At 37.4% G+C, this 238824-nt stretch overlaps 19 protein-coding genes, 1 long non-coding RNA gene and 2 pseudogenes across 39 annotated transcripts in view; 8 read left to right on the top strand and 14 right to left on the bottom strand.

Annotated features, from left to right (window-relative positions):
- Positions 1 to 8177: 8177 nt before the first annotated feature.
- LOC113093960 (DALR anticodon-binding domain-containing protein 3-like) lies at positions 8178 to 17436 on the bottom strand (annotated as a pseudogene).
- A 1129-nt stretch (positions 17437 to 18565) lies between these two features.
- On the bottom strand, positions 18566 to 20055 carry LOC113093976 (uncharacterized). Its single transcript, XR_003287950.1, has 2 exons — positions 19870 to 20055; positions 18566 to 19297 (listed from the first exon to the last, which is right to left on the bottom strand). It is a non-coding gene; the product is annotated as an uncharacterized LOC113093976 (long non-coding RNA).
- Positions 20056 to 20722: 667 nt separating this feature from the next.
- LOC113093961 (inosine-5'-monophosphate dehydrogenase 2) lies at positions 20723 to 30488 on the bottom strand. 2 transcript variants are annotated; one of them, XM_026259577.1, is made up of 15 exons: positions 30114 to 30488; positions 28354 to 28402; positions 28129 to 28230; positions 27592 to 27666; positions 27138 to 27344; positions 26971 to 27058; positions 26135 to 26334; positions 25943 to 26033; positions 25771 to 25866; positions 24318 to 24389; positions 22704 to 22847; positions 22473 to 22617; positions 22009 to 22152; positions 21612 to 21695; positions 20723 to 21258 (listed from the first exon to the last, which is right to left on the bottom strand). In XM_026259577.1, exons 1-15 carry the CDS (start codon positions 30209 to 30211, stop codon positions 21237 to 21239), a joined length of 1617 nt encoding a protein of 538 aa, XP_026115362.1. In that variant the 5' UTR covers positions 30212 to 30488; the 3' UTR covers positions 20723 to 21236. The 2 variants fall into 2 exon arrangements, with proteins under 2 accessions (XP_026115362.1, XP_026115363.1); XM_026259578.1 differs by lacking the exon at positions 24318 to 24389 and having other exon boundaries at positions 30114 to 30487.
- Positions 30489 to 31865: 1377 nt separating this feature from the next.
- On the bottom strand, positions 31866 to 40544 carry LOC113093963 (E3 ubiquitin-protein ligase ARIH2-like). Its single transcript, XM_026259581.1, has 15 exons — positions 40406 to 40544; positions 38325 to 38755; positions 38107 to 38174; positions 37165 to 37237; positions 36566 to 36707; positions 36319 to 36440; positions 34867 to 34976; positions 34649 to 34766; positions 34482 to 34532; positions 34029 to 34050; positions 33768 to 33919; positions 33148 to 33291; positions 32881 to 32949; positions 32674 to 32781; positions 31866 to 32574 (listed from the first exon to the last, which is right to left on the bottom strand). The coding sequence occupies exons 2-15, from the start codon at positions 38547 to 38549 to the stop codon at positions 32503 to 32505; spliced, it is 1476 nt and encodes a 491-aa protein (XP_026115366.1). The 5' UTR covers positions 38550 to 38755; positions 40406 to 40544; the 3' UTR covers positions 31866 to 32502.
- A 110-nt stretch (positions 40545 to 40654) lies between these two features.
- On the bottom strand, positions 40655 to 46395 carry LOC113093973 (DNA repair protein complementing XP-C cells-like). 5 transcript variants are annotated; one of them, XM_026259599.1, is made up of 7 exons: positions 45831 to 46395; positions 43687 to 43952; positions 43503 to 43602; positions 43245 to 43337; positions 42532 to 42672; positions 41688 to 41769; positions 40655 to 41553 (listed from the first exon to the last, which is right to left on the bottom strand). In XM_026259599.1, exons 3-7 carry the CDS (start codon positions 43598 to 43600, stop codon positions 41476 to 41478), a joined length of 492 nt encoding a protein of 163 aa, XP_026115384.1. In that variant the 5' UTR covers positions 43601 to 43602; positions 43687 to 43952; positions 45831 to 46395; the 3' UTR covers positions 40655 to 41475. The 5 variants fall into 5 exon arrangements, with proteins under 5 accessions (XP_026115384.1, XP_026115385.1, XP_026115383.1 ...); XM_026259600.1 differs by having other exon boundaries at positions 40655 to 41617; positions 43736 to 43952; XM_026259598.1 differs by having other exon boundaries at positions 43736 to 43952.
- A 14340-nt stretch (positions 46396 to 60735) lies between these two features.
- Positions 60736 to 63953, top strand: LOC113093962 (hyaluronidase-1-like). Its single transcript, XM_026259579.1, has 4 exons — positions 60736 to 61417; positions 61510 to 61905; positions 62293 to 62382; positions 62616 to 63953. The coding sequence occupies exons 1-4, from the start codon at positions 60905 to 60907 to the stop codon at positions 63117 to 63119; spliced, it is 1503 nt and encodes a 500-aa protein (XP_026115364.1). The 5' UTR covers positions 60736 to 60904; the 3' UTR covers positions 63120 to 63953.
- A 352-nt stretch (positions 63954 to 64305) lies between these two features.
- Positions 64306 to 69208, bottom strand: LOC113093965 (BLOC-1-related complex subunit 6-like). 5 transcript variants are annotated; one of them, XM_026259585.1, is made up of 6 exons: positions 69106 to 69208; positions 67132 to 67616; positions 66320 to 66800; positions 66072 to 66235; positions 65788 to 65871; positions 64306 to 65689 (listed from the first exon to the last, which is right to left on the bottom strand). In XM_026259585.1, exons 2-6 carry the CDS (start codon positions 67603 to 67605, stop codon positions 65564 to 65566), a joined length of 1329 nt encoding a protein of 442 aa, XP_026115370.1. In that variant the 5' UTR covers positions 67606 to 67616; positions 69106 to 69208; the 3' UTR covers positions 64306 to 65563. The 5 variants fall into 5 exon arrangements, with proteins under 5 accessions (XP_026115370.1, XP_026115372.1, XP_026115369.1 ...); XM_026259587.1 differs by having other exon boundaries at positions 67132 to 67613; positions 69106 to 69164; XM_026259584.1 differs by lacking the exon at positions 69106 to 69208 and adding an exon at positions 68928 to 69070 and having other exon boundaries at positions 67132 to 67613.
- Positions 69209 to 71902: 2694 nt separating this feature from the next.
- LOC113093959 (semaphorin-3ab) lies at positions 71903 to 91092 on the bottom strand. 2 transcript variants are annotated; one of them, XM_026259576.1, is made up of 17 exons: positions 90539 to 91092; positions 85647 to 85801; positions 81524 to 81586; positions 81306 to 81425; positions 80839 to 80932; positions 80622 to 80741; positions 80304 to 80449; positions 79886 to 80000; positions 76535 to 76604; positions 74804 to 74948; positions 74462 to 74681; positions 74256 to 74344; positions 74125 to 74166; positions 73620 to 73774; positions 73423 to 73484; positions 72690 to 72832; positions 71903 to 72608 (listed from the first exon to the last, which is right to left on the bottom strand). In XM_026259576.1, the coding sequence occupies exons 1-17, from the start codon at positions 90636 to 90638 to the stop codon at positions 72204 to 72206; spliced, it is 2244 nt and encodes a 747-aa protein (XP_026115361.1). In that variant the 5' UTR covers positions 90639 to 91092; the 3' UTR covers positions 71903 to 72203. The 2 variants fall into 2 exon arrangements, with proteins under 2 accessions (XP_026115361.1, XP_026115360.1); XM_026259575.1 differs by having other exon boundaries at positions 73620 to 73777; positions 90539 to 91091.
- A 3905-nt stretch (positions 91093 to 94997) lies between these two features.
- On the bottom strand, positions 94998 to 99163 carry LOC113093934 (rho-related GTP-binding protein RhoA-B-like). 2 transcript variants are annotated; one of them, XM_026259535.1, is made up of 5 exons: positions 99023 to 99163; positions 96804 to 96961; positions 96301 to 96421; positions 96021 to 96151; positions 94998 to 95843 (listed from the first exon to the last, which is right to left on the bottom strand). In XM_026259535.1, exons 2-5 carry the CDS (start codon positions 96957 to 96959, stop codon positions 95670 to 95672), a joined length of 582 nt encoding a protein of 193 aa, XP_026115320.1. In that variant the 5' UTR covers positions 96960 to 96961; positions 99023 to 99163; the 3' UTR covers positions 94998 to 95669. The 2 variants fall into 2 exon arrangements, with proteins under 2 accessions (XP_026115320.1, XP_026115321.1); XM_026259536.1 differs by having other exon boundaries at positions 98911 to 99031.
- A 1668-nt stretch (positions 99164 to 100831) lies between these two features.
- LOC113093933 (transmembrane protein 115-like) lies at positions 100832 to 104327 on the bottom strand. Its single transcript, XM_026259534.1, has 2 exons — positions 102463 to 104327; positions 100832 to 102195 (listed from the first exon to the last, which is right to left on the bottom strand). The coding sequence occupies exons 1-2, from the start codon at positions 103317 to 103319 to the stop codon at positions 101967 to 101969; spliced, it is 1086 nt and encodes a 361-aa protein (XP_026115319.1). The 5' UTR covers positions 103320 to 104327; the 3' UTR covers positions 100832 to 101966.
- On the top strand, positions 104023 to 115321 carry LOC113093928 (opsin-5-like; annotated as a pseudogene).
- Positions 115322 to 121226: 5905 nt separating this feature from the next.
- Positions 121227 to 136396, top strand: LOC113093985 (EF-hand domain-containing protein D2-like). Its single transcript, XM_026259619.1, has 4 exons — positions 121227 to 121811; positions 132866 to 133013; positions 133162 to 133296; positions 133500 to 136396. Exons 1-4 carry the CDS (start codon positions 121528 to 121530, stop codon positions 133629 to 133631), a joined length of 699 nt encoding a protein of 232 aa, XP_026115404.1. The 5' UTR covers positions 121227 to 121527; the 3' UTR covers positions 133632 to 136396.
- Positions 136397 to 137002: 606 nt separating this feature from the next.
- Positions 137003 to 139158, top strand: LOC113093938 (transcription initiation factor TFIID subunit 10-like). The gene is made up of 5 exons (XM_026259545.1): positions 137003 to 137325; positions 137496 to 137653; positions 137753 to 137817; positions 138562 to 138676; positions 138830 to 139158. Exons 1-5 carry the CDS (start codon positions 137205 to 137207, stop codon positions 138917 to 138919), a joined length of 549 nt encoding a protein of 182 aa, XP_026115330.1. The 5' UTR covers positions 137003 to 137204; the 3' UTR covers positions 138920 to 139158.
- A 1705-nt stretch (positions 139159 to 140863) lies between these two features.
- Positions 140864 to 159724, bottom strand: LOC113093954 (dihydropyridine-sensitive L-type skeletal muscle calcium channel subunit alpha-1-like). The gene is made up of 45 exons (XM_026259569.1): positions 159273 to 159724; positions 158005 to 158110; positions 156598 to 156737; positions 156255 to 156388; positions 155836 to 155988; positions 155473 to 155678; positions 154756 to 154859; positions 154312 to 154451; positions 154080 to 154161; positions 153840 to 154000; positions 153046 to 153271; positions 152219 to 152426; positions 152026 to 152146; positions 151683 to 151797; positions 150998 to 151094; positions 150704 to 150773; positions 150298 to 150430; positions 150067 to 150196; positions 149922 to 149981; positions 149732 to 149838; positions 148856 to 148943; positions 148556 to 148663; positions 148416 to 148468; positions 148183 to 148329; positions 147884 to 148085; positions 147485 to 147643; positions 146778 to 146888; positions 146606 to 146689; positions 146055 to 146102; positions 145824 to 145850; positions 145581 to 145706; positions 145177 to 145242; positions 144970 to 145061; positions 144660 to 144819; positions 144417 to 144544; positions 144200 to 144296; positions 143841 to 143943; positions 143666 to 143767; positions 143444 to 143571; positions 143231 to 143353; positions 142919 to 143139; positions 142753 to 142838; positions 141845 to 141930; positions 141664 to 141750; positions 140864 to 141571 (listed from the first exon to the last, which is right to left on the bottom strand). The coding sequence occupies exons 1-45, from the start codon at positions 159476 to 159478 to the stop codon at positions 141350 to 141352; spliced, it is 5553 nt and encodes a 1850-aa protein (XP_026115354.1). The 5' UTR covers positions 159479 to 159724; the 3' UTR covers positions 140864 to 141349.
- A 398-nt stretch (positions 159725 to 160122) lies between these two features.
- Positions 160123 to 163562, bottom strand: LOC113093951 (putative protein 2). 2 transcript variants are annotated; one of them, XM_026259563.1, is made up of 6 exons: positions 163422 to 163562; positions 162936 to 163039; positions 162724 to 162815; positions 162490 to 162598; positions 161594 to 161725; positions 160123 to 161164 (listed from the first exon to the last, which is right to left on the bottom strand). In XM_026259563.1, exons 2-6 carry the CDS (start codon positions 163032 to 163034, stop codon positions 161024 to 161026), a joined length of 573 nt encoding a protein of 190 aa, XP_026115348.1. In that variant the 5' UTR covers positions 163035 to 163039; positions 163422 to 163562; the 3' UTR covers positions 160123 to 161023. The 2 variants fall into 2 exon arrangements, with proteins under 2 accessions (XP_026115348.1, XP_026115349.1); XM_026259564.1 differs by lacking the exons at positions 162936 to 163039; positions 163422 to 163562 and having other exon boundaries at positions 162688 to 162815.
- A 294-nt stretch (positions 163563 to 163856) lies between these two features.
- Positions 163857 to 171644, top strand: LOC113093937 (histone-lysine N-methyltransferase SUV39H1-like). The gene is made up of 6 exons (XM_026259544.1): positions 163857 to 163966; positions 165422 to 165603; positions 167164 to 167817; positions 168044 to 168190; positions 168311 to 168440; positions 170752 to 171644. Exons 1-6 carry the CDS (start codon positions 163948 to 163950, stop codon positions 170883 to 170885), a joined length of 1266 nt encoding a protein of 421 aa, XP_026115329.1. The 5' UTR covers positions 163857 to 163947; the 3' UTR covers positions 170886 to 171644.
- A 1214-nt stretch (positions 171645 to 172858) lies between these two features.
- Positions 172859 to 180753, bottom strand: LOC113093936 (protein phosphatase 1 regulatory subunit 3A-like). 4 transcript variants are annotated; one of them, XM_026259543.1, is made up of 5 exons: positions 179562 to 180753; positions 177142 to 177185; positions 176935 to 177020; positions 175683 to 175709; positions 174345 to 174556 (listed from the first exon to the last, which is right to left on the bottom strand). In XM_026259543.1, the coding sequence occupies exons 1-4, from the start codon at positions 180398 to 180400 to the stop codon at positions 175683 to 175685; spliced, it is 996 nt and encodes a 331-aa protein (XP_026115328.1). In that variant the 5' UTR covers positions 180401 to 180753; the 3' UTR covers positions 174345 to 174556. The 4 variants fall into 4 exon arrangements, with proteins under 4 accessions (XP_026115326.1, XP_026115325.1, XP_026115328.1 ...); XM_026259542.1 differs by having other exon boundaries at positions 176935 to 177023; positions 179562 to 180747; XM_026259541.1 differs by lacking the exon at positions 175683 to 175709 and having other exon boundaries at positions 172859 to 174556; positions 179562 to 180752.
- A 2437-nt stretch (positions 180754 to 183190) lies between these two features.
- Positions 183191 to 191253, top strand: LOC113093984 (forkhead box protein P3-like). Of its 2 annotated transcripts, XM_026259618.1 has the most exons (12): positions 183191 to 183766; positions 187280 to 187440; positions 187638 to 187712; positions 187790 to 187871; positions 187948 to 188104; positions 188336 to 188423; positions 188630 to 188698; positions 189516 to 189681; positions 189864 to 189940; positions 190021 to 190122; positions 190402 to 190523; positions 190727 to 191253. In XM_026259618.1, exons 2-12 carry the CDS (start codon positions 187282 to 187284, stop codon positions 190800 to 190802), a joined length of 1173 nt encoding a protein of 390 aa, XP_026115403.1. In that variant the 5' UTR covers positions 183191 to 183766; positions 187280 to 187281; the 3' UTR covers positions 190803 to 191253. The 2 variants fall into 2 exon arrangements, with proteins under 2 accessions (XP_026115403.1, XP_026115402.1); XM_026259617.1 differs by lacking the exon at positions 183191 to 183766 and having other exon boundaries at positions 186767 to 187440.
- A 129-nt stretch (positions 191254 to 191382) lies between these two features.
- On the top strand, positions 191383 to 195687 carry LOC113093983 (putative testis-specific Y-encoded-like protein 3). 2 transcript variants are annotated; one of them, XM_026259614.1, is made up of 7 exons: positions 191383 to 192681; positions 192910 to 192987; positions 193084 to 193195; positions 193337 to 193491; positions 193599 to 193675; positions 193761 to 193888; positions 194017 to 195687. In XM_026259614.1, the coding sequence occupies exons 1-7, from the start codon at positions 191836 to 191838 to the stop codon at positions 194181 to 194183; spliced, it is 1563 nt and encodes a 520-aa protein (XP_026115399.1). In that variant the 5' UTR covers positions 191383 to 191835; the 3' UTR covers positions 194184 to 195687. The 2 variants fall into 2 exon arrangements, with proteins under 2 accessions (XP_026115399.1, XP_026115401.1); XM_026259616.1 differs by having other exon boundaries at positions 191836 to 192681; positions 193764 to 193888; positions 194017 to 194183.
- Positions 195688 to 200335: 4648 nt separating this feature from the next.
- Positions 200336 to 218115, top strand: LOC113093979 (semaphorin-3F-like). 2 transcript variants are annotated; one of them, XM_026259608.1, is made up of 19 exons: positions 200336 to 200444; positions 201061 to 201619; positions 204773 to 204901; positions 209734 to 209894; positions 210032 to 210094; positions 212178 to 212297; positions 212400 to 212493; positions 213324 to 213443; positions 213585 to 213730; positions 213815 to 213929; positions 214259 to 214328; positions 214469 to 214613; positions 214821 to 215043; positions 215490 to 215578; positions 215735 to 215776; positions 215874 to 216031; positions 216301 to 216368; positions 216476 to 216600; positions 217008 to 218115. In XM_026259608.1, the coding sequence occupies exons 3-19, from the start codon at positions 204784 to 204786 to the stop codon at positions 217401 to 217403; spliced, it is 2253 nt and encodes a 750-aa protein (XP_026115393.1). In that variant the 5' UTR covers positions 200336 to 200444; positions 201061 to 201619; positions 204773 to 204783; the 3' UTR covers positions 217404 to 218115. The 2 variants fall into 2 exon arrangements, with proteins under 2 accessions (XP_026115393.1, XP_026115392.1); XM_026259607.1 differs by having other exon boundaries at positions 200337 to 200444; positions 216473 to 216600.
- Positions 218116 to 218267: 152 nt separating this feature from the next.
- Positions 218268 to 225928, bottom strand: LOC113093980 (wiskott-Aldrich syndrome protein-like). 2 transcript variants are annotated; one of them, XM_026259609.1, is made up of 11 exons: positions 225662 to 225928; positions 223958 to 224098; positions 223604 to 223690; positions 222240 to 222336; positions 222067 to 222099; positions 221933 to 221968; positions 221336 to 221504; positions 221049 to 221227; positions 220036 to 220973; positions 219436 to 219544; positions 218268 to 219224 (listed from the first exon to the last, which is right to left on the bottom strand). In XM_026259609.1, the coding sequence occupies exons 1-11, from the start codon at positions 225764 to 225766 to the stop codon at positions 219172 to 219174; spliced, it is 1947 nt and encodes a 648-aa protein (XP_026115394.1). In that variant the 5' UTR covers positions 225767 to 225928; the 3' UTR covers positions 218268 to 219171. The 2 variants fall into 2 exon arrangements, with proteins under 2 accessions (XP_026115394.1, XP_026115395.1); XM_026259610.1 differs by having other exon boundaries at positions 225669 to 225797.
- Positions 225929 to 231649: 5721 nt separating this feature from the next.
- The window catches only part of LOC113093913 (sodium-coupled neutral amino acid transporter 3-like), an 11611-nt gene continuing 4436 nt past the window's right edge, over positions 231650 to 238824 (bottom strand). Inside the window, exons 5-17 of the mRNA XM_026259496.1 lie at positions 236117 to 236190; positions 235917 to 236009; positions 235687 to 235768; positions 235236 to 235318; positions 234964 to 235022; positions 234738 to 234866; positions 234563 to 234642; positions 234370 to 234470; positions 234113 to 234228; positions 233855 to 233999; positions 233659 to 233762; positions 233417 to 233578; positions 231650 to 233254 (exon numbers count right to left, since the gene is read on the bottom strand). Of these exons, the coding sequence (XP_026115281.1) occupies positions 233477 to 233578; positions 233659 to 233762; positions 233855 to 233999; positions 234113 to 234228; positions 234370 to 234470; positions 234563 to 234642; positions 234738 to 234866; positions 234964 to 235022; positions 235236 to 235318; positions 235687 to 235768; positions 235917 to 236009; positions 236117 to 236190 (1168 nt within the window). The 3' untranslated portion in view covers positions 231650 to 233254; positions 233417 to 233476. The remainder of the gene's footprint in view (positions 233255 to 233416; positions 233579 to 233658; positions 233763 to 233854; positions 234000 to 234112; positions 234229 to 234369; positions 234471 to 234562; positions 234643 to 234737; positions 234867 to 234963; positions 235023 to 235235; positions 235319 to 235686; positions 235769 to 235916; positions 236010 to 236116; positions 236191 to 238824) is intronic.

The raw sequence follows: 238824 nt of genomic DNA, 5'->3' as shown, positions 1-238824 counted from the left end.
TTTTTATCTTAGCAATAGCCTATGTAGGTCTACACTGATTTCCTCAATAACACCTGTAACAAAAGGTATTATGAAGTATCAAATTCTATCATCAGTGACTTTTACATGAGCAATCATTTATTATAATAAAGGCATCCGTATAACAAAAATGTAACTAACATGCAATAAACATTAACAAAACAACATAAAATGTAACATGAATAAAACCATAGTCATATTTTTATTTCCTTTTTAGTAGGCCTGTTTTACATAAATGTGGCATTTAATGTGCAGTTAAATCTATTATAATTTCCCCGGCATATGCAAGGTAACTTTTAAGACTTTTTATTTATTTATTTTATTACGCCTTTTATTTAAAAATATATAATCAACAAATATATTAAGTTCAGTTGGGGGGTTTGGGGGTGTAGCTGTAACAAGTCGGTGTCCACCTGTGATTCATTTATTATTATTCAGTTTATTCAATTAATATCACATTTCTTTCCCATGCCAGCTATAGGCCTACATCTTACTCGGTATAGTCACAGTCTCATTTTCAATGCATTTTTTACATGAAGACATTTTTAAACGGATTTTTCTCCTGTTTTAAATCACACTGCATGTGGGAGAATTTCAGAGGAGCGTGTCACAGCCCCGAATGGCGGATGTGAAATCCACGCTTAGTCAGAAATAGACTTGCGCGTTACCAAAAAAAAAAAAACCAAAAAATCAAAACAAAAACAATCTGTGTCTCGCATAGTCTGCCTGCCACTGACACGATTGGAACGAATCCACCGATGCTGAAAAATTAATACGGCTCAATTATACCGTGCGCGCTCTCTCTCTCTCTCTCAAGAGAAGCTGCCCTCGCGCCCTACTGTTCACGTGCTGTAGTCTGAGCTGAGCAGAGCTGACTGTGGTAAAGGACTTGTGCTTTCTGTGTGCAGTTACCAGTGATGTCTAAGCAGTAAAAGATGATTTGCGAATTTTCCTCATTTACTGTGGAGGATGAGATTCATGTCTAGTCTTTAAGGCTGCGGGTGTGCCTGTGTGTCTAGATGCTTGATGGTATTATATCACACAGTCATGGCAGCCCTAAATCACATTAAGTGAGGAGGAGGGGAATTCCCATAACTGAGAGCTTCCTCTGTGAAACCTGACTGATAGACTGACGGGTAACTCTGATCAGCCCTCCTGCGATTTACCGGCTTGCCAAACAGCCTCATGGGAAGAGCAATCATATTTAGTGTTACACATCATTCCCCAAATAAAGTGGAATCCACAATTCAAATTCTTGCAAGTCATGAAAGCTCATATGGCTTATATTTCTCCTCATTTCTCAAAACGTACACTGGCGGATGATGATAAGACTTTTTATTCACTATTTTTATTAGGAATTATATGTTAGAGGATTCATGTAGCTCAAACAGCAGAGCATGTCTCTAGCAACACCAAGGTCATGTGTCTCATTACCAGGAAATGTTTGCATGGTAAGTCACTTTTAACGATCTGCCAAATGCATAAATGCATCAAATGTGAATGCAACAAGTCAAAATACTTACCGTGATTAAACAATTTACAAACAATGATCTCTATACCAGTAATACTGGATCAAATGTGAACACAATGAAGTCAAGTTACTTAAAGTGAATGCAACAATGTGTAGATCCCCAAAACATGACCTAATATGTTTAATATGTTTGTCAAAAAATCCCTGAACCATTTTAAAATGAGCATACAACACCTGATCTGTTCAGACCCACAGACTCATGTCCTGGGCTCAGTTGGTGTGCTGCTGAATGCTGAGATCCATCGCTTCAGGCTCACATGTGCTGGTACTTGAGGATTTTGAAGATGGAATTCAAAGCGAGTGAAAAAAAAAAAAACAGTCACATGTTTTTCTGTGGTCCAAAACCATGACAACCATGTACAGTTTTGAAGGACTTCAAGTGAAATCTTGTTTTATTCACTCCTGCATCAACATTGACATACTAAATATAGCGTTGGACAAAATTATATATATTATAAGATGCCTGTCTTCACAAGACTAAAAAGACACTCTATTCCATACAGTCATTATGGGAGCAGGTTTTGAGATGACAAGAGAGAAGTGAGTGTGAGAGCTCTAATGGGCTGATTTGTAATCCCCAAAAATCCAGGCTGCGGATTAACGGGGCGCACACTTCACAGAGCACACCTGGGGGCCCCTTACACACATTCAGGTAAGCTGTCAGCTAGCCACAGCTATTCTAAGAGTTACCATGGGAACGGCAAAAGTAGGGGGTACTTTCCATCAGGAAAAGGGGTTTGTGTTTGTGCCTCGCCACCACTGTTCATCTGTAATTGCTCGCATCCGGCGGACCCCTCCCTCCCCCCATATGCACAACCCTGCTGTCCTCTCAGCTCACCCCGCTAACCCCTCCCCTGTGGCCTCAGCAGCAGGTGGCCTCGGCCCAGTGAGCATCTGTCACGGCTGGGCCTGAACGGGCAGGAGGCAATAATACATATTCACAAGCGAGAGGGACTAGCAGACAATCGAGCACATACTGTGAAGGCCATTTTTTATTTGCCATCACCTAATACACCTAAGCATGGAACGCAGGAAGTTACGTTTTAATAATGCACACTCACTTTGTATACCAACAAAGACAAATCTCAAGCATTCTCTTTCTCTGACACCTACACACACTTCAATCTGTCTCTCAAAATACTACCGCCTCCTCAAGACACAAACAGAGCCCTTGAGATTCGACTGAAGTCATATGGTGTCAAATGGGTGGAGTGCGCTGAGCGTTACGAGACCCCTCCAAATCTGTGCCGGGTGAGCACAAATTAATTACAATGATGTGCACGTGAGCTGAACCTGAATATTCAAATGTGGCTTCCACACCCGGAATCCATAAAAGCAAAGCAATCTTAGCAAGCCCAGCCGCATCGTGCAAAAACTCGTCGCACTGTTGCACGGGAGCATAGTGATGTCATTAGCAATTTTAGAGGATTATGGGATTATGAACACTGTATTTTTGTTATCTGCCGCATGGTTATTGGATTTCGACATGGAGCTCTTGTAATTTAACTTCTGAATGACTCTTAGAGCAGACCACACTCTCTCTTGCTCATTCGTTAACATGGAATAGGCCTATGCAAAAAGTTGGAATTAGTCCATCCGTGCCCACACGCACCCTTCAAAATGTGTTATCATCGCATTACTGATGCATCACTCCCATTTCATAAACAAACACAGCAGTCTGCTCTTCGCAGTCTATTCCGACAGAATGGTGAATCATAGCAGAGAAATATAAATGCAATGGGCTGAAAAATGAGCACACAAACACAGCTGGATGATTAAGACTAGTTGATGAACTGAATTATTGTAAAATTATAAAGTAATACATACACATTTAACAGTACTGCAAACCTAAAACATAAGATTAAAAAAAAAAAAAAAACATTTAGGCACTTTTAAATGCACAGCCTACAGCCTAGGAATAGACAATACATTTAAATATTAATGATAACTGTGGAAATAAAATATAGAATTATGATTGTGAAAATTTACTATTTAAAGATGAACAGTGTTGAGTTATGTACAGATGTGCATATATACTCCAAGCCTAAGGCAAAACAGCATGGAAAAAGCAAATATTTCTTGATATAAACACACAGAGGATAAGAGCGTAGTTCATAAAGCTTGTTTTAAAAGACCTAGTATACAGATGATGGTAAACGATGTGAGAGATTTGTGCCGCTGAATGCTGGAGTGAGAGGAGACTGTGTGTGTGTGTGTGCATGTGTGTGTGCGAGAGAGAGAGTGAGCTAATGCTGCTGAAAGGGGGAAGGCTGTTTATAGGCCAGCTGTGAGTTGTCTCTTAGTCAGCCAGTGACCCAAATCAGCAAATAAAAAAAATAGAGAGAATAAAAAAAGAGGGAATGAGGACGGAAAAGAGAAAAGGGCAGGGGAATGAACAAGTTAATAGTGTGAAAAAAGAGGGAAAATCAAGAGAGAGAGATAGGCAGAGAGGGGTGACATTTAAGAAAAAGCAGCTATAAATATTTTCTTGTTCTTTTATCACCTTCCCAATACATTCAAAGACAAAGTACAGACACAGCAGATTCTACATGTAGATATATACACTATATACATATATGAAACTGCACTTCCCATGCTAAACTATCATAGAGAACTAAAATGAAAAATTACAGATGATTAAATTACGATAAACATGATATATTAATAAAAAAAGAGAAGCACGTATGAGCATTTTGCCTAAATTAAATAAAATGTCAAACGCACATTCATATTTATACATAAATATATAATTCAATTAAGATATTAATATCAACAACACATAAAACCATCAATAAGAGCATGCATATATTAAAACATCTGAAAACTGATAAAAAGTGCCAGCTCTTAAAAAGGTAAATTAATGAAAAAGAACTGCCTATGTGCCTTTAATAGGACCCTAAAGATTATGTCCTATTATATTAATGAGAACAAATCTTACTGGATCCAATTATATCTAAAGAGGAGGAACATATTCATTTGTTCCAGCACAGGATATAAATGCCTTTATAGAGCAGCCATGTTTTAAACACGCTTCAGTCACAGGCAGCTTAGCTCATCCGAGTCTTCCTCGATATGAATCAGAGCTAATCCTGTTTGAGTGTGAATTTAATGTTTGGACTGAATTCAGAGATCGACTGGAAGCCACTTTAATTGTGCTTAGAGTGAAAGTGAACTGGGATTAAATTGGATTAGCATCAGATGAGAGAGGTATCTAGCCGTCTTACTCAGGATTTAGATCTTCTTAAACTCCAATCCAGCTAGTTTCTCACCCAGCTGCTGGATCTGAACCTGACAGACCCATGCCTAGTTAATACACACACACAAGCACACACACACACACAAATCCCCAGGTCTAAAAAAACAAACAAATTGCCATCAACAAGCATATCATGGTGGTCCGAAGCACACCTGTTGCTTAATATTTTTCACACAACGGCAATTTCTTTTACATTTTTATGGGGTCTTGTGGGGACAACGTTCACATTTTAAGACTCGTTATCTACAGAAGACCAGGGAGATTGCCCTCTCTGGAGGAAGGTCTGTTAACATGAATCAGGAAATGGTTAGTAGGTAATTCAAACCACTTTTTATCTGCAGAGGTACAGAAAAAGCTAGAGAGAAACAGAAATAAAAGAGGAAGCTGATGCACTAGGTTCTTATCTGTTAACGCACACATACACAAGCCTGGATGGGTGTGAAATACACTACTGACTGTGCTATCATCCGTACTCCTGTTTCCTCAGCAGAACTTGCTCTCAATCTAAAACTAATTTTAAGCAACTCTGTTCGTAATACTATGCCAAAGTAACACATTCAAAGTATGACACAGATTCATAAAGCAGACAATATTTCCATAAACAGCCTACTACTATTTCAAACGCCACCCTCCACATTTTTTCTTTTTTTTTTTTTTTCTTTTTTTTGATGGTTAAACATAGATCACGTGAGGTTGTTCTGACACAGTTTTAAATGACAGATTTATGCAGTCTCAGATCTCAACCCATCAAAAATGATTTCATCTCTAGTCTAAATTTGTCAAACTATCAAAAGTATCAACTGAGAGATCTACATCAAATACGGTGCCGCAATCTCTAAGCTTCAGTTTGGAACCCAAAGGCTTTGAGAACGATGTTTTTCCCCCAGCATGTTGTTGGGAAACACGCACACAGAGAGAGAGAGATGACTTCACTTGGAACCACTAGAAGCTTGACAGACTCCAGTTTTGTTTTAATTTGATTCTGAGGTGAGACAGACTGTTCTGGCAACACTGCAGTCTCGGCTGATATTTGATGGGATTAAACAAGGGATATAAAAAAAAATGAAGTGAGAAAAATTGGTGATCTAATTTATCACCTTTAGTCTGTATTGTGTGCTAAGGCAATAATATGAAGTGTATACTAAGAACAAAAAAAATATGCAATAATTGCCAATATTATTATATATTAAAAGTTTGTTTGTTGAGCACCAAATCATCATACTAAAATGATTTCTGAAGGATCATGTGACACTAAAGCCTGGAGTAATGGCTGCTGAAAATTCTGCTTTACCATTACAGGAATAAATTATATTTTAGGAGAACAGTTATTTTAAATTTGAATAATTTTAATGATCAAATAAACTCAGCCTTTGACGTTTTCCACGGAGGTAAAAGTCATTCTTAGATGGGAGTCTTTGATTTGACTCATTCCTATCAGTGAGGTTCAGAGTACTTAGAATTCAACATAAACCATGTTTTAAACACACTTCAGTCAACAGCTCAAGGGCACAAGTTCGACTCGACCATGATATGTATCACAACTAATCCTGTTCGAGTGTGAACAGAATGTCTGAACTGAATTCAGATTTCCTGGAAGCCTGTTAGTTGTGCTCAGACTGATAACGAACAGGGATTAAAGTGGATTAGCAGCTCCTAATACAATTATCAGCCAGCTGGCAAGATGCCCCCTTTTATTTACTGGACAAAGCCAATTTATACTTATGAATGGTGCTTGGTGAGTGTTAATTTTGTACCCTGAATATGCTTGATATCAGACCTTTCGAGATTTTGCTGTTATTGCTTTGCTGTTAGAGGGACACTTGCAGGTAGTAACAATCTTTCAACATGTGTCATTGCCCAACACATCACAAACCACACGCACCTCATACCGTTATTTCCTGTCTAGGGTTCCACACCAGTCAACAACAACAACATACATCAATATCACTCTCCTCTATCATCTCCACCCACCTTTTCTCCCTCTCTCTCCTCCTATCCCTGGCAACTACAAAAAAATCATTCAATTCCCATGGGCACCCCTGACCTCATTCATTCATCTCACTGTCACACACACACACCTATTTAAAAGACAGCAGTATTGCTTGTAGCGATTACACAGAGTACTTCTTCATCCTTTGAACTCCTTTCACGCACTAGTCTTCTTTTCTCTCTCTCTGTACCTCCTTTCATCTCTCCTCCCTCTTTTGTCTTCAAGGTAGAGATGCCCGGCAGTGATGACTGACAGCCTAAACCAGAGAAAGAGCTTTAGCAGAAAGATGGAGTCATGATTGCTCTCCAGTGGCTGAATGATGCTATTACACTTTCTCAAGCTTCTCATGTCCATATCTGTATGTGCATTAGTATGTGTAGACATCTGTGGTTACTACTGGACAGATTGGCTGGCAGTATTCTAGAGTTTATCCAACAACAGTCACACTCACATTGCTGCTGAAAACTGCAACCTTTTTCATTTTCATGTTGAGCTGCATATTAACATACACTTTATTAAAAAAAGAGGATCTGCTGTCAGCCCACTCATAACTATTATGAGATGTTTAGTCATGTCTGTCTGGGTCATAATTCTGAGTTTGGATGCAGTCTCAGAAATCAACCAAATATTAACTGAAATGACAAAAATCCCAAGACAATTATGGAGTAATAAATGCAGCTGTATTTTTTTATACACTACCATTCAAAAGGTTGGGGAAAGTACATTTTTGTTGTTGTTTTTAGGATAAGTCTTATTTAATCAAGAATACAGTAAAAAGATTAATGTTGTGATATATTTTTACAATTATTATTATTATTATTTTGACATTTAACAATGTAATTTAATCTGGTGATTACAAAGCTGAATGAAGAGTCATATGAATCCTCATTCTATTATGCTGGTTTAGCGTTAGTCAATACAAATAAAATATTATTATTATCAATGTTGAAAACAGCTGTGTTGCCTATTGTTTTGTGGAAAGTGTGATTCAGTTTTTTTCAGGATTTTGTCAAGTTAAAAAAAAATAAGTGCCTTAAAATCATATCCATGGGGCAAATCTGTTCATTTTTTTTTTATGACTGAAGAGAAGTGTCAAAATTTCTATGCATTAATAACAGTTAATGCAATTTGCTAATACTTTATAATACTTAATAATCTAGGTTAATGTTTATATCCAATACAAATCTATCATACACAAAATCATTTCATAAATTAAAATTAGTTGATGTACCATGAACAATTCTGAATAAAGTAAAAAAAAAAAAAAGAATAATAATAATAATAATTAAGTTCATTGTTGGTTACCTAATGCATTAACTAATGGTAATAACTCTTACCATAAAGTCTCATGTCAAACATTTGAACACTTAAAAAACAACCAATTCAGGGGTTGAAGCAGACACTCTTTTAATTATGAAGTCTCTGCAGGGTTGCTGTTTTTTTAAATACATTGAGTGAAATCACCACTAACAAAAACTTTGAATTGTGAGAATTTTACACAGTCACAGTAAATGTGTTGAGTACTCTCAGGGCTTTGAATACTGTGTGGCATATGGGACAGATCTGTGAAAAGTGAGAGTACCAACACATCTCAACTGTATGGCACATGAGGAATCTCAGTAGTACGCCTGTACACTTTGGGAAACTTGGGGGAAACTTGATAATTAAGACTCTGTATTTGGGACAGATAAAGGAAGTAGCATCCCAGATCATGAAGTCTGACATAATTCCTAATAAGAAACAGTGGTGACAGATAGTTTACTGCATATGCATCTATCAGACTGTAAGAACAAATGTGCTACGCTGACAATATGTGTTCAGAGTTAAACAAATAGATCTGGGCACTTACACCAATTAAACATTATTACACCGAATCCATATTCATGTAGAAGGTCAGAATTGATGGACATGGTGCAGGAGAATTTAAATTCACTGTGAAAGAAAGCAACTTCTTTCGACATTGGTGGGGCGAATTCTCAGACTAATTATAATTTATTGAATGAATGGGTTGAATAGTGACATATTCAGTGGGGTCCATCCTGCCTTGTGTAGTGCATTTCAGTCTTTTTTAAGGTCTTGATGGCCAGGCAACTGTGGCTATGAGGAAGGTCTCTAAAGTGTACTAGCTGAGAAAAATGGAAGAGTGCTGGCTGTTAAGGAAGAGAGTTTGTGGCTGTTGGTGTAGGCTTTCTGCTATAGCTGGGGAATTGGGGGAAGATTAAGGGAGTCCAGGGCGCTGTGGTAAAGTTCTCTTAATGCTCTAAGCAACAATAAACGACAAAACATCTGATTGAAAAGATGAGGCAGGGGCTCCTAAAGGAAGAGAGAGAGCGAGAGAAAGAAAGAGAAGGATCAGAAATGAATGGCCCTGAACTTGTTTAATCACATGAATCACTGTTAATGCTGATACACACACACACATAGACTAACCAGTGTCTAACAGAATGTGAAACGTCCTTATTTAAACAGATACAGTTTCATAAACTGATTCATGAACAACCACACAGAGGCATAATGTCTTACCCCAAGGACGTGAACTCTGTTGTAGTAGGAGCTAAAATCTTTACTGAGAGACACCAAGAATCTGCACACCTGACAAGACAAACAAAACACATACATTTCAGTAACGGATTGCTGTACTAACGAAGCCAAGACAGCAGAAAGTACAAGAGATTTGACTGGCTGAGATGACTAGGAATTGCCTTGAAATCAAAACCACATTACAAAGTCCAACTGAAAAAACAAAACATTATTTTTTTTTTAAGTACCTGTTTAGTCCTAAGATTAACTCTGGCTGTACACCCTTCGCGCTCCAGGATATGTCCTGATTGGTCCAGCAGCTCAGAGTATGGAATGAGGTAATTGAAGAGAAGAAGCCACTCCCCCTAAACACAAAATATAACAACTTAAAAACAAACCTTCTATGCCACTTAACACAAAACAGAGCTTGTCTGAATACATTTGGCATACGTTTTTATTCCTGGCAACTGAAGAATAATTTTGAATACTTGAATAAGGACACAACAAATAAGACTTTTAGCAATAACAGGATCATTAAGTCACGTTAGTTACTTTACCTCCTCTTTTAAGGCAGAAAAGTCCAGCTCTGTGCCATCAGGGATTTCAGGATAAAGACCTTCATATTTTAAAATAGACATGTATAAGATTTCACAAATGGACACAATATTTCCCCTGTTACATTACTACTTAACATGCCGTTAATCAAAAGGCCCAATGGAGAAAGATGGGAATACCACACCTCTGTTGCACAGACTATATTGGCTATTGTTGTTAAATTCTGTATTTTTTTCTGTGCATTTTTGCATTGTCACATAATGTCTTTCACTGCTTTTCTGTTACCTAAGTTTAGAATAGTAACTAACAAAAAAAGCATTTGCCTAATAAAGTTACATTTTAAACATATATACAACGACAAATAGTTCAAATCTGGTTGTAGTCATACTGCTTTAAAAAACAACTTCTCCATGACTACTGTCTTGATAATACTGCTTGGAATATGATTCATAAGTCAAGAACACTACAGTGTGTATGTGTGTTACCTTGCTCCACCCCTTTCTCATAGCTGCTGAAAAGTGTGTGAAGACGAGCACAGTTATACATGACAAATACTCCACCCCTTGGGCCCTTTGTGGACACACCACTGTCCCGCTGAACATCTAAGGTCACCTGAAATAGAGTTGGCAATCATCTCTGATGCAGGAAAAGATATATTCCACCCACAAACACACATGCAAATACACACACCGGACTTGTGTGCACTGTGGACAGCAGTTCAAACCTCACGGTAGCTGAGGTCATGATTCTAATGATGTCATCCCACGTCTGACCTTAAAAGAGTTTAAGGGAAAATTAAACAATGGCACACAGAGTGTTTGCAACTGGAATGAACATGTATCACAATATGGCTGTAAAATTCACTTTTCAAGAATGCACAGATAAACACACCTTCAACTTGGTCTCCACACTTCATTTCTGAGGCCTCTTTCATCTGAGCTTTTCTTAACCTACAGAAATATACAGCCAAACATGCACCAATGTAGTCATCAGACTTATAAACTTAAATATTGTAAGAATGATTTGTAGAATTGATAAAGCATTAAAAAGAGCTGTGATAACGTTGATAGAGAGTTGCTTTTCTAAAGTTTTGCCTTACTGAAAATACTGAGCTGCATTCATCTGAATGCCAGGAGTTTTAACAGGACCACAAATCACCAATCTCTAATAGAGAGGAAGAAAGCAATCATTCATTTTCCAGCAGAGATTGTCTAAAATGTAGTAATGTCCAAATGTGCAGCCTCTAAGCTGAACATTGTATATTCATCCATTTGGGAGTATTACAATGGCTTGATATTGCCGTAAAGACTTTACAACTTATTATGGGTTTCCTTCAATGTCTTGAAGATTTTATTCCATCAGTATGCTACTTTACACCTAAAACAGTTATACACACTTTTACACATACGGTTTTACAAACTTGCTCTTCCAGGAAGTGGAGAGTAAATATTGATCAGATTCAATTAAATGCTCTCTAAATGAGCATGACCTTTGCCCATAGGATGTACCAAAGCTATGGTTCATAGCATGGTTTATACTAATTACTGATATAAATAAAACCTATTGGCTACTTTAGGAAAAAAAAATACAAATAAATAAAATAATAAGTCCTTTGGTAGGTTCAACCAAAAGTTCCTGTTACAGGAAATAGTAAATACAAAACAGAGAGCAATTGTTTAATATGTAAAGCATGCTGAAATGGCTGATGGGCACATATGTGAAACCTGCACTGCTGTTGCACCCGCTGCTCTCCACAACATGGCTGTTTGCTGCTGACGAAACTCGTCCTGACAGGAAGTGACATGCCAGGGCTGTTGCCGTAGAGACCTGAAACAGAGAAATCTATTACAAGCGTCCTACTAAACATGGTCACTCACTGTAATGTGAAGCAGACAGATATTATCCAGACAGAGGGTACTTTTGACTCACAGGGAGATCTGTGCTTGCACTGTCCAGCTGGGCCAGATGACACAAAGCTTCTCTGTGCACTTAAAAGAGAGAAATTACTGACTTATGCATAAAACAGAAGAAAACTAAGGCTATCCAATAGTTTATCACTGAAACACTGTAGGAGTAAAAGTCCAAATTCTGGTTGACATGGCTCAGTACGGTCCAGTTCATCTCATCATTTAATCTTTTCTCATCTGAAAACATAACTAAAAATTATGAAATGTAAAAAAAATAATAATAATAATCTAAATCATCTATCATCTAAAAGCTCACAAGAGAAGCTTTTGTGCAGTAACTATCATTTCCTGCACCACTTCTATAAGGAGTTCTATTGGATAAGTGCTGACATGTCGCATCTTAGGCATTGTTGACAAATTTAATGATGCATTTGTATTAAAATCATTACTACTGATGAGATTATAATTATTTTCATGTTAAGGTCAATAACTGATCAATTGGCTGGAATTCTACACAACTTTGTCAATTAAATTAAAAAGAAAACACTACAAACTAAAATCAATCATAACCACATAAAACTTTCAGTTTTGAAAAATGCATACATTTACATGAAAATATATTTAACAGTGTCATTAAACACATTTTAAGTGAATATTAGATCATGGCAAAAGTCTAAAGGCAAATAATGGATGAAATAATAAAGTACAATTAAAATTCCAATGTTGACTAATGGTGATGAATTAAAAAATAAAAAATTAAAATCTCTACATCAAACATTCTACTCATGCAACCCTAATAATGACATTTAGTTACCAAACAGACCAAACCATGAGAAATGTAACCCGTTAAATCCCTAATAAACACACTACAGCTCACCTGTACAAGTGCCAAGACTGGGATCATATCCCTGAACGTTCTTGTCCTGTAGCACTTGTTTAAGGTTTATCCTAACTTCCTCTTTTATCCCCCTTTTCTCTCCCTCTATTTCCTCTCCTCTGCTTCTCCTTTTCCCCTTCTCTATCTCTCGGTCTCTGTAAGTTGAGTTCTCTAAAACCTTTTTCATCTTCTCCTCCCTGTCCTCATTGGTGCAGCTGACAGGGACTGTCGGCCAATCAATGCCTAGTGTTTTCAGAAAGTTGACAATGTCACTGTCCTGTGGCAAGGCTGGACAAAAGGACACGGTGTACCTAAATGAAATAAAGAAATAGTTGATTAATCTCTCCTTCTGGAGACTAAATTTATGCCAATATCACAAAAGTCAAATCACACACCCTTGTCTTCTGAGATGTGCCCCGAGGTAGTCAGCAATGAGAACGGTCCGTAGCTGCCCCAGAGCTAGTGTATCTGGAGATGCTATGGATTGTTTGGTGTGGAGCGCAGGACAGTTGATGAGGATACAGCCCTGTCTCTGAGCAGCAGGTCTCAGATATGGCATTATTCCACATAAAACACCTTTAAATGCTGCACAGCGATCCACACACACACGCAGGCCTTCTGCTGTCACGTCAGTGGCTCCTATCGGCAATACACCACTGCCATGGAGAGAGCGAACACCACTGAGGACATCAGTGGGAACCTAAAAACACAAATCAAATATATAGTGCTGTTGCCCAAGGACACTTTCTCATTAAATCAAAACTTTTGTTGAAAATGATATAAAGTGATTTGAAACAATGCACAAAACCAACAAGAATGAGACAAGATAATATTTTCAAACTAAATCAAAATTGACTATTCATGTTTTTGTAATATTAGAATATTGCCTTTAGATTTATTTATATTTGCACATTACTTTTTTTCAAATAATATCAATAATAATCATCAAAAACATTGTCCCCGCCCCCTCACAATGACGTAATCACAATGACGACAGTAATCCCTCCCTTTCAGTAACCTGTCACTCACATGAGATCACGACAATTAGCAAATGACAATGATCCAGCGATCCAATCAATTCATTTGCGTTTTATGGCATGCCAACTTTGAGAACTTGAGGTGAGGTCACATTCGCCGTTGTTTGGTGAAATTCTGAACGTGACTATGACATTGCGGTTGCTTCAATTGCCTAACTTACAAGTCAAATGGTTTTTAATATTGGTGTAACGATATTAAAACTCCATATACATCGGGAAGAAGGAGGCGGGAACCGGTGTTACGGTTTAACTGGTTACCGTGTTATCTGGTGACCAACTTCCTGTTTAGGTCTCCGCTGCAGATGTGCTGGAACGACGGCAGCAGATTCGCCGATTCTGAAAGCACAAACTGACGTGATATTAAGTGTCTAATAAACGCAGACTTGCTCATTGCATGATTTTGATATTCTTGCAGAGATAACAAGTTATATGTATGATCGCCCGTAGCGGCTGAAGTAAGTAGGATAAAAATAAAAAAATGAATAAAGTAAATCTGTGTTGGCACGGGTTTCGAACACGCGTTAAAAGACGACGCGCCGCGAGACGACACTCACGAACCACCGCGCCACCGATCTTTACATTATCGGCTCCAGATCTCTGGATTCAACACAGGACTCTCGGCGTCACATCGTGAAACGGGCTGAATCAAGGAACTGTGACCGTGTTAACTTGTGACCTCTGTTTGCAAGCCAAAATCCAATTTTACTGTTGTTATAAGTTAACAATTCCAACCAAAGCGCTTCTAATGCTGCTAAATGATTTGATACGATCTGAAAATTACTCATCGTCAAAAATTACGAAACCCATTAATGTAAACATGCATAACAACAGCCCAACGTTTAAGTAGCTTAGTTCCATTGGTTCATTGGCAAAACACATTCTTACAGTGGCAGGCAGCCCACATACATTTCTTGGCTATGAACTGCAAAACTAGATGTACAGAATGCATCATTTCACTTTGAGGAACAATATTTAATAATAATAGGTTGCTTTACTTTGCTGTAAAGTGTAATTTACTTTGTTTAAATAACTTTGCAACATATTTTTCTGCTTGAATGGTTGTGATTGTATGCATCTGAATTGAAATCAACTAGACACAAAGCACAATTGACTACATAAAATTGTCATTACAGACTTACATGCAAAGACCATCAAAGTTTTTATTGAACCCAAATGGCCATTTCTGTTACAACCATTAAAGCTCGTGAAAATGTTCTGTTTTTATTCAGGTTTTTCAGCAGCATTTAGATAATATAATAGATAATATTTCACATAATCTTTATTAAACAAAATAGATGATAAACAAGTTAACACAGGCACATTGTCTTTAAAGTGCAACATGCATTCTTCACAGATTAATATCACATGTGACCTATGGTTTCACTGGAACTGTGTTGGTCAGCCTCCTATTGAGGAAGATTTGATTTGTCCTGCTTGTGTTTAAGTGTGTGTGTGGTAAAGCAGTGAAAAGTCCTCTAGAAGTGTTATATGAATTTGTTTTTTACCTTTGTTTATATAGTGCTTTATACAATACTGATTGTGTCAAAGCAGCTTTACAGTGTCAACAGGAAAATGGAGAACAACAGTAATTTTCCAGCTAAAGTTAGTTCACTGATTTAGTGATGGCATCGTCAAACCAATGAGCTTAGTGATTATGAACCAGTGAAATGAACCACTTCTGTGTACACTGTCTTTTGTAGCATGATTGATTTGAGCATTAACATTTCTCTGATTCATTTTGTTTTCTTTATATTTTTGACAAATGTCTAGTACACCAAGATAAATTCCTTGTACCTGTAAATCCATTGTATCTTACAATAAAAGGGATTGTGATGGTGAAAAATAACTTGTGGAGCATTGATTGAAAGATTTTGGAAATTTGTCATTTACATATTTTGACATTGTGGCTGAGAGGTTGCATGGGAGCAATGTCCCAACAGATATGGATCCATTTCGAAATACTGATTTTTACTAGTGTTTTTGACACTCTTTAAAAGTTGTGGCTATTTAGTAACACTTTAAATGTTGTCTTGGATAGATGACAGGTGATATATATCTTTTCTTATGTTGTAAAATAAGAAGTGTATGTGGGCCACCTGCCACTGTAAGAATGTGTTTTGCCAATGAACCAATGTAACTAAGCTACTTAAACGTTGGGCTGTTGTTATGCATGTTTACATTAATGGGTTTCGTAATTTTTGACGATGAGTAATTTTCAGATCGTATCAAATCATTTAGCAGCATTAGAAGCGCTTTGGCTGGAATTGTTAACTTATAACAACAGTAAAATTGGATTTTGGCTTGCAAACAGAGGTCACAAGTTAACACGGTCACAGTTCCTTGATTCAGCCCGTTTCACGATGTGACGCCGAGAGTCCTGTGTTGAATCCAGAGATCTGGAGCCGATAATGTGAAGATCGGTGGCGCGGTGGTTCGTGAGTGTCGTCTCGCGGCGCGTCGTCTTTTAGCGCGTGTTCGAAACCCGTGCCAACACAGATTTACTTTATTTTATTTTTTTGTTTATCCTACTTACTCCAGCCGCTACGGGCGATCATACCTATAACTTGTTATCTCTGTAAGAATATCAAAATCATGCAAGGAGCAAGTCTGCGTTTATTAGACACTTAATATCACGTCAGTTTGTGCTTTCAGAATCGGCGAATCTGCTGCCGTCGTTCCAGCACATCTGCAGCGGAGACCTAAACAGGAAGTTGGTCACCAGATAACACGGTAACCAGTTAAACCGTAACACCGGCGCACAATCAATAACACTTTAATATTCAAAAATAAACAAAACAGCGCGTCAGCCCCTCACGGCGACTGACGCGCACAAATAAAAGCCAAACGTGTCACTGACTTAGCGATGCATAACTACACGTCCAAGCAAATGCTTAAAATATCCACCCATCCACGCGTATAAAATCCCCATCTGTAAGTACCGCAGGACAGGAAGAGCTCATTACAGAAAATACAAAACCCACATGTAAGTAACGTTACATATTTAAGACTGACCTTTCCATCGTCGTACAACGTCGTCAGAGCCGTGTTGGGTGACAAGAAGTCACGATTTCTCAGGTTTTTGGCGCTGCTCTCCTTGAACCAGAGCTTCTCTCGCTCGCGGCTGAACTCGGCTTCATGTTCAACGTCTCTCCGCAACGCGCCGCTCAACGCTTTGACGGTGGACGCGATGCTGAAAGGAACGGCTTCCACCATGATTAAGGTCAATATGTTGACATTGTTATAAGTGCCTGGACTCGAGGAATGTTACTAAGAAGTGAGTGATGTAACAGCACTACGGTGCTGTGCTCCGATTGATCACCAATCATAACATATGTATGGGGACCGGAACGTTAAAAATATCACTGGTTAGAGGGGGGCATATTATCTTGTATCACCTTTTACCGGTTGCGACCATAGATATACAAGGCACCATTTTGCCATTTTGAGTGTGGCAAAATCAGTCAATTACAGAACAGAAAGTAAAAGTGCTCTTTTGATAAAATACGTTTTGTGCATAAACAGTTTTATTTTAAATTATCTAGACCATTATTTTGATATGCTATGGATTACTTTTCTTATCACTGATATTTTTCGTTAGTTCACTCAAAAATGCAAGTTATGTATTTTTTTCTTCTTCTTAATTTTCTGGTTCTAAACCTACGTGACTGTATTTATTGTGTTATATTCTGATAGCTTTGTATAAGGTAAAGCGTATTCATCATCGTTAAAGTATTCACCACACATTTTACGCAAAAGCTATACGTCACTATTTTCATTAATTTAATGTAAAACCGCAGGATGCACATTCTGCTTTTAATTTCTGGCTTTCTGAAAAGAAAAGAAAACTAGGTTGAGTAATAGTTAGGATAGTTATAATAAATTCAATTATTAATAATAATTTAATAGAAAATTATTGGTCATCCAATCTTTTTAATTTTTAGCACTCTGTTAGCTTAGATAATTTAGAAGTTTCATCTGTTCTCATTGAGATGTCTAGTTGAGTATCATCAGCATAACAGTGGAAACTAATCCCGTATTTTCTAATAATATTACCAAGGGGTAACGTGTATATTGAAAATAACAGAGGACCTAGGACCGATCCTTGTGGCACTCATATTTTACTGGTGATAAATGAGATGACTACCTATTTAAATATACAAAATGATAGCTTTCAGACAGGATACTTTAGTTTTGGGGTGACTAAAGGTGAAAAATTCCTTTATCTCCATAAAATTTAGTTATTTTTAATGGATATATATATAAAATATATATAAAAGAAATAAATACAAGCCACCCTTTTATTCTATTTAATGTTTAGACAGACTGTCTCAGGAATATTGTTTCCAGCATAAACAAGTTTAAAAAGCATCAACATGCAACAACTTCTGATATACTAAAGTATTTCTGTATGGAACAGTAATAAGACACCACCTGTAAATGGTTTTATATATTTTTCTTCAGAAAAGCATATAAAAATAAGATCTGGACATAATGAGGCATATTTGAATGCTGGTTGTTCAGCTGCTTATTCGAGTACTTCTGCTTTGTTTGGTGCAGGTAACAATTGACTGTAAGAGCTGAACTTGGCCCAGATTGCAAGTCACATGTTATGGTTGACAGTAAGATCTAGATCTCTTCCCAAAACTACACAACTAAAACAGCAACACTGACTCAAAGATTTCACTTTATATCCTCTAGGCAGAGTAAAATCTACAAACCGAATCATCCAAAACCTGCTTCAGATCACTCAACTATTGAAAACACAAACCTCTATCATTCCTCTCCATGTAGATCTAAAAAAATATTTAGGAGTTTTGATGAAAAAGACACAAAAAGTAAAAAATAAAAATAAAATAAAAAGTCGACAAGTGATGCATGGCAAATGTTCTTAATTTATTGGAGAATTCCAGAGACAACACTCAAATGTCTGATGAAGCATTTTAGTAAGAGATTATGAGATTTACTGATTACTGAACACTGAGGATTCTGAAGATCTTGTCAGGAAGTGATGCTTATCTGGGCTGACACGAAGTTCCCGGTGGCTAAACATATTTCTGGCAATCCGGGAGAAAACGTGTCATTCCAGAGCAACATCAGACCTCATATGCTGTACACACATACACACATACACATTTCTGACCCAACCATAACCTTGTATATATATTCAAATACATTTCAAGTTATACTGATGTAAAATTCACATATAATATCATATCTGAATGAGGCCAACTCCTGAATTCCTCCAGCACACACAATTTTCATCTTCAAGCTCCTGCAAGAGAGGAAGGGCACGGAATCCATAGCCAGCTGTCAATCAAGCAAACAGCTGCATTATGGGTTCCGTTAACTTCCAAACTGCTGTGGCCATTTTCATTTACACTCTGTGAACAAACACATCTGCCAATACTTCATCATTTAACTTTTTTTTTTTCGTATGGAAATTTCAAGCTGCTTACATTTATCAAGTGTACCTTTATTAAATAAGGAAAAAGAAATAACATTCAAACAGCTTTTACCACAAACAAGTTTGGTGCCTCTGCGAAAGAATCAAACTTGTTTATTTATCTCGTTTCATCTGAAGACTTGTGTCTTGAAAAACCTGTTCCCTATCAGAGAAGAGTGGGCAGAGAGAGAGGGGGGGAGGGAGGGAAGGAGAAAGGGGGTTATACATAGTAAATGAAGACAAAATGACAAGTGAGATTAAACAGGATATAAATTTGACTAAAGAAAGTCACATGAAGTAAAATGAAGGAGGAACTAGCCTGAAATATGAAGCTTCATTTTAGAAAAAAAAAAAAAACAGCCTTGATGGCACATTATAAATACTTTAGTGAAGACTAGTTGATCTTTCACTGCATGTCCTTCTTTGTGCGTGTGTGTAGATTTTTATATATTTGCCAAACTCAGTGAAATGAATGAGGAAAAGATGAGCAGACAAATAAACGAGAGACGGTTTGTATCAATGTACATTTGCATAATTATTTTTTCATTTCAGAGCGATCTACTTGCAAAAGAGAAGACAAGTTAACAAATGAAAGAATCAAGTGGAACTATAGGTGAAGATAAATGAAAGAAAACTACTTATCACTGTGATAAACGACAAGAGAGGAGACACACTGTACATGACAACTAAATACAGACAGGTATGAAAGAGATGAGAAGATTAACTCTCTGTTACCTGCTCCCGTCATTCCTCCTCTTTTCGTGCTCTCTCCCTCTCTCTGCTCCCTGGCTTGTGCGAGTTTGTCAGAGCGTTCGCGTATTTATGCCTACTGACTTCCTCCTCAGAAATCTGAGGAACATTTTCACTTTCACTTCTTCACTAGACTGCCCACAACCTCCCCCCTCCAAACATCTCAGTGTCTTTCCCTTCTCTTTTCTCTTCTGATAATTCAGATCTCTTTCTTTTAATTTATATTTCTTTGTTGCATCAAAAAGTGCTTCTACTATTATGGTTGATGCACTCATTTGATTGTAGGTGTAATATATATAATATTATTTATTATTATCAACAATATATATACACATTTCTATTGTAGTTAAAAATGAACATTTATATATATTTATATATATATATTTTAATCATGAAAGTTTTTTTTTTTATATATTGCAATATTGCTGCACAGTAATATAGATCTGTCAGTCCTTTCATTTTTGCAGTGTATGAAAACGTTAGGAGATTTGGGCCCAGCTGGGCTGAGCTCACTAACAGGCCAATATCATATTTCATTAATGAGGAGCCACCTGGAGCTTTCGGCCCAACCTGTCCAGGTGCGGATCCATTAGTGAGCATGTGTGAACGCTTGTTTGGAAAGTCCTGTAGTTTTGGAGGTGAAGGCTGGTTCCCTTGAGACATGCTTGCAAAATGAGGAATAACGTACCAATGTCAATGTTCAGCAGACGTCTACCCACACACCCACAGATTCAGGATTTGAAAACTAATTTAATGATGAAAAACACATGCAAGTGAAAAATTTTGTAATTTACATAACAGGCACATTTTTATGAAGGTACTCACATGCACCCAACTTGAATGGTCAGTTCTCTTTTTATAACAAACTTGACAGAAATCCCATTAAAATACAACACTTCCTGTTTCACACAGATCTACTGCACTCAATCATCCTGTTTGCTTCTCTTGACAAAGAATGTTGACTGTTTATTGCTTATAATGATGCATATGCAGGTATGTTTGTATTTTATTAATCAAGACAAAACAAATACCTTTTGGCAAAAAAATGTATATTTTCCAACAAAAGTTGTCAAGTGATTACAATCAAAAACATCTCTTTTTGACATGTAAGGCATCTGATACAAACAGCAGACAGCATGCGTTCCCCACAAACGCACACATTCACGCAAACTGGCATATGCTTGCAGACATTCACACACCGTTTCTCTCCTCGCTAAGAGGAAAGGCGGCTGGGAAGACAAGAAAGAGGAAGCTGAGGTTCTCAGTGTGTTTGGGTGCCTGTATGTGGAAGTCCATTAATGGGGATTTATGTGCATTTGGCTATGCATGTGCTGGTATCTGTAGTGTCTTCTTTAAAACAGGCGTTTCTCATAGCTGAAAGAACAAAAAAGGTCAGTTAATTTTTTTTTTAAATTGTACATTATTCAAAAAAAAAAAAAAAGTGGTTTCAGAACGATTTTACATTTTCTTTTTGAAAGTACTCTTACAAACACAATGCTATTTATTTCTTTGATCAAAGATTGAATTTAAAATTGTAAATGTAAAAAATTTAAAACATATTTCTACATTAATTTATTTAAAATGTAATTTATTCCTGTGACGGCAAAGCTGAATTTCCATTAGCCATTACTCCGGTCTTCAATTGTTTTGTTTTTTCTTACTGGCCGTTATCTTACTGATCGTTATTGTACAATATCTTCAGACTAAGTGTACAAATGTTCAGCTACCTGTGTAGACTGTGTACTCCACCCTCCATCTGAGCTGACATTGTCCTCTTTTCAAACCTCAGTTCACCAGAATACATCATTGCCCTGAGATAGATGGAGAAAGAAAGGGGGAAAACAGAAAATGACAACTTGTCTCGAACCACAAACATATAAATATTTGGGTTTGTGTCAGTTTTAGCAGTGCATTGTTGTGCTAAAGGTGCAGTGTTTCATTTCAGTGCCACTAAAGGAATCAAACAGAATTGCAAAGATAAGAAATTGTTGTTTTGGAAATTAACACTTTTTTTTTATTATATATATTTTTCTTTTTTATTGTTTGCTGGCACAGAAATGCTACACTGCCCCTCTGAATGCATTTAATTGCTGTTATGCGAGTAATAAGTGCGACTGCGTGTACCTCAGCTGTGTGAGGCTCTTTGCACCGATGTCTTGGCAGGAATGCTGTATGCCAACAAGAAGATATGGAACAAACTTATGGATGGAGCCTTTATCCTGGACAGCCCCTGAAACTCCCTGAGCTACTTTAATCTTATCACTCTCACTGAAAAAAGAGAGAGATAGAGATGACAGAGGGGTTGAGAGAAGGAACATGGTTAAAATTTATATTCTGAAGAACTTTCTCAGTCAAAAAGCTATTTTTGATATTAGCTTATATTAATGTTTCAAATTCTCATTGAACTAGTATTCCATAAATATATCCATATTTCATCAAGCATTACTCTACAGTATATGCAGTTGTGACAAAAAAAAAAAAAAAAAAAAAAAAAGAACCTGTAATTTGTGGCTAAATCGTAGCTGAAACTAAGAAAAATAAGTGCACAGTATTGTATTTGGAAAAGGATTTATTTATGTGCATAACACCTGAAGTATCTGGTCTGTGAGCCCAAGTTCTTGTCCATGGCATCCAGTGAGCCCATCCCTCTGTACTTCTTCAGACGGATCCCATCCGAAAAGAAATATTCACCAGGTGCTTCAGAGGTAGCAGCGAGCAATGACCCCATCATTACTGAGAGACAGAGGAACCAAAATTAAGCATCAATCATTGACTAGTATAGTTAGTATATATCTCATGAATCTATATATCTAACTCACCTGTAGATGCTCCCAATGCAAGTGCTTTAGCAATGTGACCAACTGTCTGAATTCCCCCATCAGCAATGACCGGCACACCAAACCGCCGAGCGTATTCTGATACCTTATAGACAGCTGTTGCCTGCGGTCTCCCACATGCTAGCACTGTGAGAGCAATGAGAAATACAGACCCTTACTTACAAATTACTATCAACTTAAACCTGCATATTGGACAAATATAGTATAGATGAGGACAATCATATGCATTGCTGAAAAAATACTTTCCACTAACTGTTGTTCACACACAGACAAATAGACATATGAACACATGAATGACTATCAGTGTATTCTTGACTCATGCAGTCATGTGACTTCAGTCAGTGATGATCAACCAGTCAGTAAACGTTGCAGAGACAGAATTACATGTCAATTCAAAATGAGGCCAAACCAAAATGAATTACAGAAATCTGAATCATGGCTCTTCTTTGAACTTCACTAAGTTCAAAGACAAAAAGTTAGCATTACATGATATATGTGGGTTTAAATGTGAAATTTTCTATAAATGGTGAGGTAACGTGAGAGGAGAAAAATAGGGGTCAGTCAGAAAATCCTCAGCATGTCTAGACAAACAATAACAACTGAGAAAGGACAAACCAAAAGGAAATCATTTTTGAATAATTCATAAATTCAAAAATCTTTTCCTCCACTGTCTGTTTGTGACCTTTCGCAAGAACATGACAATAAAAAGGAAAATCTAGCAGTGTTGAGCATGTTACACACACACCTGTCAAACCCACTTATTTCCACATTTTGGGATACAAAAGTCTGAGACTACTACTGCAAATTATAATATTTTAAGCAATTTAACTAAGCATTATATTACCGTAATTAGCATAACAAGTGAAAATTTGCATGCAAGATGCATGGAAATCCATGCTTTCATCCTCTCATCATCACCACCTGGAACTAATGCCCTGCAGCCATGGGAGTTTTTGCCATTTTTATTGTTTTAAGACAAAGAATGAGAGTAGACAAGAAATGAAGGAGGGAAGCAGCAATGGAAAATGACAACTGTCAACTTTTTACCCACAACCCCCTTCTGTATTCTTTAAAGTCACACCATCTACACTCTGCATACTGTAAAATGAAAAAAGAAAAGGTGCGACTCAAATGAACACAAACTATACTGAAGTGTAAAACAAAAACCCTCTGCAGTGAGACTGATGATTGTGAAACCCTCAGTTATTTGTGCTTTGGTTAGCAAATGCACTTTATATGCTCCAGTAGCTCTAAAACATATACATAAGTACAAACACACACACTTAACTTGTTTTTTTTTCATGATGCAATGACAATGATGCAGGTTTAAGTGTGACTTTCATATCCAAATACCTTTTCTAGCCACTGCACAAACTAGTTTGCGTCTGTTAGTGAGGGATTCTGGGTAACAGACTAGGATCAGAGGAAGTGCCAAACGCCATTACTGACAGGTTAGTCAGACAATGACAAGCATCCAAAACCCCAAAAACCAGCAACTACTTTTAATGATGCAGAGCCATTAACCAGTCAATGCAGCAGGCAGAGTGAGATAGTGAGCCAATGGGATCTGAATGGGGATCAGTGGGAGGGACTTACTGGAGTATCCCGTAACAGTAGTTGGGGTTTTGGGGCTGTGGAGCTTTAAACCAGGAGGGATACTGAGAGGCGCTAGAGAGACACAATTGTAGAAAGGGAAATAGAGACTGAGAAAGAGCACACGGTAGCTCTGTTCTAAAACCTAGTGAGTTGCCTTGCTGCCTACTTCTAAGGAAGTGTAACTAATCGTTATGGAATCTCGTAAGGCATGGATTTGGAATGCAGTACAAAGGCTGCAACTGTGTGCAACACGGTTTGATGTTACCATGTTGCCAAACAAACAGCATGATACTCCAAGCGTAAAAAAAGGTTACACTCATAAATGCTGGGTAAAACAATACATTACTTATCTATTTATTATTATATTATAATGAATACTTATCTATTATCTACTTATTTTATTCAGTAAAACTTATATTTATAATACATTTTTTGCTTATCTTGTCAGCTGTCTTTGACAATGCATTATTGAACTGTAATATTCATGAAAAACTTTTCAGTTTTTCATATTTTTAAAGTGTAATTTATTTCTGTGATGTCAAAGCTGTGTGTCACATGATCCTTCAAAAATTATTTTAATATGCTGGCTCTTATCATCAATTATGAAAACAGTTGAGCAGAGTATTTTTGTGGAAACCATGATGCAGTTTTTTCAGGATTATTTGATTAATAGAAAGTTAAAAGGAACAGTATTAATTTTAAATATAAATATTTTATAAAAAAAAAAAAAAAAACAACAACATCTTTACTGTCACTTTCAATCAATTTAATGTGTCCTTGCTAAATGAAAGTATTAATTTCTTTCTTTAAAAAAAAAAAACAAAAAAAAATTTCTGAATGTAGAGTGTAGAGTATCTCTGAAAGCAGTATAATTGTATAGCCTAGCTTCTGGAACAGTCTTTGCTAGATTTTGGAACAGAGCTGATAAAAAATAAAACAAAAAGGGAACTAATGCAAGTAACAAAGACAACAGGTCAGAAGAAAGAAAATATGCGATTGAGAAAAGAAAGCACAAAAAAGCAAGAACTGAGAAAAAAGGTAAAAAGATATAAAAACTGTGATGGAGGCAAGGAAGAACCTCCAGTGCTACACTACCATCATTCAGAACGACATTTGTCACAGAGAGCTATACAAATGGACAGACAGACACTTATATAGACGCATACATATTATTCTTCAAAACTACAGAATATAGAAAAATACCACACAAACAAAAATATGAAAACTTTTCTCCACACATTCTAAAACCCCAGAAAAATGATGGAAGAGTGGAAATCAATCAATCTGCACAATTACCTTGCAGACCAAAATTGCAGGGTTATTTGGGAAATGACACATAAGTTTGACTGCTCTACCCATGTTAAAAGTGGACCAAAGGAGGCACTGGACAGCTGAAATACAGCCAGTGATTGGCTGAGGTGCAGGTATTCAGGCATGGGATTGGTTGACTGACCTTCTTGTGTGATGCAGATGGAGCCGCTGCCCATTCCCACTCTCAGAGCATCCGCTCCGGCATCAATCAAATTCTTCGTCTGAGCCGCAGTCACCACTACAGCAGAAAGACAACCCATGTTAACTGTGTGTTTGGAGATACTACGTTCAAAAGCTTTGGGTTTTAAACTAACCATTTCCACCAATGACTTGTAGGCTGGGATATTTCTCTTTTATGTACTTAATCATATTAATCTGAAAGATGGAATTTCCTTGGGAAGAGTCCTAAAGTGAGCAAAGAGACAATGTGTAACCAAATAGGACAAAAATAAGCAATCTTCTAGAACAAATTCACTGAAAGACATTAAGCCCAAAACAGGCCTCACCAGGACAACCACATCTACGCCAGCCTGCACCAGCAGGTCCAGTCTGTATTTGTCATCATTGTGTGTTCCAATGGCAGCGCCGCAAAGCAGCTGTTTACGAGAATCCTTTGAGGCCAACGGGAAATCTCTGTTCTTCTTTAAATCCGTCCGGGCGATGATTGCCACCAAACTGCCCTCCTCATTTACTATAGGAAGCTTCCCTATGGCAAACAAATATTGAGAATGTGACATGAAAAAATAATCTTGCAGCATTCTGCCTTGATTCTTCTGCAGCAGTTGAGTAACTGAACATATTCAGTTATTTAGTGATGGTTGTATCATGCTGATTCAATATGATAACTCATGAAATTGAGAGTCTTTCTGAGAGATTGAACTTTTTTTACTTATATATTTTGTCATTTTATACCATGTCAGCACCTATATTCTTGGCTAAAATCATTCACATAGACAAATAAGTGAATAGACCTCTAAGAAGAGGTATGGAATGGATATACAAAATCATTTACAAGCAGAAAGATAAAATATATTTAATATCTAAATGATAGAAGTGCACTTCTAGAATTCTAGAACTATTATTCACTCTTTACTAAAAGCATAGTTATACTGTATGCAATCAGCAAAAACGAGTTGCAAGATTATTATCTTGCAATTATTTTGTGGCATGCCATTGCGGAGAAGTGGTGCATGAAACACTGCTATATAGGTTAATGAATAATTATCATTCACATAAATGGTTTTATTTGGTTCAAGGATTAATCCAAAACTTTCCTCAGCCATGAAAGTGTGAAGACAGAAAAGGGCAAAGGGCTCTCATAAATTCTTCAAGTCTACCCCACCTTTCTTGCTTCTCTGGAGGATTTCATTGGCCTCTTTCAGTGTCACTCCTGCTGGAGCAACCACCAGGTCCTCCCTCTTAGTCATTACCTGAGAGAGAGAAAGTTAAGGTGAGCGGAGTTCAGTAACAACTGCTTAGACCTCGTCCTCTGCGTTGAGCCCCACCCACCTCACTGAGGGGCAGGTCATGCTCAGACTCTTTGAGGAAGTCGATATCTCGTGATGAAATGATGCCGACCAGACGTCCGCCCATCTGTCCGTTGTCCGTGATCGGAATCCCGCAGAATCCATGCCGAGCTTTTGCCTGAAATACGTCTCTAACCCGCTCGTTAGGACTCATCACCACCGGATCCGTAATGAAACCCTGTTCGTACCTCTAAACGGAGGTCAATCAAAAGTGGAGGGAAAGGGAGGGAGAAGAATGATTTTCTATTAGGCATTTGTATTTGGGAGTCACCTCAATGCATATCACTTAATACAGAATGAGGTGTGGATTCTCATTCACAAGGACGATGTTGCAACAACAGGGTAGGGGACAGAAGAAAAACATTATGACTGAGAAAAGAAAGCTGGTACATTCATAAAAAGACAAGAGTAAAAGAAAGAGAGCTGAAGAGACTCACCTTGACCTTACGGACTTCATTAGCCTGGAACTCTGGAGTGCAGTTATGATGAATGAAGCCAATCCCACCAGTCAGCTGTGAAAACACATCATCATATCAGACTTTAGAACAAAATGCTACACACATAGATAATCAATCTTTGTAAATTTAAGTTTAAAGACTCAACATCCAAGTGGGATGTGGTTTTGGGGAGACGGGACAGGATTTTGTTTAGGAAAATAAGCTCCACTTACCTGGAAGAGGAAGGATATTTTAGATGTACATGTCAGCTTTTTAAAGATTTTTTTTATTGTCAACTTCTAGAAGTATATTTGCAAATATGGTCTAAAAGCTAATGGACATAGATTTAAAAGACTACTATGCAGATTAATGTGGACTTTTATTCAATTGATATCAAAATATGATGCAGCAATCACAGCATATTTGCAAATAATATTTTATTTTGTAATATGCATTCACTTAGATAATTCTGCTTACTCAAATGCCTATAATAGTAAGAGCACTTTCTGTTGTGTAATCTTGTGTCAGTTGTCTTACCGCCATAGCAATGGCCATGCCAGACTCTGTGACTGTATCCATGGGTGACGAGACCAGTGGAGTTTTTATTGTGATTTGTTTGGTCAGCGCGGATGTCAGGTCCTGCATAGAGAGCCAATCAAATTAAACCAGTGATTATACACAAGCAACATTATACATCCAGCAGTAGAGTGTACAAAACTGACTACTGTTGACTACTGTTCAAAAGCAGTGTGTTTCACTTACCACTTGGTCAGCTGTGAAGTCAATGTAGCCTGGCAGGATCAGGAAATCACTAAAAGACAATGGTGAAAAGGGAGTGAAAATTAGGAGATTCATTTATTTATAGCTGCTTCAGTGATATTTGAACATATCACTATTAATTGACAGATGTAACTGGAAAAGGTTGTCCTGAGGAATAATACTTGTATCTGTGACAGCATCGCATTGAACTCCCTCTCCCTGCACTATTGGTAGTAGTTTGGGGGTGTTTTCAGGAGTGGTGATATTACTGCATATATATTTTTTATTTATAACATATCTATGCCTATGATATAGGACTTAACCTATCATACAAACAAGAGACCTGTGTAATAAATGGCTATAAAGTACAGTTGTTTGCAAAATTAAATGAATCAGCTTTTAAAAGGAATTTGTTGATTCAACTCACTCATTAAAACAGTCACTTGATGCCTACTAATGGTGGTTGTAATTTCTTATTTTAAAAAGTAGCTCATTTCATTTTTGCAATCATTTAATATTTTTACATTAAAATGTTATATTTAAACTTAACATTTATGCACAATCTATAAATTGCTGATCGTGATTTAATTTGATTATTAATAGCCAGCATGTCTTTTTTATTCTATTGAATTTATTGATTAAAAAAGAACCTTAAATAATAGGACACGGATATGACAATAACTTAGAATACTAATAAGCCAACATCTCCATGTTTTCTTTTTTTTTGCTCAAAGTTATTGCAAGGTTTTAATCTCCCAAATGAGAGAACACAGCCTGTTTATTATATTATAATGAATATTTAATATTACATTTATACTTTGACTATAGCGTAGAAATGTTGCTTATTAATTGTACTATTTATGAACCTCAAAGCATATGTTTGTGTATTTTATGTTACTCCATAATGATGTTCTATTTAAGGGCATTTTTATGTAGTGTAGGTATAGGGCCCAAACATAACCTCAAGCCCAGGGGCCCCCACCACCTAAGTCCTGCCCATAATTTAGGTCACATACCATGTTGTTTACGAGTGTATTAAAGAATCAAATCGAGGACATCAATGCTGCTTTGTATGCCAATTCATTGTTTACTTTGAATATAATGAGGTTTCATTATATCCAAAGTAAACAATCGATTAGCCCACACGCCTGGTGTTAGATGGTAAACCGAAAGGCGCTTCTGGAAAAAAACTTGCACCTGCCACGGATAGGCTTTCACTCGGAGACATTATATGCTTTACATGGCACCAGAGAATTTGTAAAGAGAAAACAACCACAACATACTATTTATAGCGCATTTGGAAGGCCTGGTTTGAGAGATGAGAGACTGCTTGGGGTGTCAGTGGTTTAAAAATAGACTGTGGTAACTCTACTCCTCTGTACTTAGCACAATGGAAAGGCAGCAGATGATTGATCCCCTACAGTTCATCAGTTAATCCAAGATGTCCCTCCGAGCGGTCTTAACCTTGTGAAGCCACATTGCAACACACTGACATGTGCCCTCCATAGGGATCCGTCTATGCAGTACTGACCCACGTGAAACCTTTGAACATATAGCCATGCCATGCTGGATGCTAACCAGGCAAATGTGGACCAACAACGACACCTACATGTTGTTCAGCCGATGTTATACGTTTTAAATGAAGCTGCATACGGTGTAAGCACATCTGCAGTGCTGACTGGAAAGCTTGTTTGATGTTTAACAAATAGCAGGCATATGGAAAATGAAACAGAGGGGTATGAGACACAACTTAAGGTATTTACTTATAGGTAAGGCCATCTCCGCAGTTGAAGAGTTGCTGTCCGGTTAGACCGTCGTCAGGCACGTAGCCCGTCTGTCCACTGATTAAATAGTCCGCCATGGCGACAGAAAAGCGTAAAAGTCCAAATTCTCACAGAAGCCACACACACACACAGTCCGGTGAGGGGTGTTCTCCTCGGAGCTTTCAATCTAACTGTCCTTACGGCACCTAATGACACTAAATGTCTCCAAAAAAAACTCAGGTTTCTATTAAGAAACAGGCTTTAATCAAAGAAAGACCTAGCGTGCTCTTGTTTTTGGGACCGAAGCTGGCCTGTAGTGCCCACAAGCGTCACACGTGCCTGTCTGTCTGCAGGATGGCCTCGTCTTCCGCAGATATAAATAAGCTGTCTTACTACGTCACTTCCGGGGGGGGGGGGTCGTTTACTCGCTAAAACGATTTTATTTAACATTCCCTAATATTGGAGACCGAGGTTCATCTCTTCGCCCTGGGTTGCAGTGTAAGCGTGGGGTGTTTGTATCGTCGTTCTCGATGTCTCGCGCGCACATGTGTTCAGCACGAGGGGAACTTATTCGATTTAAATTTATCTCGTGCACACTGCGGCTGACTTTATTTGGCTCGCATGAACTGTCCTGAATATGCAGGCCCGGGAGCGCGCGAAAACACCTAATGCCCTTCTAGCGTGCGGCAAGGACCATTGGAAGAGTGTTGTTTTTACTGTGAAATAATTTTCCTAATATTAGGGCCGCAAAAAAAAAACTGTAATACAATTAATTTTACACATTTAAGCCTTGTAATTTTTTAATATTAATATTTTTGTATTATATATTTTTCTTTCTCCGAAGTGTGAACTTTGCACCTGAGCTGTGTATACGTTGGACTTTAAAGGTAACTAAATCCTTTATGAAACATCAGGAAAAGTGGTTCATACAACATTGCATATTGTTTATTATTTTTTTTATAAAGACCAAATGTTGTATTTCATAGCTGTGGTAATTGTAATTATCCCGATGTAAGAACAGTATAAGTAATCAATTTACGATATCTCTAATTTTGTGTAAGCCTAAATTGGCAAATATGAACTGTACTAATTTATGGCAGCTCTAACCTTCTGGTGTCAGGGGTGACTCAGGATGAATGCAATTTCCAATGCACATTTACATTTATATAAAAAATTTTGGGATCAGTGATTTTTCTTTTTTTCTTTTAATTCTACTTTTATTTAGCCAGGGTGCATTCAACTAATTAAAAACAAAAGACATTTAATATTCTAAGATGTTTAAATGTTCCTTCTATTTTTCATCTTCAAAAAGAATTCAGTTTCCATACATTTATCAGCACAAATATTTTCACTTGTGATAAGATTTTATAATAAAGTTATATGATTACTAAAAAAAATAATTACCTTATTAAAAATAATTTTACAAAATCTTGAGCACTAAATCAGCATATTATAATGATTTCTGAAGGATCATGTGACAAGGAAGGCTGGAGTAATGGCTACCGAAAATTCAGCTTTACAATCCCAGGAATTAATTACATTTAAGATGTATTAAAAAAAAGAAAAATCGGTTATTTTAAATATTTTACAATATTACAGTTCTACTGTATTGTTAATCAAATGAATGCAGCCTTGGTGAACATTAGAGATTCATTTCAAAACCAAACAAATATTACTGACTGCAAAAGTTTGATTGGTCATGTAATGCAAATACATCTTTAATGTGTGTGCACAAGAAAACACAAGAGTCACTTTCTGGTTTAAAAACTTTCTCTCAGTAACTCTATTTCTGTATTAATGTACAACCGTTGAAAATTACAGCATCACTTGTTTTCATCTTTTTTTTTTCCAGTTTTCTTTTTTGCTTTTTTTTTTAAATGATCTAACTATCAACAGCCATTTCCAAGAAAGAAAGAAAAAAAAAACATGAGAAGAAAGCAAGAGTGAGAAGGAAAAATGGCAGAAGTTATGAGAAAAGCAATGATGGAGAAAGAAAGAGTTTGACTGTTTCAGTGGAGTGTTTTGAGTGCATTTGTGTAAGTATGTGTGTGTGTGCGCGTCTGATGTCAGCTAGCATGGGGGTGTGAGAATGCAATGTTTGTGTATGCGAATGCTAGGATACAATCGTCCTATTCTCAAACCCTGCAGCTGAGTAAAGATAATGAAGCAAAAAAAGGGGCACTGATGAAGGAAAGAATGAACAAAAGAGGAAAAAATGCTATGAAAAGAGATGCTCTAAATAAGAAAAAAACACAAAGGAAATGGACAAAACGTGTGATTATGAGATGCAGAGTAAAGTTGACAAAAAGTGGAGGGGTATCTTTGGAGAGAAGAGGCCAAGAATAGTTGAGAGAAGAGTGAACTCGACGTGGATTTGATGGACGGATGTTTAGGTGTCGTGGAAATCCTTCAGCAGCGTCCGTCTCTTCTGCTCAGCAATGTGCATCTGATTCTCCAGATCCTGCAGAGAGAATGCGAGAGGAATAACACAAATTATTATTATTATTTTAGTCCAGTGTTCCTGTTCACAGCTTCCTCTAGTCTTTCTTCCAGCTCTCACCCCTCTATCATTAGCGCTCGGTTCTCCTCTCTCATAACTGTCTGCTCTCTCCACTTTCCATGACAAGTTCTCGATCTCCGCCTCCAGCTGCGCTTGCTGATACTCAAACTAGCGGGAATAAAAATGAGATTTCCCATTATCAAAAACTGATCTCAAAGAGATATTGACCTTCAATGAGAGACTGACACATTTAATGCAAGTGCTTACCAATTTTTTGCGGGGTCCAGACTCCATGTAGTAGGCATATGGATAAGTGTACTGCAGTGTGTAACGACACTATGGAGAGAGCAAACAGACAGCGTAAGTGTGTGGAAACATGGATCCTCATTGCATTCTGCAGAATAGGGCTCCTAGATTAATCGGAATAACTGGAATTGCATTATGGCTTAGGACAATTATCACAAAATTTAATAAAACCAATATATACACTGATTGTTTCAAAGTGAAGCGTGGCACAGTTCGTTTGACTTGTACCTTGGCCAGTAGCGTGGCAGCATTCTGCAGGTACTGCCAGTCAATCCAGGTGCCCAGGTTGTTCATGACTCGCTCCTGAATCTTCTCCTGGATCCGCTGGTATGTCTGTGCCTCCAGCTGCATACTCTTATTGTGGTTCTCCCACTGGACACACAGATAAAGTACAGATTGATGCTTACATATTTAAGCAATTGTCAATGGAGTTCAAATGAAACCGGCAACTCATTAATACAATGAGATAATAGCTCAGTTTCAAATCTAGTGAGCTGTATTGTTGCCATATAGACAGCATCCTAACATAAAAAGAACACCATATAGGCAACAACTGGACAACCAGCATACAAATTCCATGGTTTTCCAAATTCCAAATTGCTAAGCTAACAGCATGATACTCTTAGCATAACAAATTCGATAGCATACATAAATACTGAGAAACAAGTCCATTTAAATTTATTGATACCTCTCTGTAATGAGTTAACTGTAATGTTACTGCCTACTTTTTGGAACAACCTACTTGTCAGAATCACTGCTAAGCTCACTAAGTTTTGGAACAAAGCTGACATTTATAAGTCTTTTTCAAAAGAGATTTATTTATTATTAATTAATCATTTTTGTCTCACCCTCTCAAAGTAGAACAGGTATTTTTTGAGGGCCTCTCTGGCCTGGGCCTGCTGGCTCTGATTGACGATGTCTGGGTTCTCTTTGTAGCGACTGCACTCGTAGTACTCACTGCCATGAGTCTTCCAATCTCCCAGACACATCCAACAGAAATCTACACACAGCCATAACAATTTCATTCCAATCAAGACCACTTCAGAACACACTGGGATTTTGATCTAATTTCTAGAAACTAAAAATCGATGGGGGAAAAAAAAACATACCATGTTTACACTTTGAGCATTGCTGCAAAGAGAGAAAGAGAAAATACATGTTCAGTAAAACTTTTTTTAAACATACACTACTTTCTATTCCTCAAAGAATCCTGAAAAAATATATACTGAAAATTCAGCTTTGCCATCACAGGAATAAATTACAACCTAAAAATATATTAAAATCATTTTAAACTTTAATAATATACTGTTAATAAAATAGTTTTTACTGTAATTCTATTCAGATAAATTCAGCTTTGGTGAGCATACAAGACTTAAAAAATCTTATTGGCCCCAAAGTTTTGAATGGCAGTGTAAATCTTTAAAAAGTTGAAGTCCAAAAAAGAAAAAGTGAAGATTTGTTTTGATCTTATTTTGATGAGAACAATCTGAAGTTAACAAATAAAATATTCAAGAGCACTAAAAAGTGTACAGATAATAAAAAAGATTGTGTATACTACTCACCATGTGGTTGCACCCTCCATTCTTCTCAATGCAGATATTGCACTTAGGGCACTGTGGGCACAAAATCAAACCATAAGGATATTACTAATACCTTCACTATCAAATTAACACTTAACCATATATACTTAATGTGACAATGTTAAAAGTATCTGTGTGTTCTTCCTTACGTCTTTAGTGTGTGCACTGATGTAGTTGGCTGTCTCAGAGTCATCTGCACATTTGGTCAGCCATTTGCGGATGGTAGCACAGTCTGTGGGTGCATGATACATGTGTCTGCACTTAAAACTGAAGACAGACGGACACAGTCAATCCAAACACACACATGCAATTGCATGTATTACACCATGAATTGAGTAGTGTGTGCAAGTGTAATTGTGTGTAATACCAGAAGACTTCTTCGCAGCGGCTGCATTGGACTCTACGAGCTCGAGGTTTCTGCACCTGTATAACTATCGGACAGTCGGCACCAGGACACAACTGCAGCCGAAAATGACTCTGCAGACGAACAGAAACATGAGCAGGTTAAGAGCAATCAGTGAGAGGTGTCTGTTCTACAATGTGACAAAACTGGAGATGTACTGATATCAGAATTCAGCCAGATCCCAATTTTCATGTTATGGCCAGAAAACAATAATTAAACCAATATTAAAATAAATAAAATAAAATATTTAATAAATACAATAAATGTATAATACAATATAATAAATAAATGTAAAAATAATAAAATGTTAGATTAAATGTTTTAATTTAGGCTGCATAATACTATAATTAAATTACTACACAAATACTGGGGTTGGCAAACATTTTTATGTTTTTGGAAAGAAGATTTTTATGCTCCTCAAGGCTGCATTTATTTAATAAAAAAAGTAATATTGTGAATTATTATTAGCATTTAAAATATCCATTTTCCATTTTAATATATTTAAAAATTAAATTTTAAGATGAATTTTCAACATCATTACTCCAGTCTTCAGTTTCACGATCCATCAGAAATAATTCTATTATGCTGACTTGTGCTCAGTAATGAACAGTGATTTGTTATCAATAATGAACAGTTTTAAAGGGGTTATATGATGCGATTTCAATTTTTCCTTTGTCTTTGGAGTGTTACAAACTCTTGGTGCATAAAGATCTGTAAAGTTGCAAAGACTAAAGTCTCAAGCCCAAAGAGATATTCTTTATCAAAGTTAAGACTCTGCCATGCCACCCTAAAACCCGCGCCCTAAAAGTCCACGCACAAAGAGAGAGAGAGAGAGAGAGAGAGAGAGACAGTCACACTGTGGAGTCAGCTGTATTAACCATCTGTGGCTTGTGTACTGCAAACACAGACAAGCTTCATCATTGTGTCCGTCACGCGACTTTTCTCCTTTCGGGCTTGAACTGATGGTAAAACTAAGGACATAATTAGCGGTTTTAACATTTTTTTTGGATTATGGAATATGGTGTTACATTTCCAACACGTGCTTGCTGTGATCGGCCAATCACAATGCACTGGGTCAGTTGGCCAATCAGAGCAGACTGCGCTTGTCCGAAGGAGGGAATTTGTAGAAAACGACACGTTTGAGAGAGGCGGGGCATAGAGGACCTACAATAATGTACAGTATTTGAAAAATAATGTGTTTTGTGAACATTAAAGCATGTCAACATATGTTCTTAATGATCTTTAACAACATGAAAAAACATCATATGACCCCTTTAAAGATTTCAGGTTTTTGTTCAGATTTTTTGACAAAAGTTCAGAACATCATTCATTTAAAACAGAATGTTTTATGTAACAACTGTCAGATTGTTAATTTATTTTAATTCTTGCTCATTGTGCACTCCTGGACAGACACACCTCCACATAGTCCCTGAAGAGGTAGCGTCTGTATTTGTCTTTCAGTTCCTCGCTGGGCAGCAGAGGAAGAACAAAATCATCTGGCATGCGAAGAGAGCATTCCTGCGCCATGCAGGAGATCTCTACAGACAAACACAACCCACAGAGGAGATCAGATAACCAGCTTGCTCTAATCAGCAATACATACTCTAATGTTCACAGTCTTTATGTGCTCAGTGTGTGTGTGTGTGTGTGTGTGTACACTCACCTACTCCCACACCATCTTTGACAAGTACAGTGCAGTGCTGCTCCCAGCATGCCTTGCAGAAGGAGTGCTGACAGGGTAGAGAGAGGAGAGCATCTCTCCGGACCAGCTGCAGACACACCCCACACTGCTGCGACGTCCCGACCTGAAACACACACACACACATACACGTCAAGGGAAGGAAGTGCTATGATTGTTAACAGTATAATTAACGGTTGTCCCAGGCAACCTTTTTTTTTGCACAGCTGAGCTTGTTTCTTGTCTTTCAAATCACTAATCACACATAATAAAATCATTAAACATGAATCGATATTTCTTGTTCATCAATTATGTGGCAAATAGCCATGTAAGATGCAGAACAAAGTACAGTGAACTGGTCATTATCATAAAATAAACCCCTTTATTGCATGTATACCATACCAATTTGTCAAAGAACAGATTTCAGGATTGGTATATTTTTTATGGACTTAACATTGCATTTTAAAACTGAGAACTCCTTGGAATTCAAGTTAAAGGGTTTTATTCAATAAAAAATAAATAAAAAGTAAAGTAAAAATAAGATTTTTCATCAAATAACTATGTAAAAGACTAGTAGAACTCACAGAGAGAGATCTGCAGATGCTTGTGGGCTGAGCATGGGCTTCACATAGCAACTGAGAGGAATTGGACTTATACCTTCAAATACAAGAGAAGATTAACAGATTGAGAAAGAAGTAACAGAAATATGTCTGAAACTTTTTTTAACATCAGGATTTCAGGTTATACATTATCTGAATGTAATGAATATTTTAGGTGCTGTATTTTTTCTATTCTTATAGACTTTTTGCAGTTCACCTAAGAATTTCTGCGGTGACGAGTAACAAACATTAATGTTCAAACGTTTGAAGTCACTAAAATATTTATTTCGAAAGAAGTCACTTATGCTCATCATTGTTGCAGTAATTTGATCAAAATACAGTAAAAACAGTAATATTGTGAAATATACAATAACTGTTAAAATAACTGTTTTCTCTTATAATATATTTTAAGATATGATTTATTCCTGTGATGGCAAAGTTGAATTTTCAGGAGCCATTACTTAAGTCTTCAGAAATCATTCTAATATGCTGATCTGGTGTTCAAAAAACATTTTGTTTATTATCATCAATAATTAAAACTATTCATATTTTTGAATACTTTTTTCAGTATTCTTTCATGAACAGAAAGTAGAAAAGAACAGAATTCATTTTAAACAAATCTTATGTAACATCATAAAAGTCTTTACTGTCACCTTTGACCAAATTAATGCGTTCTTGCTAACTAAATATATTTCTTAGAAAAAAATAAAAAATGACTTCAAACTTTTAAATAATAGTCTCTCAGATATCACGAGTGATTATGCAAGAATTACAAAAACATTTGTTTAAATAATTTTAGATAGCATATAACACCACTATAACTATTTCACATTTCATATTAACTACCCATATACGTGTACATATTGTGTGTGTGTGTGTGTGTGTGTGTGTGTGTGTGTGTGTGTGTGCTTTGCTGTACTTAATTACCTTTCGAGTACTTGTGACACTTGCCAGTGAAAATGTACAAGGACCAGTTTGGCTACAGCTGGTGACACCTGAAGGGAGAAAAACATTTCTGTACTGACAGACTAAACTCCATGAACAGTCTGAACAATTTATAGTTTGGAAATATACATAAATACACAGCTAGATATTGTCAGCCAAGAATAAATCTGCTAAACATTGTCACTCATTCGGTCTCTCACCTTTAGGGCACTGGCTACACTGCTAACTTCCTCAGTTAGTACCCTCTGGCTCTCCCTGTACGTCAAGCAATTGAACTGGTACTCTTCTGGGTCAAACTCTTCTTCTACCCCTGCGTCATCATCAAGTCCAATATAATAGTCAGGGATGTCGCCCTCTACGGCATCTTCGTCATCTTCAAATTCCTCGTTACTGTCTGAGGCTTGGCTACTCATATCCACAGACATAACCCTCTGGGCCCAACCTTTCCCTGACCGACAGCTGCCCGCCACCAATCAGCAGCTACTGAGCTGCTCCTCTCCGCCCCCAACTGGACCGAGAAACCCAGGGGGCCCTGTGGCTTTTAGCAGCACCGAAAAAAACAGAAAAAATCACACTCCCCGTCACTCATGAGGAACCGGAGCAAGGGATGAGCTCAGACAGAGAAAAAATACTGAAAGAGAGAAGAAAAGATTATTTAGTATTTGTCATTTATACACAGTCAGACTGTATTTTTCATGATCTTAAAAGTTGTTAAACCTAAAAGTTACAAACCTCCAATTCCTATTTTCTGTTTCTAAATGGATTTAAATTACACCATTATGAAGGGATTTATTTTGTGATAATGACAATCTGACTCTAACTCTCCCCATTTATGACACAGCTGCTTAATAAATATATGAATGGACATGTAATATTGATTTGAGTTTAAATTATTAAATTTTTTTTTTTTAGGAGAAGATAGAGACCAACACAAGTCTTGGTGTTACTGGAGTTTATTATGCAATAATAACCATTTGACTGCACATTATCTGTGTGATAATAATAATAGATAATAAAATAATAACAATCGGTAGAATAATAATCCTATTATACATGGACATGAAATATCAATATCGTTATTAATACTTAAATTACTTTGAAATATTCTACAGTTGAATCCTGTGATGACCAATCAAAATCAAGGATTCCTCCAAGTTGTGTAACAGAGGGTAACAATACCCAACCACTTTTTATGAGGCCTTTGATCCTAATGTATTTTTCCCATAGGGAATTATTAAAGTGTTAATTAAAGAGATATGAGCAATGAATCAAACTAACCAGCTACAAGGCCTTGCTAGTGTACTTGATTTCAATGACACCCACTGAGCTTGACCCACCGGTCATTTTAGTGCTGCTTTTTAGATCAACACACCTTGGAAATTATCTGAAGGTTGTGCGTGTAGATATCGGTCTCAGTATTACCAGTGGCCAAGAATCTCTTTGAGCGTAAGACAATCATACCCTCACACGCAGAGAGGCTTAGCTTTGCGTTTTAACGGATTAAACGGTGAACTGACAGTCCAACCCGACAGCAGTAGTAGGGGAGGCCGCGTGACCGCGCGCCTGATGATCACGGAGATCAGAGCTCTGCGTGTGTGCGCGCGCCTGCTGATGTGATGACAGTCACAAATTCAACTGAATAAACAATCAGTGCACATTAAATTAAACGTGAGCACGGGGTATGCGAGTAACCGTTCTGTCCAGTCCAGTCCGGTCAGGTTGGGTCTGAATCCCACAGTCATGGGACGACCTGAAAGTCCCACGCGTCTGCCCCTAGCATTCCACTCAGGGCTATAAATAGACCCCGACCCTGGGTGGCATGCATGGTATCACGCTCAACTGGGTTACGGATCATGTTTTAAATGCGTAGGGGTCGGGTGGGGGTTTAGCAAGGACTGCAAACTCACGGCGCTGACAGTATGGGTTCTGCTTTGTTTACTCCATATGAACCGGGCCGCAGAAGCTGTTGCTTCTCTCAAATCAGCACACAAATAGAGCAGCGCGATCGATGCACGGAGTCCCTCTCTCCCGCTCTAAAAAAATCTATTGTTTCACTACGCATATCCCGCAGCTTAAAGTGCATATAGTCCAATTAAACTTGTTTAAGTGAATGCACGGGTCGTTTAATGTCGCTTTAAGGGCTTCATTTGCAATCATCCCCCAGCGCGCACTCCAGCTCGGGGATTCGGATGTAAACAAGGCCGTTTTGGTTCGCTCGCCAAAGCCGCTGCTCTGATCGTTTAAAGCCCCCCGTCGTACCCAACATACTGACTTTACTCACTTGCAGGACCGCGGCAGGCCGTCACTCGACGCTGGCTATCGGGACAGAGATCCAATCCGTTCGCTTAGACGAGTCGCAGCAGAGCTAAAGATCGGAAGTACGGGGGGATACGAACGCGGCGTCACTTCCGTGCTCAAGTGTGAGTTCAGTTACTGAGGAGGGGCCACACACTATACTCAAAACTGACATTCATACTTGCAGTCAAACACACACATGCGCGCACGCTAATGCAAATGTAGGTCAACAAAACAAGAAACCAGATTTACAATGTGCAACTAAGATGACGTTACATAAGATTAACAGAGAAAAGCGCCTTTATTACAAATTCATAACTTTAAGACCTGCCTGCTTTTATTTATATTTTTAGATCTTACTGATTCAAAATCCAACTAACATGAACTATACAATTAACTGTATAATTTGTTGGAAACATATTTTCAAATGAAATTTGTTTTCACAAGCAAAAAGTGCTATTCTGTGCACTACCGGATCTCCTGGTGACAAGTGACTCAAAAGAGAGAAAGACTCTATCCAGACCTATTTGGAACTCATAATTCACAGACACAAAAAGATGCAACATACCATTTGTTCATTTGCATGTTTTTTTCAACAGCATATTCTATAAAGATATGTATATGAATGCAAAACAAATATACAGTCTGCAAAAATTACTAAACATAAATGGCTGACATTTTAAAAATTCCCTGCACATGCAGCTATTGCATTTATAAAAGGTTGTGTATAGTGATGAGGAGCTCACAGGTACAGATAATACATGCTTATTTTAAATGCAGAAAAACATTTAAAAGTAAGATAAGGAAAGTGAAACAAAAAAGGGCAGATTTAGTCACACTTTTTTAAAAGGGAAGAGATGTTACAGGGCTTAAAAGGGGCATATGATGCTTTTTTAAACATCATTATTTTGTGTATTTGGAGTAACAGAATATGATGACATGCTTTAATGTTCAAAAAATTTCATTACTGTAGGTCCATAGGCCCCGCCTCTCTCAAATGTAGTTTTGTACAAAGCTCCTCCTTTTGACAAGCGCAGTCTGCTTTGATTGGCTGACTCAGTGCATTATGATTGGCCGGACACCGCAAGCATTCGTTGGAAATGTAACGCCCTTTACATAAATCCCGAGCTTCATCTTTCAAAATAAATGTAAAGACAGTTATTAATATCCTTAGTTTTGTAATCATTTCATTTCAAGCCTGAAAGGGAAACAGAGTGGTGTGAAGAAGAAGTCATGTCATTTATTGTAAAAAGGTCAAATACACATACCTTGTACAGATTATCTGCTAGTCGAACAGTTCTTGCTTCCTTCAGCATGGTATCTCTAGAATGGAGTGTGTGCACACAGTCTCTGAAAATAAATCATAAACACAAATGGCCTGCATTTATATTTGTTCTAACATCTCAGATTTTGTTATTAATTAACGAAATTAACGAAAACAAATATTTCCAATTATATACAAAATTATATATATATATATATATATATATATATATATATAATTTTGTATATAATTGGAAATATTTGTTTTCATTAATTTAAATAAAGCTGAAATATATATATTTTTTAATTTGACATAAAAACAAACTTAAAAACTTGGCCTTGGCAACTTACTGAAATTAATACATTTAAACTGAACTAAAACTAAAAACTAAAACTGAAATAAAATAAAGATAAATAGAAATATTAAAAATGACTTCAAATCACTCAAACTTAACCAAAAAAAAAAAAGAATGTAAATAAAACTCAAAATAAAAAAATGTTTAATTAAAAATAAAATGTAATTCAAAATATTGTAAATAATTATATAATAACTGTAACCTTTAGCAAATATAAAAAGCAATGCATTATAGCATTGTGATGCCTTAATTCACTTTTAGTATTTCAAATGTTTTGGTTTTAGATTTTCATCATTTAGTAAAAATAAAATGGAGTTTCATACCACCCATTTACTGATTTTTGATTTTAACATGAAAATAATTTATTTATGTGCAATAATATATTTAATAATTCAAACTGTATGTTTTTTCTAAAGTAGTATTACGAAGGAATATGAATCTATCTTTCATACTGTACTTTTTAACATTGTGATGCAAACTATATAGAGTTTACCGTGAATAAACTGGCTCTCCTCTGCAGTACCCCAGGACAGCGGCTGTAGGGGGGTAGATGGCCTCATATTTTAGCAGGTGGATGGTTCTTGTATTCTGAGATGGATGTCGGCAATAGCCTGTCCAATAACTTTGCCTGCATCTGTGGATGAGGAGCACAGGCAAGTCTTAATGCACCTCACATGTGATGTAGAAATGATAGAAAGTTTAGGGTAAATGCGATTGTTTTGAATGACATCTGTTATGGTCACCAATGATGCATTTATTTGATTAAAAATACAGTAAAAATAGTTACAATGTGAAATATATTAACAAATTGAAATAACTGTTTTCTATTGTAATATGTTGAAAAATGTAATTTATTCTTGTGACGGCAAAGCTGAATTTTCAGCAGCCATGACTCTAGTCTTCAGTATCACATGATACTTGAGAAATGCTGATTTAGAAACATTTCTTACTATTATCAATGCTGAAAACATGCTGATTAATATTTTTGTGATAACCGTGATATATATTTTTTAGGATTCTTTGAAGAAAAAGTAAAATACTTTTTAAAAATACTTCAAAACAAATACCACCTTGATGAGTGTAAAGACTTCTAAAATCAACCCCCAATCTTCTCTAATCAACCCCCAAACCTTTGAATGGTAGTGTGTATATTCAGTTTATTTAACTGGAAATAAAACTACAACAGAAATGCACACACACACACACCTTGTGGGTATCCACCGTGTTGCAACATCCACCAGCAGATCCTTGTTAAATCGTTTCATCATTGGATGTAGGAAAGTTTCAAACTCTGCTTTCCTTTTCTCCCCGGAAACAGTTGTCATGGTGTTACAATTTCCTTTTTATCTGACCATCACTACTCCTCTTATGAATGCGACTGCAACTATCTTGGCATTTATCGTACTAAAGAAATCATCACTTGGCAATCTGCCCCTTATTAAACTCTCTATCACAAACACTCACTTCCTCTGCTTCTTGTCTGGAGTCTCGATCTCAATCTCCGCTGGTTTTGACACAACTGCTAGTTCCGTCGAGTCCACGGGACCTAGCGGTTCTGCCATTTCTGAGAAAGCACACAGCGTGCATGAGTGATGAAAAACATGACAGCATAGGGGACAGTTACTGACATGTCTGATTACTAACTCACAAAAAACACTATGCACATTCCACTTTCTCCCAGTTCTCCTCATCCTCACTTTCTTCCTCATCTTCTGTGATGTGTTTTGATGGTGATGAGTGCTCTGTGAACATGGGGCTTATCTATTCAATGTGGTCCTTCATGTCCTCTGACTCTTCTGTTTTAACTTCTCTGTCCTGGAAGTACTTGTTCTTTCATCAGAGGAATCTTATATTCCTGACCCACGAGACGCCACCCTGGAGTTTTTGCAGTTGTTTTTGTCCACCATACTGTTTCTGAAACAGACAAACAGGTCATGGACCACAGCATAACAATAATCTTTGTATAGCTTTGTGGAACATGTCCTTCTCTGCAATGTATATATATATATATATATATCTCAGCTAGATGTTAGACAATATTTCTTACTATTAAGTTTAGTACTTGAAATAACTATTTTTTCTTTCTGTTTAACATTTTTTATACTACTTAAACTACATATCTAATACTAAAATAACCATGCTATATATACAATTTATAATTGTATATATACAATTATTTACTTTGGCTTTGGTATAATGAAAAAAAAATATATATATATATATATATATATAGGAGTGGGTCTGTCACAATAGAAGCATCCTTTTATGATCCCAAATATGTACGAAGTGCCCACACTAAATTGATGACACGTACAATGAACTGTGAAGAGGGGCTGTTTTCATTTAGTGAACCAGTTAACAACAAGCTGCACAACAGAACTCAAGCGAGTCTCTCTGCACATCTGCACCAGCAGCTGTCTGCATCAGCCGAGCATTACTTTCAAACTATTAAAGCCCATTCATTTACCTGTTCAACTGCAAAGCTGCGTTTTATCTTAGTGACTGGTTTGGATTCTTAGTTTAAGTTTAGCCAGAAAAAGTTTATTTTATGGCGCATATACTTTGATTTTTTTGTGATTTGGATACCGGTTTGTTTTTTGCAATCTGCTTCGGTTTCTTCGTGTCAGTTTTCTTCCGTTTCTCTTTTCTCTTTGCCATTCTGCTGCTGAGAGATCGCTGATAGTTTCAGGATAAATGAACTCTGGTGTACTCAGAGAAACAGAGAGACTTGCATTACACGTCAACTCATGTAATGTAACCTGAAGACCACTGTTACCCAGCACAGTCACTTCCCACCTTTCGTAACACTGAAAAAGCATGCACTTTGCTGGCAGGAGATCCGAAGTAGACTGGGTAATGAGATCATTTAAACGCTAGGAGGCGTCGTGACACAAGCTTTTTTCTTTTTCTGTTTCTTTTCTTTTTTTTTTACTGTTCGCAAGCATAGACAGTAAAAGAAAGTTCGCAAGGTGGGAATCATTACGTTATTAACGTTTAGGTTGATGACGATTATATACGTAATTCTGACTAATAGTTCAGCTAAAAATATATATATATAATTATAATTATAATTAGCTTAAACTGATAATTGAGTAATAGTAATTAATATTTAGATTTAAATATGTAGGTAGGTCATGCAAAACAGTTAATGTACTACAATGTAAAAAGTGGTTTATTGCACTACCTTTATTTTATGCTATTTTAATTGTAAAAAAATATTTGAATATATCACTTTTAAGAATGAAAATTACAGTTAATATTTTAAATTAAAAAAAAAAATCTTAATGGTCCTTAAAATATGTTTCGTTTTCTTAAAATAAATATTTTCTTTTGATTTCATTTATTATTATTATTATTATTATTATAATCATTATTATTATTATTATTAAACATTCCAGGATAAAGTGTTATTTATTTATTTATTTAAACAAACCCATTTTGTGTTCTATGGATAAATAAATGAACACACACAGACAACTATATAGTTATTATTTTATTATTTGAAGGTTTCCCATTAAGATATGAGCCATGATAAACACATGAGGGGACACAGAAAGGCCTAATCAGTATGGGCTGTTTCAAACATATCATACATATGATCATATTAACTATATTGATACTAGCTTGTCATCTGTAGCACAGACTAGAAGTGATTATATAAAATTGTGTGTTTCTTTATATTTAAAATGGCTGAAGTTTGTATTCTATAGGACATTAACCTCATTCAGTCAAGTTCATTAACATTTGGGCCTGACTTTGTGTGTGTGTGTGTGTGTGCCTATGAGTGTGTACCTGGTGGTGCTGATGCAAATGAACAGCTGTTTTGGCTTCACTTGGCAGCAGATGTCCAGCCAGTGTGTGTGTGCGAGTGTGAGACTTCAGAGAACCGTCTGTGGTCTTGATTGGCAGAGCAGAATCAGATATTCTCCCTGCAGCCAGCCAGACTCGATGGGCATATGTGCCCGGACTGATGCCAGGACAGGTGTATGTGAGTCACATTACTGGCATATAAAAGGGCTGTTGGTACCAAGTCTCGATGACGACACAGTCCCCCAGCCCTGCATGGCTTCCATCCCTATATGAGTCCTGAGCATTATCAGATAGGAATAAAAAGCCATACGGGGCAAAGAGTAACAATCTCTTTCAATCATTTTTTACCCACAACATTGAATAATCTTTTTTTTTTAAACTATTCTAAGAAAAAGCAATGAATCAGTTTTATGGTGTAGTGCGACCTCCTGTGGACAAACGCAATATTACAAGTCCGCCGTGCTCTTGTATCGCACTGCAAGAGTCGTCACCCCTACCGTTGTGACCATTACAGGACAACCTTTCCGATACCACATCGACAAAAATAATGGCATATCCCTAAACTAAAAAAAAAAAAAAAAAAAAAAATAGCGCTAGATTTCTAAAATGTCCACGCAAACGTGTGAGAAAAAAACGCAGTTTTTTGTGAATGAAATGATTAACATTTACAGTAGGCTATTATATTAAAACCGATACATTTTGAGGTTAATGGCATCAGTCTATTCACTGATTAAAACACGGATCTCCGGCACATGCACCTGTTGTCCAGCCATTGCGATGTCTGAGAGCAGAAGGTGGAAACGCTAGCAAGTCTTTTCTTTCCAACCTTTCCAACAGGAGGAACCGACACGCCACTCTGCATAAGAAAAAAACTTATTAAATAGATTTTAAAGATATTTTTATATAATAATAATAATAAAATAAATAAATAAAAACAACAACGCATAGTGTACAAGGAAACCTATAAATTGCGATGAAGGTCGAGCTGTGTTCTTCCGCGGCTGACGAACAGTTCGGTGCGTAAAAACTAGCAGCGCAAATCGTCACTATGTCATACATGCCATTAGAATGACCAACGCATGATGTCTGTGTGACATTCCTGCAACCTTTCTGTTCACTACACACTGGTAGGATACTATGGCAAGCTGTATTAACATTTATTCACGATATCGCGTAGTTACGATTGCGTTTTACTTAATAATTAAGTATATTGCAAATATTAGACTACTACTAAAACAAATGCAGTACTTATATTGCAATAAAAATATTACTAGCAAGATAAAAATGCTACTAGTGATAGCCTAACTGTCTCATAGATACTATATTAGGTTCTAGTCAAACTGGAACACATATGGATAGTTACTAGTGACTAAAAAATAAAAACATAAAGAATAAGTAAAACTAGTAAGACTGGAATTGGTATCATCATCAATTGGAAATACATATTAGACAGAAAGAAAAGTTGATATCTGAACCACAAATTTTCATAGGTTTCAGTTACAAAAAGTGTGTAATTTTTTTTTACCAATGGATGGAATAGTATTAGGTAGTAGACATGTCACTCGGGACAGTGAAGAATACAAAAAGAGTCATTAGCCTATAGCATCTAGTTTAATAGATTATAATCAGTATAGGAATATGTTCCAGTAGAACCTATTGAATGAATAATATTATTGATCAAATGTAATATAAGCTCGTAGTCTACTCACCATGAGATGAATTCCTAGTAATTAAAAAATATGTATTAGGCTACCAATATATTAATAAATACTAATTGCTACAAATTCTAATTTTACAGCATTAATTTTAAAATTGCGTGCCATACTAATACCTGCTTTTCTGTTTAAACAGTTTGACGTAGCTTCATTTTCTCGAGTTTGCCCTGTAAGAGATAAGTGAGTCAGATAGAGATAGACAGAGAAGCCCTTGATCGATAATATCAGTGACCGGATGAGAGGAGCCATGGCGCAGCAGTCTGACAGGAGAGAGATGATGAACGGCGAAAGTGTCTGTCCGGCTGCTCCAGACTCCAGAGGGGAGAAGTCTGCGATATAGCGGCGGCTGAGGTGAAAAGTTAACGGAAAAGCATTCCTCATTCCAAAGCATGGCTTGGAGCACCTCATCCCGACACAAATGCCCGTGTTTCCAGCTCCAGTGCCTCAATTCGGATGATCTTGAATAGGTGTCGGTAGTAGCGACTGTGAGCCAGCAGGTGGATGTCGCCTCGCCCAATCAGAGCGCCGGTTTCACGGAGCACAGCAGCGACAGTCGGAGTTTGAGCAGCGTTGTGCATCTGTGCGCTCCTCCATTCACTCTCGCCCAGACAGAGGCGAAGGGGCCGCCGAGAGGAGGGGTGGGGAGCGGACAGACCCCCTCCCCCGGAGCCGTGGCGACCAATGGCAGGCGAGCAGAGAGAAAAGAAAGGACATCATACCTGAGCACGAGACCAACCTCCGTGCGCGAGGGGATTTCCCCCCCTCAGATGTTACAGAAACGCGCGTGTTAATAAAGGGCTGTGGCCGCTGAATAGGGCCTTTTTAAACCCTCTTTTCAAATACCGCCAGAAAGCAGTTTCTTTCTGCTTCTAATAGTACAGGAGAGATATTGGGAGTGGAAGAGACATAAAATATGCGTGTGTGTGTGTGTGTGTGTGGCTGCTCTTTCTTCATCTTCAGCTGCTTCATTCTAATGAACACCTCACCAGGACATCCTGCACTTGCTCTGTCTCTCTCTCCCTCTTTGCTTTCTCCACTCTATGCATGTGTGGTTCCCATTTGTAGGCCTACTTTGTGAGGCGTCCGTTCCTGTTGGTTGTCCTAACAACACACTGTAGACTCAGACCCTTGAGACAAAAGACAGCTCCAAGTGTACTGAGAGAAGAAGAAGAAGGGGGGAAAACCTTTCCACAGCCATTTGGAGGGTTCACTGCCCCCCTCCTCTTTTCTAGCACATTCCACAACGTTTCCTCGTGCCCTCTCTCCCTTTGCCCTTCCACTGCTGTCTCCCCCGAGCCGAGCCGGGCACACCACTGTGGAGTGGAGAGGGAGGGAGACATGGGGTCGAAGGCATTTTTGGAGGCAGAGGGTTTCTTTTCTTCATGCGATAACTTAGCCATTTGAGGCAAATGTCAAATGATGTCACTCTTCTTCCATCCGCTGTTTTTTTGCATTGTACCCGCAGAAATAAATAAACAAATAATTATGTTGGCACAGAGGAAGGAAGAGGCTGCCTTGAAACCTGATGCTTTTTTGAAATGAGTGGTTTTGTGGACTTTCTTTGTGGGCAAAGAAAAAAAGAAGAAAGAGAATCGAGAAAAGTTTAAAGTAAATTAATGGTAAAATGCATCTTCCTAAAATTAGGTATTTTATTAGGAATCCTAAAGAACTAATTTAATTCAGCTAATTAAATCAATTAGCACCACAAAGATTAACCAAAATTATTAACCTTTCATGTCATTCCAAACCTGTATGACTTTCTTTCTTCTGCAGATCACAAAAAGAGACATTTTGAAAAGTTTTGGCAACCAAACAGTCTTTGTGACCACTGTCTCCTAGACACACACACACACACATAAATAATAATAATAATAATAATTTCCTAGGTCTGGAACAACAATAAGGTGAGTAAATTTAGACAATTTTCATTTTGGAGTGATTCAAAGTAAAACACAAGAAGACAAGAAAACCACACAAAAACTGTAGGCTATTGGTGTCAAAAATAACAATGGCATAAATAAAGTCTGCAAACAGCAAAACATAATCCTATAATACTAACTGCATAATTCATTCATACTGCAATGTATGCTGGGAGCTAGCAAACTCTAAACAAATTAGCAACATTCTCCAATATAAGAAACTATTTGTGCAGAAAACTCTGTTAGGCTAGTTGGATCAACATTTGTTGGTCTAATATATTTTACACAGATTCAAAGTCATTCATTATTATCTGCAGCCTGCAAGTCAGAAAGTCCATGTGGATAAATGTCATTCCTTTTTTATCATAACGCCAATAGAGCTCACAACAAATCTTCATAGACTACTTATGATTATTTTAATTAAGTAAACAGAACCTAAAGAGTTAATGTATAATTTGTGCTAATATTAGATATAACTTTGAATGAACATTTAATTTGATAAGAAGCTATAAGTTCATTTCAGCCTCATAAATATATGAAATTTGAAATTAAGACATGTTGTGACAATATTTAGTCACATGGAGATTTTTTAGTCATTTTAATATATATTTTTAAATTGTTAAAAAAGAAATGATCTCTGTGACATATCTGTGTGAAACATCACACACTGATCCACCCAAGAGACACTCCATAAATACTACAAGATAAAAGAGCCCAGACACAATTGTGCATCTCTTTAAGGAAAATAGTGAGAATGGTTTAAGTGGATTCATGCTTGAATGCCCCTAAAATCATTCTGCCAAAGAATGCAGGTGTTTGAAACATTTTTAAGTATTCAAACAAATCTGAAGAAATGCAAGTGGAAGCAATTGCTGGGAAGAACAAGCCTCTGTAATAGTTGTGTTTACAGAGTGCTGAACAGTAATTTGGTATCTGCGGGTTTACCAGGCAGAATAGTTTGGTTTCTCTTGTGGAAAACACTACCTGAGGTTTGCAGCTGAAAGTTGGGCACACCTGCATGTGCGATTAGACGGAGGGATTGTGTGAACAGCAGCGTCGGCCGTTGGAACAAAAAGAGGTACAGGAAAATCATGAGAGTCATCTGGTCTGCAGCGAGGCTCCCCGTCAGAATTCCACGCTCAGCTCTCTGGACGCCGCACCAGCACAACCACACAATGAACTGCATAATCAACTGGGATTTACCTAACAAAGAACAGCCGCCACACATGGGCACACATACACGCACACACCAGGAACAGACACGTATGGCACCTGAAATACACTCGCTCAAACACAGACACACAAACACACAGGCACAGCTGAAATAAGCATCTACTCACAGTTTTAGAACCACTGAATCAGCAGCTAAACAAGTGCCAGTAGTAAGTGAGAACACAACCACACACGTCTATATAACACACTCACACTTACACACTTTAATTAGTGACTGGTGTGATTTATTTAGGTAATTATAGGTATAGAGATCTGTGTATATTTGTGATATGGGTGGCTGGGTAAATTGAGCACAGTGTATGTGTGTGTGATGTGAATGGCTGGCTGAGTTGTGTGTATATGTGAGCATGAGGTATGAGTCTGATAGGGGGTCCAACAGCTCTTTGATCATGACAGCCTGCAGAAGAGAAGTTCTGACAGAGCTTTGCAACCCCTCCCATCCCCAGCACATACACAGAGACTCGAATCTAGACAATATTTTCAGTACTTTTAATTTGAAATCAGCCATTTAATGTTTTAGTAATCAATCCCAACCTATAGGGTACTATGAAAGTAAGCACCAGGGCACGTTTATTTTGAGCGAGAGGAGTATGACTTAACATCAGCTGCAGATTTCTGTTAGAGGTTTTCTGTCAGGGTTGAGTTCCTGAGACCATCCCCTCATTCAATCAAGGGTGAAATTTCTGTTTCTTATCTTTTTATCTTTTTGTCTCCTCTGTCTACTCGGACCCTGTAAAACCAGTAGATATTGCAATTCCAGTTCAAGGAATTGGTGAGCTCAGTAAGTCTTTGATCCAACTGCAAATATACAAAGCCCCATACATACCATCAAGAGAGAAAAAAACAAAATATTAAGGGGGTGCTCCACCCCAAAATAAAATTTGTGTCATTAATCACTTACCCCCATGTCGTTCCAAACCCTTAAAAACTTTGTTCATCTTAGGAACACAATTTTACATATTTTGGATGAAAACCAGGAGGATTGTGGCTGTCCCATTGACTGCCAGGTAAGTTACACTGTCAAGGTCCAGAAAAGTATGAAATATATCATCAGAATAGTTCATCTGCCATCAGTGGTTCAACAGTAACGTTATGAAGCAACGAGAATACATTTTGTAAACGAAGAAAATAAAAATAACAACTTTATTTAACAATTTGTCTCCTCTGTGTCTCTCTGCATCACCATAGCACCATTCTGGAGAATATCCACTGAACACAAACAGCGTACACTGGATATTCTCTAAAATGATGCTATGGTTATGGGGAGTGACAATGAGGAGATGAATTCACTTGAATTTACGTCACAGTATGAAGAAACAGATCTGTCACTACTTCCATTGCACATCTTGTTTTCAACACAATGCATTGCCACTTTTCCCCCACACTTTGAGCTCTGAAAATGGTAAGGATGTGTTTCTGTGGATAACCCTTCATTCTGGACCTACATTAGTCTTTAACGATCCCCTCCAGGATAACTTCCTTCTGTCTCACTCCTCAATTAATGGAAGCTTCACTGCCAATTCACCAGCTGGATAAAGAGATGTCAAAGCTTTTGACAACAGCAGCAATGTGTAAAAGTGCCATAGAATCCGCCAATAACATTAACAAGGGCATTATGCAACAATAAGTATATCACTAGTTATTATAACAGTGTGGTTAATACTGCTGCAAAAATAACAGTTGAATGGTGAGAGGTAATCAATACCATTCAAGGCCTTAGGCCACTGTCAACTATGTACATCTCTCTCCCACTCTCTCTGTCCAGGTTATGGGGTAGCGGTGTGTGTGGATGTGGGTGTGTTAGTGCGTGTGTTTTTGCGTGAGACAGGCAGCTCTTCCCGCTGAGTGGTTGTCATGGCTACAGCAGGGAGATGGAATGCGGTAAATATCTCAATTTTCCAATCAACCACACTTACACACACACACACACACACATAGTGTTGGTCTTTTGGGAGAAAGGTCAGAACATGCCAGGAGACCGGAAAAGGCAGAGAGGAGTAGGCAGTAAGTGTAGCAGTGGTCTACATTAAACAGTTTTGGATTTTTCTTTTCTATTTGTTCTTTTGAGCACACTGGACCGGCAGAAGTTTGAAAAACTCAAATGAAGCTTGAAATTTTAATAACAACAAAACTGGCTGAGAACATAAACCTCAGCACCTAACCTTCAGTCAGCTCTAAAACTCGCTGGAAGAGCTACTGGAACAAGTCTGCAAGTGCCGAAGGCATTTAAAAAAAAAAAAATCTAATTATGAAGCCAAACTAAAAACAACGCAAAACAGTGCACTGAGAAAAGCAGGGGAAAGCAAACATGCTCGATAACATGAATTCCAACCTTTTTTGTAATTTGATTTGTTGAAATGAGCCATTAAATCTTAAACATCATAGGTGAAGTATTTAAGCTCGGTCTAACCTCGGGCGTCCAGGCACTAGAGAGTTACTGATTGGACCAAATGTGTTGGTTAAGTACTTTCTAACCATTGTTGGTGATGTTAGCAGGCTGTGTACAATTAAGCAGCTGTGTTGCCAGTGTGTGCATGTTATAAGTCGCTAACGACTGCATGGGGGGTTGAAATCTACTACTAGTAGTATCAGCAGAGAGCTTTATGATTAGGTTTATGAAATCCTGGAACATAATTAAAGACACTCAGTCAAACTTTAGAGATTTTGCTAATTCCATTCCAAGCAACGAACAGCAGATGATTCCTATGCTGATCATACATGAGGTGCTTATCCAATTTTCTATGCTATAGACATCCCACATCCAAATTCACCTCTAAAAAAACTGTCATGATGCAAACTTGATACACACTACTAAGATTTAATATATATTTATACTGATATATCATTAAACTGATAAAAGTTAACAATAAAAACATGTACAATGTTACAAAACATTTCAATTTCAAGTTAATTCTGTTCTCTATTCATCAAAATGTATAATAGTTTCCACAAAAATATTAAGCAACACAATTATTTTTTTACATAGACAGCTGCAAATCAGCATATTAGAATGATTTCTAAAGGATCATGTGACATTGAAGAATTGAAGACTGGAGTAATGGCCACTTTTTCCATCAAAATCCAAAAAATATTATTATTTTATATTATTTTATATTATATTATATTATATTATATTATATTATATTATATTATATTATATTATATTATATTATATTATATTATTACAGTTATTTTAAACAATATTATTTTATTGTATTTTTGATTAAATAAACGTATGGTGAGCATAAAAGACTATTTCAAATGCACCAGCTCTGAGAGCTTTTAGTTTTTTTTATGGTTACTTTGCATATTTTGCAATTATTAATTCTTCTAATCAGAAAAGTTGGCAAAAAAGGAACTACCTGTAATCATGCCACCAAAATCTTTAATTAAATGTGACAAGATGAAAGTGCAAGAGATAAACATACGGAAGGAGAGGGAAGGATGAACCAGATTTAAACAGGTTGGGGGAAAAACATGAAAAAAAAGAAAAAAAATGAAAAGGAAGAAAAAGAAAAGCGTGACTGGTCACCTGGAGATCCCTGGCCTGGCCTGAGCCATGGGTAGGTGGTAGCAGTTGTCATGGAGAGGGGCTCTGGTTGCCATGGTAACAGCTGGGCCGGGGGTCAGCAGCTAAGGGAATGTGTTTGCACACAGAAGTGCATGCTGGGAGGAGAATCCTGCTGGGTGTGTGTTTAAGTGAGTGAGTTTGAAAGAGAGAGAGAACGGTCTTAGTGTCCCTTCAGAGCTGAAATACCCCTGTGTTGCCATAACAAAGAGGAGAAATTAGTTTGGGGCTGTGAGGTAATTGTTCAGGCATTTTGCGAAGTTCTTTTGAGGTGCTAGATTAAATAATTTGTTCGATGAAATGGGAGGCATTGGGCTGTTTACGAGGTATAGCAATAAAACAGCTCAAAATCTTCAGCTCAAATCCAAAACCTGTTACATATGACAAATATACACTAACATGACCCCAGTAAACACAAGAACATTATAAGATTGATCTTCCTGAATGAAACCAGAATCTCTGCACACTCCAACTCCACAGACGCAGAGGTAGAGAACATATAGAGACCCTTAAATCGAAAGGCCATTTCTGTACCCACACAAACCTAAACTGGAGTTCACGAGTCTCAGAGTGATGTCAGCAAGCTCGCACACATGGATGAAATCACGGATGAATGTTTCTTGATGTCTGTGGGTAGAATAATACTGGTTCAGGTGAACACATTCAGTACATTTAGTAATAAAAGTGTTTTGTTTTTTTTAGGCACTTGAATGGGACCAATGTTTTGAGGATTTTAAAACAAATTCACTTCCATTTAAGAAATTCATATTTAACTTCAGCAAGGATGTGTTAAGTTGATCAAAAGTGACTTTTTGTACTATTTGTGTGTGTAAGAGACTTCTTTCAAAAAGAAAAGTTATTGAACTGTACTGTATGTAATTTTTGTAAAAGCACATTAAATCTTCTGTTAAGCTATCTACCTTGTTTTGACATTAGAATGGCCATTTTGTAAATTTAATGTGTTTGGCTTCTTCAGATGTCATTAGCTTCCAGTAATTTTTAGCTGTACAAAACTACTCATTATGCTGATTGAAACTGCAAGCTGGTATTTTTTTACCATATTTTTTACCATATTATTTTAATGTATCGTCTTAATTATAGACACTGGTTTGTAGAGTATATGGTACAGTTTTATCGTTTACTGCACTTTGATATGATATTCTTCTCGTTATTTCCCTATATCGACCAGCTAATGAAACGAAAGTCTCACACATTCACAGAAAACAAGCTTACTTCCACATTGAAAAATAAGGTGGATAGCTATTTAAATATATACCACCAGTTTGGGATTTTGGGGGATTTCACATTGTTGACATGGCAATGAAGTTGCAAAATTGCATACAAGTTTACACTTAAAGGGTTAATTTAATTAAATTTTTTACAGTAACATGCCTATTTACATCTTCTGGCTATACTTGAAACAGTGAGAGCTTAAACGGTTGGCCCCATTCACTCCCATTGTAAGTGTCTCAGTGTAACCAAAAGGTTGGATAAGTTAAAATAAATTTTGTGGTCATCAGCATGAAGCCACAACTTATGCTTAATTTATACTGAACCCAGAATATTACTTTAATGTGCATTTCACTTACATGCTGAAATACTTTCCAAACTCCGCCCACACTTATATTCAAAGCCATCAGGTTCACTGAGTCAAGCACACAGAAACGCACACAAGCACAGACAAATGTTGCTCCCAGAGCCGAACTGTCTGCAAGAGATGCAGTGAGATGGAAAACTTTAATCGCATTAAAAGAAAAACCTTCTCCTTTCATTTGGAAATTCCTCAGATTCCCCCTTTCTCTCCCACCCTCATCCTTCTCCCTCTATATTCCCAGTTGTCTCTCTCTTTCCACCCCCCCCCCCCTCCAGCACTTACAGCCACTTCTGTTGCTCCTGACCCCCCCCCCCCCATCTGTTCCACCCGTGGAGGAATTACAATCTGCTCCCGTCTCTCTCCCTGTTTCGCTCCATCTCCCTCACTGTCTCTCTCTCGTTCTCTTTCTCTCTTTCTTTTCGTCCTGCTCCTGTGATTCTGTTCCTCCTCTTTCAGAAAGCAGACAGATCAAAGGCTCTGCCCCTCCTCTCTCCTCCAGGAGGCTTTGTCCCCATCTCTCTGTCACTCGCTCTTTGTGGACCTCTTTCCAGTTTCATGCCACATTCAAACTCTCCTTTTGTCATTTGGGTCCGAAACACATTTACACACACGGACACACAAATACACACCGTCACACACAACAGGGATAAACCACCTGAGGAGTTAGAGGGACTTTCAAAGTCTTAGTGACTTGGGGGATTTTGTACCTTAGGGGTCCTGAGGAAAGTTCACAGTTTAGGCTCTTAATCACACAAAAACAACTTCAGCAAGGTTTCATGATCCAGCTAGAGCTGAAATATGATTTTGTTGTTGTTGTCTTAATCTGAAGTCTTTCAGTAGTACTTGTGATAATTATAAATCACATGCCAAGTAAATGATAGGAACATAACTAAACTCACAGACAAAAATACACAACACACTGGATCATTAACAAGCAATGGTATCCGAGAGCCTGTACAACTCAAATAATATTCACAAGAGGGCAGTGCTGCACAATTTTAAAGGGATAGTTCACACACACACACACAAAAAAAACAACTACAAAAAAAAACGTTTAATCACTCAATTTGTTACAAAACTGTATGATTTTTTTTTTCTGTGGAACAAAAAAGAAGTGGTTCCATGCAATTATAAGAAACATGATGAAACGGTTTCAAAACAATGCTGTCCCTTTGCTTTTGAAGTAAACCACATTATAACATTCAAATATATTTAGCTAGCATTGAAAAAAATATCAAAAAGTATTATTTATTATATCCTACCCCTCACCCTCACAGAAACCTTTCAACTTTTAAAGTAAAACATGATTAATGAGCCTTTCAAACAAAAAAAAAAAGTGGTGAATTGATCACCTAGATTTTCACTGAACTTCATAAACAGAAGCTCTATAATTGCTCACATTACAATTCTAGTAGCTAACCATATTTAATCATATACATTATTAACGTCACACCACTCACACATTTTCCTGGTATGACACACATCCACATGAAAAACATTTCTTGGAAAGCAATCACAGCATCCAAATACTGATTAATACTGAGAAAGGTGTCTTGTTTGCTTTTTTTCATACCTGATACAATGATCAGACATTTTTCTATCTACACTCATAATAGATGCCCACTGCCCACATAAGAAATTAATGTAAAATACAAGTAAAAATTAGGTTTAACTATCTTCATGTTTACAGCCTAGCAAGGAAACAGCAAAAACACAAGCAGTGACTGTTTGAAAAGCAGGACTAAGAATAAATTGGAGTTAGAGGTGTTTGCAGTGGCTCAGTGAGGTGACCGAGGTCAATTCCTAGCCTCCACACCTGTTTCCATCTGCATAGACAGAAAGAGAAGGAAATAACAACTGAGCTATATTATCGACATATTCACATCTTGACTTCATGAGTACAATTTCATTGTCATAACTTGAGGCGAGTCTGTGTGTTCACAATCACTTTTCATAATCATCAGTGTTCAGTCTAACTGTATATCAAGCATGATGACATGAAGGTCAACCTTAACAAAACCAACACTACACACACACACACACACACACACACAGAGAGAGAGAGAGAGAGAGAGAGAGAGAGAGAGAGAGAGATCTGTTAAACCTGCTTCCACAAAACTGGATGTCCATGTACAAACCATCAACACACACACACACACACACATCCTTAACCCCCATCCACTGTCTGGGCCGGACTCATCTGAGCCGTTGCCATGGTGATGGACCTGCAGAGCAGGCATCACCTTAGATACCTCAAACAGATAATCTCAACTAAGCATATGCACAAACAACCTTGACCAGGTAAGACATCCACATGCATATGACACGAACATACAACTCGTAACAAAAAAACTTACTGTACTGAATATAAGCACAAGTGAATCTACAATTCGAAGTCAGTTTCAGATGTTTAAACCGAGAATAGACAAAGCCAACCAGAAGTCATATTTTCACTTCAGATTTGTCACAAATGCTACAGTAAAGCTTATTTTATAATATTGTAAATGTTTTTATTTCTTAAAACACACACACACACACACACATTTAATTAATTCTTCATAAATTCCTTAAATACATTTCAACTTGGACATAACAAAAACAAACAGCCTGGAATGACACCAGTCACAAAAACCAAATCCTTCTTTTATCTTATTTGTAATACAACCAGAGACTATAGAAAAGAACTGGATTATGACAGATTATGTCTGGATGATATAATTGTGAATAATCTTGCCAGTGATCCTTTTCAGGAAATGGGATCAGGCATCAGACAAAGAAATGAGATAGACATGAATGAGAGAGAAACCAACAGAGATCAAGGAAAGGGGGATTTAAAGGGATTTAGTAAAAAAGTAAAAAAGATATGAAAGGTATAGTTTGACATGAGGGTCATACTTAAATGTTCTGTTTCATTACAGGTATGATGTTGAATTAAACAAAAACAGGAAGGAAAGAAAAATTTGATAGTAGATATTGTCTCTTTCTTTTTTAAATTTGTGTCACTGAGACTGTTTGGTGCTTCTGTGTGCTGGGATGGATGTGTGTGTGTGGGTGTGTGGTTTTGAATTAGGTGTGTTTGGTAGAAGGGAGTGGTGGATTAAGGGATTACGGTGAGTCTAATCATGTGATTGTCATGGTCCGTGGTGACCCTACTTACTAACAGATTACCCTGGTGAAGATGAGGTAGACTGATTTCCTCTCTATTTCCTCCTTCTGTCATTTCATCCATCCTTTTGTCAGGAAGGGCTTTCATCTCATCCCTCATGGTTGGGCTGAGGTCTCTGACTTCTGTGGCTTCCTGTACTGAGCCAGGAGACGCGAACGCACGAACCTGCACAGAAACACTCATTTCTTATTATTCCCCATTCAGAAGAGCCCTCGTCATCTTGACCTTTCTTTCTGGATTTTTTTTTACCTGATCCAATGCAGAGGTGAGTAAGACAACCCAGCACTCCGATCCCATCTCCTTAAGCACCTGATGAGGGAAACCTAACTATCAGTTAAACGACTGTGTTTTACTCCAAATGCTATAAATGAGATGGAAATCGGCATTTTGAGAGCTAAGTCGATTCCCAGCCACTTTCTCGAAAGCAGGAACTGGCCTAAAACTATCACACACAAAAACAAAAGCTTACTTTGACACAGCCAAGTTTAACCGGATGGGAAACAACAAAACTTTTAAATGTGCCAGAATGATAACAGCTTTCAGGTCCTTCCGTTTCGATTTCAGAGAGCCTATTCAGAGAAAGGCACTCATTTGACTCAGAAAGATGTCTTTGTGTTCAGCTCATTACACATATATAACTGGCTCTCCTCTGTATGTGTCGTAGCTATTATCTAGCATGGCTAAGTGGCAGAAATCACTTCAGAGTGAGCACTCCAGCGTAAAAACGGGTACATGTTACATTTAGCAATGTTTCTCCCACATATGGAGAGCCACAAATCTGTCATCTCCCCTGTACAGCAGTTATTGTTAAACCATAATAAATTAATAATATAGAATTAGTAAAGCTTACTGATAACTGTAGCTATTGTGGTATAAACTATTGTTAGCATAGTTTCCATGGAGAAGGTTTCTTTTTCTAAGCTGAAAAGGATGGATAGTTTAGGATGGTTACAGCAGGCAGTATTTTCAAGGAATACACGAACAGCTTGATAAACTTCGTCAACCATTAATAAATTGTAACTTCCGAATAACGAAGTGAAAATTAGTATGCTGAGGCAGTATTTTATTTTTCAAAATATATAGGTAAAGGGATCGTTAAATTGGTTTCATCTGTGAAATGAGAGACGCGGGTGTTGCTTGACCCTCTGGCGCCCTCTGTTGAAAAGCTTGTGAGCTGCAGACTCGTATTAATACACTTTAAAGATCGTTTAGCTCTGAATTTGGGCAGCACTAATTAATCCTGTTAGCGATTAATTATCCTAGAGTGTCTTCTCTGACGTAGCGTCGCAGCTCCGTCTTTTCAGTTGGTAAACAAGACTTGTGATAATTTTTTTTTTAATTATGTCTGTCACAAATAGCTGTTGAAAATTTAGCCAAAAAAAAAAAAAAAAATCTAAATTATATACAAATAATATCTAAAATATGTTTATGAAATATATATACATACACATTAATTGACTTTCTGTGACAACGTGCTTGCCATGAGAACGCAATTCAACTTTTTGGATTAAAATCTATACTTTAAATTATAATTAATTCTAATTAAATAATTATTTATAATTTAAATATATTAATTGGGCTCTCCTAACTTAAAGAGTGTGGGATGGAATATTTCTGTCCACACGTTCAGTTGTTTAACCTGAAAGCTGCTTGATGCTTAATAAAACTGTGCAAATGAAGTTATTGCTGGATTGCCCCATGTTTCATTACGGACACAAACACACCAGAAAATAAATCAATAAAGTCCTGAGAAATTCCTATAAGATGTCTCTATGTCTTTATCTCCAGATATTATCCCTCTTCAAGGAGGCTTTTGTGTGAGTTTTGGAGTGAGGGGCCCTGAAACATCTTGTTCAGCTCCATGGCTGGAAGAAGACACACATTCATCCTCCTCTCCCTTTCTCTTCTATTCCTCCTCCTCTGTCTCTTCACTCGTCCATGTGTCTGCGGTCCTGCCCGGTCCCCTCTTCTCGCTGGCCAGCCTTTCCTGGTGTTATGGGGGGTTCCAGACAAAGACTGTTTGGGTCGGCCAGACCCATCTGCATTTGGGATGGAGTGGGAAGGCCGTGTGGCAACATTTTATGAGGACACGCTAGGACTTTACCCATATTTCACTGCACAGGATCGGCCTGTCAACGGTGGCCTACCACAACACACCAGCCTTGACATTCACCTCCAGAGGGTGGAGGGCGACCTGACGGCCTCGTTACCCCAGGCAGGAGCACCTGGTTTAGGAGTGCTGCGCTGGCAGGAGTGGGCGCCTCAGTGGAACAGGAACAGGGGAATAAAAAATAAGTATCTTGTGGAATCGAGGGCACTTCTCCGGGGATTTTTTCCAGACTGGAGCACAGAGGAAGTGGAGAAATGGTCTCAGGTGATGACAATCACGACATATTATGATATTTTAATGACTATCATTCTGCATTAAGTTGTATAAATCTATCTTATGATTTAATTTCTTGTCAGGTTGACTTTGAAGCAGCAGCACAGTCCATAATGATGGAAACCCTGCGGGAGGTGAAGAGACTCCGCCCACAAAGATTATGGGGAATAGCCCCATATCCTAACTGCTATAACTTTGACTCCACCCAGATAGCATTAGCCAATTACACGGGACGGTGCCCTGCGGCAGAAATGGCCCTTAATGATGAGCTGATGTGGCTCTGGAAGCGAAGCGGTGCCCTCTATCCAGCCCTCTTGCTGGAGAAGCTGCCAGAGGGAACCAAAGGGGCATGGCTTTACGCAACCAATCAGATCAGGGAGGCTTTACGAGTGGCGGCTCTTGCAGGGACTACCTTTGATCTTCCCGTGTTTCCACTGATCAAGATTGTGTACACCTCCTCCAACTCCTTTCTCTCAGAGGTAATGAACAATAGGTTGCCATCTGTTGAGTTTAACAAAACTAATGGTTACCGAAGACATTAGAAGCGGGTATATAAAGAAAATTTAACATACAATATCACACGAGAAACTGCTCTATATCAAAGAGGTGTTGCTGAAATTAAAAAATAACATTATTGTTTACAGCCACGTTTCAGTCTTTTTCAATATAAAAGTACACAAATGGTGAAAAGGTTCCCATTGTAATATGGGGTGAATATCTGGAAAAATGACCTTTCAGCAAATCAAATTTGAGGACCAGAAAGAACTGTTGTATTAAGTATAATATAATATGAGGGTGCACCTTATAAGGACTTTGTTGTTACTCAGTACAACCTTCTAATTGTGTCTGTATTGTACATGTATCAGATTGATCTGGTGAACACAATTGGAGAGAGTGCTGCTATGGGAGCATCTGGAGTCATTATATGGGAAAAATCCTTAGCAGTTAAAACACAGGTAATCATTCAGTCATTCTCATATTGACAATATCATACAAAAGTTTGAGAACAGTAAGAATTTTAATTATTTATTTTGTTGAAAAACATTTATTCTGCAAGGACGCATTAAATTGATTGAAACTGACAATAAAGATATTTATGATATTACAAAAGATTTCTATTTTAAATACACAATGTTCTTTTGAATTCCTGTTTTTTTATTATTTACATCTGCATGTGCGTCTCCTACAGAAATCCTGCTCAGAGTTCAGCTCGTATGTTCGTCAGGTTCTCGGCCCATATGCTGTTAATGTGACCACTGCAGGACGTCTCTGTGGAGTCTCGTTGTGTCAGGGCCGTGGACGCTGTGTGCGTAAGAAACCTGAGGACCCCACATACCTGCATCTCCCTTCAGCCCACTTTATGCTTCTCCCAAATGGGGCAGAAGGTGTCCGGGCCACCGGAGAGCTTCCCACTGCTTACATAGACCTCTGGAAGAAGGACTTCCGCTGCCAGTGGTTTGAAGCCTTGGAGGGTGCAGCAGCAGATCAAGAATCTGGCGTGGTGCTGGTAAACCGAGGGAAAATAACATCACCAGCAGTAAAAACAGTGGTTGGTATAAGCCAGAGTCAGGGTACAGTGGTTCCAGTGATTCCAGTGACAGCAGTGCCTACCAAGCAGCCAGTGGACGGTGGAAATGCTGTACTTATTACACCCACCATCTTTCTCTCCTCACTGGTTCTTCATTATGTTTGACGAGTAGAGAGCTGGAGTGTGAAGGAACTTTTGTGAACCTCAGTTGGCCTTGATTTTGATCGCTAATTGCTAAAAGAATTGTAATATAAACACCCAAAGGAATATCTCTGAGAACAGCTTCTGTGAAAGACAATCTCAGAGATTTAAATTCACAATCTGAACACGACTGAATAAACAGATCTGTTCCGCATCACCTGCACTTGAAAATTATCTATATAACTTATATGGATACAGTTTTTTTTAAGGGATAGTGCTATCATTGATCCTCCACTATGGATTTGTTCTGTTGAACACAAAAGAAGATATTTTGAAGAATGTTGGTAACTACAGTTGAATGTAGACACTGACTTCCATAGGATGGGGAAAAAACTCTGCACCATCAACTGTTTGGTTCCCAACTTTCTTCAATATTTTTTGCGTTCAACAGAAAAAACTCATTCAGGTTTGGAACAAGTGGAGGGTGAGTACCCTATCCCTTTTATCTACATACAAAATGACCCTGAATGGTTTTTGAAACAAAATGATCTACCTTCTAGAATATTTTTTCCCCTGACATTTTGGTGTTATATCTTTTACTTGGATGTTATTAAAGGGGAGTGATTCTTTTCTATACCCACTTTATATATTATGTCAAACCTGCGTAAGACTTGTGGCGGGACAGTGATAGCACAATCATAAAATGTCCTGAATGCAGCTGAGCCGGGGTGTAACTGGCCTCTATCTGTCTAAACTAAAATCTTATCAAATGTTTAGTTTCTGTTTGAAAGAAATCAGCCAAGTTTACACATTATCCGAGCAGTCTGTCCCAAACAAAACCATCCTCCATAGTGAAAATGTAAAGCCTGTCCAAACATTCAGATATGAATAACTAGTAAACAAACTGCTGGTTTGTTAAATTAACAAGTACCAACTATAATGTCCAAATAAAATAAAATAAAGTGTCCATCTATACATTTACATATCTGTGAATTCATCATTAATTGTAAGGGGTGACAAAGCAAAACATTTTATCCTCCAGTGTAAATGAATCCAGCTAAGGCCGAACACTCTCTCTCTGTCAGTCACTTACACACACAAACAATATTCTCCATAATTTCACTGATGGTGGTATAATTTCACCTGATCAATAGCGCCAATCGAGCAATAAACAAATTCACCTTAAATGTAATGAGAAGAGGCACACAAATTAAGTATCATTCTAGCAAATTTATTTTGTTATATTATATAATTTAAAATATACATTGATGACAGATTGTTGGACAAATCAGGGTTACAGTTAGCAAGACAGAGATTAAGAAAGATGATTCAAACAGGAACAAACAGAGAAAGGTAAAGATCATAAACTTCCATCCATCCTGAAATTTTTTCAGAATCTTTCCTGACCTTCCTCTGATTTGTGAGGTCCTTGTGATCAATACTTTCAGACAACAAAATAATTAATCAAATTACAGGACATTTTTCATGACTCACAAGAGAGTTTCATCAAGAGTCCAATATTTGTAGGCCATTATGGTGCTTGTGTTAGGAATAGTTCATCCAACAACAACGAAAAAAACTAAATTCTGCCATTATTTACTCACCACAAAATAAGATATTTTGAAGAATGTCCTGACCATTTCAAGCTTCAAAAAAGACGCAAGTGCATCACAACAGTAGTTCATATGATGTGCGCACAACTCTTTCAAAGTCATATGATATCTTTATGTGAGAAACGGATTGAAAAGTCATTAATCATGATTTATGGTGACTGTATGAACATGAGCATTAAGCACATTCTTCAAAAAAAAATCTTCTTTTGCACTCCATGGAAGAGAAATTCATAGAGGTTTCCAACAATATGAGGGTGAGTAAATCATTTCAGAATTTGTTTTCAGGTGAACCATCCATTTAACAATGGAATCACAATCTGTGAAAAGAAGAACTGATCTGGGATGCATAGCATCCATGCTGCAGAAACAAAGACGTCCGGGAGGAACAAGTATACACAGAGCATGGCTTCCATACTGGCAAATATTGGTGTTAAACTACTCTATGTTTTAAATACCTGCCAAAAGTTCCAATCACACACACTAACTTCATAAACAGGCAACAACCAATCAGTCGCCCAAGAGCCACCAACAACAAAAAGTGCTTCCTCTGGTCACGTGGAAGATGCTGGACGGCATGAATCAAAGGGAGGAGTTAATTTTGTCGTGCGAACGTTCTAGAGGGGAGGAGCCAAGACAAAAGGAGGTGATTAAAGATGTGGTCTCCGAAGAGAAGGGTGAAAACCAAGCTATCTCTAAGGGGACGAGAACTTCCAGAGCATTGCTAGTAAACATTACAGTTAGCAAAATGCTTCCATTGCACTGAGTGTAGCAGAATGACTGCAGAAGGCGGAGCCACTGCTTTTCTCCTAGGGATGGAGTCTTCATTGGGACAGGAGGTGTGGTTTGTTGCCATAGTTACTTGCAGATGGTCTCTAGGGCATCAAGGGTTCGTTTGATGTCTCTGATCTGAGCAGCAAGAGCATGTATAGGTTGCATGGAGCGATCTAGCTCCTCACACCGGGCCATGAGTGTGTACATTCCCTGAAAACACATATACAAGCACACACAGATCAAAAAAGAAAATAAAATCTAAAACAAAACTTGCCTGACTAAATAAATGTAAGTCACTCTCATCTCACCTTTATACTCATGTCTACTGACTCTCCCAAACTGTCCACAGAATCTCTGTATGTCTGGATATAACCCACACTCAAAGCAGTCATCTGGAGAGACACAATATTCACATTTATGTTCAAAGCAATATGTGCACTTCACGGTCTGTATAAATTAATATATGGAATTAGGTTTGCATGCATAAAAAGTGAAGCCAAAAAGTTAGTTCTGAAAAATGGAACAGCACCATTTGTTTGCAGTGTCCAAATATTTTTTTGGGTGGCTGTATATGAATCAGGGTAATACTCACATTCTGTATAGTTCCATTGAGGCTTCGCAGCATCAGTTCTACACTCTGAGCCACATCCTGTGTGTGTTTGTGCAGGTCTAACAGCACTGACGGGTCAATGGGCGGAATATCAGCCGGCCGACGCAAAGAACCAAGACCACGCACCACAGGCCCAGAACAGTCCGCTGAAGTAGCCACACACAGATCAAATATTACTGATACATGACTTAACAAATCAAAAATAATTTTTTGACACCCCAGGTACTCACAATCCGTGTCCAGACTTAGCCGCGAGCTCATTTTAATCTTATCTTCAAGATTTTTGGCGATGAAGTGCGTGAGATCTCCATCATGGCTGACCGTTCCCTCCAATTCGAGGGCACTGGATATGGTAGCTCTGCGGCCTTCCACCTGGCCTCCTCTAGCCCCGCCTCCTCGTCCCCCGCCCCCACACGCCCCACTGATCTCATCCAGACTCTTACTGTCCTGCATGCCGCGCACGACTCGATCTCGCTCTGGTACTGACCGCACACGCACCTCTGCCATCACGTGAGCCGGGCACGGAGAATCAGCCAGGTCTGGCAGCAGAGGGGGTGTGGCCTGGTTGGGAGGAGGGGCCGGAACAAGGGGAGGGGCCTCATCAGGAGAAATGGAAGCATTTGGCTGGACTTCATCCAATGAATCAATATCGGCCCATTCCTCAGGTTCAGAGCGAGTTGAAGGGTGTTCAGCTGAGAGCAGACCAACTGGCTGTAATTTGTGCAGATCAGTTTATTCAAGATTAGCAGCAACAGATATTTGAGTCACACAAATTGGACATAATGTTAAATTATTTTACTATTAGTTAATAAATTAACTGAATTAAATGTATTAATTTATTAGAATTATTGTAACAAAGATTTTATTATTAATTATTGAAATCATGGAAAAGAAATTTAAAAAAGAAATCATGGAAAGTTTCCAGATGTTTTCTGCATCTTTGCAACCCTACTAATATAATATTAAGTAAAGTAATTAATGTATTATAAATTAGTATTTAATCAAAAGAGAACTAGTGCACATCCCTGATTTAACGGCTTACCTGAACAGAAATAAGGGTCTCCTTTTTTTGCTTGATCTCTCTCTTGTTGATATTGTTTACCTCTCCATCACTTGCCTTTTTCTCATCCTCCTCCCCTCTCCATTCTTCCAGTTCTTTTTTATAGTGGCTGTGTATTCGTTCATTCTCACAGGAGTGCGTGTCCTTGAGTGAGCTGTCTTCAGTTAGAATATGTGCACATTGGTTGTGCTGAACCAGTGACTCAGTAGGTGTGGACTCGGAGCGATCTGTGTGTGCATCTCTACATGAGTCCATGTGGTGAAGAGTGTGTTTGAGAGTCTCTGACAGGGGAGGTGACCCATCGTGAGCCTCAAAATCAGCCCCATCCCTGAACTTTAACCCCTGAGTGGTGAATCCATGAGGTTCTGACCAATCTGAAGCTTTGGGACAGTCAGATGTGTCCACACCATTGTTCGCTTCTTGTGCATCCTGCCCGGTCACAGCAGAGCGGCTCATCCCTTCATCTGCTGCAGCAAAACAAATCTTCATCATCATCATTATTATCATTGAAGATGTACAGCTAAAGCTAATGCGCTAATGTGATGCAAGTCATAAATTAAAAATGAATGTTTATAATTTATATTTCATGCCTGAGTTCGCATGATATTATATAGTAAATTCCCTGTACAAAAGAGTTATTTCATTTGAATATATATATATATATATATATATATATATATATATATATATATATATATGTATATATATATATATATATATATGTATATGTATATATATATATATATATATATATATATGTATATGTATATATATATATATATATATGTATATGTATATATATATATATATATATATATATATATATATATATTTTTTTTTTTTTTTTGTATTTTTTAAGTAAATCTTTTTATTCCCCCAAAAGGAAGAATAAAATAAAACATGGCATTGCAAATGATCTGTTATAGCATCATGAAATGTTTCCACTCAAACTACACCATGAGAAAACACTGCATATCTAATCAATTTAAAACAACATTATTTTAATATCATTAAGATAATATTATAGTTTTTAATAATATTCAGTTTTTACCTTTATATTTTAAGTTTTGGCAATTTTGCCGCTGACGTTTTTATTTCTATTTTGTACTATTTCTATACAGTTTTATATAGTTTCTATTAGTTATTTTAGTACAAGCTAAACTAAATGAAAACGAGAAATGGTTGCCTTGTAAGCTGAAATAAAATAACCGATTTTATATTATATTTTATTTCAGTCAACAATACAATAAAGCCACAAAAAAGTTTTTATGGTTTAACTATCAGTTAACTAAAATAACAATGATTTAAAATAACGTATTCGTTTATTCTTTCTTTTTTCTTTTATTTAAAATAACTTATTTTTTTAAGTTGTTCGATTAAAAGCAAAAGCTCGGTGATCATGAACGCTCTTGCAGGTTTCACTTCACATATGGAAACACTCTGAGGCATTATGCACTGACTCGATCCGTTTCCTGAGTCTGTTTTGACAGCTGTCAGTTCGTTCGTTGCTAATCAGTTTAGTGGTATATTTACTTACTGACACTAAATCTCAAAAGATTTTACCTAGTGACGAAGTGTCTCTCTGTAAGTGTCTTCAGAGAAACTGAAATCATACGAAGCTTAAATCTCCAACACCAATGATTCGCGGGGCTCAAAATTCATCAAGTACAAGCGACGACCATTTCACAAACATTTAACATCTCAACCAGACAAATCAGACTCAGATCAGCTGGACAATAAATATGTAAATAACGGATCAAGGAAGCGAAGGTGGTCACCTGACGTTAGCTTCAGGATAAGCATTAGCTGTAATGCAGGCCTCTGAATTCGCAGCCTTTATGCGAGATATCAGCGAAAATCCGAAGCCTTGTGGCTACTACTGTTTGAGTTTGGGCTGATTTGTCATGTTTCAGATGCATGTAATGCAATAGTGGATTTGAGAAGTTAATTATTTACCTGTAGCTCTTCGCCCAGGAAGAAGGTTGCCAACTGATTCCGCACAAAATATTTGTCGTACGGAAATACAACGTTGACGTTATAGTTCCGCATAACATACAGAGATAAATCTCATGACATAAAACTCATGTGAAAAATTTAATGTAAACGCATTCATTTATTTAATCATACCTTAATGTAGATTATCAGAGAATTGTGTTATAGAATTAATAAATAATAAACCTGTGGTTAATTATTCACTTATTTGCACGAAGAGAGATGTCTAGACAGCCTGTCCAGGTCCAGACAGATATGTAGTACACAGATTTCACCACAGAGGGCGCTAGATGCCGCCGATTGATTTTACTGGCGTGACGCTGCTCTCTCCCGCGTCCTGAGCAGGAGGCTGTGTGTATTTTTACCCTGCTGCCATTTTATAGGCTGGAATTAAAGTAATTGTCAACCACATCAGCAAAACCTAGGCTTTGACCTGTTACAAAACACTGACCAAAACTAAAACCTCTAAGAACCTGTTATTATCCAAAAAAACACCCCATGTAATAAAGCCCTCTAAAGGAGAGCCAGAGTAATGTTGTGAGTCACTGACCTATTCTCTTGACATCTTTAGGGGACTGTAGTCAACATGAAACATTAACAAGTCATTTTACAACAGTAATTTCATATATTTCTAAGTGGAACAATGTATTCAACATGAAAAAATTTACTGTAGGGGTGGGACTTGATTATTATCCATCATGATTTAATTGGACAGTAAAACGTAGTTGTTCCATACTGGAATAGAGCAACTGTGAAGGACTACTTCCTTTTTCCAGTTTTACATCACCTTTGAGGAGGCTTTTTCACCAGGATGTGGAGTGTGGAAGATCAAGTTCACCTTTGGTAGTATCTCTTGATGTACCTAAATGGTAAATATGATGTTATTTGCAAATCACTGCCGTGTGACCTTCATTACATTATTACATTAAATTACAGCATTAACTATTGGCTTTTTAGAAAGGCTAAAGCAGTAGCCTAAAACATATCTAAATAGCATTTTGCTATTGGTTTACATTTACATTTTACAATATATTTTATGCGGCGTGGCCTAGGTGACATCACATTTTTACATTTTGGTATAATTTGTGCTGAGTGATTGTGCTATTTCAGGAAATTCTATTAATAAAGTAAATTCAATAAAATCTTGTTTTCTAGTCAGTATTCCACAACAGCAAGACAGACATTTTCCTTAATAGAAAACAATATCTCTCATTCCTTGTGTTTCTCCTCTAGTCTATCCCCTTCACTTTGTTATTTGCATCGCTGATCTCATTTACTCACATATAGGCTCTCCAATATTTGGTATTCACTTCTGGGAGTGTTTTAAGTGGCAGCTGTATCCAAGACAACCCGCCTATTCATTTTCCCCAGTGTCCTGTCATTTATATAGGATGCAATATAATGTACTCATGGAATTCAAATGCTTGTCACACAGCAAGAAGTACCAAGAGAACATTCCAGCACATGTCTGTGCATGTGAGAGTGTTTCTGTTTATATTATACAGACAAAAAGCAAAAAACTGTTTGACTATTATGATATATCAGTGATCATTTTCTGCTTTAAACAGGACGGTTTCTTGGCTCGGATTAAAGTTCGAGATGTGTTAGATGTTGGGATGTTGTATTATACTAATGCAATCATTTTTTCTGGTACTGTATAAAGCAGTATATGTGAATTTTATTAATATTACAGAATGGAACACATTAAGTAGTGCAATGTTGAATTCAGTTCTTTTTCTCTCAATTCCATGAAAGTCTTCCAAAACACTTTATTCAAGGTTCAGAGTCCATTAATGAAAACCAGATTTACAGTTTTAGGTAAGACATAGTCACGCGATTCACAAGGTTTAAATTATTAAGAGCAGGATTCACCAAATGTAAAACATGAAACATATATTCTTTTTTATGTATTTTATGACTGTTAACAACATTTAAGTTTTGTTTGAGTCTCTCAGTGAACCGATCTGCTCCAACATATACAGTCTGTCTCTGACATGTGGTGTGGGTCTGACAGCATTTTAATCTGCCCCTCTTCTCTCTGTTTTTGTATAGTACTTTAAAGCCTTTATATCCATTTTGCCTAATTTATTTTTCAATTTTCCATCATTCTGAATGGAGGCACTTCAAGGCGGGTGCCAAAACTCTTGGCAGTCGTGCATCTGTCCATGCGCAGGAGAAAATAGCTGCTGTTTTAGTCCAGTAAAATAACACACCCTTTGTGCCTCCATCGTTCCCCAGAGAAACACAATATTCATCATCCCTCAAGACTTCCTAACGGAATTTTGCTGATTAATTTAAATAAATCTCACGATACCTTAATGAGTGGCGTCAGAGACAGAATTACACCTTGTTCACATATGTTTTTAAAATAATATCATGTACAATTTTTACACTTAAAATGCAAGACAATATACACACAAAGCACAAAAATACAAGGAAAATAAATACTATGAAAGATAAATAAGGAAATACATTTCAACAGTCTTTTTAAACAAAGAACATTTTAAGATGCTCCCCAACTTTGGGAGATTTTTCTTTTGTTCATCAGAAGAAAATTTGGGGACACTCTCTTGCCCTAAAAGGTTTGTTAAATATGCTTAACACAGTCCTCAAATAATCAGTTGGTTTTTAATATTAAAGTAAACACTTCTTCTTGACCCCACCTAATTCAGATCATTCTTGATTCGCTTAGCAACAGTCCTTCACATGATTCAGATAGTTCCTGTCACTTTTGCCAATTTTATGCACAACAAATGTATTTTTAAAAATCTTGCTGAGCCCAAACTTTTGAACAATCAATACTGATATACTTCTTTGTATTAACTGAAAGAAATGCAAGTTTATCAACATTTTTCTCTTCTCATCCCCGATCTTGCATGTATATTTTTGAGCTTGTTGCTTGACAATGCTGCCGCATACAGACAGCTCATTAGGTTTTGAAACAAAGCAAATCTGTTAACATGATGCCATGCATACTTGAATGTACTGTGAATATACTGTCTATTGCATGTTTTGTTGTATTCTTTTGTTTTGAGCAGTTTTGTAAACACCTGCGATTTGTTCTATGCGCTCCTTGGCTGTCTCTGTGCTGAACTCTGCATTTGGCTCCGGTTCTTCCGCCCCTTTCCTTTCTCCTTCTCTGCCCGTCCTCGGTGCCTGTGCCGGTCTGCTCTCTTTCTGTCTTGTTTGTTATGTTTGCGATTCCCTGAGTCCTTGTTGTTGTGACGCTGACTCAGTTCTTTGCAGTGTCGCTCCAGTTTCCCATGGTTGATCAATGCCATCACATCCTGGTACCATGGCTGAGAGGAGACAAATGTGGGGCTCCACACAATTAAACGAATAGTAACGGCTGTCCAGCGGAATCCATGTTCTTCTAGCTGACAGTGATAAACGCCACCGTGATTGAGCTCAGCCCGGGGAATGAGGATGCCCCTGTCAATGAAAACCAGCTGCTCCCCAGGTGTGACCTGAAAGACAGAAGGTTCAAATGTACAGACATCTCAATATTTGATCATGTTTTGAGTGTGCAGACATTAGTGTGAAGGTACCTTATGTTGCTCCAGGCTGTTCTCGCCTATGTCTTTAAACCAGGTGACTGTGGCATGGTGAGATTTGGCTAGGCACTCCAGGTAAGTGCTGTTACCCATGGCCACAACTAATGTCTTCTCCTCTGCCTCCACCTGAAGACCAGCTGAATAACAATAAATAGAATAAGAAAAAAAAATGCTGTGTTGCACATGAACACAGCATTTCTCACATAATAATATTTTACTACTACGTTTTTTAATGAATTAATTGATGGTCTATGTGCACATACACATGGCATTTCACACATAATAGTAATATTTTACTATTATTATTATTACAGTTTTAATTAATTGTTGGAATTTCTCATATATTATTATTATTATTATTATTGCACTTTTTGATTGTTGGTATGTGTGCACACAAGACATTTCACACATAATAGTAATATTTGATTATTTTTGTTGCTGAAAAAATTATTAATAATCTTTTATTTCTTCTTCTTATTATTATTATTATTAAAAACATTTTTTTTATTTATTGTGCATAACATGCCATTTCACATCATGGGCACTGCGCAATGCAGGTTTTTCTAAAGGCACAAATGGTAAAAGTTTATTCAACCTTTAGTAAGTTTCCTCCCAGATTTAAGCAGCAATGAATGAAATCAACATATAAATAAACACAAAAAATGACAGTACTGTCCAAAGCAGGATGTTTAGCAATTGAAAATTTCTGGTTGTCTGTGTGTCTTACCTCCCTGTCTGACACACTGGTTCAGCGGGTTGCCGTCATCATTAACCTGACGAATGTCTCTTCTGCAAATAAGGAAGAATGTTTCAGATCAGATTTATTTCAGATATACCAAATACCAACACGTTTCGGTTTGAGTGCATTGGAAACTGCTGATGAAATGGATTCTATCAAACAAGCTGTCCATACAAGTGTATCACCTGTGTGCAGTTGGCATGTAAGGGCTGCAAGAATGACCATCCCAGGTGCAGTATGGGTCTCTAGCAAGACAGCATTCAGCGCAGGCTTGGCCGTACAAATCGCAGTGGAACAGACCCAACTGAATCACACCCTCTGCTGATCCAGCAAACAGCCACTGCTGGAGACCAAACACACACACACACACATACTGATATCAGGCTGTGATCCTGTTTATTGCTTTTCTTCAGTAACCAAGAGCGCTGGGCCAGAAACACAGAGATCTAAATCACATTCTTATTTCCAGCTTATTACAGAGCTCTTTCCATCACAGTTCTTCAGGTTTCAGTGAGTGTTTCATGGAAAAAAATTGCAAAACAAATAACAATCATAGTTTTATTTTAAATATCTTCCACCCTCTTGCGTTGCCATGGTGACAAGATGGGAAGATTTATATAAAAGTGTGTCAGTGTATCTTACATTTATATTCATGTATGTTATATGTGCTTCCACTGATAAACATGGTACCTTTTTCTTGGACAGCGTCATGGCAGTGATTGGTGACTTGTTCTGTTGAGTGACAGGAGACGAGCAGTTAATGTTTCAAGTTCGAAAGGTCATCCCAATGAATCTGGAAGGTTAAGCTGCAGAAGTTTTACCTTAAAAACCTGCAGCTGTTCCAGAGTAATCTCCTGATTCTGTCCGTTGGCTTTAGGGAGGTGAATCACTTTCAGAACCAGGCCAGAATCTGAATGCACACATAAAATACACACAGTATTTAAAACGAACTAAATGGACATCAAATAATTTCCATAAAAGTTCAGCAAACCTACAGTTTACTTCAGTATTCACCACAAACACACACCTGTGCCAATGAACAGCACGTCATATTGACCATCCACCCCCTCCACTCTGTCCACAAGGAGGCGGGTCAGTTTATAATGCACGCCCACTTTGATGAGCAAAGGATGACCCGCAAGTGGTTTTACCACTTCCTGCATTAAAGGATGCGTGCGGCTAAAGAAGATGACATCATCAGGATATTCCCTGGTTGATTTGAACCCTCCATATGTGCTGCTGGGACACTGAATTGTGACAGGAAGTTCAGTATTATGGTCCAAAAATAATAATTTACATGATTTCTAGAATAACTTTTTTATACTGTACATTATACTGCTTTAATTCCTAATTGGATTTGAACACTCACTGTGCCGGGTCTGGGATAGGGAACTTTGCCTGTATACTCCGTCCACTTGTACTGTTGACCCTCCCTATGAAGGAAATTTCCTTTAAAAGCTCTAATAATGTCTTGCATTCTGTAAATGCACACAGCGGATCCATTCAAGACATTGCTGTTGAGAGAGGAAACAAACGCACATGAAAATAGAAACATGAATTATTAATTGATTGAGAGGTATAAACAGACAGCATCAACTAGCAATGAAGAGGACTAAATCACAATGTATGAAAACAATAGAATTAATCTTATTCGCTTCCCCTTCATGTTTTTGGCCAGACTTAAATCCAATTAAAACCAAACTCTAGTGGCACAAATAAAAGTGGCACTTCAGTCCTCAGCGAGGGTTAAAATGTCATCTGATCTGAATTGAATTTGGGTCTGCACTGAAAGCGACAGTCTTTATGAGTCTCTGGGAGATTTAACACTCAGTGGAACAGCTTAGCAGAGAGCAATAACACTGTCACTCTTTCCATGCAGCTTTTTCTATATCCATACGTCATTGTGCACTCCACCCTATGCAACCCTCCCCAAAACCTTAGGCAGACACACACACATTTTCAGAAACAAAGAAGAAGGCATATGCTGTTTGAGATGGCTTATGTAAAATTGGTTCAACTTCTAATGTGTTTTAAACATCATGCGTGCATTAATAATATCATCTTAGACCAGCTGGAAAGTATGACTCAGTAATGCTGTTATTTTATCCACAGCCTCAACCACATATGCACACACAGAGTTGTCATGATGTGCACATTGCACTTTTCCATACAATTAAAAAGTGAAGAGTGATCCATCAAGAGAGGGACCATCAAGCTTCAAAAATGACAAAAAAAATAAATAAATAAAAAACACAGTACCATTACAGAAGTAAACTTGACTTCTGAAGCCCACAATAGCTTTGTGTGCAGAAATGTAAGTTGTTGTTATTTACCGAAAATAATAATACATTTTTACAATTTGCATATTCAAATTTAATGACTCATGATTTATTACAAGTAACATGTGAACCAATTACATCAGCATCATTGACAACAAAAAGCTTTGAAGATTCATATTTGAATATACACTACCATGTAAAAGTCACCAAGCCTGCATTTATTTAATAAAAAATCAAATAAAACAGTCGTATTCTAAAATTTTTTTACAATTTACAATTAAAAATAAACTCTCTCTCACATACACACACACAATTTATTTATATATATCAAAGCTTAATTAATTACTATTTACCATTACTAGAAATCATTCTAATACTGATCAGATGTCATTTTTGATACTTGTGGAATAACATTAATGCAATACATCTTGTTTTTAAAGTTTCTAAATGTATTATTCATACATATCAACATAATAACAACTTGAATTTCTTGTCTTTTTGTAAATAGCCTTAGAACCATGAGATATAGCACATAAGACAAATATGATGGTGATTTTTGAAACTTTAGGAGATTGACAATCCCTAGCCACTTTTTTTTTTTTTTTTTTTTTTTTGGTTAGTTTTTTTTTTTTTAAAAAGAGCAACACCAGCATTCTACTAAACATACCTTCTTGTGTTTTTTTTCGTAAATAAAGTCATATGAGTTTGGAATGACTTAAATCAGAGTAAATTATGATTTCAACTATGATGCATGCATCCAAATGTGATTTATTACAGTCAAATGTTTAAAAATTGATACCAAGTCAGTGTGTAAGACTCACCTGGTTGTGGTGAATAGCCCATAGATAAGGGGATTCTTTTTTTCCTTTCCACGCTGAATAAAAATATCCTCTACAGAAAAACAGAAAACAAATTTTGAATTTTAAACATGCTTTGTATGCCTTTTAGTCAATGCTAATGATAACGATTGAGTGTGTATGGTTTCTGTTTTCATATCAAAGCTGTACAAACTCATGAAAACAATGTTTCTGTGGTCACACTCTCTTTCTCATTCAAAAATACACGTGTAACTCAGCATTTTTGTTGTTTCATTTCTGTTTCAACCATAGACTAAAAACCCATAGTTTTCTGAAAAAAGTTTTTGAAACCAAAAGTAGGCAGCGCTGGCTGTAAAACTTACCTATATAGACCAAAATTATTTTTTGAACCAGGCTGTAAACATGTTTTTTTCTGCTGTAAATTTGAGCATTTTAACACGGGGAGTCTATGGGATTGACTCCCTTTTGCAGCCAGCCTTTAGTGGCCAATTGATGAATTACAGTTTAAGTCACTTCCGTATGGGCTTCACAAGAGAGAGCAGGAGGTAACTGCTTGGTTTAAACACACACACACACACACACACACCTACTGTATATCTTCACAAAGAACTTGTGCCGTTGGGGGTAGGCTAGTTCATTTCTGCATTCCAGCCATGTCAGATATAATCAAACGCCTTATCATCTCAAACATGTACGATAAGATGGTGGTTCTCAAATTCAAATTTTACAATGGACAATATGTGATGGCCCAAAACAACATTTTTTTTTTTTTTTTTTTTTTACAATAAAAGTAAACAAAAATGTAACATGTAAATTACCAAATACTTAGGTTTAGGTCATAACTTATAAATTTAGCCAGGAAACATTAAACTGATCAAAACTGACAGGAAAGAAGTTTAAAGTTTTAGAAAAAATTCATAACTGTTTTCAACACTGATAATAAGAAATGTTACTTGAGCACCAAAACAGCATATTAGAATGATTTCGGAAAGATCTTATACTGTATTTTCAATCAAATAAATACAGCTTTGGTGAGCATAGAAGACTTTCTTCAAAAACATTCAAATATCTTAGCGACCCCGATCGAAAATGCAGTGGAGTTTGATCAGACACGCAGCCCTTGGCGACAATAAAAGATACGGGACACAATCCGTCAGTTAGAAACCACAGTCTTAAACATTCATGCTACCGCAGATACGCCCTTTGAAACATGAGATAGATTTACGGACTCTCACAAACTGTTAAAAACTGAGAACATAAACTAGATCAGAACTATAAAATGGGTAAAACATTAATTACACACCACTCTGGGCTAAATCCACCCATATAAACACAGATGCTCTGTTTTCCTCTCTTATTTTACACACAAACCAACAGAATCCTTTTAATTACGCATTCACACTCCCTCTTTCCTTCCGAATCCCATTACTATCCCTCAATTCTGCCCAACCCCTCCTCCTTCTGTTTCAGATTGTTTTCACTACCACCCCTTCCCTGGTTCTTCTTCTCTTTTGCTTTTGCGGGGACGCTTTAATTGTGTCAATTTCATCCAACAAAAGCTTTTGTTCTCTTTGAGGACAGATAGTTTTGTCTGCCCTTCACTTGTTGACACTTCTCTATCCTGCCCCTATCTGTCCCTATCCCTCCTAACCTCTAACTCTCCTCCCTCATCCTCATCCCGAGTTAGCCAGTAGATTATGTGCAAGGATGGGGGAGGATGCCACCGTGGACATGAAAATGCACACACACAGATACTGGCGGCCTTCAAAACATTCAGCAGACCACCAATACAAATAGCATAAGCACTGTCTGGCACACTCATTTAAGATACATTTATCATCATGTATAAAAAATGTAAAACATTCAGGGTGAATTAGTTCAATTTGTAACAAAACTTTTAGTCCGGGAATAAAATGTATATAACCATGAGAAAATAATCCCCAAAGTACTCAATAGGTGTTAAACATTACACTTTTTAGAGTCATAGAGAGGTATATAAATATCAGACCAGACACAACACAAATTCAGCTTAGCTTCCAAATTAGAGCCACAGAAACTGGCAGCATCACCTCCGCACACACACACACACACACACACACATACACACACACACACACAGACATTATCTAAACTCATTTACACCAGACCGTGACACATTCTGGAGTACTTTCAATCTTGCATACCAAAACACACTCCAGTCTTTTTTTTTTTTTTTCTTTAAAGACGTAAGCTTCATCTGTTCCATATTTCACAAGAACAGAATTCACATAATTCTAACTCTACTCTTCCAGCAACCTGGCAGTTCTCAACTCGTATCATAAGTCTACGCATGTTTCTTTATACAATCTTTAAACTCACAATTCCTGACAAACATTCACTGACTGCAGTGTGGTCTGGCCCATCAGAACTATAGCCACATGAGGGTCCCTGATGCAGGCGGAGATTGTGGGAGATGTAGTGGTTTAGCGGCCATGGAGCACAATGTAAACAAGACAGAGAAGAGAATTCTTATAGATTACCACCACAGGGCAAAAGTACAGTTAAAATGAGATATATATTAGCATTAGAGCATGTTTACATTGTAGAATCATCAGAAAATTTTTATGGCACAAGTTAAGATGAAAATGTTAAGCAATCAAAACAAAGCTGTTTTGCATGTTCTTAATACTTTAGTAGGCCGAGAAATAAGATACAGAATACAAGATTCTCTAAAACTTGAACATAGCTGGACATGCACTGATGAGAGTCTGTTCGGAGCCGCTTGCAGATTTGATGAAGTTGCAGTCAGATATGGAAGCCATTCTTGATACAAAGTTAATGCTGGCTGTGTTTTATATCGTATTTGGGTGGAATAGTTTAGGGGACATGCTATTTTCAGTGCAGTTGTCACCGATAACTGAGACGAACATTTCAGTATGTATACACTGTAATGTGTATACCTTACAGATATAATAAATGAATATGAGACTACAGTAAAACTTTGGTCAGATTGAGGATTTAAGAATTGTTTATTCTATGCGAGGATTTTGTTTACACAGACTGATTGATAAGAAACTGGTTTCTGTCTGAGTCTGTGTGTGGTGTGTGTGTACTGTATGTGTTTGTGTGTGAGTCTACTGATAAACCTTGTTCCATAAATCAGGGAAGTTTTGGCATATGACACACATGCACACACACACACACACACACACACACACACACAGACTCAACAGTATAAATTATATTCTAAAAAATGTACAAGTTTATCTCAATGCCTTAATTAATTTAAGAGTTTTGCTTAAACTTTGGGTAATCAAGTGGGAGTGAAATGTTTTTTTTGTGTGGCATTTATATGAAGTTGTTTTTATTACTCACGGAGTTTATCAAAGTGTGTCTGTATGCCGTCAGGTCCTGGTACTGAGCAAACAATTCGAGCTTTCTGAAAGGTGCTCCATTTATGAACCAAACTACGCTGACCACCAATATCATTCTAAAAAAGAAAGAAAGAGAGATAAACACATGGATGCAGTATCATAATATCAGTTTCCATCTAGTTTTCGCTAACAAAAACTACCATGATACCATTGTATAATATATATATACACCATGGAAGGTTTGCATATTTTTGGACATGTGCCATGATAATAACATGTTTTTTCTGCACATGTACTCTCTTAATACTATATATTTTTTTACATGTACTGTACGATACTAATATACATATTTTTTGGGATTTGTATGTAACTTTTTATTGTAATACAAATTAAGTATATAGGAACACACTATTAGATACCTTGCAGACGCGGGCGATTCTAGAATAGAGGACCTTCCCAGCAGTCCCCTCTGCCTCCTGGGCACGCTCAGTGAAGAACACGTAGACCTTATCATCCTCCTCGTTATCACTCTCTGACATCGCTGCAACATGTACAAATTCAGCGCCTGGAGAGAGCGCGAGAGACAAAAATACAGTTAACTAACACATACATCTGTTACTGTGTAAACAATATAAGCATCTTTAATTGCTGTCAACAACCTGACGTGTGTATTTTTGTATGTGTGAGTGTGTTAGAGCTAGCTCAGGAGTATGTGTGCTTGAACATGCACGTTTCACCTTGCAGCCACGTAGAGTCGTATTGTTCAGTACGAATCACATGTCGCTCCCCCAGACTACGGATAAAAGTGGTATCATGACTTAGAAAGTCAGATGAGACGCCAGCGTACAGCTCTCCGTCTGAACAAACATGCACAAAGATTTAGATCAGAGTTACACCGGCATGTTCTCACACAAACAGAAAAATGACACACAAACTATAAACCTGCAGTCTTACCTATGATGGCCGTAGCTGTTCTCTGGTGAGGGTCATAAGGACATTTCCCCTTCCCTGATTCTGTGTCCTCATACTGCAGCATTTGTTCCTCAGCCTGAAATTCCCATTACATTATTTACAGTTCAAATGATAGATTTTTGCCCATACATAATAATCCTTAAAGGATGTTTTGTTCTGTATGAAACTTTTTTTTTCATTAAGAATCTTTTTTTATTATTAGTTTAATAAAACATTTCGATATGTAAAAAAATATTTTATTCAAATTTTTTATTTTAGTTATTTTAATAAATTAACATTTAATTTAAATGTATTAGTAATTTATCTATTAGTAATATAATCCTCACAAAAGTGTATAATCTGACATTTCCTATTCTGTCACCTGCACAGCATACTATATTCTAAGTACACAAACACAACAGGAAGAGTTTATGTGAGAGAGGTGCATGTTGGGAAATGTAGTCCTTTACCCTGAGGAAGAGGTTGGTGGGGATGAAGGCACAGCGAGGGTTGAACGCTCCAGTCCCGCAGGCGTAAAGATGTGTTTGGTTATACAGCTCTAACACACGCAGGAAGTTTGCACAGTCCGTCTGTGACATGAAAAGGACACTAGTACAATGAGGTTTGTTATTAAACACTTCAAGAAAAGCTGTCTAAACAAGCCGTGTTTCATAAAATCATGTTTTACCTGCAGGTTTTTTCCAGCCATGATACAGTTCTGGATGCGGTCTGGACTTGCAGGCCAGTAAATCTGAAATACAGCACACGCACAGATGTGAATCTCATCTGGTGCACAAGTGTGTATAAAAGCTCCTCTTAGTCATATTAAATGTTGATGCTTATGCTGATTTCATCATGTATCATGTGAGGAATTACAGTTGGATGCCAACCTGGCATTACTCAGATGAAATCATAATGAATACACACGAAGTTATGTAGAAAAGCAGGGATGGCCTCACAAATACACTCCAACACACACACACACACACACACTTACTCACACAGACATCCACAAATACACTCACAGGGTCTAATTCATGCAACAAATGTTTGTTTGAAAGCCAATAATACATAAAGTTTGTTTTTCAACTTGTTGTTTTTTAGCCTGAGAAATATTTCACAAGATAAGAACCTACTAGTAAAAGCTTTCTTGTTTGATACTACAGTGTGTTTGGGTGAAATAAACTATTTAAAATTCTTGTTAGTTACTACCCTCAACTTGCTTTCTTCTGTACAATAAAAGTGAATGGTGACCAGTGACTGACTATAGCTCCAAAAATACCATAAAAGTACTATGACATCAGTTCATGTGATTTATATATGACTGTCTTTTAAAGAATTGGATGCAATGTGATAGTTTTGTGTGGAAAAACAAAGTTGTTTATGATGGTTTTATGGTGACTTTTTTACATTTTCGGAGCTTGACAGCCCATGGTAACCATTCACTTTCATTGTATGCAGAAAAGCAGCATTAACGTTTTGTTAAGCTTCCTCTTTTTTGTTACACATAAAAAAGACAGTATTTAATGACAGAATTGTACTTTATGTGTAAATTGTCCCTTATTTAAGAATATGTAATATATATATATATATATATATATATATTGTCACGGTTGGTTTTGGGAAAACACAAAGAGAGGGTAGATCCAAATGCAGGTGAGGGTTTTATTTAAACAGAGGGGTAAATACAAAATAAACAGTCATGAGAGACAAACCAAACAAAAAGGGAACCGGATGAAACGGGGAACTCGGAAGAACGAGAAGGTAGAGGAAGTCTGGGGAAACGAGAGAATGAGACACATAGGGTAAGGCAAAGCAAGACTGACGGACCTGAAACGCAATGACATCAAACAAGGACTCCGTAACATAGACGAAGACAGACTGGGTATTTATACACAGAAGGATAATTGGGAAACAGGAGACAGGTGGGGTGAACAATCAATCACGTAACAAGGAGGAAGGTGACCATATAAGGGAACAGGAAGTGATCTGGGACAGACACCGTGAGAAGGAGGACATCTAGTGGAACCCCGGGGAACAACAACCCAGACACTGTGACAGTACCCCCCCTCTACGGAGCGGCTACCAGACGCTCCAAGACAAAACATGACACAGAGACCAGGAGGGAGGCGGACAGGTGGAGGCTCAGGGGGAGGGACGGAGGGCCAGAAAAGGAACACATGGGGGACAAACACCAGAAATGATACCTAAAACCGGGAGACCAGGAGGGAGGAGGACCGGAGGAGGTACAGGGGGAGGGACGGAGGGCCAGACTAAACTAAAGAGAACAGACAGAAACAGAACTCAAAACATAAGTCCATGAAGGACATGTTGAGGCGTCCACCAGGACGGAGCAGATGACCACCACAGCCGTGTGGTCAAGGCCAGAGTCCCCCAGGGTGGAGCGGACGACCTCCACGGCCTTGTGGTCACCGCCTCGGGAACTGTAACGGACACCGCCTCGGGAACCGTCTCGGGCACCGCATCGGGCACCGCATCGGGCACCGCCTCGGGAACAGCATCGGGCACCGCCTCGGGAACTGCATCGGGCACCGCCTCGGGAACTGCATCGGGCCCCGCCTCGGGAACTGCATCGGGCTCCGCCTCGGGAACAGCGTCGGGCACCGCCTCGGAGACAGCGTCGGGCACCGCCTCGGCCTCCGGAACATTAGCGGGCCCCGCATCGGGAACGGCCTCGGCCACGGCCTCGGCCTCCGGAACAGCAGCGGGCACCGCATCGGGAACAGCATCGGGCCCCGCCTCGGGAACTGCCTCGGGAGCCGCCTCGGGAACAACCTCGGGCACCGCCTCGGGAACAGCATCGGGCACCGCCTCGGGAACTGCATCGGGCCCCGCCTCGGGAACTGCCTCGGGAGCCGCCTCGGGAACTGCATCGGGCTCCGCCTCGGGAACTGCATCGGGCACCGCCTCGGGAACTGCATCGGGCACCGCCTCGGGAACTGCATCGGGCTCCGCCTCGGGAACTGCATCGGGAACAGCATCGGGCACCGCCTCGGGAACTGTATCGGGCTCCGCCTCGGGAACTGCATCGGGCTCCGCCTCGGGAACTGCATCGGGCACCGCCTCGGGAACTGCATCGGGCACCGCCTCGGGAACTGCATCGGACACCGCCTCGGGAACTGCATCGGGAACTGCCTCGGGCTCCGCCTCGGGAACTGCATCGGGCACCGCCTCGGGAACTGCATCGGGCACCGCCTCGGGAACTGCATCGGGCTCCGCCTCGGGAACTGCATCGGGCACCGCCTCGGGAACTGCATCGGGCACCGCCTCGGGAACAGCATCGGGCTCCGCCTCGGGAACAGCATCGGGCACCGCCTTGGAGACAGCATCGGGCACCGCCTCGGCCTCCGGAACATTAGCGGGCCCCGCATCGGGAACGGCCTCGGCCACGGCCTCCGGAACAGCAGCGGGCACCGCATCGGGAACAGCATCGGGCTCCGCCTCGGGAACAGCATCGGGCACCGCCTCGGGAACAGCATCGGGTACCGCCTCGGAGACTGCATCGGGTACCGCCTCGGCCTCCGGAACATTAGCGGGCACCGCATCGGGAACGGCCTCGGCCATGGCCTCGGCCTCCGGAACAGTAGCGGGCACCGCATCGGGAACAGCCTCGGCCACCACCTCCGGAACAGCAGCGGACACCGCATCGGGAATGGCCTCATGGACGGCAGCGGCCCGCTCGGGAACGTTCTCCGGGTCCTGAGGAACAGTAGCTGCCTGTCTCCTCCTCCGCCCTCTACGATGGAGAGTCGGTGGCGTTGAGTCGGCCATCTTGTGCTGTGGTGCTGGGCTGGCGGCCATCTTGGGCTGTGACGCTAGGTTGGCGGCCATCTTGGGCTGTGGGGCTGGGCTGGTGGCCATTTTGGGTTGTGGGGCTGGGCTGGCGACCATCCTGTGCTGTGGGGTTGGGGTGGCGGCCATCTTGTGCTGTGGGGCTGAGCTGGCAGCCTTGTCTGGAAACTCTGGTGTGGTTGTTGCATCCCACTGGGCACGATGGTGCAGGTAATTGGTAAACCCCCAAAAGTCCAGGATCTCTAACCCCTTCATCTCCCATTGAGGTAAAGGATCATCCAGGCAATTATTAAACAAATCCTTTAGTGCTGCATCATTGTAACCTAACCCGACTGCCATAGTCCAAAACAATTGCGCCAGGCCACCCACCTCACTTCCCTCTTGATGAAGGGTGATTAAGTTCCGGAATCTCCCCCTCCGTTCCTCCATGGTGGCTGGGGAACCGATTCGAAATCTCACACCGCTGGATCTAGGCATGACGGAGTCCTTCTGTCACGGTTGGTTTTGGGAAAACACAAAGAGAGGGTAGATCCAAATGCAGGTGAGGGTTTTATTTAAACAGAGGGGTAAATACAAAATAAACAGTCATGAGAGACAAACCAAACAAAAAGGGAACCGGATGAAACGGGGAACTCGGAAGAACGAGAAGGTAGAGGAAGTCTGGGGAAACGAGAGAATGAGACACATAGGGTAAGGCAAAGCAAGACTGACGGACCTGAAACGCAATGACATCAAACAAGGACTCCGTAACATAGACGAAGACAGACTGGGTATTTATACACAGAAGGATAATTGGGAAACAGGAGACAGGTGGGGTGAACAATCAATCACGTAACAAGGAGGAAGGTGACCATATAAGGGAACAGGAAGTGATCTGGGACAGACACCGTGAGAAGGAGGACATCTAGTGGAACCCCGGGGAACAACAACCCAGACACTGTGACATATATATATATATATATATATATATGCGCATGCATGTTTGGGCGCGTACATACCTTGCAAGGGGTTTGAGTAATATCATCCAGGCTGGTGGACAGTAGATGGTCTTTCATACCAATGTAAAGACGACGGCCGTCTTCATCCGGCAGCAGAGAGTTCAGATCACCAGCAGACACAGAGAGAGATTTGAGCCTGCCGCTCCGCATCAGCTCTAAGAAAGAGAGAGAGGGATAGAGAGAACATGAACAGATTATTTCATATTTCATATATTTCTGTTATGACTATAGACCAGTGGTTCCCAACCTTTTTCAACTCGCGGCCCACACAACCAAACACATATGTTTGCGCGGCCCACTTCAAAAAAATTAACTGACCCCGCTATTGTTGGATTAATAACTTAGTACTCAGAAGCTAGATTTTAAACTATATTTATTGAATAAACTAGGGCTGTGCGATATGGACAAAAAAAAAAAAAAAACTATCGCGATTTTTTTGATCAATTTTGCAATTGTGCTTTTACAGTCATAAATGCATTCAGGATTAATTTGAAACATATTTCCAAAAGAAAACCATTCAGAGCTTTATCAACAAGTTGTAACATCTCTAGAACAGACATAAGTCAAAATTATCACTATAGTGAAGATGTAAAAAAATTTATAGACTTGTGGCAAAAAAAAAAAAAAAAATCCTGTATACAGGGACATTTTTTTCTTTTTTGCCATGCATTGTTCATAGAGCTCATTAATTGTAGCGGTGCCTCAGGTGTTTGCAGTGTGTATACAGTATGTGTATGCGGTCAGCATATAACGCGAAAGCACATTAAAATAATGCACGAGTGCGAATCTCTCTGTTCGCAGCAGATTTCCTTTGCTCTGTCACAAAACCGGTCGTGCTTGCTCAGATACACGCTGCTTTGCGAGGAGAGAGTGTGCACACTTAAAACGTGTCTCCTCTCACTTAAACTGCATCCTGTTCACTTCACTCTATGCTCATGTGTTAGACATGAATTATTTTCGCACGTTTTATTTCTAGCCTTTTACCGCAGTGAGAACGCTCTAATCCGTCAACATTGGCTCAGAAAAAAGGCGCATCACAGACAGTGTGTGAACCTGGAGTTAGGCATATGCGCACGCTCAAACCGTGATTTTAGGATGTTTTCTTTTAATCGCACAGCCCTAGAATGGACTGGAAATGAACAGAAAATAATTGGCGGCCCACCTGGACCACAGGTTGAAAACCACTGCTATAGACCATGCGGCTGAGTTTTACATATATGCAGCATTGCTGTTTTCCATCACAAATCTTTTATTTCTGACAGGCCAATAAGGAAAACGCAATTCAGATTTACTGTTTTTGTAGGAAAAACCTGTGAAAGAGGGTTTCTTTCTTCCATGCAACAGAGGGAATTTCAGAAGAATATCCTGGTCAGTTTTTCCAATTTTATTACAATAAATAAAAAAATTACCATATCATAAAATGGTCTACAACTTGTGATCTATGTCCCAAGTCTTCTGAAGTCATAAGATAGTTTTGTTGGAGGAACAGACTGAATATGAAATAATTGAAAACTCAATGGCACAATGATCCAGATCCATTAGTTAAAAGCCCACTGGAGGAGAAGAGTATCAGAGAATCAACATCACTTTCTTACACAAAGCAGTCATATGACTTGGAATATAGTGAACCATTCAGATGTACTATTTCACAAGGCTCCAGAAGCAACTAGTATTGTTCAAAACATCTCTTTTGTACTCCATGGAAGACAGAAAGCCAAGCCACTGGTTTGGAATAACATGAGGGTGAGTAAATGATGATAGAATGTTTATTTTTGTGGATTAACTATTTCTAAAAATACATTTAAAGCTGTCCAGAGTAACACTGTATTCTGTACTTTTCCTTAAGACAATGAACTCATAAAAACTCATATGTGGACCAGACAGACTGACCATTGTGCAGAATAACCTGTTCAAAAATGTGAACAGTCGAGACAGACAGAGATAAAATAACCCATGAGATGAATGGAATAGACAAGAAGATTGAAAACATGCCATGAGAATCATAGGAAACGAATTAAATGCAGTGAGAGTGCAGCAGATAATATTATAAAACAGAAAAAATCCAATGCAGATATATCACGGTAATTGTTCTATAAATTTACATGTGTATGACTCCTTTCAAATATTCTCTCACTCACCCACACACACTAAAAAAATTCAGCTGTCACGAGGGACATGCACACAATCTGTCACAGCCTGAAACCTCACACATGCATTTCTGGCACTTTCTTAGTGGCACCATTGCACCCTTTCTTGGGGGCAGTTGCTGTGGTAACAAGGGTGTGTGTGTGTGTGTGTGTGTGTGTGTGTGCGTGCGCTCAGATCACTCAGATGGATTACAGGCTGGTATTCCACCTGTCTCAAGTGTGTTTAACAGGAAGGGAGGGAGTTTTCATAGGTGGTCTAGAATCTGGTAGCCCCAGACTGTAATCAGTCTGACTCATGACCTTTTAAGCCATAAACTAAATTAGACAAACAGTGAGACATTCTGATGGCCTTAAACAATTAGAACAACTACAACTGTCATTGTTCTCTCTTACACACACACACACACACACACACATGATTATGAACACAGTGAGTCAGAGACCATTCTATCCATCATTCTATGACCAGGGTATATTTAGCAACATACAGGCCTAGTGCTGTATATTTAACCACACACAAGCTGTGAGTGCATATCTGAACATTAGATTACCACAGTCATGAGAGAGATGGATGTGGGATTACACGATTAGTGCAAATATGTAGCGTGTGATACAGCTAAGAAACATTATACATATACATCTACAGGAGGACAGGCTTGCCTTAACAGCACAATATTATATATTGTGTTGTTGCTATAGGACCAATACATATATATATATATTGCAATCTTCATTGGGATTTACTATTTCAGGGTCTGCGTGATAGTGTCCAGAGCTTCCTGTTCTGTTGGTGTCAGAAATAAAATTTTACCTGATCTGTGAATGTGAGCTACCAAAAATAAAAAATAAAAAAAAATTAATAAAAAACCTTTTAATGAATAATTAACAGAGATCTCATTTAAATCAGTCTGAAACACTGTCTTGCAGAGTGATGTTAACTAAAACTATTCAAAATCATTTTCGTTATATAAAGCTGAAATAAAAATAAAAATAAATATTAGATACAAAAGTAAAAAAAAGAAAATGAGATATTACCTGTGCATATAACTAAAATTAATAAGTTAAAGTATGCAAAAAATAAAAAAATAAATAAAAAAAAGTTGGAACTGAAAAATGTAACTTATTCCAACGAAATCTAAATGGGCATCAAATCGAGAGCTTGTGAATCGTAAGTGAATTGTGAAATTTGATTCAAAAATCTGTTCACAAGCAAACACCTCTTATACAATAAGTGTGGACTGAAGTATGTTAGGGTGTGTTGGCCACAACTTCTCCCATATGCTACTGGCCGACAAGAGCAAACAGTACACACTTCCTGTGCAAATTGAGTTATCGGCTATTACTGCTCAATCCACCAGCTGGCATGTTCATATGTGTGTGGTAGAAATGTTAACAGGTGTGGGGGAACACAAGGCCCAGAGATCATGCATAAACACACAGACAGCTAAAATAAACTGGGCGAACACACACTGCTGTGTTCTGGAATTTCTCAACTCTCCGTCGGTTAGATATACTAAGCATGACCTATGACCTGGGCTGAATATGAGTATATATCATAATTATAGCACTCAAATGCACACAGATACAAATGCTTGCCAGAGCTTATACTTCATTGATTGATGCTGTTGGTTATAATCACCAGGCCAATCAACTGCAAAGTAACCAATCAAAACAGACCAACTGGAAAATACATTTTTTTATAGAACAGCTGGACATATTACTGGATATATGATTTCGCTTTTATCCAGTAGCACAAAATCTCAGTATGTGTGTATGTGCTACTTAAGAGCTGTCATTTATCATCTCATCAGGGAAATCAAGCCAAAATTAGCTCGATAATAATCAACCACCAGCCGTTCCCTTACACAAACACACACTTATGCTCTACCCTTTGGGAGTCTGCGTGAATGAAAGGCTAATTGGGTAATTAAGAGATCCACATAAACACAACTCGCGCATTCATGCAGATTGACATGGATTTATTAAGATATGTTTTACCCCTAATATTTCTAAAAGCATTTCACACACAATAAACACATACACACACTCTCTCTCTTCATCTGTCTTCTCTCACATTGACTCTCAGTCATCACTGATATACAGAATTTGTGCTGTATCTGTGCAGGGTTTTCTAGGTCATGGAGAAAGATACAACCAGTTTCAGTCTACACAACATGATGTTCCCCTGTCGAACCACGACTGATTATAGATGGCATTAGGGTAATTGGGTTTCAAAGCGAGAAAGAGTTTGGGTGTGGAGCACAGAAAGACTGGATATTTATAATATTTATATTATATAAAACCGGAAATCTTCTACATAGTGGGAAGAATAGCTTAAAAAAACTACATAAGGATATCAGGATTAAAATATTAAATGTAATATTAAATGTAAAAGTGTTGCACTATAAACTATGCAGACCAACATTAATTAAATTATTTATGGTAACATAGTACTGCATAGTGCATGTTTTGAATGACCTTCTTAATTATTTTTAAATTATATAGTATTTACTTTATAAAAATTGTTATCTGTATGCACCGGGGGTCTGAGAGTAACGCAATTTCGATTCTCTGTATGTATGCACTGTACATGTGGAAGAATTTAACATAAAGCAGACTTGACTAACTTGACTTGACATAATATGAATTATTATTATTTTATAATGACAATTATTAATATTATTTAAATGCCAATAAAATGCCAATATCTCAACAGAAAAGTCAATAGAAAGTCAGTTGCCTCACCTGAGTGTTGGAAGAGCAGTCGTGGTTGAGATGGTCTCCATGCATCCGTTAGAAGTGCTGCCAGTGAAATTAAGCAGAAGAGAGCCAGCATCCTCTTCATGGCTGTCCGACACACACACACACACACACACACTCACTCATGCGGTTCTAGTATGGAGTAAACACACACTCTCTCTGTGTGCACTGTTCAGAAATATCACACACACAAATGGTTTCTAGTTAATGTCAGCATCAGCGCGCATGTGTGTGTGTGCGCAGTGCAGTACAGTGTAATACAGTATAATCCTGCTCAGGTCAGTGTTGCAGCAAAATCCTCTCTTGGTCTGTTTTCTATGTTTATAATATTTCCCGGCTGAATTTCTCTTCTTCTGCTCCGTTCTCTGTTTTGTTCACTCTGTTATTGTCTTTCCCTTTTCATCTCTCTGCATCTTTTAACTCTTTATTAACTCTCTCTCTCTCTCTCACTCCTTCAGTCGTCTCTTATCATTTACTCCTTTCTTTCAAACACTCCCCTGCTGGAGGGAACTGTCCCAGTTGTGCCCAGCCTTCTCTCACTCTGTCTTTCTTTCTATCCATCTCTCCCTCCCTCCCTTCTCCCTCCTTCTCTGTGTATATATTTTTTAAAGAATAAGACAGCTGCTGAAAGTGACTCTCTCTTGGGCTTCTTTTGCTTAATGGATGTTTTAATCTCATGTTGGTTTTCTCTCTTTTCATCTCTCACATTCACTGCCTTGTTTTTGTGGACACACACTCAACACACTCCAATTCAATCTAACAGCATCAGAATTAATGGTATCTGAATCAGGTCACATAAACAATTATTAAAAGATCAAAAGAATAAGAAAGAGAGAGAGTGAAAACACTTATGGCCATGGCAGACTTATCCGCACTCTCTCTCTCTCTCTCTGACACACACGCACACACACACACACACACACACACACACACACACACACAAACTCTGGGAGATCATAGTTCTTTGCTGTATGACAAAATTTCACGGATATCGAGACATCTGTTTGGATTTAACGCCCTCTAGCGACTAAACGATGATGATTTTTTTTTTTTTAATATAGCACCCCTCATTACAAGTCAAATTAAGACAATTATCAAATCACTTTATATTAAAGTGCACACAGAGCAACATCCCACAAACAGAGCAACAATTTTACAATATTAGTTGATATATTTTATTTTATAAAGACCTTGTTAGCTTACAGAAATGTATTTATTTTGCTAAAATACATCAGCTACCAATGTTTTCTTGCTTTTCTACCTCAGCAGCTTCTATCCAAAGTGTCGAATTATTACCTTTTATTTAGCATGGAAGTATTGCCAAGGTATTTAAAATAACTATTACAGGTGCATCTCAATAAATTAGAATGTCATGGAAAAGTTCATTAATTTCAGTAATTCAACTCAAATTGTGAAACTTGTGTATGAAATAAATCAAATTCAATCTCAACAAATTAGAATACTTCATAAGACCAATAAAAACATTTTTAGTGAATTGTTGGCCTTCTGGAAAGTATGTTAATTTACTATACATGTCCTCAATATTGGTAGGGGCTTCTTTTGCTTTAATTACTGTCTCAGTTCAGTGTGGCATGGAGGTAATCAGTTTGTGGCACTGAGGTGAGTATGGAAGCCCAGGTTTCTTTGACAGTGGCCTTCAGCTCATCTGCATTTTTTGGTCTCTTGTTTCTCATTTTCCTCTTGACAATATCCCATAGATTCTCGATGGGGTTCAGGTCTGGTGAGTTTGCCTGCCAGTCATGCACACCAGCACTATGGTCATTTAACCAACTTTTGGTTCTTTTGGCAGGTGACAAATCCTGTTGAAAAATTAAATCAGCATCTTCACAGTTTTATTTTCTTAGTGTCCCATAAAGAAAAAGGGTCAGCATCACAATACGGCAGGATTGAGCGGTGTCTATCATTTAAATGAGAATGCCACTAAATACAAAGTACAAGCTAATATATTTAATTTAATATCAAAAGTTGCGAGCATTAACAGTTTAATACTACAGTTTTAAATCGATTTTAGAGTTGAAATTAGAAGTAGAATTATGATGACTGGCCACCAGGTGTCGATGTTGTTTCAATCTAGTTTCTGAGATTTTAACTGTTAAAAAGTTTTTTTTCACAGTGTTATTTACAGTGTAGATATTGTAAGCATCATACAGTATAATCACACAAACAAACAAACAAACAAACAAACAAAAATCTATATGCAGACTTACATACATTGTGGGTAGAAATGATTGTTTCATGTCTCAGTGGAACACCGGTCTATGAAATGAAAGTGAAGGTGCTCTTACTGTATTGGATATGAGGATGTATTGCAGGCTACTGCATTGAATGTGGGGAGGCTTTCATGATGTTGACGAGTTTGCACAGCATCTTCCTCTTGGTCACCATCTTCAGTGAGTTCAATTTAGTCCCCGGTACAGAGCCAGAAAGCCTGCCTCCCTCAGCGTTTTATCTGTCCTTTTGGATCTTCCCCTTTAATGCTGTTTCCCCAACACACAAACAGCACTTGCTACCACAGTCCGATAGAACAATTCTTTTATGGTACCGTGGAACTGCATAGTGCATATCATTATGTAGAGTGACCTAAACCTTCTTATTATTACAATTATTTGTTATTTTATCACTGTTGTCGTATTGTGTTTTTTTTTATCGTGATACTTGTTAATATTTAGATTATATTAATTGTATAAAATAATTATATATCGATTAATAATGTATTCTTTTATTTTATTTTCACATTTACGACCCTGAGAACGCGTCGGGAATTGCGCGCTCCCGTACTTCCAGCCCGGTTTCCATCAGCTGTCCTTTTACTCATCTCTTTCTCTCTTTCTGTGCTTCCCGCCCACGCACGTGCTCACCTCTGCGTTCTGATTGGATGAGCAGGAAAGCGATGAGCTCATATTGGTTAAAAATAGCTTCACGCGCTGGGGCTAAAAATAGGCGCGTATATAAACCCTGGCGTTTGAGTGAGGCTAGCTGCACTTACGCAGCAGTAGCAGGGAAGGTTGAAGCTCTCCGAGAGATAGAGAGAGGGAGCGGGAGAGAGAGATTGCGAAAGGGCGGTGGCTCCTTTTCTCTCGGTCCCGTGTCACGGCGCAGTCTTTCACAAGACAGACAGAAAATGGCAAGATGTCGAGTTTTTCAGCCAGCCTGGCTCTGGGTGTTGCCCGCTGGGGGTGGGGGCTGAATGAGTGTTTCCTTCCTTCCTCAACAAGTGGGGTTTTTTTCTCCATCTTCAGTTAGATAAAAGAAGGCTGTGTTATATTGCATAATATCCGAGAATTATCCAAATAGACTGTCATTAATCATATTGATAAATATAGTTTGGAGGATTTCATCAAGCTGTTCTGAATCCCGCATTATCCAGTGGGTGGCAACTCAAAATAATTCCAGCTCCTCTTTACTAAGTTTTGAATTAGAAAGCTCTCTCAGTGTTGGCTGGAGTACAGAGGCTTAGTCATCAGAGTAAAACAGAACATACTGTTCACTAACAAAACGAAAGCAGTTAAACTTTCATTCCAGTAATGTGAAGCAACCGTCTTGTCACCTATTGAGTCTTCATGACCCCCTAAGTCTCTTTTTCCAGACAAATTCTATGAACAGATTATGATGTCACCAATCTACATTTTGTTGGTGTGTAAATGATTTTACACCAGGAGCTAACTCGAGTTCTTTACTGTATGCATGTGTTCAGTAATTGGTGATTATGAAACAGCATAAATATCCACACTTTTGCTGAAAAAAAAAAAGTCATATGTCATCATTCACTAATAATCTATTAATATGATGAATTCTATTGTACAGACTTATGAACATTATTCATGATTGCTTCTGCAATTAGCCTCAATGATCACTGCAACATCCGGTGCACCGCAATGTTTGGAAATGATGAGTAAACTAAACAGAAAAATTACATCTCAAGGATGTGTTACAACACGACAGAGACAAATGTTGATGCAATCCTCCTTTGCTCTTAAAAGTATTTACAGCGTCTAGATCTCATAACTAAAATGTTGTTTTCATATAATATCCTAAAATATCACATTTACTATAGTTGAACATTTATTAAAAATATAACAAATAGTTACCTACTACTAGTTTGTTAGTGATAATACTGTGCCAAATTTTAGCAGAAATGCATAGGCAGTATGTGTGCATGGAGTCCATTCATGTCTCTGATTAACACATCCTTTATTTCATAAAAAAAAAAGAGAAGTGTGAACATTCTTTAAAATGTCTACACTTTATGAATAGCAGGTTTGTAGTAAGTAAATAACAGAAGTGTATTGTTTTGGTGAACAACTTTTTTTTGTTAGTATCATTTACATTCTGCTAGTTTCTGAAGGTTTACACATGAATCTGATCATTCTCGCTCTCATACACACACACACACACACACACACACACACACACAAGCACAGGGTTGCTCTTTATAGAACATCTTTTATTACACAAGATTACCAAGTCTAGTTTACAAATAGTTTCCAGTCCTGAATGTGTGTACATATAAATACACACGTTCATATATACAGGTATGTATACAGCTCAACCCCCTACCCACCCCATGCCCCTTTTTTGCTTTAAAAGAGCTATTTTGTACTTTTGTTCTAAAATCCCAATCTTGCCCTGATCTAAAAGAAAACCTTAAAATCATTCATACATACAGAAACAATCAAGTTCAGCCCTGTTTCACGTTGCAGAAAATAAGCCCAGCATATGAGGGATGGGCTGAAGTATTGATTGGCAGCTCACAGGATCACACCTTTCCAATCAGCCAACAGGGTCACATGACAGCATTTGGTAGATGGGCAAGCTTGAATGATACCACAAATTCAGGTAAAGTATCAATAAAAAAAGTCCCATTTGTCCAAGATTTCTTAAATACTGATAAACATCTCCATGACTAAAAATATAAGACCAAAAGGGGGAAAAAAAGAGACAAAACAAAGCTTTTTTTCTTTTCTTCTGGGATCAGTCTCAAAAGCATTTGGCGAAACGTGAGGGGGGTGTATGACTGTGTAAATATGAGTGTGTCCCTCACACACACACACTCTTTCTGAGGCCCAATACAGGCACAGAGTCCAATGGCGAGTTTTCACAGCAAACTGCATTTGTTGCCCTTCTTTCCCCTGCGTGCCTGCAACGCCGCTCTAGTGGCCATTTCAAACACCTCCCGTACACCATCTTTTGTTTTGGCTGAGCACTCCATGTAACCAAATGCTCCAATCCGATTGGCCATGTCTCTCCCTTCCTCTGCTTTAACAGGCTCCTATTGGACAGTCAACACAAAAACACACTCAGTACAAAATATCTGTGCCTTGATTTTGTTTATCCCAATAGTAAAAATTATCTAATATATAAACTTACAACTAATAATCTTAAACCATCCTTTAGAAGAGTGACAGTAAACATGTTATTCCTGGGCAAATACTCCGTATATGTTTACCTGCTTCATCTTGGTCAGCTCCCTGCGTGTGTGTTCATCATTCCGCAGGTCCTTTTTGTTGCCGACGAGGATGATGGGAACATTAGGACAAAAGTGTTTCACCTCAGGTGTCCACTTCTCTGGAATATTCTCTACACATAGGTCAAAGATCAAAGGTCAATTCTGAAGTTTTAACACAGACTAGAAGTCAGCTTTATTAGAAAATAGAAAAGAAAGTGTCATGAGAGAATGTCCGTGTAAGAAAGGAACACAAACAATAGACCAAAGAGAGTATCTTTACCTAAACTGTCAGGACTATCAATAGAGAAGCACATAAGAATGACATCAGTGTCTGGGTACGAAAGAGGACGGAGCCTATCATAGTCTTCCTGTCCTGCGGTATCCCAAAGAGCAAGTTCCACCTATTGGACAAAGAGACACACTGAGCTCAAATGCACATCAGAACACCCAAACCATCAAAAAGGACAGATGGAGGTGCTATCAGGATCTTAAGCTAAATAAGGACAGTGAATCAGGTCAATATTTTCACATTAAAGTCACTTCCAAGAGCTCCAAATACATATTTAGCCTATTAAACTAGGTTTTGGGGCTTACTTGAACACATGGTCCTGCAATAGTCAATAATTTGACCTTAAATGAGCCAAACTTTACTGAGAATCTGCATTTAACAACCCATTATTTGTTTAACAAGCATAAAATGACCTCAGTGAGTGAAACATAATTACAAACAGCAGGAACAATGATATTTATGCACACTGTATTTCTCAAGTGTGTTTTGCTCACCTGTTTGCTGTCAACCTCAATGTCGGCGACATAGTTCTCAAACACCGTGGGGACATAGACTTCGGGAAACTGATCTTTACTGAAGACGATAAGCAAACAGGTTTTACCGCACGCTCCATCTCCTACAATCACCAGCTTCTTGCGAATTGCTGCCATACCTACAAAGGACACACAAACACGGTTTAATTCTGCAGCATTACACTGGCAGTCATCTTTGCAGCAGCAACTGGAATAATCGCCATAGCCATAATGTTGGAATATTTCATTTTTCAATGTCACTTGCTACAGAACAAAAACTATAATATGAACGATGTCATTCATGGTAGTCCTCTACCATTATAAAGTCCTGTAGATACACACCAACCCATGCCTCAGGCCCAGTAATAAAAGTCCTCAGTGGGCTCATCACAGCCAACGGTGACATCCGACAAGCCTTCACCAGAGTCATTTCAACATGACCACTGCAGAACCAACTCATCCGATCACATCAAAATGACACACCACTTCATTTTCTGATCCAGAACAGCCGTTTAGATCTGGAAGTGTCTGTTAACTGGGCCAGATGTCTTTGAAGTGCAAGCTGCACCCCAGTGGCCAAGATAAAGCTGGCAGCTACAGAACAGAGCCCACATTATTGATGAACAGGCCCGTGGTGATGAGAGAAGCTCAGATGGACAATAGATTAAACACTGACACACACACAAGCAGCAAAGCTGAAGATCAAAGTCTAAAAACCAACAGAAAAGACAAAGCCTCCTCACTAAAGATCAACTGTTGGTTCTGTTTTCCATTTGACCCACTATATCAAAAACTTACATCGGTGTGGTATATTCTCACCACTACTTCATTGTGTCTACCCAAAAGGAGACACAATGTGCATTATTATGAGATGTTGTGCAGGCCTGGGTAACAGGCAAGAATACTCCACCCCTTAAGATGAATCTGATGTTTATCAGCAACTATTAAACTAGAACTGGAAGTAAAAAAGTAAAGACTTCATTGGGTTGTCTGTGGGCACATGATTTTGGGACCTCCTTGCCAACTGCATGACAACAGTAAGGTTAGTGAATTATTCAAAGTGTTACAGATTAGTCTGGATGGCACCTATTGACTCAATGAAACTTAATATATGAAACAAGAACTTTCAGTATAAAATGTCTATAAAATCACTTGACACAAATATTCACATTGCTTTATGAAAGATTTACCCTGAAATGTCTTCTGCTCATGGCATGCGGTCATGGAAATTGTAAATAAGGCCCAATGGGAATTTCAAACCACTATATGGGATTATAGACCCATATTAATAGTAGCATTACTCACTATGACTTCTAACAGTCACTGGGAAAATGCAATGCATCAAAACAAAAGACTGTTACTATATCATAGCTAACTGAAAAAAAAATTGCTTGGGTCATTATATCTGACTGCCTGTACTGTTGTTTCCAATAAATAAATAAAAACACAATTTCTAAACGCTGTTTAAGACGAAACTAAAGCAAATCATGGTAAATAATCAGAATAAAAAGATAAAGTTATTTGTGCTACCAAATAAAACAACGCCAAAGATGAAACGTATTACGTTACATTTCAAATGTTCAATAATCAGATAAATCACAGGGGTTAATAAAACATGCACCAATAAGATTACAATCTCAACAATTTACATTAATCACAGTTTATGAATCCTATACTTATTTTAGATTACTAATATTGTTAATTTAAATAAATACTGAAAATCACTTAAGAACAATGACAGTTATAGGCAGATAAAATCAATAATCCTCCAGTTACGTCTAAATCTGAGATTATCCGCGTGTCTGGGTCGAGCTTTAACGTTAGCTCTCCGCTTCAAATCAACAAAGACAAACAGCTTCACCACATATATAACTGTTATATGGAATATCGAATATATTCACGACCAAACACTTGGGTGTAAACTTTACCGCTTTCCACATACATTTCAAAAGTATCTTCCATGTCTAAATACCTGGATACATTTCTTAAACGGTTTTAAAAATCTGGACGCTGAGGGTGAGTTACTAACGTTACTCCCGGCCGGCGGTTGCTTGCGGAAGCGGCGAATGGTCAGTCGCTGAGCGCTTACCTTTCACTTTATCAAAAAAGTAGTTTTAAAACAACCAATCCGCAGCGAAATGGGTTAATAACGTTTATGATATCCATATAAACGCAGAGACGTGAAGAAAAAGTAATCTTACTTGCAGTTTAGATGGCTAGCCGTTTTGTTTTATACCAACGGTGGAGCTCCGTCGCCTCTTCTGTCCGATACAATAAACCGTTGACGAGCACGCGCAGAGCGCGAGCATTCAGAAGGGGGAAGGGATTGCGTGCACGAGCTCGAGCCACGCCTGCGCGAGCACGTTGAAGAGAGTTTATTTGGCGTTGGATGAATGAGTCATTATGAGTGACGGACCACCATAACCTCCAGAAGTCAAGTTTTGTTTTATATATGAAGTTAAAAACTATCCTGTGTGTGTCGTTCATGGAACGAAAGGGGACCATAAACGTTGTCTAGTCAACGTCCAACTTTTTCCAGCTTAAAACAACCCCAAACCGTATAAACATACTGTTGAATACAAAATATATCACCTGAAATGTAATTAGCATCAAATGTGTCATTATGTTACATAGGACATCCCTCAAACCAGAGCCGGCTTTGCCTCAAACTAGATGAGCTGGAATGAGGAAAAACGATGGCGCGTTTGTTGCTCCATCTATCGGCATTTGTTCTACATTACAATACCTTCAGTCCACAAACAAACCCACCCGTTATAATATTTAACCCAACAATGAAAATGTTCATTTACCCACCATCATGTTGTTCCAAACTTGAACGACTTTCTGTGGAAGACAAAAAGAGATGCCAATCAGAAAGGCAGCCTCAGTGACTTTCACTTTTATGGCATCTTTTTTTGCCTCACAAGACAATTGTGTGCTGCAATAAGTCAAATGGCTCAGTGGTTCAGGGTGAATAAATGACAGAATTGTGGCTAGTTACTTATATTTTCACACACACAAACACACACACACACACATGCAGGATTTACACACAGACACATTTTCACACACAGACTTACTAAATTACTAGAGAAGTGTGACATAATATAGAGGAGTGTGGGGCACAAAGTAATGCTGGGTTAGTTTTAATAGACATTTATTTTACCATAATAAAATGTAAATTCTGTCTTAAAATTTTCATCTCAGTTTTTATTATTCATTTAAAATAGAGGACAAATCTGCTTTACTTTAATTTTAATGAGAAACAACGAGAAACAGGTGAAAGGCTGACAGTCAATGTTTAATGTTTAAAAATTATTATTTCAAGACAGCATTTTTGCTCATTTATGTGGGCCGTCCCAAACATGGTTCCAATGTGTTCATTGTCAAACTCCAAAATCAGCTATTATTAATAAATAAAAAACACCATTATTTTATTTAACAAAAAAAAAAAAAAAAATATATATATATATATATATATATATATATATATATATATATAAATTATTTTATTAACAAAATATTTTAGTTTGTCTTCTATATATATTTTTTTTCTTCATTCGATCAGGTAAGATTTTAGCAACATATTTGTACTAGTCAAGTGTAAAATTACTGTGGATAAAAAAAATATTCTGAACCCCATGTGGTTTTAAATAAACTGAGAAAGTCAAAAAGTATTAGTTTGTGCCCCACTCTCCCCTACAGCTGTAAATAAACATTATGAATACACATCTCACACACTTAATGCCCTTTGAATGCCCTAACGCATACGTTCCCTTGGAACTGGAATCATGAATGTGAATTACAATATACATTATAATAGAAAAGTTATTTTAACCAATATTACTGTGCTTTGGATAAATAAAATTCAGCCTTGCTGAGTATGAGACTACTTTCAAAAATAAAAACCTTTCAGACTCCAACGAATGATATATAAACACAAACAAATAATGTGAAAAACAAAGCACTCATCGAATGTTTTGAATCAATAAGGTCCTCTAGGACATGTATGCTCTTCATTCAGTTTTTATTACAGATGGAAAGAGCAAAAACTGGGTTGAAACCTGAATTAGAGAATAAGACTGTGAGAGAAGCATCAAGGTCTAACACTAGGAACCACGAGAAAACGGACAAACAATTATGATTAAAAACTGCAAAAGAAAAAAAAAGGTTAAAAATAGTGAGAAATTCAGGAATCCTAAACAAAAATCTTAAAAATCAGGTTTCTCCAGAGAATAATATGCATTATATGAAACTCTAGTCACATTGTGTAGACAATCTGTGTTTTATAAAAACAGGTCCATTATGCACGCTCATAATTTAGAGTGCAACACTCTTATCAAAGCCAACACATAAAGACAGATCATTAAGCACAGATGGGAAATAAGGGTACAACGGGACAGAATCAGATTCTGTATTGCTATTATCATTTCAAACTATTCTGACCAAAAATATCTTTGAAATGACTGTATTAAACACTCTCCCTGCTATTCCTCCACCTATGAAATCACAATGACAAAAAAAAAGGGCCTATCAAAGGGTCACATCATCAATGAGAGCAGAACCTTTTATTAGAGATCACACGTTCTTTGAAAAGTCCCAAATTTTGCATAAACATTTTTAATCTTTATCAAAACCACCCTTGATGGTCCAAACATTCTTTTGATGCTGTTACATCAATAAATGGCAAAAAAATCCCATCGTCTGCTCAATAAATCTCAGGACTCTTGCCTTTTTTCCTGATACAAGGCCAAAAAAAAAAAAAAAATAGAGGCAACCCATGAACATTTGAATCTTCCATACATTAAAAAAACTGAATCCCATCAACCATTAGAGCATTTATTCAGAAATGGTACTTCCCAAAAAACCTTACACAGGAGGCCAGTGGGAGAGAAGATAATGTTTATACAAAGCAAAAGTACTGGAGCACTGCAAATGTTATGACAGGCTAGTCAGGGAGTTTTTGTAGAGCTGAAAAACTGAGTATGGACGTCTTTGTCATTTTGTTTGGGTAATGTATTCATTTAGTGGCAACTCCTCGGTGGTGTTTGTAAAACATAACCAAGATAGTGTGTGTGTGTGTGAGATGTCTCCATTAGCATTTGTGATTGTAAGGGTAAAGTGAACTCTGCGGGACTGTTTGTGTTATGAATGGGTCGAAGCATCTTCAAAACTTATGATGCTGGACTCCTGTTGTCCTGTAGGATTTTGTGTGGTGCTTGGTGCTGGTGGCAAAGTCTCTCGGCTTGAAAGGAGAGGGGTGTCTGTTCGCACCTCCTCATCTTCATCATCCTCCTCATCTTCCATGCTGGGCCACACCGACTGGTCTTCCACGCGCTTCAGACGCTCATTTAGAGCTTTCAATGCCAGTTGCCTGTATGGACGATATTAAAGATTTGTTTTAAATGTAGTAAACAATTTACTGAATAAAGTTGAAAATGAAATATAAATATTAGATGAAAAACAAACTTAGAAAAATTATGATGAAGTAATAAAACAACTAAAAAACTAAATAAAAACTATTGAAAGCTAAATAGATTTAAAAAAAAAACAGCATGTGACAAAATTACTAAAACGAATATAATTCTAGTTTAAGATTTAGTAATTTTGTTACTTTTATCTTTGAATTAAATCAACATACCTCCGTCTTTCTGCATCTTGTGGGTCTGTGCCTGGTAGGCTGATGGTGATGGAGGATGGAGCCCCGACATCATACCGCTTCACCATCTTACGGCAAACTTTCATCTTCACAAGGGCAGCGTGCACAAGCCCAGCTGCAAAGCCAACTGCCGGCTGGAGCGCCTCTGGGAAGAACGAGGCGAAGGCAAAGTGGTCTGACATGTCTCCACGCCCCCTAGGGTGCCTCTGGTAGAAGCGCAGGTAAACCCACCCGGACAGAGCACCATAACCGCATGCTGCTAGCGGAGCTGAAGTGTCCAGCAGCCCTGCTAGCCGCAGGATGGCTATTGCTAGCAAAGCTAGTGCCGGGGCGGCTTTCAGGCGTACTTGAGGAACTCGAAGCACTGTGGTATCTCCAGCAGTCTGCTTCAGTGCTACAAGAACACCCCCCAGAAAAGCGGGCGTGCCATACACCCGTACGGCAAACAGGTAGTCCAGATCAAAGGTCGCAGCATAGGTGAGAAGATAAGACAGAGCGGATAGGAGACCAGCTGCTACGTTTACCACAGCGAAGAAGATCAGGAGCTCCAGTGCTCCCCATAATGGCTCCAAAAGTCGTCCAGCAACCATCACAGTAGCAATGTTCACCGCCATGCCAACAATGTATTGCTCCACCACGGCATGGGTCAGAAGCGTCCAAATCCAGAAGTTTGGTGGGAAAAGGAAGCCAGGTGTGACACCAAGTATGTAAGGGGTGTTAGCAGCCCAAGAGAGCAGGTACAGCAGGATCACTGTAGCACATATGGACTTGACCACTACACTCGTGCTCGCGAGTGCACTCAGAAAGTGCTGGCGTGCCACTGGAAGGTAACGGTTCATCCTTATGGATTCGAGTCCTCAGCTGTAAACGCTCCAGAAATGGCAAGCCTCTGAAATCAGCAGTTTGTGTCAAATATGAGGGACACGACCAGGAGATGACACCCAGACACCAACATGTAAGCAGTGTGACCTCATCAACAGAGGTTCTGCAACATAAGCAACTTTGGGATGGTATCTTATCTTAGGATTGTGGAAAGAAAGAAAAAACTGTATTACCTCACACTGGTCTTACAGGTGATTGTAACACTTGTGGCGAGATAAGCAGATCTTAACGGCTCTCGAAATATACAAAAAACTGTTTGGTTTAAATAAAATTGTTACCGAGTAAATAATACAAATAATAATTAAATCTTCCAGTATATATACAAATTACTTTGGAATATAAAGCTTTAGTCAAGGTAACTTTCTTGCCAAATAAGAAAGTAACCTTGCTGACAAAACATTATTTTGTACATCTATACATCTACCTGCTCAGGTCTTTCTGTTTGCGAGTTGTTAATATATAATTAATCACTTACGCGTTTCTATAAGAGTTACTCTACCTGTTACCTGTTTATAAGTAAGTTACTGTCTGCTAACACTCAATAAACCTCACCTCCTCGATCTAAATTAACACCCTTTCATGTCAGTTAGACAGTTTCATGTCTTAGTTCAGGCACTTGCCGTTAGTTTTATGGGTAAAATACGCAAAGAAAGGCGAGCTATGAACAGCTTTCTCTCCGGTGGCATGTCCTCTCAAACCGGCCTGGAGTCGCAGTTCAGTCCGGGGATTTCCTCTCACAACAGGCCTCCAGGTAGCAGGTTTGAAGCCAGTAAGCGTTAATCCGAAACAATCATTCGCAGTTTGTCTTTTTAATATCCTAACGTCGACAATTCTTCTGAATTAAGCTTGTGTTTCGTTGTTTGATAGTATGGCGTTTCCAACAACAGCCACAAAGCACAAACATCAGATTTGCAAACGTCACCGTCCAGCTTTGCGACTGGGCGTGTCGTTTACGGCATTGCTAAGCTAAGACTGCTGGGAAATGCATTTCCGCCCCAATGAAAGCTAAAGCAAGTCATTTCTTTTTTCACCTGACCAGTATTTATTTTTTTATTATTTTGCTGCTAGTCACAATCCCGTGACCGTGACAAATAACTTATCCATTAAAGTATTTATGAGAGGTCACGTTCACCAGTTTTAGGTGAATTATCGTTAGCGAAATACAGTGAGTAATACAATGCCATCAGGATTCAAGAATTTCGTGTGAGGGCTGAATGCTTCCCCGCGCAGATTTCGCAACAGTTTCAAGTTAAGAAATCGAAGCTGCTTTGTTTGAAAGTCACATCTTGTGTGAGCGGTGCTTCAATGCTACATTACTGACATCAGGAAATGGACCTTTTTGCCCGTGAACGTTTGTTAATGAGATCGCTTTTTTATTATTAGAGATGCACCGATTGCTATTTTTCTGTGTTTTGGTTTCGGTTCTGATTTCCAATATTTTTTTTTTTTTTTTTTGTAAGTGTGACCTGGCGATGCCGATTTTTGTTGATTCCGATTTTCTCTCTAACAACTGTAAATTACAAATAACAAAAAAATCTATGCAAATTGCATAGCAATTCCGTATCAGTATCAACAAACTCCATCTTTCCACTGCTGAGGAAACATAAGCTGCATCTGAAGTGGCATTAGATGTATTTACACAGATTGTTTAATGAAGCTGAGGTGTATAAATGCATCAACACTGCAACATTTCAAATGCACAAATACTTACTAACTGATTTAGGTTTTTCATACATGTTGGGTCCAAATATATATATTTCCTAATCCTAACATAAAAACGTAAATCTTTTGCTTTTCCTTTGGAAATAAGGGTCCCAGAGTCTGGACAAACAGAGGAGAGGCACAAAATCCACATTGGTTGAGGTCCAGTGTAAATTTTCCACAGTCAGTGATGGTTTGGGGTGCCATGTCATCTGCTGGTGTTGGTCCACTGTGTTTTCTGAGGTCCAAGGTTAACAAAGCCGTATACCAGGAAGTTTTAGAGCACTTCATGCTTTATGGAGATGCAGATTTCATTTTCCAACAGGACTTGGCACCTGCACATAGTGCCAAAACTACCAGTACCTGGTTTAAGAACCATGGTATCCCTGTTCTTAATTGGTCAGCAAACTCACCTGACCTTAACCCCATTGAAAATCTATGGTGTATTGTGAAGAGGGAGATGTGATATGCCAGACCCAAGAATGCACAAGAGCTGAAGGCCACTATCAGAGCAACCTGGGCTCTCATAACACCTGAGCAGAGCCACAGACTGATCAACTCCATGCCATTAAGTAATATTCTAATTTTCTGAGATACTGAATTTGGGATTTTTCTTAGTGGTCAGTTATAATAATCAAAATTAAAAGAAATAAACATTTGAAATATGTCAGTCTGTGTACAATAAATTAATATAATATACAAGTTTCACTTTTTGAATGGAATTAGTGAAATAAATCAACTTTTTGATGATATTCTAATTATGTGACCAGCACCTGTACACACATGCTGAATACTAAGCAGGACCTTTTTACAAAGTCAATATGTCACATTTCTTGGAAATGGAAGTTTGTAACCCTCTGACAGCATTCTTTAATTTTTATTGCATTTATGAAGGAGCTCTGTCTCCTGTCTCGTTTGAGTGCCACAATTACCCAGCACACCTAAGCATAACGAATCAACAACTGGTGAAAACACTTGGTTAGGAGAAACAAATGTGTGTGATGCATTTCAATGTGAGAGAAAGAACCAAGAAGAAAAAATAAAGAGAATGGGGAGGACAGTAAGATCAATGTCACTGAAAATTGTTCGAAACTGTCCGAAACTTTGAACATACACTTGCATGCTAATGCAAAAACACATGTGAAAACACACTCACACTATCTGTCCTCTTCAATTCTGTCAGTCCCAGATCAGATGGCATCTTTTCATCTTTTATTCAGCATTCATCACACTACTTGTCTGTTGTCCTCTAGTTATCACTCTAGTTATGTGATCATGTGATGTGCACTAGAAATGAACAGAACAGTGATTGTGTCATTCCTCTTTTTTCTTTTTTTTTTTCTCCAGGCCTTTTGATGCCATCAACCAGACAAGACCAGGCGTTCCCAATTAAAGCCTCTGGTCTGCTGCCATACTTATTCACTGTCATTGTTCATGGAATGTGATCATCAATTACAGACTTTGAGAAAGAGAGAGGACATAAGCTCAGCACTGAAATGGTCAAACAGTAAAAAAACATGGTTGCCGTATGATCAAAGCAAATTTTAGATAGTTCTGTGGATACCCAGGAGAGATTTATCACTAAATTAAACTGATACTCAACACATTTAATAAATTAACAAACAATGGATGTAAGGACTGCAGTTTTATAGCAGCCCAGTATGTGTCTGTGTGCTTCTACTGTCTCCGAATGTCATGTCTCCCATCTGGACTTTTAAGTTTTGTTTGCGGTTTCCCTGTTCTGTTCCAATGACAGTAAAGACATGAAAGAGATAACAGGGATAACAAGCCCCCCCGATTTAATTTTATAATTCAGTGATTTCTTTCAAAACCTTCAAAGAATGCACAAAGCACATCAACAGAAGAAGAAAAAACAGCAGTCGAAAGTACTTCTAACCTGCCTCTAGTACTTTCTAAGTCGTGTTGATAACAGCAGGCAATCAAGATCAGCTCTCTGTAAAAACCACATCAGCAACAGTTTCTCCTTTCAGTTTAACAGAGGAGCTATTGTCAATAAAAACCATCTTGACAATTTTAGGAAACAAATTATTTAGGGAAAATCATTTCAAGACATTAAATGCAACTGAAGTTCTTTCAGAGTATCTGGTCAAAATATAATGAAAACATTCAGAGTTTTTAGAACATTGTAAGTGTTCCTAATCTTTCCGGAATTATGAATTATGAGAAAAAAATAAATAAATGTATTGTAGAAAACTAATGCACTATAATTGAAGATATTTTATTATATACTATATATACATTAAACCTTTTATAGTTACATGGAAAACATCACAAACTAAAAGGTAGGGGCTCCATCTTCTGGCTTATTTAGGAAGCTGTTGCCTAAAATATAAATATATAATTCAATATCATTTAATAAAGTAAATTATGCATATTAGATTACATATTTTTAGTTTGTAATTTTATATTTTTGCATCATCCAGCCCTCCCTCCCTCAATCCATCTTCTCATGCTTGCTTTTCCCTGTTATTCTTGGCTTCATGCAGTCATTCTGGTTACCCTGCAGTAACCTGTTTTCAACTTGTGACATTGAGAAGTAATTTAAACAGTGCAGGAACACACCTACACTGAGACCACAGTCTTAGTTTGCAAAAGAAACACATTGATTTTAGAACAGCTCTTGCTAAAATAATGTATCTCGTCTTTGCTTGTTAGACCTGTGGAAGTCAAAGGAGATAATTCTGGTTGTTTAGACCTTCAGATATTTGACCAAAAATTTAAAATACAAATGAAAATCCTTCATTCTATCTCTTTAATAGTGTTTTGATCAAATTATTAGTGAATGAGCTGAAACTAGTGACAGGAATTAGATTTTTATAGTCTAAAATGAATACAGATATGTTTTCATAGTGTTCATTTAGATATCCTTGGCTCATTTTAGGCCTAATCCTGAAAGTTTTGCTCATCTATGCATGTTTATGAAGAATTATGAAGTTATGATATAATATGCATCATTTGCCAGTCCAGAATCTCCCTATCTAAAGCACCTCATCGTAGGTGGCTGCTTCTTGCTGTAATCTCTTGCTGGTTTCCTGTTGTTTAGCAGCAGGTTGATGCAGAACGTCAAATGCCATCATTGACGTTCTTATATAAAAGCAATATTAAGAAGAGACAATTATAGAATGATTGGATCAAATAAAATGATCATACACACCAATCTCACTTTAATGGCAGTAAAAAAAAAAAAAAAAACATGCAAGACAATGTCTAGCCATAAATTGGGAGTGGGGAGGAGGGTCAAAAACAAGGGGACAGGGATAATAACCAAGAAGAGCAGAGAGAGAGAGAGTGAGAGAGAAAGAGAGAAGGAGAGGGATGGAGAGAAAAAGCGACAGGACCATTAGAAGAAAGCATGTGTTTTCGAAGCAACATCAGACATCAGTACTGTGGCTTTCTGACTCTGAGTCTGTTTGGATTATGTCAGTCCTTCACATCAAGAATCAGTTGTAGAGTTGCTCACTCTCAAAGCGGACTGATCGCCATTCGCCTACTCATCCTCAAGCACGGAGCACCAGAGCTCAGCTCAAGCTCTCTGAATTTGGGGATATACCTCTTTCAGTGTTTCTCTGTCATTCTGTTCATGCGTGTGAGTTTTGCCATTTGGATTCTGCCTGGACTCCTTGTGATTAGTCAAGCACACACGCTCCCCTGGAAGGTAAGTTCTGTCTGGGGTTTTTAACTGAGTGAAATGTAGGATTGTCTTACCAATAGGCATCACAGAGCTGGGTTCACTGTTATGCAGTGGCAAGTATTAAGGGTGAATCTAGATCAACTGGAGAAAAGGTGTCTTTCAAAGGCACATCTTTTAAGAATGAATATCCAAAATCCAGCTGGGCTTTTAGTCTAGAGGCTTTCCTAGGTCAAATAGGTCCAAACCAAAATGGCCTGTTGTCTGAACAAAAACAGATTAGGGAGAAAATTAGGAACACAATTCACATTTTGAGACTTATTTAAAAAAAAATATTCTCACTCTTAAATTACTTTAAAAAGTTACTTCATTGGCATCTATAGTTCCATGATGAACCTTTAACATCCATAGAATCATTCCAGTGCACAAAAGGTTCTTTACTGAAACACTGAACACCAAATGTTTTAAAAAAAATAAAAACAACTGCTACATTATGATTATATTAGCCACATAGAATTAGCAGATTACAACCAAATACAAATGTAGTTTATAATAGTATAAAGTAGTTGTATTAATTGTTTATAAATTGTGCAAAGTAGTACAACTGTGCCCCGCATAGAGTGATGCATGCTATAAAAGTCACCCACTGAAAATCAAAAAGAACATAAAAAATTCAATCATTCATAGAGTCCAAATCAACAAGTTTACCAGTCTGGTCAGTTAGACTGTCTCACTCACCATGCACAGTATGAATGAACACACAGTTGGCCTGTCATACTGTTCAGCCAGAACTAAATATCTCACTGATTAAGTGGCAATTTGCCTGCTACAATGGAAGCTCTAAATTCAGCCAAATGTTAATTTATTGATGTGGTGAACACTTCATAGATCTGTCAGAAATGAAAAGCGACAAGTGAAGAGACTGACAGAGATGAGAAAATAGAAAAATGAATCACAACCACCTCATCAGATCGAGGTGTTATTTTTTCAACTTTTCCAGGAAAAGACATGAATTATAATATGAAATTTCTCAGAGGAACTTTTAGTTGCAAGTTGTTGAAGAAGTTTGTAACTCAGACCTATTCAAAGACTTACTTAGAACAGTGATTTTTTTAAAGACATGGACATTCTGGTAAATATCTCCTTTTCTGCATCGGAAACAGGTAACATGTTTCGTAGCTTGGCAATGTTTCTAAGATGGAAGAATGCTGTTTTTGTAATATGGGAAATATGGTTTACAAAATACAAGTTGCTGTCTAATACAGCACCCAGATTTTTGACTGCAGGAAGTAACAGTACATCTGCTAGTTTCAAACTGTAGTCTACGAGATTCTGTGTACTGTTATTTGGTCCAATAATTAATATCTCTGTCTTATCTGAATTTAATAGGAGAAAATTATTTGTTATTAATTATTACTTTTACATTTTTAAACTTTTACATTTTTAAAACTATGTTTCATCTGGTCTCATCTGGTCTCGTTGAGATATATAGTTGAGTATCATCAGCATAACAGTGGAAACTAATCATGTATTTTCTAATAATATTACCAAGGGGCAACATGTATATTGAAAATAGCAGAGAACCTAGGACAGATCCTTGTGGCACTCCATATTTTACTGATGATAAATGAGATGACTCCCCATTTAAATAAACAAAGTTGTAGTGATCGGACAGGTAGGATCTAAACCATCTTAGAGCCTGCCCTTGAATATCTGTATAGTTTTGTAATCGATCTATGAGTAAGTCATGATCTATGGTGCAAACGCAGCATTAAGATCAAGTAAAACTAGCAATGAGATGCAGCCTTGATTTGACGCAAGAAGCAAGCCATTTGTAATTTTAACAAGTGCAGTTTCTGTGCTGTGGTGGGGCCTGAAACCTAACTAATTCTTCATAAAGATCTTTTTTTTAGCAGGAAGGATCATGAAAACAATGAAAACAAACTTAGTTTGTAGTTTACTGGGGCCTTCAGGCATCTTCTTCTTCTTCTTGCTTTAAAGCCATAAAGCAAGAAGAAGTCTCCTCACACACCTGCTGCTGAGAAGTGAGAACGTGCATAGGAGGACGTGCTCAGAAGAGTTCAGTTCGCATGAATCAGAGGTAAAAAAAAAAACCCTATATAAATACTGTTCAGTTTCTTGTATTGACTGATCATTTTGTGTCTTTACACATCACGACATGAGCCGCAGGGTTTAATTTGTTTTTGTTTGTGTATGTTTTTTTGTTTTTGTTTTAATGTATGTTTTAGCTGTGATTCCCATCCACTTATATTATAAGAGTGATAGACTGCGAAAGACTAGAAAACCGTTTTTTAGTTAAAAATCTTGGTTTGTGTTCTGTTGTGTTCAAACAAAGTCACCTACATCTTGGATGACCTGGAGGTAAGCATATAAACATATAATTTAAATTTTTGGGTGAACTATCCCATTCCACAGCTGTCAAATTGTCCTGAGGTTGATCAAATATTCTAAAATCTATTTTCCTGAAATGGCCACATATATTATTACTTTGGGAAAGAGAATGGGGTGGCCTACTATGCCTTTAAATGTAAGTGATAACTACTATGATAAAGTAAATATTTTTTTTTTCTTTACTTGAGACCACTTGGCAGTTCTGGTCTGCTTAATATCAATGTTTTTTTTAGAAGTGAGAACTTTAATTATACCTCTGATGCGGCTGACAAATTGCTTGCATTATTGAATCTCATGGGTTGATATAACTTCAGTCTGTTTAAAGAAATAAGGATCATTGTTATTCTAGATTACTTGAGACACCATAGCAGGGTTTGCTTAGCATTTCAAAGCTCTAGGATCAAATGGTGTCTTCATGTGACAGGTTTGTCTGCAATGGAATGGAGATGTCGCACTGTCAGGGGCTAATTTTCAATACAGCTTTACAAATTTCAGTAGCTACTTTGATGAAAAGATGAATAGGTGAGAGAGTTGATATATAGATCTCTTTTTTCTCACCCAGATGTCTTGTCGCTCCTGGGAAATGGCATGCTGTTATTTGTAGCCTACCGTAAGAGGTCATCTCTGAAGCCAGCAGAGTTTTTCGTTGTGAACCTGTCTGTGAGTGATTTAGGGATGACCCTGTTTCTGTTTCCTCTGGCCATACCTTCTGCTCTAGCACACAGGTGAGATCCTGCTTCACAGTTTTTTATTCTAATAGAGAAAAAAAGTTAGCAATGACGTTCCTGTGGCTCAGTGGTGGAGCATTGATTTGGCAGTGCAAAAGGCAGTGGGTTTGATTCCCAAGGAACACACATACTGGTTAAAAAAATAAATTATGCTTGAATGCATTGTAAGTTGCTTTGGATAAAAGCATTTGCTAAATGTAAATATATGCACCCTTTGTCCCTCTTTTACACTGTAGCATTCAGTATGATCAATTGTAGTGAATTGGTTTTTATACAAGGCTAAAAAATTAATTTAAATGCACAGTTAAAATATACGATTCACTGACTCATGAATACATGAACATGTTTTATAATTTTGTGTTTTTTAGGTTTATTAGTTACATCTTAAAGTTCAATCTTATGGTATTTTTTTGTTTGTTTTTGGTGCCAGATAAATGCTGCAATTACCGAATTATAATAATAGCTTAGCAAGCTACAGTTTTAAAGTTACACAACTCTATCATTCTCCCTTTGCAAATGCCAATACTGTTTGATGTATTTTTCAGTGTTCATATTTATCATGGTTCTAAAGTAAAAACAAAGAAAGGGAGTATTTCAAAGTTCAGCAAAAACAGTAAAATGATCTCTCTCTCTTTTCTCTGTAGGTGGTTGTTTGGGGAGGTAGCATGTCTGTGCTATGCTGTGTGTGGGGTTTTATTTGGCTTATGCAGCCTAACAAACCTGACTGCTTTGTCGTCAGTATGCTGCCTCAAAGTCTGTGTCCCAAATTACGGTATAATGATCTTTTGTCTCCCTTTAACCAAACCATTATTTTAAAAAAACCATTCTGAAGTGATATTGTGCTTTTCTAAGCAATATTTTAAATATAAACATGGTATTATGATAAGGCGAGTCTTTGTTTCTTGGTAAAATGTCACAAGGTTAAATAACACGAAGAATCATTGTGATTTTGTTACTCATACTTTTGTTTTTGTAAAGCAAAACAGTCAAACGGATGTCAAATGTATTTATTTTTAATTATATGTCTTCAATTTGCACTGCAAACTGCACTTTAAACAATGTTGCATCTCTGAATAAAGTTATTGGCCCACTCCCATATGGCCCACTCCGTTTCATTTACTTGTCAAAGGCAACTCAGATTATTTGTTTGGTGATTGGCCATTTTGGTATCTGCATCCGAATCCTGGATAGGCCTTGTAATAATAAATCACAATTTCTATGCCTCTTATAGATTAAAATATTAACAGTTAACATGATCATTTAATGTCCAAGATGATAATGTTCTCCTGAATGTGATTTTTTTATTTATTTTTTATCAAGTCTAATCTCAAACAGCGGAATCAGGTCTTTTGGACTGTTAGCGCCTTGTGTCTGAAGATTCTGAAAACTGTCACAATCAGATCACTGTGAAGTAAAAAGGTCATCTGGCTTAAATATGCAAGAATAGGAGGTTAAAACAAATGGAAGAGACACAAAAATGAAGAAAGATAAAAAAAAGATAAGAATGGACAAGTGGAACAAAACAGAACATGTAGGGAAAATTAGACATATTAGGAAAGATGAAACAAATTAACCAAAAAAGAAAGAAGAAGAGCATATTATAAGTGCACATTTAGGGCTTGCTGGAGCTTGAAACAGCAGGTAATTTCTTCCTTATGTCTCTGTGGGATATGAAATTAAAATAATTCCAACACTGACCTGTGTCAGGAGAATCATAGAGCTGGACCAATTAGTCACTTTGATCAGTCACACCATGTTTCATCAAAATATTTATTCATGCAATCCTCGTTTCCACAGGTAACAAATTCTCATCTAGCCACGCTTGTGTGATGGTGGTTGGAGTTTGGTGTTACGCGTCTGTCTTTGCTGTGGAACCTTTGGCCCACTGGGGGAGTTTTGGGCCAGAACCGTATGGAACCGCTTGCTGCATAAAATAGTATGACCACAGACATTATAGCATTAATATGTGAAAAGTACGCAAACAGATTCTACATTCATGCTTTTTCATCATTGTTCCAAGGTACACTCCGTCTCATGATGCCCTTGCCATGTCTTACATCATCAGTCTATTTATCTTTTGTTACATTGTCCCCTGTACCATCATCATCCTCTCTTACACCTTCATCCTGCTCACAGTGAGGGGGTCTCGCCAAGGCATTCAACAGCACGTCTCACCACAAAACAAAGTGGTCAATGCACACACTCTTATTGTCAAGGTAAGTAAGCTTTATGGGTTCATTGTTGTTGTTATTTTTTGTGTTTACAGTGACCGTCATATAGCAAAAAAGCTGTTTGTTTTAATTCAAATCAACCCCGTGGCGTCCACACTTTCACACTGTGCAAATATAACATATTTTATTGCCCTGTGGAGCAGACAGCACGAACGTGATACTGTTGCTGAGTATGTACTTTATGTCCCTCAAAAAGTAATGCTGATTACCCATCCTCTGTCCTCTGAACAAGGACTGCCTGTATTTGACTGTCCTAGCCTTATTTTTCAAAACTGTGTCATGAAGCCCATACTGTATCCATGTGTAACTTTACTGTTGGCAGTGAGTGCCGGACTGTTGAAAAATGCTGGTGCTGAATGTTGATTATTAATGCACACAAATGTCCCCTTAGAGCACATGTGTACATTGCATACATTTACACACATTTGGCAAACTGGGTCATAAACAGACACATAAAGTAATGCTGATAATACATGAACTTGTGTTCATATTGCATAGAACACTACTTTCAACTTTATTTGTAGTGGAAAACAATAAAAAGAAAATATTTTTAGCAGCGTTTACTGTCACTTTTGATCAAATGAATGCATTCTTCCTGAAGTAGTGTGTGTGGGAGAGAGAATACATTAATACAATTATTAATAAAAAAAATAATTGTATCCAATTGCATGTCGACTGAGTGTTTGTGGCATGTTTTCTCTCTAGCTCTCAGTGGCTGTGTGTATTGGCTTCCTTATGGCTTGGAGCCCGTATGCCATTGTTGCCATGTGGGCTGCCTTCAGCGCCAATGAGCAGGTCCCCCCCACCGCCTTTGCCCTGGCAGCCATCCTGGCCAAATCTTCGACTTTTTACAACCCTATGGTTTATCTTCTCTTCAAACCCAACTTTCGCAAATCACTGAGTAAGGATACTCAAACTATCTGCCACAGGATTTGTTTGAGCCACAGTAAGGCCAGTCCCACACCAGGAATAAAGGAACGGCAGGTGAAGAGCTTTCAGCAGTGCAACAATAAGGATGCCAGCACATCCACACCCTTTTCCAGTGGACAGGTAGAGAGTTATGGGTCATGTCATGTGTATGCAGACGCGGGGCCATGTTTTCAGCAAATGAGTTCCCAGAGAACTGTGCGTATTCTGGAGGGCACCATTCAGAGTGAAATACCAGTGAGACAACTGACTGACAGAATGCCAAACAACCTCCTGTGAGAGATACTCAAGAAAGAATGCATTAAATGTGAGGAAGGAGAGGATGATGTAATGTGTAAAAATCACAGATGTTCCTAGGTGCCCAAACACAAGGACGATGGAAACTAAAAAGGAAGAAAATCTAACTGTTGCCACAGAATTCTTATTTATCCCCAGAATTTCCTGCAGATTCCACCAATGTTTACTGAACCAAATCCCCTTCAAGATGTAGAAAGCATATTTCCTTAATGGCAATTCACACAGAACATCATGCCTTTTTAATAGTTTCATATGTCACCATGCATTACATGCATGTCATTTTTTTGAGCAAGCCTCGAAAACAACAAAAAATGTGTGATTTATTAATTGATGAATAAAGAAAAGTAAATGATGTGGAGTAAATCCAGTGAGACGTCGATTTTAATATCTAGTTCAACTGCGCATAGGCTATGTGTCAGTATCATACATGATTTACAATGAGATAAGCAAGAGTTCACTGAACAAAAAGACTGACAACTGCTGGAACAGGAAGAGTATAACAACTGAAAATAACTTTCTTGGTGGGTTTTCTTTGCCAAAGCATTGATAAAATTACATATAGCCAGTATTGTCAATGTCACTGTAATAGTAACATGAACTAACAGTGTAACTGCAATGTCAACTACAAATTTTATACTTTTTGTTCCCAGCTGATTCATTAAAGGACAAAAGTACTTAATCTAAATGGAAATGGTAGGAAAATATCATTAGTTGTTGTGTTTGATTGGGGGGGAAATTGTACAGTGTAATGAGCAAATAATTCTACCAGTATGGGTCATTACATCATTAAAAAACAAAGAGAGGTGGAAAAAAAAAGATCAGCAAAAGCTCAGTGAAATAGCCTTGAGGCACATAGTCAAAGAAAGCACACAGAAAGAGACAGATTTTTTCATGCTGATCAGATCAGTTGCATGCTGACAGTTACATGCAAAGCATAACAATCCAAATTCTGACTTAAACTAGTTAGATGTTTGACTAGGTTTAAAAAAAAAAAAACTATTAATTTACCAAGGCTCAACTATTCCCTGGTATCTGTTAACTCTATTGTTCTATTAGCTCTCTCCTACAGCCTTGACTGAGAGAGATACAATTCAATAGATACAATCACAATAGCGCTTTACTGCACTGTGCTCAATCCAACACTCAGTGAACTTTTGCTTGAAGGGATGTGAGAGTTGATATCTTAAATAGAGGCTTTTATAGCCAGCCGAGAGAGTTTTCAGGACATTTATTTTGTGTTGATGGGTTTGGAAACTGTTCAAAATACAATAGGCCTATCTGTAGGTTTCAAAATAAAGTAAATTAGCTTGGTAAAGACTGGCTCTGAAGGATCAATACAGACATGTCACGGCATTTGTGAACAGACTCCTGGGTGGGACAACATATACCTCTCTAAACCAAATCAAAAGAAATTCAGAACTAGTTTCAGATAGGTGATTTCACCTTTCATTAAATTTGGGCAAGCAGATGTTTTTTGACTGCCCTCTCTTTCTCATTGCCTCACCTCAAACTGAACAGATGCACTCATGATTCACCCAGCATCTGTCAGAATCAGAGTCAGAGTCAGAGCTTTACAGTTAGCATACAGTGAAACAAGACAGCGTTTCTCCAGGACCAAGGTGCTACAAAAACACAGAACACGGGACTACAAAGAAACTAAACTGGATATTTTTATATTAACTAGGCAAAGTAAAGTCTATTTTTTTTTTTTAAGTACTAAGAGAAAAAAGAGCTCACTATAAAATAAGAACTGTAAACGTTTAACACAGACCACACAGGACTTTATAAAGTGCATGTGTGCATACTGAGAGAACAGTGAAGAATTGTTTGTGCGGAGGTACATAATAGATTGGGATGTGTGTGAGAGTGGTTCAGATCAGTCCAGTGTGTGAATGAGTTCTTATCCTCTCAGTCATCTGGAGTTGAGGAGTCTGATGTCTTGGGGGAAGAAACTGTCACGCAGTTGGCCTGTGAGGGCCCAAATGCTTCTGTACCTCAGATGGTGGGTGGGATTCAAGTGGAAAAGCTTATGAAAGGGGTGTGAGGGGTCGCCCGCAGTGCTGATGGCTTTATGAGTACAGCGTGTGGTTTAAATGTCTGAGATAGAGGAAAGAGGCACCCCGATGATCTTCTTAGATGTCCTCACTATCCACTGCAGGGTCTTGCGGTCTGCGATGGTGCAAACCAGACAGTGATACAGCTGCTCAGGATGCCATCAATCTTAATCTGTCCTTGAATTGTTTCAATGCCAGTGCAAGTCATTCAGTTTGGGTGAGGTATTGTTTCCAGATGTGAAAGAAGATAGTTGTGTCTTGTAATTCAGGTTATTCAAGAATACTTAATTCAGTGTATTGTTCTAATAAACAAATGGACTAAACTTGTCATTCTTGTGCATCCCATTGCAGGGAGCACATAAGTAGAGTAAGGCATTCCCAGACTTTTTTGTTAGTAACCCTCTGGATTATTTAAAGTGCCTCCTGAGATTTCAGGTTAATATTTTTATCTTAATCAATGACACATTTGTATGTTCACAGTTAAGTTCTCGTTTCACAGATTTCATGGTCACGTGACATGCCGGAAAACATTTAATATGTAATATTTCAGTAAGTGTTTTATTTTGCTTTCATCTGTAAATTATTCATTTTAAATTTACATTTGTATTATTTATCTCATTATTAGCTTTTCATCAACTCACAAACCCCAGTTTGGGAAAGCCTAGAGTAAGATATAACTTACAGTTCAGGAGGATTGATATTTAATTTGTTAAGTTATTAGTAGTATTATTAATATTTACATTTTCCCTGTATATACCTTCGAAATTAGTCCATGTGTTAACACCCATAATGCAAAACAATCATCAAAAATACCAGCACTATTTAACTAATGATAAGTCCTGCGCGATCTTTTTCACAATTACAAACAATAAATGATACGCAAGACTGCACCACAGCTGTGTTTGTATGAAACAACAGAACGCGAATCTGCGGTGTGATATGAGAAACATGAAAGTAGCGCCGGTTTTATTTAAACCGAATGAGTGTACTGATATAAAGTGTTCCCATGGTTGATGTAATTGACAAATCAGAAATTAATTTTCCACAAAGCCATGTTATTACACAAAGCCTATTTAGCTTGAATGCAGTGCAATTTGCTTTTTGATAAGTTTTTGCCAATACAGGGTTAACTTTATTATTTTCTTATAACTAGGCTCAGATTAAGAATTCAGAGGCCCTGGATGCAATGTCTTGTAAGGCCCCCCTGCCCTTTTCTCTAGTGTATGTGCATCTTAGGTACTGTTCTATGCCAACCAGACATTGCATTGGCCCCAGGCCAGTGACCGTAATTTCCATTGGATAATCTGGCTCTTATAACTGAAGTTACATTGTGTTGTTCTGGTGTTTTGAAACTCACACAGACAGCTGTCAGGCCAGATCTGTTCATACCTGACTATTATTTCTGAATGATACAGTGAGTTTCACCAGAAAGATGCTCATTTTCTCACTTAACTGGCAGCAGCCAGAATTAATTGTCTCACTTGGCTTGTGTTTAATAATTCATAAAACAGCTGATCCTCATTGTACTGTACTCACAGATCTGTCAGTGTTTTCTCCTTTGGGTCTACTACTGCCAATATCCTCTATGTGTGTATGTGCATGTATGCGTTTGACTCTAGGCCTTAACTAATGCCATCCACCACAGACTTGACTGCCAAGAGTTTTATAGGCAAATACCACACTGTGTCATTAATGGATTTTACAACACCAGCTGCACCAGTTTATTCATTTTTAGCCTGTGTTTTAAATCTAATCAACCCACTGCTGTAAATGGCACCTAAACCTTTATTCATGTTCTCTTGAAGTTGTTTTATTATAGACTCCAAATCTGAATTTCCTATTGCCTTCTAAGCGGGTGTGTCTGTGTGTGCTTAAAAGGGGATAAACAAAGACCTGGCAAGATATGTTAAAGTATGGGCTGGAGGCTTTGAAGGAGTTTGAAGAGAAAGAGAAACAGAACTGTAAAACTGCCTTGAGTTGGACAGTCTGTATCTAATGCTGGAGAGCACCCAAACTTACTGAAGCTCACGGACACAAACATGGCTTCATTCACTCTGACCACTCATTCCATGTAAGCACACACTGAATCAGGCTTGGGTACGGTGATTGAGCCAAAGACATCAATAATTTTTCCATGATTTGGAGATTAAGTCTGTTACAATGTTATAACATTTCATAACAATGCAAATGTATGTCCTTTTATAGCAAAATGTCACCATGAAAGTCACTGTGATATCAAAACTGACTCTTCGTTGTACATTGCAGTGTATTATAAATTATTTATCCATGCAGATTTTTTTTATTTATTATTAATTTACCATCTTAATCTTTAATAAAATAAAAAAATAAAAATGTATCATGTCAACTTAAAAACTGATGAGACCGCTTTCTTTTTTTTCTTTGTTTTTGATGCACCATGAATTGCAGTCTGATACATTTCAGAATGCATAGAAAATTGTGTTTGTTGTTTGATTCGGGCAATACATTTATGTATAGTTTTGCAAAGAGATTTGAAATAATCTACTACTTTAGATAAAACATAATATTATATTTTATAACAACAGGCTACACATTTATGCTGGATAATTGCCTATTTCCCTTTTTAATCAAAGTCCCCCATGCATGGTTTCCTGTTTCTATTCTCACACAAAGAAGCTAGTTTGTTATGAGTTTGGGCGTCTATCCAAGAACCAGATTCAAACAGTTCACACAGACTAGCATGATGCTCAATTGTTTATAAAGCCATCTGGAACCACGAGTAGCCTACTGGCCCTTTTAATGCATACTGGGTTTTCACCATGCACACAACATGAAGGAAATATTTTCAGTGTGCTGTGGTATTACGGCATGCCAGATCACATTAGCTTCTCAAGAGAGGTGTGATGAACAAAACACTCCTTTCTCTCACTGGTGAAATCCTGTTTCTTTCTATTTTGTGCATAAAAGGAGAGAACACAGGTAGTGAGTCCAGCCCCTCCTCTATCACTAGAGGGGATGTCTCAGATGAGACAGATGTGTGTATAATGTTCGTTTGTGTGTGTGTGTGTTGTTGCGTGTGCGTGTGTGGCTTCCTGTTTCATGAATCAGCCTTTAGTCACTCAGCTGATGGCTTCAGATTTTATGCTGATATCTCACATACTAACACCTTCTAAACTGGCAGCACATAGGACTATATACCCACATTAACACATCAGTTTAGATCTGCTAGGAGTTTTCAGCTCTGATTTTAAGGAAAGATCTGATTAATTATGTGGAACAGATTTAAACACAGTGCCATGCAGCTCAAGCTATAGTAGTATGCTTATTGAAAACACAGATTAGGACAGATATGAATAATTTAATGAAAAGAAAATAAACCAAATGTGTACAAGCAAGAGGTGATGAATGAGTACAATTTAGTGAATGTAGAGCGTTCTGTGGAAATTCAGTGGAATTCTCCGGAGATGCACTGCTCCGGAGCTTTATACAGGAATAACTTAAATAAGAGAAAATAAGAGAGATTTCAAGATAATTCCTAGGTACATCATTAACTGTCAACATTTAGTCACGACATATAATAAGTGAGTTCAATTTAAAGTAGGCTACTTAAAGTACTTAAGTACCGGCAATAAATAAATAAATAAACAAATAAATAAATAAGCAAGAATGCATGATCACATTTTGCCCTGCACATTTTGTATGTCTCCCTCGATTATCACACTTGATTCAACTCATTAGTGGAGCCTGCAAAACCTGAAGTGGGTGTGTCAGGTATAAGGAGACACACAAAAGATTGTTGTGTAATAACAAATGGTATCACAGTTTAAGGTTTCGTATATGATAAGTGGTCTTTTGTGTCCGGCGCGTCTCTTTAAAAGGCGTGGCGTAGTGAAGCGGTTTTGTGTCCATCACACGCACGAGCTTATTTCACCGTCAGCGATCACGATCACGGAGGCGTAGTCACGCACGAGCGCTGTCGGTTTGAGTCACTAGCTTACAGCCGCGTATCGCTTCACACCGATATAAGTCGGATGATTTGCATTTTAAAACATATTTAACCAAAAACTTCACTGAATCTGGATTTTACGCGCTGAACCTTTATATGGACTTTGCTCTTTGCAGCATTCTGCGTGTTTCCCCACTGTATTTTCTCCGTAGATAGCAGTTCGATTTCAGAAGGCGGCGAAATGGCAACGGACGAGCTGTCATCGAAGCTGAACCGCAGGCTGCAGATCGAGGATGGCGCGCACGAGCCGGTGGCCCTTGACGAGGCTCACGAGAACGGAGCGCACGAGAAAGCGGCCACGGCCAGCGCGGACTCCGAGCTGGGGGCAATCCTGCAGCGGCGCGGGGAGCTGAACGAGGGAGTCGGTGAACACCAGCAGCCCAGCATGAAGGTGTTCAACCCCTACACCGAGTTCAAGGAGTTCTCGAGGAAGCAGATCAAAGACATGGAGAAGATGTTCAAACAGTAAGTAGCTCATACCAGCTGTCATCCTCTGCTGCTGCAGATACAACACGTGTGCATGTCCTCCCAACATAATCATCTGTCTGTCTGTCTCTTTAAAGTTTATTCTTCAGCCTTGTTTATTTATTATGCATTTATCAAGGGCTATATACTCATATTTCGGTCCTATTAAAATTGCGCTGAATGTTTAAACTAGTTTATAGTCTGTGACACTTAATTCACAACTACTTCGTTGTTTTGTTCATACATTTAAGAAAGATAAGCCATAAGCTCATCCCCACCCAAGTCTTTATTATTTATTCCACATGCATTCACACACAGATATATGTAGGACTTTGAACCATGGGTTGAGAAAGTCCCTTTGGTCATGTTCAGGTTTTATTGTGCATCTAATCGAGAGGCATGTCGTGGAGTCTAGGCTGCCCAGTATGACAGTTCTGTTGCCAGATTCTTAGTGAGACTGCCTTTATCCAAAACTACTCTCAGAGCTTTTCTAAATGCTGTCTGCTGCATACAGGGTTAGCAGGGCCGGGGTCTTTTATGTCAGGCTAGTTTCACTGACAGAAACAAACTTCTCTGAGCTGAAAGCTAGGAGTGGGAGGAGGTATGGGGAGCCGAATCTTCGTGAGAGTCTCTGCAAGAATGTGTCCCCTGTGCTCTCTGTGGTGGGGCGATCGGTCTGTGGCTGTGACTGTAGGGTCGGTTTCACACAGCCCTGAACCATGTGGGAAAGGGGGCCTGGTTGAGAAACTAGTGCTCTGAGGAAGTGATGCGTTCCTCTCCCCATTTCTGCTATCAAACAAGGCTACCATTGTTGTGAATTAGCCAAAACAGGCCGCCCAAATCTGTCTGAGAAGCCCTTTGCATATAGATGAGTTGGCCTGTGCATTTTTTGTAACTTCACAAATGAATTTCATTTAACAGAATGTTATATTTTTCACAGATTCTTGTTCTTGTTATTTTAGTGTTATTTAGGGTTAGGGACTTTTGCCATTGAGATTAATGGGAAAAATGGCCCAATTATAATGAATTATACATACATTTTAATTTTAGTCTAATTGTTAGTAATTTTGATATGTGCCGTTTTTTTCTATTTTCTTCTATGGAACAATAAGGAAGATATTTTGAAAATTTGACTCGATATATTTTTTTGTCCATACACTGAAAGTCATCATTGTCCAAAACAGACTTTGGACTTTCATTATATGAACAGAAAGATTTGAAACATCATTTAAAATATTTTATTTTCGACGTTTCACAGAATAAAGAAACTCGTACAGGTTTGATACAATTTGAGAGCGAGAAAATGGATGATTTAAATAATCCATTATTAATCATCTGCACTAGAGAACAGTTAGTTCCGTCACTGTTTCACCTTTTCATCTCATGTTGCTGCAAAATAGATGTGAGACCAGTCTATCACAATAGTTTTGTTATCTTTAGATAACCACATGGGCGTTACAAAAGTAGTTAATGGCTTGCTTGAATTTTTTCTTCGTCTGAATTAGCGTGTGAAGACTATTGTTTCAGAGTATCGTCTTTTCTTTTTATTCTGTAAATTAGTCTTTTGTGAAGTTCACTCGACGTGCCTGGGAGTCACAAGACCTCGCCCAGGGTGAGATGTAGCACTAGTTTCAATCAGTCTCTTTGATGGTGTTGCCCATGGCATTAACTGGGCTGAATGAGACAGGTGAGGTGGTTTCTTCCTTAGGAGAGTGTGAAGTGTGGATAGCTCTCTTTGTTTTGGAGAAAACAAAGCAACTGTTTCTACTTCACAAGTTAATCATTAGCTAGAGTTTTTCATGATCTATTCCCTGTTAAGAATTTATAAGACAAGGGGTTTGTAAGTTAACATGCAGTTTAATTACTTCTCCATGTTGTTTACGTCCATGCCGGTTTCAGCAACAAAGAATTGTGCACTGCAGTTGATTTATTATTTTCCAGCTCTATAATGGCTGTTTGTGCCTTTGCCTGAAGCCCTGAATGTTGATAAGGAAACAAAGATGAGACATGGGCGGTGAGGAGGCAGATAAGGAACGCTTTATATCCCTGTATGAAGCAATCATAAGAACTCATTGATTGATTGTCTCATAACTGTGACCCTCCAAACCAAAGCTGATATTATTAACTTTGCTTCACGTAGGCACATTTAGAACCCAATAAACACTCTAAAGCTTCAGTTGCAGCAAATGTTGCAGTCTTAAGGGTGATTTTTACTTCTTTGTCGGACCTACGCCGTAGCCTACGCATAGACGCTCTCCATTACATGCACCTCTCCAAAAATCTATGCGTCAATTCTAAATGGACCACAAGCATTGTGATTGGTCTGCTAGAACCCCTTATGTACTTGAGTTAAGTGTGTGTTTATAATTATAGTCCAGCTGATAAGAGGAATGCAGGCTTTGACTTACCCTCAGGCCACTGTTTGGGATTCAAAACTTTAGATTCAGGACCAACATTCAAACCATCATTTCTGGGTGGTTTTGTAGGGAAGATTAATATGAAACTGATAAAACTTTGCATAAGTCATTTAACTTTAATGGTATGATTGTTATAGGTAGTGATTTTAATATTTTCTTTTCTATCAGATTAAAAGGCCCTATCCCAGAGGTTTAACATATGTGACCCTAGACCACAAAACCAGTCTTAAGTGTCAATTTTTTGAAGTTGAGATTTATACATCATCCGAAAGCTGAATAAATAAGCTTTCCATTGGTGTATGGTTTGGTATTTGGCCGAGATGCAACTATTTGAAAACCTGGAATCTGTGGGTGCAAAAAAATCTAAATACTGAGAAAAATCACCTTTAAAGTTGTCCAAATGAAGTTCTTAGCAATGCATATTACTACTCAATTTTGACCCATATAATGTATTTGTGCCTATTGCTTCAAATATACAGCGACTTAAGATTGGTTTTGTGGTCCAGGGACACATATTTGTGGTAAATGGAAAAAAAATGCATATAAATGCATGTGTTGTTCACAGATGGCTAAGTACACTACACTATTTGGAGGAACAGTGCTGTTGGGGACACATGCTTTGTTTAAAGGTATAAACAATTGAACCTGAAACATTTGTTTGCTGCTCTTTTCAGTGGCCAACACCAACAGAGTTTACAGAAGAACATGACCCTGGGCTTAGCCTGCAGTTAAAATAAGATTGATTTTGAGCAGATGCAGATTTAGCACTGACAATTGTTCATAAGAGGAATTAATTTGTGTCAGAATATGTCTTTTGAACTTGCACCTTACCAAGAAACTTTTTTTCGATACAGAAATAAAACCCACATCTGGCTAAAATTGCTGGTTACTAGGGATGCACAGTACATCAGGACCATATTGGTTATTGACTGATATTAAGATTTTTTTTTAATTTTTATTCATTTATTAGCATTAGTTGATATTGAAATGTATAGGATAATATTGCATATTTAATTGATTTAATTTAATTAAATGCTAACTGCCCCATTTGCTGTCATACAATCATTAAAAAAAAATTATATATATATAATTTAATAGCACTGTACCATATTTATTATTTTTCCCCCATTATCAGGCATCTTTATTTAATATGGATAGCAAGTGATCACTCAAACCATGCATAATAGTCTTGAATTGGAGTTTCTGATATTAGACATCTTGGTCACCAGCAGATGAAATCCAACCCCTCTTATCCCCCCTGCCAGTCTCTGGTCATGTGAATGACAGCACAGCCTAATTGGCTGATTGATAATGTGTACAGGTCCCATGCTGTGCCTACATATGAGCGAGGGGCTTTAGTCCTGTGAGGAGGATTCCTGCAGAGTCGACTATAAGGGAAACAGAAGATAAACTCTGCGCTCTTCCTCTTTCTGCCTGCCCTCTTTTTCCTTGTGCATTTTTCTCTGGGCCATATTTCTCAGAGAAGATAACATCGAGCACATTAAGGAATATTTCAACGTGAGCCATAACATATCTGCGGGCCACTGGGTATGTCCCCACAGGAGTTTTAGTTCACTGTGGTAATATAGCCTATAATGTATTCTAGCAGAATGTAGTGCACACTTTTATCTCCAGCGCATACATTTGCAAAGTCTTTAAATGATTATGTCTTTCTCCCTTCAGAAAGCAGAATGACGTGATTATTCTCTGAATCACCCGTATTCCTCATCTCTGAAAGTCCTGCGTGTTTAAAGAGCCCCTGAGCACAGTTCAGGATGTTGTTGTGCTTCTAAAATGTTGTAGATGCACTGAAAGTTAATACAGCCAAGGATTTTATCCACAAAAGCTTCTGCGTTTTGCCAAATTTAACTGACACAGTGACCTAAGAGGACAAGACGAAGTTAAGAGAGAAAAGGAAGCCAATCAATACATGCTGTCTCAGCAAATAAGATGCTCACTTAATAAATTTAAAACTGATAGACTGTCTTGCGTTGGATATTTAATTAGGTTCCCTAATGTATTGTTTTTATGTAGCTTTGCCATCCTTTGAAAGAGAAATTTAATAGAGATTTGGAGTATAAAAGACTGATGCATATTGCACAAGGGACGTCTTTTCTTCAAAAGCTGCCAATGGTTGTGTAGGTGCGAGTTTTATTGAAATGCATACACTTATTTGGCATTCACACACAATCATCACATGCTCATAATGACTCATGTAGGCAGTTTGAAGTGTATTATATTGTTGTGTTTCCAGAAAGGCCATATGTAACCTCAGCACTATAAAATCTCCTCTTTTAGTTCTCATTCCACCAAGCCTTTACTCCCTGTTATTTCTGTTTGTGGCATTTTATGTTCATGCTTTGAACTCTCTGCTCACTATAAATAACCTCTGGGATTGTGTGGCCATTGGCTGATCCGTGAAGGATTCTGCTTAGGACTAATGTTTAGTCACCTGGTCTATAATCCCAGTAGATCGAGGTTAGTGCTGCCTGTGATCATTAGCTACAGCAGCGGAGAATGCAGTTTATTGCTGCATTACACGCATGGCATACAGTTGTGCAGAAACTGCATCAGTGTTTACCTCAAAAAAAAATATTTATGGGAAATTGTTAAAAATGTCAAGCAGCAACAGTAAATGTGTTAACTGAAGAAAAACACTGAAATAAGAATGTTAACCCAGCATGAAATGTGAAACATGACCCAAGATAACCCAGGATCACCTTCACACAGTGTGAAAAGTCTATGTGCATGCATCTGTGACTCGCTTTTGTTTTAATCACAAAATATTTTAATAACTTGTATAATGAAACATGTATAATGATTTATTGAATCAATGCATTTCATAAAATGAACATTTATAACATTTGGTTTATATTAAGATTTTAAATATTAATAATATTTAATATTATGATATTATTATTATTATTATATAATATTTATTATGTTTTGCAATCCAGATATAAAAAAAATGTGAATTTGATTTTAATATATTAATAGTAATAAAATCACTGTGGACGTTTCATGAGGCCACCTTCATCAAGTATTGTTGGACTCAAAAAGGACACAACATCTCATTTATTCATCAGTTTTTGTAAAGGCAGTCCAAGTGATCTGTAGATAGGAACTGTAACAGGCTTGCATATAAAAATTAATATGAAAAACATTCAAAGCCTTGTTCAGTTGGTTTACCTTTTTCTTTGGATTGACTTTTCTTAGGAAATGTTAAGTCGTACTGCATTGCTGTGACTCATCTCTGAGAATGCTTCATTTTTTTGTTGTTAATATCATCTGTAGACTGGGTGGATAATAATGGATCCAGCTTAAAGCTTCATACATTTAGCATCTCATCTTTATACGTGCTGCGAGCTGGATTGAATATATGAAAAACAAAGTGTCTTTAAAAAAGTGGAAACTGACCGTTTATTCTCTGACAATGATCTTTTTTGAGTAATGTATTTCACTTAATTTTTATAAATAATGAAAAGGTAAGCATTTGGCATGGTTTCGACTATCTTTTGTCCAAAAGTCTCACACAAGAACATGAACCACCTGGTTCCTTTACAGAAAAGAGTTTGTAGATCTCTTTCATAGGTTACAGTCTTTTAGGAATGATTTGTGTAGGCTGTTAGGTTCTGATTTGCTCATCAGGTTTTGTGCCTGATAGTACAGAGAAGTTCTCCAATAATCTGTCAATGGAATTGACCTCGATTTCATTCTTGTTCTAATGTTTAGACTTGCTTTTTTTGTCTCTCTCCCTCTCTCTCTCTCTCTCTCTCTCTCTCTCTCTCTCCCTCCCTCTCCGGATCATTCCCTCATCCTGTCCCATCTCATGAAATGAAAAATGTAATTGTCATCAAACACATGCTACAAAGATGCCTAATGGATGTGAAATGCACGAACACCAGATTTTTAGTGTTTGTTCCTGATCGTTCACTTCTGTTACGCCGGACCTTTGTGAAGAATGTACTCTGAATTGATCACGTGTTTGTGAGGGTTTTCCCGTGACTTCTCCTGTTAGCTGTTGCTTGGCTACCTGGGATTAAGGAGATTGGCAGGAAGAGATAGGAAAGGGAGGGAGCAAATGACAGGAGGAGGAAAAAGAGTTGGTTTGTCACTCCTCATGCGTCAGAGTTCAGTGTGAAGATTCTTGTTTATCAGCACATCATGGTCAAAAAAATCATGAGAAATGAGAAAATGCTATGCTGACACATTACTGTCCTTCAGATAACATTGAGCTGCATCCTGGAATACTGTTGTCTAATTTTAGCTCCAAGGCATCATTTCACGTTGATTTTAATTTTCAGCATTAAATCAGCAGTAGCTATAGGCATGCATTACAGGGTGTCTGTTCAGATAAATGTGTATTTAGGCTGGCATCAGGCAGCATTTTAGTCAATTCAGGCAGTTGCTTAATCTTAAATCCTGTTACATGCCTCACATTCTGACAAACAGTTGCTTTTAAAGTCCATTATTCACAATACATTTAATGGTTGGTTTGAGTAACAGTCTGCATTAATTTAAGTGGTGGTATTTTAGCTATCAGCATTGACCGTTTCACTAAAAGGTTATTCACTTCTAAAATCAGCCCCATTTAAACTTTGCTTCATTCAGATCTACCAGAAGCTTTTAGAGATATAGTGTACAGCATCATTCATTAAGTTTTTAAAGATGCCAAGATACATACTTATTGTAGCTATATGCATCATGCCTATAGCTACTGCTGATATAATACAGGCAGCTGTTTCAGACAAGTACACAAGAAGAACTTTCCAATCCCAATCTCTCAAAAACTGCTTGCCAGAACTTGCATTTAAAAATCTATTTTGAAACGACAACCAAATCTGACATGAACTGTCCCATACATGTTATTTCCTATGCTCAAATAGTCTTAAGCATGTGTCACAGACACTATCAGTCTCTAAGGGAACCAGAACTTCTAATGGCAGCTGCAGTGACATGATTACTTACCAATTGAAGATTGTCTCAATAATTGGCTTTAAACAGGCTCTATTATAGAAGGCAGGACTTATTCCACTATATTGTGTATTGCATGACTTTGTCTTGCTGAAGAACTGATGATAATGTCAATGTTTTGAAGTGTCCAGTAGCTTGCCTGTTTAAAAAAAAAAAAAATTATTAAAGTCATATTTCTGCTCTTGGGTGACTGTAAGTGTTCGTTTTGGACAAATCGTTTGTGAATGAATTTCAAGAAGGATTTGGAGCTAGTGAGTTTTTCTGGGGGTCAGTGCTGAAGTAGCAGATCGAGGCTCTCATTAGGCTATTTACTTATTTCCTGTTTCTCATAATTTCTCTTGTTTTCCTACAGTGTGTCAAGTTTCCTAAAAGTAAGCAGCATAGATTCAGTACACGTGTGTCCATCGTCAGGGGTAGACCGGATCGCAGCTAAATCCTTATTAACTGAAGTCCCCCGAGACTGCACAGGACAAATGTTACACCTTTAATTATAAAAGAAAAAAACAAAAAAAAAAAACGTAACTTTCATTTAAATTCAGACTTGCATGGTAAACTCTTTCAAGAGTTGTTGAAAGTGGATAACTGGATAAAGAGGACTTTTTAAATACATGGAGCAAAAATGTAGTTACAAACTAGCTTTCTTGCTCCTTCTTTTGTCTTTCTTTTTAATTACTTAACAAACTTGATTTTGTTCCAACAATATGAACCAAATTATCTCCTCTATCAGTAAAGTCAATCAGATGAGTCAACCCTTTCTGCTAAGGCAGAAGGAAGTCCGTATCAGCTCAAGGCTTTGACTCTACTTCTCTTGGTTATCACAAGGAAGTGCTGATTGCATTTGCTTCCTCAGTCATCTGCTGTGTAAAGTGTTCAAAGACTTATTTGGGCAAAAACGTGATCTTCCTCAAGTGAATGGTGAAAAAAAGGGCAACATTTCTTTATTTCAGCTTTTCTGGCAGCAACTGCTTTGCTTTCCATATAGACGGTAACATTATTATGTCAGCTGTATTTGGTAAAAATAAGGCTGAAATGCATGTCCCTGATTGTTGCAACCAACTGAACTGTTGCATTTTCTGTTTATGAGAAAAATTGTGTTGGGTTTTTAGCACTTGAGAGCTTTTCATAATCTGCGAAATATCTCAAACCCCACAGATAAGAGTAGACGGAGTCAGATAGTCAGAAACTCTCAATACTTTTTTTAAACCGCTTATCTTGATTTTACTCTCGTCTTTACAGTGTTTCAACCAATCAAATGCATCCTTGCTGAATAAAAGTATGAATTTATTATAAAAACAAAATCTGAATTTTGTTGATGCAAAATACATTTCTGCAAATTCCGCTTTACATTTCTGTCTAAAAGAGAATTTATTGATTAAACCAGGAGATCATAAGTCATAATTCACCATGTTCAGGCAAAAAACCTGTGTTGAGCATGATTGAGAGGAAGTGACACCACTTGGCACAGTGATTCAGCTTGACTGATGACAATAAAATGGAAAAAACTGTGAAAGCTTAAGAATGGTGTTAATCTTTCACAAATCTGGGTCATTGTGCAGCACTAGGCGTCTTTCAGAAGTATAAGCATGTGATTTCAGGCATTGAGGTTTGACTGCATAATTAAACATGGTGGATTTAAATAAGAATTTTCACCAGATTATTGTCATCTTAACACACAAGTAACAAGTCTGCCATGTTTGTTCTGACCAACCGAGGAAAAAGTTATTAAAATAAATTGCGCTACCAATGGTGATTTAATCTAAAGATCGGTTAGCTCATATCACCTCAAACCATGCAAATTATTATTATTGTTCAACTTTATTCTCAAATTGTTCATGTTAACAACATCAGCATTGCGTTGCTATGAGTATGTAGATTTCAATTTCTTTACAGTCTAATCTCTAATTGTCATACCATTCAAATTTCATATTAAGGAATTCTTTTAACCCAAAAAGTAAATTATGCTCTCTTTAAACTGGTTGTCTTTAAACACAGACCTTTTTGTAATCAGAAGCACATTTAAAACTGGAATATAATTTAATTTCATTCACATGTGTTTCATAAACGCATAATCCTTTCTGGATTACAATCCGCCATCAGAATGTTAAAATGAATTATTCTAGCTGCTGTGAGAAAAGATTATAAACGATCCACCACCCGCAGGATCCTCACATGCGATAGCCTGCTAGCTGGGACAACTTTATGTTTACAGACGTGACGTAAAAAAGTGTCAGCATGCTTGAATTTCCCGCGAAAACCTACATGTACCACTCAAATTAGAAAACATTACTATAAGTTTACCATTGTGAATCGGGCTAAATTAAGATTGGTTAGTTTTAAGCACTGTCTGTTTATGGACTTATTAATTTTGGATCATTTTTAACCAAAAAAAAGTTATGGACTACAACTTTAAACAGACTAGCCATATGCAGAAGTAAATCATTGATTTGAAATCACTGTGGACATTAGCTGCCCATTTTCTCAAGTGATCTGATTTTGCCTTTAAAAAACAAACAGCCACCTCAGTCTTGCTTGCACTGAAAACACATTAGTATGATAAACAACTGCTGTACTGTAATCCTCACCCGAACACAGGATAGCAGCATCTACAGAGAAACATGACCCTTACAGTAGCTCCGATGCCCCACAACAGCAGTCCCTCGTCAAACAGCATTTCAGAGCGCTGTGATCAAGGTTAGCCTGATGTGGCAGATGCCACAGCATGAAGAGGTCATTTGAGAGATTTTGTGACCTTGAAATCAAACACTTGGCCTTTGGATTAGTGATGAGAAGATGTCAGACTGCAGTGGGTATAATAAATGGGTGAATGGACACTTGAGCTTTGAATAATGATATTGATGCTGGGAAGTCTGCTTAATTAATTCCTGTATGTTTCAAAGCATAATGCACTTTACTCAGGGCAGATGCCATGATTCATTGTTCACAAATGAAAAAAAAGATTTTAGCTGGTGTCTACCTTGGTGTAGATCAGTGGTTCTCAGCAAACTTCCAGTGATTTCTCAGTAAATTTTGAAATTATTTAATGGTTATATAAACCATATTCATTATAATAAATAATAAAGATGTACAACATTTAGATTACTTCAATTACATTAAGATTTGTTTTAATTTTCTTAAAACCGAAGTAGTACCAGAGGTGCATATCAGCTGAGATTGAAGGGCCGTCAAATATTGTCTTGGGTAAAGACAAAGTGACAAAGACTGACTACCACTGGTTTAGATAAATCAGCCACCTCCAGTACGCTGAGAATGTCTTTGCAAAATATTTCCAGAGGACAAAAATTTTGATCTGTACAACCAAATGAATAAATTGGCTGTACATTTGTCCATCACATACGTTTTCATTCAGATTAAATTAAATGTAGTATCTTCCCAGATTAAAGTAGTGAAAACACTTTTACAGAAATGTATTCATTAGCTACAGACAGTTGGTATATTAAGTAAAAGATGTTACAATAGTGTTGATAAGGTATTCCTGCTAGCATCCGCACTACCCTCTGTTGATCACATGAGACATTGCAGCAATATAGCCCGTGATGAGATGGGTGGAAATGTTTTCAGGGACATTTATTTCAAAAGAAGTCCTGTTTTCCATGATATTTCTACTTTAATAACTTGGTTGCTTGTTTGTCTGTGGGTGTGTAGGTATGATTCCGAGAAAGATAACTTCATCGATCTGATGGAGCTGAAGCTGATGATGGAGAAACTCGGTGCCCCTCAGACTCACCTGGGCCTGAAGAACATGATCAAAGAAGTAGATGAGGACTTGGATGGCAAACTCAGCTTTAGAGAGGTAAATGCTTCAGTATGTTGAAATACTTAGTTTGTAGATTTGGCTGTATTTCACAGAAATGAAATCCATAATTAAGAGCTGTGAACTTAACAGGAAACTACTTCTATTCCCCCATTAATCACTTAAATTCTTTCCTCTCTCTCTCTAGTTTCTCCTTATCTTCAGAAAAGCAGCAGCAGGAGAGCTGGCGGAGGACAGTGGGCTTCATGTCTTGGCACGTTTGTCAGAGATTGATGTGTCTACTGAGGGAGTGAAGGGAGCCAAATCATTCTTCGAGGCAAAAGTAAAGAATCGTGACATTTAATACTTTTTTTTTTTTCACCAGTGAAATAAATCATAATTTTCAACCATCAGCATATTCATTCATATGTTTAAACCCATTTTAGTCTATGACAGCTCTGTGTTTCAATAATTTCCTGACTAGATAGGTTGCATTGAATGCCATCAATAAGGAAATTCAACTAAAAAATTATTTTTTTCTGACAGGTGCAGGCCATTAATGAATCAAACCGGTTTGAGGCGGAAATCCGCCAGGAGCAGGAAGATAAGAAGCGCCAGGCGGAGGAGAGGAAACAAAGACAAGCTGCTTTCAAAGAGCTAAAATCAGCCTTCAAATAGCCTCATCCACCTCGACAGCCTCGATTTACTCATCCACTTCTGTCCGTCTGTCTGTTATCAGAGTCCCCTAAATCAGAGATACTATGCAAGGCTGTGAAATGCTCCGAGAACCATGCAGATTCATCTTCCTGAGAGAGGGACACTTGTGTAGTTCGTACTCATGAGTGGATGTCAGTGTTGAAATCGTCTGTTTTACCGTTGCCTGGTTCTCTCACGCTCACTCTCAGGCTTATTTTAAATGTGAAGCCAGACACTGATCTCAATACACTGGATTGGATTTGTTCTGTTTCAGTCGCATGTGTATATATTTACTGTAGTTCATTCCCCCCATCATTGCGTCAGTTTTGTTTTCGCTTGAATGGCATTTTGTCTTGTTCTCGTTGATGATTCAGTAGATTAAAATCTAACATTTTAAAAGTTATTTTTAATCAATTAGTACTCTCAGTATGCCATATCTAGTCCATTCATATCAGGGGCTATTGCACTAATGCAAAACATCATTTCCTGTTTAACTAGGAAATGCTTTTCACTGTCCCGTGACTAATTATACTTTGATTGCTGACCATTTGAACACGAGAGGATGAGCATTAGTATACACCAGACCCCTGCTCTCATTCACAGATACGTTAAATATTAAGAGCATTAAAATAACCTATATTTTTACTGAGCAGAGAGAGAGATGGAGAAGTGGTTTTGGCTGTATGTGCATGTGTGGTGATGATTGTGTTAGTGTTTGTTGAGTGTTATTTTTTTTGTATTTTCTTGCATGGTCACGGTGTTGTCTTTCCTTCATGGTTCCCTTTAGTCTTTAAGGTGTCCAGTGTTAAATGTGGTACATATGAGGCATCAAATCCACCTCCTCAGCTTTTATTTAAAAAGGGATATTTCCCCCTAAAATCATTTACTCACCTTTGTGTCTTTCCAAACCTGTGTAACTTTCTTATTCTTTGGTGTTTCGCAGAAAAGTGAAATTCATGCATGTTTGGAACAACATGTGGGTGAGTAAATTATTTGGGGTGAACTTTCCCTTAAAGAGTTAACTAACTCCGTCAGTGTCTGGAGTGCATTATATTAATCAAATTATGACCAATATTACAAGCATTTGCACAGCAGCCCATGCTGCATGAGACAAGGTGAAAGCAAATGTTTCATGCATAGAAATAAGACATAATTTGCTAATGAAATATGCATGGCTTTTCTGTAGAGCCAGCCCAGAGCATGTATTCCAACATCAAGATGAGATTAATGTCAATGTGTCTGACTAGGATCTAATTTTTAAGTATTTAGTTTTAAAAATAGAATGGGCTTCATCGTTTACTCTCACATCTTCTGAAAAATGAGGGAATTAAATCATCCAAAAGTGTAATGAATACAATGTTTTATGGTCATGTGACATACAGTACACTGTGGCAAAGGTAACAGATTATATGTATAAAGACAAATCTATATTTTCCTGTTATGAAAATTGAAAATAATTTTAGTTTTGTATGGAAAGGGGTCTTGTGGAAAGAAACATTCTTATTTTCTCAATATGAAATTTGTTGCTTACAATCTTGTCTCCCTTCGGTTCTCTGTATATCTGATATTCCTTGGGTTTTTCCATTACAATCTAATCAGTAAAGGCAAAATACCTTTTTTTATAATGGAGACAATACTGATGGCAATTGCTATGCTTCACATTGTTCCTTGTTTTTGTGTTCCGGGTCACTGGTTAACGTACTTGTTTGCGAACTAGTTCTGTGGAAATTCAAACAATAGGTGTTTAAATATTTGTCTTCCGATCTTTCCAGCCGTCCACATCTTCTTATTTTCTTTTGTTATCTACTGTTCGATTTACAGGTATTTTAAATATTGGCTAAGGGGTGAATGTTGTAGTGTTAATGTTATTGATTGGTGAATGAGTCGTTGTCTGATGACCCCAATCAAACAACTGTTGTTTTTTTAGAAACCATAAACCATTCTGTCATTTCCTTTTGAGAAATTTGAACTGTTCCATTCTCGTCGTGCCAAATGATTTCACATTCTATACTGTTAAGCTTATTTTAGTGCAACATTCCACTGTAAAATTGTCTGAAATCCATCTTTAATTAATATGAGAACAGCTAATTAGAATTTAGACTGAATTTCACTGATCCATAATTTTAAATTAAATGAATGCATTTAGCAGACGCTTTTATGCAAAGTGACTTACAGTGCATTCAGGGTAACATTTTTTACCTGACGTGTTCCGTGGGAATTGAACCCACAACCTTGCGCTGCTAACGCAATGCTCTACCACTTGAGCCATGTTAAGACATTTAAAAACGTATAACTCCTAATTAATCGGTAAAACCCCATTTATTCTTTTGTTTTTTATTATTAATGTTTGCATTGAATAATTACATTAGAGCTTTATCTGTATTAACTGTATTAAACTGCTTCTTCCAAGGCAGATAACACAAAAAGCACATTTTTAAACATTCTTCTTTTATTTTAACTTTTCTGTGAAATGTTTTGTCAGGAGGATGAAAAATGTCAGTGTAGTAAAATGATTTCATCTCATGGCATGCTTTATTGTTTCATTCGTCATTCCATTCATTTGACAGTGGTTGAGAGGGCCTTGAATCATCTATCTGTACCTTACTGTCGCTGTCTCGTGGTTATGGCATCATACTCTTGTCGGCTTATGATATGTGGCTTCTCTAATATGCACATTTATTTGAGATTTTCTTACTAAAATGTACAATTATTCTTATGACAATAAAAATACTTTTCATTTGGAAACATTTTTGTTTATTTGTGGTTGTGTCTCATACCTCAAACTCATATAACATGAAAAAGACTTCAATTTATGAAATCAGCAATTAAAAGTATATATTAGAATATATAAATATATGAAAATTGCTATACTAATTGCTTCCCATAAATTGTAGATTGCTCTCTAATTTTGATCTCCACTGTAAGTGAATGTAAATATAATACAAAAATTATACAAATTACATAAATAAAAACAACCAATAATATTTTCTAAGTAATTATTTGTTGAAGGCTACTGTTTACAGAAAAGGTGTGACAAAAACGACAGGGTTATTTGAATACTAAAGTGCACTTCAGCACTCAGTTTATGAAATTAATGTTTTGTAAATTACCTTTACACTTTTGTAAACTACATTATGAAACCAAATAACTAATTGAAAATACCATCACTAGATGGAGCTGTTTTACAAGGCCTCATTTGTCGACGCATGGAATATGTTTTTCTCTATTTATCAAAATTACAAAATATAACTTGAACACAAACCCTGTTTTACGTTTGTGCTTGATATTTTCTGAAATAAAACACGCCTAGATAAATGTTCCCAGAAAGGAGTTTTTGTTCACGTGTTCTCCGGACTCTTGTACTGGTTGCACACGGAAGTGTTAATCACGTGACTCATTCAGCGTAAATATTTCCCTTCTCAAGAGCGAATGATCCCCGACTTCGCTGTTTTATCTGCATAAATGATTTTCGAGTTAACTTTCCCATAGTTTAAACTGCGTATATTTAGTCTAATATCCCCAATTTATTGCTATATTCAAGCTAAGCCGGACAAAATGAACGTGGATCTTCCTCAAACCGGACAGACTGGAGCAGCAGCCGCATCCAGCAGCAGCAGCGTCCCGAGCAGCGCCTCCACAAACACCAGCAGCATCCCCGCGGTCGGCAGCAGCAATGGTGGGTGTTTTTTGTTTGTTTGTTTTGACAGTTTGAACGCGCATAGAGTTGCTGTTGCCTGTCAACCTTTAGCTACATTAGTGTTGGTCTGTTAGTTCGTAAATATGGAGACTATTGTACTATATTGTATTTGTAATCTTTATTATTACATTATATAATAATACACACAGTTCCCACGTCGGCAGCCATGGCGACCCCTTCATCCGACTCCGCCGTGTCAAACGGGGTGTATGTGCCCACCAGCATCGCTAATGGAGACGTGAAGCCCGTTATCTCAACCACACCGCTGGCCGATTTCCTGATGCAGCTGGAGGACTACACTCCCACGGTCAGTCCACACGTAATTACACTACTGTATTACTGTATATTCTTTGTTTATCGATGGTAGATTGCGAGTAGTGCTGTTAACAGACTGTCTGTGTTTCAGATCCCAGACGCAGTCACAGGATACTATCTCAACCGAGCTGGTTTTGAAGCATCAGATCCAAGAATGTGAGTTGGAACAATGTTCTCTCAGAAAGCGATTATGTAGTGGTGCAAAGAAAATGTTTACAGTCTGTAAAATGTAGGTTCTTTAAGCAAACATTATTATTTTTTTTTAACAAAACTAAGTTTTTAAAAGGATAAACTTAGTTATAACTAAAGCGATTTAAAATAATTTCGTTAATTGAAACAATTCTGAAATAATATTAGATGAAAAACTTAAAAATGAGAGATGTTGTTTTCGGAACTAACTGAAACAATTTTGTTTTAGTCGAAGTAATAAAATTACTTAATCTAAAACTGAAATAAAAGTCAATTAAAAAATGACAAAAGCACATAGTAAAATTACTAAAACTTTAAAATAAAACATGAAGGTATAAAAATGTGAATAAATACTATAATAATATAGACTAAACCGTTATTATAAGTGTGCCCTGTAATTTTGTTGTTTGGCACTTTAAATGCTCTAAGTCTGATTAGCTTTTAAATGTTTTTACTACGGTTTCATCGGCTGGAATTTATTTTTTATTTTTATTTTTTATAGGAAAGATACCAATGATATCAGGCTTAAATAACACATTTATGTCTCATGAAGAGTATTGCATTGTTTGTACGGTAATACATTAGGCCAATATTAAAACACTGAATTTCTTAATAAAAAATATCTGGTGTTGAAAACTTTATCATTTACTCATCAGGGTTTAAAAGAAATCATGAATTTACCTTGACATCTTAATCCCTCTGTGTTTTCAGAATCCGTCTCATCTCTTTGGCGTCTCAGAAGTTCATCTCAGATATTGCAAATGATGCACTACAGCACTGCAAGATGAAGGGCACGGCCTCTGGAAGCTCCCGAAACAAGACCAAGGTTTGTGTTCACAAACTGTGATTAGTACAGTAACATGTTCTACAGTAAACCTAGATAATGAATGTTTAATCTGCAGGCCATAGTTTGTACAAAAAAAAATTAAAAAGTGCTGTAAATATCTCTCATTCACACTGTTCTCATCTCACCTCCCAGGACAAGAAGTACACACTGACGATGGAAGATCTGACACCAGCCATGACAGAGTATGGCATAAATGTAAAGAAACCTCATTACTTTATTTGAGGGGAAGTGCTTCATTGAAATGGACTGCTGGAAATGTGCTGTGTGTCCCATCAGAGCTTTAAAGGCATTATCCTTCAGCCTGGGAACCATCAGCCCACTGGCCCACAGCTTTTAGGGATTTATCAGCTTTTTTTGTATTTTCTTTGAGCGTGTTTGATTAAGTTGTTTGATTACACCACCCTGTGTGACTTTAGTTGGTGTAAGTAAAAATCCTGTATAAATAAATTCATTGTAATTAAGTTCTGTGTAATTACACGTCTTCTGTTACTGAAGCTTGTTGAGTTCCGATATTTAAAAAATGAGTCTTAGTTTAACCACTGCTTTTACATTTGTGACGTCAGTTCATACACTGTCTGAACTTCTCATCTTTGCTTTATGGATTTAGTTTCATGCCATAAGAGGCGTGAGCTGGAACGTGTTGTGGTATTAATAGTACCTGGAGCTCCTCTCAAGTTTCCCTCTCTACAGTGTAGTACAGCTGCACGGGCCATCGACCGCTCATCACACCATCAGTCTACAGCAAACATCATATTAATAATAATATTTAAGTACTAGCTTTAGTAAAGGAGCATTAAAGCATTTCATCTGTATGCGCTCACAGGCAAATTAAATGTAGATGTAAAGCTCAATAATAGAGTGACAGGACAGTTATATTAAAGCTATTCAGTCAAATTAAAATGGCATCATTACTTATTTAAAAAAAAACAACAACTTTGAATTCATGTCATTTACTTTTTAAGTGTTAATATTATGTTTTTATCAAATGATTTGCATATTTTCCAGACAATTTATATAACATGATTTGAATCTAAATGGCTAGAGAGAAATTTCCCAAGAAAAAATGTGAACGTCTCTTTCATGTTTATTAAATTGCACGTTTAACTTCATTACATAGTCATTTGCAAGACACACACAGGCTGAGGTGGAAGTTGAAAATGTGTGTATCTAACCAACGCAAATCTATCAACAAAATGTTGTACTTTGCAATGAAATATAAAAATGTGCTGAAATGACAGATCAGACATTATACAAGAGAAAATACAGCTTTAAGACATCAATCTGTGGCATCGGTTAACATTCTTTTGTTTTTAAAGGCACAACTTTGTAATAGTCAATGAAGTCATGAACAAAATTATTTCATTTGAAGACTTCAGTTACTACACTGAGAAGATAAAAAAAACTGGTACATTGTAGCTCAGTTAAAACCTTTAGTTTCAGTGTTATTTTAGTCAAGGATCTGCACTGTGTTTTTGATATGAATGCTTTACACGTAAATGTCTACATCCAAAGTCCCTAGAAAACTCCTCTAGCCCACTAAAAATCCCTTTTCTAAGGAAAAACGTGTCAGTGGCTGTGGTTAGTGCACAAAAAATAAAATAAAAAATCCTGTTTTCACGAGGGCACAGTTCAAATCCGGCCTGCGTCACGTACTGATCCCATTCCCACTGTCCTATATCCATCGCAGCTGTACTATACAACAAATATACAAGCTGTTAAATGAATAATAATAATAATTAAACCAACAAACAATGCTTAATCCTTTGCATACTCCAGAAAAAAGGGGGAAGTTTCTTCATATATAAGCCAATGACCGACATTTCATTTTAAATCCTGTTCTGAGCACCGAGGAAGATTCTTTTGAAGAATGTAAAGGCTCATGAGAAACATGAATATGTAATTCAATTCACAGATAATAATAATTTCATTAAGCCTTTATCAGAAATTATAAGCCCTTCCTTCCTCATTTATAAGTCACCTTGGAGCATTTGCTAACTGAATAAATGTAAAAACACAAATTAAGTGTTTTGCATATTGTATTTGTCCTGTCAAACACAATCATTCAAACATTTTCCCTTTAAATTAGATTAAAAAAATATTGAAAATGAAACAAAATCAAATTTCTTTTTAGGACCAGTGTGTTTTATCTACAAGTTTTCCCCCCCCCTAAATTTCACCTTTAAAAAGGGCTAAATATTTTATTGTAAACAAGATGTCAGGATGATCATCCCTCCATTCAGTATAACAATTTACTAAATACAAAAAGGTTTAAACCCTAGGTACATGTGGCAGACAAACCAGAGAAAAAACTTGTCTTTGTGGCTCTATGTCCACAGATTACAAAGTTGTCAGGCATTTGTCTGTGTTATGTAACTCACTCAACTGTAAATGTTCACAGAACGGAGTGTGAACAATATTATTGAGGATGTTTGACCAAAGAACAAGTCCTAAATCAGAACAGCCATCAGAAATAAAAATCGCCTGACCTCATATAAATAACAGTAACGTTGTTCAGACAGGCGTCCTTTTTAATATGTTATTTCTCTTACCATCTTTGCACTACCTGTCCATAAAGTAAGTGATTTTGGACAATGGCAGAGGATTTAGGCTGATGACGTCTTATGAATTTGCTGAATGTCTCTCAGTGTGTTTCTACACAGCACTAGTGTTTTCCTTGGGTTTGGTGCCAGGTGGAATTGGGATGGGACGGCGTTTACGTTTTGTTACCTTGCCGCTCTGCCCGTTAACAATACTTTGAGCCATGCCCTCCATATCCTCTACACCAATATTAATGGCTTCTGCCAGCTCCTTCCTAGTCACAGATACAAACTCTGGATCCTCAGCCAAGGAGTCTAGACCACCGTCTCTCAGTGCCTGAGGATTCATACAAAACACAGTGCAATAGTCTTTCCTGAGAAGGTAGGAAATGCTTGTTAAGTACATGAGATGTGGCCGGGGCGTTTTACCTGCTGAATGAGTTTGTCGGTGGCTGGTGAAGCTTCTGTTGCTTCTCTGTGGTTCTTTGACGCTCCATATGAGGGGTTATAGGGGAACTGAGAGAGTCAGACACACACGGAGGAGTCAGAGGGGAATATCAAGTAGTCACTGGACCGTGTTTAGCTCAGGAAATGTGACACCTGTCCACACCTGTGTGATATCGGTCCTCACAGTGAAATCTGACAGCCGTCCGTCATCAACGCTTGAAGCCCCGCCCACATACGCACTGGATTCTCCTATTGGTTGCACAGGAAATAATGTCATTTATACAATAAAGTGTGTAGATTACTGTCATTATGATTATTGTAAACTGGATTTTTTTTTCATGGTGAAATTATTATTATTTTTTTAAAGAAGTCTTTTATGCTCACAAAGGCTGTATATATTTGATAAAAAAAGTAATATTATGGAATATTATTACAATTTAAAATGTTTTCTATTTTAAAAGATTTTAAAATGTAATTTATCCCTGTGATGTGAAACTGAATTTTCAGCATCATTACTCCAGTCTTCAGTGTCGCATGATCCTTCAGAAATCATTCTTGAACATTTGTGAAAAACAGGTGTGCTGCTTTGACATATTTTTACAGTACAGCACAGTAAAGTAAAAACAGGATTTTCAGGATTCTTTGATGAATACAAAGAGTCAAAAGAATTAACTGTCACTTTTGATCAATTTGATGCAACCTTGCTAAATAAAAGTATTAATTTATATATATATATATATATATACATATATTGACACCAAACTTTTGAACAGTAATGCATATGTTGGCATTTGTTATAGTGCCTTTAAATAAAAATGTATTTAAAATGAATGACATTTAATAAAAAATAAATCAGTTTTTGTTTTCTATGAAATAATGCTAAATAAATGACTGTATTACAGTAGGGTAAAATTTTTAATAAAATGCTTAACTGACCTGAAAATAATACCACAATGAAAAACTAAAAATCTTATGACTCCTAATAAAAGAAAAAAATTCTAATGAAAAAAAAATAAAGAAAATTATATAAATTAGATTTTTCTTTATTTCATTTTTTTCCCGATCACTTACTGTTTTCACTTATGTCCTCGTATGAATAGTTTCTGGTTGCAGCAGCTGACAGTGACTCGCTTTCGAATGTAAACCTGGATGACATACTAAAAACAGCATCAAATGAGCATTGTGACCTTTACAGATACACATTAAGTGCAATTTTTCATTATAGTTATCCACTCACTCTTCAACGAAGTTGGCATTGTTATTGGTGTTGGTTACTGGCATGTGATCAGGGAAAAACTCAGTGTTCGGGAGGAAGACGGAGTCTGGTGGTGACTCTACATCCTCCAGATGAGTCTCCACAAACTGCAGAGGCCTATGGCTGGTCATCTGTGTGGAGAGAGGGCTGCCGGGCTCAGAAGAGAAGGGGTCTGTGTTCATTCCAAACAGACCTCCTGTCCGCTGCACAGACAGAGACACAGACACTTTAAGTCTAAATGGATGGCTTAGTCTACATTTATATATTTCCTTATGAAGATGCTTCAGTGCAGACCCTGTAGATGCCCTCCTCTCCAGCCTCCAAGGCACGCTCCATCTCATCTTCAGCGATAAGGTCACCCGAGATGGCCCTGTGCAGCTCAGGAGCTGCTTCCTCCTCGATGCTGCGCAGACCTGCCTGCAGAGTCAGACGGAAGTCTTATTAGTATTTTGCAAGAAAAGAGTCCTTTTTATGATAGTTACTACAAGCGTTTATCATAAAGTGGACCTTAATCTCATCAGCGTTCTTCTTGGTGGGCCTGTAACCGTAGTATTCCTCCTGCCGCTTCATAAACTTGCGGAAGTGTTCCTGAATCAGGAAGGTGGCGTAGAACTTTCCAACAGTGACTTCATCCTCTACAGCCAATAAACATTCATTACAGTCAGACATGGATTGGATTTAAAAAACATGTTAATTAAATACAAATGACTATTATTGCAGCTATCCCACCTCCAATGGGAGGAATGACCTGGTCCAACAACTTCATACTGGTCCTCTTCCAGATCGACTTAATGATGGCCCTTAGCTCCTCATTGGCCTGCTCAAAGTTTCCTAATAGAAAGACGCAAATTAAAAACTATGCTGCGAAATAAACTGCTAATTGAATTTGATTTCAGTTACACACCTTCAGTTTTGATTTTCAGAGCTGTTCTGACCAGTGCGAAGAGTGTGGCGTTGAAGGTCACCGTGCCGTCGCTGTTCAGCGGCATGTTCATGGAAATCAGCCTCTGAGGTGGAAGTTCACAAATACAGATGTATAACACTCTCTGAAATACACTGCTGATCAAAGGTCACTACATATTTCATATTGGATGCATTGAATTGACCTTAATTACATTTTTGGATTACAGTTTTTAATTGCATTGTTTACATTGTTGTTGATAATAATATGAACTGTTTCTTGAGCAGCAAATCAGCATATTAGAATGATTTCTGAAGGGTCATGTGACACTGAAGCAGCTTTGCCATCAGGAAAAGTCTTACCTTACATGCTGCGCGGTGGGGACAAAATTTACCAAAACCCAATGGTGGTTGAATCCTCCGCAGGAGAGTAACTACATCCAGATGTTTGATTCGTCCCCTTTATAAGCATAGAAGACAGTGTACAGTACTTTTATTATGTCTTAAGGCAAATGATAAAATACATATCCAAGAAGCACAGAGCTACAGGATAAGATGAGCCTTGTGTGTGTTAACTCACGTTGCTTCAGGGTCATACTCTGCCCAGATCCTCTTGAACTCATCCAGGTGATGTGGGCCAAGGATTGACCAATCGTGAGTGAGGTAATCAAAATTGTCCATAATGACAGCCACAAACAAATTGATAATCTACCAGGAAGAGAATGATTTAGTTGCTAAAACAAACAGCACTGTTGGATCCTGTATTCTGAGCCGATTTCCAAGTTTACCATGTGTAAACTACAAGATCCTCATATTTGCTTACCAGAAATGCACACAGCATGTAAAAGCTGAGGAAGTAGAAGACGGCGATGCTGGAGCCGCAGGTGTACTCCTCTCCAGGGCCGTAGTCTGATTTGGGGTCACAGAGCTTCCCGTACATAGAGGCCAGCATGATTTTAGGCCACTGCTCTCCAGTGGCAACACTGTGAACCCGCACATTCACCAATTATCTGATTATTCGACTTAAAATAGAGTTGCACTATTTGAGCTCTCAAGTTTGTAAAGAATGGCTTCTGTTAGAGAACAAACAAGCAAAAGATCAATTCCCTCAGTACATTACTGACTCAACTGACCGGAACAATAACAATACAGCTTGAGGGAAAGTTTGGAAGTTGTTGTTGCGGTTGATCTCCGTACCATCGACCAGAGAAACTTTACCAAACATCTATAAAGAGAAGGAGAAAGAGAGAGGAAGAAAGAGTTGGAGAATAATATAACAAGAATGAGAGAAACTACAGGAAATTGAAACAACTGAAGGAAACCAGGTGAGTGAAGCTGACCTGCATCCCTATGACAGCATAGATGAAGAAGAGCATGACAATGAGAAGAGCCACATGAGGCAGCGCCTGAAGCAGGAAACACAACATCATATACTGCCAGTTAAACATTCAGTTAAAGCTTAAGCACTTTTCAAATTTTTTAAATAAGATAAGATAAGATAAGATAAGATAAGATAAAATAATAAAATAAAATAAAATAAAATAAATGTAGATAAAATAATACATAAAATGTATACATTTGTATATTCCATATATATATATATATATATATATATATATATATATATAGATAGATAGATAGATAGATAGATATAGATAGATATAGATATAGATATAGATATATAAACTAGATATTATTATCTATTTATTTTCTATTTTTTGTCATGGATATTATCTTGTCAGACCTGGAAGGACTTAATAAAGGTCCACAGAAGGTTCCTGATCCCCTCTGAACGATTGAGCAGTTTAATGAGACGCAGCACACGGAACAGCCGGAAGAACGTGATGGAAACTCTGACATTTTCTGCATCCTGTAAATGAGTAAAATTAAGAGTGAAAAATGTTGTTCCAGCTATTAATATGAAAAGTTGCCATTTTTGAAGTGTTTAAAAAGAAAACAACAGTTTTACTTATGACAATGTACTTACAGCTATTACTTGCATTGGATTTACTTCCTGAAAAAAGAATAGACTCTTTTCACTCTTTTCCATCAGTCATGCAATATACTGTAATACAATGTAATAGAATATAATATCATATTAAGCAAAAACACATAGCAACACCATAATGCGGTATGATGCTATTTGTGGTCATGCAAGCTTCTGAAAAAATAATAATGTGAGCAGTGTCTGCTCCGTGCAGTGCAGAATGATATTTACAGCACAACCATGTAGACACCACAGTCCTCCACTGGCCTCCAGCGCAGCCTGAGAACAGAGAGATGAGAAGTTAAAGTGATGGAGATGAGATGACATCATTGAGACGGAAATGCATCTTGTCAATCAGAGGCAAACGTCAACATAACATCAAAATGATGGATCACACTTCCAAAACATAGACAATAAAAAGTGCATCAAATCACTCTTGGAGATGTGGAGCGGTGTGTATGGAAATGGAAAGAGGGTGGTTCATTAATTATGTGAAATGAATCATGAAAATGAGCCCATCAATGGCCACAATGCAGTTGGTTGAATGAGAAGAATACTAAGCTGGAACTGATGAAATCGGTACCTCCTGTGCACTAATGCTGACATTGACTGCTTGCTGTGGTCTGTGCTTCATGTATCGCTAAATATGGGTTTAAAATACAAGCCATTGTTGGTCGCCATTAGAAATGCTTTCGCTTTAGTAGAGACATTTAGACAACATGTAAATCACTCGGACAATATTGTCACATAAGTGTGGAGACGCAAATCATTGTCATACTCACATCAACCTCACTGAGGACCACGTCAACGATACTACCGACCACGATGATGAAATCAAACACATTCCAAGGATCTCCAAAGTAACCCTGTGTCAAGACACACACAGAATCCCAATGATGTCAAATAATTTAGCACATCTTCTTACTGGCTTTCATATGGAGGAGGCAGGGGTACCTTTGCTTTGAATGCAATGAGCTTGACGATCATCTCGACAGTGAACAGGACAGTGAAGATGAGGTTAAGAGTGTCAGAGAGTTTGGTTACGTGATCGGACTGGTTGCAGTGCTGTACCACAGAGAGAAGAGACACAGCAGTTGAAATTGTTTTGTAAACTATCATACAGGTTCTGACCAACATACTGACAGAATGGGATTAAGCTTTATTTTACTGGCTTGAAAACAGTGATAAATATTAAGGTTTTTATTTGGTCAAATTAAAGGCAATATAAATGTAATGAAAAATAATATTACATGCAGCAATAAAATTACATAATATTTACTAAAATAATGGAAAAATAATCAATACGGTATATTTGCAAAAAACAACAGCACACATTTTAATTTTGAATTAGCCTACCACTCAAAAAAAAAATGTTTTTCCTAATGTTTAGAAGCAAGTTTCTTATTATCATCAAGGCTGCATTTATTTGATAAAAAATACGGCAATCTTGTTAAATAGTATTACAATTATTACAAATTCAATTATGTTCAGTACAACTAGAATATATTTTAATGACTTTGCCGCCTCTTTTGATCAATTTAATGCATCCTTGCCGAATAAAAATATTTCTTTCTTTAAATAAATCTCACCGACCCCAAACTTTTGAACAGTAGTGAATATCATTAGCTGTAAATAACGGTAACTACCATTTAACTGCTTACCTGTATTCCAAGACACAGCGTGTTGAGCATGATGAGAAAGAACATGAGATACTCAAAGTAACAAGAGGTCACAAAGTACCACACACGGTACTGGTGCGGGTTCTTCGGGATGTAGCATTTAAGGGGCCGTGCTTTCAGTGCATACTGAACACACTGACGCTGGGGAGGGGTGAGACGGCAAGAGAAGATAATTATAAAACGACAGTAAGCAAAGTTGAATTAGCATCATAAACCTGATAGATACTGTATATATAACTAACAAAAGCAGAGTTAAACCAGGTATTTTAAATGTGTATATACAGTATACTGTAAAAAGGATATTTTGTTGGTGATCAATGGACTTCTATCATTAAATTCCTCAAATCCCACATGAAGATCTTCAAAGACCACACTGTTTACCTGGTTCTTGTCCAGCTCGCAGTTCTTGTATTCCTGCTCTCCTTGTTTTTGGAAAGTGACGATGACGAAGCCCACAAAGATGTTCATCATGAAGAAGGCGATGATGATGATGTAGATGATAAAGAATATGGAGATACCCACCCGGTTATTGAACAAAGGGCCTGTGTCTACTGCATTTGAGTCTATAGCCCTATATAGGATCCTGTTGAAGGTGAGCGAAGGAAGGTTTTGTGTGAAACATGTTCTTGACTGAGTAATCCATGTTAAAAGAAGATCGGACGAGATTTTGACACACTCACTCTGGCCAGCCCTCAAATGTGGAGATGGTGAAGAGAGCCAGCATGCCATTCAGCACGTTGTCAAAGTTGAAATCGCTGTTGACCCACATGCGCTGATGGACCTCCATGTCGTGAAGAGAGTTTTGCACATGCTTTAAAAACTTTCCCCTGAGAACAACCAAAAGCAAACGCAATGTAGCAAAATTCAGAGGAAAAAGCACAACATTTAAAGAAATGTGGCTAAAAATACTCACTGACACTCCTCTGCTGTCGTTTGAAGGGGATCCGTACAGTAGAACAATTTGCCCTAAATAAAGGTAATCCATTTAGCATACAGCCACTTGCTCCATTTCAAAACACAAGGTTTTAAAGCACAGTATGGTGGCTGTCTCACCTTGAAGAGCTGTACTCCAATGCAGGAAAACATGAAGTCTAAGACCATGGTGACCAGGACAATATTACCAATGGTCTTTATGGCCACAAACATACACTGGACCACGTGCTGGAGATGAAAATGTTAGCATTCAGTACCTAACTGGTATCATGCTTTGAAGACTGGCCCTAAACTAACCATATAATAGCAACATTTAAAAAGTCCTCAGTATAGTTTCAATGGCAGCTTTCCATATTTTAATACACAGACAAATGCTACATCACAAATCAAAGCAGCTTTTTCGTTAAGGTTTAAACCCACCTTTAACCCTTTGGCTCTATTGATTGCCCTTAGAGGTCTTAGTACCCTCAACACCCTGAGAATCTTCACCACTGAGATGGTACTCGACCTGCAATCCAATAATGCATTTTAGTTATTGGCCTTGACTGTATTTTAATTAAAACTGACAAAAATCTTAACTTTAGAAAGTACTGCTTACAAACCTCACAATGTGTTTCTTTACATTGGACGCTGTATATGTTTTTTATTCACTGAACAGGCTCATAAGAATCATTCATTCTCAAATGGGAATACACAGGTTGATCATTATGTTTTTGATTCACTAAAACAAACGGACTAATAAGAGTCATTCAATCCAGAACAATTTGAACTGTATTGGTTGCACTATGTGCTTTAGATTCATTGAAAAAAAAACAGGCTCACAAGAGTCCTTCATTCAGGAATCGGTTGGACTACACTCAACGAGCTGAATGGATCTTAGACTCATTCGTTTGAGAACACTGTTCTTGGACTACATTAGTTGGGGTAAATATTTTGGATTCTCTGTAAAGAACTGGCTCATAAGAGTCATTTATTCGAGAATCTTTTGAACTATATTGGTTGTGCTGTGTTTTTAATTCACTGAAAAGAACTGGCTCTTAAAAGTAATTTGTTTGCTGATTGGACTATGCTGTTCACATATATGATCACACACTGTTTGTATTGAATTGTGGGATTCATCAATGGAATAATGCATGTGCATGAACAGTTAACTGATTTTTTTTATTTAATAGGTTGTCTTTGTAATTTATATTCAAGTTAGAACATTCCTTGCGGAAGACACCAAATAATCTTGTGAAAGCATTAAAACAACGGGTAATGTATACTAAAAACAACATACAATATTACTGAACTTACTCCATGCCCATGGACAAGAGGGAAACACCCACAACAATGAGATCCAAAATGTTGAAAGAGTTTCGGCAGAAAGAGCCAGTATGCAGGAACGCTCCATAAACCGTCATCTAAAAATACACAGGTCAGCGCTGAATTAAATGTCAGCCAAACCACAAATCTGAAGGTAACATCAAGTTGACGATCACGTTACCTTCAGCACAATTTCAATGGTGAAGACAGTCGTAAAGACAATGTCGGCATAAGCCAAGACCTGTGAAATGAATTAGTGAATGTACATTTTTAACGGATAACTTTTAGTTCAGTTAGATCTATACAATAATCAAAGTTTTTGGTACCTTGTTTCGGAATGAACGGGGGTCGATGGGGTCTTCAGCAGCCAGGGAGATACTGCTGAGGAGGATGAAGAGGAGGATGATGTTGGTGAAGGTCGTGTGGTTGATGATCCTGTGGCAAAGCTTCCGGAACCTTTCGACGGACAGCATCAGTTATCGGAGAGCAATGGTAAATCTAAAATCTTTCATTTTAGTGGTCTACATAGTGTTATTTATCAGGGCATAAAGCCTCACTTGTTCTGTGGGCCAAAGATGAAGAAGGAGCTGGCCTCAGGCATGGGAACCACTGTCTCCTTGAGCTGCAGGTCGGCCATGGGTCTGGGTCTGGGGCTGATTGGGATATCTGGTTCCTCTTCCTCATCATCACCTGAGCAGGAGAGAAGGATTACAGCTGGGTCAGCTCAAAAATACTATGCTTTTATTTGTGATCTAAATGAAAATCAAATGAAAATAGCCAGCACTGTGGTTTAAAATGCGCTCCATAAATGAGCTTGGAAGCTGGAGCTAATAATACATTTTACTTATAATAGATCAGCTATCTTTGAACTTTTTCCTTGTTTAGAGATATACTGTGAGGTCTAAGCCAGCATTTTATGGAGTGCAGAGCACTCGGTTGATATTTAAACTCTTACGGTCCTACCTGGAAAGTCTGCAGGAGGGAAGGGATCTTTCACTTCGTTAACATTTGATTCAAACTCATCTATCTTGAGCTGGAGATAAAAATAAAAAAAACATGATGAAACTAGTTTAGGCGTTTACATTTTGTTTATTTAGCAGAGAATAAGCCAGCATCAAAGCCTAAAATTAGATTTGGAGACCAGGTGGTGGATCATTCTGATAGTGTTAGACAGAAGGCCAATTAGTCAAGAATTGCAGTGGACTTGCTTAAAATAAGCACAGTGAGCGACCACACTCACTTTCGTGTCAACCATACCTTTGCTGTGGTGGGCATTCCCTCAGCTTTCGACCTGGACTCCATTAGTCTCTTAGCCATCAGGGCCTTCTCCTCCTCACTTTTCTCTGGCAATGTTCTGATTTGAATAAATAAATCAAAATGTTGTTTAGTAATATATAGATATGCAAATACACTACCATTCAAAAGATTGGGGTCCATAAGATTTTTTTTTAATGTTTTTGAAAGAAGTCTCTTATGCTCACCAATGCTGAATTTATTTGATAAAAATTTTTTTTTAATACATTAATATTGTGAAATAGTATTACAATCTAAAATAACTGTTTCAGTTTAACTGTAATATATTTAAAGCTGAATTTTCAGCATCATTACTCCAGTCTTCAGTGTCACATGGTCCTTCAGAAATAATTATTATGAATGTACTGCTTACATTTTCTTTTTGTGGAAACTATGATTTTCAGCTCTCTATGATAAAAAGTTCAAAAGAATAGCATTTAACTGAAACATAAATCTTTTTTTCTTTTTTTTTAACTGTCTGTTTAGCCTCTCTATGTATTTTTTACACTCTCTGTTAATGTATTGGTGAGCCAAAGGAAATGTCCACCTTGGTGGACAATATAAATTTATTCTAAGTTATATAAATATAACTTTTGATCAGTTTAATGCATCCTTGCTGAGATGAAACATGAATTAGTTGTTCTTTTACCTCGTGAGTTTCCTTCGGGCTTTCTCCTCTGCTTTCTCTTTCTGTGCTGCTGACAGACTCTCAGCCTCAGCTAGATTGTCCACAGCGATAGCCAAGAACACATTCAAGAGAACGACTTATCAACAACCTGCTAAGGAAAAGTCCAAACAGCAATACCACATGACTGGTTCTGAAATACTTCAAACTGAAACGGTTCGCACAGAAACAATGGCAAATGTTTATTTTAGATTAAGTGATTTGCTATATTCTTTTCAACATACTTAATTCACATTTATCATCTATAAATCAGTTCAGAGAAATTAACAGAGACAGGAAAATAATGACCAATGCTTCAAAAGGATACGGTTTCCACAGACATACAGAATTACGAAGTAAATGCTGACAAGAATTCCTGGGGATTGAGGTCCACCATGAGCCATGATTCCATTGAACATGATCGAGTCCCACTCCTCCCCAGTTAGGACCTGATAATGGAGCCCAATGTCACATAAACAGCTTCCGTTGTCAGAGCACCATTTCGCTAAAACTGCAAATACCTGAAACACACTGATGAGGGCCTGTGGGAAGTTGTCAAAGTTACTGCGCTGAATCACTCTGTCAGGGAAGTTGAATTTCCCACCAAACACCTGCATACCCAGGAGGGCGAAGATGACAATGAAGAGGAAGACAAGCAGGAGTAGGGAGGCGATGGATTTTACTGAGTTGAGTAAGGATACCACCAAATTATGAAGTGATGTCCAGTACCTAAAGACAGAGAGTAAATAACAGTGTTGGTGTATGAAACATGCATTTTGTGTATAAGTGTATAAAATCTGTAAAAAAAAAACAAAAACAAAAAAAACATAATAATAATATTAAATTAAATTAAATTAAATTAAATTAAATTAAATTAAATTAAATTAAATTAAATTAAATTAAATTAAATTAAATTAAATTAATGCATTTAGCAGATGCTTTTATCCAAAGTTACTTACAGTGCATTCAGGCTAACATTTTTTACCTAACATCTGCTCCCTGGGAATCAAACCCACAACATTGCGCTGCTAACGCAATGCTCTACCACTTGAGCCACAGGAACAAAAATTAACAAACTCGAAAAAAAAAAAAAAAAAATCAATACATGTTTTTCTATCTTTATTTTATAAACAATTATTTTAAAATCACAGCACAAGTTCCTGTGCAAAAGCCGAAGATACACTCCTAATAAGTAGTACTAGTAAGATAGTAGTTGTACTAATAAGGCACCCTTCTCATTACTTCAGAGTAACAGTTCTCGTGGTTTGTTGCGGGAAAATAAGGAAATTAAAAAGTTAAGACAGATGGAAGTAATGTTTGAAAATGAGGTTTAAATAAATGAATGTACCTTGTGATCTTGAATAAGCGTAGGAGTCGTATACACCTCATCACAGAGATCCCAAGTGGTGTCATGATGTTTGACATGACCAGGATGATCTCCAGTATTCCGATCGTGACCACAAAGCAGTCAAATCGGTTGAAGATGGACATAAAGTAGGCCCTCACACCAAATGCATACATTTTCATAACCATCTCAATCGTGAAACAGGCGAGCAGGATTCCATTTGCAGTGTCTGCAAACAGGAGTAAGACGTCACTTCATTCGCCAATATATATATATATATATATATATATATATATATATATCAATTTATCGATAATCGATAATCGATATCACGATTGAAACAGGCGAGCAGGATTACATTGCCAGTGTCTGTAATCAATTTCATCGATAATCGATTTCACGATTGAAACAGGCGAGCAGGATTACATTGGCAGTGTCTGCAAACAGGACCAAGACGTCACTTCATTCGCCAATATATATTTATAAAAATTACATTTAATTAAATTTATGCATTTAGCAGATGCTTTACAGTGCATTCAGGCTATCAATTTTTACCTATCATGTGTTCTCGGGGAATCGAACCCCCAACCTTGCGCTTGATAGCGCAATGCTCTACCTATTTAGCTACAGGAACACTAATATATATATATATAAATCAATAGAATTATGAATTATTCTGATGAATCGTTCTATTTCAAAGATTCCTTAAAACAACCAAAAAACTTATAAATACTAAATAGGAGTTGGGAATCTTGTATAGCTTAATGTATTGTAATGTACTGCTTAACGGAACAGACCTTGAAAACTTGTTAACCCCTCAGTCTGGTTATGATGCTCCGTCGCTATGACCAGAGTGTTGAGCAACACAACCAGGAGAACCCACCAGGTGAAGAATTTAGATTTCACCCAACCATGACACTTCCTCCGTAAAACAACGTTCCAGTGGCGTGCGAGACGGCTGCGGATTACAAAGTAAATTATAAATCAGTCTTCGGTTAAATCATAATGCATATTTTTGTTGTTGATTGCACACTCACTAGAAATAGATCACCCTGTTGATCCCGGCCATCTGGTACAAACTGTCTGTCTCTGAACCTGTGTCCTTTCGTAGAAGAAGTGCTGGAGAGTATCAAAGTAGTGAAAAACTTTAAAAAATGCAGTTCCTTTGCTTCTTATCAAATATACATACACTGAAATGTTCATTTGAATGACATCGGATATAGAGATAGAAAGACAGAGACAGACAGAGGAGTGTAGTAGCGCCATTACCCTCATAATCTCCATCAATGACTTCAGCATGAGTGATCCATTCCATGTAACCTTTCAGATCCTCATCCATTTGTTGTCCCTCACGTAGCTTTTGCCACTCTCCACGTGACCGTGACTTCTCCCTTTCCTTAGTAAACTCCCTGCACAGAGGAAAAACTCATTTAAGCAACTTAACCATGCAGTCGAGTTTGCTGAACTGGCTTCCTGGTCATGTGATATTCTTGTATTTCTATGACTATCAATAAAGTGAGTCATTTAAGTTGATTGAAGTTGATTGAACCATTCAGTAGACGCATCCAGCCAGAGTGCATTTAGATGAAATGATACTAAAAAAACACATACAACTGGGTTTTAGTTTATCTCACACTTCCAAACTTGTGGACCAAACTTTAAGTAGGTAATAAGCAGTTAGTATTAAAACCTTTTATCAAAAAGAGGTAATACCCGCTCAGTACTCCAAGGACGAGGTTCAGGATGAAGAAGGAGCCCAGAAGTATCAAAGTAAAGAAGTAGATCCAGGGCCAGTCGTTCCCCATGGCATCATTAATCTAAAAGATCGAATCATCATTATATTTCATTTTGACAAACATCAATTTTGGATTTGCTCCAAAAATCTTGCTCTAGACACACTGTCACTCTGTGTATCATTGGTGGGGATTTTTCTCTTTCTGCAGTTTACATCTTTGCACAAGTAGGTGGCTGTTTTTATGAATGAGTCATGAAACCAAATTAGTTCAAACACACTGACTCGTTTAGGAATGCAACACTACTTCTGTGGATTTCCTAGAGACGCGTGAAGAGCAAAGGAGACTTTCACTCATGTTATTGCCTTAAAAAATTCCAGAAATGCCATTAAAAAAATTTATTTCTTTTAACTTGAGCGCCAATTTCTAGGAGGCTTTAAGTAGGTATGTGCGAGATGCTGCATAATATGTGAGGTCATAACATGGTTTTTGTCTGTTAAACTGTTGTGTAAAACTAATAGCAGCCTTGTAATCCTGCTTTTGGTCTAAATATCAGCATAATTTAATTGTATTATGTATAGTCTACTGATGGATACATGTAACTTTAGCATAGAGAAGTTTAATTAAATGAATGTTTGTCTTCTGGCCTCTGCACAAGATAATAAAGAGGAAGATTATCATGCCCATAAGTATTTACCCAGTAGAGCACATCAGTCCAGCTCTCCATTGTGATACACTGAAAGACTGTGAGCATGGAAAAGCCAAAGTTGTCAAAATGGGTGATGCCAAAGTTGGGACCAGGCCAACCTGCCCGACATTCAGTGCCATTGATGGTGCAGCGGCGCCCGTGTCCAGCCTGAGCACAGGGCGATGGCTTCTCATTCTCCCTGATTGCAATGATATCTGTAACAGAGGTTGAAAACATTGATCTTTTACTGGTATGCAGTGTTGACATTGATTTGTCAATTCATTATCATTAAAATAAGGTCATTTTGTTTACATTTCTAAAACTTGTTTTCAGTCATATATTTGATGTCAGTCTTCTAATTAAAAGACTCACTGGTGCCCTGGTAGTAGCATGTCTTGTGCATTTTACACTTGAACAGCTCCAAACCCATAATGGCATAAATGGTGACCATGAAGAAGACCAGCAATGCAATGTGGAAGAGGGGCAACATGGACTTCAGAACAGAGCTCATTACCACCTGGAGGCCTGGATGACAACAAATATACTTTTAACACAACAGTTTTTTTAACATTCGACAAAGACATGATTATGTAGGAATCTTACAAGGCAGTTAACAAAGCGTGTACATATACATTTCTGTAAGTACCTATTGAATCTGTTTTCACTCAACACTGCCTCAGTTTGTTAGAAAGGTTATAGGAGTATACTTATAATAATTAAATGTTGAGGTATTTTAAGGACCTAGCTTTAAAGTCCTATCTTGCCCTACTTGTGGTGCTTAAAAGTCTTACTGGGAACTCCTGACACGAGCCGCAGCGGTCGCAAGACTCGAAATGCTCTAAGAGCCTTCATATCAAACCCTCCTCCTTTCTCTTTGGGAACTCCTGCGATTGTGTTGATGGTGTCCACAATAAGTGTGAAGAGCCTGAGGAGGCAATTTAAAAGGACTATTATTTAAGAAATGTGAAACAATTCATTTTTAAAAATGCCAGCTTTTATTGTATTATTAATTTTACACAAACTCTACAGAAAATAGAAAAAAAAATCTATGGTTGAATTGAGCTCAGGACAGTTTTAGGAATAATTCCAGGGTGTTTTGTTTATGACTTCTGGAAATTTGAAATGTCATCTTACCCCATGAACACAATGACAAAGTCTAATATGTTCCAACAATTTCGTAAATAGGCTCCTTCGTGGAACAGGAGCCCATACGCTACTATCTTTAGGAAGCACTCAAGAGTGAAAATGATCAGGAAGATGTACTCCAGACTCTCCTGCAAGGAAACAAACAATGTTATAGGAGGGTTTAATGGGGTGTAAAACAGAAAACAGTCACGATTCTGACTTTTTCCTCACACAATTTTTAGAACTACAAGATACAAATTCAGAAATGGAAAGCATTCATTTATTTATTTATTTGAATTCGGACCCATATCAAGAATGTATAACCTACAAGACATTCAAACTTTCTTGCTCTTCATGTTTTGTGGTTTCCATATCCTAAAATGACTTTATATCTTAGAAGGGGTTTTGGCAGCTTCAACACACTGTCAACTGTATTGTATGGATCATTCATTCTAAAAAAAACAAAAAAAACATAACATTTAAAAAACGTGCGAGGTGCCACTGACACCTGAACTTTAACATTTTGCCAAATCAAACAACTGTCCTCAATGTGCAGTGACTGCAGTCAGTATGTTTACACAGCACACAGCCTCTAATTCTACACTAACGCGCCATATCAACCTCATTCTGACCATGTGTACTGAGACCCAATCTCAGCTCCTGTTTCATGACTTAGTATCTGAGGAATGGACGGCCCACCGGCGTAAGTCACTAAACCCAGGGGAGTAAATAAGTAAACGGGTCTCAGATTTGGGCCATCTGAAATGTAATAGCACTCTGTGTTCTGAGAGAGGAGAATATGACTGCACATGCTAGTGGAAAGAGTGTGTGACCTACATACCATCAAAGCTTGAGTCATGAAATAAGCTTGTGTAAAGAGGATTTATCATTATTTAGCATTATGTAAGTGTTTCTTTAGCCGAAAAAAAAACAAAAAAAGTTCCAAATATAAAAAGAGCAGGACAGCAAAGTTCTGTCAGAACAGTCATGTCAATAGAATCTATATTAATTTCTCACTAGATACGTCATGAAAATCCCCTTCTGAGATGTATTTATAAACAAGCACACTTGTATCTTTAGACATGCACATCTCAAATAAATGACTAAATATAAAACCCATGACACAAAACAGCACCTGCTGCACGGTATATTTTTAGTTTGTAAAACATGACCTAAATTGCATTTAATGCATATAAACCCATAATTCTATTTTAATTAAACTCATAAGAGCGTATTTATGCGAATCACAAATTTGTCCTGTGCAAATGCCAACTGGGCGAAAATGTGAGTGCACACATATCAGTTTCAAAACAAATACGTCCCCCTCATAACCCAAGGGCCAAAGACCTGAGTAGGCAAAAATCGGAAAACTTTATCTTGTTTTACAATGGTAAGTGGGGTTTAAGAACATCTCACCAATGTTAAGTTGGTGTTGTTGGTGTCCTCTTCAGGCATGGGAAGAAACACAGCCAGAGCTACACAGTTAGCGAAGATAGTTAGCAGGATAATGATTTCAAAGGGTCTTTGGCAGTCTGCTCAGGAAAACAATGGGTAGACATGGCAGAAACAACCACTGGAAAAGGATTCACATAAATCAGATTTAAACAAAAATGGACAGTCGCCCATTTCCAAATACAAATAAAAGTGGTGACTACAGAAACGAGAGAGATTTTGAGTAGTTATCTGGTCAGTAACTAAATTAGAAATCAATTAAAGATGGTTTAACCTCAGAGTAAACATTTACTAGGACAGAATAAATAATAAATATATGATTTCTTGTCCAGTAAGAAATATTATAATAATCAATAATTGCTGTTTCAGTTTAAACTACATGACTAGCAACTGTCATTATTTGTGAATTTCTGACACTAGGTGGTGGAATCAGAATTTCCCTGCCAGCTCAGCATCATGTCCACTAGTGATCCCCCACAACAGCTGTACACAGACAGATTATCATTAAACTGTATAAATACACCTATGCAAAAAATGCACAAAAATTACATCTCCAGTTCACCTCAGTATAAAAGTCAAAACACACTTAAATTAAAATCTCCAATTCAGATTTATATTTATATGCATCTTACTGAATTAACTAATCAGGAACTGAAAGCTTCACTACATGAAGGAAATGTTTACTGTATATGTTCATATATGTACATATTCAGATACATAAAATTTTCAATCTAATAGCTAAAAACCCTATGAAGTCAAAACAATAATAAAAAAAAAAGGTAAATTGAGCCGGTTAACACTAGTTTGAAGTCTAATTAATATTTGCTGACTGGCTGTAAATAGTCTGGGGTATATCTTTAACATCTTCAGTGTAAAGACCAGATCCGACTGCTTCCAACTGACTGTGATGAGTCTGACACATAACAAAAGCTTAACACCCTCAGTTCATAACTGAGACCGATTTCCACACCTTAAGACACACTAAACCTGGGGATTACAAATAAACAACTGTGTCTGTTTTTATTTTCACCACCTCGCAGATGGAGATATCCATCACGGAGCTAATATCTCAGTTTGGTTTCGATGAACATAAGACAGAGTTATGATTGCATGCTTTTTCTGGCATGCATGCTAAACCAGCTCTCTGGGGGTTGGATGCCTTTCTAAATCATCCAACATCAAACCAAATTCCAAAACTATGGAAACCAAATGGATGTACGTTTGAAGGATACTTCCATTCCACAATGTTGATGCAGGTTTTCCGGAAAGGGTTTTTAAGCGTGAAGAAGAACAAGGAACGTGGAGGTCGAGGGTTTCCTCCTGTGGCCTGAAGTTTCTTGAGTTTCTCCCTTTGCTTTCTCTTCAGTTCTTCTTCATTCATGATGAACGAGGCCAAAGCTGCCACCCCACCACCACCGCCGCCCCCTCCTGACTCCATTTTGGATCTCCCAAGTGTGAAATTTTCTCAATTCCCACAAAAAAGTGCCAAAACCTGAAATGACTCCTAGTTTAGCAAATCCTTGGTCTTTTTAAGTCCAGGTCAGAGCTTTAGTATGGTCCTAAGCTTCATCCACCATCGCCTCCCTTTCTGAGAAGGCAGTGTACACCTTCTTGGCCCTGGCCCCTGCTGCAAACCTACACCAGACAAGGAGGCAATGGAGGGGTAGAGAGCATTTAGGTGCAGCTGGCCCATATGGAGGGATATATATAGACGGGCAGTCAGTGTCCATTCTTGGGGGTGTGGAAGCAGGTGGAGGAGGGGATTGGCGGCCTCGGGGTGCAGCAGATGAAGAAAAAGAATGACTAAAGTTTCTTTTAGAGAAATTTAGCTGCTTATAAAACACCACAAGTGAAATAAGACATTGAAAATTTGAGGAATAGGATAAATAATTGGTGTTGAAATATGCTTGCCTTTTCCCCTTGGGGATTTACTGTACAAAACAGTAGATGGGAATGTTTACAGGATCTAGGTAACTAAATATATAAAATAACCACTGTATTTTACTGTCAAACTTGAGTAGGAAGCGAGTATTACTCTGTGTATTTTACCAAAAAAAAAAAAAAAAAAGGTTACAAACAAAGTTGACAACATATTTTATATATTTAATATATCAGTGCAATTTCACAGAAGCGAGAATATTTCAGCTTTAAAACAGCTGCAAGTTGTTTGGATACATACTGGGAAAAAATGTAATACAAATATAATAAAGCAAATCCTTCCACATTTTGAGGTGCAAAATCAATATTTTGGGATGTCTGTAAATCAGAAAATCCAACAAATGTGTAAATCACATCAGAGGAAGCTTATGATATACTATTCAACAGTGCTGATCACTTACAGCCCCTTATTTCATTAAATATTGTGAATGTATACATTTTAAATATTTAATTATAATATGACATTTAAACCACATACTTGTGGCCGGTGCCATCCTAAATGGATGTTATCAACTGGCAAACAAGCAATAAATAAATAAATAAATAAATAAATAAATAAATACCTACAGTTCATGAATGGACATAATTCAATACATTTTCTTGGTAATTCAAAATGAAACTACAACAGTGCAATGACACGCTACACATTCATAAAGCGCACCTATATTACATAGAGGTCCACATCAATACTCCCGGATTACACTGCTTTCCATGTAATCTCATCTTTTGCAATGCTATTTCAAAGCAAAGTAGTGACAGTCACAGCACCGATATATTCAAGTTATTAGGTGAGAAATGTAGGTGTGTGAGACCAACTGGAGTTGGCTGATTCTCTTCATTTAATCTTAATTTGCTTCATGTTTTCACAGCTTCAGTTTAAAAACAAGAATCAAGTCAGTCTTGGTAAGATTATAACACTAATGATAATGCAGGCCCACTGATAAAACATATTGTCATTAAAGCTGAAACTATAAGACCACCATGCAAGCTGTCTCAGTCAGTGGTGCCCATTAGCCTTTTTCCCAGCAGGAGTCTGTCTGGGGGCTTAGCTGAGCAGCTTGTGGCGGTCAAACACAGTCTTGCGCTGCTCCTGGACCTGTTTCTTCCAGCGCTGCTGAGCTCCCTCTACCCTCTCCAGAACAGTGTTCCCACGACCTTGTGAACCATCCACACGCGGCCTCACATCCTGTAGTGGGAGACAAAGGACACAATTAACACCTAAACCCAAGAAAAAATATTTATGATCTCAAGCAGAGTATTTACAAAAGTGATACAAATTATATGACTCTTTGTCCCAAGTTCCCTATCAGACATGTTCAAAAGTCTATGAAAAAAATCTACACTTTCAGTAATATATGACAATAATAAGAAATGTTTCTTGAGCTGCAAATCAGAATGTTATGATTTCTGAAGGACCATGTGACAGTGAAGACAGTAAAATAGAAAGCTAACAAATTAAATATCAAATAAATGACCATTTAACTAAAGAACAAATTAAATATCGAATAAACGACCATTTAACTAAAGAACAAAATGCAAGTCAAGTCAGTTTATAGTCTATGAAAAGTGAAGTCTCTAAACAATAAATTAAGACAAAGTACAAATGTGCACAAACCTCAGAATCCTCCTCGTTCTGCAGTGGCATGGTGTACGGATCATGTTTGCGGATCAGAGGATCAACTAGAAGCAGAAACAGCATGTACAGCAGGAGAGCTCCAACCACTGACAGGTAGATTATAATGGTCACCTGGGAAATAGACACAAATATTAATACTCCTCTAGAAAGAGTCAATCGTTCGTTCGTTATCTGGCTCGGCTCGGTGTTCATTTCTCTCTTCACAGCAGTTCAGTTAGTGTACTGTTTGAGTCAATGAATTACTCCGGTATATTGGTTTATTTTAACTCAGAGGGAGTGTCAGCCACATTAAAAAAGTTAACAGCTTAAGTCATTTGTGGATTAATGCTTATTGGAGATGCAAACCGTTTAAAACTATTCAGTTCGATTTGGTGAACTGGTTTATAAAGAACCGGTTATATTTTTTGCGAACCGGATATCACTATGCAGTATTGTGAACGTGTTCACAACAGACACGGAAGAGAAGACAATGCTGAATAAAGTCGTAGTTTTTCTTATTTTTGGACCAAAATGTATTTTCGATGCTTCAAGAAATTCTAATTGACCCTCTGATGTCATATGGACTACTTTGATGAGGTTTTTCTTCCCTTTCTGGACATGGACAGTATACCGTACACACAGTTTCAATGGAGGGACTGAGAGCTCTCAGACTAAATCTAAAATATCTTAAACTGTGTTCCCAAGATAAATGGAGGTCTTACAGGTTTGGAACGACATGAGTGTGAGTCATTAATGACAAAATTGTCATTTTTGGGTGAACTAACACTTTAAAGCAGATAACTAGATTATAAAGGCATAAAAGCAGATTCTAATAAACATCGGAATCTTAAATAAGAATAGGATTTACTGAGCGATAACTGGAAGTCGCTCAATACCTTAATGGTGTTGCTGCTTCGTTCTTCATACTTGCACTCACAGAGCAGACAGTAGGCTTCCACATCATGGCCAGGCACTGGCATGGGCTCCACCACATGCAGACAGTTACTACAAACCAATACATGAACAATAAATTCCCAGCTAAATGAAAATATTAATAGAAGTTGATTCATTTAATTATACATAATATCCTTTACAGACAATACAGATTCTTTGCCAAAGAAGTTGTTCACCAGTCTTTCTGGGACACGTTCTTTTTGTAGATATGTCCGCTGATATTTCTGTAGGGTGGACAGATACACTTGCAACGCACATCTTCAAAACTCTGTGTGCGCAACATATTAAGAAAGTGACACATTTAGGAAATATTTGTACATAAGTGCAACACATTTGGGAAAATAATGAAAACATAGATGAAATGGAAATGTGTCAGGGATAAACTTACTTTATCTGCATATGTGAATGAAATCACGTCTATGAAAACAAGAAACAGCAGAAGGACAGCTGCTTTCCGGAGAATTTGAGCAGTGCTGGTGGATGACATGGTGCCTGCACATAAACATAATTTAATTCAACATTTATTGACAGAAGGTGATTTAATTGAAATGGGTAAACCGGTGCTTTTCGATAAAATAATAATAATAATAATAATACAATAAAATGCAAGTTAACAAGACTACTCATTTATTAAAATGCTTATTCGTGTAGGAACAAAATAATATGCTCTTAATAATTTTGTGTATTCAGTGGCTTATGCAGCAGTTATATGAAGCTAACAAGACACCGGTCTCATTTCCACAGTTTAGGCCTTTTCCCCTCTCTGTTGTCTATTTTGAGAGAGCGAGGGAGAAAACGAAGTCTGAAAAGTTTAAGTCTAAAATGTTTAAGCTAAATATTATATGCAAATGTTAAACTACATACATATACGCACCTGTAATATTTATAAAAGACCGTCAAACAGACTTTTTCCGGAAATTCATTGAGTATTTTCTGCGTCACGTGATGATGGATGAACTCTACGCCCCGCCTTCACAAACAGTGAAAGGCAAATTAAAAGACTTCACATAATAGATTAGAACAATGCCCCGCGAATTATGTTATACAAATTGTAACATAAAAATGATGACATATGTTCCGACTACATAAAAGCTATCTTCAGATTTTGTAAACCATCACAAAGGGAATAAATGAGCAAATGAGAAGCTAAAATAACTGAGACAGCTCAAACTTCCATGTAACATATATTAAGTCGAAATATTAATATTATATATTAAGTGAAATGTATATTACGGAAACGAAATGAATTTGAGTTCATACAAGAACCCCACTTCTCAAACTTCCTAGAAACAGTTCGTCGAGTTGTATTTCTCTATTGGTTGCCCAAACCGTCACTCAAACGCGCTGCGTCCAATCACCGAGCAGCCTTTCAATCCTATCATTTTGGCGGCGGTCGGAATATGGCGGAAAATTTGAAAGGTGAGAATATATCGTGTTAAACGTTCAGAAAAAAAGTTTACACAAAGGATTACATGTCTTATGTATTACAGGATTTGTTAGTTAAATGGTGTCTTTTCAAAGACCCCCTGGAAACAAATATTAAGCTTTGGAAGAATCTTTGCTGCAAGTTGTTGATACAAATTCACATTAGGACGATGTTATGGCTACCGCGCGCTCATGCAACAAATTCAGCTTGCTCATTGTGAATCTGTTTCTCTTGCATCTTCTTTGTAAATGTGCATAACGTAGCATACGGTGCAAAGATGTGCATGCGCAACAGTTAGCGTAGTCTGCACTCGGCAGTTTAGCTAACTTTTAAGTCCTCTTGAGGAATATGATTTATTCAACATACTTGATAACTGGACACTTTATCAAAAATCACATACTTAAAATTCTCAAATACCGTGTCGTTGTTTAAATACTTCGTGTAGGTTAGCTGAATATCTTGTTCATTTTGTTTGTGGCGATTAGTCTTCAGGCAGTTTATTAAATGTCCCAGAGGTTAGTGATGATGCTTGTGAGTTTTTGTTTTCTCAAAATGATCAAGTTATCTGTAAAATATGTTAATGATTGATTGTGTGTGTGTTGTTTTGTGTTGTTGCGTCGTTTGGTTCGAGGTTTTTATTGCCAAATACCCCCAACTATTATAATTTTCTTGTCAGGGAGCCCCATTCTATGATATAAAAGCAGTTATATTTTCATATGCATTTTCATTTATACTTTGATCAGAAAATTGTTTGATGAAATAACATAAATTAATTGTCAATTTCCTAAATTAAACGATTGGCTCTTGTCTTCCATTGTAATCTTGAATATTTTAAAAATATTATCTGGAAAATATTTGCAAGTTGGCAACATAATTTTAAAGTCTATATTAGAGGATAGGATTGACAATTTAATTTACAGTTATTTGAATAGCACTTTCCATAGTAAATATAATTACAAAACTTTTTAACAGAAATTAAACCATACAGCTATTTAGAAAAAACAGACATTATTGAATTCCTAGACCGAGACAATGAAAATGTAAAATAAGATTGAAAAAAATAAAGTTTGAGGTCTGTAATTTTTATTTATTAAAAAAAAAAAGTTTTTAGAATTTATTTTGCTCGTCAAGGCTGCATTTATTTGATAAAAATACAGTAAAACAAGTAATATTGTAAAACATGAATACAATTTAATATAACTTTTAATATTTTTTATTTTGAATAATTTCTTAATTTATTATATTAAAATGTAATTTAGTCCTGATGGCAAAGCTGAATTAATAATAAAAATAATTGCCCTCAAATTCTCTGCAAACCTCAGGTTTACTGGCGTGAGGACATCAAATATTTGCTCAAGTGCTGTGCAGTTCTTGTTGCACACATGTCTGTCATCCCACATTTTATCACTTTGATTTTCCTGCAGTTAACATGTAATTGTATTTTGTAGCTCAAGTTTGTAGGGTAGCCTGCATCGCTACTGAAGACCAGCTGGAGGTGATCTGTCGAGAGCAGGGGGTGAAGTGTGAAGAGCTGGGCATCAACAAGCAGAACCTGTGTGATTATGAGGTGGAATATCTCTGTGACTACAAAAAGAAAGTTATCACCGATGGGAAGAGACAAACAATACAGGTGGGCTAAAAAGTCTGGCTCATAAATCGGGGTTCTCACGTGTCCTTGAAATCCTTGAAAGTTTGTCCCGTATTTAAGGCATCGGAGAAGCGTTCTGTATGAACGCAGTTTGTCCCATTTTCATAGGCACCATAGACCATACAAATACATGTTAATCTTTCTTTTTAAGTCATCTATACACGATGCAGAATAGGACATTCAAAAATTACACATACATTTTTACTCTTAGGAGAAAATCCTCCAATATGTTCATTTTGTCAGAATTCATTGTCCATTAAACATATCCTTCTAGATTGTATTACATCTGCCCCTGTGAGAAACCTTTTTTATTCCGTTGATACTTTTGGAAAAAATTTTAATCAAGTGAATCCGAACATGGTCCTAAGATTTCTAGAGGAAATAAATGTTAAACATCTTTTATAGTCTTCCTTTGATTGCTTGTACTTTATTCTCGCCATGAATATAGCCTTAGAAGCTGGTATGGCGTTTAAAAGAAAAGAAAGAAAGAAAGAAAGAAAGAATCTTTCTTTTTGCACTAATCATTTTTTGAATTGCAAAGTTAGCCACTCAAGGATGGCTTTAAGACCATGCAGAATCCTCTGCCGGCTGGAAGCTCCCACTTCACTTGTGATAACGGCAATCCCCTTCACCATCTGCATTTTGATTTCGCCAGATCAGTTTGTGTGAATGTAAAGAAAGTAATTATTGATCATAAGGACGACATCCAGCTAGGGAAAAAAACATGCAATCTACCTGAGGGTAGACATTTTTAAGTTAATGTTGTTAAATAGAGAAGCATATTGTAACGTAATCCTTAAACCTGGACCTCATTAATATTGAAAAACAAATTCAAGCACCAAGAGCAGCCCACACGCTCCCAAGTTCCGTTTAATTGAAAAATAATTGGAAAAAATAATATATATATATATATATATATATATATTACTGTTGGTTAAATTTTTGTAAAAAAAAAAAATGGAATCGTCCCTGATCAGTTGACAGAACTAAATGAAGATGAATGTTTTGGCATATGGTTTGTTTATTGAACAAATCAGATGAGAGTAAATGGAGAGTCAGCGAGAGCCTCATGTGATTGGCTACAATAAATGTGGTGGACACGCCCTCTCCCTCATGCTTGCAAAACTCAGTTAGTGAGAGAATCATGCCAAAATTGTAAGCACAGAGAAAAGAAAGACGGAGCTGTACATATTGCTTTATTTCGGGAACTTTTTGTCCCACATGCGCAACACATCATTTCGAAATTTGCAACAGTTTGTTTTTTCACACATACAGACTGGTGTATGCAGTCGATCCATTTTGCAGTTCTTTAAATGGTTGTTTTTGCTTGCTAATCACTGTTCACGGTCACTTGCAAATCACTGTTCATATGCTTGCAGGTCTTTTGACCGTATTTTAAAAGACTGTAAAAAAAGACTGTAAAAAAGACTGATTTTTATTTTTGGGTGAACTAACCCTTTATCATAGTGGCTGTGTCTATGCACCTGGCTGCAGGTGTAAATGTGTTTAAGCTCACTACCATCCCTGTTACCCCCTTCATAGGAGTTATACTTCGTGAAATGGAAGGGGTACCCCGAATCCAGCAACACATGGGAACCACGGAGGAACCTGAAGTGCATAGATCTTCTCCACCAGTTCTGGGAGGACTTGAATTCAGAGATGCAGAGACAGAAGAAACGTGCTGCCCCTCGTCGCCTAGACCCTGCCACCGTGTCACATCTCATCCAACGGGCGAAACTCCGACAGACCCTTAAGCAGTGGGAGACACACCTCAACAGCCTGGGGACCCACAAGGGCCACATCTACGTTCGGAACCAGGTCGACCTGGAAGGCCCGCCTAAGAATTTCACCTACATAAATGACTATAAAGTCGGTGATGGGATCATGCTGAATGAGGTATCTGTGGGCTGTGAATGTACAGACTGCCTGGACGACCCTGTGGAGGGATGCTGTGCCGGAGCATCTCAGCACAAGTTTGCTTACAATGAGTTAGGCCAGGTCCGCATTCGGCCCGGGTTGCCCATTTACGAATGCAACAAGCGGTGCCGTTGCGGGATCGACTGCCCCAACAGAGTGGTTCAGAGAGGAATTCGGTATTCCCTCTGCATTTTTAGGACAGACAATGGAAGGGGATGGGGGGTAAAGACCATGGAGCGCATTCGGAAGAACACTTTCGTTATGGAGTATGTCGGGGAGGTGAGAAGGCCTGTGCTGTATATTTACTTCCTGTACAGATTAGGTTTTGAGGCTTTTGTGTTATAATGGAAATTTGTGAAACATTGCTTCACTAGTAGATAATGGCATTGTCAATCAACATTTCAGTTTCCTTTTTGACAGCTGATGAGCTGTTTATCTGCCTTTTCCAGAAGTGAGCCCGGGCTTCATTATTGTTAAACCCTCTTTTTATCCATTTTTGCTTCAGATCATTACAACAGAAGAAGCAGATTGCAGAGGTCACATATATGATAAAGAAGGTGCCACCTATCTTTTTGACCTGGATTATGTCGACGATGAGTACACCGTGGATGCTGCTCACTATGGAAACATCTCTCACTTTGTCAATCACAGTGTGAGTGGACTAGAGCTTGCACCGTCTTGTTAACAACAGACTGGACAGCAGTTAAACCATAGCTTTTTATCCAAGGGGCAGTAAATTGAATATCACAGATGTTTTCTTTTATCTCCTCAGTGTGACCCCAACCTCCAGGTATATAATGTGTTTATTGAAAACCTGGATGAGCGGCTGCCGCGGATAGCATTCTTTGCCACGCGTGGGATAAAGGCAGGAGAGGAGCTCACATTCGACTACAAAATGAAAAGTAAGTGTGGAACTGTCGAGTTATTTGGGATCATTAACTTGGTGACACTGCCTCTCATGGCTATATACAGTGTGACCATTTCAGTTGAATGAAAAAATACTATGAAAAAATGTTTAGGGGGAACCAGTGCGACTGACCATATCATTATCATATTGTGATTGCTGTCAGGAGAGCTCCAAAGGTTTCTATGTGTTTTTGCAGCATTGAGTAATCACAGACATATCTCACAAATCCTTTCATAAGCAAAGTGTAGACAGGGTGTAAATTAGAGATTCATTGAGATTCATTGTGCAGTGTAGAGAGCTTGGATTATAAATTTGAGATCACAATGAATTAAGGTGAATGACAGCTTTTAATAATTTTTTATGGAAATTGTAAATGTAATACTAATTTAATACAACAGTTCAATAAACAAGAAGTTCATATTAAGTGACTTGCATTGTCTGACTATGACACTATTGTCTGATTTTGCTCTATTTCGTTGTTGAAAATGGTTTGAAGCAAAGATATATATATATATATATATATATATAGCAATCACATATATATATATATATATATATATATATATATATATATATATATACAGTATTGTTCAAAATAATAGCAGTACAATGTGACTAACCAGAATAATCAAGGTTTTTCGTATATTTTTTTATTGCTACGTGGCAAACAAGTTACCAGTAGGTTCAGTAGATTCTCAGAAAACAAATGAGACCCAGCATTCATGATATGCACGCTCTTAAGGCTGTGCAATTGGGCAATTAGTTGAAAGGGGTGTGTTCAAAAAAATAGCAGTGTGGCATTCAATCACTGAGGTCATCAATTTTGTGAAGAAACAGGTGTGAATCAGGTGGCCCCTATTTAAGGATGAAGCCAACACTTGTTGAACATGCATTTGAAAGCTGAGGAAAATGGGTCGTTCAAGACATTGTTCAGAAGAACAGCGTACTTTGATTAAAAAGTTGATTAGAGAGGGGAAAACCTATAAAGAGGTGCAAAAAATGATAGGCTGTTCAGCTAAAATGATCTCCAATGCCTTAAAATGGAGAGCAAAACCAGAGAGACGTGGAAGAAAACGGAAGACAACCATCAAAATGGATAGAAGAATAACCAGAATGGCAAAGGCTCAGCCAATGATCACCTCCAGGATGATCAAAGACAGTCTGGAGTTACCTGTAAGTACTGTGACAGTTAGAAGACGTCTGTGTGAAGCTAATCTATTTTCAAGAATCCCCCGCAAAGTCCCTCTGTTAAAAAAAAGGCATGTGCAGAAGAGGTTACAATTTGCCAAAGAACACATCAACTGGCCTAAAGAGAAATGGAGGAACATTTTGTGGACTGATGAGAGTAAAATTGTTCTTTTTGGGTCCAAGGGCCACAGGCAGTTTGTGAGACGACCCCCAAACTCTGAATTCAAGCCACAGTACACAGTGAAGACAGTGAAGCATGGAGGTGCAAGCATCATGATATGGGCATGTTTCTCCTACTATGGTGTTGGGCCTATTTATCGCATACCAGGGATCATGGAGCAGTTTGCATATGTTAAAATACTTGAAGAGGTCCTGTTGCCCTATGCTGAAGAGGACATGCCCTTGAAATGATTGTTTCAACAAGACAATGACCCAAAACACACTAGTAAACGGGCAAAGTCTTGGTTTCAAACCAACAAAATTAATGTTATGGAGTGGCCAGCCCAATCTCCAGACCTTAATCCAATTGAGAACTTGTGGGGTGATATCAAAAATACTGTTTCTGAAGCAAAACCAAGAAATGTGAATGAATTGTGGAATGTTGTTAAAGAATCATGGAGAGGAATAACAGCTGAGAGGTGCCACAAGTTGGTTGACTCCATGCCACACAGATGTCAAGCAGTTTTAAAAAACTGTGGTCATACAACTAAATATTAGTTTAGTGATTCACAGGATTGCTAAATAGTTTTGAGTTTGTACAGTCAAAGGTAGACACTGCTATTTTTTTTGAACACACCCCTTTCAATTAATTGCCCAATTGCACAGCCTTAAGAGCGTGCATATCATGAATGCTGGGTCTTGTTTGTTTTCTGACAATCTACTGAACCTACTGGTAACTTGTTTGCCACGTAGCAATAAAAAATATACTAAAAACCTTGATTATTCTGGTTAGTCACATTGTACTGCTATTATTTTGAACAATACTGTGTATATATATATATATACATATACATGCATACACACACACACACACAATTTTTCTTTTTTTGAAAGGAAAATGTATTATTTTATTTTTTTTATTGACTAATCGACCTTTTTGACTACTTTTTTTTCTATAGTTGATCCAGTTGATGCCGAGAGCACGAAGATGGATTGCAATTTCAGTCTGACGGGACTCCCAGGCTCCCCTAAGAAGCGCATGCGCGTAGAGTGCAAATGTGGGGTACCAACATGTCGAAAGTACCTCTTTTAGAGGAAGTCCATTGAAAATAGGAACTAAAAGAAGATCATGTGTTCCAGTGAATGTTGAAAGCATCTGTGGTTTAGAAACTGCTTTGGGAGGTGTTTTGAAATACTTCATTTAATTTTAAATACATATTTAAGATTTTCTTTCTTTTTTTTCAAGATCAACCTCAACTTTTTCCTTTGTATTGTTTTTACCATGCTTAAATAGTGTATAAAATGTGGCATTAATTTTTTCGATTTGGGCATTAGCAAAAATGTTTGTAAAGTAAAAAACAAAAAAGGATTTTCTGTAGTTTTAAACCCGTATTTTAATTAATATCAAAAGCTTTGACACCATGGAATCCCTAAAGAAAATTTAATTTTTTTTAAACCTTGAAATGTACATATGCTTTATCTGTTATCTGAATAGGATGGAATATCTTTTTACTTTTTCCAACAAACTTTTGTAGTTTTTCTCGCCCTGTTTTTAGCAAATATCTTTAGGCCAGTGCAAAATATGAAAAATCTACGTCCTTCTATTTGTTTTCTAGACTTGAACTTTCCACCAGGGGGCAAAATTGTACTATTAATGCACAGAAGGGGAAGTTTGTTACACTGAAGGAGGTGGACCTACATGAAATGTCGTTTTTACGCATGCAAAATGTTATTATTCTGTGTTTGTGTACATAGTCTAACATGACGAAATATAATCATACTGTCAAACTGGTCTTTCAGTGACTGTGTTTGAGCGCTGGTCTCAACAGATCAATAAATGAGTGCAAGTGCTTATGGTTGGTTATAATTTCATAGATCTGACTGCTGGTTCCCCCAAGAGCTCAGTAAGCCTACCGTTGATGGTGGTTAATACAGTCTACTATGATTTTGGGAAGCACAGCTCAGGTGGTTTTCAGAACTGGACAGTGAAGCTGGAACCAATGCTCAGGAACATTTTGCTTTAAATCAATTCACAAAATTATACAACCATCGTTCAACCAAATCTGTGCATATTTAAATATTGAAAGACTACAACTTGCTATTTTTATTTGTTTTGTGTAAGAAAAAATCAAGTTGCCTTGTCAGACCTCCTGTTTATCACCCATGCATGTGGAACACTTCGTTCCACTGCTCTGTTCAGAGCTAAAGTTTAATTCATATTCAGTTTGGATAATTTCACGTTTTGTTGACATTAACAGCAAGCTTGATCATCTTTATGTGAAGGGCTGTACGTGAAATAAACAGCAGTTTTTATTAGTTATAAACTTTTATTTCTACTTTGACGCTGACATGATAAAATGTGAATATTTCATTAAGCAGCACATACTGTGTTCACAACCTTGTTTACACATTAATTCAGTGAGACAAAGTAATAAAATAATTGACTCCATATCTTAAGTGTCAAGTTTTAGGAGAAGGGAATCAAGGGTCAAGGATTTCTTCAAGGAACCATTCCATCCTCTTCCTTCAGTGGTGTCTAGTCACCCGGTAACTTGATGCTGTGACTTCAGTGCAATGCGTGACCTTTTTGGGGTATAAGAGGCTTGGGGCACACTTTTAAAGAGCACTGCAAAATGCCATACACTTGTCTGCTAACTGACAAGAAAGGTTTGCAACTTCAAGTGTTTCTTTTAACTCTTTAGGAAGTGGAGGGATGTGAAACACTCTTCTATTTGAAGCTTATAGGCAGCGTGTGTGTAACCGAAGTCACATATAACAAACATTTACAGTGAAATTAAGTGAATAAACATACCAACTCAAATGTCATAAAACGTTTCATACTTTGATAAATGCTCTGCTCAGTTCATAGTTGTCTACACAGACTAATTCCTCATTGTGGTATAAGCAAAACTTCAGATTTAACTAAACAACCTCAAACATTCTTAGAAATCAGCTCTGAAATCACCTGTGCTATTTGTCCAGTCTCACCTCCTTTATCATCACACATAAAACCACATACGCACACCCTCTTGTCATTCCATTCACAAATGACTCCCAGATTGTATATACAAAACAAGTCAAATGTAATCTTCAGTAGCTACTGTATGCACATACATATATAGACATACCAGACATTTTAGTCAGTATGAATCAATGAGCTGAGCCATATTTTAATTGGCCAGTCTTGTATGAGGTACACAGTGATGTCACTCAGCTAAAACACAAACTGCTTTTTCAAACTATTTATTTGGTTGTAAATAAACCATTGCAGATTTTATACTAGAAGTCTGAATATACACACACACACTTTGGAATTCCTCAAGGCACTGGGGGAAAAGTAAGAAGGAAAAGTCTTAAGGCTTTTTAGAAAAAAACTGATCTGAGAGCTGGCTGGCATAGAAATTAGAAGGAATCTAATAGATTGATAAAACATAGATCTATCTATTTATAGACAAGAAACAGGAATAATCCCACCCACAGAAAAAAGCTGGGCTCTTGAATCCCAACAGCCAGGCAAATAACAACAGTGAAGAAGGTTGCAGGGACCACCAGACATGTCTCCAGAGTCGCATCCTTTGATATTTGAGATAGTTTAGTGCCGTGTCTGGGCAGTGTGTGCAGGGTTCCAGGGTCTTCACATGTCTGATATGGAGCAGTAGAAGGTTCACCACCCTCAAAAATTAATTCATCTTCTGAAGAGTTAACAGTTGAAGGTTGAAGATTGAAGGCTGTTGGTAATGTTTCAGAAATGCTGATCAGCTCTGGCTTTTCTGGTTTGCTCACTGGATGCTCTGGAATACACATGGAAACAGTTTGGTTATCAAGGTGTGGATCATCAGGGAGGACTGAGGCCAACATGCTGGGATCCAAGACAAGTCCTTCCTCTTGCTGATGTTGTATGGTTTCTGGCTTATTAAAGACTGGATGGATGAGAAAACTTTGAGATTCTTTGTCCTTTCTTGTGGGACCTAAATGAGAGGGTACCAAACCATCTGTTTCCTCCTCATCCATCTTGGTACTTTCCACCTCAGTTGTCTTAGTGGTCTCGACTGGGACTGAAGAGACAAGTTCTAGTTTCTGTTCTAGAATTCCTTCCTCCAGGGGGGGCTGTGATCCCTCTGATAAATTGCACTCTTCCAGATCTTTAACGGCATTGTTTACCTCATTTGATGCAAGAAGCTGCTTGGCTTCTTCCAACATGTGAAAGTAAGTCCCTGTTTTATCTTCTTCTGCATTCCTACTCGGTTCTTCAGGCACATCTGTCAATATGTCATCCTTTTCCTTAACATCTGTCCTATCCTTAACATTCTGCATACCTTCTTCCTGGATTTGTGGCATGTCTGGAAGCCCAGCCAGTGATGGTTGGCCTAACTCGAAAGGCACTTGCGCTAACATATCACTGTGAAAATAATCCTTTTGTGGATGAAGGGATTGGTCAGGTTTACTTGAATCCTCAAATTCATCCTTGGATGTCTCTGGGTGATCATAATGGTGTACGAGGACTGAACGAAGGGGAAGGGGCAAGGAAGGACCAACATTATAGAATTGATCTTGTGGCTCAGAGAACTGCTGTGTTGAACGCGACTGGGGGACGGATAGAGTTGACGGCTGAAGTCCAGACTCTTCTGTTTGTGGTAAACTATTGGATGACATTGATTCTAGTGCAAGTGGTTCTCCAGGGGGAGTATCTAAAGTGAACTGAGGACATCCAGCTGTGGAGGAGGTTCTGGTGAATTCTGGAGAAATGGACGAATTCTTGGCAGTCTGCAACAGACAGGAAAGTAACAAACAAAAAAAACTTGGATTCCAAAGAATCCAGAATGTAAACTGTAGCCAGTTAACACGTTGTTTTGCATTTATGAAACTGAATTACTACCATCTAACAAAAAGTGTAAGATGAATGGCACAAACTTGAAATTTCTTGCTAATGCATATTATTATTATTGACACCAGCACTGATAATGAGCACAAATTATCTACTGATATTAGTATAAATAGTTTTCTATTAAGGTTAAATAAATGCTGTTTTTAGACTGTATCAGTTTAATTAACACTAATAATAGGTAAAAAAAAAAAATAATAATAATAATAAAAGAAAAACTATTTTTATGAATATGAAGATGTATACAATTAATTACACATGATTAAAAAACAATATGTAAAACATATTTGTGAATAAACAATAGTGAATAAATAAATAGTTGAACTACCTATACTGCACTTGGCAGGAAAGTGATTTGTGTTAGCATGAAGTTTGTGCCAGTTCCCTCAGGCTCTTTTCCCAGAAGTCTGTGCTAATGAGGGGAGTTTACGCTAATGGCAACAAAACCTTTAAAAGATAGTTCTAAATAAGACATGACAAAATTACACAAGAATTAAAAACAATGTAATGAAAAGTAATGCTGAATGCTGTTTAACTATGAATTTTGTATGTTTAAAGTTGTGCAGGGAAAATCTCAGGGTAAACATGCTATGATAATGACAATATTTACATAGAAAATACACAAATATACAATTTCTACGGTTTATTTTTAATTACTTTTATGTGGTTTTCTTCCCCTCCTAATGACTCCTTGCCAAAACAGCCCAACATTTTGTTAAAACTTCACAACAGTTTTTGTCTCAAGTTTGGAATATCAGGAATTGACAACATAAAATAAAATTACACTGACTAACTAAACTGTGTACATTTTATGCTTATATAAAAGTAATATATAGTATAAACTAAGCTTATTGTTTTTTAAAAAACCATGAGCATGAACACGAATAGCTTCTGCATGGTTGATCTAGATATCATATATTATGGGTCATGATACAGGATGCATGTTACATGCAGCATGGTGAATGGGTGAAATGAACAAGTTAGTGATAACTTGCACATGCACATTACCTAAGTTGATGCTGAAGCTTCAATGAGCTGTTCAGGTAGACAGATGAAAAGAATAACAATATCAACAATAACAAATCTTGTTTTTAATATGATATGTAATGAAGCATAGGTTAAATCATTGTTGGTTATTAAATACAATATATTGTATGACACATTTACATTGTTTTTTTACAAAAAAAGGTGTGACATACTGTCAACATGATAACTAATTTAAAAAAACATCATCATATTTTTATATAGTTTAAAAGCTTAAGAATTCACAATTAAAGGAATGGTTCACCCAAAAATGAAAATACTGTCTTCATTTACTCCCCTTCATGTCGGTCCAAACATGTAAGACTGACTTTCTTCTGTAGAACATTTTGAGAAATGTCTCAAAATGTTTTTATCCACTGAATGGAATTCAATTGTATTGCTTGTTTACCAAACCGTTTGGTTACCAGCATTCTTCAGAATATCTTCTTCTGTGTCCCACGAAAGAAAGAAAGTCATACAGGCTTGGAACAACATAAATTGATCACAGATTTTTCATTTTTTTGTGGTCTATCCCTCTAAAGCCTAAATAAATAATAGTGTGTCTTATCAATCTATTTTAAAGGGTTGACCACAGACCAGAAGCTGAGAAAGTGATGCTATTGTTGTAAATACCAGGTTCAGTTGCATAAACAGCTGCAAACTGACACACCACATATAGACACAAGCAAGTGGTTATCTGGACAGTGAAATGTTGGTGGAAACTTAACAAGCGAATTGCATTGCGTGAGTATGCAGGTCAAGTAAAATGAAAATCCATATTATAAGAATTTAAGCTAGTATTAAATAGACAAAAGGCAATCAATGAGTTAAAAGTTGAATTATCTTTAGCCTGGGTTGCTTTGAGCTCTGCATTTGTTGCAATAGTGACAGACAGGGATCCTGGGTATAAACTGAAACAAATGGAATCACTTTAAGAAGAGAGCAATCAGAAGACATCATGATCAGTAAATAACTGTAGAGTGTCTGACACAGACAGTAACAACATACAAAGATTCTCTGTTAGAGTGTCTAGACAGCATAGAAAAAAAAAGAGTTGCTGTTATACCACACACATGAAAACGGTCATGGAAATCTGGTAAAGGTTAGAGTAAGGAGGGGAAAACAAACTTTTGTTTAAACTTTTTTTTGTATGTTCATGACAATATGCTGTATCTTTTTTCCACCTGCGATCCCAGCCGCACTTAGAAATAGTGATTACAAAGCAAACCTCACTCACCTCGATGTCGATCTCTGGCTGGACTGTAACCGGCTGTGCAGAAGACGCTTGATTCTCTGCTGCTTCACACTTAGTGCTGCTCAGATCTGCTGATAAAAATAAAACAAATCACAGAGGAATCTGAAACATAAAACTACGGACCTGGCAAATGTTTGTTATATTTAACCTGAGATGAATAAGCTGTACTTTATGATCCTTAACACCTACCATCTTCTTCTCTGTCATCAGAGTCGTCAAAACCAATGTCAGCTCTAAAAAGATGACACACATACACACCAAAACAATCATTCTTCAGCATCACACATCGATAAAGAGCATTAATAAATTAAAAGTATAAATATAATCCAAATAACTAAGACTTTTTTGTTGATCATGACAGAATATTACATATTAAAGCGATAGTTCAGCAAGAATGTTCACCCTCATGTCATTCCAAACCTGAATGATTTTCTTGGGTGGAACATAAAAGATTTTGAGAAATGCAACTTCCATACAATGGAGGTAAATCAAAACTGTTTTATATATATATATATAGATATATAGATATATCTTCTATTTAGTTCTGGAGAGAAAAAGTCATAAAGGTTTGGAACGATATGATGGCGAGTAAATATTGACAGAATTTTTGGGTGAACTGTTCCTTTAAATGTACAAATTTAATCCATCAACGATTGTTTCACTAAATGGAAAATAACTGTGACCTCTGTGACATTATGGTAATATCTGACAGCCTCCAGAGCTTGAGATGTTTTTTTCAGAGTGTGGGTGAAGACTGTCTTAGCCCACACTCACCCTTAAATCACATGACAGATCCTATGATGCGATAAGGACCTGTCCAAATAATACACATGCGTTCTTGCATACTGTACATCACGAAAGGTTTTGATGAGCATGATGGTCAGATGTTCTGGTCATGTGATTACCTTTACCATTTAATTACGTTGCTACATATTCAGAGTATTTTGTGTGTCTGAAGCAATTCGATTGACATCCTGTTCTATGACCTTCTATCCGTAGCATGTTTGAGCAATGTAATAGAAACAAGACTTGACATTTTGAGGAAAGGTTGCGAGCCAGACTTGCGAGTCTAAACTGTAGGTCGAAACTCATCTTCTGATTTTTATCTCCTGGAGTTGACAATGTTCGTACATAAAAAATTTTTTTCATCTCTATGCAACTTCTTTCTCGTTTGTGGAAAAGTGGAAATAATGGGTAAAAGGATATATCTCCAGGTGTGCAGATGGAACCGGCTTAGGTTTGTGTCTACCTCTGTGGGTCTGTTGTGTCTCTTACTGTGCAACCCCTATAGAAAAGGTCAGAGTTAAGGTCTCGGTACACCAGAGCTGAAAGTGACACCTGCCTTGTCCTATTTTCATCCTCCTCACACAGCCACGAAAGGCTGCCATTCTCAAAAGGGAGTGAGGGGGTGGGGAGACCGTGCAACCCCAAAACTCACACAATACAGATGCTGTGTAGGCCCTGTAGCTTTGTGATTCCACGGTTCTTCTTGTTAAGCAGCAGGAAATGTAAACATGTGCAATTGGTATTTCATGAATTCCTACACTGCAAAGGCTGCATCTAAATATAACATGAAAAGGCACATTGTGCAGAAGCTGCATAAAATCAGCTTTCAGTTTCAATCACAATGTTACAAATGTTTGTGTTAGATATAAAACAATGAATGTAGAAGCATTAACTTATCCTTGGAAATCTAGAAATATAAATTATACACTCTGACATTAAGCTACACTGTTGCATTTCATATATACTGTTTAAATTACATCCTGGGGCAGCTGTGGCCTTATGGTTAGAGACTTGGATTTGTAACCGGAAGGTCGCAGGTTTGAGTCTCAGTGCTGGCAGTAGTTGTAGGAGGGAGGGAGTGAATGAACAGCGCTCTTCCACCTTCAATAGCCATGGCTGAAGTGCCCTTAAGCAAGGCACTGAACAGTTGCTCCCCCGGTGCTGGATATATAGCTGCCCACTTCTCACACCAATTCTGAGTGTGGGTTACCATACTTGGCAATCACTTTTTTATCAAAGCAGTATCTGAGCAGCCACTGATACTCTATGGCCTGTGGTCGCCCAGAGCGTCATATTTTAGTATTTTTATAATACATTGCGTCTTTTAGGGCCATAGCTTCATATTTTAGTGTTTTTTTAAGGGGCATTAGTGCAATCTCTCTCTCACCAGCATCTGTCTGTGCAGGGTTTCGCTCTCACAGGTAAGCAGATCGTGTGAAATGCAAAACCCGGAGTGGAGTTCTAGCGGCGTGTTCACAGAACGCTGTTTGTCGGCCTCTCAGCTTCCAATTATACTGTACTCCAGACCAGCTTTTACTCTGTACATTGCTTGAAGACTTCCAATGTTAAAATCTTAAATTATATTTCTGTTCGCAGGCAATAATAATTGAATTAACTCGACTTTTTTGAACGGTAAATTACCCGAAAGTTTACTGAGAATAAAAGAAAACAATTAAGAAATATTACACACGACATTTAATCCTGCTATATCGTTTTAGTACGACATAGATATTAGTTATGGCTTAATTAACCCGTGCTAAACGGCTAAATCAGACTACTGGCTAAACAAATGTAAGAGCAGAGTTCGACTCTCTTAACTTTACCTGTATCTGGGAGGTTTCAGGATCCCTCTCAGCTCTGTTGTGTCCTCTGTGGTGGTCAGGATTGTGTCGTCTTCAAATGACTGTAAGAGAGTAACCGAGTAATTCCTGCCTGAGTTGTTTGCCCAAAACTCTCCATCTGCCGTCTCATAGCGCAAAACAAAATCAATCCGCGCTCCGTTGAACAGATACGGTGAAGCGAAGGCCAGTTTCACGGAGAACTTGTCCGTTTCGCCTTCGTTTGAGCCCTGGACGTACTCGGCTGGGTAATCAAAGTGACTGATCCAACCATCCATCGTGGACCGGGCATAAACTGATTTTTTAAAAGAAATGTTGAGCACACGAATAAGCACCTCGAATGACAGAGGCTCGTCTGGCACAGATGTCACGCTCTCCACTTCCAGCTTGTTGCTGTGGACAGCGTGCACGAGCTCTGCTCCGGTGAGCGGCTGGAACTCCGGCCACACACGGTAAGTGGGCTCACGGTAGGCTTTTCGGTACCGCGCCTTCTCTTCCTCCCATCTTGCATCGTCCTCGTCATCTGAATCAAACGGGACAAACAATCTGACATCGACCAGCTCGGCTCCCGAACTGTCTGCAAACGACACGCTTCTGGTCGGTAACGCCAGGCGAATTCGCATGTACTCGGCGGTTTCATCCGCAATCGAAGTGCCTCGCTTTCTGGGAATAGGAGAAGACCTCGGTATTAGCCTGACGTCTTCCTCCGTTTCTTCCTCATCCTCATCATTACTGTTGTCTTCGAAACGCTCTGGCCTCACAGTCCTGAAAAGATCCTCTTGTGAGGGGATAGTTAGGAAATGACTATTATTCTCCTGCGCCATTACGTCTCTTTCCGAGTCTCGTAAACATGAAAGGTACCGTTACTGTGATGTGCGCGTCCGTCAGACCGAGCTGTCGCTCATAGTGCCAACGGAGACCAGCGAGGGTCTGTCACCTCGCTTCGACCGAACTAGGCCTAAACTATTGACATAAACAAGAACTGCAGTTTGAAGCGCATAGTGCACAGACACAAATAAGTGTCTAAATTTAGAAGGAAGCAGCACGTCCATCGTTTTCCAGAGGTCAAGAGGAGGAAGAAGGGCTCTGTTTGTACATCCCTCCCCCTGATCGCTTGTTGGCACTCCCACTGCTGTTTTAAAGTTAAAAGACAGGTTTATTTGTTTGGTAGCCGTTTGTTTGTGAGAAGAAAAAACACTTAATACCAGTTGCAAAGGAAATAAAAAAGACAGTATTGCAAGATGTTAATATGATTTGCATAATATAATAATAATAATAATAATACCTTGGGTTCAGACCCCTGTAACCTTCTAAAACAACTTTTTAAATGGCTGGTTTGAATTGGAGCTCAATGATGCACACCATTTAGCCTACTAAAAGCAGAATCAGTTCAGTGTTTTGTTGTGGTATATGAAGAATTATAAAATAATAAGTGAACCAAGAAAAGCAGTTAAGAGGGCTAAAAAAAAGTTTTGATGTCTACTATATGTGTTTCTGTAGCTCAAGCGCAAGGTTGGGGGTTCGATTCCCCGGGAACACATAATAGATAATAATAGATAAAAATTGATAGCCTGAATGCACTGAAAGTCGCTTTTAAAACGTCTGCTAAATCCATTAATTTAATTTCATTTTACTAAATTCATTTCTGATAGCATAATTCAGTTAATGGTTATGTGCAAATGCAGCCGTTTCGAATGAAATTATGTATAGCGGAATAATCATGAAGCTAATGAGATCCAGTAGTGAGAAGCGATTCGATTTAGCACTATTACTGTTTTAAAAATATTGATTGATAAGCTATTTTAACCCCTAGATGGAGCAGTCAGTCTGGCTTAATATAGTGAAATCAATATGTGCAACAGGTGCAGCATCAGTGGTCTGGCTTGCTGTGTGTAGATGGGGTCCAAGGATGATTGTAACCATTTCGTCTTAAAACATGAACTGAGTTTTGACCAATGAGTTTTGGGTCTTAACCTCTCATATGTTAACACAAGATATCTATATATGTCTGCTACAAATCTCATCATGATTATAATGATTATAAAATGTTATGAATATGAAACAGTAACAATATGACAGAAAAGAATAACAGTAAAATTTGAACCAACATTATACAGTTTGCCTCATTAACAGCTGAAATGTTTCACAAGATGTTACCTATATCTAATACTTTTGAAAATAAATCCATATTACAGATCTGCTGCCTGCATAAAATAGTCAAGACATCGGTTAACTTAACTCTTTTTTCTACTGTGTTGGCATGCAGAAAAATCAAGAAAATATAAAAAAATCTTCAGTGGAGATTGGTTTTCTTACAACCCTCCACACTCCTGACAGATATTGTTGTTGAATGAGGATATGAAATAAACATGATTTGAATACATCCCCATATTTCCCAGCCAATACAAGGCCTATGACTGAAATGGAAAAATCATTGTGCAGACTTGGTTCAAAAATTACTTGATGCTTTATGTCGCAAAAACCTCAAGTTACATCAGGAACAAAGTGAAATATGGTATTGTACAAAACACTGTGATGTTGGGAACCATGTATAGAGACAAATAATAAAACAAAACCTTTAACCTGGAAGTGGATTTTTTTTTTGTCTCTAAATGTCTTATCACACTGTGTTTAATTTGTCAAGCACACATTATAAAAATGATAAATAAATGTAGAAGAGCAATCAGAATTAAAAAAAAATCCTTGAGCTTTAGTTTACATTGAGCAAATCTTACATTTTCTTCAAATGCTTATGGACACAATAACTTAGTTTATGTTTTTCACTGTAAGAATTGTATCATATTTTAATATTAATTCAATATTGATGCTTTAGGTTTACATCCCAATGAAATTACTAATCTATTAATTTCTAGTAATTCATTATGATTCTAGTAATTAGTAATAAATCTAAAATGACTAGATTAAAATACGAAGATAAATGTTTTGAATTGAACACAAAACATCATGTCGTAAAGTATGACCACTTATCAAATGTTTAGTCATGGATTGTTATTAATAATGTACATGTTTTAAATCTACATACTGGGATCAGACTTAATATTAATGACCCTAAACATAATTAGTTTTTTTTTTTACATTGAAGATTTTAATTATTGATTTTATGTTGATCTGCCTGTTGTTAAGATAGATTTTCAAATCCACTGTTTTCATAATCACAAATGTTTTTAAGTTGTTTATAGGGACGTACATGTATCAGAAAAGAAAAAAAAATCGACACAGTACATTTGCTTAAGAACAATTTGTTCAAGAACACTCAAATAACCTTTTTCAACCACAGGATGAGGATGTTTTTTCCTGCTTTAAACTAATCGACACTCATGCTATGTACCCTGTATATATGTTCAGTATATGTTCAGAACCCGAATACAACGTCACAAACCCTATAAACGGACTTTCCGTACACGTAATAGGTGATTTTCTTTGCAATCTCATTTTCCGGTCGTCTGGAATGGACTTCACCAGATTTTGATTTTAAAGTGCTTGCCTTTAAGGCAGAATTATATATATTTTTAATTTCATCTCAGTCATCATGAAATCTGCCATCAAATATCTATTTGATCAAAATAAGTTTTTTTTTTTAACTCATACAATAAGCGGTTTTGAAATTAAACCGAATGAATGAGGTGAAATACAAATATGAGTGAAAGAAAATGTGCAGAATCTTAAAGCTATCTCGTGGTAAAACAGTACAAGAAATGTTTAACATGAATTTAGGCTTTGGCTCCTAAAATAACTGAACACACAAACACACACAAAAATATTGTTTGGCATTTAAAATTCACTCAGCAATACAGTGTGAGACGCTTAGTAATAGAAAAACTAAATATCTATAAAATATTTCTGTGTAGAAGAAACCCTTCGTTATTATCAAGCAGGAAAAAATGGTATTCTTAAAAGTTCTTAAAATAGGAAACAGAAACAATAAAATGCCACATAATTTCTGAAGAAGATGTGGAGACAGTCTAGCAGTTACTACACACTGGTAAATGTACACACATGCACACACACACCAACACCCAGTGGCGAAACCGTCTGTCTTGCTGAATTTCCACTAAATGTCATGCTAAACATTATAAAAGGGGTGACCCGAACATTTTCCAGAGCATTCAACCTAATAATTGTTCTTTCACTTTCATCAATCTGACAAAATTTCATCAATCACACAACAGGTGAGTTTTTTACTTTCCCTCTTTAAACCTGGTTGCATTATTAGGTATTTATTTGTTTGTTTTCAGAAATAAATATGCATTTTTTTTTTCTTATTTTAAGAAAAAGCTTTTTTTTTTTTTTTTTTGCCAGTGTGACAGCAGTAAGTTTTTAAGAGTTTTAGATTATAAACAGCATTGCATCATCATACTTTTTGGTCAATTTTTGATTTTCTAAATATTCTTTAGTTTTGACAGACAAAGAGTTTTAATCGTTGGCTGTTTCAAGGCTAGATTGGTTAAAATGATCACATTTCTCAAATAAACCACTGAATTAATTGTGATTCGCTTTACACTTAAAATATCACTGGGATTCCAGTTGATACTAATTTCTCACAGCACTTCATTACATTGTAGTTTTCTTTTTTCTTTTTTTTAAACTCACAAACTAACACAGCTCAGCATAGGAAAAAGAGACAAGCAACCAAACATTGTGCTTTCCTAAAGTGCAGATGCAAATGAGGTCTGTCTGTCTTATAGACAACTCAGTCTTTGACTTTTCTTGCCTGTGCAGAGGCACTTACAAAGGCCTTTGCTGAGGAGAAGGATCACACATAGTTACAGTCTCAAGGAAAAACACGACAGACAAAGAAAGGTGTGGGAGGTAAAGCAACCTTCAGCTTCTACAGAGATCCTGCAGTTATGATAGCAATTTCATCATGTTTTAGTTAAACTAATATCTGTGAAATCAATTTTCCAACCTAAAAAAGGATCAGCCAGACACCAGATGTAAAGGGTAAGTTATAAAACTCTAAAAATACACTTCTAGTGTATATGAGAGCTGTACATATGGAGAAAATGAGTAGGTGCAAAAATTTCAAAATAGCTTGGTTGACACAAAATGAGTTTTTGATGTCTTTTAAAAGGTCACCTCTTTATTTGGATATTTTAATCAAGAAATTACATTTTCGTGAAAGCCGCACTTAAAAGTGGTTCTTTGTGGCATGTTAGTTTCAGCAAACAATCCACTTTTTAGCAAGAACCAATTTTGGCAGTGGTGGATTCTTGAGTTGAGATATATAGTTCTGAAAATAGAACTTCTATTAAAGCCTGAAATGAGAGATTTCTGAAAAAAAAGTACTACTTTGACATCTTTCTTGGTTTGAACTGTTGTTTTTAAGAATGACAGCATTAGTTATTTAGTTATGATTTGTGAAAGAAAAACTAGATCAAATTATATAGGTGCACTGATATTACTATTCTGAATGATACAACTAGGCCATCATAATAATTTCCATGTTATGTTTGAAAACCAATAAATTGCTGATACTTATTCTTTTTGTCTAAGTAAATAATAACAACAATAAAAAATATAAATTGCTATATACTGTATGCATTCACAGGATGCTGGTTAGTCATTTTCAAAAGCATGCAAATCTTTTAGGCACTTACCTTAGTACACTGTTCAGAGAATAGCCAAGAATAACACTTTTTAATTTCAAATGAGTTTGGACTTGCATATTTTCAGCAATTACCACAGATAATGCAGTAGATGCCATGTTAGTTCATTAATCAATTCTGACCTCCAACAATAAAAAGCCACGATGGTAGAACTGGGGTGGAGCAGGGTGTCCAACTATTAAACGCTATCATTTAACGCTTCAGTTTACAGTATAGTACAGTACATGCCTCAGATATCCTGGTCTTTGATTCACATCATATTGTGTGCTAAAACAAATGAGTGGGTACAGTGGAAAAAAGTGAGTCAGAATGAAATTGGCTATGTTTGTGGGAGAGAATTTAGGCCAGTATCATCTTTCTGTTCCATATCTGTATTTAATTTTTAAAAAAAAATTTTTATTAATTTGATTCCGGATGTATGCAAATTGAAAATATTTGATGCGTGTTCGCTGCATTTAGTTGTTTCACAGCTTGGATCTAATGACTATCATTGTGACTATGAGTTCCACAGAACATGGAAACTAAAACTGATTTTACTGAATGCCGTAGTGTCATCATTGCAAAATGAAACTAGCTGTCAGTCCAGACTGTTCTCATATTTTGAGGGATTTTTCACAGTGATTGGAACTGAGAGAAGACTGTATTCAAACTGAGAGATGAATAATGAGTTTCATTGCCTTAAATTATCCCAGTCTTATAAATATCATCCTAAGGCTGAACTCTCAGAGGAATAAATTAAAATCAATGTACATTCACTGGGCATTAGGACAACACATTGAAATCTAATCCTGCAAATTACTGTAAAGTAACACCCTTGCATATTGCAGATCTAAACCTCTGATATATAGTCTCAGTTACTAATAATATAGAGACGTGCAGGAAAAATGTGCTTATGCTCCTTTCAAAAATGTGCATTTTATCATATCAAGATAAAAAAAAAAGTACGTATAGCATATTTAAAAACCTGAGTTACAATTCAGCAGCTACAAAATACGGCTCTTCTCCTTCTCATCATGCCAAGTTGCTTGTTTGAAAAAACCCCCCAGGTGAAAAATGTTGACATTTATCATACACTGGATGTGGTTAATGTCAAATGTCAGAGAAATAAGCAACACATGACTTAAAAAACCACAATGATAATGGCGCTCTAAAATCCAAAGATGTTTTTTTTTTTTTTTCTCAGAAGTTGTATGTGCAAGATCTTTGCTTTAAGTCCATCTTCGGTTTCAAGAATCAGTATACACTGATGATTCCACAATTTTACATTATTAAACATTAAACTGTCAGAGCACACACACACACACACACATAAAGGGTAAATCAGATAAATGATCCACACATAAGGTTGGGGTGTCCTTTCAAATTTAAGAGCAATCATATAATTATGTAATCTCTATAAATATTTGAGACTTTAGCATGAATTCAACTTTAGCGACCGACTTAATCTGAGTTTCTAAGATGGACCGAGCAATTATTTTTACAGAGGAAAAATATGATTATTAATAAGATTAATGTCCACACATTTCAGGTTGATGAATTAATAATATAGAAAATGTGTGATAGTTACACCAATTTAACTCATTGACTACTATTTTGTAACTACAATGAACAAATTACTTAACACACATTTGTTAATGTAAATCTTTAGTAGTGAAGTCTTATTGTGAAATATGTAATGTCAAATGCATTAAAAAGGAGTCAAAATAAAAATTATTTTTTTTTAGTTTAAAATAATTGTTTGCTTCACAGAATGGGAATAAATTAAAAATTAGTTAATATAACGGGCCCACTTTTCCAGACCTCTTGGTCCCTGCTCAAGGGGAAGGATGGTTTGTGTTCAGAAAATACCCACGCATGCAGTGAAACGAAAAGGAAAACAACTTCCATTGCATTTATCAGTTTTATTCAAATATGTACTGTATAGTTATACTATATTTGGAAACAAGGCAAAGGGTGAGTCTATGTACACAGGAAATAGTTTGCACTAGGGATGATTCATTTCACTCTCAGTATGCAGTAATATATGTTAAAGTAAATGAACTGTAAGCTCTTTTATGACTTCATATTTCTATATAGGAATGTTTCAAAATGGTGCTGGAACAGACAGAGGTGGAGAAAACCGGAGTAGTCACCAAAATCAGTACCAAGAGGAGAACTGTTCGACCTTTTGCAGCATACAGATGAAGGCCAGAGGAATCAGTTCATCTCTGATCTCAGCTAAATCCATGGCTACCGAGGTAACAGACTACAAACTGCCATATTTCTGTATTACTACACAAAACAATAGATATTGAATGATATTAAACAAATATTAATAATGTTAACTATTCAACTTGAGCAATTCACAGCTCAAGTAGCACATTATACTGCAAGAATGAGTGCTGTAACACGAACAAACTTTCAAATGCATCTGTTTGCAATTGTGATTTCAAAGGTATCTGTTGACTTGGACAGTGATTTCAGAGGTTCTGGCTCATCTCACATTCAAAGCTCCGCTCTAAAACAGCAGGTACAGTTTAATTAGAAAAAGGTTGCACTTCCATAGCAACCTCTTGCCTAAACAAGTTGCCTGTTGTCTATATCCAGAGTGCCAGTGGAAATACAAGCAAATATTTTAGACAGCACAGACCATCAGTACTACGCAAAGGCAACCAGCCATTCCCACAAGGTACTGGTACTGTAGGATTGATCAAAACAAATCAATCTTTTAGATCTGAAACTAAACTTTTCCTAATGCTCTACAGCATTTTGTGTTCACGACTGGGTTGTGGACACTGTGTGTAAGCCAGAACCTGACAGTGACCCGTCAGACCCTGTGCCACTTTACAACAGCCAGTCTGAAAGCAGACTCGGTGCCTCTGTGTCAAGCCCTCAGCCTGGCAGCACAGAGCATACAGAGAAGTGAGTATCTGGTTTGAGAGAATAAACGCACAAACAAATAAATAATGGCCATATGGTCTCAGTTTGTGTGCTAAATGAAGCATTTATTATCATCTCTAGACATGCATATAGTGTTCCAGGTGGCTTACTGTGTGTTAAAGGACAATGCAGATGGCCTGGGTGCTCAAAGAGCAGAGAAGTGTTCAAAGAATATGGACATTTTTTAAAGTGAGACTTTATGTATGTATCTAGACACATTTCTACTGAACATGCTCCTGGGGACAGATGTATAGCCCAGCTGAGAATGCAGAAAGACAAAGTACAATACATGGAGAATCAGGTATGTAACCCCAGTGCTTAAAAACAATGGTTTGTTCAACAGTTTTATATTAGGCCAGCTTATGTGGGAAAAAATGGAACCTATTTATCATCTATCACAGGAGCTAATGATACTTAAATGCAGAGTGGCAGTGGTTTTAATGAAAAATGGATTATAAATGGATGCCTGACATTGCATTATAATTACTGTGTGAATGTTACTGTTAGTTGACTGCAGAGAGACGGAAACTGCAGGCTATGCAGTTACACCTATTTGATGTCACATCTACCTCTGAGGTAAGTGCTCTGGTATTAAATTACATTTGACATATGATACATATTGTTTGCAATGCTAATCACAGTGTGTGTGTATGTGTGTAAATATTTTTTATTACTTGAAAATATTTAAATATTATATTTAAATGTAATAAATAATGCAATTAAGATATTTGGATTAATAAATACATTTCAGACTAAGTGACTAAGCAGTTCAAGCTATGCTTTAGAGTGTAATTAGCAGCCAGGTGCTGGCAATCACAGAGCTCATAAATGTGATTGTGGCCATCCATAAATCTGGGGAGAGTTACAAGGCAATTGCTATTTTAAGATGCGTAATAAGGATTCACATGGATAAGTGGAAAACTTTAAATACCATTGCAAATCTTCCCAGCAAGGTCACTTATTAAGGTAAGAATATGTAATGCTCAGAAAAAAAAAAAAAAATACTACATCAGTTGATCTACACATATAAACAAAAAATATATAATGCTACGTAAAAGGAGTCAGGAAAAACGGTAGGTATTTTGATTAGCAATTGGTTTATGGCTTTTTCTTCACATCAGTTTATACTTTGCAAGACCATCTGTCTGCCAGCTAAAGCTGACCTGAAATAAGGCACCATAAGAAAACAACGATGTTCAGCCAGTGAACAATGGTGAAAAAGGGAGCGTTAGAAAAGCCAGGACAAAATCCTATGTGAATAAATCAAATTGTTCAATAATGACAGTGGGATCTGTTTATGTTCTTGTCACTTGAAGTTAAATTTTACCTACTTCAAGGGCTTGATGAAGGCCAGATGATACACATTGATGTAATTTTCTCCTTCTGATCTCAGGATGATATCGGTGTGGAGAACCCGGGACATCTGTCAGGACATCTGTCACGACTCAAGCAACCTGCAGCATTTCAGAACGCAAATGGTGTTTATGACAATGAGAGAGCAGTAGCTGAACCGTTAACACAAGGATTCTGGCAGATCTCTACCTCACAAGTTATACCAGGTAATCCATCCTGAAAACATTTGTTACTATTAAAATTATACCATTACAAAAACACTGATTCTGAAACCGAACATATGTATGTTAAATCTAAGATTACCAGTCACTCATATTTCATCTCCACATACAACACAACTGTATATGTGGTTATTATTATTATTATTATCATTTTTTTCTGGCTTTAGGGATTATCCCCAGTTTTGAGTATTATAAGTTCACAAATATTAGGCCACCTTTCACCTACGCCTCCATGATACGATGGGTAAGTACTGCTGAATTAAACATCCTGTATATCACCTTTTCATTTCCTGTTAGTCACAAAAAAGTTGTCTTTTATGTTAGGCCATCCTGGAGTCCCCTGAGAAGCAGCTTACTCTGAATGAAATCTATCATTGGTTTACCCGCATGTTTTTCTACTTTCGTCACAACACTGCCACATGGAAGGTACTGTATAAGATGCAGAATTTGTACTGTAAACATTATATTTGTCATTCCATGACTCACTACACATAAGCCAATTCTGAAAGCCACAGCCTCCGGTTTATACATCAGAAAACTTTCACAACTTGTATGTTAATGATAGAAATAATGATTATGAACCGGCTGTGAAATTACAGTGGTTTAATGTTAGGGAAGACTATGTGAGCCTTATTCTTTATAGGTACAACCCATTAGATGCAACATGATTTAACAAGTAACCAACACATCTTTGCATGTGTGCAGAACGCTGTCCGGCATAACCTCAGTCTTCATAAGTGCTTTGTGCGTGTTGAAGGCAGGAAAGGTTCTGTTTGGACTGTGGATGAAGAGGAATTTCTGAGAAGAAAAGGACAAAGGTTTCACAGGTTAGTAGTCTTCACTTTTTCATGTGGGGTGATGGTAACACTTTACCACTGCATGTCAGACTGCTGGTGGATAGTTGGTTGTAGGTTTATGATTGTTGAGTAGTGAAGATTAAAAAAAACTACTTTGGATGGATCTAATATATGTATTTTTGGAGGTGGGAGAATCATAAGACATATTGCATCTGCACCACTTATTCCTCCAGGGACCAGGATATGGGCTGGATGGCACCTTTTCACCTGTTTCCTGTGACTCCACAAAATGAAACTCCTCAGATGTGAGGCTCAAATGGACTCATTAAGAGACCGCAACAACATTTCAACCACTAACAATATTTTTTATTGTAAGAATGATAGATATGATTGTTTAAAATGGTTGTTTGTAAATGTATACAGTAGGTGGCAGTCTATTTCAAACCTAATTATGTTTTTCTTTTTTGGAAAAAGTGTAAGGAATCAATATGTAGTTTACATAATCCAAAAATAAAGTTAAGAAGTGGGTGTTCAAACTTATTATCCTTCTTGCATGTAAATTTACCTATAAAAAGTACAAGTACATACATTTTTATAATGCCTACAGAGGTACATCAATGATATGAATGGTATCCTATGTAAATGCATTTAATATGGTGCTTAATTCAATATTGATAGCTATGCTGTTAAACAATAACTGTATATTAATGTCTTAAAATATTATAAATCCAAATAAAGGCCAAAATGTAAATGCAATCCAGCACTGTTATACTTTTCTTCATACACTACGCAACGTCAAGTTCTGCCTATAGACTAAAATATAATAAAAAACCGTCCAAGTCAGAAACATTACACGGTGCGTAAATGCAACGCAATGGTGATGTACTCCGTGAAATGGCTCGTCATCAACTGTAGTACAACGTCTACGATTGGCCGAGAGATTTTTGCGCGGTGCATTTCAGCCAATCAGAGCTTTGTTTTCGCGCTCGTATGTAAAGCCTCTGATAAATGGCGAACGGAAGGGCAAACTGTAAACAAATACAAAAGAACTGGATATTTTTAGGCGAATTGTGACTTTTAAGGGAAAAGTAATTCAATAGTACGAATACTGTGTCTAAGTGCAAACGGGAATATTCGATATGCGACAGTGAGCAAGAGTTTAAACTAGCCTCGTTGAGCGTTAGGAGGCTTCCTAGGCCTGCTGACATCTGCGCAGACTTTGAATTCGGCAGAGTGCTGTGATGCGAACGCGGGCTCTGGGAAGAGACCCGCGCAGTTAACACTCATTTAAAATCCGTTTTAAAACCATATACGTCTGACAAAGTTACCACCAGTCATTATCATGAGTACAATTTCGGACAGCAGTCAGCCGCCCGAAACTAACCAGACGAAAAGAAGTGCAAGTCCAAGTGGAGACTCTGAGTCCACGCTGCCCAAGCAGGCGAAAGTGAGTGATGAGGAATCGAGGAATGACTCTCGTGAAGATGCAGGACCTGAGAAAGTTGGCAACGGTGAGCCAAAACATGGATCTGCCGCGCAGGAGAGCACGGGACAGGCTGGTGGAGGAGAGAGCACAGGACGGGCCGGTGAAGGAGAGAGCACAGCACAGGCTGGTGGAGGAGGGAGCGCGCGCCAGGAATCAGATTCCGCGGCCATCGCCGCAGCAGAAGCGCTCGCCAGTCTGACCGGTGGAGACGGGGGCGAAGACCGTAAAGAAATGCCCTGTTCGTCCAAAAAAGCAAGTCGAGAAAAATCTAGGGATAAGTCTAATCGTCCCAGTTCCTCTCAGAGCGAGAGAAGGACGGAGGCAGCCGCGGCTGACAGCTCCTCGTCCCTGCTGCTCTGCGAGGACAGAGAAGATCCAGAGCAGGCTTCGTTTGTGGATGATGATGATGAGGAGGAGGAGGAGGATGACGACTCCCTTCCTGGTTCTTCCTCCACGGCTAGCTCGTCTGTCGCCTCTGATAACGAGGACGGGGAGTGTGCCATAGTGTCGGTGAAGATGGCCCCGGAGGTGCGGCAGTCCGTGGCGCTGCTCGCTCAGGTGCAGATGCGACTGGACGCGCTGGAGAAGAAAGGCGCGCGTCTGCATCAGCGCCTGGAGTTGAAACTGAGCCGCCAGCGACGCCCTCACCTGGACCAGCGCAACGCCATCACTCAATCCATCCCAGGCTTTTGGGTCACTGCGGTATCCTTTAACAGTGTGCATGACGTTCAGGTGGACAACTTAAATATATAGGCCTTTGAAGTTGAGTTCTGTCTTTTAAATAACACACACCCATTTCAATCTAATTACAGTTTCATTTTAGTTCATTTTATATTTCCATTTGCGTCAAATGTCTTTCAACCAAATGATTGTGGATTCCAGATCTTTGTCTTCATTTACATAATGTGCACTTAACATAAAGCCAATCAGCTTCTGAATCACCCACATCTATCAACGCAAATCGATGAGACTGATGAAGATGCTCTAAGCTACATGACTAATTTAGAGGTAATAAATGTTTTCTGTTTTCTTTTTCCTATTTTCAAATCTTGCAAATGATCTGTATTTGTATTTTTATTTTTTAATATGCTCATCATTTGACAGATTGAGTCTTTCAAGAACAACAAACTTGGATACCGCATCTGCTTCCATTTCCGGCGAAATCCCTTTTTTCAAAACAAAATGATAGTGAAAGAAATTCATCTTGGTATGGGAGGTGAGCTGACCACTATCACAGTACCCCTCTTTTCAGGAATGTGAAACGGATTACACTGAGATGCATTTATTTATTCTGAGTTTAAAAAAAATTGAAAAGGTTGATCATGCTTTATCTGCACGTGCTTTCCTTTTTGCACAGGGTCTCCGGTGTCATTCTCCAACCCAATTTTGTGGCAAAGAGGGCAGAATCTTGTTGGTAGTGGAGAACCACGTCGAACATCACAGGGAGTCTACCAGAGCTTCTTCCACTGGTTCAGTGACCACAGCAACCCAGCAAGGGATGACATCGCACAGGTACATCTCTCATGAGGCTAGATCTGTTTGAACAGGCCAAATCAAAATCCTAAACGAAGACAAGAATGATTGTTAAAAAAAAGGAACTCTCATTCCTTTGGCTCTAGATCCTGAAGGATGACCTGTACAGAAATCCTTTGAGGTACTACCTGACTCCACTCTGGGAGCCACGAGAGAATGGCAGGTAATCTCTAGCCAGAAACATCCAGATTTTTCAAAGTGTGTGTTTTTTTTTTTTTTTTCCGTTTTAACAAGTTTCCATTTTCCAACAGTGCTCCCAAGCGTCAGAGCAGCAATAATGGAGACGAGTGTGTGATCATCTCAGATTCAGATGAAGATGAGGAGCAGAGGAGCCAAAACCTCGGGCAGGAGGATGAAGATGATGACCAAGATGGAGGTGAGGTTTTCCTGTTCACAATCATGTCACAGTTTAATATAAACTCTTTTTATGTAAGTCTTTCAAAGATATTTAAAACAAAGTGGATTTTATTCCTAAATCATCATGACTAATCATTTTTCTCTTAGGCTCAGAAGAGGATGACCGAGATGAGGGGGAATCCTCCTGCGAGGAGAGAGATGAAGAGGAAGTGGATGTTGAGGAAGTAGAAGAATCACGTGACTCCGAAAGCTGTGAGGTCAGGGAGCAAGGACGTGAAGATGAAGACATTGATATAGATGAAGAGAAGAGTTAGGACTTGGGGCTGTCGCCGTTTCTTTTTATGCAGAATAATGTCACTAGATTTTTCTATGATCCATTTTGATGATACTGTTTTCTGCATAAATTAATAGCCTGTTTCAAATAAGTTGTTAAAGATTAGAATTTTTACCATGTATTCATTGTAGGCTTTCTATACATCAGAAATTATGAATATTCAAATTTAGTGTGTGCACTCCTCCAAAAACATCTGCTTTTCTTAAGCTCTCATCACATTTTACACTTATAACTTTGCATTAACAGATTTCAGAGGGCTACTGATTCCCGTAAAACACTTCTTTTATCTCACAATGGACCGTTTAAAGCTTGGGATTTCAGACTGCACTCAGTTTACTTCAGTTTAGTTTTTTTTGTCCAGTTTAGAGGGCTTGATGTATGACAGTATACAGTATCATAGTCCATCACTCACAATTATGACCATTTCTAAACACACCATACTTTCCTGTTTGCTATGTTTTACGGGCTTAATCGTATTTTTCAGTCATTGTAATATTTTTGGGTAATTGTTGTTTGTGTTACTTTTTCCTCCTCCTCGATTGGTTTTCTTGCCTTGTTATTGTTCATTAACTCTACCACCACAGTTTGGTTGTAAGGAAAAAGGTCAAACATTCTGAAATGCACCTCATTCTGAACCAAAACTAGGTAACTCAGGGATGTTTCCTCTTTTATCCTCCTTATATTGTAGATGGGTTTCCCTCCATCAGCTTCATTTATTCAGTTTTAGTTTTTCACTTTATTTACAGAAGTAGATACAATCGTGACACTTGGTACCTCTTGCTATGATGATAAGGTGATTCTTAAAACTACCTTTGTCATGTCTAAGAATGAAGTTGGATATACACACTGTCAGCACATGCACATAACCATTTATTCACGGCAATGAATAACAATTGTAATGTTATGTAAATGAGCAAAATAGTGGCAAGACCATCATGTGGTGTTTTTTTCTTTCCTTTTGACAGCATGATGTGTGCACTCAATACTCCGACTTTTGTGTCCAGTTAAATGCTTAGATAATATTGTAAAAATAGTGAATATGTACACATTTGTTCATGATGTCTTTGATATATCACTTCTCTTTTTCACTCTTTCTCCATCATTTCTAATAGTGCTTCTTTCCCTCCTTTGCAGTAATGTATTTTCTTAACTTTTAAGTCAGTTATTAGAGTGAAACCATTCTAAATATTATCATTGTAATCTGTTATAAGGCAGTTGTGTTTAAACATATTGAGTTTTGACCTGTAAGAGTTTGGTTTAAAAAGCGAAAAGCTGTATACTGGATTGAAGGCCAGTGGTTTGTACATAATCCTTTCCCTTAAAAAAAGGGGGTTATAATTTGTTATTGAATCATTAGGATAGATTTTACCTACAGTATCTCTGAAAAGCTATATTTTGTGTGCTACATTTTATAGAGAACTACAATTTTTAAATGTGTTTTTTTTTTTTTTCATGTCAAATAAAGGTTTTTGTCTTTTCATTCAGAATGTTTAATGTGGCTTTTGTCTCTTCTGCTTCTCAAGGAAATGAATGGCTTTGTTCTTTCCTGTTGACACACTTATTTAGTGTTAATCTTTTAACAATAATTAATCTGACCCGGGGACTATATAATAAGATATTGCATCACATAAATATGCACCTAATTGTATTTACAAGTTTCTCTGAAACTTCTATAATTTGTTTTTCACGTTTCACAATTCTTCTTTCAAGACGTAATTATTTCTCACGTCTACCCACAAGAGGGCAGCATTGCAAAGAAAATAATTGATTTCCCTTTTCAATAAAAGAGCAAAGTCTTTTTATGTATGTGTGTGTGTGTGTGTTTTTTTTTAATGGAGCAACAGCTCTGGTGCATAATATTAGGATTCCAGCTTTTTTCCATAGAGAGCTTGTTTTGACGTCTGTATTTGAAGCACCTCCAGACAACACAAGCTCTTGGTTATGGTGGTGGGACAGCAGATAAGCCTCCTAGTGCAGCATGATGTCATTGTCAAAAGGTCTTATCTCCATTCACATTCCTGTGCTTAGACAGCTGTGTTGTGCTTGATCACGTAAACTGATGCATTACATGTTTTCATGATCAATTCAACAGTCTTTACAGGTTGGCAGCAGCATTATCTGAGATTTGACCTTCAGAGGTCAAACACATCTCTTAGGAAATGCATGGATCAAACTGAACACATATTTCCTTTAAAATATGGAAATACAGTACATGATCCACTAGGTAAACTTTACTTTGTCCTCGTCACCTCTGGCTGCATGTTAACCAGTAGCTTGGATCTTGACACAAGAGAGGTCAATGTTTAATGAAGCTTGGATACGCATTTAAACAGCTCAGCTCTGCAAACAGCCGAAGGGCAGGCATTTTTGGGCAGGCCTCAGCAGAGGAGTGCCGATGTTGCAATGGTACACTTAAAACCTTTGATTTCATGCTTAATGCAATGCTATAAATATTCCACTAGCAAAAGCCTGCCCTGTTTTTAAATGCAAAGCAGCCAAGCAGGCAGCAAGAGTAGAGCCGCAATGTAGATACCACCACATGCTTTATCAAGATTAAAGGAACTACGTGATCTCATGGGCGCACGAGCTACTGTCCCACCCGCTCAAGTCAGAAGAATGTTGTTTAATCAGTATAATTAGGTTGAGATTACATAGATTACATTTTTTACATGAAAAATATTATATAACATTTAAAAACATATAGTAATTTATTATTGTAACTATTAATATTATTATTTTAGGCACATTTTTGGCTGTGCTCTTATATATGACTAAGAATTTTCCACATTTTATAATCTTCTTATGTGTTTAATGTTGGTGAAGTAAGTCTTAAAACTTTTACATTCAGTTCCTGATTTAGTTTTTATTTAATTTTTTACATTTTTTTGTTCAATTATTTAAAAAAAAATTTAAAACAATGTTTATATTTCATTTTTTATTATTTTACTGTTACATTTTAAAATGTAAAATACAATTTAAAACATCACTGATTTTTTAAAACATGATTTTTAAGTTAAATGAGCACATTTTGACAGTATTGTTTTATTTTAATATCACCCACATTTACACTTTTCTTTTGTATTTAATATAAGAAGTGCAGTGAATCTCAAAACCTATAGCATGAAATTCATGATTATGTTTTAATTTAATTTAATTATTATATTATTTTATTTCATTATTAATATATATGTAGGCACAGTGAATCTCATAGCCTTTTTAAATTAAATTAATTGATTAATTATATACATTATTTCAATGACGTTGACCATGGTTGCTTTGAGATTCTTGCTCATTCAAGTTATTACTCACGGTTTCTGTCAGGCAGAAGAGGTGAAGGACAGAGCTCTTGATTTGAGCCATCTTTACCCTTTACAATTTCAAAAAAATATTACAGTATCAATTTGTCTTTACAATTCAGTAAAGCATCCATAATACCAGCCTATAGCATTAGATCAAATTAAAGTCTTACAAAATCATCCGTCCCAAAAAGTAATATAAATATGCACTGCATGTTAAAAAAAAAGTATGCAACTGAATATAAGAAAGAAGGTCAGAAAGTGAAGGAGACAGAGACGGAGTGTGATGAAGAGGGCGGGAGCTGGGGAATAGAAAGAGTAAGATAGACAAAAAGAAGGAAAGAGAGATGAATGGTGAAGCTAATTATCATGGTCTCTGACAGCCCTGGCAAGCAGATGAATGGTTTTATCTGAAATATCAGCAGTGGCAGCAGGAGTCGCAGCCTTCAGGCATCCACTGCACTCTTTCCAACCGTCTGCCCTCCAAAATGTGTTTTGACTCACTCTGTAGCTAAATGAGTTTGCATGCATATTTGAATATCTGAGTATACATGCATATCTGAGCACTGAATTCTGTTATTTCATCAAAAACACAACCTTTTTGAATATAGTAAACAAGTCTGAGTGTGTGTTCCTCAGCTTTTGTGTATAAATTACCCATCACTCATTATTAGATGACCATCACACCTCAGGTGATTGCTTTTGCAATCAAGATGCAACTGGAGTGTACAGGAAAAAAAAAGCAAAAGGCACCTCAGCGGGACTTTTATCATCCCAAAATCTCATGGCACTGCATCCATCTTTGATGAGGCAGGCTGCTTATACGATCATCCATCCTGGGCATCCTGTGGGCTACGGCTAGGGTGCTGACAGATTTATCTCTTAAGACAGATGTACTTCACCCTCCCACATCCCTCCAGCTTTTTAACTTTTCCATGAATTTACTTTCCTTTTCTCTGGATTTTGGAGGTTAGCACCAGGTTTACCCAGGATACTGACTCATGCGGGGAATATATCAGAGGCGGAGAGAACTGTTATTAGGAAATGGTATTTTATTAGGAAATTACATACTTTGTTTTAATGGAGCTAGAGGGTACTAGGGTCAATGACATGACATTAATGACATGAAAATATGACAAGGCAAGGTTAGTTCAGGTTGTAAAGTGTGGTGTGACCACACAAATATGATGATATTTGTGAATAAATTATTAGTGAAACATGTATTTGTAAATTAAAAAAATATATAAAAAATAACAAATAAAACGCCTAGACAAAATAATTGTAAAAGTTTATATATATATATATATATATATATATATATATATATATATATATATATATATATATATATATATATATATATTATCATGCCCATTTTTTAAACATACATTAAAAAAAAACATTTTTCTTTATTGTGGAGACTCTTATATGTGATCGACCTACTAGTCTACTTTAAAAAATGAATCCCTCCCCAACTCAAAAGCTGTGCAGACACACAGCCTACAGCCTTCATCAAAAGCACTGCCTGTTTTTATGAGAGCCACGTACTCTTGATGATAAATTTGTTGTAACTCTTACTTTGAGTCTGCAAATCTCCATTTATTCACTCCAGTGAAAGAAAGACAATCATCTCCCAACAAAACCCCACTGACTTCCTGACCATGTATGATGAAACGTGATGCTTTCTGTAGATCAAATGCATTTGAGCTCTTTAAGATTCAAATACAGCCTTTTTTCAATCTTTACAATGCATATTGTATCAAATCAATGAAGGTTTAAAGGAGAATAAATCATGTGCTCTTTCACACAAAGGATATAGTTCAAATTCTCTGCTTTCACAAACATGAGACGGTCACTCAAAAGGTCTGTCGAAGTTAGTAACAAAGGGAAATATATAGCTGTAACATTAGGCCATCAACTTTTAAGTTGCCATAGCAGCATGCCCATGCAAGATACAAAGGTCACTTGTGAATTAGAATATAAGAAAGTGTTTTCACTTAAAACAGGGTGCGTACAATTCAAAACATGTCCTTTTTAACTTGTTATATGCCACATCATGTTTCATCAGTGTGGTGTTTTCTCACCAAATTGAGGTTTTTACTGCACTGTTTAAACCTAATAACCTCATATGTTAGACAATTAAGCTTCTTAGTTGATTCACTGGTTTACGTACTTGTGGTCGTAAAACTACGGACTGTGTAAAGTGTCTCATGACGTGGGAGAATGTGGGGCTGAATGATAGTGGAGCTGGTGAGGCTTAGTGCATTGTGGGTGAAAATCACACGGAAACCTGAAGTTGACTTGAGTCATTTCCTCTCAGAGGAGAATAAAGGATGCCTCCCACAAAGAGAGAGAAAGACAAGAAACCACCTCCACATCCGCAGAAGTATAAGAAAAGGGCACATTATGTGATGTCATGAAAAGCAGAGCATCTTTTTAATCAGCTGGAGACGAAGCGGTAAAACGTTATACACGCCATTCCACCGACTCTTGAATTATATATAAAGGCTATATACAACATTTGTACATTTAGTCTAAGCACTGGCATTCTAATGCGTTCCAGTGTGACGGAGGCCCTAGAAAGAACACACACCAAGGGCCTTTTTTGTCCAAAATACCATGTCGCAAGTTTCTTTTTGTGTGAGAGAACGTCCTTTCACCCAACCCACCCCCTCTGTTGTGTTTCACCTCTGTCGTCTTGAGTCTTGCAGCTGGATGCAAAAGAACTTTGGGAATTTCAGGACACTTTCTGGCGGGACAAACAGATCCACCACAAATGCACCACAGTGGGTCTCTCAATACAACGGCTTGACAACTGTCTGTCACTCTTTTTGCAGCACAGTGATGTGCACATCTAATGAGGTGAGACAGACAGACAGGATAGACCACAAAGATTTCACACCATGTACACTGTGCTGAACCGTTTCTGAACTTTTTGAACAAAGGTATGAATTAATATATGTATATATATATATATATATATATATATATATATATATATATATATATATATATATATATATATATATATATAATTCTTACCACTTCATGTTGCATGTTGTTTTTATAAATGTATATAATATATAATAATTAGAATATGTAATTATTAAAATATATTATAATTTATTATATTTCCTGATTAATTTTAAAAAGTGTTGTATAGTAGTATTTTATCTTAAATGAAAATATGAATAACTGTAAAATGTAAACACAATTGGTATGATGAAAATTCAGCATGTTTGCTCAAATTTTCAACTGAAACCTAATAATAATACATTTGAATCATTTTCATTAATCCTGTCTAAAATGTTACAATTATATTTAATAAAACCATAAAACATAAAACTTTTCTCATTTATTATTCAACCATCATATTTAATTATACAATCATCATATGTTGCCTTTTACATGTTTTGTCGTTTCAGTTCCGTTTGGTTAATATTTTATTGCTTAAATTGTCCTAAAACCGTCATGGGATTTTAATGGCAGATTCCATGGTAAAAACATGCCCCGTCACTGATTGTTAAGTAAACTGTATGTTTTTTCCCTGGCCAACAACAGAGGAAATGTTCAGTAGTTTCCTGCTCTCTTCACGGTTAAAGGCGGTTCGCTGGGAGCAGTGCTGAGGGGCTGGACCGTGACACTTCACGGGCGAAATAAACCAAACACCTGCCACCGCGCACACTTTCAACTCACGGAGACGTGCAGCGTGGAGCTTGCGTGACAAGAAAACGAACACATCTTTCTGTTTTGTATTCAAAGTGGCAAACGCTGGAGATATTTTCACGAAAACTGCAAAACACATCTTGACTTTTGTTGCCGTTATCTCATCAACTGTCTAGATAAGAGATTGGAAGTATCCTGAGGAATTAAACTACGTGCACAAACTGCAACTTCTATCGCTGATCATTTTTTTTTGACTGACTGACACGCCCCAAAAGTGAGAATCCAAAAGGCTAGAGCTATAACAGCTCTTATGTTTTTATGAGAAGTTTTTGGACGGATATCAGAATTTCAGTAAGGCACGAGCTGTGCTCACGGAGACGGTAAAGAGTGAGCGCCTCGAGACACCAAAAACACGGAGCAACAGACCGACTGAAACAGAAGACCAGAGAATCGGGTGAATAAAGCTACTTCTCTCAGATTATAGAGAAATCAATATTAAACTTCATTTTGTCATAAAAGAGATTTTGACCTCAGGTAGCCTAGTTGACAGGGAATTTGCTGTAGAAGTTAAAATAAAAAGAGAGAGAGAATGTTGTTTTTTGTTATTAGTTGAAAGTACAACAACTGAAAATTTGTGCAAACCTGCAGCAATGTTTATATTTTACAGGCACTCCAACGTCACCTTACATAACATACAGGGTTTATGCACTATATGAGGATGACTGTAGGATGAATCTAAAGCAGAAATCAAATATATCCTGTATGTAGGCTACATTTTCCAGACAGTTATTTGTGTGTTCAGTCAATTTCCTTTTATCTCATCTGTGTATGGATGCTTGAAAAGTTTATACTTTAGAGATGTTTTGTGTTAGAGCAGCTTTATGAACTGAAATGTCCTTTTAAAATTGTAATTTGATGACTAATTGTTTTTTTAAACTGGTACTGTCATGTGTTCCTGTGGTGGTTGAAGGTATTATTATATTTCTGTATTATATGAACAGTTTGGAGAAAGAGACCAAAATCCTTTGAATGTCAGTTCGTGAAGTTTTGTATAAAATAATGTTATTTGCAGATTGAATTTTCATCGAGATCATCAGTTTACAATGAATTATATCTTAATTGTAATTATGTTTCCTATTAATATATAAAGCTTACAACTGAAAAGTCAGAATTAACATGAGAGGCAAAATGTGCAAAATTTGTCCTGTCCACTTTAGCAAACTCAGGACTATCAAATCTGTTCATAATTGTCAAGTACTAGTGTGGCACTCCAACATCAGGCTTCAGTTTGTATGTGTTTATAAATATTTGATTGTTTTATACCCTTTTTGTATTTACCACTTTGCATTTGGACTTTTAAAAATAGTGGTACAACAACCTAGCGTTTTGTCAGTCACAAAAAAAGGGGAAAAAAAACAGACCCGTTGGAGTTGGATTTAATGGATGTCATAGATTGTGCTTGAACATCCATAATTCATATGCTGGCCATTCCGGCGGAGGACGACTGATCCATAATGCATGCTAACAAGAAAGTATAACAGCTTACACCTGTGAAGTTCCACTCAAGATTTAAAACAGCAAATATGTCACTTAACTGTTTACTTGAGTGATGTAGACATGCATTTGCTCTATCTGTCTGTCTGTCTGTCTGTCTCTCATCTCTCCGTTCGTCTATCTACGGCATGTGTCTATCCTGTTAGGTTAGGTGTATAAGTGATGTGTGTTTGTGTGTGTGTGTGAGTGAATGAGAGCCTGTGCTTCCTACTCTTTTCCCTCAAACCAGTGCCAGAACCAACATGTAAGAACACCTGAGTGACTGGTGCTTTTGAACATGTGAAGGAGAGGAGACATAAGACAGATCTGATCTTGCATAAAGAATGAGTTTCATCAAGAACCAGTGAAACATGGTAAAACATAAGAGGATTTTTGAAATAAGGTTCAAAAGTGAGGATGCTTCGAGCTGGAAAATATGATATCAATTATTTGTTGATTTTCATAGTCTTTCACAAGAGTACCAAGGATCACAAATGTGCATTTGCAGCTTTTCAATGCTTCTTTGCTCTTTTCTAACACTAACAAAGCAGCTATGATCCCAGTCTGATGTCTACAGTCATGATACACATCTACATGAACATGCAGACTGAGACAACTATCTCTAGTGTTTTTTTTCTTTTTTCTTTTTTTTTTTTTTACTCTTTGCTCTCATTTACCAACTTTTCTATGCAATCTACAGTTCTCACTCTATGTCATCTTGCAGTTTGGACATGTAGTACATTCCTGGACAAGCCCCTAGATGCACTTTGAATGTGAATTTGAACCAGTGACAGCTGGCAAATCCTGGACCGGTGTTTGTTTATGTGTGCGCGTGAGTTTGTGGAAAAGAATTAAGCGAGTTGCCTAGTGTCAAAACATTTGCCTTAGAGTAAAACAGACAAACAGCCCTAGAACGAAGCTGTGACATATGCAAAGATGTAGTATTTCTAAGTGCTACTAAAAAATCTGCAAGTTGGCATGGGTTTTAAGCCGATTTAATTGTGCATTTCCAATGAAGAGAATATATGAACATACAAATCCCAAGTATGTGAATCCCTGCTGTGCTGACATCACTCACATACATCACTGGCCAGCTGATGATGTCATATACTGAAGCCCAGGATCAGTACCTGATGGAAACTGATCTAAAAGAGGCAGCAGTCACAGCCCTGTACTCCAGCGAGTTCTTCCAAGTTATAACAATGAGCAGCGTGATGGGGCTTTGCGGCAGCTTGGAGTGATTCCCCACCTTTTCCCAGTAGCGTGACCTATTCAGTTATTCTAAAGCATGTTAAATATGCAATTCATTCATTAAATATTGGGAATTCACCAGTTAATTACAGTTATTTTATTGAGAGCATGATGTAAAAAAATGTCCAAATATCGTATTGAAGTACGTATTGAAGTACCCTTAGTATTGGTTATTTTTAGTAAATTAGTAAAGTTTTTGTTTTAAATATTATTTAGATTTAACATTACATTTCTAAAAAGAAGGGAAAAAGAAAAGAAGTTTATCTGTAATTATTAAGACACTCATGCATGAGCTCCACCTCTCGTACACCGGTCACAAACCACATCTCTTACGATATGATAATCTGCTAACTCTCAAATTAGTCTGTGCAGTTGCACCGAGTGGATGAAGATGATTAACGCCACCTGTTTTTCCTAAAATAAAACTGACACCATGTTGCATAAATGCTGACCCTCTAATGCAGGCCTGAAACCTCTGTCTTTGCATGGAGTTGAATAGAGGAAGGTGTGACAGGCCGGGATTTGTCTGGCTGTTAAAACTCAAGGCTAAATATACAACATAGTTGAGTACAGTACCAGTGTTTGCTTTCTGTTTCTTCTGTTGTCTGTCTAATTCAAACTGTCTCCATCTCTCTTCCTCCTTTTCGTCTCTCATTTATTTCCAAGCTATTTTTTTCCTCTTCTCGTCCTTCGTCTGTTCTTCCTTTTGTCATTTCAGCCTCTTCCTTTGTCGAAATCAGTGATAAATTTAGCCTCACCCATGCTTTTCTCTCTACATGTCCAACTTGCTTTATTTTCTTTCTTTTGTGTGGTTTTTTTATAGGTTGCTTGCGAATGGGTCTAACTATGAGAGTAATGGAAACGAGACTTCTCCTGTTGATATTGGCTTTGTTTGTGTTTGAAGTGGCCTGCACACATCGCTCCGCTCCTAGAGTACACCTGGCTTTCAAAGGTGAGCACAAACATTATTCATTTCCTGTCTGTGCATACTCAAATACTCAGCTTCTCTTATTCACCTTTGCATACACCCACATGCCTGTATGTACACACACATGTACACACATAGTCTAAATGAGGACATACCAGACTTTGATGGTTAAAGCTATATACAGAATGCTATTTACTAACCATAACCCACACCCTTCCTCTTGAAGAAAACATTTTAGTTGTGTCCCAAATGACATGCTATACACTATATACAGTACTTCACTGTCTATAGTATGACATTTAGACAGGTAAATGCTCTTGATAGCCCCTTCCCCTTCACTATGCAATTAAAGCTTCAACCCTTTAAGTACTAAACATTTCACACTTCTAAGTTAAATAATGCAACATCTGGGTATTTCATTTGCACTTCTTGTTGGAATTTTCAGTGTGAATATTTTACTCGCACTATTTATTTCACAAAATGGCATATACAGTACAACAATATTTTATTTCATTTTTTTGTTGAGAATGTGTTTGGATGTAGGAAGGTTTTGTCAGATTTGGCTTGTAGGGAGCAATTTTATTTCCACATTATAGCTAATTATGTACACGCATACGGACATGTGTTTGCATGGTTTTACTTTTCAGTGCCAAGTAGTTCTTGGCTGAAAACAAATGGTGGATGTTGATAGCGCGGTTGAGGTGGGAAAGGTTCTGGATCTGGGTGGGCGTCCTCAATGGAGCATATTCCAGAGAACCTCCGAATCCTGTATGTCGTTTATTGTTAAAAAAAATTCAAGAGCTCAGTAATATTAGTAATTTCCTGGATTTTAAGATGAGATAATGCAATGTGGTGTCACTGGAAATTCCCATTAAATGGAAACTTTTCTCAGTTTTTTGCACCATAAAACATTCTATAGGAGGGCAACAATAAAAAATGAAATACCAAGGAGTAATTGTAAATCTAAATATGTTCAGAGGTCTTCTGTTCTCTCTTCATACACACATCAGTGCAACTAATACATACACCGGTATCTTCTCCTTACACAGGCTCTCTAACTATATTTTTGAAGCAGGTTGAAATATTGGCTGCTTAACACATACCTGATGTAAACAGGAATTAAAAGTGTGAATCACATAAGAGGTTAAAAACATGGCGAACATCAAAATGCAACATGCCACCAGAATATGAGCACAATTTTGTACTTGTTTATGTTGTACCAACCAGACTGTAAACAGCTTTTTTTCCGAAGGAGCATTTTCTCCATTTTAGTTTGCTATTTCTGTGGGGCCTCATTCTTTGCTAGGATACAATAACTATGACCTACATTAAAAGCTGACTTGAGTTAACACCCAAAGCTACCTTTGTTGGTCTCTCTTTAAATATTCTGTTGCAGTTATTATTTTATTATTTCTAGAAGTTGTTTTTAGGTTATTTGGCAAATTATGACAAGGATATTTTGGGAATAATTTTCCTTGGAAGAATTGCTGTGTAAAATCAAAGAACTAGAGCAACGGGTCAAGACCTGCTTGAAAATTGCCCTCCACTTGGAAACAGACCATTATTTAATAATTAAATAATTGTTCAAAGTAACCTTTTCATATTGTACATGATATTGTTTGTCGTCTAAAATCACTTGCACTTGTAAAACAATTGTTTTTATTATTTGCATTTTTAATTTAGGCAAACTATTAAAACATTTTAGTTTTGTTATATCAGCCAGATTTTTAATATCGATGCATCCCTTATTTTTTGAGGTGGGATGTTTAATGGTCTGATGATGGTTATGGACAACTGACAGTAAGAGAACATTCATTGCTTCAAAACTAATAAGTAGAGGTTCTTCTATTTTCCAGTAAACCATGTTTGATGCCTCAATTCTTAGTGATGCTTGAGATTTAGAGAATTCAGTTGACCCCTCTGTTTTTCACAAACAATCCAATCAAGATGGGTTAAAAGTGCCTTGAAGGAAATTCATAATGATGTTAGTAGGATTCATGAGAAAGAAAAGCTGTTTCCAATATCAATCACCTCTTGTTTCATATTTCACATTGCCCGGGGCTCATATTGCTCCTGCTTGTGCCCTGATAAAACCTAATTGAAGAGATGACTTGGCTGAATTATATGCCTTCAGTAATTTCTAGCTAGTTATTGTTAGCTTTGTCTTGTCTTTCATCACCAGTCCCTGTAATTCCACTGAAACTCTTTGGCTCTGATCCAGTCCATTTCTGCCCTACCCTTTTCCTCAATTGCAATGTATTTTACCCCCGTCAGGAAAGATCACCCCTTCCAGTATTAAGCCCTCTCTCACCCTCACCACCATCCTCTCCTTCACATCAAGAATAGCTGGAGAGAAAAATCCACTTGTCTCATTGGTCTCACTGTTTTCTGTTATCTGAGATGGATTGTTCATTGTTTATCACTGGGATGGTTTTTGTTTCGGAGGCGCCTGCAAATGAGGGAAGGTCTTTGTGTAGCTCTAGAAAGTGTACACAACTAGAGACTATGAGAATACTGTGTGAAACTGGCAAAAAGAGTGAAAGAAGAACGTGATATACTACAATGGCCCTAATGAGCCCAGTTGTAAACTTACCTCTTATAATTAAGCAATTTACTTTGATCAAGTTAATAATTTATTCAGATTGACATGCTGAATTAATATTTTTTTTTCAGCATACTTCAAATATATTGTGGCAAATTAGTAACGTTCAAAAAAAAAAAAAAAAAAAAAAATATATATATATATATATATATATATATATATATATATATATATATATATATATATATATATATATATATATATATATATATAAAATTTAAATATTAATTGTTTAATATTGGTAGAAATATAAATGTATTTACTTTGGTAAATAAAGGTTTCTGAATTTAAATTTCAGATTAGTTAAATATAAAATATATTTTGACATTTTTGTTTTATTTTCCTTTTTATATAATATATGTTTTTTGTTTTGTTATATATGAGATTGATATCTGTTTGAAAGTGCACTAGTGTATTGTTGAGTCCCAGTTGAATTCTTCTCACAACAAAGACTTCCTGCAGGATGTTGAATCACTAGCCTCACCTTTGTACCAGCGTCTGTAATGAACCCTGTGCTGCGTCCACTTTGGTCCACTGCAGGTTTGGCAGAGGTGCTGTGTCCGGTGTTCTTTCCTGAACGGTAAAAAGAGGAAGAACGGGGAACAGGATTGTACATACGATCTTTCCCTTCTGCCCACCCAGTTTCTTGTCCAACAGATTGTTAGCAGTTATTTTAGCACCTACTCTAGAGCATCATGTAAACACACATTCAAAACATATTAGATACTTTTAGAACATTAACAACGTCATTGAAATGCCCACATTTCCTGTGCCTAAATGTTTCCATGGGTGTGTATACATCCATACGGATGATCATCCAGTGAAAGATGTCAAAGCTCACTGACAAATCTGTCTTCCGCTTGTAGTTTGAGGTTTTAGTACATATTTAGCAATTTTATAAGGCTACAGTGAGCTTGTATTAAGCTGCATTCAAAGACTCACCCTGTCACTCAGTAGTGCAGTTCTTGAAATATTCAGCTCTTAAAAGCTCATCAGACACCCTGAAAATGACTCCAGCTCTTTGACCCACTCTTGCATTCATTTCAGCTTGATAAAACCGAAACAAAGTGCTGCGTAGGCTGAGCTAACTCTTATGTTGAGCAAGACTGCATTTATTTGATCAGAAATACAGTAAAAATAGTAATAATGTGGAATATTATATTATTACAATTTAATATATTTAGAAATGTAATTTATTCCTGTGATGGCAAAGCAGCATTTTTTAGAAGCCATTACTTCAGTCCTCAGTGTCACATGATTTTTGTTAGTGACAGAATTAAAATTAATACTATTAATAGATGTTGATGTCTCTGCAGGCCTGAAATCATCTGATCATAATTCATAACCGACACACGTCGTTTTATTAACTGTAACATTAATTATTGTAAACATTATTAACATTAACTGTAATTCTTGCATCAGGGCCTGCTGTTCTTTTTAAAGTTCTGTGACAGCCTGCAAGAATGTCTGAATAAACAGTTCAAGACTGAATATTTGGCCCACATGTGGAAGTGTTTTTCTGTTTGCTGGCACTCAGGAAATGTTTCTTGAACTGTGTTAAGTGCAGTTCACTCCCAAGAGAAACTAACTTGCGCTTCTTAGCTCTTCCTTCCACCTTGGAGAAGAGCTCGCTGAAGACGAGCGGCCCAGAACCCTGCTGTTACAAGATTTTTATTTTAATTATTTCATCTGGAAAAAGGAAATGCCCACAGAAGTATGTCATCAGACTGAGAGCATGTTAGGTTAGTCAGAGAGCAGATGCGTGAGTAAAGAGCAAAGAGCTCCCCCTACAGATGAAACTCTATTTTACTAATAGATTACTTATTAATAATCCTAACTTTTCTACCTTTTTAACTTTTCTAACTTTTGTACCTTTTAATGTACTTTAATTGACTATTGTGATTCAGCAAGGTCAATAAATTGACCAGTGTGACAGTAAATACATCTATATTTTTTCTAATCTATTTTTCAAATAGATTCTGTTCTTTTCCTGTTCCTGAATGCTGAAAAAAAATTAAAAATAAAAGTAGCACAACTGTTTTAATGTATATTAAAATAGAGAAACTTTATTTTCCACCATAATAATATATCACAATATTACATTTTTCCTGTATTTTTGTTCAAATAAATGCAGCCTTGATGAGCATAAAAAACTCCTGTAAAAAACATGAACTTTTGACTGTTTTTGTGTATATATATTTATCAAGCAGTTTATTTAATATTTTTCCTGTGCTTTTCTTTTGTCATTGATCAGAACTTATGGACACTCGAACAACGAGGCCATTCAGTTTCTCCTTCAACACCAGTGACTACCGGATCTTGCATGTTGACCCAGACCAGGGGCGGTTGTACCTGGGCAGCCGTGAATATCTGGTCTCTCTCGACATGCAAAACATCAACAAAGAGCCTCTCATTGTAAGTGATGATTCAAATGAATCGAATCCATTCACAACAAAACAACACCAAGCAATTAGCACCCAAACACTGACCACAGAAGAATTGAAGTGTCCCTGAATTCTTCTCATAATGTGGTGGGTGTTTTATGTTTGTAGATCCACTGGCCGGCTCCAGCCCAGAGAAAGGGAGAGTGTCAGATGACTGGGAAAGGCAGGCATGTAAGTTTGCATCATTTTCATCTAACCAACCACAACTCTAATTAGTACTAAATGACTCAATAAATAAGATGTGAGACTCTTGGTCTCACATAAATCAATATGACCTGTCTCAGTTTTTGTTTGTTTGTTTATTTTATTTATAAAGCACAATTGAATACAACAGCATTTGCCCAAAGTGATGCACAGCAGACTTCAATCTAATACCAATAATACAAAAGACAAACAATACAAAAATAACTTACATACACAATTAGTCCAAGTTCAAAATAAGACATGCCTCCGGACTTAATCAAGGTTAAAAGCACGGGATAATAAATGAGATTTTAAGTGAGATTTAAAAATAGCTATTGATGGAGCCATTCTGATATGCAGAGGTAATATGTTCCACAGTTTAGGTGAAGCAACTGAGAAAGCCTGATCACCCCTAAGTTTCGGTCTGGGTATGTTGGAGCCAGGCCATTCAATGATTTAAAAACAAATAATAAAAGTTTGTATTCAATTATTTAATGTACCGGCAGGCACTCAAGTGACAATAAAATTGGTGTAATATGTTCATGCTTCCGTGTACCTGTCAGTAGTCTAGCGGCCGCGTTCTGGACTGCTTGCAAATGCAGCAGTGCTGTCTGACTGACTCCTACATGAAGAGAGTTACAATAATCAAGCTGTGAAAAAATGAAGGCATGTATGACTTTCTCAAGATCATTAATAGAAAGAAAAGTCTTTACTTTCGCCAAAAGTCTCAGATTAAAAAAACTGGATTTGACAACAGCATTTATTTGTTTATCAAATTTAAAAGCTTTGTCAAATTATACACCCAAATTCCTCACAACTTATTATATGGGGCCAATGGATCAAGACTGAGGTTAGGAGGCACAAAATTATCGGATGGCCCGAACATGATGATCTCTGTTTTTTTATCATCAAGTTTTAAAAAATGTAGGGACATCCAGCTTTTTATGGCATTCAGACAGGCTAATTTTTTTGTTGCAGTGGCAGATAAATTTGCGTCAGCATAGCAATGAAAGTAGACACTATGTCTCTTGAGAATAGATCCCAAAGGAAGCATATATAATGAGAACAAGAGAGGAGTGAGAATAGACCCTTGAGGAACCCCCACCAAAGTTAGTGGAGCTGGAGTTGAGAAAAACTCACCCAGATTAACTGCAAAGCTTCTGTTAGAGAAGTAAGACTTAACCCACTGAAGGGCAACTCCTCGAAAGCCAACATAATGCTCCAGACGAGAAACCAAGATATTATGATCTATGGTATCAAATGCCGCACTAATATCTAATAATAACAAAATTGCTGAGGCTTCAGAGTCAACGCTCAATAAAATATCATTATATACTTTTAAAAGCGCTGATTCAGTACTGTGTTGTGCTCTAAAATCTGACTGTAAAACTTCAAACACTGAATTTCTCATCAAAAAGGTCTGTAATTGGATAAAAACTACCTTCTCCAGAACTTTTGAGAGGAAAGGTAGTTTTTAAATTGGTCTGAAATGAGAAAGCTCTGTAGGGTCCAAATTCGATTTTTTCAAAACAGGCTGCACTATAGCATGTTTAAAAGAAGATGGTACATTGCCCATAGACGGGGAACAATTTATTATAGCCAAAATCCTTGGGCCAGTAACATTAAAAACCTGTTTAAAAATGCGTGTAGGAATAATGACTTGAGGACTGTTAGTAGACACTAAAATTGTGTTTGTGTAGTATTGGCAATCTTCTCAATAAAGTGATTATGAAAGTTTTCACATGTTTCCAGAGAGAGGATTAATGGCGGAGTTCAAGGTATTAAGTAAAACTCTGGGGTTGCAACTATTTTTTTTCAATAATATCAGAAAAATTGTTGCCCCTCGCTCATTTGACCATTATCTAATATTTTGACAGCGAAGCCCTAAAAATATCATAAGAAACTTGAAGCTTGTCCTTCTTCTTCCATTTGTGCTCCGTGTGCCTACAGACCTGTCAGAGAGCACGAGTAGAATCATTTAACCATGGTTCTGACTTAGATTTAACACGCCTTACCTTTTTTTTTTTTTTAACAGTGGTTTGTTTGTGTTTGTCTGTGTGTGTGTTTTCAGGGAGAGTGTGCTAACTTTGTGCGTCTGATTGAGCCATGGAACAGGACTCACCTGTACACCTGTGGCACAGGAGCTTATAAACCCATCTGCACCTTCATCAACAGGGGCTGGAGAGCTGAGGTACACGCACACCAACACAAACACAACCATACTCTTTATACTCGTATGTAGACACAACCAGCAGTAACCCAACCAATGCTTTCCCTGCTCTGATGTCCACAGGACTATCTCTTCAGACTGGTTCCTGGATATGTGGACTCTGGAAAGGGAAAATGCTCCTACGATCCAAACCAGGAGAATGTTGCAGCCCTGATTAGTAAGAAACCATTAATGAAGGTTTTATGTAACTGATCCGTTGCTAGCCCATTACTAGCCAAGCCTACTGTAGCAACTTTTGCAGTTCACCATATTATCAAACAAACTCCAGAACAGCAGAACATAACAGAATCATAACATAAGTTAACGAACACATATAATAAGATAACAGAAAAAATACATATAAAAACTTAACCGAATCATAACATAGCATGAAATTTTGAAATCATAGCATATTAAGTATCAGAATCATAACAGAATCGTAACATAATAGAATATAGACTAGAATAATAGAATTATAACAGAAAAAAATATCAAAACAGATTCATAACACTGGACAGCTACATTTGCTCCAGGGTAAATCATAGCTAATTGGTATACATATTGTCTGTGATAAGATTCCATCAGGTGCGTGATTTCACATAGAGCAGCTGTTACTTCATGGAGCCGTGTGTTAATTGACTAGCTGCGCAAATCCACGTTGAATATCATCGTTTATTTGCGCATCTTCTCAGTTAACAATGGCTCTGTGAAGTAACAGCTGCTCAATGTGAAATCACGCACCTGATGGAATTTACAGCTGATTAGAGAATCGGCTTTAAAGATGAGATGCGGATTAATTATCATACGATATTTATTGCGCACCCCTAGAAAATAGTTTGTCAATAATGCAAGAAGACAATAACAAGTCAGTACATTGTTGATTCAGTTAAGTCATCATCCAGTTCAGCTCTCTTTCAATAGTGTGTGTGCAATTAGTCAAGCGTCCCCATCTAAGCAAGCCAAAGGCGACAGCGGCATTCATCTTTTCCTCACCTCTCCTCCATCTAGATGGGAACCTGTATGCTGGAGTGCCGGTGGACTTCATGAGCACTGATCCAGGTGTCTTCAGGACCATGGGGAGCCGGCCAGCTGTGAGATCAGAGCAGTATGACTCTAAGTGGCTGAATGGTAAATAACTTGGCTGTTCATACAGTATTTGTATTGTAAGATGACAATTTAATTAGATTGACAATAAATATTTGCTCAGCTGTTTATGTTCCCATTAAATATTTGGATGGACATTACAGGCACACTCTGTTTATTTCCTAGAACCTGTATTTGTTCACATGAAACAGATTCCTGACAGCTCAGAGAAGAATGACGATAAACTCTATTTCTTCTTCCGTGAGAAGAGTCTGGACTCGGGGGCTGGAGCGAGTCCAAGTGCGCTTGCCAGAGTGGGCCGTGTTTGCCTGGTGAGCAAGATCTTGCTTCTTGTAAACAGAAACTGAACGTTCACAGCTCAGCCAGTCAATAAACAACTGTTCATTTTATTACAGAATGATGAGGGCGGACAGAAGTTACTTGTGAACAAATGGACAACGTTTTTGAAGGCCAGGCTGGTGTGCTCTGTGATGGGCGATGATGGGGTGGAAACCTTCTTTGAAGAACTGAGTGGGTGTTGTTGTTTTTTCTTCCCAAGTTTATTTCATTGCAGTTTATTATATGTTACATACAATCTAGCAGTGTTAAATCTGCCAAGTATTTCAGATATAGCAAATACTGTTGTATTTTAAGTGATGCATACTTAAAGGGATAGTTCACCCAAAAATACAAATTCTGTCATTTACTCACACTCATGTCATTCCAAGCCTGAATGAGTTGCCTTCTTATGTTGAACATAAAAGAAGATATTTTAAAGATTGCTTGTAATCAAACAGTTGATTGTTTCCATTGAATTCCATATTATTTTATTTCATATTATACCTTCTCGTCTGCTCCAGGGGACGTGTTTATCCAACCCACCCAGGATGAACGAAACCCGGTGGTATATGGTGTCTTCTCAACTTCTGGGTACATATTTTCTGCAGATCAACACAAAATGTCAAATTATAGCACTTTCTGACTTTTCATACTCCTCTTTTTGTGCTTTAATTTCACTTTGGAAATCATTTAATTGTTTCTGAATTTTTGATCTTTTTCTTGTCTCTTAGTTCTGTGTTTAAAGGCTCAGCCGTCTGTGTCTACTCAATGGCTGACATCCGAAATGTCTTTAATGGCCCCTTTGCCCATAAACACGGACACAACTACCAATGGACTACTTACACAGGGAAGATTCCCTATCCTCGTCCGGGAACAGTGAGTTTCACTCAGTTTCTCTATTAAGCTTTATGAAAAAAATTACAATTTCACCCACAGTATTTGTTATTGCATATCCATTTGTGTTTCTTATATTCTTAGAGTGTCTATGATATATTTTATGGCTATAAAGATATTTTTAAGACAAGCAAACCCATAAGCATGTACATTTTTTCTGACTGGCTTTTCCTCCATGTCCCACATCAGTGTCCAGGAGGCACATTCACACCAGGCCTTCAGTCCACAAAAGAGTTCTCAGAGGATGCGGTGAACTTCATTCGTGCTCATCCTCTCATGTATCACCCCGTGTATCCCATTCACAAGCGTCCTCTGGTGGTGCGCTCTGGTGTAGACTATCGCTTTACTACTATTGCAGTGGATCAGGTGGATGCTGTGGATGGCCGATATGAGGTTCTCTTCCTGGGAACAGGTGAGCTTGCATCTTCTGAATGCGGATATTTGTCAAGATAAGGGAATATGTTAACTTGGTGTGGTATAGTTTAGTTGTTAAAGTAAGCATGAAATGAAAATTCCCCATATCTTTTTTGTAAATGCATATTATAGATCTTGTTGTGAACAACTCATCCAGGAATATGTACATTTTTTTAAATCATTTTTGACCTCATAATGTTAAATTAAAATGTCATAATATGCTGGACTTTTTTCTAATTATTTAAACTCAGCCCTGCGAGCTCACATGTATCTGCCTCCACTTTTAAACGCAACGACCAAAACCCAATCAACAACCGTTGCACAGAACCAAGTCCCCACCATAGATTTTTTTTTTTTTACATTTTCTGATCATCTGTAATGTAAGTTGCAGATTTTGGTAAACATATTGTGCTGACAGTGTATCACTTTTCCCTCACCTCACAGATCGTGGTACTGTCCAAAAAGTTATAGTCCTGCCCAAGGATCCCACCACAATGGAAGAGCTCACTTTAGAGGAAGTGGAAGTTTTCAGGGTAAATACATTTTACAAGTATTTTTCAGACCTCCTTCAGACAAGTATTTTAATGTCATACTAAAAAGAAATAATGACATTTGTGTGTGTGTGTGTGTGTGTGTGTGTGTAATACATTTTTTAAAATATAATATGCTATTCTATTCCTTATTTATAGACGCCTGCTCCTGTCAAAACAATGTACATATCAGCCAAAAGGGTAAGATATAATAAAACACATTTTAATAGCCTCTAATTGTTAGAAATGTACAGAAATTTTATTTTATATATATTTATAATTTTTGTTTTTTTTGCAGCAACAACTGTACGCATCTTCAGAAGCAGGTCTTACCCAGATGTCCTTGCACCGTTGTGGAGTATATGGAAAGGCCTGTTCAGACTGCTGCCTGGCCAGAGACCCCTACTGCGCTTGGGATGGGGAAAACTGCTCTGCCTTTACACAAGCCACCAAAAGGTCTGAAAAACTGAAATCTTTAAATGGGTCATATGATGCTTTTTTTAAAGATCATTATTTTGTGGATTTGATGTAACAGAATATGTTGACATGCTTTAATGCTCAGAAAACACATTCTTTTTCAAATAGAGAAAAATAGAAATCACATTATATGACCCCTTTAAAATTGTGCTTAGTTATATTTAGTCTTCTCACAGCTGAATCAAGATGAGAGTGTATGATGAGGAAATGATGTGGCGTTTGATTTGATCTTGTATTATTTCATGTAGGAGGAGCAGGAGGCAGGATGTTAAACATGGTGACCCTTTGCGTCAGTGCCGAGGCTACAATGCTAAAGGTAACAAAAACAAAGAGTCATCAATAAATAGTCTGCAAGATTATAATGAGGGTTGTCCGATGTATTTGTATAATATGACTGTAATATCTTTCTGTATTTACCAGTAGAGAGGAGACTGCAGGAGAAAGTTCAGTTCGGTGTGGAGGGTAGCAGCACATTTCTGGAGTGCGTGCCGCGCTCTCCTCAAGCCACTATCAAATGGCTCTACCAGAAAGATGGAAGAAGAAAAGTGGTATGATTGGATTCTTTACCTTGATCTCAAACCAACCAACTAACCAGCCAAATATAACATTACATAACAAGATTTTTATTTTGGTGGTTAATATGCATAGTTTAAAGAAATGAAACATTTTATACAGCAACATTAAGACACAATAAATTAAGAAAATGTAACATTAAACAAATTAAGATTTCTAGTTTAAATAAATGCAGTTTCTACAAAAATATTAAGCAGCATAACAGTTTTCAACAATAATAAAGGGCATCAAATCATCATATTAGAAATTATTTCTAAAAGAGAAGTTACTTTAATATCTAATAAAATGTCAAAATATCACTGTTTATTTTTAGTCGGATATATGCAACCTTGTTCAGCATGAGAAGTTTTTCAGAAACATTTAAAAATGTTTTTGTTGACAGTTGAATCGAGACGGTGAGGTTCTTAAGACTCCTCAGGGGGTCCTTTTGAAAACACTCACCAAATCAGACGCAGGCCTCTACCATTGCCTGGCCACAGAAAATAACTTCAAACATACGCTGGCTCGTGTCTCTTTGCGCATCCTGGACCGGGACATCGCTGTAGCCCTCACCACCCCCGATGAGGAGGAAGAGGCGTCAAGGAGACATCACAAAGACCATCAACAGGACCCTGCACCTCTGACCCCAGAGCTCCTGCTGGAGCCTGAAATGCGTCTGATTCAGCAATACTGCAAGTCCTACTGGGAGCAGCTGACGGCCGGGGGAAACTCACAGGCTGACCTCCCCAAACGTACAAATCGCAGACACACAGATGCACTGAAGGCTAGTGAGGAGTGAGGAGGACAAGAAAAGAGTCACCTCACTCCGAGCGGTTTGTGGACTTGCATAGGTTAGTTCATATGCAGTGGCACCAAAAAGTATGTGGACACTTTTGGACCATTTAGACACTTTTTATAGTGTTCAAAGTGAATAAAAATAGAGTTTTGATTCTTAAAAATCTAAATGTATTCATTTCCCCCCAAAAAGTATTTGGAAACTTTTAAACAATTAATTATGATTACATTTGTACAGTATTCCAAAGTATTTTTGACATCTAAAAATGAATTAAATTACAGTGTTCAGAAGTTAACCAGTTGTATAAATTAATGTTATTAATATTCATGTAAAATTAATTAATCCAAATATTTGGAAGTGGCTTTTTAGAGATTTTTCCTGTGTTTAAAAATCTTTTTTTGTTGTTGTTGTTGATGTAGGACTTAACATTTCCATTTGCCATAGTGATTTGACTGAATTTCAGTATTATAAACCGGTATAAGCTTTTACTAATCTCACAAATTAAGCTATAAATGACCTCCAGGATTTACATACTGGCTTTAACTAAAATCAAAAAATCATCCGAACCATAAAGCACCTTTAAAGAGGATATTACCTCAAGCTTTGAAACGTTCCACTATCCTGTCATCAGGAAGACCCTTTGTTAACTCACCAGTCACTGGGCCAGTGCACTGTCTAATGTTCCACCTGGATTATGAAATTGTAAGAAATGTATGTATATATGTTTATTAGTAATATATGTATGGATTCTAATAACTGTGTTAATAATGGTGCCAAACATTTGCAAGAACTCGTTCGTCTTCATATCTGTGACTGTTTCTCACCATTTGTAATATATATTTATTTGAAGTTGTATAGTTTTGTTTGTATGGGATGATCTTTGTTGTCAGAGGATACTGAATAAGGGTGGAGGGCATTTTTGCATGATTGAGAAATTCGATATGTTGTCTTATTTATTTAAAATATTCAAAATGACTGACACTGACACTTTTATGTTGTTCATTTCAGTTCACACTTTGTGCCTGGTTGAGCAATCACCATTTTAGCAAATACAAACGTCATATGAGTTCACTCCGATAATATCTAACACTGGAAATATTTCACAAAAATTGTCTCTTTTTTTTTTTTTTTTTTTTTTTTTGTAAAATAGTTAGAATAGTGTGGTTGTAAATTACAATGTTGTGTCTTGCTCTTAGATACCTTGTATGGAAAGAAATAATAAATAATAAATAATTTGTGAGCCATAGATTACATTTTCAGTTCACATGGGAGTATATTTACATATTGCAAATACATTCAGTACAGATCCACATTATATCAGTTATAGAATCTACATCAACTGATAAACACATAGAGACTGAGAACCTTTGAGACTAGAAAGAGAACATATGCATGATATATCGGTACAATATTTTACTTTATTTTTTAAATTAGATGACCTTTTAATTACCTTTGATATCACTGGATGCTCAGGTAAACAAAAATACTATAATTTAATAAATGTAATCTATAAATGTAATATTTAGCAAATCTCAAAAAGAAAATCCATTTTTCATCCTGTATAATAAAATGTTGTGTCACCTAAAATCACCCATAGCATTTTAAACAAATTATTTCTGTGTAATTGATTTAATATGTTTAGGAATAGAATTTTCATATCGGCCGTTTATCCACATTTTTCTGAGTTGGCCAGAACATCAGTACATCTCCCTTCCAAAACATCTAAAACTGCCTAGGTACATATATTTAAAGTATTTCAGTTACACCAGGATTAATCCCACTCTTCATCGTCCTCCTCGTCGTCATCAAATTCATCATCCTCTTCTACAAGATATGGTAGATAAGGCAAAGGGTTAAAGGTTAATAGTTATGGAAGATACCAGCAGACCAACTTATTGTCTGAGCATTAATTACAAAATAAATTGTGTAAATATTAATATAAAAGGTACTACATTTTCCCTTTCGTACAATGAACTCCGACCGAAAATTATTACTATAATAAATGACAAAAAAAAAAAAATGATTGGGTGGTTACCAGATGAATGGATGACTTTACTCCTCTTCTGCATCACCATCATGAGAGCTCCAACTATTCCCTCTCCTGTATCCAGGGCAGGCGGAGGTGGTTCTGGGTTGGCGCTCACCTGGGCAAAAGACATTACTTTATATATTTTGTATAAAGTGAAATACTTTAAGCATAACGAGAAGCTAACATTATGGGAACCTTATCCGTGCCTAGATCTTGTGTGTGGGTGATAATGATAATGAGCTCATCTTTTCAACAAAATATTAGACTGCATTTATTTTTTATCACAAATACGGAAAAATCTGCAATGATCGCGAAATAGTATTACAAATTCAGATAACATCTTTCTGTTATAATGTATTTTAAAATGTAATTTATTTCTATGACGGCAAAGCTAAATTTGTAGCATGCATCCCTGCAGTCCCGAGAAACATTTCTTATTGTAATCAATGTTGAAAACAGTTGTGCAAAAACTTTTCACAATTCTTTAATGAATAGAAAAAAAGAACAGCATTTAAATAGAAACTTTTGTGACATTATAAAAGCCTTTACTGTCATTTTGGATCAATTAAATGGTTAATTATTAACTTTGGTGGTTTAGATACTCACTTTCTTGAGCTTCATCCCTGATTGAATCTGGGAAAGTAATGCCCCTCTACCCCCTTCCCCACTGCTGGATGCTGGAGGTGGTGGACCACTTGGAGATGAGGGGTTGTTTCCAAAGTTCAATGGAGGAGGAGCAGCAACGGGAGCTGGAGGAGGAGGAGGAGGTGGCGGGGGAGGTCCGCCTGCACTGGGTTTGGCTGACATCGGAGGGGCCGGAGGGTCAAACCCAGAGCAATTGCTTCGTGGAGGAAAGTTGGAGTCAAAAGAATGAGGTGGAGGCAGAAAATTAAAGTCTTCAGGTGGAGGAGGAAGAAACGAGTCACAGGGTGGAGGAGGGAAGAAATCAGACGGGGGAGGAGGTAATAGCGTATCAGATTGTGGTGGAGGTGGCAAAAAATCACTATTGTCTCTTGGAGGCGGGGGTAAGGGTGAGCTCCTCACTCCTGGTGGTAGTGGAGGTGGGCCTGCCTCGGCAGGTTGGGGCGGCAGAAAGCTACCTCGTCTTTCGGTCATTTGTGGTCCAGGTCTCTTTCCTGGAGCGGGTGTTAAAGACTCCCTACGTTCTCCTGGAAGTGGTGGTGTGGGCAGACTTCCACTCCGACCTCCAGGTGGAGGTGGTAAGGGTCCACTGCGGGATCCTGGAGGTTGAGGCAATGGCCCAGTACGCCCTCCGGCAGGCACTGGTGGCAGGGGTCCTAATGATGAAGAACGGGCCGGCAGTGGACCGCTGCGGCCCTCAGGGGTTTGTGGTGATGCAGCCGCTCTTTGAGGTGTTGGTGGAAGGGAACCTCGATGAGAAGGTGGACCAGAGGACTGACCGGGGACAGGAGGTAGAGGCCCCATTCGACCTTGAGGGACAGGCGGCGGCGTTGAGGAGGACCCAGACGGCACTTGGGGAAGAGAACCCCGATGTCCACTGGGAACAGGAGGGCGAGTAGGCTCTAAAAGAAAAATAAACAATAGATTTAACATGAAACAAATCTAACATTTTAACTTTGTATATCACCGGGACTTACCCTGCTGGTTCACAGCCTTTTTAACGGCCTCAATTCCACCTGAACGCTCAATGACCTCATAGATGAGCTGAGAGGTTTCCGAATCGTTCATATCTGCTTCACTGATCCCAGCACAGGACAGAACTTTCATCAGTTCCGGGTCCAAATTGTTGGAACCCATGCCAAGGTGACTTACATGCCTGAAATCATGACACACACACACACACACACACACATAAAAGTAAGCTAACAAAAACCTCTTCAGAAGACATTTCTCTTGGTAAAAGTGAGTCTACTTATTCACTCACGTGAATCCACTGGGTGCTCCAATAGCCCCTTTCAGCAGTTTAAATCCTTTCTTCTTATTTTTCTTGTCTTTCTCTTTCTTGTCTTTCTTTGATTTGGAAGGGGTAGGTTGGTTCTGGCTATTACTTAGTGCCAGTGGAAGCATGGAGGAAGAGGTAGGAGTACCAGAGTCTGTGATTGAAGATGCAATAATAGTGTTTTTTGATTATTATTTGTGTACACTTCATGCCGTTTTACATCACTGAACATATAGAGTTAAATATGTATTGTTTTCAGAACATTCAATGCTTGTAGTTTACATGAGAGGCAGAGAAAGCGCAGGATGTTTGGTGGAGGGACAATAATAACCCTTTATTTTCTTTTTTCTTTTTACAGTAACCATATGAACACTATTTCAATTTAGTAAAAATGGAAGCAATAAAAACAACTGCAGCACAAGAAATAGATTAAACTGCCGTGTCTTTTCAAATAAAGTAAAGGCTAGTGAGCATCTTTATTAAGACGTGAAAGGTCTATTAAAAACATAACTTTTAAAATACAAATACTTTTAGTTTCTCATAAGACAAGCAAAATATTATTGTAAAAAGCGATTTACTTACCATTTGGTGGAGGAAGTGGTGGCAAAGCCCCATGATCTAAGAATATAATAGAAATATATTTGACTTGCACTTTATTCAAATAACCTACACTTCTAAATAAATAAACAAAAAGGATTTTTGAGAAATTACATTACCTCTATGTTCTTGTCCTTTTTTCTGCTGTTTATCTTTATGTTATTAGAGGAAAACATAAAACATTTTAAGTGAGATGCCTAATTACAGTAGATCCATCTTCATTATCAGATTCATGAAGTAGTTTGAAATGAAAGAAATGGTTCAAAGAAATGAATACACAATTATTGGATACCAAAACGATTATTTCTCTGGCTGATCTTCTCCTCCACCACGGCAAAGAAACTGTCGGCCTCTGCTACATCTGCAAAGTTCAACCCCACTTGACACTCCTGAGGAGAGATGCAAAACATTTTTTTATTATTATTATAAAGACGCCTGATTAAAGTAAACAAGAAAGCATAGTCAACTATTAGATAATATAGGGTTAAATTACACTGCCAGAAGCGTACATTAAAGCTGATGATTGTTTGAACATTACGATAACATTCTTATCATTAAGCTAGCCAACTTTTGGAAAGTAGCCTTAACATACGTTGAAAATGAATGTTAAATCAAAATGTAATCATAATTTGTGGATAAACGTTAGTATTAGACATAAGCCAAAATATGGCAGAGCCTTTAAAAACTTTAACTTAGATTTTAAGATGTAAAAAAAAAAGAATAATAAAACATATCAAAAGGAACAGCTATCAACATAATTAAACAATTGTTTCCAAATAAAACGTCACCAAAAACGGTTTAAAAATGTATCAGTACAAAATAACAGTAACAAATGTACACATCCTGATAAGCCACTGTGCTTTGACCAAGGTTGCTTCTCAATATTCTAACTGATGCTTCCACGTTTCCTCGCTCCTCCGTCCTTGAGCCCTTGACCCAGAAACCGATCAAGGTTAGCCACCTTAAAGGATATCTCAAATCTCTAATCGCACTGTGAGGAGGTGAGAATGAGGATTGAGGAAGCTGCTATAAGAAAGCTGCATCCTTTGCAGAAGTATTTCTTGTCGAAAAACCTGACACATGTAAATTCTCCTTCCCCTTAACATTTGTTATAATAATCTTAATTAATGTGTTTTTTTTGGGGGGGGGGGCAGTGGTGCAGCTAAGACAAAAGGACAGAAAGCAAGAAGAACAAACGAGGATATGCAAATAAGAAGTGTTCAAATGCAAAGGATGCTGGGTATTCCTTCCAGCTTCTTTACTTATAAAATGTGACTGTATTTTTGTTTACTACATTAGATAGTTCAATCAGTTTTCAAAATAGAGTTAGAGTTACAGTGTGTCTGACAATACATTGTGTTATAGTTTTATGGCCAGTTAGAGTTTCATCAGCAACAACTGCATGCAAATACTGTGGGTAACTTTAGCTTCTTTTGCTTGTCTAAATGCAACAGCAGATAGTTCTGTTGTAGACATTAATATGAGGAAGTAATGATGCGCTAAGATAACTTTACAGGAAAGAGAAATAAAAAACTTCCCTGATTCAAATTTTTTTTCTTATTGCTATGTCAATCTGCATACAAATGTTAAAATCAATTGTAAGAATAGCAGTGAGGCTGCAATGAACTGCTTTACATTCAGCAGGTAAATACTTACGTCTCCAGGGAAAGTGTGAAAAAAAGGCCTGGTCCTTTGGTACATCAGTTGATTATAGATTTCCTGTTCCCACACCAGATTCCCTGCCTGGAGGGAAGAAACAGGTCTGAGATCATCTCAGTTTTCTCCCAAATAAAAGCAGGTCAAACAATTTGTGGAACTAAATGGGTAAATGCGTATTCATTTTATTTTATTACATATATATTTTTTAGATAGTTTGTTGAGATGTTAATTCATGCACATGAAAATGTGATGCTTATTATAATGATCTGTAAAATCTAGAAATGTCAGAGCTAATGCATTTATTGAGGGCCTGCGGTTTTCACCGTGTTTAGCAACAAGAGGGTTAAGAACCTTGATGTCATAGAGACGGATGAAAAAGGAGCGCAGAGGACTGTCTTTGACGAAACAAACGACTCCAGACTGCTGTGGTGTCCAGCGGTTCGGCTCACTCGGAAGAGCCATAAGTAACTGCACCACCGCTGAGGACAGAGACTGCAGACAAAACCAGAAAAAGGATGTCATTAGTGCCACACTTCCCTCACGTGCATGATTGCATGTGAATTATGATCACTAATGAACACCCCAAGCAAACTACACCCAGTGTCCAAAACCTGTACCTAAAGATGGCAGGTCTATATTATACAATAGCTCTTTAAAAGCCTTATTCTGTGGCAGGAAATGTCTTTAAGCAACTTCCCCTGTCAAACCCCCCCTCAGTGATCACAGTTCAAGCTGCAATGAGGGCTAATTTCACACCTTCTCTTCCTTTTAATCACAAAAGTTTTCACTGTGCATTCAAGCAACACCAAAAATGTACCCACAAAATGGCAGTTGTAGCACTGTAGGGTCTGATCTGTCAGAGAAAGGCAACCATGTTAAAAAAAAATCTGTGTTAATTTCCATCAATTTTTTTTATTAATAATAATTATAAATATACATACTTTTTTGTTTGTTTTTATATATATTTTTTTTTTTTTGATGAGCATGGACTACTTACATTTCTGAAAATTAAGCAATACAATTTCATAATCGGTGCATATTTGTATGTATGTACAACCATTAGATAAATGCTTCTGCATGAATACGAATGTTAGTATAAAGAATATAGCCGGCAACAACAGGATCTGGTCCTGACTGTGTCATAATAGAATGATTGGAGGAAGCAGAAATAAACCACCCAGTACAGAAATGAGAAAGATTTTTGGATTTACTGGTTCATCAACAGCTTTCTTTGATGTGCATTATGACCTATGTGACTGTGATTAGATAGGCAAATAAATAAATGCATGGATGTATGTATTTATTTATTTAAAGTTTATTTAACAGGGACCATACAAGCAAACATAGTTACAATACAAAGCCTGTAACTGATGTGCAGCATATAGAGATTATAGCTAGTGCTAATTTTCAACTATGTGTGTGTACAGGACATTATCCATTAATTTTACAGGCATTTCCGTTAACCCTAAAACACAATGAAATGAAGAGCAAAATTCAAATAATAGGTGAAACACTGGTACATAAAAAGAAATACAGAAATATTGAAATATTTAAAGAAAATGTAAAGAAAATACAATTTGAATTTGAGATGAAGAAAACTTCATTTGTAACGTGTCACGCGGGTACTGAAAATATCACTGTACTGATATTTCACACTTTAAAAAACATTAAGAGTACTGTTACAATACATGCATTGTCTAAATAATGCTGATTTTAATAAATGTTGCACTGTTTTGCATTAAATGTGCTGTTTCACGTTTTACAATTTTTGCTATTAAAAATTTTTCACAGCACAAGGTCACTTTTCTGTAGGGTTTTGCATACTTTTTCCATTTAAAACACAAATATTTGTACACTTTAAAAGTCACACCATTAAGTTACAATGCTTTTCTAAATTAAGTTACAGAATTTGGTATTTTTTTTCTAACACATGGTCAAAGTGAAAATGTTCCACTTCATACATGAGATAAATGAAGCTTCTCAAAAAGAGAAGTAAAACGTTATGGTCAGTAGATCTTTTCTTCAGATATTGCCAAACAGTCTGATATTACTTACCACACACCTCTTGCCCAGCAGTTGCTCCAGCCTCTCATTCTCCTGTGGACTAAGCAGAGAGCTGCCCACACTCTCCTGGCCTTTCCCCTTCGTTGCTCGCTTCATGGCCTCATATGCTCATGGAACAAACCGTAAAAAAAATGAAACTCGAAAGAGACCTTGGAAGAGAATGAGAAATCTCCTCTGTACTACTGGTGACTTGACTGAACAGCGAACATTGAGTTTCTCTTCCTAGTTCTTACTCTCAGCATCAGCAGACAAAAGCTTTTCACAGGAAATGGACAGCCACATGTTTTTTTCTATTTTCATTCTCTCGCCTTGTTGTCAATGTGACACTGTATACTCATGTTGCTTTCAGATGAGAGCGGAAGTCCCCTTAAAGCCACCCTGTCACTGGAGTCAGATCATCAGAACAGCCTTTCTGCACTGTATCATGTGTTTCAAGATTCTGTTAGTCGGCCCATGTTTGGTGACTTTAATATCTGTCTGTGTGTCACATATGATGAAGAGCAGAAATCAAACTAATCAAATGGACTCAGGAATTACTAATAGTGTTTAAATAAATAAATAAATAAATAAAGGGGTGGTGAAAGGAAAATGAAATATATCATGGCCATGTCATGTTAAGGGAGTTTTGGCCTTTCACAAACTTTCACCAAAAAGCACTTCACACAACCACACTGAAGCTTCTAGTTTTTAACTGTTAAAAATAATAAGTTGAGGCAATAGTTGAAAAAAAAAAAAAAATCAAGGCAAAACATCTCACTGAGATTTGTTTGTTTTGTTTTTGGTTCTCTTAACAGATGTAGTTGTCTTCTGTACTTTAGGCAGTTGGATTTGTTTATCCAGTCAGTGCTAAATGTCTAAAAACTCTTGTCACAGCTAATACAGATCTGTATGAAAAATTACATTAGCATGGAAAAACATTTGATTTTCATTTAACCTTTATTAACATGTTGTCCCCGTTGTTTCGCAGCCAGTAGTTAGCTTGTTAATTAAATAGCCTACCATAGGTTGGTGTGCTAGCATGTTTGGCACAGGTATTTTTTTTACAAATCTATGTTGTCAGGATTGTTAACGAGTAATATCTTGTGAAAAGCTTAAGAATTTTGTATATTGCAGTTGAATCTTTAACAATCACCTCACAATTGCTATGGGACTCTTATCACTATTTAAAAACTCGCCAACAACACGCATTTCCATGCTATTTTGACTAGTAGCTAACTTAGACTAGCCCAATTGCATTTGGAGCAGGGTCCCCCAGTACAAACCAATTTCCGGGTGTAAAATACATGATTTGGTGGGGTTCCCCTGGTAAAATTTGCATTCCAGAGGCTGAAAATCACGTTATTGTGGACGCTTCAACCCGCGGACATTAAAAACAACCAACGGCAGCAGTGTTAATGTGTCCCAGTTCTGTGGGAAAACAGCAGATTTAGCAACACAGCACGGGAGCTGGACAATTCCAAATATCAGTTCCTACCATGCTAACCATTCTTTTTTACAAAAGCTAGTTAATTAAGGATGTATACTAGTAAACCATGTTATATTGCCCAATTGAACTCATTTCATAATTAATAAACTTTATTAACAGAACTAATAATAATTGCGTAAAGAGTGGTTGGGTGATAGATATTTATGTTTCAGTACTGTAGTAAAACAGTATGCAATAACCTAGCGAGTTTAAATGATCTTACATAAAAATATTATTAAATGAATGCCACTTTATTGGGACAAAAACAACTCTACACCCACACTGCTAACCACCTAATAACAACTGTATTATAAGTGAGACATTTTATTTCCAATTTTCAAATATTTAGGCTACTTTTTTTATTGAAAATAAATGTCTTTCTGATCTGATATGTGATGGGAAAGGGGAAGAACAAGTTTGGTAAAAGGCGGACTCACACTCGGGTCGCTCGTGTCAAAATCAATCATCACATGTCTTTAACTCGCTGCGCTACTGATTCTACAGATAAATAGACATCTTTTGCAGTGTTTATCGCAGCCAGGCAGTAATTGACAGTTAATGTAAATAGTCTATGGCAACAATTTGGTCTATTTGTCCTTTCACTCCATTTCTCTGTCGAGCTGCTTCACAGCAAAATTGTATTCTGCTTGCATAATTGAAATATTATTTTTATTTATATATTATGTTATTTATATATAATATTACTGCAATATTTTTTATTATTCAATATCTTTGAAATAATATGTACTGTTTAAATCACTATAGAGATAAAGGTGACGTCATGTGACTTGATTGGAAATGTGCTGTAAGAGATTAAAATACAATTTATGTCCTACTTACGATATTGTTTTTAGATACACAGAGGGATTTACAGTAGTTTACAGTAACGTATATATATGTATAAAAGTGTTTTATAATACTTTCCCCCACCTCCAGTTCACTCGCGTGCTTGAAGATGAAACATTACAGTATCCCATGCCAGTGTCTTCAGATGCATACATCAAATTTCAGCAAATGTAGTAGGTAATTCCATACATACACAACATTCACTTACTATTCACAGTATACACAAAGCATACTGAAATATAGTAAGAGTTGTACATTAGTATGTGTGGTGAGTGGGGCATGATTTAGCGAGGTCTGCAGCGGGAGAGAGAGTGGGTCAAATGCAAATGACAAACACCTGTGTCTTGTGCCAGTAATCGACGTGAAGAGAACATATAAAGAGTCAGGAGTGAGCTGGGAGGTAGAGAGAGAAAGACAGCTGATTTGTGTGTGGAGACTGTGTCTGCTCTGGAGAGCCCTGTGAACTTTCTTATGCAACTGTGCTACAATGAGCGCTGATAGCATGATGTTTTGTTTAATGAATGTGAATAAAAATCACCAGCAGCAGTCAATCCAACCCTGTTCTCTTCCTTCTCCCTGATCATTGACTTTGTTACAGTATGCCATTTCAAACACAGCTTCTGTACTGATTTCCGTGTACTTGAATTAGCCAGCAGATACTGGTAAATATAGTAAGTCATCCGGGTATTTCATGCATACAAAAAAAAAATTAGGCATTATGCACAGCATACATACTGGATAGTGCAGAAATAGTAAGAGTAGTATGATAGTATGGTATTTCGAACACAGCAACTCTTAAGACACTCTTAAAGGCCCCCATGTACTTCAAGCCAAATTGAAGAACTAAGTGATGTGATGTTATTTCAAACAAAATCCGGGAAAAACTAAGTTTGTTTTGTGAGTTCGAAATGGCTTGCCAAAGTGAACTTTCTGAAAAAGTTAGATCCAGCTGCAAAACACACACTACCTCTGGTCTGTGACTATTACATCATAGGAGGCATGTGCTCAAGCCCCGTCTTCTTTCACGTGGAACTCTTCTCTGCGTTCGTTACATCTATCGCACATGTCAATTACAAAGCGTGCGGGCCAGACAGGGTCCACCTTGACTATTACAACAAATTCATTTAATGTAGCCCGTGCATGTTTAAATATTCGTCTGTGACAATTACAACCCTGAGAGGCAGGTGGTGCTGCCGTGCTTTACTCTACTTGCAAATTTTATGCTGAGACACTCACGGTTTCTGCCAGTTAGAATCCGGTCAATTTTCAAGTTCCTGTGCATTGATGAAATTTGCGTGATCATGCATACTCTAATTATAACACACATTGTGCATTTATTTATTGTGTTATAACAGAGTTATTTTTAGATTGAGATGAACAGAGGTGTCAGTTTTTCAGAGATAAGAAAACGCTCTTTGCTCGCATTCCGTGCCAAATCATGCACGCAGCAGCCTATGCTTGCATTTCTGTTAAAATGAACAGTGGTTGTAAATGTTTATACTTTTAAATATAATATTAAATAAATATTTTACCGGGAGCATTGTGAACTTAATGGATGCTTTCAGATTTTCAGGCCAAGAGGATTTGGAATGCAGCTTCCAAATTGCTGATTTTTTTAATTTATTTTTTATTTGATACAATCACATGGGTGAGATGTGCAGCACAACACTAGCTGCTAAATTCAAATCTGCATTCGGGCTTTGGCTAGCACTGCTGGAGACAGCCACGTTTTTACAATGATGCACATTATAACCAATCACACATGATTCTGTTGAGCTTATGAATGCAATGACAAATCAGAGGCGTTCAGATGAGTCATCATTGAAACACCAGAGTTTTGCTCACTGCATGCGTTGCTGACTGAATTCAGATCAAAGGCGAATTAACGCTCTCATCAGAAACAACAAATTGCAGATGTAAGTAAGATATGCCTTTAACAGTGTAAAAAGCTTCTGTTTTTGTAATGGGAGTTTTTGACTCATGCCCCCTCAAAAATAATAAGTCCATGATTGTTGTCTATATAGCATATAGATTGACCATCTGGTGACCTGGTGCAATCAGGTGATTGACTTCAGGAAGAATCATGCCCCCATTATCCTGTGTGACTCCTCTGTAGAAACTATCATCACCCTCAAGTGGGAGTTCAACATCAACTCTCTAATTAAAAAGGCACAGCAGAGGATGTACTGCTTGAGGCAGCTGAAGAATTTGTACCTGCCAAAGACAATGATGGTTCACTTCTGCACTTCCATCATTGAGTCTATTCTCACCACCTCCATCACCATCTGGTATGCTGCTGCCACTGCCGAGGACAAAGGCCGACTGCAACGTGTCGTCTGCTGAGAAGGTAATTGGATGCAACCTTCCATCTCTTCAGGACCTGTACACTTCCAGGACCCTGAAGTGGGCGGTTAAGACAGTGGCTGACACTTCTCTTTTTGAAGCACTCCCCTCTGGCAGAATTTAGCTCTGGTTTCTTTCCATCCACAACTGTCCTTCTCAACGGTACCCATGACACATAAGGGCTTCTTACTCACACCCATGGACATTACACTTGACACAAAAAAATTAAATAAAAAAATAGATGCCATACACACACATGTGTTGTTTCACACGTGTTACATTAACACACTCAACTCTGGCTGCTATATTCTCATATTCTCACACAGACTGTATGCTTTGCACTAGCAATGTTCAAGAAGTGACGTGACAGTCACTAGCCAAGTATGGTGACCCATTCTCAGAATGTATGCTCTGCATTTAACCCATCCAAAGTGCAAACACACAGCAGTGAACACACACACACTGTGAACTCACACCCAGAGCAATGGGCAGCCATTTATGCTGCGGCGCCCGGGGAGCAGTTGGGGGTTCGGTGCCTTGCTCAAGGGCACCTCGGTTGTGTTTTTCATGTTTAGTACTGCTGCTTGCTTTTAAGCAACATTGAATAAAGTGTCATGTAAATACATCTGACGTGACTTCACAGGAGTTTGCAGAGCTTGTAAAAATATACCCATGTTGCTGTTGTCTCCACTACTGTTTATTTAGTTACTAAGAGGAAAGTGCACAGCACATATTAACATATTTATATCAGCGTTGCTTTCATCAGAGTGGGCGGTGTAAGTATATGGTTGTTTAACAGCTTGTAAAGTGTATCTTTTGCACTTAGATATTTGTAATATTAATATGACTTGGGTTTGTTTTATGCACTAAAGGTGGACACATGAGAAGCTTACATTTGTGAATGAAGACTTGTTCAACAGGAAGTGGGAAGTGACCAAAGAAATATCATTTTTGGAGAAGAAAAATTGAGTGCATGAACTATATGTGTGAGTGATGGGTTTTGTTTTGAACATATTTTCAAGTTTTTTATAAGCATATTTCTGTTTGTAAGAGCATGTTGGAGTACATAAGAACATATAACGGATATGAGTTTTATGTTATTTGATAAATGTTTTTATAAGACACATGTATTGAAGTGCTTGTTTAACAAGTTCAAAATGTTTTAATATTCTTGTCTAACAGTTCTATGTTCAGTTCTATATTTTGGAAAATCTAGGGTGCCCCCTGCTGTCTAGGAACCTAGCTTGCAGACAGACAAATTCATAACATTTATTGGATTTTTTTTCTGTAATAGTTAAAAAAAAAGTTTTCCATAATAAAACCAGTGGTCTTTAAACAGTCTTTCAACTTTATTATTCAAGCCTAGAGAGAGAAAGCAATAAATAGATGTATTTCTGAACATGAATCTGTGGAATGCTTGAATTGTTGAATTGAAACGTCAGGCACTTTGAAAAAAAAAAGAAATTATAATTGGGGAAATGTGAATCAATTTAAATTTAAATCTGTTAATATGCTTCCCACTTATTAATGATCTGTTATGCATTGTTTCATTTTTTTGCTCAGCATTAAGGTCCATTCTGTGCAAAAGTTTAGAATATATACACAGATGTACAACAATTAATGGAAATCTTCTGTTTCACACACAATATGTACACAAAAGACTATACAAAATAAGCATACATGTTGACATTTATGATAAAGTAGTTGTTATCTCCAAAAGGAAACAATATTAGTCCTGGTTCCTTTAAACAGATACTGATGAGGTGTTACAGATGGACATATTATAGTATGACCACAGAAACATTTCAATAAACTTGCAAGCCCATCAATGCTGTGTTATGCTGTAGTGACCTTTCGCATAAAATCATCATTGTTCGTCCTATTCCTGGAGTGGAATTTCACTGAAACACAACATCACCATGCAAACCACACATATTTTCAAGCTTATTAAAACTATGCTCATTTTCAAGATGTTCAAATAAAAATCCAATTATACAACAAACAAAATGACACAACATGGAAAATCTTCAACAGTATTGTGTGTTTCTTGAATACTGCTAAATAACTAGTATTCAGACATTTATGTTCCTTCTCCTCTCAAAAACAGAGTAAAGAAATGTTGTCATATGAACGTGCCGAGAACTGCACTAATCACTAAAGGACTGTAAAACTTCTTGTTCTGTACATTTCATTTCTTGGATTTTGCCACCAAAAATGTACCAGTACATACAATACATTTACTTCAGGTTCTTCATCTGACATTGAAGCATAGTGCTTAAACATACGCACAAAACTGTACACTTCCTACTTACATGTTATAAACTCTTTTTTTGGGACTTCTGAATGATATTCATCAAGAATGATCTCACAATTCACATACAATGGGGTTGTAAAATAAGTTGTCTAGGATCATCAGAATCTAACATTTCACTGAAATGTTAATAGTTTTTAGAATTACAAAAATGTGTATTGAACTAGAATATTGAAAGGCTTTTGGACCCCAAAATACGCACTGAGTTATAAAAGCGGACAGTGTCAGTGTAAAAATGCTCGGTGTAGCAGGAGGTAGTCTTCAAACTGCATGTTTACAACTTTGGCAATTTTCATCTCAGTTTCACAGTTTCGTGTAGATTTGGAAGTTCCATCTGCCAGTCATAACTGCAATACTTTTGCAAGAAAAAAATTGTCTTTCATTAAAAATACATTTATAAACAGGGGTGCACAAACGTTTTTCAGCTTGGTTCTCAAAAGAGCACCTGGAGATTTGGTTTGGTCCTCATACTGTATTGTGTGACCCATTAACTAACTATAAAATATAATAATAATGACAATAATATTATTGCACTTTATTATTACTACTATTTTATAAAATAATAAACAGAATAATAAAGTGTGATAATACTATAATGCCTATATTTTAAAATAAAAAGGGAGTATTAAATAAAAATGCAATTATTGTATAATAAACCTACAAATAAAATGCTAATATTTTATATATATATATATATATATATATATATATATATATATATATATATATATATATATATTCGATATCTATCAGAGTAAATGAAACTGAACATGGTACAGAGGTTTCAGGTTCAGGAGTTTGTGTTTTGGTCTTTAACTGTTGCCGTCCAGTTGTAGCTCTTTCAGTGGCCACCCGACGCCTTCTTTCCGGTCACCCACTCTATTATGATGAACGTAAAGCTCATAATCATGAAGATGAAACCCAGTATCACAAATGCAAGCGCCTGGAAAACATAAAAGAATGTGAGAAAAAAACAAAGCCATATATCTGTAGAAGTGAACTGACATTCAGTCTGATTCTCACCTGGATTTTTGGCCGAGATTTCAGCGGCTCCTTTTCTTTAGGGACGATGCAAATGTAGAATATTCCCGGAAGAATGAAAATGAGGCTGGGAGCAGATGTGGCACCTAAAACAAAAATCATTCAGTCCAATTCAGCATTTGAATGATACTGGATTAAAGTGACCATTAAAATCCTCTACGTGACATATCTGACTTACCGATGAAGCCGAAGATGTCACGAATGTTGGGCACGAAAATGACGAGCAGGTTGACTAAGATGAGGAGGCACACAGCGATGGAGATGTGACGCACCCAGTGGAAAGGCTGATCGGGGAAAAGAAGCTGCAAGACAGCACGGCGAATCTAGAGAGGAACAAGGCACTGTCAACACTCAGCCAGCACGAATAAGAGGAATTATATATTATATCAGATATGCAAACAATAATGAGCCAGGAAAACCAGGAAAATGAAAGTACCGGGAAGAGGACCACTGGAACGGTCAGCGTCACTGCTATAAGCACAGCCAGCCGAACACACAGCATCAGGGTGTCTTTTTTACTGTACATCTCCAGAAGCTCCGACTTAACATTCCCTACACGTATTTAGACACAGTGAATGTTAAAATATTTACAAATATAACAAACCTGATTATTATTTACCATGGTACTTTGTAAACGCCATAGATCTAGAACTAGGTGCAGGTACTTCTGTTTGTTTGTGAACTTTCTCTTACCGTAGAAGGTGAGGTAGCCAAAGATGGCAGTCAGCAGATACATGACAAACATGGCCAAGATTGAGATATTAGCAATTTTTTGCATGCGTTCCTTCTTAGGACTGAAATGAGAAGACAAAAAAAAAATCAATACATAAAAAAATATGATTTTTAAAGCCAATGTGAATGAACAAAAATGCAGTTCCTGTCTTACTTTTTGAGTTCTGTGTAAATGGGCAACACTTCAGGGTGGCACACAAAAGCGAAAGCCATAATGGGAATGGTAAAAGCAGTCTATGATGAATAAAAAAACCATAAAATATAATGATTAATTGACTGCACTAAAGCAAAAAGGACAAATGTTCTGATTTGCAGTTGATCTCTCTAACCTCAGGGTTGACAGTTATGAATTTGGCTTCACATGTGTCGTCGGTAGTGTTGTGTATGTTTTCAGTGACAGCAGTCTCATTATAGCTGTGATCTAAAGAACACTCTGTGACAAACTTCTTGTAGATAACCTAGTAAGGAACAATGGAGAGATGCTTTTATTTGTCACAACTACAAACTTCTTTGCTGTTTATATACTGTATGTAAGTGAATGGAGATTGGACTTACAGATATGAGAAAGAAGACCATGCAGCTGAGAGAGAAACCACTGGTGTAGCCCAGATACCCTAAAATAAATGCAGAAACCCATGATAAATGCATGTACAAGTTCATGCCATACCAATTACGTGAAATTGATTTTAAATGCGTCGTTTCAGACACTCAACATAGATTTTTAGCGCAGATGTGTAAGTGCTTGATTGTGATTATTATGAAATATAATGAAATGAGAAATGGAACAAAATGAGATGAAAGGAAAGAAGGCAGGAAGCTGAACCTACCAAGTCGTTTCATAAACGCCAGAGGAAGAATGATGGCGACACTAACGATAATGATGAGACACTTCCCATCAACAAACCAGTAACTGAATAAGAGAACACATGTGAATATTTCACACAACTTATCATGTCAGAAGGAGTGATAAGATTATGAAAAGCAGACAGAATGGACACTTCAGAGTTTGTTTTAGTCATAAACAGAGAGTTATAAATGAAATAAAATACAAGTGAGGTTAAGAGTCTATTTAGTATTTAAGAGAAGCAAACGACTAACTTTGATAAAGGATTTCACATGCTTAATGTCATAAATTAGCTTATTTGATTAGTGACCTTGAAATAGTACATAATCTATAGTGCAACAGTTCTCATTCATTTTACCTCATGATTATTTGTTTTTATCTTTTTCAAAATCCCCACTAGATTCAGCGCATCAGTGTTATGTTCTGGTACTCACGTTGAGTTATCTGGCAGTGCCATAAGACCCTGAATAACTGAAGGTAACTCGATCTTCACAATAAACAAGTAACTGGACATTGCTGTTGGATCAAATGAAGAAACATTGAGTGTTGCAGTGCATCTGTATTCAGTGCTCATATTCCTTTAAGTAGTTATCCATGCCTTTGATTTATCAGCTGTGATGTCTTTTTGACATTATGAGAGTAACAGTAAAATGTTGAATTTTACCTCCGATGTTGTGCAGTGTTATAATGCATGCTGCTAAGATCTTCCCTGGTGAACCAAATGCACGGTACCCGAGCTGTTCATATGCACGGATGCCTAAACATACAAGCAAACATAACAGAAAGTTCAGAAAGTGGATTTGTAACACAGTGTGTGATGTTATCAGGATTGTCTGAGGAGATGAAAGAGATCATGTTTCTCACCAACCACGCCTGCAGTCTTCAGAAGCAGGTGAATGGAGTAGGCAGAGAGGATAGCGATGAGAATCAACAGGATTCTGCAAACAGTTTAAACAAATGATGAAACTAGATAAACCACAACAGCAAAAAGCAACTTTCCATGTGGAATGTTTTTGACCATCCAAAGAAAGTCAAAGAGGTACAAAACAACACTATATCCCACTGTTTTTCGTTTATTAATTTAATTTTAAAAATTAATTAATTTCAAAAATATATTTTTTATTTTCCATAGAAGAAAGTCATGTTTGAAACAACGTTAAGTTGAGTATATGTTGAAAGAATTAACACTTTTGGATGACATTATTTTAATCATGCTCTTTTAGTTTTACAGATTTTCAGACTCATTACCCTTAGCCTACGAAAAAGTAGTATACTTCAAGTTTATTTTACTAAGTATACTGAAGTAAAGTTCAAGTATATTTTAAAGTATACTTTATGTAGCAAGTATACATATATCAGTGTTTTAGTAGTATACTTGTAAGTGTCCTGTTTCAGTACTCCTTGGGACTATATTGGCCCACTTTCTAGTATATGAAAGTATACTTTTAAGTATCCTTTATGTAAAACAGTAGAAAACTACAAATTTACCTCTATGTTTGTAGTTTGTACTGCAATTATACTAAAAGTAAACTTATAAGTATACTGATAGTTTACTTATTAAATATATTGTACAATTTGAAGTATAGTCTAAGTAAATTACTAGTTCAGTAATAGTTTTCTTTAAGTGAACTTTACATCATACTTTAAGTAAACTACTACGTATGTCCCTATTTAGGTTTTAATGTGTATATATTTTGTTGTATGAATATCTGAACAAACTAAACATCCAAAGAAAGAACAGGGTATCTCCTTGTAAACAAGAACATTTTATTTTAGCTTCATGCATAATTTTTTTTTAAATTGTAATGTATTACATAAAAAATAAAGATATAAAATTTTGAACCAAAAGCTGAAAAAAAAGACTATGAATTGGATTCAGAACGATAATCTAAACATAGAAGGAGTCGATTAACCCCCCAAAGCTTGACTGTAATTATTACCTCTTCATAGGGTGACATTTTATTCCATAACGTTACAGTTTTGATGCTGTTTCGTGTCAGATGATCATGTTAGAGTCCATGTGTTAGTATCTGGTGTTTCTTTTTTCTTCTTCACTTGTGTTTTTATGGAAATTCTGTGCAGAAGATGTGTACTAGCGCCCACTGCAGTATAATAATGAAAACACTCAAATATAGCTCAAATATATTTAGACTTTTTGTAAGAATAAGTCAAGTATACATAAATGCAATTTTAAGTATGTTTCTGAGAAGTACATGAAGCCCATTTCTGAGAAGGACATAAAGTAAACTAAAAGCATACTTTCCTATTTTAAGATTAAAATAAGTATACTAATAGCACACTTGAATAAATGTATTTTTCGTAAGGGTAGCCAGTCATTAGTCTTTCAGAGGTGCTAATTTAATCATGATTAGGTGACACAAACTGCACTTTGATCAGGGATATTATCACCAGTTGACGTAGAGATGACAGAGGAGACACAAATCTAACCTCTAATCTCATTAATGACGCATTAGACAAACTGAGAGTGTATTTCTTTGGAGTACAACAACAACACTGTCACACACACACACACACACACACACACACACACACACACACACACACACAGACACACACACACACACACGCACACGCAAACACACACACACACACACACACACACACACACACACACACACACACACACACACACACACACACACACACACACACCCACAAGTCTCTGTAGGTAGTAAAAGTACACAAAATAACCATCAATTACATTTTCTATGATTTAACACTTCCCCCTAGTATCTATTTACATTTATTGTAAGGAAGTTTTGTTGTGTGCTTGGTTTTTTTTTAGCTGTTGAGGTTGAAACTATACTAGCAAATGTTTTTCTTTGTTTCTCTTCTCTTGTACAACAAGCTGCTTGAACAGCCTGATTGAGCTAGACAGACAGACAAATATACAGACAGACAGACAGGCTTTGATTTGAGTACAGATTACAGCAGGCTATTATTAACCCTCTCAGGTCTGATCTGTAAGCTGTGCATGTGCAGTTGTCACATCATAGACACACGGCTACTGTACGTTTAAGCTCCCTACAAAAATAAAACCCTGTCATTCACAAGGATTAGCAACTGCATTTGTTCTATCAAGGAGCGTAGTTCTATTTAGTTGTTGTTTTATAATATGTCTGCTGTCAGAACTTGATAATTCATCCTAGCACTCGATTTGTAAGGAACATGGTACGTGGTAAGGAGGCAGAGAAATAGAAAGAAGGGATTTTTAGCACTAGGTTTGCTCACGTTACATGATACCTCAGCCAAGAAAAAGCATGCAAATATTTGCGTTTGTATTGACTTAGAATTTGTGAGGCTGGATGTGACTGGCACGTGTACAGAGGCACACTGGAGTGTGGCTGGATGGGCCTTAAAGCTCGGTCAGGCCAAACCCGGACACACATACAGACCACGTGCATTCCCTGCATACTAACTGAAGTTAATGAATATAACACAGCCAAATGCCAAAAAAAAGACATCATTCCACTTAGAACCTGAAATGTTTTGTTGACATTTGTAACTATGGACACATACCAGAAAGACTAGATGGCTCTTCGACTCAAATA

This window comes from Carassius auratus, unplaced genomic scaffold (genome assembly GCF_003368295.1).
Source record: "Carassius auratus strain Wakin unplaced genomic scaffold, ASM336829v1 scaf_tig00215205, whole genome shotgun sequence".
Lineage (NCBI taxonomy): Eukaryota > Metazoa > Chordata > Actinopteri > Cypriniformes > Cyprinidae > Carassius > Carassius auratus.
This window is presented reverse-complemented; position numbering and strand designations above follow the sequence as displayed.

Bases quoted from the DNA above. Each gene is read 5' to 3' on its own strand.
- LOC113093961 (XM_026259577.1), bottom strand. From the start codon at position 30,211: ATGGCGGACTATTTAATCAGTGGACAGACGGGCTACGTGCCTGACGAC. The intron at 27,667-28,128 runs GTAAGACAACTG...GTGTTTTCACAG, and splicing joins GCATGGCCATTGCTATGGCG to CTGACTGGTGGGATTGGCTT. The intron at 27,345-27,591 runs GTGAGTCTCTTC...ACCTCCGTTTAG, and splicing joins ATGAAGTCCGTAAGGTCAAG to AGGTACGAACAGGGTTTCAT.
- LOC113093963 (XM_026259581.1), bottom strand. From the start codon at position 38,549: ATGTCTGTGGATATGAGTAGCCAAGCCTCAGACAGTAACGAGGAATTT. The intron at 36,708-37,164 runs GTGAGTTCTACT...TGTGTGTTTCAG, and splicing joins GCATCTGCAGATCTCTCTCT to GTCGGGACGTCGCAGCAGTG. The intron at 32,782-32,880 runs GTAAGCACTTGC...TATTCCCGCTAG, and splicing joins CTGGACCCCGCAAAAAATTG to TTTGAGTATCAGCAAGCGCA.
- LOC113093973 (XM_026259598.1), bottom strand. From the start codon at position 43,790: ATGTTCACAGAGCACTCATCACCATCAAAACACATCACAGAAGATGAG. The intron at 43,603-43,735 runs GTGAGGATGAGG...GTGCTTTCTCAG, and splicing joins CACAGAAGATGAGGAAGAAA to AAATGGCAGAACCGCTAGGT. The intron at 43,338-43,502 runs GTGAGTGTTTGT...CGGGGAGAAAAG, and splicing joins CCAGACAAGAAGCAGAGGAA to GAAAGCAGAGTTTGAAACTT.
- LOC113093962 (XM_026259579.1), top strand. From the start codon at position 60,905: ATGGCTGGAAGAAGACACACATTCATCCTCCTCTCCCTTTCTCTTCTA. The intron at 61,418-61,509 runs GTGATGACAATC...ATTTCTTGTCAG, and splicing joins AAGTGGAGAAATGGTCTCAG to GTTGACTTTGAAGCAGCAGC. The intron at 61,906-62,292 runs GTAATGAACAAT...TACATGTATCAG, and splicing joins CCAACTCCTTTCTCTCAGAG to ATTGATCTGGTGAACACAAT.
- LOC113093965 (XM_026259584.1), bottom strand. From the start codon at position 68,952: ATGCTTATCCTGAAGCTAACGTCAG. The intron at 67,614-68,927 runs GTGACCACCTTC...TTGCTGCAGCAG, and splicing joins TATCCTGAAGCTAACGTCAG to ATGAAGGGATGAGCCGCTCT. The intron at 65,872-66,071 runs GTGAGTATTACC...GTGTCTCTCCAG, and splicing joins TCAATGGAACTATACAGAAT to ATGACTGCTTTGAGTGTGGG.
- LOC113093959 (XM_026259575.1), bottom strand. From the start codon at position 90,638: ATGAAGAGGATGCTGGCTCTCTTCTGCTTAATTTCACTGGCAGCACTT. The intron at 80,742-80,838 runs GTAAGACTGCAG...ATGTTTGTTCAG, and splicing joins AACAGCTACGGCCATCATAG to ACGGAGAGCTGTACGCTGGC. The intron at 73,485-73,619 runs GTGATACACTTG...CCTTATTTGCAG, and splicing joins TACATGCCAACTGCACACAG to AAGAGACATTCGTCAGGTTA.
- LOC113093934 (XM_026259535.1), bottom strand. From the start codon at position 96,959: ATGGCAGCAATTCGCAAGAAGCTGGTGATTGTAGGAGATGGAGCGTGC. The intron at 96,422-96,803 runs GTGAGCAAAACA...TTTGTCCAATAG, and splicing joins TTGAGGTTGACAGCAAACAG to GTGGAACTTGCTCTTTGGGA. The intron at 96,152-96,300 runs GTAAAGATACTC...ACCTATGTGTAG, and splicing joins TGATAGTCCTGACAGTTTAG to AGAATATTCCAGAGAAGTGG.
- LOC113093933 (XM_026259534.1), bottom strand. From the start codon at position 103,319: ATGAACCGTTACCTTCCAGTGGCACGCCAGCACTTTCTGAGTGCACTC. The intron at 102,196-102,462 runs GTATGTTGATTT...TCGTCCATACAG, and splicing joins CAAGATGCAGAAAGACGGAG to GCAACTGGCATTGAAAGCTC.
- LOC113093985 (XM_026259619.1), top strand. From the start codon at position 121,528: ATGGCAACGGACGAGCTGTCATCGAAGCTGAACCGCAGGCTGCAGATC. The intron at 121,812-132,865 runs GTAAGTAGCTCA...GTGGGTGTGTAG, and splicing joins ATGGAGAAGATGTTCAAACA to GTATGATTCCGAGAAAGATA. The intron at 133,297-133,499 runs GTAAAGAATCGT...TTTTTCTGACAG, and splicing joins AATCATTCTTCGAGGCAAAA to GTGCAGGCCATTAATGAATC.
- LOC113093938 (XM_026259545.1), top strand. From the start codon at position 137,205: ATGAACGTGGATCTTCCTCAAACCGGACAGACTGGAGCAGCAGCCGCA. The intron at 137,326-137,495 runs GTGGGTGTTTTT...TAATACACACAG, and splicing joins CGCGGTCGGCAGCAGCAATG to TTCCCACGTCGGCAGCCATG. The intron at 138,677-138,829 runs GTTTGTGTTCAC...CTCACCTCCCAG, and splicing joins GCTCCCGAAACAAGACCAAG to GACAAGAAGTACACACTGAC.
- LOC113093954 (XM_026259569.1), bottom strand. From the start codon at position 159,478: ATGGAGTCAGGAGGGGGCGGCGGTGGTGGTGGGGTGGCAGCTTTGGCC. The intron at 149,982-150,066 runs GTACCAAAAACT...TTCATTTCACAG, and splicing joins CCCGTTCATTCCGAAACAAG to GTCTTGGCTTATGCCGACAT. The intron at 144,820-144,969 runs GTCAGTTGAGTC...GCGGGTTCACAG, and splicing joins GCTGTATTGTTATTGTTCCG to TGTTGCCACTGGAGAGCAGT.
- LOC113093951 (XM_026259563.1), bottom strand. From the start codon at position 163,034: ATGTCATCCACCAGCACTGCTCAAATTCTCCGGAAAGCAGCTGTCCTT. The intron at 162,816-162,935 runs GTAAGTTTATCC...TTGCGCACACAG, and splicing joins CATTCACATATGCAGATAAA to AGTTTTGAAGATGTGCGTTG. The intron at 162,599-162,723 runs GTGAACAACTTC...ATTGGTTTGTAG, and splicing joins AACGTGTCCCAGAAAGACTG to TAACTGTCTGCATGTGGTGG.
- LOC113093937 (XM_026259544.1), top strand. The intron at 167,818-168,043 runs GTGAGAAGGCCT...TTTTTGCTTCAG, and splicing joins TTATGGAGTATGTCGGGGAG to ATCATTACAACAGAAGAAGC. The intron at 168,441-170,751 runs GTAAGTGTGGAA...TTTTTTCTATAG, and splicing joins ATTCGACTACAAAATGAAAA to TTGATCCAGTTGATGCCGAG.
- LOC113093936 (XM_026259540.1), bottom strand. From the start codon at position 180,400: ATGGCGCAGGAGAATAATAGTCATTTCCTAACTATCCCCTCACAAGAG. The intron at 177,186-179,561 runs GTAAAGTTAAGA...TCATCTTTTTAG, and splicing joins CTGAAACCTCCCAGATACAG to AGCTGACATTGGTTTTGACG. The intron at 174,557-176,934 runs GTGAGTGAGGTT...TGTCTGTTGCAG, and splicing joins AGCCAGAGATCGACATCGAG to ACTGCCAAGAATTCGTCCAT.
- LOC113093984 (XM_026259617.1), top strand. From the start codon at position 187,258: ATGACTTCATATTTCTATATAGGAATGTTTCAAAATGGTGCTGGAACA. The intron at 187,872-187,947 runs GTACTGGTACTG...AATGCTCTACAG, and splicing joins CAACCAGCCATTCCCACAAG to CATTTTGTGTTCACGACTGG. The intron at 190,524-190,726 runs GTTAGTAGTCTT...TTATTCCTCCAG, and splicing joins AAAGGACAAAGGTTTCACAG to GGACCAGGATATGGGCTGGA.
- LOC113093983 (XM_026259614.1), top strand. From the start codon at position 191,836: ATGAGTACAATTTCGGACAGCAGTCAGCCGCCCGAAACTAACCAGACG. The intron at 192,988-193,083 runs GTAATAAATGTT...ATCATTTGACAG, and splicing joins GCTACATGACTAATTTAGAG to ATTGAGTCTTTCAAGAACAA. The intron at 193,676-193,760 runs GTAATCTCTAGC...TCCATTTTCCAA, and splicing joins GAGCCACGAGAGAATGGCAG to CAGTGCTCCCAAGCGTCAGA.
- LOC113093979 (XM_026259607.1), top strand. From the start codon at position 204,784: ATGGGTCTAACTATGAGAGTAATGGAAACGAGACTTCTCCTGTTGATA. The intron at 204,902-209,733 runs GTGAGCACAAAC...GTCATTGATCAG, and splicing joins AGTACACCTGGCTTTCAAAG to AACTTATGGACACTCGAACA. The intron at 216,032-216,300 runs GTCTGAAAAACT...TATTTCATGTAG, and splicing joins TTTACACAAGCCACCAAAAG to GAGGAGCAGGAGGCAGGATG.
- LOC113093980 (XM_026259609.1), bottom strand. From the start codon at position 225,766: ATGAAGCGAGCAACGAAGGGGAAAGGCCAGGAGAGTGTGGGCAGCTCT. The intron at 224,099-225,661 runs GTAAGTAATATC...TTTTGTCTGCAG, and splicing joins TGCTGGGCAAGAGGTGTGTG to TCTCTGTCCTCAGCGGTGGT. The intron at 219,225-219,435 runs GTAACCACCCAA...CATATCTTGTAG, and splicing joins TAAAGTCATCCATTCATCTG to AAGAGGATGATGAATTTGAT.